At 37.7% G+C, this 288,358-nt stretch overlaps 7 protein-coding genes and 1 long non-coding RNA gene across 24 annotated transcripts; 4 read left to right on the forward strand and 4 right to left on the reverse strand.

Moving 5' to 3' along the window:
• Positions 1 to 16,286: 16,286 nt before the first annotated feature.
• Positions 16,287 to 71,241, forward strand: arhgap12a (Rho GTPase activating protein 12a). 6 transcript variants are annotated; one of them, XM_027143141.2, is made up of 15 exons: positions 16,287 to 16,521; positions 25,471 to 26,491; positions 41,019 to 41,264; positions 46,960 to 47,064; positions 54,395 to 54,463; positions 56,831 to 56,892; positions 58,406 to 58,487; positions 60,449 to 60,550; positions 61,346 to 61,444; positions 64,689 to 64,857; positions 64,932 to 65,030; positions 65,203 to 65,280; positions 67,876 to 68,010; positions 68,187 to 68,292; positions 68,383 to 71,241. In XM_027143141.2, exons 2-15 carry the CDS (start codon positions 25,541 to 25,543, stop codon positions 68,555 to 68,557), a joined length of 2,478 nt encoding a protein of 825 aa, XP_026998942.1. In that variant the 5' UTR covers positions 16,287 to 16,521; positions 25,471 to 25,540; the 3' UTR covers positions 68,558 to 71,241. The 6 variants fall into 6 exon arrangements, with proteins under 6 accessions (XP_026998942.1, XP_026998946.1, XP_026998948.1 ...); XM_027143145.2 differs by having other exon boundaries at positions 41,055 to 41,264; XM_027143142.2 differs by having other exon boundaries at positions 16,304 to 16,380.
• Positions 71,242 to 77,251: 6,010 nt separating this feature from the next.
• On the reverse strand, positions 77,252 to 109,393 carry zeb1a (zinc finger E-box binding homeobox 1a). Of its 6 annotated transcripts, none has more exons than XM_027143129.2 (11): positions 109,228 to 109,393; positions 108,368 to 108,466; positions 85,912 to 86,073; positions 85,758 to 85,805; positions 85,462 to 85,590; positions 85,153 to 85,355; positions 83,604 to 83,709; positions 81,683 to 83,364; positions 80,946 to 81,554; positions 80,622 to 80,796; positions 77,252 to 80,169 (listed from the first exon to the last, which is right to left on the reverse strand). In XM_027143129.2, exons 1-11 carry the CDS (start codon positions 109,376 to 109,378, stop codon positions 79,592 to 79,594), a joined length of 3,942 nt encoding a protein of 1,313 aa, XP_026998930.1. In that variant the 5' UTR covers positions 109,379 to 109,393; the 3' UTR covers positions 77,252 to 79,591. The 6 variants fall into 6 exon arrangements, with proteins under 6 accessions (XP_026998930.1, XP_026998929.1, XP_026998928.1 ...); XM_027143128.2 differs by having other exon boundaries at positions 80,622 to 80,799; XM_027143127.2 differs by having other exon boundaries at positions 80,622 to 80,817.
• Positions 109,394 to 111,879: 2,486 nt separating this feature from the next.
• LOC113640594 (G-protein-signaling modulator 2-like) lies at positions 111,880 to 150,635 on the reverse strand. Of its 5 annotated transcripts, none has more exons than XM_027143155.2 (15): positions 150,493 to 150,623; positions 146,852 to 146,987; positions 142,745 to 142,966; positions 139,168 to 139,303; positions 133,490 to 133,629; positions 133,258 to 133,381; positions 131,135 to 131,250; positions 127,635 to 127,790; positions 126,950 to 127,058; positions 121,814 to 121,943; positions 121,604 to 121,680; positions 121,254 to 121,418; positions 120,755 to 120,929; positions 118,622 to 118,833; positions 111,880 to 113,083 (listed from the first exon to the last, which is right to left on the reverse strand). In XM_027143155.2, the coding sequence occupies exons 3-15, from the start codon at positions 142,963 to 142,965 to the stop codon at positions 112,937 to 112,939; spliced, it is 1,908 nt and encodes a 635-aa protein (XP_026998956.1). In that variant the 5' UTR covers position 142,966; positions 146,852 to 146,987; positions 150,493 to 150,623; the 3' UTR covers positions 111,880 to 112,936. The 5 variants fall into 5 exon arrangements, with proteins under 5 accessions (XP_026998956.1, XP_026998955.1, XP_026998957.1 ...); XM_027143154.2 differs by having other exon boundaries at positions 150,393 to 150,543; XM_027143156.2 differs by lacking the exon at positions 146,852 to 146,987 and having other exon boundaries at positions 150,493 to 150,635.
• A 22,226-nt stretch (positions 150,636 to 172,861) lies between these two features.
• fndc7a (fibronectin type III domain containing 7a) lies at positions 172,862 to 199,092 on the forward strand. The gene is made up of 14 exons (XM_027143151.2): positions 172,862 to 172,991; positions 174,692 to 174,710; positions 174,832 to 175,089; positions 176,043 to 176,300; positions 178,071 to 178,328; positions 181,425 to 181,679; positions 181,970 to 182,224; positions 187,198 to 187,455; positions 190,766 to 191,020; positions 191,458 to 191,712; positions 194,754 to 195,014; positions 195,313 to 195,342; positions 195,521 to 195,588; positions 198,981 to 199,092. The coding sequence occupies exons 1-13, from the start codon at positions 172,938 to 172,940 to the stop codon at positions 195,550 to 195,552; spliced, it is 2,448 nt and encodes an 815-aa protein (XP_026998952.2). The 5' UTR covers positions 172,862 to 172,937; the 3' UTR covers positions 195,553 to 195,588; positions 198,981 to 199,092.
• A 3,636-nt stretch (positions 199,093 to 202,728) lies between these two features.
• Positions 202,729 to 216,212, reverse strand: prpf38b (pre-mRNA processing factor 38B). Its single transcript, XM_027143140.2, has 6 exons — positions 215,744 to 216,212; positions 214,581 to 214,649; positions 211,116 to 211,267; positions 207,245 to 207,305; positions 204,492 to 204,706; positions 202,729 to 203,743 (listed from the first exon to the last, which is right to left on the reverse strand). The coding sequence occupies exons 1-6, from the start codon at positions 215,942 to 215,944 to the stop codon at positions 203,050 to 203,052; spliced, it is 1,392 nt and encodes a 463-aa protein (XP_026998941.1). The 5' UTR covers positions 215,945 to 216,212; the 3' UTR covers positions 202,729 to 203,049.
• Positions 216,213 to 229,976: 13,764 nt separating this feature from the next.
• pip4p1a (phosphatidylinositol-4,5-bisphosphate 4-phosphatase 1a) lies at positions 229,977 to 258,738 on the forward strand. Of its 3 annotated transcripts, XR_007139112.1 has the most exons (9): positions 229,977 to 230,171; positions 234,473 to 234,551; positions 234,881 to 234,983; positions 235,399 to 235,495; positions 236,100 to 236,185; positions 237,960 to 238,817; positions 247,374 to 247,567; positions 247,885 to 247,991; positions 250,245 to 250,668. XR_007139112.1 is itself a non-coding variant. In XM_047806384.1 (7 exons), exons 1-7 carry the CDS (start codon positions 238,805 to 238,807, stop codon positions 257,070 to 257,072), a joined length of 708 nt encoding a protein of 235 aa, XP_047662340.1. In that variant the 5' UTR covers positions 238,790 to 238,804; the 3' UTR covers positions 257,073 to 258,738. The 3 variants fall into 3 exon arrangements, 2 of the variants coding, with proteins under 2 accessions (XP_047662340.1, XP_026998951.1); XM_047806384.1 differs by lacking the exons at positions 229,977 to 230,171; positions 234,473 to 234,551; positions 234,881 to 234,983; positions 235,399 to 235,495; positions 236,100 to 236,185 and adding exons at positions 255,146 to 255,198; positions 256,753 to 256,843; positions 256,929 to 258,738 and having other exon boundaries at positions 238,790 to 238,817; positions 250,245 to 250,350; XM_027143150.2 differs by lacking the exons at positions 229,977 to 230,171; positions 234,473 to 234,551; positions 234,881 to 234,983; ... (1 more) ...; positions 236,100 to 236,185; positions 237,960 to 238,817 and adding exons at positions 238,998 to 239,510; positions 255,146 to 255,198; positions 256,753 to 256,843; positions 256,929 to 258,738 and having other exon boundaries at positions 250,245 to 250,350.
• A 10,478-nt stretch (positions 258,739 to 269,216) lies between these two features.
• Positions 269,217 to 271,283, reverse strand: LOC113640586. Its single transcript, XR_007139138.1, has 3 exons — positions 270,555 to 271,283; positions 270,003 to 270,430; positions 269,217 to 269,915 (listed from the first exon to the last, which is right to left on the reverse strand). It is a non-coding gene; the product is annotated as an uncharacterized LOC113640586 (long non-coding RNA).
• A 654-nt stretch (positions 271,284 to 271,937) lies between these two features.
• Positions 271,938 to 273,693, forward strand: LOC125139956 (ETS domain-containing transcription factor ERF). Its single transcript, XM_047806630.1, has 4 exons — positions 271,938 to 272,485; positions 272,588 to 272,699; positions 272,782 to 272,851; positions 272,996 to 273,693. Exons 1-4 carry the CDS (start codon positions 272,454 to 272,456, stop codon positions 273,280 to 273,282), a joined length of 501 nt encoding a protein of 166 aa, XP_047662586.1. The 5' UTR covers positions 271,938 to 272,453; the 3' UTR covers positions 273,283 to 273,693.
• The last annotated feature ends 14,665 nt before the right edge of the window (positions 273,694 to 288,358 follow it).

Here is a 288,358-nt window from a genome sequence, read left to right on the forward strand (position 1 = left end):
TGTTAAGGTCACAAACTCACTTAACCTATCTAAAATGATATGGTTTTTCAGTAAGAATGAAATCTGTTGTGCGAGTATCATAACAACCTCAACATCTTCACCAATCACATCCTTGTAAATAAAACAGAGCCGTATTCTGGGGCCTGTTTCAGAAAGGAGGTTAAGTGAAAACTCTGAGTATGTTGACCCTGAAATGAGGGAAACTCTGCGTTTTCCGTTTCAGAAAGGGAGGTATGTTAAACCCGAGAAAGCAGGTTAAGTCAAGCCCGTTTCTGAAAGAGAGCTAACTTAATACTCAGAGTCAGTTACCATAGTAACTTACTCTATGAACCTAACCTGGTCAAGAGCAGGTTTTCTTCGGTAAACCCAGAGTTTCTGTTGGACTCCTCCCCCTTTTTAAAGAGGAAGCGATGTTTAAACACCTCATTCATTGCACACCTTTCAGTTATGCAGAGAATGTCTAAGGGAATGAAATGTCCTTTTATGGACGAGGCTGTATTAATTCGTAGGGAGTTACATTTACATCGAGAGAGGATTTTGAGGCCCAGAGTGGATTTTTTGTCATACCCCTACGCATTTTTATTTGAGCGGTACCGTTTTTCTTTACAGTCAATAAGATACATCCATTATCTGATCCATCTTTACATCGCGGCTGTGCTCTTACATCCGAGCAGATGCTTTGCGTTGCCTTACGTTTCTTTGCAAATGGTAGTTTTCTGTATAACATCGGGGATACAGAACATATTAGTAAGGCTACTGTTTTGTGTTGTTTCCTGATAAAACAAAATACTGTTCATCCGGTTTCACCTCTGATATTATAACAGTTGGGAATTTACTCTAAAATAATTCTTAATTACTAACTTCAAATTACACCTTCAATGAGTCTAATTAGATTAATGTAATAATTACTATCTCTAGAAAGTATTGGTCTACTTAGTAATTTGGTCTACTTACTTATTAATTACTTTCTAAATCCCAAATCAACCTCAACCACTTGAACAATAAGGAGAGACAAGAAACTGCACTTCTAATGCTTTCAAATAAACAATATACAATTGCATGAATTATCCTTGAATTGAACAAAGTGTGTAACTAGAGGGAGAAATACATACATATATATATATATATATATATATATATATATATATATATATATATATATATATATATATATATATATATATATATATACGTATATTTGCTTTTTTTTTTTTAATACGTGTTCATGTTCTCCATATGCTTGCATAAGCACTTCCAGTTCTGCTGGTGAGAATTTTTTTTTTGTCTGACGCTGTTGCCATGGTGACTCGTTATATCTGCGCTCCATTGATAATGGCTTTTTATAGTTGTGGTGCACGCGCTTAACTCAGTCAGTCAATTTAGAGTTGATAAAACTAACTCTTTTCAGCTGTTCTGTAACCGAAAACTTTCTGAATTTCTCATCTCAGGGTTTGTCAACTCAGAGTTAAAGTTTAAAGTTAAAGAACCTCCTTTATGAAACTTTTTTTCCGCCTTTCTGAAACAGGCCCCTGTTCGCTGACTTTGAATGATGTCACTTCCAGATTACAAACACGGCCATACTATAATTCCGCCCTCAACAATGATTGACAGGTGTACATGCAGGCATGGGAAACGCAAAAGGATTGTATTTGACTCTTGGCGGGATCCGTAGGAGACGCCAGAGGAAGTGAAATAGTAATTAAAATGTGGCAGGGTCGCAATTCGAAATTCAATAGCAGATGTATTTTGATTTTCCATTTTAAATTTGGGATACATTGTGGCTTCGTGTAAATGGAAATGAATCAATAAATATATCAAATATCATTTCCTTTTTAATTTTGTCCGCTAAACCAGTCCATAGTTTAGCAGTTAGCTTCCCATCTGTCTTAACCAACAGGTGCCTGTTTAAACAACAGCTGCCAAACTAAACTAACGTACGAACTAGCTCATGTTTACACCGGTGGATTCGCCAGTGCTGAATGTATGGCTCGAGTTTCGTTGTGTCTTTCTATCTGAAATGTTCCGACACCTATCCTGTGGCCGCACTGACTGTAAAAACAAACAAAATGGCGTACATGTCTGTGGTCACGTGACGACTTTGTACTCGACAGATGATGTGTTTTCGTAAATACTACACGTAGTTAGTCACAATTCCATGAGTTAATAAACTGAGTTGCTCGCGTTTGGACACGATTGGATGGAGTGTGACAGCGGCCATTTTATGCAAAGCCAAGCAGGGGCGCACGAGTTGGGAAAATGAGACAAACTGTTAAAGCAAGCGGTAAAAACGTACCGATTCCTCTTCTTTCTCCATTCCAGTTGGCATCTGTGGTACAGCCCGGTTAATAGACACATATTCGTGTAGGTCAGGTAGATCCTCACAGCGGAACACGGGGAGAGGCTTGGACGCGTCCAGCGCTCGTGCCCTAAACGACAATTTGCTCATTTTTTAAATAAAACGAGATGCAGAATAAATGTGTCCGGTCTCCTAATGGTAACCATTGATATGAACACAGATGTCATGAAAGGTTTTATTTCGTGATCCCGGAGTCTACGTTTCGGTTTGTGGTAGGTATAATTATGGTGTTGCGAGCGAAACTTAAAGGCCCGGGTCTTATTCGCTCTCTCTCTCTCACTTTTCCTAACGGCAACGGTCCCTTTCTCTGGTTCAGTTCACCATGAACAACATGGCGGACATTAAAAGTCTTTAGGAGTCTATTCGCGCTTCACGGCCCATCCTCCTGATCCCAGAACAGTCATTCCCATAAGCTTTACTACGCGTGTGTATGTGTGCGTTATGGAAGCGCCTGAATCCATGAGATCTAACTTTTAATACTATAAAACGTCTAGGCATTAAACGAGTTTTGGCCGATCATCTGCTTGTGAAGGATATAATACAATAATATAGTGTTCTAGAGCACTGTATGCTCAGATTAAACACTTTGGATTGTAGGTATGACAAGGACAGAACTAAATTGGCCCAAGTAATATTTGCCAAAGCCTGAAAAGTGACAATATGAGGCCAAACCTCATACATAACTTGTAGGTTTGAGTAAACACAAAGGAAACAGCCATATCTGTACCACAATTGAGCCCGCATCACCATATTTCAGCCAGGAAATAGACAAAGCTGGGCTTCACTCTTTATTGTGCCAGATCTAGTGGTTTGGTTTATGTCCAATTCAGTATGATTTAATCCAGTTACAGCCAAATTGATTTAGTTTGAATGTTTGACCAGCATCTGGGACAGAACCTAAAAAAAGGAATCTACAAATCAAAATAACTAAAAGTGTCCTAACTTAAATACAATTAAACTATAAAATATATTGATGACATCATTGCTTTTAGAGGGTGACACTGGGAGAGGTAGATATGTAAACGATGTACAGTAGCCGGTTCAATGACTGTAGCCCTTTTATAAATTTATCTACACCTAAAAATATTTATTTTTAAAAATGATTAGACACTGAACAATGTTTGAAGCATTTTGGCAAATACAAATATTTTATTTGTAACTCCCACTAACTGAAAAAGGAGCAAACCTAGTTTTTACACACGAGCAAACAGAAATAACTGTCATGAAATAAATATAAATTTTTCATAAAACATATAAAAATGTGAACATTGTAGCTATTTACATTTAAAAATCTATAAAATTAGATGTAATTTTTTTTATATGTACACTGTATGTCCAAATATGTGAAACAAGAATAGGCATAATAATTTTAATATAATGTATTATTAATTACCAGAGGGATCATTGAAATTTTTATATTTTGAATATTGACTATTTGAAATGTATTCAAATATGGAATGAATGATGTTTTTAAATGACACACACACACACACACACACACACACACACACATATATATGCAAGACGTAAAGTAATGAAGACATTATACAATACAAGGTTTAATTTGCAATCAGCACTGGTTACAAGAATTGAGCTGCTCAAATGAACATCCAAACAACCTGTAAATCTAAGCCTCCAAAACATTGTTCTTTTATTCTTTTCTCTTATCTTTACATGTTGACTTAAACCAAAACACTTTAGCTGAAATGCCCCACCTGTTCTTTCCTTAGAAATGTGGGACTTTTCTAGACCCCATTATAATCTAATTTTGATGCTATGATTTAAATTTCTTATTATTATCAAGTTTTGATGTCAAACATATATGGGGAAAAAATGGGTGTTTCTGGTCTCGATCACTGGGTTTTTTGCATTTTGTCATACGGGCGCATTCTGCATTGGACTGCTCATTCACACTTCTTTCTGTTTATTTTGAATTTATAGTTACAAGTTTTAACCTTCTGTGTGTGTGAGGTGTGATCTGTATTTAGGAAGTGATGTGATGCTTCAGGGCCAAAAGCATCAAAGGGGGACTGTAAGAAATTACAGAAATTGCACCCAAATTCCACTCCAAGGTACACATTTAAAAGAGCTCATTCCTAAAAAGGTTTAAGTATCATAAGGTAATACGGTTAGGACTCTAAACGTATAAACTTGATCCAATTATAAATATGGGAGCGGGAGCAGGACATCAGGGATCACCACGAACAAAGGGTTTACGTGACCACGATTACCATTTAAAGTGACCAGTTGACTGATAACAATTGTAACAATAACAAGACAAGGTATACGTGACCGTGATTAACATTTAAAGACATCTGGCTAAATAACAAGGTGTGACCCAGCCATTTGGGAGACACTCAGATCTTACGCTCAATACACCTTCAAAGTAGAATCTCATTTACACTACAAAGAGGAAAACAGTAAAATGAGCAGGATTTGCTCTGGGTTCTTACCGACTCAGACGAACCCAAAACGGCATGTATTTTGTCACTGCTATGCTGGAATAAACTTCTTGTTCTTTATTAAGATCTTCAACATCATCATCTTATTTTTACACAACACATTTTTTTCTTACAGAGTAAACAGAAATTAAATATGGATAGTATAGAATGCTGTGGAAGGATGCAAATTGGATGCATTATTTAACCAAAACATGTCAAATGTGGGATTTAATGCACAACAACATATGAATGTCCAAAGAGTAAGGATGAGAAATAATGAGTAGGAGATAAAAAGTAAGGATGAGTCATGATTAAAGTTTTCAAATAGTTATAAAAATAATAAACAATCATATTGCTGCACACACTTTCCACTGCTTCTGAACGCAGCAAGTATGCATAAGTGTGTGTGCATGCTGTGGGTGGGTGCACTTTTAGGCAAAAAGTTTTTGGTTTTAAATGCACAACTCAAACACAGAGGAATTGGCTAATTAAGATAAATTAATAAGCTTTTACTAATGGTAATTACTTACACATGAATTAATATAATGTGAAGGGGATTGGTGGAATAATATTTAAAAATAGGATTGAGATCAAATTTTAATACCTGAAGTAGAATACTCATTTGTGCCTGACGTCGTAGCACCCTTCTTTGCTTGGCACAGTGACAGCAGTTTTGGGGAATAGACATCCAAAATTGACATGAATTTCGGTTCAAGATTTAGTGTGGTAATCCTTTGAAACTCTGCTCTGACATGAAATGGAAATGTAGATACATAAAAAGAGAAAAAAAAAAACATGGTGTAACTCATCTATTATGACTTCACTCCAAACAAATAGCCAAAAAGCCCATGTATTATATGATGAATGAATGTAAGAATGTGACAAGCAATATCACTGTTGACCACACTGCTACAAAGTCTGGTCATGAGCAAGACATTAAACAAGGTGGGCCATCAGTACTTGATGCTCATCTGTAGGCAAAAAAAAAACAGGTCTTCTATATGCAAAAGTTCTGCACATTAAGTCCTTGATTGCAGTGCTGTCTCTACTTTGATTCTTCAATTAACTGTTCCAGCTCATGTTGTTCCTTGTCTACTCCTGCTGGGTAGTGGGGGAGAACCATCACTTCTCCTTTCTCCTTTTTTAATATTCTTTGCAGGTGTCCTGTCATCAGTTGCCTGTTCTTTAGTGAGTTGCAGGGTACTTCATGGAATCTGTGACTTCTGAGCATTCACAGGTACACTAAGCAAACTGACAAGGAACCATGTGAAGGCTGCATCCTTATACAGTATAGTGTCTAGTCACCTAAAATGGCCACCACATTGGAGGTGAAAATCCAAGATGGCCAATGAACTGGAAGTGACCTCAGTGAAACTAGAGGTGAGCATTGCGAACCAGGAAGTGTGGGAAGAAGTGCTGACATCTAGGCAAACAGAAAAATCAGCAACCAACAATAAATCTTTTCACATAACACCAGCACATAATGTGGCATTTCATTGTTACCATGCTTTTGCCTCCCAAAAAATATGCTGTCAAGGGAAGTGTTTCAGCAAGTTCACTATGCTGTAGTAGTGACATTTTCCAGGAGTATTTTAACATAAAGGCCCTAAAATGTTCACCAGTTGTTGAGCTTGTTGTCTACATATACAACCTGTAAAATCTCCACAAAATCTGGTAGACCTCCGGTTGATCCATAAGGCAAAACCATCCCTGTAGCACAGTTGGTCCCATGATGCATCACTACATTTGTCAACAGAGGTTTGTGCTGGATATATTTTTTTGGAGGATTGCTGTATTTTCATTTTATGTAATTCTAATAGAAAGGAATATACTTAATGACATAAGTTGCAATTTTTAAAGCATTTCCTTGTGAATAGTATGCCACCATCATTTGGTGATTTGAGGCAATGGTCATCAATACATTTATGAAGCTGTTTGTGTGCCTCAAAGCGCATGGTCTGGAGGCTAACAAGAGGACCAAACCCTCTTATCAGTTTAGGATAATGCTCCTAAAAATGGTGTTTTGGAGTTCATTTTTGCTCTTTGCAACTTCCAAAAGTCTATGCCAATGTTCTAATATAATAAATGCGTCTAGATAACAGACACTTTCCTTCGTACGAATAGGGGCTACTACAAGGTCGGTAATATCCTTCAAATTCATGAGAACTTGCCATGCTGGATCATTCTGTTGTACTTTTGCACCACCAATAATAAATGATAATCTTAATAATGTACAGGTTTACTGTGCATTTCCGCCAATACTTTGCGAGAGACAAAATTATGTGGGATAGGTTAGGGCCGATCAGTCTTATCACACCATCTGTATAGAATTATAACTTCTGCCAAGGTAAAATATTGCTTGTCTATGAATACATTTAAACATATCCAATCCAATGAGCCAATCCTAAAGGAACAATGCCTAATAAAGAGTCACAAAGGCCACACCATGTTTAAAGGAGCAAAATATGTTTAAATGAACACAAGGTACTGTATATCCATGACCAAATGTACTGTGCTTCACTCAATAATGCTTAAGAAGAGCTTACGTTGCCATCCCATAAGATGTCACCTAAAAAATGATTCATCATCTTAATCCTCTTCAAGGGTTATACAACAGCAAAATTCAAAAAGGTTAAATTAGCACTTTTTCAATTGATGTATCCAATAATTGAACATGTAGCCTGATGGAGGTCATGAGGTCAACAATGTTCAATTCAATTCAATTCAAGTTTATTTGTATAGTGCTTTTTACAATAGACATTGTCTCAAAGCAGCTTTACAGAACATAAACATAGAGCAGAAGGTAGACATAATTAATGATAAAGGAAATAACGAATAATAAATGAAATAAGAATTAACAGAATAAAATTCTAGGTTATTATTAGATGTATATAGTTCACAATGTGTATGTATTTATTCCCCTATGAGCAAGTCTGAGGTGACTCAGGCAGCAGTGGCAAGGAAAAACTCCCTTAAATTGGTAAAGGAAGAAACCTTGAGAGGAACCAGACTCAAGGGGGAACCCATCCTCATATGGGTGACACTGGGGGTGTGATTGTAATATACAGTCAGTTGAATGTTGTATTGGTGTAAGGATCATGGACTTCGGATCTCCTTAGTGTCACAGAGTCTAACTGGAGATGTCTCAGGATTCTTAGAGTCGGCCTCGGCTCAGTGGACGTCCAAAGGCTTCGTCCCACAGAGGACGTTGGGAGCTGGTACAATGTCTGGATGCCTCGGGATGGGTACAAAGAGAGAAGCAGTGGAAAGGGGTTAACATATCTGCTGTTCATAAAAAAATGTGCCGGTCTAATGTACTAGTGCATGATACTATAGGATGTATTATGTGTACACCTGACTAAAGAGATGAGTTTTTAATCTACATTTAAACTGGGAAAGTGTGTCTGAGCCCCGAACACTATCAGGAAGACTATTCCAAAGTTTGGGAGCTAAATAAGAAAACGCTCTACCACCTTTAGTAGATTTAGATATTCTGGGAACTACCAAAAGTCCTGAGTTTTGTGATCTCAGAGAGCATGAAGGATTGTAAAGTGTTAGAAGACTAGTTAGATACATGGGAGCTAAACCATTAAGAGCCTTGTACGTAAGTAGCAGCAGTTTGTAGTCAATTCTAAACTTAACAGGTAGCCAGTGTAGAGATGATAAAATTGGGGTTATATGGTCATACTTTCTTGTCCTAGTGAGAACTCTGGCAGCTGCGTTTTGGACTAACTGTAACCTATTTATTAAAGATGCAGGACAACCACCTAGTAACGCATTACAATAGTCCAGTCTAGAGGTCATGAATGCATGAACTAGCTTCTCAGCATCAGATACAGACAGGATGTTTCTCAGCTTGGCAATATTTCTAAGGTGGAAGAAGGCTGTTTTGGTAGTATGGGCGATATGATTTTTAAAAGACAAGTTGCTGTCTAGTATAACACCGAGGTCTTTCACTGTCGAGCTACTAGTAATAGTACATCCCTCTAAATGGGAGTTAAGTTGTGAGAGTTTCTGTGCACTGGTTTTTGGACCTATGAGTAGTATTTCTGTCTTATCGGAGTTTAACAATAGAAAGTTGCAGCTCATCCAGTCTTTTATCTCTCTAAGGCATTGAGTTAATTTGGACACTGTGGCTATTTCATCTGGTTTTGATGAGATATATAACTGTGTGTCATCAGCATAACAATGGAAACTAATCCCATGTCTTCTAATAATGTTCCCTAATGGAAGCATGTATATAGAGAAAAGTAATAAACTGGAGGATTTGCCATTTAATTCTACAAAATGGTATCGCTCTGACAGGTAGGATCTAAACCAGCTTAAAGCCTGTCCATGAATACCTGTGTAATTTTGTAAGCGATCTAGAAGAATGTTGTGGTCTATAGTGTCAAATGCAGCACTAAGGTCAAGTAGAACTAATAGTGACATACAGTCTTGGTCCGAAGCTAAGAACAAGTCGTTTGTAACTTTAACAAGTGCAGTTTCTGTGCTATGATGGGGCCTGAAACCTGACTGAAACTCTTCAAGGATGTTGCTCTCCTGTAAGAAGGAGCTCAGTTGAACAGACACAACCTTTTCTAGTATTTTAGACATAAACGGAAGGTATGAGATAGGTCTGTAATTTGATAGTTCATTAGGATCTAAGTTAGGTTTTTTGATGAGTGGCCTAATAACTGCCAACTTAAAAGACTTCGGGACGTAACCTAAAGATAACGAGGAGTTAATGATATTAAGAAGAGGCTCACCAGCTTTATGTAACACTTCTTTCAGTAGTTTAGTTGGGATGGGGTCTAGTGAACATGTTGTTGATTTAGCTGTAGTAATAAGTTTATCTAACTCTTGTACTTGTAAAGCTGTGTAAAGCCTTAGGTGAGATTGTGTCACTGGTTGCTCTCATATGTTGAGCGTCACCTATTTTATTCCTGATACTTTCGATTTTATCAGTGAAGAATCTCATAAAGTCCTCACTACTGAAATGTGATGGAATAGTGTGTTCAGATTTCTGGTTTTTTGTTAAACTAGCCACTGTGCTAAATAAAAACCTGGGATTGTTCTGGTTATTTTCTATGAGTTTGCTCAGGTGCTCAGCCCTAGCAGCTTTTAGAGCCTGTCTATAGCTGGACATACTGTCCTTATATGCAATTCTAAAAACCTCTAATTTAGTTTTTCTCCATTTCCGTTCGAGGTTACGGGTCTCCCTCTTGAGGGTGTGAGTATGACTATTATACCATGGTGCAAGTGTTTTATCTCTAACCTTCTGTAATCTGACTGGGGCAACAGTGTCTAATGTGCTAGTGAATATAGCGTCTATGCTGTTAGTCATTGCATCTAGGTCGTTTGAGTTTGAGGGTACAGTAAGAAGTCCAGACAGATCAGGCAGGTTATTTGTGAATCTGTCTTTGGTGGTCGGAATAATGGTTCTACCGAGTCGATAACGTGGTGAGACACAGTTAGTCTGTTCTATAGGTAGTGTGTACATTATGAGGTAATGGTCTGTGATGTCATCACTTTGAGGTATGATATCTATATCAGTGACATCTATTCTGTGTGATATTATTAAATCTAGTGTGTGGTTACGTCGATGAGTTGCACTAGTGATGTTTTGTTTGAGCCCAAGTGAGTTTAGTAAGTCCATAAATGTGAGTCCCAAAGCGTCGTTTGTGTCGTCAACATGAATGTTAAAGTCTCCTACAATTAATGCTTTGTCAAAGTTAACCAAAGGGTCTGAGAGAAAATCTGTGAATTCTCTAAGAAAAACTGAGTAGGGCCCTGGGGGTCTGTACACGGTCGCTAGAGCAAGAGACATCAGGGATTTCTTCGTGTGTCTTACAGTTTGACAATTGGGGAAACAATTAGATTCAAAACCTTATCTGCTTTTGCAGAGCTGAAGTGCTCCATCGCTAGGAGGGATTTCTGCTTACATTCTTCTGTAGTACCATGTGAATGTGGGTTTTGAAACTAGTTCTACACCATACGGTGAGCCAAGTACCAGCACACATGCTCTCCCATATACTGTCAGACAGTTACACAGCAGTGAGACAGACAAGACCAAAACTATGGATTATTTAATGGCATACTGGGATTTGTCATGGCATGTACATTAGCCAGTGAAACAATAGCAAGTCTAGTTACAGCTTCCGCATAGCAGATGCACTGCAACTGCAAACATTTATGCTTTGAAAACATTTTATTTTCAAGATATATGTGTTTTTGGCCTGCAGACCATTACCCAAGCAAATGTACAATGACTGCACAGACACAGGAAAGTCAGTATAGGGCTCTCAAGTTTTGAAGATTGACAAGAGTGACATTTCCAACTTCTTCTTCTTCTTTCACCTGGCAGCTCCATCTCCAACATACTTCTACCAATATCCTTTTACCAACGTCTCTGCTCACACTACAGATCACAATGTCATCTGCAAACATAATTGTCCATGAAGATTCCTGACTGACTTAATCTTTCAACCTGTCTTTCCTGTCTATTTTATTCCTGTCTATTACTTTCCTGTCTTTAGTCATTTCTACATCCCGCTTCTTTTTAGCTAGCCTCTTCCTGAATGCTGTCCTGCTCAAAACACACAGAGAGGAGAATGGGGGAGCAGACCGCACAGGGAGGTAAGGTTTAATAAAGTGGCAGAACTAATTACTAAAACTAACTAAAACTAACATCTCTCTCTCTCTGTGTTTATTACAGAACTTGAGGAATAGTCAGAAGATGACAGTGCTCCCCATATGGACCGTACCCTCAAAGCTCCCTGGTTCATGCTACATGCTGTCTAGGAATACTGAAGGTGTCCCCGAGGACAGATGGTGGTGGACTTTGCTAAGCGGATGTAAATGGCTGTAGTTAACGCTTATTTCCAGAACAGAAAGGAACATAAAGATACATATAATAGTGGAGGTAGGAGCATGCAGGTAGACTACATTCTATGTAGACGAGGCAATCTGAGAGAGATTAGTGACTGCAAGGTGGTGGTATCAGAGGGTCTAGCCAGACAGCATCGGATGGTGATGTGTAAGATGGCTCTGGCCTCAGGAAGAAGATGAGAGGAAAGATAGAAAAGAAGACCAAGTGGTGGAAGTTGAAAAAGAGAGAATGTTGTGAGGAATGCAGATAAAAGCTGAGACAGTATTTGGGTGGTCAGGAAGAGCTTCCAGATGACTGGGAAATTACACCAGAAGTGAGCAGGGAGACAGAAAGGAGGGCCCTAGTGTGTCATCTGGAAAGAGAAAAGAAGATAAGGAAACATGGTGGTAGAACCAGAAATTACAGGACAGTATTGTAGAGCAGTGGTCCCCAACCTTTTTTTCACCGCGGACCGGTCAATGTTTGATCAGTTTACCACGGCCTGCTGGGGGTGGGGGTTGTGTGGTTGTTTGGTGGTGGCTATACAATTAAATTAAAATTAATAATTTTTATTTAATTGTTTTTAAACATGCCTTTTTAACTCACTACAACGCTAAATCAATGAGAACCCTGAGCTTGTTTCTTTGCAACGAGACGGTTCCCTCTGGGGTAATAGGAGACAATGACACCCGAAGTGTGTTGCTTATGTCCAGTTTATTCCGTTGTTTTGTTTTGGTTGCTGTCACTGCAGAAAACCCCCCTTCACATAGATAGCATGTCGGAAATGGCAATAGGGATTTAAGTGCTGTGGTGGCAATCTCAGGGTATTCCGCCATGACTTTAATCCAGAACACCGGCAGAGTTTCAAAGTTTCTAACAACTTCTGTTTCGTACTCATTTTTGCTCATTTGTGTGTAAAATTTGAGCAAACACTATATACACCAAGCACTGTAAAACATGAGAAAGTTTCTCTCCACCAAAGCTACAACGCTACTGACGTTACCTAAACCCGGCCCGATATCACGATATTTTGCACATGCGCGGTATTGGTGCGGGTTTAGGTGACGTCTCTCAGCTCCCGGTTAACCTCTCGTCCGTGGAAAGTCGCACAAACCCGAGAGAAATACACCACAGTAAAGAAAATGGAAATAATTTAATGTTCCTTAGGTGGCCCGGTACCATTTGGGGGTTGGAGACCACTGTTGTAGAGTAACTACAGGTTTGTATGCCATGTTCGACACAAGGGAAGGCGAGAAGAGATAGAGGGGGATGTGCAGCAAATAAAGATGATTAAAGATAGAAATGGAAAGGTGCTAACAGGTGAGGAGAGTGTGCAGAGAAGATGGAAAAAATATTTTGAGGCGTTTATGGATGAGGAAAAAGTAGAAAGATGGGATGAAGTGGTGAATATTTTAGAGCAGGAAATAGCAAAGATTAGAAAGGATGAGGTCAATCAAGAGAGGAAAGGCTGTTGGTCGCGATGATATACCTGTGGAGATGTGGATGTGTCTAGGAGAGACAACAGTGGAGTTTCTAGATTGTTCAACAGGATTTTAGAGAGTGAGAATATGCCTGAAGAATGGAGAAGTGTTTAAGTGTCGATCTTTAAGAACAAGTATAAAGTTGATGAGCTAATGAAGCTATGTGAAAGTGTAGTGGACGTTAGGCTAAGAAAGAAAGTGGAGGAGTACTACTGATGCAATTTTTTTCTATGAGAATGTTACTGAGAAGTACAGAGATGGTCAGAAGGAGCTGCACTTTTTTTGTAAATTAGAGAAAGGGTATGAAATGGTGCAGAGAGAGGAGCTATAGTATTGGATGAGAATGTCAGGAGTGGCATAAAAGTACATCAGCATTGTTCAGCATATGTATGAGAGGAGTATGACAGCATTGAGATGTGCTGTAGGTCAGACAGAGGACTTCAAGGTGAAGACGGGGCAACATCAAGGCTTGGCTTTGAGTGCCTTTTTGTTTGTTATGGTGATGGACAGGTTGGCAGATAAAGTCAGACAGGAATCTCCATGGACAAGTATGTTTGCGGATGACATTGTGATCTGTTGTGAGATTAGAGAGCAGGTGGCAGAACACCAGGAAAGGTGAGTCAGTCGTATTAAGACAGAACACATGTATTTGACCGAAAGGGAGGAACAGTGAGGTTACAGGGGGCTGAGGTCAAGTGCAGTTTAAGAATTTGGGGTAAATCGTCCAGTGCAACAGGGAGTGTGGAAAAGAGATGAAGAGGCGATTGCATTTGAATTGGAGTGGGTGGAGAAAAGTGTCGAGTGTTGTGTGACATAAGAGTGTCAGCAAGAATCAAAGGAAAGGTGTACAAGACTGTATTGAGACCAGCTAGCAGTGAGGAAAAGAAATGAGGCAGAGATGTACATAGCAGAGATGAGCATGTTGACGTTCTCTTTAGGAGTGATGAGTATGGACAGAATTAGGAAAGAGCACATCAGACGGACAGCTCAGGTTGGCTGTTTTGGGGACAAGGTCTGAGAGGCTAGATTGAGATGGTTTGGACATGTGCAGTAGAAAGATGTTAGAGATGGAGGCAGTCTCTCTGCCAGGTAAGAGGTCAAGAGGAAGGCCAAAGAGGAGATATATAGATGTATTGAAAGAGGAATTGAAGTTAATTGGTGTGAAAGTAGAGGACGCTGTGGATAGAGTTAGATGGAAACAAATAATTTGCTGTGGTGACCCCTAAAGGGAAGAGCCGAAAGTAGAAGAAGAAGAAGCCCTGCTTTATTGGGACTAATGAACAGTTCACTGTTGTGATTAAGCTAACTCCTGTCTCTGTGTCTCAGACGATCCTTACACTGGTGGAGAATGTGGACATGAGCACATAGATGGCCACTGGAACCACGATAGAACACATACTAAAGCACCAACTGGAGACAAGTCTCCAGCAGTAGGCAGTGACCCAGTGGCTTGCCCGAATCCAGAGAGCTCTAGAGACAAGTGTCCCAACATGACTAACATTGATTTTATTTCTTGTAATTTAAAAACATCTATGGTATTTATAGATTTTTCTCAATTCTACCCCCCCCCCAGTTTTTTTTTAATACTATTTGATATTAAACCCTGTTACTCAGCTCCGTTGCCAGCATTTCAGATCATAAGCAGGAGGAATATAGAGACCTTTTCAGTTGGCTTTATTGAATTGTGCAAAAACAACCACTTTCAGATCAACATAGGCAAAACATTAAAAGGAGCTGACGGTGGACTTGATGGTGGACTTGCTGATGGTGGACTAGATGCACCCCTGTTACTATAAACAGGGAGTGGAAATATTGGACTCCAACTCCAAGTTTTTAGTTGGGCAACCTAACAAAAAATCTAGTCAGACAATATTAAGATCCTCTATAGAAAAGAGCAGAGCAGGATGTTTTTTTTTTCTAAGAGGGTTCAGGTCCTTTAATGTGTGCACTGGATCTATGGATATTCTGCCAGCCTGTTGCAAAAAAAAACAAACAAACAATGAGGGCATTGGATGGCTTAATGAAGAATTTTATTACAGTATAGCAGTGACATAATACATAACGTACTTTGTGTTCATCAAAGCTAAGAAGAATGCAGGGAAAATCCTGCTCAAACATTTTATTGTCTTTTTCCTGTTATTTAAATGGGACACATGGCTCTGTGTGAAAAAGTGTTTGCTCAAAAACCCACCAAAGTGGCTGAATTACAACAATTCTGCAATGAAGAATGGACCAAAATTCCTCCACAGCGCTATAACAGACTCATTACAAGTAATCGCAAACGCTTGCTGCTAAGGGTGGTCCAATGAGTTATTAGGTTTAGGGGGCAAGCTCTTTTTCACACAGGGCCATTTAGGTTTGGATTTAATAATAATAATCCCTTAATAATAAAAACCTTCATTTGAAACCTCCATGTTGTGTTTACTTGTGTTATCTTTGACTAATATTTAAATTTGTTTGATGACCTGAACATTAAAGCATGCAAAAAAAAAAAAAAATCAGGAAGGGTCCAACACTTTTTCACACCACTGTATCTTGGAGTGGAATCTGGGTTAAGGCAATCTGCAATCTCTTACACTGCAGTGGTAAGAATTTTTTTCTTTGCTGTGTGCTTGGGAGGTGTCACTGGTGCTACAACAACACTAGGCAAGCTCTGTGGTCAGGATGGAACTGGACAGTATTGTGAACAGGCAGTGACTTAAATGAGGAAGAGACAGAAACTGAAAGATATCACGAATTCTCATCCTTTGAACTCATTTAAACTCATGAACAATGAACCACTACATTTTACTTGTTTTAATCTAAAATGAATGACTATTGCATGCAGAACTATTATTCTGTTAACTATTATTATTCCACCTTCTATGGTTAGAGTATCTTTTTTTCTGCTGCCAATGTCAGAAAACCTATAAATAAAAATTATAAAAGAAAACACTACATTGGACAAAAATGAAATGTGAGATCTGTATGAATTGCACAACAAAGACTCCAGGGAAAAACATTACATGCCAGTAGAACCCTGTGTGTGAACACAAAGAAAGACACATCAGCAAACAATAAGTTTTGTCCACGCAGACAGACACCCAAACTGATCTCGACACAACTGGGCTTTCACGATGAACTTCGTCCGACTGTTTTATAGAAGTCGCGGGAGCGCGCAATTTCGTGAGCGCGCTTTAGACAACAGGGGCACGGTTACGGAGGAGTGTCGCCTCGAACTAAGCTGTTTATTCCATTGAAACGACGCCAATTGTGAGTAGGGTTAACTGTAGGTCAAACTTCAGTGTATCGACGTATTAAAAAGAGATAGAAAGAAAACAAGGACGAACACAAACACACATACACTGGATATCTTCGTCTGACATAAAGAATGACTCCGTGTAAAAGTTTCAGGTATGTGAGCCTGAAGGTGTTTACTGGTGTTACATTTCACCAAAATAGTTCATAATAATTTTGTGTCTTTTTACTAAAAACAGCAGGCCATCCTGGTATAATAAGGAAACAGTCTATTATCTTTTAGCTAGCGTTAGTTAACTCCCTTTTCCCGTGCAGAGGAATGAGAGAGAACCTGTTCCTTCATGTCCCAGTTCAGGACCTGTTACATACTTCAGGTAGCTCGCTAGCTAATCTTTCTACCTGGCAATGACACTCATTTGTAACATTTTATTAGGCAAAGCCGTCAAGGTGTTCTTGTGCTTTCCTCTTCAAAAGAAAATCAATCCGGTAAATATGCAAATAAACTACGAAACTTTTAGGAAGGTGAGCTCAGACTTGTAACCTCGATTGCTAGCAAGGTGGCTAACTTCACCGAGACTAAATGTGTTCCCTGTTAGGATTAGAAAAGACAAATTATGTGTTTAGTAACGAAGACAGTCAAACTTTTATCTACAGAGAAGCATGTTGGAGTACGTTTATTGTAGCGAGTACTGGAAAGTTTAATTTGTAGTTTGTTCGCTTACACATTCTCTTGAAATCCGTGGCATTAAAAGTTTTTAAAATCATTCAGTGTCAATTTCCAGAAGGTGCTTCAAATGGACAGACTAGTTAGATTGTCAAGTTTTGATCCGTCTGTGACTAAAGAACTGACTTCTTTTAGTTAGTATATATATATATAAATAAAACGTATACGTTTATATATACGTATATATATAAAACCTTAAAGCACTCACTGGCCACTTACAGTAGCCACATGCACATAAGTTTATAAGATGACACTTTTCTGCCACCTAAACATTTCAAACAGATTCTTGTTGATAATAATCACTTGTACAACAACATTTATTGCAGACATCCACTTTTTGATGTACATATGATGAGCATTATACATTTACAGCATTTAGCAGACACTCTTATTCAGGGTGACTTACATTTTTCAGTTTATACACCTGAGCACTTGAGGGTTAAGGGCCTTGATCAGGGGCTCTGCAGTTGCAACTTGGTGGACCTGGGATTCAATCCCATGACCTTCCGATCAGTAGTCGAACACCTTAACCACTGAGCTACCACATCCCACAATACAGTTAGTGGCCACTAGATATAGATATGCCTGCTCAACTGTTGTAGACTAGCTTATTCAAACAGTGGATTGAAAAAAGTTTGATTTTTTCTTTTGGTGTCCTTCACTAAAGTTTGTTTGTAGAATTTGTAGGTAATAATTATTAAGTATTTTGTATTCCAGCGGTGGCGTAAGAATTTTGTTTTTAAATCAGCAATGACACGAATGACACCAAAAACTGGTATCATTAAATTAATATCTGAGGTATGAGTCCCTCTGAGTGGGAGTGAGAAAATGGAGATCAAAGTATGCATGCTATTCATTCTATATATTTTATATATTTTTAAACTACAAAGAACATTCAGATCAATTCAGAGTAGGCTATGTGAAGCAATGGTCAAATGCACATAGCATGTAACACTTGTCCAAGTGTCCTATACTGCCCAACATGTACAGTACTGTAGGCACTACTTTTGTGGAATGATATTTAGTAATGATCATCCAAATGTTTTATAATCACCAGTGGGGCACTGGTGAATTAGTGGATAAGGCCCTGGCTATTGATCAGTAAGTTGAAACCATAGCACCATTTAGTAGGTGTGGTTAGGGTTGCAAAGGGGTGGAAAATTTCCCTCTTCATCTGAGGAATTTTGGAAATATTCCAAGTTGGAAAATTGATAGGAAATAATTAGAAATACCATATAAATGATGGTGTGTGTGGCATAGTGCTATTGAATGATGTTTGAAAAAAACGCTTGTAAAAACACTTATGCACGGCAATGCACAGATATATAAAAAATTAATTGAACAATTGGATTTTTTTTATTTTTCAATTGATCCAAATAAATAGAAATAGTCTAGATGTATAGGTACTCCTCAATCAGCATGTTCAGTCCATAGTTCATGAGGAGAAGAAGAAGTCTAAAACTGATGAGAAATCAGCATATTAGAATGATTTCTGAGGGAACTTGTAACACTGAAGACTGGTGTAATGGCTGATGAAAATTCAGCTTTGCATCACAGAAATACATTAAATTTTAATGTATATTAAATCAGAAAGTCACTGTAATAATATTTAACAACATTATTCCACAAAGTGTTTTGTCCTGTATTTTGTATTAAATGCAGGCTTCCTGATCATAAGAGACTTCTTTCAAAAACATAAACATAGAAATGTGTCTCTACAATTTAATAGTGGTATTGTATAATTAATATGTGATTTAAGAGCCATAATATAGGTGTGTTCTGCTTCTAGAAAAAAATGGATTCTGGACAACTGGAGCTTGCAAATGCACCTACATAAACATCTAGGCCAGGGGTGGGCAAACCTTTTGACTCGCGGGCCACAATGGTTTGTAAAATTTGACAGAGGGGCCGGGCCAGAATAGGGGATTGGTGTGTTTGTGTGAACTAATATAAATTAAATGTAAAAACCATTACATAAAAAGATTTGCCCTTTAACAGGCATCAAAACACCATTGTGCTTAGTTTATTGTAAAAATTGTTTTACAAATTTATTAATTTAATAACGTAGTAATAAACTCCCATTCAGTGTCAGTGGGAACAGTATTGTTGCTCTCCTTTTTTTTGCAACTGTTAACTGTTGGTCAGTTAACTTGGATCTCTGACGGGCTTTGTTGATGTTCATGACTCTGAATGTCTGTTCACATACATAGGTTGAGCCAAACAACGTTGGCATCTTCTGTGCCATCCTCCGGAGGTTTGGAAACATGGCTTCGTTAAGTGAAGCATAAAAGTTTGCCTTTGCTCTCCGGACACAAGAGACCTTCTTTAAAAAATTCGCCTTCGGAGCTGGCCTTTGCTAATTTGAATGCCAGCAAAAAACTTGTGTTAGTACTTGACTCTTGAATCGCAGTTTGTCTGTGAAAAACGGTTTTGCTGAGTCTGTAAATTAGCCGTCAATCACAGAGCTGTAGCCGCCCGTTCTTGTGGAGACTGTTTACTAGCGTAGTTAGCATGTTTTGTGGGAAAATGACGGCTGATATTGTATTCTTTAAAAACTGCTACAGTTTCTTGGCATATCAGACATACAGCTGTTGATCGGACTTCAGTGAAAAAATATTTTGTTGTCCACTCTTTATTGAACACTCGGCACTCACTGTCTACTTTTCTTTTCTTCAGTCCGCTCATTTTTACTGAAGGGCTGAAAGTGCAAAGCGACAAAATGAAGTAGAGAGTAACTGTAATGCATCACACTCAAGGGTCAATGTCTTTGGGGTGCGCCATCTGCTGGGGAATTACTAGGTAAAAAAAATTACTAGGTATTTTGCTAGATAAAATGATCATGGGGTCTTTATAATAAAATTTAATTTAATAATATAACGTGGAGGAGTTCGGCGGGCAGGATTAAAAAGCCCAACGGGCCATAGTTTGCCCATGTCTGATCTAGGCCATATGGCATTACAATAATCTAACCTAACAAAAGCATGTGCCAATTTTTCTGAATTGTGTAGTGACATAAGACATATCTTGGCATTATCTATGAGATAAGAAGGCTACCCTAGTAATATTGTCTACATACATTTGAATTGAAAGGCTGGAGTCAATAATCAAGGTCTTTTACTGCTGCAGATGATGAAAGGATATTGAGAGTTACTTATGTAATCAGAAATAAGTAAAAATTTAGACATCCAGTGTCTTAATTCTTTTATACATTTTTCAACTTTATTAAGCCGGTGACTCTCATCCGGCTTTGCTGAACTGAACTGTGTCATCAGTATAATAGTGGAAGCCAATACAATGTTTTCAAATATTAATAACAACAACTAACTTTAAAACATTTTCTAGTCTTTCAAGGAGAACTGAATAATGAGTGGTGCACTGATCATTTTACATTTTTAAAGCAAGTTATCCCAGGCCTTGAAAGCAAAAAAGCAATGAGTTCTGTGTTAGAACTAATGATATTGAACTCTCAAAGAATTTGCATAAAGCCAATTTTTAATTAAAAACAGCATTATATAATAATTAACAGGTAACAAATTAAAATACAACAACTTTTTGCAGATTTATGAAATAAAAATGAAAGCAAAACAACTTTTGCAGATGTATTCAAGTCAAAGTTCATGCATTGAATCCATGAATGATTCAAACAGTGAATTGGATAACTTCCAGGGCCACCCAATGTACAAATTTCAATAGTGCAGTTATTGTTTAGTATCTGTTTGAAGAACTCTGCAGGTATGGGATCTAGAGCACAAGTTGATGATTTAGATGAAGAAATTGTTTGGTAATTTTGTCTCTCAAAGGTGATAAAACATTCTAACCACTAATCTGATAAAGTTATATTGTTATATACGGCGTTAGTTAACAAACAATCCTCCTTTGATTTTATAGTCTAAAGATTTTTCTAATAATTCAGTTTTGTTATTAAAATAATTCCCAAAGTCAACACTAAATGACTAAATGACGCTTCTGTAGTGATCTTATAATTACTTATTTTTGCTACAGTAATAGGAAACGTTATAACTTTAGAAATGTATACAGTATTTTCCGCACCATAAAGCGCTCCGGATTATAAGGCGCAGTCTCAATTACGGGGTCTATTTCATTACTTAACCCATACATAAGGCGCACCGTGTTATAAGGCGCATGCTAAAACATATGGTCTACAAAAAAGGTAACAGAAGCAAAACAGTGAGTTTAGTTGAACTTTATTCTACTATTTAACAATACACACATATTATTTTTTTTAATCAATCTTCTCCCACAAATCCATCAAAATCCTCATCTACTGTGTTTTCTTAACTTGGCGCAGTTCATTTTCTTGCTTCCTCCACTTCCGAACCATAGATTCATTGATGTTGAATTCTTTCGCAGCTGCTCTATTCCATTTACAACCGCGTAACTGTAGTTTGAATTGTGCCTCGTAAGCATCTGATTTTTATTGGCGGATGGCAAACCAACTTAAGGTGCATTTGCTACCACCTACTGGACTGGAGTGTGGAGCGCATAATGGTTAGGAAAAAACAAATGTTGTTTTGCAACATACCGGTAGTACACCTACCAGAGGCGTGGCGAAGGTAAGCGTACGTACTGTACGTATTACGTAATGTCCTCTGATTGGTTTATTGCTGCCAGCGTAAGTAGTGTATGTATTATGTCCCTGTGTCAGCGGGAAATGGTCGGACAGTCAGTCAAGCGGAGCGCTTCCCAAAGTCGCACAACATTTTTACAGATTTTTGGAACTCGGTGCACACACAAGGTGCACCGGATTATTAGGGGCATGGCCAATTTTTGAGAAAATTTATGGCTCTTAGGTGCGCCTTATAGTGCGGAAAATACTGTAGGTTGTTGATGTAGGTGCGCTAATAGGTTTGTTAAAGTGTGTAGGAGCTGATGCATTTGATGTGGTATGACACTTTTTAAATGAGATGATGGTAATGGTTTGAGATTCAGTCTGTTGCAACTGTGATCTATTTAATTTAAATGTTAGTATAAGATCAAAATTGTAATGACCATTATGAGTGCAGTGTTTCCCACAGATCTAAACTATACTTTTGCTGGTAGCAGCAAACTATGTGTGAATTTTAATCCAATATTTTGATATATCACACATTATCACATCCACATTATCACACACAAACATTCTCTTTACCTATCCGCATATGAAATGTAAGAAAGTAATATTAAAAAAGGCCAGTATTTACCTGAAACACAGATGAAAAAAAAGCACTTGGCTTTAAAATAACAGAAAGATAATGCAGAAATTAGATGGAAAATAAATTTAATGATGAAAGAAAATTCACTTACCCTGTTCATAAGTTGAAAAATCTTATACCTGATGCAAGTGATGCCTGCTTTTTATATTGTATTGAGGAATTGATGAGATGTGGATAATCCTTAATGAATAAGAACCACAATAATTAATTTTAATTGTCACATACATACAGGGTACGACATGCAGTGAAATGCTTTTTATTTTTTAAACACTCTGGACTTCCACAGCACAGTGCCACTTTATACCACACCATACTGCACATGGACACTTTAAGGACAATCACTAAATCATTTTAAGTTGTACTGTAAATATCTACCATACGCATCTATCTATATACATATATTTTCATATATTTTATATAGTTACACTTTTATTTATCTACCTCCTTTTGGTTTTATTTATATCTTGTCCTGGTGCTTCAGGAATGTGGGTGGCATAACCAGAGGACTTCCCTGTGTATCCCTTGTTGGGCTCTGAGATGAGTGGGGTGCAGGAGTGATGATACTAAGTATCAAAAAAGCCCCAATTGAATGATACTGTATCCAAAGCTAGATGTAAAAAACTTCAGGACAGAACAGATACTGTACAGTGCACCTGATTCACTGTACAGTGAATCCTGATCCTCTGAAAACAGAGGATCAAATATCCAAAAATGCACTTGTCTCTTAACATTCAATAAACCTCAACCACCAGAGAGGTTTATACCATTTAACAAGAAGATTCAAAGCACCCAGTTCAAGACAAGAGACCTCATAAACCGAACAGCCAAAGTACATTTAAATATCAGAACACATTAAACTCTTCTTGTAGTCATAGTCTTCTCCTTAATGCAGAAACAAAACAACTACATTACGCGTAACTTTTCCCGCAGCTTTTGTCCTATACCCATGAATGAGGTGTCAAATCAACCGGCTCATTGAGGAGAGGTGTGCTATGACTTTTATAAGGGAATGGGAATTTTGAATAGGAAATTCCTAAAATTCCTTTAAGCTCTCACACACGCAGCATGCGCAGAGCTCTAGCACGGTTTATCTTCTGTGTTCTCCTAGTGACTGTAGATGTAAAGGAGACTCTCAATACATGTAACTATCAACTCCAATGATTCCAAAAGTATTGGCCCCCTGTCTGTCTGTCTATCTGTCTTATCTATCTATCTATCTATCTATCTATCTATCTATCTATCTATCTATCTATCTATCTATCTATCTATCTATCTATCTATCTATTGTTCATTCAGCATTAAGAATTGCATGTACTGTTCTATGCAGTATAATAATAAGTAGAATCCCATAATGACTGCAGTATTGACATGAAATGTCCAAACCCTCAGTAGCCACTTTTCTTCAAAAGTATTGGCACCCCACCAGGTATTCATGTGATGTATGTGTAGCCCTGCCCCCAAACTAAGTGAAATCAAAAAGTTAGCACAACATGGACATGTCATATATCAAAACACTCAGCCCAATGAGGGGAACTGCTTCACGTGTATTTTGGTCAGATCACATGACGTCACGTGATGTCACGTGAAAATCAAAAATTAGCACAACATGGACATGTGACATCAAAACACTCAGCACGATGAGGGGAACTTGCCACGTGCAAGCACCATTCACATTTTCTTCAGGAAATGTACATTCTAGTTTAATGTTTAATGTCCAATGCCTAGTAGGTGGATCACTCATATAGAAAAGTGGATGTATTTTATTGAAAGTCAACAGTGAATACAAATCTGCAAGCTCTCACTCTGTATCTGATACCCATAAAGCCTTAATTAATTTGTGCCCTATTTACATATCTCCTGATGCCTCTGTATCCCAGTATGACCTGGCTGATTAGTTTCTACCATCATACCTGCTAATGGCTTAACAATTCTATGGGACATTTTTTTTAATTTAGAATAATAATGTGGGTTTCCCAATTACTTATACTTATGTACCTTGTATATCTTATTTATCTATCTAAACTGCACTCTTTACAGAGATATAATTTACATATCCTTTTCTGCTTTATACCAGGCCATATTGCATGAAAATGAACATGCAGACATTGCTGCTAAGGAAGCCCTCAAACGGAGAATTACAGATTACCAAATCCCAGCATCAGATATCAAATCAATAATAAATTTGTACATTTCAAAATATTTGGCAAGTTGAATGAGAACAGTGCATTCACAAACTATACAAAATCAACCCTGTTATAAACGAAAAACACATTCAGACCTTCATACTTTAAGAATGTCCTGTTTTTACCTACCTTGAGCTTAGCATGAAAATAGTCTTTGATGCTCAACTGGCATTAAAAGAACAATAAATAAATAAGGGGATTTTCTTTACTGGAGGCTTGTGTTGTCTGCACACTCAAGTGAAAATCCTTATAATGTGTTAATACTTGCACAGATATGTTTCATTATAAATCTGGCCTTGCAAAAAACGTTTATACCATTTTTGATGCTTGAAATCGTTCTTTTTGCTGTCATATTGTGACTCCTGTGAATGTGGTGGCTTGTACCATGTTATTTTCACTTGATGCTCTGTCTTGTCTCTCTGTCCCTACCAAGGCAGGATAGTTCTGCTTTCTTTTATACTTTTACTTTTTTACTTTTAATATTGGAACAACTAAGGATTTGTCTCTAAAGAAACCACCAGGTTTGTGATGAAATCTGCAGCATCTGAGCATATTACTGCATCAGATTTCACCTTTACTATTTTACACACCTCTACACTCTTGGTAACATGACTAATGAAGGCATACTTAAGTATAATCTTATGTCTTATGTTTTTAATCATTTTCAAGAAATGATTAAAAAACCCACACATAGAACTATTGCTCACTAACTGTTTTTTCCAGAACCATTTTATGTATACTATGAAGACTGTTGTGTGTCAAATTGCCATTAGATGAGCAGTTTGAGATGTATTCAAATCAGCCCATCTGGTATCAACAACTATGCAGTAGTTAAAGTTACAGTGATCACATTCCCCCCCCCATTCTGATGTTTGAAGTGAACATTTACTGAAGAAGTCTTCCAAAGGTCTTTGTGCATGCAAAAAAAAATTCTATCAGTGTACATTCAAATTAATCAAATTAGTTCTCTCCCTTTCCTCTTTAGATGAGTTTGTATAGCTTCAGGTCTGGAGAGAATGCTTCCAAAACTTTGACCCCTGGTCTCAACAAAAGGGATGGCTGATCGCATTGACCTCGCATTTGCCCCTGGTCAGCGGTACATTGAGGTGGAGTACGACTATGAGTACAAGTCCAAAGACCGTATGATCACCATCAAACAAGGTGAATGTTTCCTGCTGGTAAAAAAGGCCAATGAAGACTGGTGGCAGGTTCGTAAAGAGGAGAACAGTAAACCTTTTTATGTACCTGCCCAGTATGTCCGGGAAGTGCGGCGAGCCCTCATGCCACCCACCAAACCTCTTCCAAACACTGGAGGTGGGTTTGGAACAAGAGTTGGATCTGAGAAAAAAGGTCTAACTATGCTGGATATCAAACAGTCTGATGAAAGTTTGAACAAGCAATGTCCTGCTCAGTCCACCTATGCCGGATATTCGGTGGCATTGCAGGCACCCACAGAGGACAAAGCCAGTCCAAAAAGCCCCAGGAGGCAAGTGCAACAAACATTCCTAAATATGCAGCATACCTCTCTGCCTTGGCCCGGGGTTGAGACCCCCCCCAGGCTCCGGGAACCACTGGAATTGGATAAAGAGACTGATAGGGGAGAGAGGATAGAAGAGGCAACAACAGGTTTTGGAGAGAGGGAAAGAAAGGGGGATGGAGGAGGGAATAGGAAGAGGGAAGTAGAGTGGACAGGGGATAAAGAGAGGAAAAGAGATCTTGGTGGGGCCAGAGTTATTGAGAGGAAGAGAGAAGTAGAGATAGAAGAGGATAAATTAAGGGAACAAAAAAGGGAAGAAAAGTTTGATAGAGATGGAGAGAAAGTAGGGGATGTACAGAGAGATAGGAGGAAAGAAAGAGCAGACAATAGAGAAAAGGGGAGAAAGGGAGAAGCAGTGCAGCATAAGACTGCTGCAGCTGAAGGATCTCCCGGAGACGCAACAGAGAAAAATCGGAGCGATTTGGACTCTGGGGATGAGCGCAGCAGCAGTTCGGCTGAACAGCTTCAGGTAGGGGTGTATTTTTAAACAACAGACTGGGACTAATTGAATTCTAATTTCATTGCAAATGTCCCTCAGTGTTATGCTGCACTCATATTATGCTTGCTGAACAATGTTTTGCAGGAAAAGTGCTTCGATCACTGATTTCACAATAAATTATGAAATGTTAGAGCAGAGGTCTGTATGGGATAGTTTTTGTTAATTCCCACCGCATAGATTTTGACCAAATCTGCCTACTCAGAAAGTTGGTTTTGTTTTTCCATTTACAATATTTTGTAGTGATCTTTGTTGATTTAATTTCCTACAATACAAACAAATATGGTATTTAAACCACAGCAACACTATTACAAGTAAAGCAGCTGAAAGCCGTAATTGGGTAAAGGTGCAGACATCTCAAAATCGATTATACATGAATTCAGAGCTGATGTATACAAAGTAACATAATTATGGTAGCAGAAAATTTTATAGTAATGATGATTGACATGATGTATTAACTTAAACTCAAAACTCAGGGTGCTTTCACACCTGCCTTGTTTAGTTCGGTTGAATCGTACCAGAGTTCGATCGCTCATTTGGTGCAGTTCGTTTGGGCAGGTGAGAATGCAGTAATCGAACTCTGATGCACACCAAAGCGGACCAAACAAGCGTACCGAGACCTCCTTGAAGAGGTGGTCTCGGTACGCTTTCAAACGAACTCTGGTACGGTTCGTTTGTGGTGAGAACACGAGCCGAGATCATACGAACCACGAACATCACCACGAACATAACTGCAGCATGCAGTCGTCTCTCCATGGTGTACTGTATGCTGAATTTTCCTCTTTTTGTTTACTTCAGGAGTTTCGTTGAAAATTCCCACACGTTTATTCTGACCAATCGAGAAGCAGTTTAGGAAATACGCTCAAAGACTTGGCCAATGAGTGATGTGGATGTTATCACATGACTGCATTTTGTTTCGTTTCAACTGGTGCGGAACAGAACGATCAGTGTGGTGTGAAAAGGAACCAAAACTGCTAAAAAGCTACAATGTATCATTTTTTGCTTTTGGTCCAGACCAAATGAACAGAACTATAGATGTGAAAGCACCCTCAGTCTACCCAGTGTAATTTGTCAATGTTTAACCAGAGAACATTGATAAGAGGCACCATATTTTGTCTAGTGAGAGAGAGTATAATTCTAGCCGGCAAATTATTTTATCTAAAGTTGTTCTGCTAGTTGGCTAATGGCATGCAGTCTGTATTTTGGACTTTTCTGTTTTTGTTCATGATGTTGGATGATTTTTGTTCTCTAAGGCTGACTAATTTGCTACTACTGACTTAAAAAAAAAAAAAAAAACTGTGGCCTGCTGGTCAAAAAATAATCCATGTTAATCTGTACAATTTAGGTTTTAGATAACATTTTTGACATGCCATTTAAACAGCCCTAAAAAGTATATGGTTTAACCTGTGGATATCTGTAAACTCTACTTCATGTCAGATAGCCATTTATTTAAATGAAACCATAAACATGAATCTATAATGATGTGAAGATTTTTTTGAAATCTAACTGATATAAACTGGCAGTATCAACATTAGCCATTGCAAATGGAGAATGTATCAAATAATAATATTAAAAAAAAACACATCTGCACAAAATTTTTATGAGAACAGTTTTGTTTTATGTTATTTTATCTGTCTGAATTACAGCATTTTTAATTGGACAGTTTATTTCTGGCAAGGTGTGTTTTTCCCCTATTATTTGACTTTTTTTATTTGACAGAAAAATGGTCAAAGGTTAAAGACAGGGTCTCCGATTTTTGAAAGCCAATGTCGACATTTGAAATCAACAAAACATACACATCCCTAACCCAAACGGGTCCCACACCTGTATTTATAGCTCCACCCACATATACATACATAACCCAGGCAAATATGGAAAGAAATCTGTCTTTATCATAGCTGAAGGGAAGAACAATACCAGGAGTGTCAAACTCAAATTCACAGTTGGCCAAAGTATAAATCTGAGATAAAGTCACGGGCCAAACTGGATATTTATTGAAAAATTAACTGCAACTGTTATGTAATGTTCAACCTTTTTCATATGAAAACAAACTTTAGTTTTGCTTAAACACAGGATTTGGAACAACCAGAGCTTGATATTACAAACACATAAGAAATTAAATTTGAAATAAAAGATACATCAGTGGTTTTCATTTCGCAAACTTTGACTATACACTTTTTGACAAACTCTCCCTCATTAAAGGGCTGGGCAGATTTTGCGATCTCTGCTGCCACAATAAAACTTGCCTTTACAGCAGCTTCACTTTTTGATTTTACTTTCATGAACATAGTCTGCCGGGAAACCAGACTTTTTTTCATCTCCTCCGCCTTCTGGAGCTTCTGCTTTACGTCCAGGTCCTTATACTTCTCATAATGTTTCGTTTCATAGTGTCTTCTTATGTTATATTCTTATGTAACTTCTTATGTTCTTTCGTTACAGACACGTTAGCTCCGTTAGCACACAAGACAAACAGGTTTGTCCTTTATATTCGTGAATAGATAATCTTAGTGGATTAGTGGAGCATGCGGCTGGCCAGATGTAATGCACATTTGATATGATCTCGTGGGCCAAATATAATTACACCCCTGCTTTACAGAGTTGATTTGTGCCTTCAGGACTCTTCTGTATATCCTTCTGGCCCTTTAGCTTTGTTCCGATGGAGTCATAACAGCTCTATTTTCACCTTTTCTAAGTGACTTCAGACCATGGGAAGCACATTGAACATTTTTCTTGTTTAGGAGTGCCTTTAGCTCATTGGTTAGGATCAGGGTATATCCATTGGTTTCTCTGCTGGAAACAATATTTGATCCCAGTAAGTGATGTAGTATGTGTGACACATTTAGTCATACTGTTAATGTCCTTATGTGGATTACAAAATATACCTCATTCTGTGATCTCAAAACAGCCCTACTCAGTCCAGGAGTGTTTTTAACTGTTAGTTTAACTGATTAAGCAACCTTAATGAATAGATAAAAATACAAGCAAAGGCCAACACAAAGTCTACAAATGTATAAATATCATAAGCATACATTACCTCTGGATATGATCACAAGTGTACTACAACAATGACACTTTTACGGTCTGTGGCAGTTTGATCTTTCACTGCTGGGAATTTAACTCTGGAGCACTCCAAAAGGCTAAAGAAATATTGAAAATGTGCTGTTTGTATTAGCGGAGCATGTGGCTATGTGATATGATCTCGTGGGCCAAATACAATTACACCGCGGGCCAGAGTTTGACACCCTTGAACAATATGATTGCAGATAAGCAAACAAGCAAAAATTACACACAAGCATAATCATGCAAAGGACGGCATATTAATTCTGTGAAACAAAGCCAAACCAATGTTACTCACCTATTGAGAAGGAAAAAAGCGCCTCGGTGTCTTAAGTAAAGTTGAATTTCCAGAGTCAATAACTCGTGAGCTAAATGCTGTTACTACACAAAACGTGGATGTAGCTGCCTCTCTATATTACTACGATAGAAAAGAGGTGTTATTTGTGTAGTAACAGCATTTAGCTCAGGAGTTATTAACTCTGGGATCTCGGATCTGAATATGCGCCAACCTCTCGCTCCTTCATTTCTCTCCAGCGCTGGAAAGCTGATCCTATATTAACACGGGTCCTACTTCTTGCCTTATCGTAAGCCTTTCTTCGCTTTCTTTCTTTGTTTTTATCCTCCATGTCAATGTTAATACTGCTTTCTGCTAATGTCACACATGCGCACTGAATACTCTCTCTGCCGCATATTGGCAAGCCCCGCCCCTTTCTGCTCATTGGCTACACGTTTGTTTTGATTTTTGTTTATTATTCGGCCCGACTCAGTTTTCTGAAGCATTTCTCAATAATCGGAGACCCTGCCTTTAATTTGAATTTGGGCCCTACCATTCTTAACCTATTTCTCACAAAAGACTGAGAAGAAGAAAAATGTAAACATTTTCCTATGTGTGGAAATTATGGACTAGTTTCAAGACTCTGCAAGTTGTTTTTCAGTATTATCATTGAGGTGGGAATTGAAATTTTGCTGAAATTAAAACTGAATGTTTTATTGTTGTCCACACACACACCAAGCATAAAACTTTCTGGAAATCTTTTAAATGATCAATTATCAAGCTGTATACCCGAGGGTCTATATTTTTTAAATGAGCATGTACACAAGACATGTAGTATACATTAAAATACTATAATCTCAGAAATACTTTATTTGGATATAGTGGCCCTCAACCAGTGTGACTTAGGGTGCTTTCTCACATATAGTTCGGTTCATTTGGTCCGGACCAAAAGCAAAAAATGATACATTGTAGATTTTTAGCAGTTTTGGTTCCTTTTCACACCACACTGATCGTTCTGTTCCGCACCAGTTGAAATGAACCAAAATGCAGTCATGTGATAACATCCACATCACTCATTGGCCACATGTCTTTGAGCGTATTTTCTAAACAGCTTCTCGATTGGTCAGAATAAACTCTTTAAGGAGGTCTCGGTATGCTTGTTTGGTCCACTTTTGGTGCGCACCAGAGTTCGATTGCTGCATTCTCACCTGCCCAAACGAACCGCACCAAATGAGCAATCGAACTCTGGTACGATTCAACTGAACTAAACAAGGCAGGTGTGAAAGCACCCTTATAGATGTGCTTTGTAATCTCCTCTAAAAAGCAGATCCTCATGCTAGTTCAGTTGCCCAGGGATTAAGAATACTATTGAGGTAAAACCCTCATTTTCATTTATATATTTTGTTAAAACAAGTCATTTCAATTTAGCATAATTATTTAAAGTAATGTTAAGCCAAGCTCTTGATTTATTAAGCCTGTTTCTAATTAAATTAATTGGAACAGACTTTCCTTACATGATCCATCCGGATGTGAACTGGTCTTAAATATGAAAAAAAGAGTTTGTTTGACATTGTGTAAATCTGTACCATGTCTTTAAGTCTTTCATCAAGTACTTCTCATAGTGCCTATAACAATATGGAATTTGACTGGGAGCCAGTCCTGCATAGACAAGATGGGTGTGATTTGGTCATATCTTCTAGTTCTAGCTGCTGCATTCTGGACTAATTGGAGCTTGTTTATCCACCTACTGGAACATTCAGACAGTAAGGCATTAAAATAATCCATACTATACTAGGTAGCAAAGCATAAACTAGAATTTCTTCATTGTGTAATGACATTGTATATTTGTTAACATGTAGTGAAAGTGAACCATATTCAGAATTCATTCTCTGCATTTGACCCATCCAAAGTCCACACACACAGCAGTGAACACACACACACCGTGAACACACCCGGAGCAGTGGGCAGGCATTTATACTGCGGCGCCCGGGGAGCAGTTGGGGGGGGGTCTGTGCCTTGCTCAAGGGCACTTCAATCATGGCCGGCCCGAGACTCGACCCTTAAACCTTAGGGTTAGGAGACAAACACCGAGGAAGAAATACAGCATAACATGAGGGAGGGGAGGAAAGGAGAAAAAAACAACCCCCAGACTATGCTCCTGTAGGACATTTAAGGGTCTTGCTCAAGGTGTGGCAGCTTGACCCTGCTTAAATCTCCAAGCAACAATCTAGAGCCTAAACCACTTAAGCCACCACTTTCCATAGTAAATAGATCACATCTCAATTTTAATTATTTTTGTACATTTTCTATTAATTGTTTTATTTTGGTACATTGAAACAAATTACAGACAATGAACTGAACCTTACTTGACAACCACAGAGACTCGAGTAAATAACCAGAAATAAGATGAGTAGAAAGAAAACATGGGAAAGCACAGATGAAATGGATAATTACCACCTATGGCCTACCAGTGTAATTAAATGAATAAACAATATTAAAAAAAAAAAAAAAGAAAGTGGGGAATAAGTAATAGTTCTTTGCTGATCAGATGATTTTCAATGCATCAATATACCTAGTAATAGGTGTCCACCTTTGCATGAAAATGTCCAGGTTCAGTTGGAGATAGGCAGTCATATATTCCATCTTATAAATGGAATTCAAGTTTTTTAATCCACTCCACCATTTTTGGAGCATGTGGCTTCATACAATAAATTGCTATGGTTTTTGTACACTTAATAAGAGTACATGCAAAAAAACTCAGTTATCTGTTAAGTCATTAAACTGTGTAAATCTCAATTAAAAAAATGGTTGCTCAAGCTTGAATAGAAGACCTCTATGAAAAAAGAAGGAAAAAATGTTGAGAAAACCATTGTCTGTGACAGTTCTGTATGTGGAATTGTAAGAGAGGTCAGAGAAAAATTGATTTGTTTGAGCTACCAGGAAGGATATAGTAACGCAAATAATCTTTACAGCTCAAGTCAAGTCAAGAAGCTTTTAATGTCATTTAAACCATATATAGCTGTTGCAGTACATAGTGAACTTGGACTTTTTCCTGGATTCACTTGGACTTTTTCCTGGATTCAGCCTTCATCTGACCCATTTGGGTGAGTTTGTTTTATTATAGACCCTGTCACCCCAGACAGGGTAATTCTCCTCTGATCCACAGACGCTCTGCTCACAGGATGTTTTTTTTTTTATTTGCACCATTTGGTGTACACCCCAGAGACTGTTGGTTGCAAATTTCTCAGATCAGTTGTTTATGAAATTCTCAAACCAGACCTACTGGTACCAACATTTATACCACAATCAAAGTAATATATATCATATCTTGTTTGTTCTGGTGTTTGATGTGATCCAGTGATTGCTTGCTTGAGGTCCTTCCACAACATTTCTTTTTGGATTAAGGTCTGGACTTTGATTTTTGCCAGTCCATAACATTACCTTTATTTATTATCTTCTGTTTAATCATTCTTTGGTAGACAGATTTGGATGCTTGTGGCCATTGTCTTTCTTCATGACCGATTTTCTTTTGAGATTCAGTTTATGGACAAATATCCTTCCATTTTCCTTTAAAATTCACCGCTATAATTCTGATTTCATTGTTTTATCAATAATAGCAAGCTGTCCTGGCCCAGATGAAACAATAAAGGCCCAAAGCCTGACACTACCATCACCATGCTTCATGGATAGTGTAAGGTTATTATGATGAAATGCAGTATTTTTCTTTCTTAAAAAATGAAGCTTCTCATATAAGCATAAAGGTTTATTTTAGTCTCATTTGTCCACAAATAATTGTTTCAGTCCTCTGTCTTGTACACATCATCTTTAGCAAACTTTATGGGCAGCAATGTTCTTTTTGGAGAGTAGTGGTTTTCTCCTTGCAACTCCTGACCTGCACACCAAGGTTGTTCAGTGTTCACTTGATTGCAGACTCATGAATATTAACACTTGCCAAAGCAAGAGAGGCCATTAGTTGATTAGAAGTTATCCTGAGTTTGAAGTGATCTTTGTATTTCGTATTTATGCAGAAATATATAAATATAACTTTTCAAAAAAGTTCACAAACTTTTAAGTGATACTGTATTTACAGGGTTTGAACAAAATAATGTGAACAACCTTCTTGGAATCGATTCATACAACTTCTGAATATCTTCCTGTGGCCTTTGGTACCAGTCATCTAGCGGAATATCTTCCTTTAACTTCGGAGAGGTTGGAGCAGGGAAACCTGCTTCTCACTCTTCTCTTTAAAATTTTAATAATATTTAAGTGATTGTACTGGCCAGGGCAGATAATGAAGTTCATACTGGTGCTCCTAAAACCATGATTGAACTGCTTTGGCTGTGTATATGGGCACATTATCATCTTTAAAAAATGGCATCATTTGAACCACAGGATGCACCTGAATACTTAGAATTTTTAAATACCTGCTGGCAGTAATATGACCATGTACAAACCCAAATCTTCACAGATCTACCAATGTCTTCAAGTTGTATGCTTCCTTTTGGGTTCCTCCTGGCATTCAACCTAGACCAGTGTCGGAACTCAGAGCCGGTCTCCAAGTCGACACATCACAGGGTGATCTCTACACTTAGACTTTTTGGTTACTAAAGACTGTTTTAGTTAAACTTAACTGTTAACTCTATAATTACTACAAAAATACTGAGAAAACTCCTCAGACCTGGATGAGAATGAGCAAACTTCTTTATTATGGTCAATCAGCCAACAAATTATAATTTGCCAAATTCAAAGTAACAAATTGCCAAATTCAAAGTATCAAATTGCCAAATTAAAAGTATCAAATTGCCAAATTAAAAGTAACAAATTGCCAAATTCAAAGTAACAAATTGCCAAATTCAAAGTAACAAATGAAAACCCCCAAAAAGAGCATGTCATGCAAAATCAATCAAGAAAAACAAGAACTCTCACGACGTCCTTGCGAAAATAAAAACCACCCACCTTGACCCGCGGACACGGGCACGCGCACGCGCCCCCACACGCACACACACACCTTCGCCCCCTTGGAACCAAAAAAAAAACCTCAGATATCTTCTCAATATATACCCTGGCGCTCCTAGGAGCCCAGGTGCCATATCACCTTATTTACCGGAATCATCTCCTATGTTTTCTAAATACACTGGCCCAATTTCCCCTTATTTCCCATTACCTTTCACCCATATGCCCATTTATGGATTTTCCTCCCCTTATTTTTCATGACCTCAGACTAAACACCTGGGCCTTCTTCAGTCTGCACAACAAGTTTATGAGCACCACATGCCCATTTATGGATTTTCCTCCCTTTAGTTCTCAGGGCCTAGGTCTATGGACCACTGTTTTTTTCATTCTACATAACATGTTATTGCTATGGACCAAGGTCTGAGAACCATGGTGTTCTTCATTTTCCATAACAATTTATGAGCTAAGGTCTGGGAACAATGGTATTTTCCCTTCTACATAACAAGTTGTTATTACAAATGTGCTCAGACTGACTAGGCCTGACAGCCCCGAATCTGGTTGCAATAAACAGCTTTGGCCTACCACATCACCTACATATGTCTTATGACAGCAATTGTAATATTTTGCAAGGCCTAATACTTTACTTTGGTTATAGTATTGTAAGGAATAATATTTTAATTATTTCTACTAAGATTTTTTTCCAACACCAGTAATTCTTAAACTGTGGTCATCAACCCCTAGCCATCAACCCCTAGTGGTCCGCGAAAAGATGACCTAAACTAGGCAAGTTTTTATAAAATCGTCACTTATTTAAGTAGATTTTTAACTTGCGAAACAGTTCTTGCCATTCTGTTTTAATAACGTAAAAATGAATCGGTGGCTAAACCAAAGAGGAGTTATAAGAAAAGATCAAGCGTCCACTGAATGCAGCAAAACTACAGCACCACAAAGGCCCACTGAAACCGAAGCCGAAGATACCGAGTCACGGCCACTGGCCACAACACTCCCGCATACCACGGAGCTAGCGCACCGTGGAAAACCATGTGAGAAAGTTAAGTGAAAATATCACAATCCACAGATCTATTAGTTTTGTAATGTACTAGTTTCATGTGTAAAATCCCAGTAATTTCAGTGATTATTGGACATTAAGGGGAACATTCTTTTTCAGATTTTATTGTTAACATAGTTACAACCATAGACTTCCTATACCCACCACCTCAGTTTTAAGCTAATGGCTCTTCGGAATGGCATTAAGTGGAACCTAGGCTGTTACAGTATGTTTAATTGCATTTTTTTTCCACATGTGCAGTTTGTTGTTCATATTAAGCTTCAACTCATTTCACATTTACTTTTTCAAATTAAATAAAAATTTATATAATAATTTCTGATTATATCATTGCATTTGTGTTTGAATAATTAGTGTTTGAATTGAAACAGTTGCATATTAAACTTAAATTTAGCTTATCCTTTAGCATATTTAGGTTTTGGGGGTGTGTTAGTGTGGGATTCTGTAGGTGGTCCTCAGAAAAAAATTGGAAGATAAAGTGGTCCTTGGGCTGAAAAAGTTTGAGAAACGCTAACCTAGACAATATATAGCAACCAAAAATAAATAAACGATAATCACATTTATTTTTCACACTAGCCAGAATTTTTTTAACCCTTACAACAATGTGTGTTCACGTTATTTTGTCCATTAATACTGTAATATTGTGTAGGTGACACTTCGCATATAGACAAACTGATAAAATGTATAAGCGGTGAATCCTCACATTCTCCAACAGCTGCTTTAGGGGTAGGCTGTTTTAACATGCCTCTTAACATTCTTTTCCTCATTCCAACACCCACATGCACATGAACACGCTGGCAAACTAAACTTTACTTAATTTGTTCTGCTCACCTACAACAGGGGATGGCAATAATGTTCATAGCTTTTCTAACTTTAGTCTAAAATATCTGATGAAATTAAATCATCTTTCAGATTCATGAGTTATTAATGAAAGCCACTAACAAATGACTACAGAATTGTTTTTTATGGATGCTGACAGGAAAATAGTCTCCAAGCTAGAGAACTCTTCAGTCTGAGTACTGGGAACAGGGGAGAATTTCACATTTGACACATTTGTCGTGACATATGGTTAAGCATGGTGACCCATACTCAGAATTCGTTCTCTGCATTTAACCCATCCAAAGTGCACACACAGCAGTGAACACACACACACCATGAACACACCTGGAGCAGTGGGCAGGCATTTATGGGGAGCAGTTGGGGGGGGGTTCTGTGTTTTGCTGACACCCTTCCAAAACCCTTCCTACTTACACAGTTATTGACTGTGTAATTATCAGCAAGGTCTTACTATTGAAATGCACGAGATTAGTAAAACATCAAGAACTGTCACTACTTCTAGAACCTTAATTTGTGTAATTAGTTCTGGAGCACTCAGATGTGTGTCTGTCAGGCCAAAAATAATTTATTTAGGCCCTGCTAAATAAAAACCTACATTCAGGGTTTTTTCTGGGTCAAAATTGGTCTTCGGTGGTGGCTGACCGACATGGTCATCCACATACAGCGTAATTTTAGTGTAATTTTAAAAATAATAGTGTAATTTTTTACCATATCAAATTTAATCAAATTAGCAGTTAGCTAGCAACAGCTTGCTTTGTGCTTTGACCTAGTTTCATCTCACTCCAGTCTAACTTTAAACTAAATGATTTAAACTAAATGATTTACTCTTTTATCACGGTTAATGGGGACTGGAACCCCTCGCAATAGGTGAAAATCCACAAAGTAGGATTGGCCCCAAGTTTGACCTTTTCACTGATGGTCATCTTCATCCTCTTCCTTTTGGGCTCTCTAGAGGAATCTTTCGCGGGCACGGTGCTTAGGAGGCATTCTAAGGGCTTAACGAAAAGTTAATTTCGAACACAATACGCGAGACACAGTTGACAGCGTGAATGAAAGTGGCGAGATACAACAAGGGAAGAAGCTAGGAGAGGATGCGATGATGTGCATCCAATCAGCTCAGATCTCGCGCCGGGAACCAATCATGTGCCTTGTCTGAGTGCCCGTGGGTATGTAAAAAGCATCCTGGGAAACCGTTTTTTATTTTTGAAAAATCAGCGATGGACTGTGGCCGCGAAACTTGAACTGCGAAACTTGCAAAGTGGCGAGGGATTACTGTACACCGATTCAGACACTGACGGGCAGACCAATTGCTTTAACCATTCATTATAATGAATCGGCTCATCAAGGAGTCATTAGGTCGAGAATCTGACTTTAGCGGACGTGTTGTGTGGGAATCCTGGCTGTTAGGACACAACACACACACAAAACACTTAACTGGATTAGAGCTGCAACTAACGATTATTTTTTCTGTCGACTAATCTAGCGATTATTTTTTCGATTAGTCGAATACTCTAACGATGATTTTATTTATTTATTTATTTATTTATTTATTTATTTATTTATTTATTTATTTTTGCTTAATCTAGTGTTCTTTTTTGATTAACTAAATAATCCTTTAGATAACTTTACAAAAAAAATTATAAATACAACTTCTAATATAATATTACAACTTTTCTTAAATTTTTTCCAAAAAATACTTCAATGTGGTTGACGTTTTTTCTATTTATAGCCTATTTATCGTAGCCTATTTATCTATTTGTTCACGTATACTACTAGATTACAGCGAACTGTTAATGTAAATCTAGTAGTTAATTTTAAGTCTACGTGTGCATAAACAACTTCCAACAACCAGTTCATGTAAATTAAAAGTTAAAGTTTGCTTTATCGTCGGCAAAGTTATACAGTATATGTTTACATTTTATACCATTAGCGATTAGCATTACCATTATTACCTAGCATATATTAATTAATTCTTGACCAAAACACAGCAGGTAAGAACACAATAATTACTCCCAAAATTGTAATAATAAATACTTACAAAGATGGCTCGTCCTTTTGAGGTCGGAAAGCACCAGGATGTTTTCTTCTGAGGTGCTCGTGCATCGCAGTTGTGCTGCCATTTTGTTTGGCCTCTATTTAAAGTATTCCCATACTTTTGATAATCGTGGTCTAGCTTTTTGTGATAGACTGGAACTTTCTCCATTCCCAGGAGCAGAAGCCACCGTTATGTGAGATGAATGTAAACAGTGTGACGCGTCGACGCATTTCACGCATGTCGACGTATTTTCGATGACGTAGACGCGTCTTTGCAGCACTAAACTGGATAGATTTTTTTTTGCATTTATTTAAAGTTATGTCAGCTGCATGTGCGGAAGGCTTGTCACAAGTTGCAAGAGAATATAAGGCAACTTTTTTGACTGCAATTCACATCCAGCGATAATTCAGCAAAAATATTCTCAGAATGCACCACGTGAAACATGGATTTGGTATTCCTACCTTTAGGATCAGTTGATTTTGATGCGATGGAGAGAGCAAAGACAGAACTGAAGACGGAGAGTGCCCAGGCGGGGGTAGGGGTGGGGGTATGCTGTGCTCGTCAAAATCTTTTTTCTTTCTTTTCTTGCTTTTTTTCTTTGCTTGCTTTTTCATTTCTTTCTTTCTTTCTTTCTTTCTTTCTTTCTTTCTTTCTTTCTTTCTTTCTTTCTTTCTTTCTTTCTTTCTTTCTTTCTTTCTTTCCTTTTTTATTTTTTCATTTAGGCAGTCGTGGCCTAATGGTTAGAGAGTCTGACTTGTAACCCGAAGGTTGTGGGTTCGAGTCTCGGGCCGGCCACAACTTAGGCACTGAACCCCCCCCAACTGCTCCCCGGGCGCCACAGCATAAATGTCTGTCCACTGCTCCGGGTGTGTGTTCACGGTGTGTGTGTTCATTGCTGTGTGTGTGCACTTTGGATGGGTTAAATGCAGAGAACAAATTCTGAATATGGGTCACCGTACTTAGCCGTATGTCACTTCACTTTTTAACAGTGTTGAATAAAGTAGTAGAAAGCAATACTTGAGTAAAAGTACAAGTATCCTACTAGAAAAAGACTTTGGTAGAAGTGAAAGTCACCTTTTAGAATATTACTCAAGTAAAAGTCTTAAAGTATCTGATATATACTGTACTTAAGTATCAAAAGTAATTTTGATAGTAAATAAAAAAAAATATTCACAAGACAAAGACCAAATCAATAAATGTTATTTTTATTTAGTATTTAATGGATTGTTTGCATTAATATTTTGTTTGTGCTACAACTCTGGTAATAAGAATAGTGACATTTCACTGCTTTTGTTTGCCGTCTTTGCGGCTTTCAGCCGATTAACGTTGATTAATGCTGGGCGTGCCTGAGCTTCTCCGTAGAGCGTGCGGACGTGTGTAATGCAATCTAGGAGCAGTGATTCGCCAAACCTCCCTTATTGCAGTCTCACACATTTCTTATGATTTTATTTTGTAGTAACGAGTAACGAAGATGCTTAGTGGAAATATAACGGAGTAAAAGTATACATTTTATCTAGGAAATGTAGTGGAGTAAAAGTGAAAGTTGACGTAAATTTAAATAGCGAAGTAAAGTACAGATACGTGAAATTTCTACTTAAGTATGTTAACGAAGTACTTTTACTTCGTTACATTACAACACTGCTTTTTAAAATCACAAAAATTCAGAGAAGCTGAATGAGAAAGTACAACTTGTTACCTTACAGAACAGTAAGGTAATAAGTTGTCTCATTCAGCTCTGAATTTTTGTGATTTTAAAAACAAATGTTTGAGTTTGGATGAGTCAATAAACATTTAACAGTTTGACTTTGCAAACAAAATGGACAAGGATGTTTTGTCACTGAGTCATCTTGTGATTTTGCTGTTAATCCTCCTTATGCAGACGGGTGCATGACCAATGCCACTCATGTTGCTTTATGTACTTCTGCATGTACATACAAATACTAAATACTTAAAGTATAAAGAAATCTTAAAGCAGATCAACAAATTCCACTCAAGGCCCAATGCAAACAATACCATGAATCTCATGCTATTGCAGTGTTTTCACAGATGAATTTCAGGAACTTTGTGTGAACAGTGTAAACACTATTCCCTGTAGGATGTGGAACGTTATACTACAAAAAATGTGGGTTTTTTTCCATTTAAAGGTGAAGGTGCACTTGGCTCTCAGGGATTTACCTTATTTACAGTTCCATACATTTCCAGATTTTTAAAAACAGGGTATATCTATGTTCATTTTTGAGTTTAAGGTATCAATGTATTATCTGTGTCTCCTTGGAAGGGAAGGTCTGACTCACCTGTCTACACTAACCTGCAGGATTTAAAGATATCTCAGTCATCTCTGCCTCCACTGCCCTCATCCTCCCCAATTACTACACATGCAGAATGGGACACTTACAAGGATGCAAATGGTAGGCACTTCTACTGCAACCGCACCACACAGGAGCGTACATGGAAACCACCACGATTACGGGACAGCCTTGGGAAGAGGGATGAGAAACATGTCACTGCTTCAACAGAGACTGAGGTACTGTTTGTATAAACTCACTGCATCAACCACACTTTTCCTTTATGCTTATATATCAGTACTGATCAGTCAACACACAGATAAACATAGCAAAAGTCCAGCATAATTTTCCCCCTCATTTCTTATGACTAATTCTCAATATCCCACACCCAGATGTACATCTACCCTCACAGTAGTAAAATGCATGATGGTATATGACACGGGTCTATAAGTCTACATCCCTAAAATCATTTTGTGACTAACTGATCTTCTCTGGATTTAACACTGCTGTAGGTAATAGAACAAACTATTTAATTTTTTACTACAAAGAGTAAAAGACGGTGTATTTGAAAAAGAAATGTTTCAGCAGCTAATCAGATAGCTGGTATGAATCATAGAGGCTGGTCTGATGAGCTTGATGAGTTTGGACACACACTGTACAGTATGTTTTTTACTGTACTACTGAGCACAGACACAACAAGAACTGTAAGTGCTAATGTACAGATGTGTGATTAGGACGTACTGTATGTGAAATATACATATGAATATAAATTTCAAAATATAAATTTGATTGCATCTGTTGCAAGAAATGACAGTAAGTTAAGATACCTAATAAAAAGGAAAGGGTGTATAGACATATATAATATATATAAACACCAATGATTTTTTTCTGCTGTTTTTACTGTTGGATGCAGTCTGAACCCATATTGGAATAAGATGAACCATGCAATTATCAGAGTGTCCTGAAGCTGCCCAGAGTAATGATCAATATGTGTTTTTAAGAATTGAGAAGCAAGGATCCATCGTGTTATTTTCTCTGGTGTAGTTAATATGCTGCCTATATTTTGGTGGCTAGGTAGGTAGCTGCCTGAATTTTGGTGTGAGTTAGTTTCGCTCTGTTAAAGTCTCCATGGATGATGCCGAAAGATTCCACAAATTTTTGTTCCAAAACAGAAACTTGGTCTGCCATGTTTTGCAGTGCATCACTCACATTAACCTTGCCTGGGATGTAAACTCTGGCCAGGATGAATGAAGAAAATTCCAGTGGAAAATGAAAAGGTTGACACTTAATGAATAATATTTTCAAGAACAGGGGTCTGCCACCTTCAACATCAGAAGAGCCATTTTCCTTCTTTCCCACCAAAGAAAGTTCATGTGGAGCCAACAAAACCTATTTGACCCCTAAAATAAAGATAACATGGCATATACAATTTTATGTGTAGTTATGATTTTCACTGAACAGCTCTTCCAAAAACTATAGTGATGAAAGAAAACATTAAAATTCTTATCAAACTCTTTTAAAATATAATGAAACCTATGGTAGAAGTCTGTTTATGTTCATTTCGGTGTGCCGTCATCCTTGTTTTTTTTTCTAGGTCACGTACAGTAATCCATTGTCTAAATATAAGACTGAACATAAAAGGCAACTACTTCAGTTCAGGGCCCAGAATTTAGTTGTAAAATAATATTGAATTAAATATTACCCACGAAACCAGCAACAGTATTTGAGTTTGTAGACTTAATCCACTTCTTGAAACTATGTTTTCTGCAGGCAGAAGTTCTGAAATTGCTCCAGCCTTGTACTTTTCAGCAAATGATTTTGTTTCAGTAATATGCTCTGCCCTATCCCAATGCGGTAAGGCGATGTGGCTTATAGAAAGTTATGGCCATTGAAATGCTAGATATCAAGGTGGTGCTCCAAAAACAATGTGGATTTTATAGATAGTTGGAGCAGATTTTTTAAAATATTTTCTCAAAATATTATGTAATTAAAAAATGTAAAGAAGAAATATCTAACCGTTAACCACAGGTAAGAAAGCTATCCTCAGTAAAGTAGAAGATACATGATTTCATCCTCATCCAAAATTTGTACATGTTTTTGGAAGAGCTGTTCAGTGAAAATCAGACATCTTTCCAAAATGGAACAAAGGCCACAAAATCTGGCTTAAAATCTTAAAAGTGTACCAAACAGTGCTGTTGTAGCCACATATTTAATTGCTATCCTAGCTACCTGAGACATTGTTTTCTATATTTCAGACCAATATCCTTATAGGGTTGGACAGAAGCAAAACATGTCAACAACCATTGCAGATTGGACCAAGATCTGAATAAATTAGTGTGTTTTGCATTGGGTCCAGCAATGTTTGGCCCACATAGATGAAGAATGCACCCTATATAAAATACTGTCCCATAATTTATCTGAAATGTCCTCTAATATATCATCTTCAGAATGAGAGACAATGTCAGTGAGCTTCTGTGTAAGGAACTTATTTTTTCATAAGAAAAATATGAGATCATCCCTTTCCTGGTAGACATTGGTTCAAGGAATAAATAGATGGGAGTGGTAGAAGACAAAGTAGGAAATTGAGGATGCACATCATAGATAAAACTGTGAACCTGCAAGTACTGGTAAAAAAAAATGTGGATCAGACATAGAAAAGTCTGTAATCCATAGTTCAGCCTTATCTGTCTCCAGACTCACAATGAAGTTTTTATAGTTACAATTTTTGTATAGGGAGAAGATTAAATCTTAATAGGGGAGTGCAACAGAGCTTTTAATGAAGTAGGAATACATGAAGATGACATGAATTACAGTCTACCCTTCATAGTGTTTCTAAACCTGGAGCAGTAGTAATTTTTCTAATTTTTACTTAGAGATCTTGAAATTTATTAGTTATGCAAACCCATTTAATTTTCTACCACTTATCCGGAACTGGGTTGTGGGGGCAGCAGTCTAAGCAGGAATGCCCAGACTTCCCTCTCCCCAGACACTTCCTCCAGCTCTTCCGGGGGAATACCGAGGCGTTTCCAGGCCAGCCGAGAGACATAGTCCCTCCAGTGTGTCCTAGGTCTTCCCCGGGGCCTCCTCCTGGTTGAACATGCCCAGAACGCCTCCCCAGGGATGCGTCCAGGAGGCATCCGGAACAGATGCACCTCGGACTTGGAGGTGCTGATTCTCATACCCACCGTTTCACACTTGGCTGCAAACCGTCCCAGTGCACGCTGAACTCAATGTCTCCTCACTCAGATTCAATGTCTCCAACCTCTCTCGGGATCTTGTTGAAGCTCTGCCAGAGGTGGGAGTTGAAGATCTCTTACCAGAGACTCTGCCAAAGTTCCCAGCAGACCCTCACAGTACGTTTGGGTCTGCCAAGTCTGTCCAACTTCCTCCCCTGCCATCGGATCCAACTCATGGGGGGGTTTCTCCCAATCATGCCCATCCAGGTGTCACTGTCGCCATCCACGTGAGCGTTGAATTCCCCCAGTAGAACGACAGAGTCCCCGGTTGAAGCACTTTCCAGCACCCCTTCAAGAGACGCTAAGAAGGTCGGGTACTCTAGCGCAAATAACAGTGAGAGACCTATCCCTGGCCCGAAGGCGCAGGGAAACAACCCTCTCGTTCACCAGGGTGAACTTCAACACATGGCTGTTGAGCTGGGGGGCTATGAGCAAGCCCACACCAGCCCGCCGCCTCTCACCGCAGGAAACTCCAGAGTAGTAGAGAGTCCAGCCTCTCTTGAGGAGTTGGGTTCCAGAGCTCAAGCTGTGCGTGGAGGTGAGCCCAACTATCTCTAGTCGGTATCTCTCAACCTCCAGCACCAGCTCAGGCTCCTTCCTTCATTCCATGTCCCTAGAGCCAGATTCCTTGTTATAAATTTCCTTATAAGGGGGTTTTGAAACACTATTTGTCCGGCATGTCACCCAGGACCTGTTTGCCTTGGGAGACCCTACCAGGGGCAAAAAGCCCCAGACAACATAGCTCCTAACCTTGAACCACCTCTCCTTGAACTGCCACCTTATCGTGGTGGAGGGGTTTGCGTGCCTGAATGATGGCCTTAAAATATATTAAATCTAAACTATGTAATTTTAAATGTTAAAGTATGTAAATTCTGCTTATAAACAGAAATAGAACCAAACCATTTTTAAATATTAAGACCCACAGGAACTGACAGAAAAATCTGAAATATAAAAATGATCATCTGCATACTGTACAGTGAGACCTTCAGTACCAAATCTTGTTATTAATTTTATTAATGGGTCAGCTTTTGAAGCAATGGAAATAGGCTTGATGACAATAGCACAAAGAAAATGCATTAAAATGCATCCTTGGTGAGTGGATAAAGATTGAAGTATTACGTGCCATTGTCTGAGTCCTAACTGAGGCCTGGGGAGCAGAATACAGCAGTTTTACCCATGAAATAAAACTTTCACCAAAACCAAGTTTCTTGAAGGTATGGAAAAGATATCCACATTATATAGATTCCAGACACATTGGCAATAATTTTGATAAAAGCTTAGTCAGCATTAAGTTAACTAATTAGTCAGTATGAAGAGCAGTCCAGAGGATCTTTATTCCTATTTAGGACCTGGGAAATCAAGGCCTTATTAGAGGTTTGAGGGAGATTTGATGACATGAATAATTCGTTGTACATATCTGTTAGTACTAATGGCTTCAGCTGTGCACCACTTGCCCCCTCACAAGAGGGAGCCATCACCCGAATATTGATCACTTACAGTTATCTAGAATACTGTGTCAGACATCGAAACCACACTAATGCTGTTTGGTGCGAAGTATTGTCTTGTTTGCCATGTTGACTGTTGACCTGGTCTGTGTTGTTTATGTAGCACCATGGTCTTTGATAAACGTTATTTCATTTCACTATGTACTGCATCAGCTATTTGTGATTGAAATGACAATTAAAACGTTTTGACATGACTTGACTAGCAATGTCAGCATGACAGGAAGTGAGAGCCAGAAAGTGACTTAGACATGAGGACACCCTGGGACTTAAGCAGATAGCCACTCCATCCTTCACACCATCACACTCCCAACTGGATGTGTGAGGGGTTGAGGGGGCTGTAGATTGACAGCATCCAAACATCCGAGATCATCAAAACTCTATGCACATAAACCCTGCAGATCTGCATGATTAAAGACATTTTCACCCTAGACTTAAACACAGACTACTGAGTCTATATCCCAAACTCTAATTCAGAATCTGTTCCATAATGTTGGGGACCCTGCTGTGGCCTTCACTATTCAATAGCATTATTTATATAGCCTGTACTATCGAATCAAAATAGGTATATCGTATCACAAAACCCATTTACTCAGATACTGCAGTTAATAGTAGAATTTAATAACAAATTAAAATTTTGACTGGGAGTCGATGTAGTAACAGGGAGCATAGAACCATGCCCTGGAACTATGCCACCCTGCTTGGTGGATCTCTGCATTTTTTCTGTCCTTTACTTTGTCATTAATAAAAGAACACATTTTCACCTACCATCTGCTTTCGCTTGTTTTGCATTGGCAAAGTCTTTCAGTTTGCAGTTGTTATAGCAGGCATTATATTAATACAAAATTAATACAATGTATACTGCAAAATGCATGAATTTATTAAACCCTGTGCTCTGACCCCAATTGCCTAACAAGCTAATATGTGAAGGAAAGAATTTCACTGTGGTGTAATGTATGCAACAAATAAAGGCATTTTTGTATTGTATAACAGTCACTTGCTAGCTAAGTTGTATGAATGCACATTAAATGTATGGAGTTCATGTGTCTGATGGTGAGTGCTTAAGTTAGATATTTATTTGTTCGGAGTCTGTTTTTTATTTTGTAGTTTTGGATGTTAAAATGAATTTTACATGTCTTGTATCTATAGTGTGTGCATGTTAATTCTGATTAAGTTCAATTTGTCTCTCGACACAGGGGAGTGGAACTATGGCCAAAACGTGCAGTTTGGACCGAAGACAGCCAGCTCCCATAGTGGCAAAATGGAGGAATAGTACATACATATTAGAGACTAACAATAAGGTACATGCACCTGCACAGAATTATTTAATTCACATGGAACACAAAGTGAATGTGAAACTGACAACACAAAAAAAAAATACAGATTACACTCAAAAAGTAATTCAAACTAGATTTGTAAAGTTCGTCGTGACAAACTTTGATGTTGGCTTTGACGATGCAAGTATTTGCAAAGGCCGGTGCTTTTTGGAGGCGAGTGGACATGAGGGTTAGTGTTACTTTTGGAGACAAGTGGACAGAAAGCTCGGGTGCCAAAACATTTGGAGGTAAGTGGAGACGAGAATGTGTCGTCATCCGAATACTCTTGAGGAAGTTCCCCACATTGGGCTGAGTGTTTTGAAATGTCATGTCCATGTTGTGCTAATTATTGATTTTCACCTGACATCACGTGATGTAATTAGCACAACATCATTATCAGAATACATGTGAGGCAGTTTCCCGCATTGTGCTGAGTGTTTTGATACATCACATGCCTATGTTGTGCAAAATGTTTATTTTCACGTGACATCATGTGGCGTCATCAGAATACCCGTGAGGAAGTTCCCCTCAGTGTTCTGAGTGTTTTGATATGCCACATGCCCATGTTGTAAGAAGTTTTTTGATCTTGCATATTTTAGGGCTGCGGCACAACCGAAAGGCCAGTCGGTACACCAATTTAAAAGTTTGTTCAGAGTATCACCCTAAAGGAGATGGCCGAGTTTGGTGTAGATAGTTCAAAAGCTTGCCAAGTTATAAACCTCCAAAGTTTATAATGGGAGTCTATGGGGAAAAAGGCCATTTTGAGACCCAGTACCGGAAGTACCGGTACTCGGATCGCTTAGAAAAGTAAAAACCTTAAACATAAGACCAGGGTCTACAACATATCTGAATTTGGTGCATGTGGCTCGAAAGCCCTATGAGGAGTTACTCTTAATAAATTTTTGCCTAAGCTTAAATAGGAAAACAGAATGTTGACTTCTACAAAGCCAACATAATCATTGTAGTGTAAGTGTTCATTACTCAGTCATATAGTCGAATGCCACAATCTATAAAACTATTTTTACAAATTAGTCATATGCAAAAGTTTAGGAACCCCTGACAATTTCCATGATTATGTTGGCTTTATAGAAGCCAACATTCTGTTTTCCTATTTAAGCTTAGACAAAAAAAATTCATTTATAAATATTTGGGTGTTTGGATCAGCAATTTTATTTTGATCTATCAAATAACTGAAGGACACAGTAATATTTCAGTAGTGAAATGAGGTTTATTGGATTAACAGAAAATGCGCAATATGTATCAAAACGAAATTAGACGGGTGCATAGATTTCTGCTTCCTTTAGCAGAAATAACAGCCTCTACATGCTTCCTATAGCCTGTAATGAGTGTCTGGATTCTGGATGAAAGTATTTTGGACCATTCCTCCTTACAAAACATCTCCAGTTCAGTTAGGTTTGAAGGTTGCCGAGCATGGACAGCCCGCTTCAAATCACCCCACAGATGTTTACTGATATTCAGGTCTGGGGACTGGGATGGCCATTCCAGTACATTGTACTTGTTCCTCTGCATAAATCCCAGAGTAGATTTTGAGCAGTGTTTTAGGTCGTTGACTTGTTGAAATATCCACTTCAACTTTGTTACTGATTCCTCAACATTATTCTCAAGAATCTGATGATATTGAGTGGAATCCATGCGATCCTCAACTTTAACCAGATTCCCAGTACCGACACTGGCCACACAGCCCCACAGCATGATGGAACCTCCACCAAATTTTACTGTGCGTAGTGAGTGTTTTTCTTGGAATTCTGTGTTCTTTTGCCACCATGCATAACGCCCCTTGTTATGACCAAATAACTCAATCTTTGTTTCATCACTCCACGGCACCTTATTCCAAAATAAAGCTGGCTTGTCCAAATGTGCATTTGCATACCTCAAGCGACTCTGTTTGTGGCGTGTGTGCAGAAAAGGCTTCTTTCGCATCACTCTCCTGTACAGCTTCACCTTGTGTAAAGTGCGCTGAATTGAACGATGCACATGTTGATGTTGTAGGTCTTTGGAGGTGGTCTGTGGGCTGTTTTTGACCATTCTCACCATCCTTCACCTTTGCCTCTCCAATATTTTACCTGTCCTGCCGCTTCTGGCTGTGACTGTGGTCTTCCATTTCCTCACTATGTTCCTCACAGTGGACACTGACAGCTTATAACTCTGCGATAACTTTTTGTAGCCTTCCCCTAAACCAGGGATTGGCAACCTTAAACACTCAAAGAGCCATTTGGACCCGTTTCCCACAGAAAAAAAACACAGGGAGCCACAAAACCCTTTTGACATATAAAATGAAGGTAACACTACATATATTATTTGTGACCTTTATAGAAATTCTAGAAAAAACTGTAGTGTTAGGCCATAAGGTGAACTACTGTAGGAAAAAGTGGCTAGAAAGTGATTTTCGTTCCCACGTCTGGGCACTACATTTTAAATGCATTTTTGCATAGACCAACACCCTTTTTTACTTTATGTTAAAAGTTCTCCACCAAAAATGCTGCAGGTTTTGCTTATAACTTTATTTATTTATTTTCATTTTAGAAACATAAAATCTCTCTCAAATTGACCTTTATACATGTACCTAAACATTTGAGAAAGGTATTGGTGCATTAAACACTTGTGTGAATGTAGACCATAGAATATGGCAAATTTGTAGGAAATATGCTTTAATTTCATGGATTGGCACCAAGCAAAATTAAACATACACATTGTAATTTTAGCAAAACTGTGATGTATTATATATCAAAATTTTCAGTAGGCACTGTGTAATCACAAAAACATAAACAAGCAGCACACTTTGTCCCAAGTTTTCTGAAATCACTCAAAATGCGGACCCAGAAAACACAGAAAAGATTATATATGATATTACTTTATTTCACACTGGCTTCCATTTTAAATATACAATACTATAATTGGTAATAAAACATTACTTGTACATTCACCCTTCACAAACCACTACACATTTGATCATATTGAATTACTGTGAATTACTGAGTTGTGCAGTCAAAACTGTGTTTACAGTCAAATATACAGACTATGCAGATAGATGTTTTACCTTTGAAATAATTTTTTAATTATCATTTGATAGTCAATATATTAACCCACTGTTCTTCTGAGGTCCCAGTAACTGTTGTAGTAGACTTCGTCAAGAACCTGGTGTACTGTCTGTAACAGGACTTGTGGTATCGCACCTCCAGAGAGACACAGTCTTTGTCTTGAATATGCACAAGAATGCTAGTGTCTTCCTTCATCTCAGCAGCTTTCAGCAACTGGCCTGTAAATAAATATTATATATCATACATTACAAAATGAGATTGTAAATAAAAAACATTTTATAAAAACAGTTAACCGTTAAACAATATTGAGTATTTTGGTTGTAGCTGTATGCAAAACAATAAATAATTTGTAAACATTACATAAATTATGTAACTGTATTCTAAATTTAGCCATGGTATCCAGCATATAGCATAAAACTTAAGTTAAAACTTTTGTGTGCGTGTGTATGTGTGCACCCACCTGCACACAACATTTCTGCCTGTGAAAGATGGTCCTTCTGTTGTTTGCCTGCCACAGTATTTGTCCGTTTTCTTACAAATTATGCACAAGGCAGGAAGCACAGGACCTGCACAAGCTATTGGCAGGCCCGTCATGGACCTAAGTTCCTTTTTAGCACATTCAGTTGTTGAGGAATTACTACTTGATGACACAGACTGGTCTTTGTGAGCATCTTGAATTTTTATTTTCCAAATCTACAGGGAGCCGCAGCAGAGGGATAAAAGGGCCACTTGCGGCTCCGGAGCTGCGGGTTGCCGACCCAAGCCCTAAACCATAATGTTGAACAATCTTTGTTTTCAGGTCATTTGAGAGTTGTTTTGAGGCCTCCATTTTGCCATACTTCAGAGGAGAGCTAAAGCCTTTTTATACCTGGTCACTTCGTGTTTTCTCTGATCCGATAGCTATCTGATTTGTTAAAACTGTTTCATTTACATTAGGCCACATAATCCGATGTTTCTACTCCCGCCCAAAATGCAAATATATTTTACTTCATTTCCGGGGTAATTGAAATGGAACATGCTTTGGTGTCTGTGGCTTTCAGAATGCAATCAAAAAGAATGAAAAAACTATGACGGTTATGCTACAAAAAAATTGCATTTACTGTTTGCTGCTTTTTCGCTGGCGGCAGCAGTGCATTTTAAGACCCAACGAGACACGTGGGTGAAAGATCACTTGCGAGTGACGTACTTCCGTTTGGGAGGAGTATAGTGCTGACGTATGTGGCTTGAACAACCAGATTCATTTACACCTGACCAGTTTCATTTGAAATGCGTCCCAGACCACCTCCTGAAGTGGTTTGAACAATCGGATTTATATCCCTCTTTATATCCGGATTTATATTGTTTTTTTTCTGCATGCAGGTACTTCTGTCCTCAGGTTCAGGTTAGAGAATCAGTTTAATACTTTACAGCAGGAGTGTCAAACTCAAATTCACAGTGGGCCAAAATAAAAAACTGAGATAAAGTCACGGGCCAAACTGAATATTTATTGAAAAATTAACTGCAACTGATATGTAATGTTCAACCTTTTTCATATGGAAACAAACTTTAGTTTTGCTTGAACACAGGATTTGGAACAACCAGAGCTTGATATTCCAAACACATAAGAAATTAAATTTGAAATAAAAGACACATCAGTGGTTTTCTTTTCTTATTTAAATAAATCAAATAAATTATGCCTCTCACTATCATTTTAAGTTACTTTTTGAAGTGGATCTTTTTCAAAACCAACAACAAAACAACCAAAAATAATAATTTCATTCAATGAAAATCCAACTTTTCGATTATTAACAGTTCATGCCTTGGAGTAGAAAAGGTGCATAAAGAAAACATATACTCAAACTCAGTTTGCTATACTCTGATTTACTCTGCACATTGATCTGCACATTGATCACATTGATTCTTGCTTTTTATCTGGGCACACGATGTCGCAAACTTTGACCATACACTTTTTGCCAAACTCTCCTTCATTAAAGGGCTGGGCAGATTTTGCAATCTCTGCTGCCACAATAAAGCTCGCCTTTACAGCAGCTTCATTTTTTGATTTTGCTTTCATGAACATAGTCTGCCGGGAAACCAGACTTTTTTCATCTCCTCCACCTTCTGGAGCTTCTGCTTTATGTCCAGGTCCTTATACTTCTCATAATGTTTCGTTTCATAGTGTCTTCTTATGTTATATTCTTTCGTTACGGACACGTTAGCTCCGTTAGCACTCAAGACAAACAGGTCTGTCCTTCTTATTCGTGAATAGATAATCTGCTTCCCACTTGTCTTGAAAGCTCATATTGTCCATCTTTCGTTTGGCCATTTTTGTGGAGGGTGGAATTAACTTGCCCGATGTGACTGTAACATGGTTGTTAACGACTGTCAACAGAGAATGAGAGGCGCTTGCTGTTCGTGACTACACATCAATACAGTGGCAAGGCATTCTGGGATTTGTAGTATTAGCGGAGCATGCGGCTAGCCAGATGTAATGCACATTTGATATGATCTCGTGGGCCAAATATAATTACACCCCTGCTTTACAGAGTTGATTTGTGCCTTCAGGACTCTTCTGTATATCCTTCTAGCCCTTTAGCTTTGTTCTAATGGAGTCATAACAGCTCTATTTTCACCTTTTCTAAGTGACTTCAGACCATGGGAAGCACATTGAACATTTTTCTTGTTTAGGAGTGCCTTTAGCTCATTGGTTAGGATCAGGGTATATCCATTGGTTTCTCTGTTGGAAACAATATTTGATCCCAGTAAGTGATGTAGTATGTGTGACACATTTAGTCATACTGTTAATGTCCTTCTTATGTGGGTTACAAAATATACCTCATTCTGTGATCTCAAAGCAGCCCTATTCAGTCTAGGAGTGTTTTTAATTGTTAGTTTAACTGATTAAGCAACCTTAATGAATAGATAAAAATACAAGCAAAGGCCAATATGGCTACCACAAACAAGCCAACACAAAGTCTACAAATGTATAAATATCATAAGCATACATTACCTCTTGATATGATCACAAGTATACTACACCAATGACACTTTTATGGTCTGTGGCAGTTTGATCTTTCACTGCTGGGAATTTAACTCTGGAGCACTCCAAAAGGCTAAAGAAAATGTGCTGTTTACATTATGGGCAAAATACTATCTTTTTTAAAATTTCTGCCTAGAAACCATGGTCCTGAAAATGTAGAAATGAAAATGAACCCACAGTGACCAGTAATATTGGACCATGTGACTGATAGGTATTTCTTGTTGCCCAGGTGTGTTCTATTAGATTTGTTTACTGTATTTATTAAATAGGATAACCCAACTTGAGCGCAAAAGACCTGTATGTACTGTATGGGGAAGATGCAAGCCAATTTAAAAAATGTAGAAAATAGAAAATCTATTAGTCATTGCACAAGCATTTAGAAAAAGAAAGCAACTTTTTGGTGAGCAACGAAACAGTACAGCAGTCGATTATCGAAACTGTATGGGAGCTGTGAAGAAAACAGGGCATAGGTGAGAATACCATAATCACCCTTTCAAAGGTTTCAGAGGCAGAATTATAGAGGCTTTTCCACAGGATGCAAGCTGTAAGAATGAGAAGGTCAGATTGGAATTTGCACAGAAATACAGAGATGAGCCACAAAGTTTCTGGAACAGAGTTTTAATTGACTGATGAGACCAAAATTAACCTGTACAAAATTACGAAAACTGTGGAGAAAGCAAGAATCTTCTCATGATCCAAAACATATAATAATGGTGTCTTCTGGAACATTAATCATTCATTTTTACTGATGATGTAACTCAGCAGAATTAATTCAATTGTCAACAGAAATATTCTGCCTGCTTTACAGGGAAATTAATCTAATCCAGAGGAACTTCATCATGCAGGAAGGCAATGACTACAAAGGATATTGTTAAGGGGAAAATTGAAAGCACGTTTAACATGTCTAGATTTATTTATCTACAAATGAAAGCTTTAAATTCTGATCTGGAACATAATCTTCATCTTTTGACTCAAATGTCTTCAATGTACAGTAAAATTAAATGAATGTTCTTTGCCTCTCCAGTACCTTTGGAGAGGAATGCATATATAGCCTGTCTATAACTATTTGAGTAGTGACTAGGACATTTATTTTAGTTGTCTACTACAATATATGAAAAATTTAATGAACTTTTGTGTTTACTTATATTAATTATTAAAACAATTTTCATAAATAAAATAAGAACATCTTCAATTATGGATTTGCCATGAATAATGTGTTTGCTAATTTTTTCTTTAGGAACCTTCAAAAGCAGGAACCCCAGATACAGAATTGTCAGACCTTTCCTCACCCAAGCGTCCTTATTTCGTTAGTATAATCTCACTTTGTTTTCCTCTTCACCTTGATTCATTCTATCTTTTTTTCACTGTAGTTACTGAACTACTAAATAAATACTTTTATAAAAAATATACTGTAAACTTATATACAGGGGTTGGTAGCTGTGCAGGCCATGGGAGATGTTCAACTTGACTTTCATGTTCATCAAACCTCTCTGTCACCAGTATTGCTGTGTACTGTATATTGGTGCATTATCATCCTGATACATGGCACCACCTTCAGGGTACAATGTTCAAATTGTTGGGTGCACTTGGTCCTCCAGAATGGTTTGGTAGTCATTGGCAGTGATGTGCCCATCTAGCATAAGCAGCTGATCCACCCCTGTACTTTAACATTTACATTTATGCCATTTAGCAGATGCCCTTACACAACGTGCAAAAGTGCTTTAAAATCTTTATTAATGAATACATTCACACTGGTTTACTAGGCTACAGACCTAAAATTGTTCAGTGTTGTTATATATATACACACACACACACACACACACACACACACACAAAAAATATATATATATATATATATATATATATATATATATATATATATATATATATATATATATATATATATATATATATATATATACACACACACACACACACACAGACAAACACACAAAACAAATTGCTTCACTGTGGGCATGCAAGTTAGTGGTTAAGATGTTGGACTACTGATCGGAAGGTCATGAGTTCAAATCCCGGGTCCACCAAGGTGCCACAGCTGGGCCCTTGAGCAAGACCATTAACCCTCAATTGCTCAGTTTGTTTAAATTGAAATAAAATTGTAAGTCATTCTGGATAAGGGTTTCTGCTAAATGGTGTAAAGGTCCGTGTGGTCCATCCTTTGTGGTGGTATGCTGACGTTACCCTGTATACTGTGGCTCTCAAAACAGGACTTTCTGTCCTGGTCACAGATGCATCACAGAGATGCGCACCAAAGATTTGTCCTTTTTTTATGTGGTATGTCTCATTATGTTGTGTGTAGTGCTGCACGATTAATCATATCGCAATCGCGTTTATATGTGCGATTATATGACGCAAAATGCTGCGATTTTATGAAATAAATAATAAATAAATGCGTGTGGGGACATGAAAACCCATTCTCTATGAAAGCTGTTTGCCTATTTCATACACTGCACCGCTATCCGCCAATAAAAAAAAAGACTGTTTCCGGTGTGCAGCGCGGAACGGGTGAAGATGGATGCCGAGCAGACGGACACTGAACTGATGGCCAGAAAAAATGCTACCTCTGTTATATGTAGTGTTAATTTCGTCAGACGAGACGAGACGAAATATGTTCAACAACCTTTTTTTTCATGACTAAGACGAGACGATGACAAGACTGCACCACTGTCCAAAACGCTGACTAAGACTAAATTAACATGCATTATTATTGACACGAAAATGTTTTGTATAAATTAAAAACTAAGATAAAATCTCTCTTTATTTTCGTCTACAATTGTCTCTGTTTTTTCATCAGCTGTTACGCCTTTAAAGTATTCAGAACGAGTTCGCGGCTTCGCGCTGTTGCTCGTTACAGGTCTCATACGCCTGTTTGTATACACCTAATTGTATTGCTTCCGCTAAAGAACATAGTGCGCTCCGTCTCTACGGTTAGAACCCTGTGTGTCCATGGCAACGCTCTGTTTTACATTTCAACGGTGTGTTATAGTTAGCAGCGGTCTGTTATCAAGAAATAAAATAGTGTGTAATAATGGGAAACGTGTTACATTTCAAAAAAGGACAAATTGTTCTCTGTGATGCATGTGTAACCAGGACCAGAAGACTTTGTGGTGTTTTTAGAGCCACCAGACATGAAACGTCTAACACATTGGCCAGTGTTTCAGTGTTACTGTTCAGCTACTGTAGTCCTGCGGAATAATTTATTGTTTGTATGTGAAAACTACATGTATGTATGTTCAAATATGTCCAAGATTGTAAAAGTTAAAAGTTAAAAAGATCTGCAGGCCATACTTTCAACACTCAAAGCTGATATTTATATTAATGCAATATATGTAATATACCCAGTGTTTATGCATATTAAATGTTTTTGTCATATTGAGACACCAGGCTTATTGTCCAATAAGTAATTGGAAAACAATACAAACATGCTTAATAGATGAATTATTATTATAATCTTTTTACAATTGTAAAAAAGTTATAGCATTGTAATGGGAAGGGGGTAAAATTGTAAACTAGTACAATGAAGACAAACGTCTTGAGTACCCAGATTCATTTTGTATAAATTGGTTTACATTTGGTTTGCATGTTGTTCACTGTTGTTGGTGCCATTCCAAATGCATACCCCATGCTCCTGTTGTTGTTTATTTTTCCTCAGACCTGTGAAAAATCTGGAGCCCTGAATGTAACCAAGATCACTGAACATGGCAAGAAAGTTCGGTAAGCTGAAGACAGATGAGGGAAAATAGAAAGAAACTCACCTCTATCTTCTGAGTCTCTCAATCTTTGTTACTTGACAGTGCCTGTTAGTCATTTTTCTGCCTTAACACAAACATTTGAATTAATAAAAGATTCAAGGTTTTATAGCTATAAAAAACAGTTAAATATTTTACAGTTATATTCTATGATGAGAAATACTGATATCAGAAACTGGAGTTACTGCTGGAGTTACTGCAGGGATACCCTGCTAAAATAAACAGCATTGCTGGTCCAGCATAAAGTATGTTTTGCATGCTGGGACCAGCTTAGGATGGTGGTATGCTGGTCCAGCATTAGGTGCTGGTTGCTGGTGTGCTGGCCGACCAGCCTGGGATGCTGGTGTGCTGGCCGAACAGCCTGGGATGCTGGTGTGCTGGTCGAACAGCCTGGGATGCTGGTGTGCTGGTCAACATATGTTGTCTTTTGGATGCTAGGATAATAACAGCAAGACCACAACAAAACCCATTTGTTACATATCACATTTCTTGGTGCATATTTATAGTTAAATGAAGACCAAGACAATTTTCTAGAGAATTGCAACTTCTTCATATATATATATATATATATATATATATATATATATATATATATATATATATATATATATATATATATATATTCTGATTCCCAGTGATCAGCAGATTTGTCGTGTAGAAGCGGAAGCTTTTTATTTACCCCAAAACAAAATCCTAATTACGGTGGCAAAAACATGATGATCTGGAACACATGCACTTATACTAATTTCGATAAACACTGTAAGGTATATAATATAATCGAAAACATTGCAAGATTTATTTTGGGAAAATGCAGGAACTACACTTACCTTCGTGAACATAGTTGCTTTAAAGGATGCATAGCAACGCTGATGCTGGGTAATATCTCTTCACATTACCGCTTTACTAAAAAAACAAACTAACAACTTTACTTCTTAATTGAGACAAATGGATTTTATATATATTTATATGCTGCTTCCCTCATGGAGCCCTGGAAGTCAACATTTGTTGGTATTACTATATTTAGTTTGTGGAGACATTTTAATCCCTAACAAACGATTTTAAATGCTTTTATTCTTTGTTATTCAAAGCTTTTTGAGCTTTGTTATTTCAGTTCTTTATTCAAAAGAGGGAGCAAAAGAAATAACACACTTATAATTAAATATATTCCAATATATTGTGTTTTAATCTTATATTAATGTTACATAGAAACATACACAAGCAAAAATAAAGGTTGTTCCCATAAAGCTCATTCCAGAAAGATCATACTGGTTAACCGGCTACACCAGCCCCCGTAACACCATGACTATGCTGGCCACCCATCTATACCAGCACTATACCAGCACTGACCAGCACTATACCAGCATGAACCAGTAAAAACCAACCAGTTTATGCTGGATTTTTCAGCAGGGTAGTCAAAATTGTCCAAGTAAAATTGATCTTCATTACACACTGCTTAACAATCTATGTCTCAATCATAGTAAGAACTGGACTTCATCTTGGGCAGTTTTGCAAGGGTCTCAATTTATATGTGCCAAAAGTCAGGCAATGGCAACCAGTTGGGTAAGTGACAACCTCACAATAGCTAACATGGAGAGTGTGTGTGTGTGTGTGCGTGCGTGTGTGCGTGTGTGTGTGTTTTCTGTTTGGAGATTCTTCAAATATCAACCTGTTGCATGCTCTCTCAGGAGTTGACAAAGATGAGTTACTCAGATGGCAGGATCTCTCAATGATTATTCACAAGTATAAGCTTATGCACTTAACTTGGCATACAAGTGCTGCCAAATTGTACCAGTATGTGAAGGATTCCGATTGGCCAGGGACATGAGTGATTTTGTCTAATCTAACATTCAGCATGAGTTTGGGGAAAGACAGCCATTTATCATAAGAGGTATAGAACAGGATATACTGTTCCTGCATGATCGAGCATTCACTTTGACTGACATCTGGTTAAGAGGGTGATATAAAATAACCCATATACAGTTGTGCTCAAAGTTTTGCGTACCCTGAAAGAAATTGTTAAACATTGCCATTTACTTGGAAAATATGACTGATATTGCATAAGATTTTTCTTACTTTTTTTTAGGATAGTGGTCACATGAAGTCATTAATTATCGCATAGTTATTTGACTCCTTTTTTAAAACATAAAGATAACTGAAAACACCTAAACAACCCTGATCAAAAGTTTACATATCCTTGAATGTTTGGCCACTTTATAAACACACAGATTGACACACACAGGGTTAAATGGCTATTAAAGGGACATTTCCACACCAGTGATTCATTGTAATTGTCAATAGTGTGTGTATAAATAGTCAGTGGGTTTCTCAGTTCATGAGATGATGCACTGACTTGGCTGGAAATGGACCTGTGTAATAAGGAACTTTATAAAGCAGGAAAACTATATTAAAATATATCTCAACACTTGAAGATGACAGTCAGTACTGTTCAAAGTCTGTTAAAGAGGTGAAAAATAAGAGGCTCTGTTGATACTAAACCAAGGTCAGGTAGACCAAAAATGTTTTCACCCACTATTGCTTTACGAATTGTTCAGGACGCAAAGAAAAACCCATAATCAACTTCGAGAGAAATACAGTACAGGCTGCTGAAAAAGTGGTTGTGGTGTTTCAAGAAGCACAATAAGTAGGTATTTGAACAAAAATAAACTGTATGGTCAAGTTGCCAACAAAAAGACCCACCTTCAGTACACCTGACAGCACCTAGACAAGCCTCACAGCTTCTGGAGCGATCATTTGGGTCATGAGGCCTAAATTAAACACTATATTTCCAGAGGAGTAAACAAGGCCTTTGGTGAAATGTGCACCATCCTCACTGTCCAGCTTGGTGGTGGATCTCATGTTTTGAGTCTGTGTGAGCTCCAGTGGCACAGGGAAGTTAGTAAAAATTGATGGCAAGATGAACGCAGCATGTTATCAGAAAATACTGGCAGACTGCATTCTACAGCACGAAAACTGCACATGGGATGCTCTTGGATGTTCCAACATGACAATGATCCAATGCACAAGGCAAGGTTGACTCTAAATGGCAGAAAGAGTTGAAGGTTCTGGAGTGGCTATCACAGTCTCCTGACCTCAGTATCTTCGAGCCACTTTGGGGAGATCTCAAACAAATGATTTAAAGGAACTGGAGGCATTTTGTCAAGAAGAATGGGCTGCTATACCACCTGAGAGAATTAAGGACCTCATGCACAATTATTACAAATGTTTTCACCATCACTGATGCTAAATGGGGCAATACACGATATTAAGAACTAGGTATGCAAACTTTTGAATGGGGATTATTTCCTTATTTTCTCTTTTTGTGATATTTTGTTTGATGATTATGCTATTCTGCCTTAATACCTTGAATCCTATACGAAATAAAATAAAATTGTTTTGCCTTTTCTCTCATTTTCTCTCTAAAAAAAAAAGGGTGCACATCTTGCAAATTCTCCGAAGGAATGCAAACTTTTGAGGTGTATGTGTGTTTTGTGTATGTGAATTCACATATTTTTTTCTTTCAGTTTGGAAGCCACCAATCCAAGCCAGAATTCAGTGTAGATCTAAAGGGAGCAACTGTAGAGAAAGCATCCAAAGAAAAATCCAGCAAGAAACATGTTTTAGAGGTAAAAATGCCTGACTCACACACTGTGACAGTGGCAAAAGAAAGCTCACTGTTTGGTGCACGAAACAGTTCAGTGTCTTTTTAAAATCTATTTTTAATTTCAAATGATATTATCAAAATTAAGTCATATTTTGACCAATACTCACCATATGTCAGTCTTTTTAATGAATTGAAGCCAAAATTTCTTGTACAGCTATAAGTCTGGGCCATGACTGACATATTGCCAATAAGCAGATTTGACTATGCAGACAAAATATAAATCCCTTTAAGCATGTAATTGCTTAAAATGTTATTGACCTGTTACAGACAAACGGAATACTTTGCTGCATTTCATATTTTATACTGGTCAGATAGACAACATTATTGCAAAAAGATTCAGGAGGATTCAACAATTCTGATGAAACAAGGGCTCAAAAAAGTTTTTGCATATTAAGCAAATGATCAAATTTCAGTGGTTGACTTAAAAATAAGTGCAAAAACATGAATATCACCCCCAGAGACCAAGTCAGGCAGTATGAATTATTAGGGAGTCCTTAGAAGGATCATACGTTTTCTGACAGTAGACATTTACCCCGTCAAATGTCTGCTGAAATCTGATTTTTAAATCCCTTGTTTTTTGTCAGTCATTCCCTTGTAGATTAGCATAGCATATGCATGACCATTAGATATGTTTTAATGAATTTTGCTTTACTTGCTTTACTTTACTAATTAGAAACAACTGATATGTGACAGCCATACTGTTTACAAAAGTCATATTTTTTTTTCTCTTTTTTTTTTTGGAAACATGTATGCTTAGGTGAAGACTCAAGGTGGTACTGAGCTCCTTATACAATCAGATAGTGAGAGCATTATTAATGAATGGTTCAAAGCACTAAATGAAGCCATCATTGCACACGTAAGGATACACATGCATGCTCACATACACACACACACACACACACATTCATATATACAGTGATGCCTCGAGATACGAGTGCTTTGACATACGAATTTTTTGAGATACTTGCTGTGATTAAACCAAATTTTTTGCCGTGAGATATGGGCAAATTTTTGAGATACGAGCATCCGAGCCGCCGCTGCCGAAACAAAGATCCCCAACAACCACGTGTTCTCCGTTTCCCCCACCTCAGCTTCAGCTTCGAACGAAAGTGAAAGTGTACGTACGAGACAAAATACCGCCTGTTTAATCCTCCCTCAACCTCTGTGCGCATCTTCCGTAAAGTAAAACCAGTTTATTTTTTAACATTCTCTTTTATCACTGTATGTTTTTATACAGTATTTGTCATTTATAAATACAGATACTGTACATTTTTCATATTGAAAACACACAAACAAAACAACTGGAGTGGAATTTTGCCAGCTGGAACTGATTAATGGGATTTCAATTCATTTAAACGGGGAAAATTGTTTTGAGATACGAGCAATTTGAGATACAAGCAAGGTCACGGAACGAATTAAACTTGTATCTCGAGGCATCACTGTACAAACTTTCCTATGCCCTCAACAAATATATACACACCACATACAGTCCCATTCAGAATTGTTTTTGCTGTACCCTGAAGACGAAACAATAGATCAAAATTTCAGCTTTAATATCTTGATATTTACATCTAGATGTGTTAAAAAAATTAGAAAAACACATGGCACCTTGGTGGCAGACTGTTGGATTTTTTCTTCATGATACTGTTTCAGACTTGTACTGCAGCTTCGTTCTTTTTTGGGGGCTTTCTCTCTTCAGACTTCTTTCAGGAGTTATGCTATGCTGAATTGGGTTAATAGAGTAATTACCATATTGGGTTAATTGGGTCATTACAGTACTAGGAAAAGATCAGGGTGAACCTTACAGTTATTGTCCTACAGCCCTGAAAATTTATGTAAAAGTAGGAAAGAATGGTTAATAAATGTCTTATTACATGGACCACTGCATCCATATAAGTGATGCTCAGTCTTTGTTTAGAAAAGGAAGAAGCACTATAGATAATCTCATCAGCCTTGAAAGTTACATACTGACTCTTTTATAAGAAAGGAGTGAGTTTTCTTTGTTTTAGAGAAAGTATATGATGCGACTTGGAAGTACGGTAATTTAAACGACCTGCATCAACTTGAATTCAGACGATGGCTGTCTACTTTTATTGGCAACTTGTTATCTAACAAACTTTTTAATATCAGAGTAGGCAATACCTTCTCTGATGAGCTTGGACAAGAGTTTTTTCCCCAGTTACTCTTTTTAGTATGTTATCCCCTGCAGTCTTTTTGTTGATATCATCTGTATTTGTTAACAGACATGTCACTTGAAGGTTTGTGATCCCTTTAGAAATTTTTATATTTATGCATAAATATGACCCAAAACATCCTCAGATTTTCACACAAGTCCTAAAAGTAAACAAATTGAAACCAAACAAACAAATGCGACAACAATAATAAACTTCTTTATGTAAATATTAAGAAAGGTGATCCAGCATTGCAAATCAATAACTGGCAAAAGTATGTGAACCTTAGATTTCAGTATCTGTTGTGACCGCTTGTGCAAGTAAAGTTTCCAGTAATTGTTGATCAGTTCTTCACAACAGCTTGGATGAATTGTATCCCATTCCTCAGTACAAAACAGTTTCAATACTGGGGTTTTGGTGGGTGTCCTCATATGAACTGCTTGTTTCAGGTATTTCCACAACATACTGTATCTTTTGGATTAAGGTCAGTACTGTGACCATTGCAAATTCCAAATCATTATCATTGTTACTCTTTAATCATTCTTTGCTAAATAGACTTGTGTGATTGTGGATGTTGTCTTGCTGTATGACCAATTTTCTCTTGAGATTCAGTTCATGGACAGATATCCTGCCATTTTCATTTAGATTTCACAGGTAATATTCTGTATTCACTGTTCCATCAACGATGGCAAGCTGTCTTGGCCCAGATGCAGCAATACAGGTTGTTTAGTGTCAGCCTGATGGCAGACTCATGAACATTAACCAGCCAAAGTAAACGAGGCCTTTGATTGATGTAGAAGTTGTAGAAACTTTTCCAACCCAATAGGCAACAATAACTCTTTTTTTAAGTCCTTAGAAATCTCCCTTGTTTGCTGTTCATTAAATTAAACAGGACACTAACTGACACCTGATTGATAACCTATTGATTAAAAACTCTAATTTGACCTTCAAATGAAATACTAATCCTTGAGGTTCATATACGTTTGCCACTAACAGATATTTTAGTTTATTTAGATATTTGGAACATTTTCCAATATCATATTTATAGTATATTTGCCTGATTCGTTCGATTAGGTTCACTTTTTCTGCTTTTAAGAAATGTGTGAAAATGTTTTGGGGCAATTTTATGAAGAAATCTAGAAATGTCACAAACTTTCAAGCAGTAGTGTAAGTGCATGCATAGTATTAAATTTGAAAATCCAGCTGACAATCAATATAATGCAGTCTTGGTCCCTATCAAACAGTTTCAGTAGTGTCTGTGTACAATTGGCCAGCATGAGGCCCAGATTTATTTTTGGTAAGAAATCTGATCAAAGTTGTCAAACACAAAATTTCAGGCATAACCTTTGATAATAAATTGACCTAAATTGCACACTTCTGTAATCTAAAACACACTTGGTTTAACCAAAACTAAGTATGCTGAGGAAAGCTCAGTTCTGCTAAAACTGTTGCTTGCTTTTGTCCCAAAGTCAGATCTTTCTTCTTCAGTTTCGTAAATCCTTTTTATCAACAAATGTAGTCTTCAAAGATGAACACCAGGGCTCAAAGACATTAAGAGCTATTATTACTCAAAGCTCAAAGACATTCAGAGCTATTATTTGTTTGAACAAACTGAACAAATGATCAAACAGTGCACACCTTATACAAGAAACGTACTGTACATCATACCCTTGTTTTCATATTTCTGATCACTTCTAAAACAGAAAGTTGTTTAACACAATCAAATCTCAGAATATAATGAAATATAAGAAAATAAAAGCTAAAATGTTTATTTATCATCTTATATTTATCGTGACCTCAATCACAAATGTCTTCAGTGAATAGCAAAAACAAAAGAATTGGCCTTGCTATTCCAATACTTCTGAAGGGAATGTACATAGAGCAGCATAGACATACATGCTTTTATGACATATGTGATTTAAATTTTAGGCTTGTGAGTCTGATGAGGCTATTGAAGAAGACATGCCAGAATCTCCAGGACTAGAGAAACATGAGAAAGAGAACCTAGCCCAACAAAAGAAGACCAAAACAAGGTTGAGGAAATTTCTTATACGTAGACCCTCTTTGCAAGCTGTTAAAGACAAGGGTTACATAAAAGGTACAGACAAACACAAAAAATTTATGTATACATTTTGGGATTTGCACATGACAAGACCATCACTTTGTATGTAGATCTGGTGTTTGGCTGTAATCTGAGCAGTCTCTGTCAGAGGGAGAAAACTACTGTCCCTCACTTTGTCAGGATGTGTATTGACTACATAGAAAAGGAAGGTACAGTAAGAAAATGTAATTCTTCTGATATTAGTTCCTTATGTTAAAGTCAGTAGTAAAATGTTTGTCAGAGGTTGGGTGACGAGAAAAAAACTCCACATCTAGATGTGGAGTTTTTTCTCGTCACCCAACCTCTGACAAACATTGTTTTTTTTTATTATTATTTCTTTAGGTCTGGATTTGGATGGTCTCTATAGAGTGAGTGGGAATCTGGCAGTCATACAGAAGCTGAGATTTGCTGTTAATCATGGTAATATATATTTAAATATATCGTATCTTGCACCAAGACATTTGGCAGCAGATAAAGTCCTAAGTTGTTGTTGGACTTGTTTTTCCATCACATCCCACAGATCCTTGATCAGATTGAGCTCTGGGGAATGTTCCCCAGTTCAAGTCAACACTTAAAACACCTCAAAGCATTCCTGAATAATTTTTGTAGTGTGGGAGAGCACATCATCCTGCTGAATGAGTCTAACGCAATTAGAGAATAGTATTGCAATGAGGTGGCGCACTTGATCTGCAGCAATGTTTATGGTAGGTGGTAAATGTTCAATTATGAATGCCAGGACCAGCAGTTTCTGAACATTATAAAAAGGTATAAATCACACTGGGAATACTGCATACTGGGAACAACCCACAATTCCTAGTGGAGTTGCACTTACCTAACCCAGTTGTCTGGCCATCACAGTTTGACTCTTCAGGGAAAAGGAGGCAGCAAGTTAAAAGTCATGTTTGTGTTGGAAGAAAATGGGCAAGGCTCATTCGCGTGAAGGTTAGCCTAGGCTGGTCTTATGTAACAAAAGAGCTACTGTAGTACAAATTGCTGATAAAGTTAATGCTGGTTATAATAGAAAGGTATCTGGACACATTGCAGCTTGCTGTTTAAGGGGCTGCATTTTGCAATGTGCTGGACAAACAACATTCACCGAACTTGAAGGACTTAAAGGATTAACTGCTAACATTATTGTGCCAGATACCACTGCACCAAAGGCTTGTTATACTGGAGTAGGTTTGATTAGTTCCAGTAAAGGTAAATTGTAAGGCTATACATATCTCCTCAAAAGCATGTGGTGCTGGAGCCCTTTTTGTTTTTTTGTTTAAGCTCAAATTTCTTAAGACCATTAGTCATAGAGAAACAGACTTTGGAGCAAAGGTGACGTGTGCCTCCCCATACAGTATGTAGGCACATGCAGGAACCCACATAGGTGTGATGATGGCACAAGATTTTATCGTGTGGCCCATCCAAACCTTTTGTCTTACAAAGAAAAATCTTTTTGCTGCTATTCCTTTAAGTTCTCCCAAACAAATATGCTACAGAATATATAATATGTACCAGCCCTATTTTGGCCTATCTACACAAATTTAGTGCTGCACTGCTCAACAAACTGTGAAACTTAATAATTACCAGTAACATGTTCATATTTACAGTGAAACAACTCTATACATCATATAATAGATTCTGTATGTCTATAAACACAGAAACAGCTCTACAGTTAAAATTCTTTTTTAGACTGGAAAGTTTAGGGCATGACCATGTACGGGGAGGAGAAAAGGTCAGATAGTTACCATTGAGCTTCACAAGATAGTTTGATCAGTATTTTCATCTACGGTGTCTTTATTGCTCTGTGTATTTTGGGAACATGTGGCTCAGCTACTGAAAGAATAAATGAAAACAAGAGGATTCAAGCACTGTATGCATGTACCCCAAAATATAGCAGTGAATGAATGTAATACAATTACAAATACAATTACATTCATTCACTGCTATATTTTGGGGTCCATGCATACAGTGCTTGAATCCTCTTGTTTTCATTTATTCTTTCAGTAGCTGAGTATATATACGTACTTTGTACATTTGTTAGCAAATTGAGTGCAATGTCCATATCAGATTCCATCCTGAATGTAATAATGAATGCTGTGATGAATATTATTTGTTGTTGATATATTAATAATTTATAAATGTACAGTGATACCTCGAGATACGAGTGCTTTGACATACAAATTTTTTGAGATACGAGCATCCGAGCCGCTGCCGCCGAAACAAAGATCCCCAAAGATGCCTTAGCTTCCCGCGTCTCACTTGGTTAAAGCCGCCTTTCCACTGCACGTGACAAACGACGGCCGATAAACCGGAAGTCATTCATTTCCTATGGAGAGTCCAGTTTATTTTTTTAACATTATTTATTTTTTATTACTGTATGTTTTTATACAATACAATACAATTTATAAATACAGGTACTGTACATTTTTCATATTGAAAACACATAAACAAAACAACTGGAGTGGAATTTTGCGAGCTGGAGCGGATTAATGGGATTTCAATTCATTTAAACGGGGAAAATTGCTTTGAGATACAAGCAATTTGAGATACGAGCAAGGTCACGGAACGAATTAAACTCATATCTCGAGGTATTACTGTATATGTATTATGCTCATATATATTTGTAGATTTGAACATCAATATACACGATTTTTTGAAAAATTATTACAAAATAATTGAATACAAATCAGTAATATCTATAAAATTATATTCAAATTGAATATAAACAATAATATCTAACAAATAATTGAAAACTTGTATTCAAAGTTTGAGCGTTTGAACCTCACAGATTGCTGAAATTGTGCTGTACCATTCTGCTAATCTGTAACTGGAATTTTAATCATTACTTAATAGCATTATAAACAACTTGCATTTAAAAAATGACAGTTCACCAGAAAGCAGATTGCCTGATTGCACCTATATTATTATTATTATTATTATTATTATTTACTATATATATTATACTATATTATTACTTTCTTACTCTAGTGTAGGTCACCTTTTCTCTGTCTGCCTGTGTCTTAGATGAGAAGATAAATTTGGCAGATAGTAAATGGGAGGACAATCATGTGGCTACCGGAGCCCTGAAGATGTTTTTCCGAGAGCTTCCAGAACCACTTTTCACTTACACCTACTTCAATGACTTTTTCAGTGCCATCAGTAAGTAGAGAGAGACTGTGTAAGGGTAACACAGAAAAAAAGAAACTGAATGTATATTATCAGCAAATTTTGAGGAAGAGCCTGAAATCCTCTTAACTTTTTTGACATTGTAAATTGTAAGTGTGTGTGTGTGTGTGTGTGTGTGTGTGTGTGTGTGTGTGTGTGTGTGTGTGTAGAAATCACAGACTATAAACAAAAAGTACAGGCCATCAAAGATCTAGTGAAGCAGCTGCCTCAGCCCAACCAAGATACAATGCAGGAACTTTTTAAACACCTGAGAAAGTGAGTATTTACAGATACACACAATACTTACACATATAGTAGGTAATTAAAAAATTATTTTGTATCTGAATAACATGTTTGTGTTTGTAGAGTAATAGAGCATGGTGAGCAGAATAGGATGACCACGCAAAGTGTGGCAATCGTGTTTGGCCCAACTCTGTTACGTCCTGAGATTGAGAACATACAAATGGCAGTTCATATGGTTTACCAAAACCAAATTGTTGAGCTCATACTACATGAGTATGAGGCCATATTCAGTATGTAATCTGTGATGTATCTTTCCCCACCCAAAAAGTATGTAAGGATATCTTCTGAAAAGATATCCATAGATTAAAACTGTATTACCATGTCTAAACATTTAGAGTCCATTTGTAAAGTATGTTAAACCAATTCTTTAATTATTCTTTATACTTTTTTTTTTCATTTAATTGGACAAGATTTCTTTTATAGTGTGATTCTACTTTATTAGTCATTTCTTTCTCGATAATAGCGCTTTCTGGAGCTTATGTTATACACTTGGATCATATATATTTTCCATAACTTAAGCAACTTAATTAAGCCTCCTGATTGCCATAAAATATAAACAAAAATGTGCTATGTAACTTTCAGTTGCAGAATTTATCATGGAATGTTAAATTATAAACCCTTATTCATTACAATATCCTGCTTATTCCTATACACTGAATGATATGCAACCTCTGTATCATTGTCCTGATATCAAATAGATCCTCATCCTCATAGATCCTCATACACCAATTTTTTTATATAGATATTTTGCAACTGTTGGTAATTAAGAATGTCTTAATGTTTTGATTAACGTAAAATACGATACCCATTTTTTAATATTTAAACCGTAAAAAGCAATTAATAAGCTGCAAAAGAATGTTCATTGTGTAAAGCAAGGGGTTAGGATGTTTAAAGGCATAGAGAGAGCATAGCTTTTTTCTTTTGCATCACTTCATCCGCATTAAATTGCCATAAAAATGGAAATTTGTAAAATGTAGTGTAACCTAACAGCTTTTGAATTTGAATAAAACTGAGAGGGTAGAAATTATAGGGATTATTTAAAACAATACGAGGATTATCTGAAATTATTAGAAATCCTTCCTTTTTTCTTTTTTTTAACATAGAAACATTGTCTTTTTTCTCCCCTAGTGAAGCATTGATCTGAACTTTAGTGCCAGTAGTATGAGCTGGAGAGAGTTTGATTTGAACACAGCAGCTTTAGATTGGGTTTTAATTGTAACATATACTTATCTTGCCTGTGTTTTAATTAAAGTTGAGGGGGGGGCATTTTTTATTGATTTTGATTATTTTACAACTTATGTATATCACCTCCCATATATGTGCACACAGGTTTGTCCAATTTAAAAGTAATGAAATCAACAGAATACAGAAACAGTACTTGCTTCAGGGTACAGCCATCATGTTGTATATATACATACATATACACACACACTCTAGGCAGAGCTTTTGGAATTACTGTTGCATCACAATCCTCGAGAACCTGCAGAGCTCTGTGTTTGTGTTGTGTTGTCACTATGGTATGCTGAAGATTTCAGGAATAGGGATTACTGATGCTTATATAGTTTATATATGTGTATATATGTATTTTTGAAAAAGTTGTCCATACTCAACTTATATATTCTTTAACTAACAATAATATAATGGACATTTTCCAATCAGGTTTCAGGAGAAACCATAGTACTGAAACAGCATTGATTCGTAAATTGAGTCGTAAATGAAATTTTAATGGGAAGAGATTCTGGGAAATGTGTTGCTTTGATGATGCTGGATTTGAGCGCAGCTTTTAACACTGTTGATCATGGCATTTTATTAGCACGTCTTAGAGATGATGTTGGTATTAATGATGTGGCCTTGAAGTAGTTTGGTTCCTACCTAAGGGACAGAAAATGTTCAGTTAAGATTGGAGATTGTCTTTCTGACACTGTGGATGTTTTGTGGGGGGTCCCTCAGGGATCTATTTGACCAACCTTGTTTTCTCTGTATTTGTTGCCTCTGGGGTTTATTTTCAGATGCCACAATATTAATTACCACATCTATGCAGATGATTTGCAATTACATTTTTCTTTGGACAAGTGTGCTGCATGGGACTGTTTCAACATATGCTTAAATGAAGTGAAGGTATGGCTTGCGAGCAATTTTCTGCAATTAAATGAAAATAAAACTGAGATTAGTTTTTGGAAACAAACAGTACACAGGAAATCTGTTTGTGAGTGAGGATTTACCACCGTAAATGGTATGTTAGGAACCTGGGTGTCATTTTTGACACAGAACTTTGTTTTGACCGACAAGTAAATGCTGTCGTGAAATCATCCTTTTATCAGTTAAGGAAGTTGCCCAAGCTGAAATCTATTCTTTCCAGAAAAGATTTGGAATCTGTTGTTCATGCTTTTATTTCTATGAGGTTGGACTATTGTAATGCCCTATACCTGGGTTTGAATGCATCTCTTATACCTTCAGTATGTTCAAAATGCTGCTGCTAGGCTTTTAACTGGCACTAAGAAGAGGGATCACATAACACCTGTGTTAATTTCTTTACATTGGCTTCCGGTGTTATATAGGATAGAATATAAGGTCATGATCACTGTGTATAAGGCCTTACATCGACAGGCTCCTGACTGGCAGCACCTGTGTTAAGGAACCGGCTACCACTGTCTTTGAAATTGGCTCCCACTTTGGGTAGTTTTAAAGGACAATTAAAGACTTTCCTATTTTCTAAGGCTTTTCCTGTATGATTGGTATGTTTTCCCGTGATACTGTGTATGGCTATTTTTGTACCTTTTATTTTACTGTTAGTTTGATGTGTTTTATTATTATACTTTTTATGTCTTATATAATGATTTTTACCATGTAAAGCACTTTGGTCCATTGTTATGGTGTTGAAAGTGTTATACAAATAAATAAAGATTGATTGATTGAACAAGATACATGTGTTGAGTAAACTGTAAATCTACCCAGCTTAAAATATTAAGTACCTTTGAAGTAACTAATTACATTTTATTTTTATAGTTCAAAGCTTGTGTCAAAGCAGGTTTACAGAAGTATGAAAATTCAGAATAAAAATTATTTAAATCCATATTTATCCCTGAAGAGCAATCCAGAGGCAACGGTGCAAGGAAACCCGCCCTGAGAAGACATGAAGAAGAAACCAGAGTCTGAAGGAAACTCAAAAATAAAGTCAAAGTGCCCTCTAGTGGCGGATAACTTCTTTAAAACACATGAATACCAAATTTTTCCACCAAATTTTTATAAATCAGTAAAAGCTTCTAGTCTACTTCTATTCTACAAGAGCACGGTTGATGAGGTTATTGACAGTTTTGGAGATGACAGTTGAGCCTATCGAATCCACACTTTCCAACAGGCACCTGAAACTCTTGCCACTTTGATGATAAAGCCATGCTGGTATGTTACTTATGTGAGCCATTTTTTTAGGATCTCTAAAATCCTAGATTTTGTGGCACAGCAGTTATGAATACATACAGAGGAATAACATTCATGAAATCAGTCAGGATTTAGGCTTCATTGTAACATCGTTAGCACCTGGTTAAAGTGGTAAATGATCAGAGTCTCCTTGCTGGTGTTTGACTTTAGTACAGCTTTTGACACTAATGTTCATACTATTCTACATGATTAACTAGAACATTTTGGTGGTTTATATGCTACTTTTTTGGTGCACATACAACCGTATACAGCTGTTCATAAATATGGTATTAGCTTCCACTGTCATGCTGATGAAACAGTTATATGTTTCAGCAAAGCCAGATGAGAGGCACCAGTTTTACATATTCTTCTATGTAAGTATTCACTGACTAATATACTTAATAGCTAACTTCTGACATAACAGAAGTAGACCAAATGCAGCCTGAAGTAAGCTTTCTGATATTGAATAATTCTGGATGGTTTTTCAGTTTCATCATGTACAGCAGTAAGACACCCTGGTGTGATTATTGACCCCAGTCTTTCACTTAAAGCCAACATAGATAATACCACTAGGGAAACCTTCTTTCATCTCAGAAATATTGCTATAGATTAGGAATATAAAGTTACTACATGATGCAGAAATACTAATTCATGCAGGTTAGATTGCTGTAATGCCTTAATGTCTGAATGTTCCAGTAGCTGCATAAGCAAGCTCCAGTTAGTTCAGAATGCAGCAGTCCTAACTTGAACCAGAAAATATAAACACGTTATTCCTATATTCCTATATTATCAACACTGCATCAATCTTGTGCTGCAGTACATAAGAGAACTTTTGTGTTTTTATGACCTGCCATGCTCTGATCTAAAGGTGTATGATGTGGTTAGAAACACTTCTGTTAAGACAGTTGATTTTGCGTTTGGGTCTTTAACATTGAATTTGACTTTGGCAGGAAGGAAAGACTTAGTGTTAAGTCTATAATGAACTCAGAAATTACGCTGAGCTGTACATTGCTCAGGTATTTTGGTTGCACAACTGTATACAACTGTAGATAGGCTAAATATTCATTTAACATAAACTTTGTCATTCAAACTCTATATTTTTAGATTTATGTAAAGCTACTTTGAGACAATGTTAAAAATTATACAAAATTAATAGTTAAGAAATATAAATGACTAATAATTCAGTTTAATTGCTTTATTAAAAATATTAATTGTTTATCTTGACCCCTATTTCCAACAAAGTTCAAGTTTTTACAAGTATAAATAAATAGACATTTTATTTTATTTTGACTGTGGTAAGTTTATAGTGTTTATATAGGGCTGTAAAGGTTTCTTTAAAATAAAAAAAAATTTCAGAAACATTTTGAAGTAACACCACAGACTTAATATTGCATAACAAGAGAATCAAATTTATTGAAGAAAATAATGAAATTCACCAAGAGTTGATTACAGTCTTTTCTGATAAACATTTTGAAGAACAAAAAAAAAAAGGAAGAAGAAAACATTAAACTGGAAATGCTGTATTTGAGAGATAAAAAAGTGTATTGCTGCTTATGAGAAGCAAGTCATTTTGCCATACGAGTCCTGGATAAACAAACACAAAAAAGACAAACACCACAGACAAATGAGCACGAATCCAGAATTTTCTAAAATGACTGCTGCTGCCATGAGGAGTGCAAAATCCATATCCTGTTTGAACTATTAACCTTCCTGTTTTCCTCAGGACAATTTTGACCTCTGCTGGAAACTTAATGTGTCATAATTTGGGTTTTCTTCCACATATTTGCCTGAAATTTACCAGGATTGTTCAAACTTATGAACTTTGTATGTAAAATTAAATTTGTCTATTTTTCTTGAACCATGTGTTTGTAACAATAAACATTGTGCAACTTTTGTCCTCCAAGATCAATTTGACTCACATTTAGTGGGGCAATAGGTCACACTTTTGCCCTTTTCAGCGCAATGAACATACATACAGACAAAAATGCGCACACAAAATGTCCACTAATACACGCACCCAAAACACACACTCATACACCACACACACACACACACACACACACACACACACACACACACACACACACACACACACACAAACACATACACAAACACATACACAAATTGGGCATTGCATTTCATTAGGTCTCCAGAAAAAAAAAGGTACATATTTGTAAATATTTCAACATTTTTGATATGCATTTGTCCAGCTGGGGGCAAAATATGATCTACCAAAATGATGCTACACACACACAGTCAAACACTGTTCAACGAATTGGGCATTGCATTTCAGTTGGCCTCTAGACAAAACAAAGGCTACACATTTGTAAAAGTTTCACACACACGTTCATATTTCTATAAAGAAGTTCAAAAATAAAATACATGTGTTTTGCAAATCATATTTGTTTCCTCTCTTATTTGTAAATTTAGTTGCATCAGTCAGCTTTGGCCTGGAGATATGCTGAGTAATGTTTGACATTTATCAGTCAGTGGTTATCCAAAATAATATTGAATAATTTCTGCTTATTTTACTCAAAAACATGGCATAATTTCATAAGGTTTATCATTCATCAAATTTATAATAAAAATCAAGGAGTGTAAAAGAAGTTTTATTCACATTAAATTATGCCATGTTTTTGAGAGAGAGAGAGAGAGAGTGTGTGTGTGTGTGTGTGTGTGTGTAGCCTGTTGTTGGTTGATCAGATGACATCAGGTGGGCAAAATAGACATTACAAGTGTAAAATAGATATTACACACAGAATGGTGATCATTGTAGACTTTTTGATTTTGATTTAAGCATTCAAGTCAATTTGGCCTGGAAAAAAACAGGTTTTATTATTTGCTGACATTAAAAATGGTCAAAATGGTTTCAAAACAATCTCCTGCCTTTGAAATATACCAGCCTGTAATTGTGCAATTTTGTGCCTCTATAGTGAAAATAGTTCAAAATTTCTGTTTTTTTTACTAAAGAAATGAGGCATTTTTGTATATAAGGTTTATTTACCAATTTTTTTTTTCAAAATATATGTTAATATGTTGGAAACAAGTTAGACTAAAAAGGTGAAATGGCTATATATATATATAGTTAATTTTTTTATAAGCAGTCAAAATAGACAAGGTCAAGTTGACTCCGCGCTCCAAATTTGTATAGGAGGACAATAGGAGGATTAAGAAGAATGTCAGATCTGCAAGTTATCCAACACCACAGACATTAATACATTGTGGCGCATGAAATGGTCAGAACTTTTAGCAAAAAAAATCAATATTGAAAATTCATAAAATAATGAACTCACCATGAACCCTTCAGACTGGCCACCGTCTGCATTGACCTATACATACAGAATTTAATTCCCCATTTCTTAGAGGATCATCATCCATTGTTCTATCAACACAGGCATGTTGAGGGACAATGTTAAAATGTAAAAAACATTTATCAAATTGTACATGTTAAATAAAATCTATATTAATCTAGAACTGCTTTTTATGTATATGAAATGTTATATTTTAAGAAGTACACCCTAATATATTTCTTTAAGTTACGGCATGGATATGCAGATTTGGCTACATATTAAATCTGTGTCTCTCAATTATAGAGTTTTAAACAAAAATGTAACTTTTAACAGAACAACAAATGTTTTACCCCACAGAATACAAATATCTAAAGATTTTATGATTTTTTGGTATTTATACTGTAACTTACATCAACTGTTACAAAGTAGAGCGATACCATTTTCCACTGCATGTGAAGAATGATGCAGGTGATGCCATCAAAGTGACATGTAGTAGTATATTAGACAGCAGGATTTCTACAAAACAAAACATTTAAACCACAGTTGATGATTTGACATGGTATGAATAAATCATAATATAATCATAATGCATCATACAACTGGAATTGAGTAGGTATTAAATTATTTTAAACTAATATGATGTCTGATTCAAGGGACGTTTGAAAATGATCAATCACAGCAGTGGGAACATGCTGATCTTATTTGTCTTCAAAATCTGTGGAAGCATTTTCACAATACTGAAGTTGCAGGTCATCACCAGGACAAAGACCCAGACTTTTGTAGCCTTTTGTAAATGCTGAAAGGTTAGACCATAATCAATGCTACCCATGGGTTAAACATTTAATTATACATTGTATTTAATTCTACAATAATTGTTTTACCATAAACACTCTCACTAAGCATGATCACTAATATTAACTCATTTTAATGATATTTTTTAACTGCTATAGGTGTGGATATAGTAATGATTCTTCTAAAAATGTATTGTTTTGCAGTGAATCTTTTGCTATAATATTGAATTTATTTCTATATATTATAAATGAAATGGGTATTTTTCATATTAAACATGTGCAGCCTTTCTTTATTTTGCTTGGGCTCAGAGTTCAGGAGGGATTGTTGGACTATACTCTACAAATTACAGCTCAGAGAGGCTGTGTTTTTTTCATATTTGCAAAATGTAACACAAGCCATTCCTTCACACAAACACACAGAAACACAAAGCATGCACATTTTCTATTATACTGTGGTTTAAATACAGTCAATTAGGGAGATGAACAAAAGAACATGGTTTTTAATACTCATTGGATAAATCTTATTCACACACACAGAATCAGCATCAACAAAACCAGAAAAAAGCTAACTCCAGACTTTAACTGGCACTTTACTCACTCAGACACAATTTAAGGGATTTTGCTATGAACATACACTACCACATAAGACTTAATATTACACGATTTTTGGTAAATGCAAATCAACCAATCCACATTTGTTCACTTTGTTCACGAATAATCATGGGTGTAGGTTGTGGTGGAATTGTGAATGGGAATACTTCCTAATATTTTTTAAAAATATTTTTTATCTTAAAATATAGAAAATAAAAATAATTGCAAAAAAAGATCAATTATCTATCTATCTATCTATCTATCTATCTATCTATCTATCTATCTATCTATCTATCTAAATCATTTGATTTCAACAAATTACACAGTGCATAATAAATGTAATGTAAGATTAAAAAATCATTTATTGTGAAAGTTTAACATGCCACTGTAATGCAGGGAATATCTGGAAACATTCTTTGCACGCAAAACATATAGTCAGATCATCTTTGCACAACTGTAAACCTGGGTAAAAGTGGGGAACTTAAATTAACACAAAGCTGTTTTCACTAATTATATATTAATATCTACTAGTTATATTGATAATTTTGGCTCAAATGCAATGAACTGGAAAGAGTGTTACAATATATGAGGAGTGTTGTTAGCTATATTACACCATATCACTATTATCCTACCTCCTTCTGATTTCATTTCACTCACTCCTCTCCACTGCACTCACTAGTTGGTTGATATCAACTTGTGCAAATGAGGCGTTTGACAATTGATTTGAAACACCAATAATCTTAATTTTTTTTTAATAACATCTACATATTTTTTAGTTTATTGTAGTTATGCAATATGGGGGTTGTGACGGTGGCAGCATTCTGATAGCTAGTTCTGATTATTGGGGTGGGGGTGGGGGTAGGGTTAACCTATAGGTTCAAGTAAAAAGCAATACCACCAAATAGTAACAGAGTTTATGTAAACTTCTGACTCAAAGTAAATTTGGTTATAGTAAATACAATTTGAAATAAAAGTCTCTCAAAATGAAAATTATTTTGAAATAACTTCTTATAGAAACTAGACAGCACAACAGACTCACAAGAAATGTGTGGTTGCATGAAATGTGTGTAGTTGTGAAAAACAACTAAGTGAATGTCAACTTTTGTCCTCAATTGTATTATCTTGTGTTTTCTTTTAACTGGCCACTGTACAGAAAGAAAATTTCATCCTAATCTTTCCAGACACACAGTCTCTAAAAATTACCCTGATAATGAACCTCACATTTAAAACTAGTCCGACCTGTATAGGACTTTAGTACAAACTATGCTGTTGTACATATGTGTGGTGAAAAAAAAGTAGAAAATCTTATCAAGTACTAAACACTGTCATTGATATTTTAATACTGATGGTAAAAATACATAATATACATGTGCATTGATGTAAACACATATTTAGAAATAATACATCACAATGAATAATACTGTAATGAGTAATGGGTAAAATAACATTAAACACACATGCACACCATTCAAGTGCACTCCTTCACTAGAATGTGTTCATTCCTTCGGTGTCAAATTGTCATTTCTTCCTTTTCCTATGACTTAATCTGACAGTAGTGTGGGGGCCACACCTTTGTTCCACTAATAGCCAATGTACTGCATTATGTAATTACTCTAAGTGTATAATAGCCAAGATAAGTAAGATAATAACTAACATAATTCTGGTATTGCTTCATTATTGGGGAAAATATTTTAATTCTAAAATTCCAAACAGATGGCAACCAGACCATTTCAAATAGAACTGTTCTTTAACCACCCTAAGATAAAATAAGCAGCCATAAGAAGGCCAGAATCAGATAAAATGTAACCCCCACAAAAAAAAATAAAAAAAATAATGATTTACTTAGCCATCATGATAAATCCTTCAACTGGCCTTATTAAATTCTTAAATAAGTCCAAATGAAACCTACGTTGTTAAAGACAACACATCTGGACAAATTTTAAAATACTTCATAAATTGTCTTTATGATTCAATTTGTTTATGGATTAGAAAAACAAAAGGAATGGCACATACAGCTTGGCGGTCTTGCATAAGGCTGGTGAGGGGTTCCCTAGAACCTAGTTCATCCATCACAATTGAACACACTAGGAATTCACTAATGCTAAGAGTGAAACGATGTGTTATCATATTACTGCATATGATAAACTGGCTCATCTTCAAAACTACTTCACATTACTTAAATACTTGTATTAATAATGACTTCAAAATTAAGGGATAAACTAGTACAAATGGTAAAATTAACAAGTGTTACTATTTTAACCTTTCTAAAAAGACATGATGATGATGCTATAAAATTAAAAGTCTATATTAGATGTATTTCTATACATACTCATTCATGGACCTCTACCGCACCCTTAAGTGAATATAATTTTGTGAAAGGGAAGGAAAGTTAACACTGGTTTTAAGTTTGTAACAAATAATTCCCTGACTGAAGTGTTTTCAAAGCAGTCATGTTCCTACAAACTATACCACAGAAAAGTGCACTTTATAGTATGTATCATCTATAAAGAATCACCATCATAGCCAGGATAACCACTTCATAAAGATTTTAGGAGTGTTTACATAGAAATTTATACAGATACATATTAAAATGAATGCCATAAATATAATAATTTAGATTTAGCTGTTTAATGGATTACATAGATCACTAAATTGTAATCGTTATAGATGATCCCATAGTATGTAAGTGCAGACTTATTTCCTTCATACAGAGACAAAAACAAACATTCTATGCTAACACTGGATGGCCTAATTAGAAAAGAAATACTGAATGGTATTTACTTGAGGCATTATGTATCCATAAATAAAATCATAAATGTACCTACAGTGCATTTCACTTTTTATCTAAAAGTTTTTACTAAAATATTGATAAAATACTGATTTCGTAAACTTCACTGACAATAAAAATGTAGAAATGTCACCTGACTGCAGATGGAACAATTCAAAGAAAGTCATCCGTAACAGTAACAAACAACTGCAGGATTTAGTAAAGTAAAACCTTTCAGCTGAATCTGGTTAGAATTTTCTGATTTGTTATATAGCTAGTTTACAGACTGCTGTAATTTTGGATTAGGCACACCTGTGATTCATACACAGTAAAACACACTTTACCACGGTCTTCAAGAGTCAACCAAGGGCTCTTCAAGCCTTTGTCTTTCACAGAGCAATAGGAGAGAAAGATCATTACTTATTCTCAATAGCGTCATTAAGCACATCATTCTCTATTGATTTCCCTAGTTCCTCATCTGTTTTGCACTCCATCATTTGCTCTTCCATGCCACATGTCTTCACCACTTCACCCTTTTCCAGAGTATCCAACTCAGCAGGGTCCTCTTCTGTCAACTGTGTTTTCTCTTCCCTCCCCAATTCCTCCTCCTCTTCATCATATTCTTCACCGACCTTGACCACCCTTATATCACTCATGTCAAATCCAGAAAAATCTTCTTCACCCTCTTTTTCTCCTTCTAGTTCTTCATCATCATCTATCTCCTCCTCAGCTTCACTCTCCCTCTCATCTGAGTCAAGCTGTGAGGGAGGTGTAGATGAAGTATTATTTGGCTCTGGGTGATCATAAACCTCCTTCTTGCAGTAGGAGTAGCGATGGTTCATGTGTTGGGAGTAAGAACCGGAGTGCGAGAAGCGTTTACCACATTTATCACACTGGTATGGTTTCTCTCCAGAGTGTAGACGTGAATGTTCAATAAGGTGGTGCTTGTGTTTAAATGCCTTTTTACAGACTCCACACTCATGAGGACGTTTACCTGTATGGTGACAGTGAAAATGGTAATTTGATACATGTTCCACAAAATACTGTATGGATATCTTCTATATTGTTTATCAATAATGGTTCTGTGTGATATGTATTTTTGAGTGTATATAGACCAGTTTTCTGTACATTAACTTTTGTCTGAGAAGAAATTTTAAACTTATAAGTAATCAATTCATGCTAACCAAAATTTGGTGCTAAACTACATTTCTATTATACTGGACTCAATAAGTTTAGAATCAATAAAACATGTCTTTGTATATTTCTTTTGGTACCATTAAAATATAAAAATATTATATTTTAAAATACATTTTAAATATATATATATATGGCCACCCTTCCTAGAGCAAAAAACCAATTGTGTTGTCTTAAGGGCGATGGGAAATCATTCTCCTATATGACTCCCTATGTATATTGTCACAGTTTGACAGTGTCCAAAACTTGTACCTGTATGTTCATATTTGTGACGTAGTAAAGAGCTGCTCTTCTGGAAAATTTTGTCACATAGGTCACATGCATACTGGCCACCATGCATCTTTCTCCGTTTCTTGATGGGGGAAAGGTTGCAGTCGTTCAGCCCATCCCACCCGGACATGGATTCATCTCCAGCATCAGTCTTCTCCTTCTGAAAAAAATGGGAAGGCTGGGCAGAAAGTTCAGGATAAGCTATGAACTTCTATGGCTATGTGAAAGGGCACAATATTGTATAATTAAGTCAGCCAACAAGACTTTGGACATTTGGACATTACTTAGTAAGTCACAGTTTCTTACCTCACTGCCATTAAGTACTATTCCCTGTGTGTCTGTGGATAGTGGTGTGGTGATGGTGCTACACTTATTGCTGGAGGAAATGGTGGTGTTAGCCTTGCCACTGGTGGAAGGGGAAGTGTATGTATAGGACAGCTGTGGGATAAGGATGGTGCGATGTTTGGTGGTGATGGCCGCTCTGAGACAGGGAATTCCACCAGGCTCTGCTATGGCAACCAGAGTTGGCAAAGGTGTGGCTATGATCTTTATCGGACTTGTATTGGACTGTGTCACATAAATGGTGTTGCCATCCAATGTGTCCTTCTTGAAACTTGTGAGATTGAGCGGTTCGTCTTGAGTGGGGACAAATGGCTTGCTGTCAGACACTGCAATGTCGACAGTGGTATTACCATTACAACAAGAGGTTTTTGGGAGGGAGAGATCCAAAGGTTCGGCCTGCCCTTTGTCTTCCAGATCCTCTGTCTTTATGATGCCAATACCATTTGTAGAGAAGTTTAGAGGAGGAGAGTCAATGTTCTGGCCCACTGAGTCCTCTTTGTGAAGTTCAGCTGGAGTGTCCACGATTTGGGTCTGGGTATCCTTACTGGGCTCTGCTTGAGAATCTACAATAGTCTGGGGAAAAAAAATTAAAGCTATGTAAGGTATTAATTAAATCAGTTACTGAGGTTTTGTGTACGTATACTAATATTCATAGTATACGTACACTGTCATAGCATCGAGAAGGTGTCCTGTGTTTTTACCTGTTGCCCATTTTGAGGATTTTCAGGGCTGTGTAGTATGTTCTTTAAGCGCATTCTTTCAAACCACCTACTGACCACATCCCTAGGTAAACTAACAAGTTCTGCAACTCGAGACACCTGCTCTTCACTGGGGTGTGAATCTTTGCTGTATGCCTCAAGGAGCGGCAGGAGACTCTTCACTGGAGGCTGATCTGAACGTCTAAAGTCTTTTTCCCCCATCAGAGAAGAAAGAGACCTGTCAGATCCTTGTTCAATGCTGTTGAGACAATTCAGGGTATCAGTGCTGCTGGGGCTGTTGTCACAAAAAAGACATGTAGCATAGTTATGGAAGCCATCACCACAAACAATACTTCTGTGAGCCGTTGTTGAATGTTTCTTTGCAGTCATTTCCTCTTTCCTTTCTCTCTGTTTCTCTATCGGTGAAGCTTCTTCACAATCTGTCTTAATCTCAGACTCCGTTTCAGTTTTGAACTGAATTCCCTGTTGCAAAGCAGACCTCAGGTCTTCAGGCTGGCAGTTGTCCCTAGAGGAACTGGTCTCTTCTGCAACATGGTTCAGCTCAGTGAGTGAATTTTGTTCTGCTGACATGATGGTATATTCTGGGGTTGATTTCAGATCTGTCGTTTCTATAGTAGGAGTTACTTGTAGGTTTGCAGGTGCTAACTGTCTTACAACCATTCCCTGAGGCCCATTTACTGTCCTTAGAAACAAAAATGCTGGTTGTGAATGCTTTGTCTGTCCTGGGATCAGCTTTGTGACCTTTATAATTGAGGCTGCTTTATTTGTAGCAACTGACTGTGTGGATTTAAGTATACTTAGTTGTGTAGGAACTGGTCTAGAGGTAGGTGGTTTTTGAGTTGCAGTGACATTGGGCTGTGTTGTGTTAGTTTCTGCCAATTTTGTATGTTGCACTGCATTTAACTTTCCCACATCTGCTGGTCCCTCTAGCACTTTTACTTTGGCCACAGTTTGATATGGTAATACTGACTGTGCTGTGTTCAAATCTGATGTGCTTACTTGTGGGTCTACACTATAGTTTATGATAATTTTCGAATTTCCGTCCTGATCCAGCACAGGGAGAGAAAATGCTGAAATCACCTGCAAGTGTGGAGAGGGAGACGGCACAAGCATTGTTTGTGCTTGTGGCTGCCCCGGATTAACAACCTTACAACTAGCTCCATTAACATTTGAGCTAGTCACAGGATGCCACCTCATGTTCCCATCCACTGACACTTTCAGCATGTTCTGTAAGTCTCGTAGGTTGATACTAATTGGCTGAACTAGACCTACAGTAGGTAGAACTAATGTCTGTACCACACCCTGAGAAGCAGCAGTCTGAACAGAAATTCCACCCCCATTATTAGTACTGCTGGTAGTGGTGATGGTGGTTGTTGAAACATCCGGTGAAGTTCTGATAGATTTAATTTCATGCTCATCAGGCTCTTCTTTAATCTTCTTAGGAGGAAGCTGTTCCTCTGAAGGTTTGTTATTGTCAACTTTCTCCCGCAATAGGATATGTGTAGGTTCAGTCAGACTTAGAGCTGCTTTGACTCCAGGAGTGTGAGACAAGCCATTAACAGCAGGGGGGATTGCTACACACTTCTTACTGCTGATATGAGAACTGTAGGAGCCAGAGTGAGAGAAGCGCTTCTTACAGTTAGAGCACTCATATGGCTTCTCACCTAGACAGAGAAGGAGGAGGACACTATTATATTTGTTCATTCATTCTGCATTCAATTTGCACTCACATGTAATTTAGTTTCACCTGTCAAACAAAACAGTCAAATTTACAAATGGCATAGAAATACCATGTACATACAATACACATCCAGCTAAACACATCCTGTTACAAAACTTTATGACAAAGGTCATTGGCTATAAAATACCCAACTGATACAATGAAGATTTTTTGCCAACTAACCGCTGTGGATGCGCAGGTGTTCCTTTAGGTGATGTTTATATTTAAAGGCTTTAGTACACTCTGTACATTTGAACTTTCTATTTCCTCCCGAATGTGAAACCATCCTCTAAAAGAGAAAAAAAAAAGTATTCAGAATTCCTGTAGATCTTACTTTGTATTAAATTTATTTATTACCTTATATTTATGTTCTAATAAATCTATATAGACAGATGTCAGGTATATAATTTTGCTGATACTAGACATGCACACTACTTAGAATATCTTAGTCTACATGTTCCAACATGACAATGTTCCGGTGCACAAAGAAAAATCATGTTTGTCAGGGCCAATCCTCCTCACTGAACATCAGTGAAATAATAGAGGTATTGCTATAGAGCAGGGGTATTCAATTAAAATTCAAAGAGGTCCAGTTACTAAAATTTCCTCCCAGCAAAGGTCCGAATCTTATATTTGTCACTTAAAATAGTGTACCCTCATGTTAACAAAATCAATAACGCACATACATTTCTATATAATTTATTAAATTAAATTTTAAGTGTTTTCAAAGTCTGAACTTGTATGGCACTTGAATGGAAAACAATACTGTAGTTGTCTTTACTACATATCAAGTAACAGACAAAAGACACTGAATTTCTTCTGAATAAAATAAATAAAAAGTGCAAACAGCTTAGAGCAGCCTGAACTTAGGGCCTATATTTCAAGTAATGTAAAACATTCAGAATCTTTTGAATAAAATAAAAGTGCTTTTAATCTTTAAGAAAAAATTCAACAAAAGACTTTTGGGCTTCCCCTTTTTTAAACATTAACTACATTAATAATACAGGAACCTTAGGCAAAAGAACACTTCAAGTAAAATAGAACAGGGCAGAATTTACTGAATAAAAGAAAAGTGCAGAGCTTTGAGCAGCTCCCTTTTTCCTCTCTCCTTTCCACCTCTCCTTACTCCCTTTCCATCTTCCGTTCCTAGTGAGAGAAATGGGCATGTAACTGTCCTGCCAGCAGTTTGAATCTTAATTGTCCTGCCAGTGTAATTAGGTGCATTACTGCCACCTTCTGCTCTGGAGTATGGAACAGAAACCATCTGATTTGGCTTGGCTTTTGATGACGCTCCTGTCGTAAAAACTAGATTAACTGCGCATGAACGAAAGAATTATCTCTTTATTAATATCAAAGATCTTATATAATCTTATAATATTAGATTATAATGAGGAGATGCTTAATATGATAATATTAGAATTTTAACGGGTCCGGGCAGACCCGTCACTCGGTCCGCCATTTGGTGATGCCCGCTATAGAGGAATAAAATTTTCGGTCATCTTGAAAGTGGTATTGCTTTGCAGTTGTGATTGATTAGTTATCCACATACATTTGGCCATATAGTGCCAAGTTACATTGTAGAACATAGGCATTAGAAAAATCGATTAGTGTGGAAAAATATATACTAAAAATATTTCTTTGGTGTGGTTATGTGCACATCTAATGCCTTTTGGGTGGAAATTCATGACAAGTTTCCAGCACTTACATAGGGTTTAAGAGAAGTGAGATATACCTGCTCTCTTCCATTTTTGTGAGCATTCATGTGTCTGTCAAGCTGTGTGCGATAGGTGAAAGTGTAGCTGCAGAGGGAGCAACTGAAGTCATCTTTGTTTTTTTCATGACGTAGTTTGATGTGCTCCTTCAGTGATGTGTGACGCTTGTAACCCCGGGAACAATATGGACATGAGTAGAGCTGAGAGAACTCATCAGAAGTACCTGAGAGAATAATTCACATTACGTAGAGACATTTGCTTCTTGATATTGCTTCTTATCTGTGACAAAAAAAAAGGTAATGAATGAATTACAGTATGAATTATAGTACCATTATCATCATGGACTCCTCTATCTGGTGTGCTCTGTTCCTCCTCAGGAATGCTTGGACAAATGACCTCTGTCTTCCTCTGCCATGGGATCTGATCGTCTTCATCCTCTTCATCAGTTATACACTCCTCTTTCGTTGAAACACAAAATTAAAAGAGAAGCAAACTGAGAGAACAAAATGGGCATTCATATGTGTTATTACTTACTGTAATTAAATACTATAAACACCAGATTTTTCAAAGCAACCAAATCACATAAGCATCCATTCACTCTGCTCATTTCAATCAGATTGCTTACCTTTGATCCTTATTTCTTCTATCAAAGCATCTGGCCCCAGGTTGCCATCTATATACATCTCAGACAATAATTAATAATTAATTTATACAGTAATTATATGTTATTGTCAATAACTCATTACTACTGATTATTCTGTAAACAATTGTTTACTGACCATTCGGTTTATGTCCCTTGTGTAATTGCTGTGCTGCATTTAGCTTGGATACTGTTGGCTTTTCCTCTGTAGCATCAAGAATACTGTCTTCCTCCACAATGTGGAGTTTATCTTCATCATCAGAATCTGACACTGCTTCTGACACTTTTGTAAAAACTCTAACTGAAAGGCAAATAGGGAAAATATTTAATGGGATTTCTTTTTCAAGAATCAAGAAAGCATTGAACATTCTCTATAGCAGTAAAACTGCTCAATCCCTTACTATGGACAAAGCCAAGCTGTTTTATGATAAAGCTCAGCAAATTCCTAAATATCCAAAAGATCCAAAATAAATTATGATATACAATCTAACAAACTCTTATAAGTGCAAGGTTAAAAAACAAACAAACAAAAAAAAACATTTATGACACAAAACAACACTCCACAATTTATGATTATGTATGTCAACACTTGTGGTTCACACAATCCACATTTTCAAAACAGACATGAACGTGCTAGCAATAATTAGTCACATGTGAGTAGGTTACCTACTAGCTCAACACACATCTCCACCACCTGCAGCTGATGGCACCATGCTCCTGTTGCCACATACAAAAATGCAAAAGCAAATATATGCCTCAAGGTCTTGTTGTGTAACTGCTCCAATGGGAGATTTCCTTGCAAAAGGTGTCCCGTTAACAAGGAGAAAATGTCCACTGCATGGGAAATGCTTCCCCACCAAACTGTGTGCAGATTCAATACAATGCCTAGCTCATGCAGGATCGATCCACAAACATTTCTAAATATTTATAAACATACTAAAGCCTGAAACCCTAGCAAAGGTGTGTGAACTGCAGATGACAATGTAGTCTTAAGAATAGAAAGGGCCAAACTGCCCTGAGCCATCTGAGAACATGGCAGGGCATCCAGGTGATCACTAATTATAGGACTTCACATGCCTCGGACAGTGATGCCTACCTTCCTGATGCACTGAACACCTTCTACACTTAGTTTGAGGTGCAGAACCACCAGGTGCTCTGTCTATCCATGACTGATGTGAGGAGAATAGGAAGTGTAGAGAGGGTGAGAGAGAGAGAAAACTATTAGGTATGCTAGTAATCATGTGATGCTTAAAGACAATGTACATTATGCGCAAAGTGCAATAAAACCACTACAACCTTGGTGTACACCTGGTGGAGAACCACACCTGGTAATTCAACACCAGCACCATCAGTGACAAAGCCTAGCAGCATCTCTAATTTTTACAAAAGCTGAGAAAAGTTAATCTCCGACCACCTCTCCTATGATTTACAGAGTGGCCATTGAAAGCATCGGAAGCAGCTGCACCACTGTCTAGTTTGGGATTTGCACCGTCTCGAATCGCAAGAACCTATAGCGGATAGTGAGGACAGCCAAGAAAATCATTTGAGTTTCTCTTCTACACACACTCTTCACCCTCCTACCATCTGGGAAAAGGTGTAGGTTCCAAGGTGTGTTGTATTGCCTGTCTGCACTGTTTGCCTTAATTTGCAAACTATGCACATTTTGTGTGACAACTTTTAGTCCAGTGTTTAATCCTAACTCTGTGTTGTTTTATGTACCACCATGGTCCTGGAAAAAATGTTTCCTGTTTCGTGTCAGCTATATTTGGCAATAAATGCGTCTTGACTTGATAATTCATTCCTAGAATCAGTAGACAGATAAGGTGAGGACTAACTGCTGCTACTTTAAGCTTTTGCCTCAAGAATGCAACTCAGTCCTGTAGAGCTGGGACTAGGGAAGAATTAGGGAGAAGAGAGATTGTGAGAGAGAAAAGAGAGAGATGTGATGTTTTCTTTTACATCATGTGGATGGCTGGGTGCATTGCTTACCTGGGAATGAGTTGGCACCAGGATGCATTATAGGAAGCAAGCCAGTGGAGGCAGTGTAAGACACTGAGCAATGTTCTGCTGGGACATGTAACACCTACCTGCAAATTGTTGCAGACCAAGTAACAGCAGTGGCCTCTTTCAGCAGGATAATGCACTCTGCCACAATGAATAAATGGTTCATGAATGTTTTGTGGAAGATGGAAAAATCCCAAGATCTTAATCCAGACAAACATTTGTGTGATGTGCTAGATATCAGAGCATACCTTCAGAGAAATCCATGCATCAATGGGTCAGAGTTGTTTTGGTGGCATGTGTGGGACCTACACAATATTAAGCAGTTTACATCTTTGTATGTGCAATAATGCTGTTCATAAAAGGTCAGTGAAGTCAGTCAGATTTTATACTGTCAAATAAATGCATGATGAATTACTGGATTATACTGATGAATTATATGAATTCATGGGCATGTGATGTCAGGTACTAAAATCATGCTGGGAGCCTGGGGAGTTCATTGACGTGGAGCTCAGTTCTGTGTAGGTAATATCTAAGTCTTCCACTCAAACCTTGACTAAAAACATTTGTTTTTATGGTGCTTCCTTTGTGCACAGGGGCACAGTCATTGCAGAACAGGTTTGGTCTACAAGTCCCAGTTACAACAGCTTTCTTCTTTTGTTCTTGTCTGTCTGTCTGTTGGAACTGCTTTTCACAAATTTAATAATTAAAAAATAATAATTAGCCTGGTATCTTCAGATTCCCAGTAAATAAGCCGCATATTTCTCACAAAAAATGTATTTTAAAAAATTGCTCTACAGAAATTGTGTAATCGGCAAGGGTTTTTGGCATGATCAAATATGTACAGTGGCTATATTGTGGTGCTTAGTATTTGTGTTGAATATTCAAATTCAATCTAATTTCATTATATATATGTCAGTGATATGTTTATACAGTTATATTCTATTGAGCAAAAAGAAGCTTTGCCTGAATAGGACTTTGATTTCCATTTTCAATTGATTAAACCATTAAGATTCATTCAGACTCTCAGCAGACCCAAATAAAATAAAAAACATTATCAAATAAATATAACAGCTCTGACTACGAAAGCCAATGTACAATACAATGTGTCCCAGGATTGAACAATTTCAGATTTTTATTGATTTAGGTTCCACTTTTCTTTAAGTTTCACTGTGGTGTACACACATTTCTGAATACTTGTTTCAAAAACATGCCTAGTACTGTAGCAAAATTAAATAGGAATAAAACCACTGTAGAAAAATCTACACCATAAATCTGCAGCATCAGTGACTTATGAATTATTTCAATGGCAATATTGAATACATCAGCCAGAATATTTATACTATTAATTTAAAACCAGACAATTTGAAAGTTATTCTGTAGTTAATATTTGGGGCTGCAGCTATCGGTTATTTTAGTAATTGAATATTCTATTGATTATTCCATCGATTAATCGAGTAATCAGGTAAAAAGTAAACTTTTTCTTTATTAAAGAGGAATATGAAACATGCAAGAGAAAATAAGTCAGGTAATCTTACCTGACTTAAGAAAACATTAATAACCATGAAAACTAAACCTATTTCCTGCATTCATTTGCCATATTACATTCTCTGGTGGAATGTCGCATTTGGCAATAACGTCTTCAAGCCACTCTGCAGTATTTGCAGCTGTGTGTCTATCTTCAAGTGGCATCGTGGTCAGGTTGTGGGACTGTGTGTGTGTGTGTGTGTGTGTGTGTGAGTGAGTGAGTGTGAGAGAGAGAGAATGTGAGATAGTGTGTGTGTGTGAGTGTATGTGAGAGAGGGTGTGTGAGAGAGTGTATGTAAGAGTGTGTGTGTGTGAGAAAGAGTGAGTGTGAGTGTATGTGACAGAGAGAGAAAGTATGAACATAAATGATGTGTAGCTAAAACTTAGCTAATTTGGGGACATCATAACTAGCCAACTTATTAATTCACGGTCTTAAATAGTTAGTACATACAGCCATTATCAACATACATTTTTGCGGGCCTTCATTTCAGCTAGCAATCATAAAGATTCAGGCTAATTGCGATTCCTAACGTTACTGTGTGTCGACTGAGCTCAGTAAACTTGATGCGAGGACTGTGAGTGTTTTTGGATGAGATATTGAAGCATCAAACTTTTACTGTTGTGGTACACCAGTTCAGTCTAACAGAAAACACACTGTATGGAGATTTAGTGAGAAATTATCCCAAACTTTGGAAACTTTCTACTGTTTTCTTTCACCTCAAACCTTCTCCTCGCCCCATGCTGATTTCTCCTCTCCCCCGTTTTGCAGCATCTGTGTTTACATCACATGTCTAGAGTTTAGCGGGTTGTGCATCAGTAATAATGGTACACAGGGAAACACAGTGCTCTGTGTGTAGTTACAGTAAATGGACTAAATGATTTTTTTTGTATTAGAATTATTTGAGTCGTTTCAGCCCTATTAATATTAGTATATCAAATCAACGTTTAAAATATTTTAATACTCTTCTTGAGACTGATTTAAATTCTTTTTCAAAATCATCAACTTGTGTACTAAATTTCTTACCCACATGTTTCTTTAGAAATCCGTCTTAGGTGTTCCAGTAAGTGCATAATTAAGCTCCAGTTAGTCCATAATGCAGCTAGAGTCCTAACTAAGACCAGGAGATATGATCACTTTATATTATAAAATAATACTGCTGACCTACAGTCATGAGAAAAAATTATGACAACCCATTAAATATTAAGTTCTTTAATAAGAAATGCCAACATTTCTGATCTTGTTATAATTTGTACCTTTATATGAAAGTGATGTAATTGCTTTTAAACCACACATTTTATTTTCATTTCATTTTTTCATTTTGTTTTTTCAATTTTTAATGAATCAACAACATGAATATTTTGACTGAGGAGAAAGTTAGGACACCCTATGCCCTAATAGCTAGTGTTTCCCCCTTTTGCTGAAATAACTTTGAGATGTTTATTTTAGCCACCTACCAGTTTCTGACATCAACTGGAAGAAAGTTTCCCCCACTCTTCAATACACACTTCAATGCAGAATTCTTTCATCTGTGTGATGTTTGATGGTTTTGGGTCTCAAATCACCTCACAGGACCTAAATAACAATTTAGGTCTGGGCTTTGACTTTTCCAGAATTCAGCCAGTCCTTGGGGGATGTTTTTGTCATGTTTCAGTTCCACTTCAGCTTAAATATTTTGAAGGTTCTTTCCTCCTTGAAGGTTTGATGGTTATTTCCTCCTTGCACACCTCCGATAATTAAAGTTGTACAGTCTCTTTCTGATTGTAGATTCATGTACTTTGACATCAACTGTCCTGTGATATTTTATATTAGAATACTTCTTTAAGCATCTTGCACTCTTGCCCTTGGGGTTAATTTGCTTGGACAGCTTGACCTAGCCATGTTGACAGTTGTTTGAAATGTTTTCCACTTGCAAATTATTTTCATACAGTGGAATGGCTGACTACAAATTCTTTTAAGATCTTTTTATATTCCTAACCAGACTCATATGCATTAACAATCTTCTTTCTGATGGCCTCAGAGAGCTCTTTGGATTTCACCATGGTGATACCTCCAACTTCAACAATTAAGAGCAAACCAAACTAAATGTCTGAGGTTTAAATAAGACAGGCCTCCTTCAAAATACACTTGTAGGAAATTTTATCCATTTTAAGTAAATATTTTAAGTGGGGGTGTCCTTAATTTTTCCTCATGAGAAACTCATTTTTTTTTTCAATTACAATTTAAAGATCATTTAAATTAATTTAAATTTTGATGTCTTATATTACTTGGATCTTTCAATATTGTTAAAATAAAGATAAAATGCCCATATGTTTAACTATTTAAAAAAAAAACACAGGCTTTCATGAGGTGTCCTAATTTGTTTCACTTGAATGATCTCTTACCACTACTGTTTATATCCGCCTGTACTGTTCTCCTTGCATCTACCAATGCAATTTAACAGCCAGCCAAACTCCATCCATAAAGTACAGATGAGTCAGGATTCATCTTAGTCTTTGACTTTTAATAAGATGCCAGGTACATTATGAATTAAGAGTAAAACTGCAACAAACAACAAATAAACAACAATCAGAAAAATTAACTAATGACTAATTAGCATTCATGCAAGTATATCTGAAAATAGCCCAAATTAAATCAATGTCATCAGTTTTCTTAAATGGGATTATCAGATAACCAAGAAATTGTCAACAAATACCAATACCGACACATACAGAAGTTATCTTATCAAAATAGATTAAGATTAACACAGTGAACGCCGTCAAACAAAGGCTAGGCTACCAGCTAAAGCCGTCATCACAACACTTCTATTAAATCAAAGCTCCGAATAAACTGATCACAAATATATGAAAATATGTATCATTAAGTATTATGTAAAAAAGAATTAACTTACAGATGATGCTTTTACAAACGCAAAACAAAGGATGGCATATGAAGATTAAGGAGCTGACGGCATGGGAAATGTGACCACTTATTTTTTCTGGAGAACTGCAACTAGGGCGTACCAAAACTACACATACAATATAAATGACAAGTAAACTTGGAGCAGAACACTCCCCACCAGACATCCTAAGGATGTCTCATTTAAGTCTTAATTTTCGTTTGACAACATAAGAATAACCTCTGTAATTGGTCCAAGATACTTTACATCCTTTTCAGATCCACTTTCAACTGAACTTTGCGTACTCTCCCATCAGTGCTTGTAAAAACTTTGGACACAAGAGCCATAGGCCACTCGTTATGAGGGCTCTGATAGAAGTACGAGATCACCTTCTTTAATGTCAGGTTGAGTACTAGTCCACTTGCGACAACTTTGTAGTGTTGGGCAGAGGTGGGAAGTAACGGAGTAAAAATACTTCGTTACTGTACTTAAGTAAATTTTTCTGGTATCAGTACTTTATTCCACTATTTATTTTTCGGACAACTTTTTACTTTTACTCATTACATTTTTACACAAATATCTGTACTTTTTACTTCTTACATTTTCAAAACGGACTCGTTACTTTTAGTTACTATTATTTCTTCTCATTAAGCGCCGTTTCCAGCCTATCATCCTTTCATCTTTTACACGCGTGTGTTGTAGTCTTTCAAAAGTGCGTCTTCAGCTGTCTGCTTTATTAGAACGGAGAAGCACAGGCATGCGCAGCGTGCACGCGCAGTCAGAGCTGGAGACGTTTTCCTATAACGTTAATCGTCGGAAAGACGGCAACCAAAAGCAGTGAAATTTCACTATTCTTATTTCCAGAGTTGTCATATAATATATAAAATAGAACTCTTCTTGTTTTAAATTCTCACTGAGGGCTAAACCCCCTAAAGATGAAATCCTAGAACCGCCCCTGGTGTCAACCCAAAAAACACGAAGTGCTTAATTTAATTAACATTAATTTTGTCATTTGTAAAACATCACAATAATTTTGAGTTGTTTTCAAGGACAGAGCTGGAATTTCCCTACAGTTTGGGATATGGCCTTGGTGATACACTTGGTATACATTATATTTCCAAAAGTATTGGGTCACCTGACCTTTCCTGCTATATGTAGTTGTTTTCTGATCTCATCCCTACTGAACACCTTTGGGATGAATGTGAACGCTGACTCCACCCTACCTCACCTACATCAGTGCCTGCCTTTCGTAACAATCTTGTGGCTGATGAACACAAATATCCATCAGCACACTCCAAAATTATATATACATACACACACACACACACACACACACACACACACACACACACTATATATATATAAAACATGGCCTCCAGTTACCAGCATGACACTAAACAGGTGGTAGTATCTGCGACTTTTTACTTAAGTACATGTCAGAGCCCATACTTCTTTACTTTAACTTGAGTAAAAGAGTGTAGTCACTACTTCTACTTTTATTGGAGTCTTTTAAAAAATGAGTATCTGTACTTCTACTTGAGTAAAGGATGTGTGTACTTTTGCCACCTCTGGTGTTGGGAGATACTCGTGTCTACAGCGATACCAAAAGTTGTCAGCGAGGCTTCCACTGTTGCCTGAACATGTCACTACCTGAGAAGTTTCCAGGAGATGGAGGAACACCGACCTTCTGGGTCAGAAGCATTGCAGGAGTTAGAATGAGAGGTGAGTCAGGGTCTGAGGAGATTGGAACTAAGGGCCTTGCATTAATTACTGCAGAAATTTCAGGCATGAAAGTGCATAGGACTTCATGTGAAAGGGGACGAGATCTGTACTGCAGCAAAATTGAGTCCAGAATCCTCTTCACTACACCTATTAAACGCTGTTTATGTGCGAAGCATGGGGCGGATTGAATTCCCATGAGCAAGAACAGTTTATGAGGTATTCTTGCATCTTTGGGTCCTTCATCATTTTGGAGAATCCCAGTTCTTTGCTTGCAGCTACAAAGTTAGTTCCACAATCTGACCGAAATTGTTTGATGGGCCCTCTAATGGCAAAAAATCTCCGTAGTGTGTTTATAGCTGGAGGTATCAAGGGATTCAATTATCTCTATGCGAACAGCACATGTGGACATACAAGTGAAGACAATGGCCCAGCGCTTGCTCTCTGCGCGACCTTCCTCTTGTACAACGAGCCGAGACTGAAAAAGGACCAAACACTCAAGCCAACATAAGTGAAAGGTGGGGATGCACTGAGACGCACCTCTGGAAGGTCAGCCATTTTTTATTTATTTCTGTACTCCCACGTAACTTCCTGCATACAACACACTTATGTATGACACTACTAATAAACCTCTTTCCATTAATTAGCCAGTATCCACCAGTGCGCAAAGCTCCTTCGGTGAAAAGGCATCCCTGATGCCTCACTTGATCATGGAAGTGACGAATTAGTAAGGTGGAGATATGATGACGTCCAGGGTTTCTCTCATCACTGACCACAGGTGCATGTGTTAGATGGCCACCAACTCTGATTAGTCCATCTTCGCCAAGAACAGGATTCAACTTGATCAGAGGACTGTTCTGAGAGATTTCAACATGTTTCTTAAGAGCACTGTACTCTTCAGGAAAAACAGACTTTTGGACAGAAAGAAGAATGACCTTTTTGGTTTGGGCTAACTGACTCAGGCAGTAAGGCTGATGACTCTTATACCAGCCTATATGTGTGCATATCTGTCCTTTAGACTCCGAGTGAAAGGAACTGGCAACATGGATCAAGCACGTCACTCCTCTCAACAGTGACTTCCATGTTGAAAAGCGTTCAAAGCTTTCTGGGTTAAGTGATTTCTCAGTTATACTAGTGGCAGCAGTGCTCGCTTGAGGTGAAGGACGAACCTCTGAATCTGTCTCTGGATTCACCAGCTCAAAAGTCTCTTGTGAGGTTAGCTCACTTTCCAAAGGTCTATAAAGAAAGTCTGGTCCCGTTAACCACATGGAGTCTGTAAGAAGAGAAGCTGGAACAGACCTGGACGCACAGTCAGCTGGTTTGTGCTCGGTAGGCACATAATGCCATTGCTCAGCCTTTGATGATTGCCTGATTCTTTGAACACGATTGTGCACATACATGTAGAACCTCCTACTTTCATTGTGTATATACCCAATACGACTTTGCAGTCACAGAAGAACTTTACAGAGTCTGGTTTGAAATCAATCTCGTCCAAGATTAGATCTGATATCTCAACAGCTAATACAGCTGCACAAAGTTCCAATCTAGGAATTGTGGGTTTGTCTGGAGGTGTCAATTTAGCTTTACCCAAGACGAAACCAATGTTGATCTGTCCATCTTCATAGATTGTCTTAAAAAATGCTACTGCTCCAATAGCCTTGAAGGATGCATCTGAAAATATGCACAGCTCCGTACATTTTGCCTTTGAGAGTGACTTCAAGCTATATGTCCGTTGAACATGAATTCTTTCCAGATCTTGCAATGAATTTCTCCACATTTCCCTCTCCCTGCATTTCTCTTCAGGGAGGGGCTCGTCCCAGTTTCTAATCCTTTTGACAGCTCTCTTAACAAGAATTGTAAAGGTGTCTGTTGATATTTCCCAGTTCAGGCCAAGACTATGTTGAGCTAGTATGGTTTCATCTCCAAAATCAAGATCTTTGACACCTTTAGCGCAGTCTTCGGGTGGAAAGGCTGACAACACTAATGGGCTGTTTGACATTATCTTGTGGAGCCTTAAATTAGATTCTGCCAGGGATGCTTGTGTCCTGCGAAGTAAGTCAACAGCTTCAGCAGCAGTCGGAAATGACCTCAGACCTTCGTCCACATAAAAATCTCTCTTCACAAAGTTGTAGGTGTCGGCTCCATGCATAAGCTCTCCATCTTTGGCAGCCCGATGAAGTCCGTAAATCGCCACTGCTGGGGAGGGGCTATTTCCAAACACATGGACTTTCATCCTACATTCAATCACATCCTTTTCGAGATCATGGTCATGGAACCACAGGAACCTCAAATAATCTCTGTGATCTTCTCTCACTGTGAAACAGTGGAACATTTGCTGTATATCGGCAGTCACGGCAACAGGCTCCTTTCTGAACCGGATCAGCACACCTAACAAACTGCTGTTTAAATCTGGTCCTGTCAAAAGTATGCTATTCAGTGAGAGACCCTGATATTGAGCGCTGGAATCAAACACCACTCTAATTTGGTCGGGCTTTTTTGGGTGATAAACCCCAAAGTATGGTAAATACCAGCGTTCCTGGTCAATGCTTAGGGGAGCAGCATACTCTGCATGATCGTTTTCAAACAACCTTTGCATGAAATCTGTAAACTGCTGAATCATCTCTGGTCTTTTCAGCAAAGTCCGACGAAGAGAGTAGAGACGAGTAAGAGCATGCTCTCTGTTATTGGGAAGAAGAGGTCTAGGGCATCTGAAGGGGAGAAGACCCACCCAGCTATTGTCATTATCTCTAAAAAACTCGTTGTCCATGGAAGATATGATCCTCAACAGACAGAGCAGGTTTGTCGTCATCACTTGTGCGCTTGAACACCGAACAGCCAAGGAGATTTTCTCTGCTTGCACATGCACCCTTGTAGACATGAGGGATACCTTGTGCTTCAGCTGTGAGACATAAGCTATCCTTCAAGTTGATGTGTCTTTGACATGGGGCGAAGTATGAGGTTCTACCATTGTCCAGCACGTGTGTCTTGCAACTCAACACACTTGGCTTGTGAGAATTACCCAAGCATACATCTCCAATTATAAGCCAGCCTAAATCTGCTTTAATCGCAAAAGGAGCATTATGAGGCCCATTTATCTGGCATCTCAACTTATGGACTCTCACGACCCAAGAGCATGAGGATCCGGGCACTGTCATCCATTTCTGGAATCTCAGAGGCTATTCTTCTAACATGAGAATAATTTTGAGCGACCTCTGGAGTAGGTATTTCTGCCCTGTAATCTGGAATATTGTTGCACTCGATTAGAGTAGGTAGTGTACAGTTTATTGCTGTAATTTGAATTCTGAATGTCAGTTTCTTTTGGCTTATTTAGTTCCACCCCACTTTGCATTTCAACATAGTATTTGGTGCGCTCCACTTTGCTATGTGAAGACACAGAGAAGCTAGCACTTGACATATTGTCCTCAATTGATGCTACAGCTGCTTCTAACACTTCTGCCTGGGCCAGAGCAGCAGCTTGTTCTTTTTCATGTTGGAGCACCTCCAAATCTGCCTTCATTCTGCTTTGTCCAGTTTGTGGGACATTTCTAATTTAATCCTGTCCAGTTTGATTGCATTTTCTTTCTTTACAAACGATACACGAGTTTGTGCCACTTCTGCTTGAGCCTGTGCAGTGGCTGCTGCCATGCTAGCTGACATTCTTGATGACCGCGATGATCGTGATGAATGAGAGCGTTTTGAGCCCACCTCAGAAGCTCGGTCTACTGTGCTCATGGTTATCATCTTTTTACTGTACTGTTCTCCTTGCATCTACCAATGCAATTTAACAGCCAGCCAAACTACATCTATAAACTACAGACGATTCATCTTAGTCTTTGACTTTTAATAAGATGCCAGGTACATTATGAATTAAGAGTAAAACTGCAACAAACACTCAAAAAAATTGATTGAAAAAAAACTAATGACTAATTAGCATTCATGCAAGTATATCTGAAAATAGCCCAAATTAAATCAATGCCATCAGTTTTCTTAAATGGATTATCAGATAAATAAGAAATTGACAACAGATACAAATACTGACTCATACAGAAGTTATCTTATCAAAATAGATTAAGATTAACACATTGAACGCAGTCAAAAAAAGGCTAGGCTAATAGCTAAAGCCGTCATCACAAAACTTCTATTAAATCAAAGCTCCAAATAAACTGATCACAAATATATGAAAATATGTATCATTGAGTATTATGCAAAAAAGAATTAACTTACAGATGATGCTTTTACAAACGCAAAACAAAGGATGGCATCTGAAGATTAAGGAGCTGACGGCATGGGAAATGTGACCACTTATTTTTTCTGGAGATCTGCAACTAGGGGGCACTAAAACTACATAACTACACATACAATATAAATGACAAGTAAACTTGGAGCAGAACACCGCCACTTTGAACAAAAGGTGCAAACTATTTGTCAGTACCTCAAGTAGTACAGCCAGCAGCAGGGGGCAGCGCTTGCAACAGACACAGCCTTCCAATTAGTGTTTGTTAAGTTAAGCCTATAGTTTTCTAAGGCAAAGGAGCAGATCTGGAGGTTTCTTAGGCATTGAGTCTTTTGAAGATCTGGGATGTGTGGATGCTGGCACCCCACATAGGGGTCAGGTTTGCTGACAGATGGAGTGGCTGGCTCTCTGGATGTGCCTGATCCTGATCATGATGCCCTACATATGGTTGGAGGTTCAAGTCTTGGATGTCACTGCTACTGAGGATAGCCCTCATGGAGAGCCTGGAGATATATGAGACTGTTGTGATACCACTTTAGTGATGGCTTCAACAGGAATGACTTCAGAAATTACACAGACACTCATACTTAGAAGTTGTTATATACAGTTGTAGAAAGAAAAAACATTTAAATCAGACTCTCTGGTGTCACCCAGATAAGGATGGGTTCTGCATGGAGTTTTTATAAATAGAATTTAAAATTTAAACTTTTATTTTTTTTTTATTCTGAATTTTTAGATGTTTTTAAAGCTTCATTGAGACAATATCTATTGTTAAAAAGAGATATACAAATAAAATTTTATTAAATTGGTTTACATGAGCTTTACATCCTCTGATGTTTTTTCCCACCTCAGCACATTTGATATAAAAATTTACAAGGAACCACTAATGCAGCACTCATGCAGCAGACGGGCAAAAAAAGAGGCTAGAGACCAAATGTCTGTGACCATTCATTACTAACCAAATACAATTTATTACATTGTATATTAGGGATGCACGATTTGGAGAAAATATCATATTGCGATTATTGAGGTCAATATTGCGATTGCGATAGCGATATAATAAACAAATGGTATCATGAGTCAACTTGCTTGGTTCTCAAGACAAATGCACACACAGATTACTGATAGTGCTGAAATTTGTATTTCTAAACTCAAAGCAACAACAACAAACAAATGCAAAACGTTTTCAAATTAAAATATAAAATACATTAATGCTGATTAATGAAAAGCATAAAGATCAAAACTGTAGGTATATATATGTATGTATATATACCTATATATATAGGTATATATAGGTATATATATGTATATATATAATGTGTGTGTGTGTGTGTGCGTGTGTGTGTGTATGTATATATAGGTATATATATGTATATATATGTATATATATGTATATATATATATATATATATATATATATACATACACACACACACACACACGCACACACACACACACACAAAGTAAATTACCAACTTAAATGCAAGTTATACATGGTATTGCACACACCATTATTGATAATATTTGGAGCAATGTAATTATTAAACTTGATTCCCTTACATATACATTTGCTTTTAAGCCTAATTATTACTTTTGATTATGATGTGATTGTGACAGGGGAAGAGGTTTCAGGTTGGGGGTAAAGAGTTTTTTCTGTCACTACCTTTGAATAAGAAACAATATCAAGGCTATAAAACTTATCAAAACTCCACGAATCACAAAAGTGAGAAGTTGAGAACACGTTTAAACAGTGCATACACTCGAACTTATCATTTAACGCAAAAAGCCGCCTAGACGGTGGACTTGCGCTCAGGACTTTTTTTTTTTTGAGCCGACACACACTATTTTATTTCTTGGTAACAGACCGCTGCTAACTATAACACACCGTTGAAATGTAAAACAGAGCATTGCCATGGACACACAAGGTTCTAACCATAGAGACGGAGCGCACTATGTTCTTTAGCGGAAGCAATACAATTAGTTGTATACAAACAGGCGTATGAGACCTGGAACAGCGTGAAGCCGCGAACTCGTTCTGAATATTTTAAAGACGTAACAGCTGATAAAAAAGCAGAGACAATTGTAGATGAAAATGAAGAGTGATTTTATCTTAGTTTTTATTTTATACAAAACATTTTTGTCTCGTCTTTTTTCGTCAACAATAATGCATGTTAATTTAGTCTTAGTCAGCGTTTTTGGACAGTGGTGGTCTTGTCATCGTCTCGTCTTAGTCATGAAAAAAAAAGTTGTTGACAAACATTTAGTCTCGTCTCGTCTGATGAAATTAATACTGCATATAACAGAGGTAGCATTTTTTCTGGCCACCAGTTCAGTGTCCGTCTGCTCGGCATCCATCTTCACCTGTTCCGCGCTGCCCACCCGAAAACGTCACGACACACGCCACATGTGCCACTACCTAAATTGAAACTCACTGGTCTTTTTTTCGTCTGTGTAGTGCATGAAATAGGCAAACAGCTTTCAGAGAAAATGGGTTGTCATGTCCACACATGCATTTATATATTTCATAAAATCGCAGCATTTTGCGTCATTTAATTGTACAGGCTTGATATCGCGATTGCGACTGCGATATGATTAATCATGCAGCACAATTGTATATTATTGGCAAGTATATTATTTGACATTTAATACAATATAAAATGTAATAATAATATCCCTGTTTTGCTTTTAATGACAGCATACAATCAAGCTGGCAAGGACTACACAGGTCTATGCAAAAGACTATCATTGTCATCTGAATAAATGCTTAGAAGAGGTTGAGGCAAAGGGAAATCTGCCCTTTTTTACAAAGCAAAGCAAAAACTCAAGCAGATACAGGTCAGCTGTTTCAGTTAATGTTCACAACAAAAAAAATCAGAATGAAATAAAAGTGATCTCTGCAGCTTTAACCATGTCATGAAGGTTGTTTGCATATTTCAGAAACTGCTGATCTCCGGGGATTTTCATATACAACAGGCTCTAGGGTTTACACAGAATCATGTGGGGGAAAATGATATCCTCTGTGCAGAGGGTTTCAAGAATGAGGTACATTGTTGATGATAGAGATCAGAAGAGAATGACCATACTGGTCTAAGCTGACAGGAAATCTATTGTAAGTAAAATAAACTCTTTACAACCGTGGTGAGCAGAAGATCTTCTGTTGTTGTAGTTCACCAACCATCCAAAATGGTTCATTGTTTAATGCATGTTAAGAAAAAATGAAGACTGGATATCTGTTTATCCATCCTGATAGCTCAAACCTGGCCATTTTACTCTGAACTCTATTATCCACAAGGTGGTTTCACACTAAATGTGTAAATTCTTGATATGTTGTGTGTGAAAATCCTTCAAAATCTGCAGTTTCTAATACCTAAATGTCTAAAACCTAGACATATATCTGCAAAGTAAGCTGTCCAACCACCAGAAAAGATGCAAGCAATAGTAACAGTTTAAATGAAGATGAGAATGAAGAAAAATCAGCCAGAGTTACCATATAATGCATAAATATCACATCAATCCATGTTGAGAAAAGTTGAGCAACACAACAGATTAGGGGTGGCACGGTACATGAAAAAACAGCCGGACCGTTCAGTTCACTTGTCTCGGTTCAGTTCATGTGTGCATCGCACGGTTCGACGCATGCACAATGGGGCCCCATGGTCAGTTTCACATAAGACAGTTTCGCGCGAACATACATATAGACAGTAAACGTTGAGTAAGGAGTGCTGCAGAAATGGCAAGTGGAGGAGATAATAAAGGCTGCCCGGAGTTGGCGGATATGCCCGCGTCATTCAAATCCAGTGTGTGGGAACATTTTGGATCTCATGTTACTTACGATGACAACGGAAATAAAACAGTAGATAGAACTGCGACTGTGTGCAAGCATTGTGCAAAATGCAATCAATATGCTAATGGCAACACTTCTAATATGACAGTTGTGTTAAGATGGTTAAACTTAGGCTTGACTTTATGATTATGGCCTTTGCTATTGTTATAGCCTCATTATATTGTTATTACATTATATTATATATTTATGTTTAAAATATTTTGACTTGTTTAAAAGACAGAGCTTGTAAGTGCTCCTCTCTTTTTCTTTAATTTTTTTTTTGTAAGAGCTACACTGAAGTTGGCAGTTTGATAAATGAAAAAGGCACAAGTTACTGTAGAGATAATACATATTCTCCTTTTTTTTTTGCCAAATAAACGAAAAGCATGTCTTCATCAATGTCTTCTCTCTTGCTGTATCAAAATCTCACCTAGCTTTTACTCAGAGATGGTCCCAATAATGTGCTTAATGTCAAGTCAAATTCAGTTAGTGCATGATTACATTACAAAAATGTTAATACTGTATCCTAAATTGTGGATAATTAAGCTAATAATAAATTTCTGGAGTGTTGAAGATTAAAAGAAAAAATAACAACAAGAACCGTACAGAACCGAAAACCGTGACCCTAAAACCGTGATACAAACCGAACTGTGGGTTTTGTGAACTGTGCCACAACCAATGCTACGATGCGTTAGCAATTTGCTTGCACTAATGCCCAATTAGCACCAGAATTTCTAGAAAATGTGTAAAAATATTTCTTAAAAAAATCATCAATTGGTTAATTAATGGTTAATTACTTTTATTTAAAAAGCAATTTATGAAAGAACCTGTAACTGAAGTTAATTCTAAAAAAATGTATATTTACAACATTTGGAAGGGGCCCTTATCCAGAGTGACGTACGTTTAATCTCATTTTATACAACTGAGCAAATGAGGATTAAGGGCCACTTGTTGGTATCTCTCAGAGCTATTAAAGCCATATGCTCTATCCAGAGCTCTTAGGTCTTCTGGGCAACTGCTTTTAGTATCTTCCAATGCAAGATTAAAGAGCAGAGGTGACTGTGCCTTTGCAGTAGCAGCCCCCAAACTCTGGAATAATTTGCCTTTGTACATTAGGCAGGCTCCTTCACTTGCTGTTTTTAAATCACATTTAAAAACATATTTGTATGGTGCAGCATACAACGCAATATGAGAGTTACCTGTTAAGAGTTTTTTTTTTAGTACGTGTTACTAACTATTATTGTATTTTATTGCATTTTTATTAGTCTTTTTAATGTTTATTATTATTATTATTTTATGCTTGTTAGTTCTATTGTTTATTTTATATTGTTTGTACAGCACTTTGGTGAACACCTGCTGTTTTAAAAAGGTGCTCTATAAATAAACTTTGACTTTGACTTGTTGGACCTTGGATTCGAACTCATAACCTTTCAATCAGTAGTCCAACAGCTCAACACCTCAAAGTTTCTGTTTGTAATGCTTGATGAAAGAAATATGGAGTCAGAGTTGTGCTGCAAGATTAATCATATCGCAATCGCGATATCAAGCCTGTGCGATTATATGACGCAAAATGCTGCGATTTTATGAAATAAATAAGTACATGTGTGGACATGACAACCCATTCTCTCTGAAAGCTGTTTGCCTATTTCATACACTACACCGCTATCCGCTAATGAAAAAAAAAAGTCCAGTGAGTTTCAGTTTAGACAGTGGCACGTGTGGCGCATATGGTCATGTCGTGACTTTTTCCGGTGTGCAGCGCGGAACGGGTGAAGATGGATGCCGAGCAGACGGACACTGAACTGGTGGCCAGAAAAAAAAGATGCTACCTCTGATATATGTAGTGTTAATTTCATCAGACGAGACGAAATATGTTCGTCAACAACCTTTTTTTCATGACTAAGACGAGACGATGTCAAGACTGCACCGCTGTCCAAAAACGCTGACTAAGACTAAATTAACATGCATTATTGTTGACAAAAAAAGACGAGACGGAAATGTTTTGTATAAAATAAAAACTAAGATAAAATCTCTCTTTATTTTCGTCTACAATTGTCTCTGCTTTTTCATCAGCTGTTACGTCTTGAAAATATTCAGAACGAGTTTGCGGCTTCGTGCTGTTGCTCAAGTTACAGGTCTCATACGCCTGTGGCTACAACACGAAACTGCTGAACTAGTGTATTGCTTCCGCTAAAGAAAATAGTGCGCTCCGTCTCTACGGTTAGAATCCTGTGTGTCCATTCCAACGCTCTGTTTTTCATGGCAACGGTGTGTTATAGTTAGCAGCGGTCTGTTACCAAGAAATAAAATAGTGTGTGCGTAGAAAGAATTCGTCCACACGCCGCTCAAAAATAAATAAATAAATAAATAAATAAATAAATAAATAAATCCTGAGCGCAAGTCCACCATCTAGGCGGCTTTTTGTGTTAAATGATATTTCCTGTTGCTGCACAGGCGCTTTTATTGTACATGACATATTATGTCCCGATGACATAAAAGCAGTATCAATAAAGTAAAAAATGTGATGTGCAGTCAAGTTCGAGTGTATGCACTGTTTAAACGTGTGTTCTCAACTTCTCACTGATACTTTTGTGATTTGTGGAGTTTTGACAAGTTTTATAGCCTTGATATTGTTTCTTATTCAAAAGTGGTGACAGAAAAAACTCAGCACCCCACACCTGAAACCTCTTCCCATGCCCCTGTCACAATCACATCATAATCAAAATTAATAATTAGGCTTAAAAGCAAATGTATATGTAAGGGAAACATCAATAATGGTGTGTGCAATACCATGTATAACTTGCATTTAAGTTGGTAATTTACTTTATATACATACTGTACACCTACAGTTTTGATCTTAGGCTTTTCATTAATCAGCATTAATATGTTATTTTATATTTTAATTTGAAAACATTTTGCATTTTTGTTGTTGTTGCTAGATGGAGTTTAGAAATACTAATTTCAGCATTATCAGTAATCTGTGTGTGCATTTTCCTTGAGAACCAAGCAAGTTGACGCATGATACCATTTGTTTATTATATCGCAATCGCATATCGCAATCGCAATCCTGACCTCAATAATCGCAATATGACATTTTCCCTAATTCGTGCAGCCCTAAGTCAGAGCCAACAACGCAATCTCTTCAGATATTCTCTAGTCCTAGGTCTTCAATGAGGTCTAGTTCAGATGACAGGGGTGGCTATATCAAGTATCAAAAATTCTGTGAACAGTTTGGATGTATGTTTTGAATCACTGTCAAGTTTGCTGGTTAATTTATGACTCACATTTGCAAGAAAAACAGCCCCACAACATCACAGATCCTCCACCACACTCATGAGAATTGTGTCATTTTCTTTATAACCAACATTCTTTTTACCAGAGGCCAAAAATGGAATTTCCACCTTTATGGGGTGCCAACAAACAGCACTGAATTTCTTTGCCCAAAGTGGTGGTTAAGTAGACATTTTAAAAGTTTGTAGTGTAAAAATGTATTTTTTTTTTAATTTGTTGTTTTTACCTTAGCCTACCTAGGCCAATATCTTCATAAAAAAGTTCCAAAAAAAAAGGTAGTTTATTTCTCCACACAAATGTCTGCAAAGTAAATGGACCTATCAAACCCTCCTCTGCTCTTTTTCCCCTTTTCCACCGAGGCAGTTTGAGTGCTGGTTCGGAGCCAGAGCCTAATTTAGAACCAGTTCTTTCTTTTTCGATCGCCAAAGCACCGGCTCTGAATCAGGAAAAGTGGTTCTTAAGTAGCACCAAAACGTTGCTGGTCTAGACTTAAGAACTGCTTGCGTTAGGGGCTGTGGGCGGGGCTACATTTAGCGCATTTGATAATGTACCTTAAGTATACTAATGTTTAATACACTTTTACTTTACTGCGATATGATACATTATCAGCACACATAATAGTAGATAGCTACATGCTAAGGCTAACTTTTTTCTGTGTTAATGATGAAATAATGTTATGTACTTTCTCAATTACAACCTCCATTAATACAGATTACATGAAGCTGCCCATACACGTTTTATTCGCCATGTTTGGATGCTAATGTAGGTTCACAAAGCCATGTAAAGCAACATCCGCTATTGTTGTTGTGTTTGCCGCTGCTGCGCTAAAGTTGCTGGGACACGTGACACGTATACAGTGAAGTCACACTCGGCTCTGTGACGGCTCTCTTGCCAGTGGAAAGGCAAACCGGTTCTTAGAATGTGTGCCAGTGGAACCAAATTTGAACCAGCACCAGCGCTAGCTCTGAACCAGCACCCAGTTCTTTTTGGTGGAAAAGGGGCATTTGAGTTGCTACCACAATTTAGAGATGGGCTGATCCACATTTTTTCAGTTCCAATCCAATTCTGACACAATTTAAATGCAATCCAAAGGAATTTATTTATCGCATTTCTGGAAAGCATCAGCGGAAGTCTATTGTTAAATTGGTTGTATTGTAAGATGCAACCATATGTCCACACCTCAGCATGCTGTCTTTACACACATTACAAGCAGCAGTCTTACTTTTCAGTTTCCAGACTGAGATACCTCCAAACAAATTACATTTTGTTCCAACCTATTGGAACTAATATTATTTGCTCACTCAGTTACAGACTGAAGTTGCCATGGGTTTATGGTGGACATGGTGGACCTTCTTGTGATCTTGAGTTAACAAAAGTTATATTCTTGAGCTAACAAAAATTTTCTCAAGATAACACCTTTGCACTTAGTTTTGCTTAACACCAATGTATGACAGTATGCCATACACACACTGATTTTATCAGTAATGCATACTGCTAAAGTAAAGATAGAGACAAAATTCTTTTTTCACGACCACAGCAAATTCATTGAAATTCTCTCTATTGTAGTGTGGTGATGGAAACAAAACAGGTTTAGCCACAGTACAGGCACAAACATTTGACAATGGGATTTAATGAATAAAACCCAGAAATTATTATTGAGCTTTTGGGCTTTTTTCAAGCATTTGCCTGTGACACATAAGCACTGCAATTTTTGTCAATTTGTGTCATATGAATAATGTTTGTGTCACTGAGGATAAATGGACTTTGGAGCATAAGAAGACATAAATAATTGTTCATCTAATTATTAACACAAATAAGTCAATAGTATTTGGAGGTTTTTGTATGCAGTTCTACTTTATTTCCACAAATTGTTTGACAGAACAGTAAATTTTTTACACCTTTACTTAGTTCATCCTGTTCTCAACTCTTCACCCAGTAACTTTAATATTTCATTAACTAGATATGTTTATTTAGGCTCTTTTCGTCTCTGGGTCACTGTATGTATGTATATATTATATATATATATAGTTAAATAATGCATTTCACTTTGGCATCTGTGACCATACATTGAATGTACTTAATTACAATTAATACCTTTACAATTAAAGTCTATGAGCTTATAAGAACTGCTTTCCTCTTCAATTCAATATAAAGTTCTTTCATTAATGCTTACATTCTCTCCCTCCCTCATTTTTGTCATTGACATCATAAATTTCTCTAAAACTGGGATAAAACACAACCAATAAATATCTGTCTTGGTTTGATTAAACAAGAGTTAATTTATGCATGTTGACGGATGTTGTCTGGTCCACCAGAAATAACGCAGTAAGAAAGCTTGACCGACAAGCCCATGCAACCGAACAAAAATTGTAAATAAATAAATAAATAAAAAATAAAATAAACAGTACAAAAGGAAGACGATGCTACTCCATGAGGTCACATGCTCACGTCATAATGTGAAATCACTGATCACCAGGAGTGATTTTCCCCCTGTGTGAACACCAAACTACAACATTATTCTACTGTTTTACTGGAAATAATCTCTGAAAGGACAAAAATAATACAGTATATAAAAATCTGCACATGATCATCATCTCCCTATTATCTATGAATATGCAGTCAATTAATCATCAGATTAATTCAAACAGCAAATACATTCATTAGAGATCATTCATCAAATCATACACATTGTAGTAAAAAATAGGGTTGACTTTTGTACCACCTGCAAACACAGATAATACGTCATAAAAATCGTGATATTCTAGAACGTTTCAACAGGAAACAGAACGAACGCGAGCTGATTCACCTATAAGGTGTTTCATCACCTGGTGTTAAACATCACTGCATCATCTAACGGTCCTGCACTCCAGCCCCACCTACATTACATAAACGCTTCACAGGAAACTGCTTAACCACAAACCGCTGAATATCAGAAACCACCTTATGCGCTACTTTCGCTCTTCCTCTCGCCCTTCGGCCGTTTATCCGGAGCTCGCGCTGAACGCGCGTGCGCAAATCAAATTAAACGGTCAGACAGATCGGACAGACCGAAGCCATAAAACTAAACACACACAAAAACAGTCTTTGTTGCAGCGCTATAATCAGAACACCATCTGTTTTCTACCTGCACAAGTTGCCATTTGCTGCAGTGAACGCGCGTCTCTGGCTCCCGATGACGGTTTAACGGAGACTCTGTTCCTTTTCACGTCTTTAGCTTCAGCTGCTGCAGAGACGACATGCGCAGATTTAGCCGTTAAACAATACAATAGCTTGCGCCGTTCTTTTTCCGCACATCGCTCAGGTAGACACGGTGATGGCTCCGGTAGCCTACACGGGGCGGGGCGGGGCGGGGCGGCGCGAGGCTCGCGCGTCACTCACACGCACGCACGCACGCACAGCACGCAGGAAAAGGTAGCTCGCGCTTCTATAACGGTACAGCGCGAGTCTGGTGTTACTTAAAGGAAGCGCCACAATAACTAACCTTATTATTACAATCGAGTAAAGCCAAACATATCACTTTTTAACCCGGAGAGAAACAGAAAAAGTGAACTAAGTTTACAGAACACGAGAGTTTTATTATATTGTGTGTCACAGTTTAGCGTCAACATCACAATAACTAAGTGTTTACATTCAGACCCCCAAATAAACAAACGTATTTACAGCTTATACAGTGAATAATGTACAACTACAATCTTCATTTGTGCACCACGGACACGTTACCGAGAACAAATTAAATATAAAAGCTATTTTCCCCAGTTACTAAGTTTCTGTGTTTCGTTACTAAACAGAGCCCTGTGTGTGGAGCAGCTTCCTGCCTCAGGTGGAACAGATAACGGGTCACTTTATATCCGTCCGGACACTTAAACAACTCCACACATATAAAGTAGCCTGAGTAAGTTACGATGCTCAAAAAGTAAACAAACATTAGCAGTAATTTGAAACAGAACACGCCTTTAAACTTCGCCTGTCCGGATTGACACTCACCGTTATTTCTCCTCGGCTTCGTCTGCTTTCTGCGCTGGCACCTGGGGCCATCCGCCATTATCGTGTACCGCGGCCTTGTGCTGCTGCTGCTGCTGCTGAGGAGATCCTCCACCGCACTTCCACAAGCCCCGCCCTCCCTATTCGGGGCCATCTCTGCACCTGGTTTACGACACTCTGCTTTACGATAATACTCCTGAGGGAACCGTTAGTCGAGATATTTTCACTCCCTGTTTATCACAAATTATATTTTTTCACAGATCAATAATTATAAAATCAACGCATCGTAGATTAAATAAAGTAACAAAAAAGCAGGCCACAGGTTAGTTTAAAACCTGTATCTAAATCAGCGAGTCCTTACAACAGAAATCAAACACACACACTGCTTAATTATCCATCTGTGTATGCTGTCTATGAATTATTTTCCTTAAATTATTATAATAATTATTTATAATTATTTATGTACTGGTTAAGTGTTTCTTGAGCAATAAAAACATGCTGTTGATGGCATTGACTAATGTTTATTCAGTGTTATAAATCTATGAAGTATCACATGACATGTATTTATGGTTCTTTAACACCTTTAACACCTTTAGTTGACTTCCCCCAGGAACTGCTCCTTTTTGGTGTTGGATCTGTCTTATCGCTTTGGGGCTGCTCTATAGCCAGTATAAGAAATGCAGATACAACTTCCACATATCCTGCACACTTCTTGAGTTTGCTGTAAGTCTTTCGGAAAAAATTCAGAAAAATCCCTTAGATGTTTTAAAAGCCAATGCTAATCATTACTGTAGATGATTATCATCTAAATAAGGAGGAAAATATACCTTGTGAAATTTCAACTGAAATTTTTTGGGGCTATAAATAGCCACATGGAGTGGAGCAGCCTTGGACTGACTGACTTGTAGGTCATTACTGTGGGACTTATTAAGCATTCAATTCATTACAAACCACATTTTATGTGCTGATGTAACCGGTATAGGAGGCTAAATTTGGTGGAGTTTTAATGTGGTTCTTTATTATACCAATGTGACCAGGTAGAGGAGAAAACATATCAATTTTTTTTAATATAACCTGGCACCCTGTGCTTTCTGAGATGGTGAGAGATGGTTTCCAGAGGGGAGCGAATTGGCCCTCAATTTTTAAACTTACCTCTGTTCCCAGCTCCTCCCTGAGGTGTTGTGGAGAGTCATGGCTTCTGAGTATTGCTTTGTATAGGACAATATAACTAACAAAGTTAAGCCCCCATGCAGTCTACACTGATGGATCACAAGGTAAAATCCAATTGTTTATAAGGGGACTTCAATATCATGATCGTGATCATGACATGCAACACACCACCCGCAAACACTGCCGCAAATCCAAGGCCAATAAAAACAGGTCATAAGAAGTTAGAGAATTTCCTTTTAGGGGAAATATATACCTCTGTCAGTTCTGTTAGAAGCTGATGACTGTAAAATTACAGACATGTTTCAGAATTACAGAATTACAAATCTATGTTTCAGACAAGTACAGCAGGTCATTCAAAATACATATATTTTAACCGTCTAACAATGAAGAACGGATGACAAAAAAATGCAATGAACAAATGTTACACAATTTTTATTGTAAACTTTTTTGAGCCCAGCAAATATGCCTCACTTTACTGTGTAAGCTAGTATATAGTGTGACTGCTCAAAATATTAACACATTTATTTTCACTGTACATAAATATGCTTATATTTGGAGCTTAATGAGGAAGTATTTAGATCATGATAAAACCATATAATGTTTATGAACTTGGTATTTGTTCTGGTTCAGAGTTGCCACATTCAACACATTTTGCAAATCAGAAATGCATACCACTATTTACTGTTTAAAAAAAAAAAGAATAAAAATATGTACAACCATTACTGTGTTTGAAACTTTGGGCTGATTTCATGTCTTTGTGTGTGGTTTTTCCCCTGAAGTTGAAGTTGGGGCAGTGGTGGCTCAAGTGGTTAAGGCTCTTGGTTGCTGATTGAAGGGTGGGGTTCAAGCTCCATCACTGCCAAGCTGCCATTGTTGGGCCCATGAGCAAGGCCCTTAACCCTCCCTGCTCAAGGGGCACTGTATCATAGCTGCCCCTGTGCCCTGACCCCAACCTCCTCAGTTGGGATATGTGAAAAAAAACGAATTCCGCTGTAATGTATATGTGGCGATTATAAAGGCTTCCATTCCCCTAATTCAATATACAAATAGTTGGATATTTTCTGAAACCTGGCAATCTCATCTTCTGCAGGTAGTTTTCAGAGTCCACATTAAAGTTAAAAACCTCACGCACACTTGACATATTTGTGCTATCCTGTGGCACACCTAGTCTGATGATTTCTGGCAAGCTCTTCTGAGCAAAGATTCCATAAGGTGTTTAGAAACATGTTATGGTCTGTTGATATTACTGCAGTCACCCTTCACCCAAGCTACCACATCCTAAAGGTGCTTTATTGGATTTAGATCTAGTGGGAGTATAGGCCATGGAAGTACACTAAATTTATTGACATGTTCTTGGAACCAATTTGAGATGACAGGCCATGGTACATTTTCATTTTGGATGCACCCAAATCATGGCTATAAAGGAATGCATATGGTCAGCAAAATTATTTAGTGTTTGTGACATTCAAATGATTACTATACTGGTTTGTTGAATTGTATTGCATTTTATTTGATGGAACAATTCCTTCTTGAGGTAATGCATCACTAAAAGAATGATTATAATACACAAATTATCCTAACATTACTACAAGACACACTAAAAAAAAAAAAAAAGAACACCACACCAATGCAATGCTTTAGTTTATGAAATTGGAAACATTTATGATGGCGATAGCTATTTCAAAATCAGCATTTTTTCCCTATACATCTACATAATACCTCTAATTGAAAATGCACCTTAAAAATAAACACAAACAGTGAATTAATATCATCAGTTACATTAAATTCAAAACCAATGAGTGAAGAAAAACCTCAAATAATCCTATATGAACTTTCCCCTATGCAATATTCTCAATAAGGTGTTTGAGCCATGTATGCACACTGGCACATTTGCATTAATATTGTATATACACAATAAGGTAAAATCCAGAGTATAAGCTTTATGTTGCTTAGCAGTTTACTTTTGAGAACTGAAAAGCCTGACATACATGTGTTAATATGCACAATCCTCCAATTATTTACTATTTATGAGACAAATAATAAATTCAATAATTGTTATCTGATTTGAAAGTGCTGATTAGCATCTCTGGACATTTCCTGAAAAAATCTTCTAGTACATAAAATAATGTCTTCTTGTAAGCTCAGCTTTAAAACTACAAACAAAACTGTAAAAAAATACACAGTGTTTTTTTTATTCAATAAAATATACACATACTAAAAAAAAGAACATGTTCTTGAAATATGTGTTTCTTATGCCAAGTGTTGTCTGATATCAAATGGCTGAAACAACTCTATGTTGTGGATGTCCCTTTTTGGTGGTAAATAAAATGTATTTCCAGAATTCCAGGAACTTTCCTGAAGGATCAATATTATTACTATGGGCAACGTAATGTGCATCACTGTTTTGTGCAGGTTTGTAGCGGTGCTTGAACACAACCTACATTTTGTTTAGAATCTTTTATTAGATATTTTATGTTATTATGCAGGAATGGTTAGAGAGAAAACTGGACAAAACAAAACAAAACAAAAACTTGTATATTGTTCAGTTGATAGATGGCAGCATGACTCTTTGTTCATTCATCCTCCTGGCCTGAGAGCGGACAATGAGACTGAAGAAGTCCTCATCAGGGATAGTGCGTCCATGACAGACAGGAGGGGGGGCACACCTCTGATCATTTAAACGAGAACTCTGAGAGCAAGAGAGTGCACAGCAAATTAGAGAGTGAGAGAGAGAAAGAATGAATACGACAATAAGAAAAGCAAAATATAGTCTCCAGTAGCATTCTGAATCACATTATAAAAGTCCATAAAAATTCATAATCATTCATACACATGGAAGAAACATGATACACAAGGACAAAATTGATGGTTCCCTTCCATTAAAGAAATAAAAACCCACAAAGGTCATTAAAAGGTATATTAAAGGTAATAATAAATAAAAATGTACTGAAAATAGACATTGACACTGAAATTAATGAAGGATTTAAAAACAAACTAATGAAACTGTCCTGGACAAAAATTGTGGTACTGACTAGAAAAGACTGAATATAATTTGACCAAAGGGACATGTGAAAATAAAGTGTGTCCTGTAATTAGCATCACACGTGTCTTCAAACTTGTGTGTCAGTCAGACTTTTTAAAAGGTGAAAAGTCACTGTGCTGTTTGGTATCATGGTGTGCACCACAATGCTAAGGTGAGAGTTGTCTCAGGAGATTAGATGGAAAACTTCTGCAATTTTCCCCCACAGACACTAAGCTAAATAACCTACATTGACCATACATGTGTAATTAAAAAAACACATTTTGTTGCCTGCTTCCTTTTTTTCCATGTAAAACAGGGCATATGAACAACACACAGTCTGTTCAATTTTATTTAACTTTACAGGTGAGTGGTTTGGACATTGACCATTGTACAGTATCCACACAATACAAAAGCAGTTCAGTTTGTTTGAGCTATGTTGTAAGTGTACTCATTTTAGAATATATAGCATAAACCTGGAGACACAAAGCTGGAGGCTGCAGGAGTGGTAAAGTTAGTGTCTGAAGCAGATATCAAGTTTATTGCTGCGATGGTGTATGTAATATTCTCCTGATCCTTGACTCCACAATCTTGATACCTCAGGCCAAAGCAATCAATACAGTGGTCTTACCTTTTGTGTGCACACAAAAGTTCTGTGTGAATGCATTCAAAATTTGAGGTGTGTCTGGGCTTGAAGCATTGTGGGAACAATGCAATGATGGGCAATTAGTGATTTCTTCTGAATCGCAAAAGAATTTGAGTGAAGGTCTTAAGCACTTTGTAGTGAAAAGATTCATTAGACAGAACAAAGATGCAGATGAGACCGAATATAAAGGACTTTTCTTAAGTACGGTGGATACTGTCATCTAGTGCTTTGCATCCAAATTCATAAACAAACCTCTTATTTGTCAGGCAGTAAATCTACTACAGCAGTTGCTCATATCAACCTTTTCAACAATTACTTCATTAAAAAATAAACAAGGATGTAACAAGCATGACTTAGTATTTTGTAGTAAATGAACATGCTTCCAGAATTAGATTTGTAGAAAAAGGCTAATAATTTTTTATGCAAATGTTTTTTTTTTTTTTAAATGCTGCTTAAACATTTAATGCATTTGCCATGACCACTGACATCTGGTTGAGCCTGACATAAGCTTCCACTACAGTCATGTGTTTAACAATGACGGCACCCCAAAAAGGTAACATGTCCTAGATAATCAGGTTGATGGTCAACTTTGCTTTTTGGTGTTTAAAGTTAATAACCTGGAGATCAAGTCCTACACAACTGATTGCATATGAAGCATATCTGGCATGACTATTACCCCTAAAAACTTCACCATTAGTCTCTGGAATGTTGCTCAAGCATTTTGAAACCATAAAGCCGTATAACATATATAAGTTGTATAGTTGTAAGGAGTAATGAATGTGGTCTTCAGTTTACTTTCAAAGTCCAAGGATACCTGCCAGTACTTACTGTTAAGGGCAATGGTGAACTGTGCTGCTGAAGACAGTATTTTAAGGATCTCACTGATATTGGGATTGGGGGGGATAAGTGTCATACTCTTATTTGTATTAACCATGGGGTAGTCCACACAGAATCTGAGGTATCAATCCTTTTGGGGTACCAGAACAATAGGTAATGCCTACCTTGAGTGAGAAGGTTCTACTGTATCATCCTTATGCATCTTCCCAAAGATGACCATTGTGTCAGATTTGAACGGTGTAAAACTAAGAATCTTGACATCTAGTTAAATATAGCAAGAGGGCAGTGTCATCAGAGGGGTTTCCCTCTTAGTTTTATATGAACTCTTTTGACAGTTGGATCAGAGCGAGAGACTGGAGTGGCCACTGCTAGAGGCAGAGACGTAGTAGGTTGTGGGATATGTCTTTCTACAGCAGATACTGTCATCACTTTTTACCTTCCAGGGTCAGCCTGTTGCTTGGTTGCAGATGCCAGGATGGTGAAAGTTTGGTTTTTCCTCCATTAGGGCAGCAAGATGGGAGATGTGTCTCACTGCTGAGAAGTTGTTCTCAGCTCTTGTGCAAGTTTAACAAAAGTGTTTAAGATCGTGCTATTTTGACTCTAACTGATCAAAATTTGGCCGATTCCCCATTGACTTGCATTAAATATTTCTGACTGCTACAGTCGAGCTTTCAAGTTACTTATACCAAACTCAACAGAATCCTTCAAGCTGTTTAGACTTGCAGTTTTCCCTTAGTGACCAATCAAATGGCAAAAATTAATCCTCACTTACATTGACAAATATGTTCAGAGCCTGGCTCAAATCTCACACATCTGCATGTGCAGGGCTGACCCCTCAATTCATCTATCCCTCTATCAGTGCCACACACTCTCTTTAGTCATCTTTTTATCAATATACCAGTACAACATCTATCTATCAATCTGTCTATTTATCTAATTAATCTGGGAGTGGACGATTAATCTTCCTAATGACTGTTGTGGAGGGCCAAACCTACTGATTTGGCCCTCCATGAACTTTGGTTTAATATTACTTTTATAGCTTTAGACAAAAAATAGCTTTTTGTCTCACAGAATTACTGAATCTCTATTCTGAGGTCACATATTCTTTTAATTACTTTGCCCAAGCTGAGCCATCTGACAGCTGTGTGGTAGCCTCATGTCATCATGTCATGATATTCATTCTCACGTTCCTCCAACAGTGCAACAAAATATATGTGATACAATGCTCTTGCCCTATTTTAGTTACATTATGAGTAACATGGTTCATTTTTAGAACTGACTTAAAATTCATCTCCTGATGCATAGTAGAATGTAAAAATACCAATTTCTGTTCAGGGTTCATTTCTATCACTTTATCCTGCATCCAAAAATACAACATCTCCCCTCCATATTTGAACATATTTTGCATTTAATTTAAAGTTGCAACAGTTAAATCTCTGCATTTATTGTTGAAGTATACACTAATGAAATTTGGCTTAAAATACTTCATTACATCATTTTTGTTGAACTTTCAAAAATATTTGGTGCCAAAACCTTGCATATGTAGGGGAATTGCAGCAAAAGATAAAAAAAAAAAAAAATCGACTTTAATTTTGTAAAAGGTGGCAAGAATACCAAAAAAAAAAAAAAAAAAAAAAAAAAACCACGGATGAAGCAAAAGCGGAAAAACAGTCCACAGCTCTACCACAAAATTGCTATCTGATATTAAATTGGAGACTGACAGAAAAACTTGACTGAATGTGAATTGTTGTCAGTACTGTTATACAAATATTAAATTTTGGTAGATTGCAACACAAGTATTGAAGAGATAATGCCTATGGATGATTTGGAAATAGAAATACAAAGTGCAATGCCAGTGAAAAGTGTATTCTGTAGTTCTGAACATTCAAGGAAAAAATAAAAATGGAGACATTGCTTTCAGATTTGTACCACTGAAGTCAAGTGATGTGCCAGTGTAGAAGCTGACTCTACAACACTAAGACTTGATGGGAGCTCTAATTGGAGCAAGCTTAGGAAATAATCTAAGCTTTAGCCACTGAAGATGGTTAAAAATCAGATAAACATGTCGACGGATTCATTAATAGTTTTACACATGATATGTAGCTCTGTACAGAAATTGAAGTCTTTTAAAAAAAAAAGATTTTAGAAAATTCAAGATCTTAACTGGAGATCAAGATCCTATATTCTTATTTGGAAATTCCCATATCTATATAATGGCCACATTGCAGTGGAAAGATCAATCCTATCAATTCTGACGATTTACCTGCCAGAGGGTTAATCTTATCCAGATAAGTTTGTGGTGGGATTGTCCCATCTCTCTGATGCTATGTCAATCAGAGGTGGATAAGGAAAATTATTTTGCTAAAATAAACACTAAACTTAAGTCTAATTTTCAACTCATAGTTCAGTTTGACAGTGTACTCAAACCTGTTTTGGATCTAGAAAGATTCAGCAGTTTGAAAATAGTGCTGAGAATAGCAGCATGGGTAAAAAGATTCATAGCTAATGCCCGATCCAAGGGCAAGACCCAAGGAGAGCTTTCGGCAGAGGAGCTACTTGCAGCAGAAATTCACTAAGTGAAAACGGCTCAAGAACAAGAATGTAAGAGTGTACAAGAGAAATAAACTTGAACACAGTACTATCATGAAAGTGCGATACAAGCTGCTGAAAGAGATGCACTAGACTGAACTGAAAGAAAAATACTTCAGCAGAGTTGCAATAGTCTGCTTGATGGGCTTTTCTTTTAGTTTTCTACAAACTAAAAGAAAAGCCCATCAAGCAGACTATTGCAACTCTGCTGAAGGACAAGATTACTGAAACACAGCCCTTTAATATCTCGGGTGTAAAGTTTGCAGGCCCATTGTACTGTATGTCAAATCAGGCTCTTGTGTCTAAAAAGTCATACACTACTCTTTACATGTGCAGTCACTCAGGCAGTACCTTTAGAGTCGGTCTCAGATCTGTTCAGAGAATTTCCTCTTGGCTTTAAAAAGTTTCATCGCAAGAAGCAGCCGGTGTAAAATAATTTACTTAGACAATGCAAAATATTTAAAAGAGAAAACCAAGAATTAACAAAAAAAAAATATGGAACACTTTCAAAACATCTGAACCTACAGAGTTTTTTCTTTAAGAGGTACAGTATAACTTGGAAAGTCATTGGTGGGGTGGGTTTTAGGTGAGACTTGTATGTCAGCAAATAGCCTTGCTTAAACTTTGACAAGAATTCATTATTAAATCAAGTACACACTTAAAATGTGTGGCTTGAGATACTGCACCATGTGTATTTTCTGTTTATTTTCTCTTTAAGTAAACAAGAAAAGATGACGTCTGTCTCCTGGCTCATTTTCTTTGAACTTCCATAGCTTGTAGACATTTGTTCTCCAACGCATTACTTTGTAGGTGCATAGGCAGGCAAATACATAAATTTATTTTGCAGGGAAAAAAAGGTCATCCTCAAAAATAAAAGCAATGTGGTTTGTTTGAGTACATGGCATGTGTGCAGTTTTCTATCCAACATTAAGTAGAATCACCAAATTACTACAACATAGACATGTGGCATATCAAAACCTCTTAATCTGAATTTGCATATGTTTTGCATTGATAACTAGCTGATTAGATACCTGCAAGAATGAGCCACTGTACAGGTGTTTCTTATATAGTGTAAGGTATAAAGTAGTGTATATGTCCTTCTTAAAGTAGTAAAATGACAAGATTCTCCTACTCACCTGGCTCTTCTCCAACATGTCAAAGAAATGGTCATCGGGTTCAGAGGTGTCAGCATTAGCCATGAGCTGGCTGAGGGTCGTTTGCCTGGTGCTATTGCACAAAACAGGCACACTTCCTACAGCCCTCTGATCCTCTACCCTCCGACTCTGCGCAGCAACCAAGGCTCCTAGAAATGCGTCCTGGCCTTGTGATACTGCAGATTCTGATAAAGCTAGGGAAAGGATAGGATAAATGAGGACCATTAATTTACCTGAATTCTGGAAACTCACAACCTAGTACATTTTTGCTAAATGCTAAAATACAGCCACTTGCACTCTAAAACACTAAACTTGTTTATAATTAGACAACATACTTCAGGGACCCGACTGAAAGAAATATACACTTCATGGCATTCAACTGTTGCTACAAGTAGGAGGTGCAGTGCAAAAGATTCAGACCTTTGCACAATTCGAGGTCCTTTAAGAAATTATGTGACTGACATCACTAATGCTTTTTGAGGCTGAAAGGGCAATTCGTTACAGTTACATTCCAAAATTTTGTGTAAACCTTTCCCAGAAGAGTGGAGATAATTCAGGAACATGAAGTTCAAAAACACAGAAGCTCTCATACTTCAACTTCCATTTAGAGGGATGTACTGTTACTAGTAGCTCGACAGTGAAAGACCTGGGTGTTATATTAGACAGCAACTTGTCTTTTGAAAATCATATCGCCCATAATACAAAAACAGCCTTCTTCCACTTTAGAAATATTGCCAAGCTAAGAACCATCCTATCCTTATCTGATGCTGAGAAGCTCGTTCATGCATTCATGACCTCTAGAATGGACTATTGTTATGCATTACTAGGTGGTTGTCCTGCATCTTTAATAAATAAGCTACAGTTAGTCCAAGACCCATCTGCAAGATTTCTTACCAGGACAAGAAAATATGATCATATAACCTCTATCATCTTTACACTGGCTACCTTTAATGTTTAAAATTGATCACAAACTGCTGCTACTTACGTACAAGGCTCTTAATGGTATAGCTCCCATGTATCTAACTAGTCTTCTAACACATTACAATCCTTCATGCTCTCTGAGATAAAAAAAAAAAAAAAAAAAAAAAAAACAACGCAGGACTTCTGGTAGTCCCCAGAATACCAAAGTCTATTAAAGGCGGTAGAGCGGTTTTTTTTTTATTTAGCTCTCAAACTTTGGAATAGTCTTCCAGATAGTGTTCAGGGTTCAGACACACTTTCCCTGTTTAAATGTAGATTAAAAACTTATATGTATGCCTGGCTAAAGAGAAAATACTCTCCAATAATATCAAAATCTTGTGCTCTAATACATAAAACCAAAACCAAAACCAGTGCACATTATCATCTAGTGCTTGCTAATATTATGAACAGCAGCTATGCTAGTTCCTCTCCACTGCTTCTCTCTTTGTACCCATCCCGAGGTATCCAGAAATTGTACCAGCTCCAATCCATTCCATGAAGGTTTTAGACCTCCACTGAGATGAGGCTGACTCTGTGAGGATCCTGAGGCATCTAGAGATTTACCAGCTCCAGTTTTACTCTGCAATACTAAAGAGGAGATGCCGACTACATGTGGTCTTTGAGGACAACAATCTCCTCATCAATACATTTGTCAGACTGTATATTTATAATCACACCCTCCAGTATCACCAATATGAGGATGAGGTTCCCCTTTGATTCTAATGCCTCTCAATGTTTCTTCCTTACCATTCAAGGGAGATTTTCCTTGTCACAGTCACCTCAGACTTGCTCATTGGTGATAAATACAAACACATTTAAATATACCTGATATTATTTGAATTTTGTGTTATATTAATCCTTATATTATTCTTTCTAATAACCTTTTGTTCTATGTTTGTGTTCTGTAACGCTGCTTTGAGACAATATCAATTGTAAAAAGCACTATACAAATAAATTTGAATTTGTTTTGAATTCACGAATGCTTGAACGCTCCCAAACACATAGAATTTCAAAGAATTTTAGCAACCATTTCAATAAGACTTAACCTCCTATCTACCTCCCCTTAGTATCCCAAAGAACAGCAGTTAAACAACTGCCAAGTACCAAGATGATCAAAAACATTCCACAATTAACCATGACAGAAATGGCTCTTACATTTTTTCAGATTTTTGGGCAAAGATGAACATGAAGAGGAGGGGTTAGAGGCAGCAGTGGACTGGCCGCCTAGCTCCTTTTGAATAGAGCAGCGCTGGTCATCCATTCTGTTGCCTTGGAAACGACACAGCAGGTCAAGGAAGCTTTCGTCACCCAATTTGTCCACACTCTTGCACTACAAACAACAAAGAAAGGACAAGCCAAAAGAAAAAGAACCGCATTTGCATTATTTCTTACAATGAAATAAATTATATCAAGTAAGTAATTAATAAGATCCTAACTGAAGCAAAGTTTGTAACTGTCATATTTTATATTCAGTTTTCAAAGTATCACTGATAAAATTGGCATTTACTAGCACCTACAGGGCTGTGTAGGGCCTTTATTACAAGATTACAAATTAAAGAATGAGTAATGATGAGCAACTTCTGCACCCATACACTTTTAATAACCTTTAAAAATGATCAAATGTTCATTTGGAAATGACTCAACAGGAACTCACTTTCTGAGCAGGCTGCTTCTGAGAGATCTTCAGAGTGTTGCTGGTGTCCTGCAAAACTTTAATGAAGCGGTTCTTCTTCCCTTGCAGACGGTTCATAAAGAAGAATTTCGAGGTGGATTTTGTCTTTGACTGTGTACATAGTACTTCATTGGCCCACTTCTGACACTGCACAAGAAAAGATGAAATCCAATGTTCATTCATGTATAGACAAATACATGTACATGCACACGCAATTAAAAAATTGAGATGAACTTGTCCTCTATGATATCATAATCATGTGTGTGTCAGTTAGCTGGGGGTGTTGTGGTAGTTTTTTAGCAGTTGATTGTTGTGTATGTGGCTGTAATCACTTTAAGCTGTTCTGGTGTAAGTGTCATCAAATCCAAATTCTCCATGCTGTAGCGTCTGCTCATCCTGCGTTTGGCTCCTGGAAAACCCACAAACTCACTACATTATTATGTCTTGCACTAATGTAACAATACCGGATATTATTATTATTATTATTATTATTATTGACAGTTATACTTTTGCATTGAGTATTCATGGAGTAGATATTTTACCATGAAGGTTATAATCAATCTCTTTGGTCTCTGACAATACAGAATTGTTTGTACTGTAACTGAGGCCAAGGACAGTCTGAAGGTCAGACACATTCATACGGGCCGTCAGTTCACCACAGCGGTCACCTGTCTAAAAAAAAACCCATATGTTTACAATTTATAAACAGAAGATTAAACGTTCAATTCTCAATGAACACTGAGAAATGCTTATTAAAATGGTTATTATATGCAAAAAAGCAGGTAAATGTAATTTTTTGTTTTAATACTATAGTTAGTAATATAGTAATTATACTATATTTGTTTCCAAAAGATAAGTTTGCCAATTTGCTATTCCCATCACAGACTGTATGCCAGTGAACCCTGTGAACCTCATTTCATAGCCTGATCTTGTAAACTTCTTTCGGTGATGTTTGATCCCATAAATGTGGACATGGATGTAAACTGACCAAAGATCACCAGACACTTGCATGAGACACATAGCACTTCATTTTCAAACAGACTTAGCTGTGGGTGGAATAAAGGTGACAGAGGGGAGTGATCTTAAATACTTTGCCTGAAATACAAATACTGTTTTTAAATACATTTATGGCCGAGCAACAAACAAAAGTGCTTTAAAGTCTCTATCACTGATTACATCAATACTGGCTGCAGGTCACAGGCTAAGTACCATGAGTTAAAAACTCTGTTGTCAGATAATATATCACTGTTATTTTTTAAACAAATGTTAATCTGTTAACATTTTTTAACAAGTGTTTCAAACAAAGAAATTTAATTATTTCATTAAAGATATACGCCTTCGCCTGTTGTTTCAAGACAGTCCGTGACTTAGTTGTTCTGAGATCAGTGGAAAATTCATTCCACCACTGTATCAGAATAGAGATGCACACTTTGAGGCATCCTATGTACCCTAAGAGATGGTGGGACCAGTGCTATAGGATCTGAGATCTAAGGTTCTAAGTTCATATTTTTTTGCATGAACCAATCTGATTAAACTATAATTAGTTCAGGTTGTGACCACTACAATAACTTCTTTATACAGCTTTAACTGATTAAGGTTGCAACCTGAAAATTATATAGAGTTAGCTATTCATATGCAAAGTTTGTGGTGTGATTACACAATGGGGCTAAGATTAAATAACGATTTCTAACGAACGTGGAATTAAGCTGAAATTTGGCAGAATCTGCTGTGGACCTTAGATAATGACCCAATTACTTCAAAATAGAAAATCGGATTTCAGCAGTCATTTAAGAGGGTTAATGGTCATGAAAATGCTAGGCCCTTCTGAAAACTAGCCATTGGGGAGCACTATTTATGGTTTTGCACACAAGAAATAATGATATATCTGAAAAATAAAACAGTAAATATTTTATATACCTTTTTTTATAATGCTTAGGCACAAAAGTCCTAACACAAAAATCTCTATGTAATCTCTGCAACCTAGTATCTATTTATGCAGCAGAGTCTAATCCTCATTATTAAAAAAAATATGTTGGGATTTGCAAACAACATGGACCCATATACAAATTAATCCTAGGAGGTCACAGCTTGATTTACTAAAATAGCTGTAACTGTGGACTGTTAATCATCTTCAGTCTAATGTTAGAGAGGGATGCAAAGCTTGGGATATGGATGTCAATAGCAAGCATAGTATAGTTCTTTGAAACAAATTAAGCTAACTTTTAGTGTGCTGTATTCTGCAGATTTCAATTATCCAAATTAATTCAGTTTTATCTGTACATGGCTTTTAACAATGGACATTGTTGCAAAGCACCTTTCTAGCAATATAAACACACACAAAAAATTAAGTTAAAAATTTACATTATTCCCTAATTAGAAAGCAAGAGGCAACAGTGGCAAGAATAAACTCCCTGAGACAATACGAGGAAGAAACTTCAATATTTGGTGGTTGAACCCTGATGAGCCCCATTTATTATTATGTTGGCTTTGTAGAAGTTATATTTCCGTTATAAGCTTATTAATGGTGCTTGCAAAGCATCATTATTGTTATTCTGCATACTTATTATTAATGGTGCTTGCAAAGCATCATTATTGTTATTCTGCATACATATTATTATTATTATTAATGGTGCTTGCAAAGCATCATTATTGTTATTCTGCATACTTATTATTATTAATGGAGCTTGCAAAGCATCATTATTGTTATTCTGCATACTTATTATTATTAATGGAGCTTGCAAAGCATAATTATTGTTATTCTGCATACATATTATTATTATTATTAATGGTACTTGCAAAGCATCATTGATGTTATTCTGCATACTTATTATTATTATTTTGTTATTATTATTATTGTTATTATTATTGTTGTTATTATTATTAATAACGGTGCTTGCAAAGCAACATTCTTGATATTGTGCCGGACAAAACTTCGGCGCATAACTTGTCCCGCAGCTTTTGTCCTAGACCCATGAATGAGGTGTCAAATCGACCGGCTCATTGAGTAGAGGTAACATAACTTTTAAAAGCGATTGGAATTCCGGAATTCCTGGTACAGAAGCTCAAAATGGCTTCTGAATGACTTCCATTATAAATTTTGGAGGTTTATAACTCGGCAAGTTTTCGAGCGATTTACACCAAACTCGACCAGCTCCTTTAGGACCTAACTCCAGACAAAGTTATATTTCAGTAGCAACTTTTGTCTAAAAGTATTGGCACCCCACCAGGTATTCACGCAACCTCACGCGTAGCCCCGCCCCCAAAATAAGCGAAAACGGAAAATTAGCAAAACATGGACATGTCATATATCAAAACACTCAGCCCGATGAGGGGAACTGACGTCATGTGTAGCCCCGCCCCCAAAATAAGCGAAATCAAAAAGTTAGCACAACATGGACATGTCATATATCAAAACACTCAGCATGATGAGGGAAACTTGCCACGTGCAAGCACCATCCACATTTTTTTCAGGAAATGTACATTCTAGTTAATGTTGCTTGCAAAGCATCATTATTGTTATTCTGCATACTTATTATGTTGGCTTTGTAGAAGCCAACATTCTGATTTCCGTTATAAGCTTATTATGTTGGCTTTGTAGAAGCCAACATTCTGATTTCCATTATAAGATTAATTATTATTATTATTATTATTATTATTATTATTCTTAGACAAAAATTTATTAAAAAAATGCGGCCTAGGGCGTTCGAGCCACATGCACCAAATTCGGATATGTCGTTAAGCCTGGTCTGAAGTTTGTTGCTTCTGTTTTTCTAAGCGATCGGAATTCCGGCATTCCCGGTTCGGAAGCTCAAAGTGGCCTTTTCCCCATAGACTTCCATTATAAAATTTTGAGGTTTATAACTCGGCAAGTTTTGGAGCGATTTACCCCGAACTCGGACAGGTTCTTTAGGACCTTACTCCGGACGAACTTTTTATTCAGAAGTTCCGACGGAATTTTCAGTTTTCCGGTAGTCGACAATCGAACATCCCATAGACTTGAATGGGGAATTACGAAAAGTCCTCTAAGCTCTCACACACTCAATACATTCAACATTAAGAATTGCATGTACTGTTATATAATAATAAGTAGAATCCCATAATGACTGCAGTATTGACATGAAATGTCCAAACCCTCAGTAGCCACTTTTTGCCAAAAGTATTGCCACCCGCCGGGTATTCTGGTGACGTCACTCGACACCACGTGACGTCACGTGTAGCCCCGCCCCCAAATCAAGCGAAATAAAAAAATTTGCACAACATGGACATGTGACATATCAAAATACTCAGCACAATGAGGGGAATTTCCTCACATGTATTCTGATGACATCACGTGACGTCACATGCTCATGTCCGCTCACCTCCAAAAGTATTGGCACCCTAGTGGTCCAGTAGCTTTCACAATTTTTCTATCTACTTGCCTCCAAAAATAACACTGACCCTTATGTCCACTAGCCTCCAAAAAGCACCGGCCTTTGCGAATACCTGCACCGTCAAAGCCAACATCAAAGTTTGTCGCAACAAACTTTACAAATCTAGTTATTATTGATGGTGATTGCAAAGCAACATTCTTACTATTGTGCATACTCTTCCGAACAAAACTTCGGCACGTAACTTGTCCCGCAGCTTTTGTCCTAGACCCATGAATGAGGTGTCAAATTGACCGGCTCATTGAGGAGAGCTGTGCTATGACTTTTCTCAGTACCGAGTACCGGTACTTCTTGTACCAGGTCTCAAAGTGGCCTTTTTCCCCCATAGACTCCCATTATAAACTTTGGAGGTTTATAACTCGGCAAGCATTTGAGCTATCTACACCAAACTCAGCAAGCTCCTGTAGGGTGATTCATACAAGTTTTACGAAATTTGGTGCTGTGATCAGACAGTCATACTTTCACAAGAATTTTAATGTATAACCACACAAACTCTGTAGTGCCCCTAAAAATGTAAATATGGACATACCTTTACAATAATAATTGCAACAATGTGTAGAAACACAGTTCTACATTCCTCTTATTCTGTGGGTCATCAAGACAATTTCAATTAAGACAATGAGGTCAACTGCCATCATATTGGATTTTCCACAATTGTTTTACTTCTTCTAAAAAGCGTCTAATCATTACCAAAGTAAAATCAAAGCAGGAGACTCGCCCATGTTTTCTCCATTCATATCTCGCAAATGGATTTGATGTCGACGCTACAGGATGTGAAAGCACATATCAGCTATGTTTTCTGACCAAACTTTGAAGAGAACTGAAGCACCTATCCTTAGCTTCTCCAATACGTTACATCTAAATTCACCTTGAGATGCCACTATAATTAAAATATTTGAAAAAAATTGCTCTTAACTTTTGAATCACTCAGCTGGTAAAAAATTTTGGTTAAAAAAAAAATCAGAAGTCCTACTCAAACAAAAATTCCATTCCATTCTTTGTTTTTTTAATGAGTTACAGGGGAGCTATACAATTCAGAAATATGTTAAACAACAAATATTTTAAACCACCTAACCTCTTTTGATTTCCTGGATGGTTTCATTTAACATATTTGGAATTTTCCAAGCATGATGTTGACTATTTTGCAAGTGAACAAAGAAAGTATATTTTTTGCCATACACATGTTATTTTTAACAACTTCTAGTAAATTGAGACAAAAGGACTTGTTTACTTGGTACTGAATGTGTGTACCTCGTTAGAGATTTCCAGATGTCTTTCTGCAAAGTGAATGGCCTGATCATGATTCCCGAGGGCTGTGTGTGCATTACCCAAACTCCAGCAGGCACGGCCTTCACCAACCCTAACACACACAAAACACACACACAAACATGATTATACACACAAAGAAATACAAGCAGTGATTGGTGGTAGTTTCATGTGTGTATACATATACATGTATAGTGTGTAACAAAGGTATCAACTACACAAACACCTAAAAGCTGGTTGGACTAGGCTACTACTGTGGGTTGCTTTTATTACAGTAATAATACTTATACTACTACTAATAATTATTATTGTATATTTTGACTTAACTTTAATATCTATTAGTAGATTAAATACAAATACCAAGTAAGCTAATTATGAATTCTGTTTTTCCTTTAATCCTTCAGATGTGTTTAAATCACTATTATAATTTATAGTTATTTATAAAACTCATGACATGACACATTAATGTCTTTATTAAAGTACTGTGGCTGAATCCATACATCTGTAACGATATGTGTCTGACTTGTGTTAAATGGATGTGGACCCAGTTGGCTATACAGTAATTGCTAGTTTAGACTGATAAAAAAAGGTTTACTTACAAACTGTTGAGTGGGAGTTTGAGGGGTCAAGGTAGCATAGGTTATGTAGCATGGTGTGTGTTCACATATACCTGTCACCAAGGTCCTGGGCAATGATGAGGTGTTTGAGGTGATAGTCTATAGCTCTTTCATAATCCTGCAGTAGAGTGTAGGTGCTTCCTAGGCTGTAGCAGGCCTGAGCCTCCACTGCCTGATCCCTCAGCTGCCTCGCCAAATGAAGAGCTCTCCTGGAAATTTTTTTTTAATTCAAATTAATAAAAAATTCTAGTAGAAAGAATTAGAAGGCTAAAGATTATGGATAAATTAAAAAGCTAAAATCATCCAATAAAATGTTGCTGTCATTGATAAGAAGTTAATTTGTCTAACAGCATGTTAAAGACTAAAGATTTATATGTAATGATTATAATGTTAAACACAAACGACTAAACTGTCCTAAGGGAAAAATGCTGCTATGGTGTTCCATGTTATTGGTACTTGTTGCTAAGTGGTTACAATGCTAACAATGAATACATCAATACTGGTTCACTAGCTCACAGACTAAGGGATTTTTTTTAAACAAATAGGAATAAATAAGTGCTAATTTAAGTATTTCAGAGAGGTAGGTCTTCACCCGTTGTTTGAGGACACTCTGTGACTCAGCTTTTTGTCGACCTAGTTGGTTGTTAGGGTGTTGCTACTTGGTTTCTATAAACCATTAAGAATATGTCATTAAAAGGCTTAATTTTATGTGTTATAATAAAGTGGTAAAATGTTGCTAGGTGGTTACTAGGCTAACTCAGTTGGTTGCTAGGGTGTTGCTAAGTTCTTAAAAGGTCTCAAAATAAAAATAATTTGTTGTTGAAAAATTTGTAAATTTAAAACAATATTTTGTAAAAGCCAAACCTAATTGTACCACATTTTGAATGCAAATGAATGGGGCAGTTTTCTTGCCCTTAAATCAAACAAACTCATAACTTTAACATATAATTTAAAACTGCTAGATGTTTAGTGGCTCTTAATGTCTTTATTGAATTCTAAATTATTATGTTGGCTTTGTAGAAACCAACATTCTGTTTTCCTATTTAAGCTTTGACAAATATTTTTCAAGATTAACTCCTCCTAGGGCTTTCGTGCCACATGCACCAAATTCGGATATGTTGTAGACCCTGGACTGACGTTTTAAGCTATTACTTTTCTAGCAATCCGAGTACCGGTACTTCCGGTACCAAGTCTCAAAGTGGCCTTTCTTCCCATAGACTCTCATTATAAACTTTGGAGGTTTATAACTCGGCAAGCTTTCGAACTACCTATACCAAACTTGGCCAACTCCTTTAGGGTGATACTAAATTGGTGTACCGACTGGCCTTTCAGTTGGGCCGCAGCCCCGCCCCGAAAATATGCAAAATCAAAAAACTTTTTACAACATGGACATGTGACATATCAAAACACTCAGAACAATGAGGGGAACTTCCTCACGTGTATTCTGATGACATCACGTGACGTTATGTGATGTCACGTGAAAATAAAAAAATTGCAGAACATGGGCGTATCATTTATCAAAACACTCAGCGCAATGAGGGGAATTACCTCAAGTGTATTCTGGTCACGTCACATGACGTCACGTGAAAATCAAAAATTAGCACAACATGGAAATGTGACATATCATAACACTCAGCCCAATGCAAGGGACTGCCTCACGGGTATTCGGATCACGTCACATGCTCCTGTCCACTCTCCTCCAAAAGTATTGGCACCCTAGCTTTCTGTCCACTTGCCTCCAAAAGTAACACTAACCCTTATGTCCACTTTGGCCTTTGCGAATACTTGCCTCGTCAAAGCCAAAATCAAAATTTGTCGCGACGAGCTTTACAAATATAGTTACTGTTATTATTTTATTTTGTTACTATTTTATTATTTTATTGTCTTCATTTTATGATGTACTGCACTTTGTGTTCAGCTTTGGCTATTTTAAAGTGCTTTATAAATAAAGTATTATTATTATTATTATTATTATTATTATTATTATTATTATTATTATGTGTCCACTTCCGTCAGTCATTATTACATTTTAGGGGCATAAGCACAGAGTAGAGACAATTGAAAATAGTTGATCTTCCTGAATTTCAGCAGATGTTGAAGTGCTATCCTAGACGTATATTATTTCAGTTATTAAAAATGTGTTCTATTAAAGGCAGGGTCTCCGATTTTTGAGAAATGCTTCAGAAAACTGAGTCGGGCCAATAAACAAAAATCGAAACAAACGTGTAGCCAATGAGCTGAAATGGGTGGGGCTTGTCAATATGCGGCGGAGAGTAGTGCGCATGTGTGACATTAGCAGAAAGCGGTTTTAACATTGGCATGGAGAATAAAAACGAAGAAAGAAAGCGAAGAAAGGCTTACGATAAAGCAAGAAGTAGGACCCGTGTTAATATAGGATCAGCTTTGCAGCGCTGGAGAGAACTGAAGGAGCGGAAAGTTGGCCGCATATTCACAGATTGGAGTTTCCCGAGTAAATAACTCCTGAGCTAAACGCTGTTACTACACAAATAGCACCTCTTTTCTATCGTAGTAATGTAGAGAGGCAGCTACAACCGCGTTTTGTGTAGTAACAGCGTTTAGCTCAGGAGTTATTGACTCGAGAAATTCAACTTTACTTAAGACGCCGAGGCGCTTTTTTCCTTCCCGATAGGTGAGTAACGTTGGTTTTACTTTGTTTCACAGAACTAATATATGCCGTCCTTTGCATGATTATGCTTGTGTGTCATTTTTGCTTATTTGTTTATCTGCAATCGTATTGTTCTTTCCTTCAGCTATGATAAAGACACATTTCTTTCCATTAGTTGCCTGGGTTACATATGTATGTGTGGGTGGAGCTATCAATGCAGGGGTGGGACCCATTTGGGTTAGGGACGTGTTTGTTTTGGTGATTTCAAATGTCGACATTGGCTTTCAAAAATCGGAGACTCTGCATTTAAGTGATGCAGGAAACTAAAACCAAAGAAGAGCCAAGCTTTGTGGGTAGCAAAGAGCCTTGCAGCTCATCATAATCCCATAGGTGATCATTTGTTGTGTGATAAAAAACTGAACCATCTAAAGGCCTATATCTCTTAAATGGACATTCATGATGACATTCCCAGGTAGTGTAACTAATGGCATGTAACTAATCCGCACGCCACCCCTCTGCATCTCTTTCCATTGATAGAGGTCCTGAGGGGGTCAGATAATTAGAAGAGTTCATGAGGGCATAGTTTTATATCCGATTGCGCACATCTTGAGGGGGTACTATCTACAGACCAAGTTTCAGGTCTCCATGAGAGTTTGGACTTCACAATAAGTAGTAGTAATAGTAGTACTAGTAGAAAAAGAAGAGGAGGAAGAAGAATTAATCAAACCTGAGACAGATTTATAGCAATGCTTAAAATGTTGTTAATTTAGTTATTTTAGCACAATGGTCAAAAGAAAGGAAATGATTTTCATTAAAGTAAGTTTAAGTAAGTAAGTAAGCAATTAAGTATCATTAACAGTGAAGTCAATATGGCAAGACTAGTTAGGATAAAACTACTAAACAATGGGTATATAAGTGTGGATTCACTTGTAATGCTCAGCAGCCTTCTCAAACTCTCCCAGAAAAATGAAGGCATTTCCAAGGTTACAGTAGGCCCTTCGTTCTGCTGCCAGATCACCAAACTCCTTTGCAATGAGGAGCCGCTAAAGGAGAAAAAAATACAATTAAATAATATATATAGATATACACACACACACAATATTAATAATATAAAATATAAAATTTAAAAATACAAATAAAATAAGTTCAGCAAGGCACACTGGAGAGTATTCAATCATTTCCATTAATTCTATAATTCTATAAGTCTTTAATAAATATGAACACGTTTTTTAATTGTAATACATGTTAGTGCTGAAAATGGCAAGAATTTAAGCTTTGTCACTAATATTCCCTTATTCGTAGTTTATTTTATTTAGTCTTTTTTGAAAACAAATGATCAGCTGTTGATGTACACAGATGAGCCAAAACATTGATTATCTCGCAAAACCAGCACATGTCAAGGTCTCAAATATGTTAAACAATAAGGCAAGCAGTTGGTTCTTGTAGTCAGTGTATTGGATGTGAACAACATGGACACATGTGAACTGAGCAAATGGGACAAAACATTATGGCCAATTAACTGAGTTGGAGCACCGTTGAAACAGCAAGGATAATTGCGGTGCTCCTGGTCAGCATTGGTGTGCACCTATGCACAATGGTCCAAAGAGGGGCAAGCCATGAACTGGTGAAAGTGTGTTGGGCACCCAAGCCTTATCGAAGTGTGAGAGCAATAATTGCCTCTTTTCCACCGGAAAGAACCGGGTGCTGGTTCAGAGCTAGTGCTAGTGCTGGTTCAAAGTTGGTTCCACTGGCGAACCTTCTAAGAACCGGTTTGCCTTCCCACCGGCTAGAGAGCCATCACAGCGCCGAGTGTGACGTCACTGTATACGTGTCACGTGTCCCAGCAACGTTAGCGCAGCAGCGGCAAACACAAACACAACAACAATGGCGGATGTTGCTTTACTGTTAATGCTCATGGCTTTGCGAACCTACATTAGCATCCAAACGCGGCAAATAAAACGTGTACGTGCAGCTCTGTGTAATCTGTATAAACGGAGGTTGTAATCGATAAAGTACATAACGTTATTTTATCGTTAACACAGAAAAAAATTTAGCCTTAGCATGTAGCTACCTACTATCATGTGTGCTGATAATTTATCATATCGCGGTAAAGTAAAAGTATATTAAACATTAGTATACATAAGGTACATTATCAAATGTGCTAACAGTAGCCCCGCCCCCAGCTCCCGCCCCAAGTGGTTCTTAAGTCTAGACCAGCAACGTTTTGGTGCTACTTAAGAACCACTTTTCCTGGTTCGGAGCCAGTGCTTTGGCGGTCGAAACAGAAAGAACTGGTTCTAAATTAGGCTCTGGCTCCGAACCAGCACTCGAACTGCCTTGGTGGAAAAGGGGCAAATGTCTACCCTGTATGGTTTGAACTGGCAGAAGTGGTAATGTAGCACAATACATAGTGCATTCCATCCTGCTGCATTTGACGATATGTAGCCAAAGACTGGATACACGGTCAGGCCAGATACACGGTCAGACCAGATACACTGTCTACTGTCAAATACACCTGCAATAGGCGTATGAACTTTGGAACTTACTTATTTTGATCTACATTAAATAATATAATTTACAGGATTACTGCACTTTTATCTGTGAAATAGCTGATTTTAACCATATACTGTTATTACAGTTTCAGCATTTAGCAAATGCCCTTATCAAAAGCGACTTATTGAAGTGCTTTGGAGTCTTTTAAAAACACATCCTTATGCTAATTCGCAAATTCAGAGGCTAAGCATAAGAATGAAAACAATTTTTGAAAACCATTAATTTTATAATACCAATTGAAGAATATTGCCAGAAGAAAATATGGCATCCCTACCCTGCCATCCCTCCAAAAAGCACAGCCAATGTTTGATCTTTTGATCTTTAAATATTTTGCTTTTGATTTTTATTTTTCCTTTCTTACTTTATAAACAACACACAAACACAGTCTATGTATTCATACATATATTTCACATGAGCTAAAAACAAATTTTATATATATATATATATATATATATATATATATAAATATATCTATATATATATATATAAGCAGTCACCTGTTGGTGGGATTTCACAGCATTGCGGAAATTGCTGAGCAGATAGTGTGTGTTTCCCAGGTTTCCATAGGTGCGGCCCTGAGCCACTCGATCTCCTAGTTCCTTCAGAATACTCAAATTCTCCCTGTAAGCATTCAGAATGTGCCAACAAAACAATAAGGTCATAGATACAACAATTAGTCTGCTATTGATATTAACTTTAATAAAATGATGAAACATAAAAGCCACTAACTCGTAATAGTCTGCTGCTTTTTTAAGTGCTGTGGTGACTTGTTCTGCGACGTTTCCAGGTTCTGAATCATTGCTACAGACACTCTTTCCCTTAGCATGGTACACATTCCCAAAGTTATACAGAGCTCTGGCTTGTCCCACCTGCCACATACACAATAGATAGCATTAAAGATCACAACTACATCTAACTAGATTTGTAAAGTTCGTCACAACAAACTTTGATGTCGGCTTTGACGGTGCAAGTATTCGCAAAGGCCAAGGAGGCAAGTGGACAGAAAGATTGTGAAAGCTACTAGACCGCTAGGGTGCCAATACTTTTGGAGGCAATCAAACATGAGCATGTGACGTGATCCAAATACCTTTTTAATTTTCAAAATTGACTAAAATACACGTGAGGCAGTTCCCCTCATTGTGCTGAGTGTTTTAATATGTTACAATTTTTGATTTTGCTTATTTTGGGGGCGGGGCGTGATCACGTGATGTCACCAGAATACCCAGTGGGATGCCAATATGTTTGACGAAAAGTGGACATTTCATGTCAATACTGCAGTCATTATGGGATTCTACTTATTATTATACTGCGTAGAACACAGAAGAAAAGCCCTGCCTGAGCTCTGCAAATGCTGCGCGTGTGAGAGCTTAGAGGAATTTTCGGAATTCCCTATTCAAGTCTATAGGATGTTCGATCATCGACTATGGGAAAACCAAAAGTTCCATCGGAACCCTGAAATAAAACTTCATCCAGAGTAAGGTCCTAAAGAAACAGGCCGAGTTCGGTGTAAATCGCTCAAAAACTTGCCGAGTTATAAACCTCAAAGTTTATAATGGAAGTCTATGGGAAAAAAGGCCACTTTGAGCTTCCGTACCGGGAATGCCGGAATTCAGATCACTTAGAAAAGTAGTAGCAACAAACTTCAGACCATATGACATATCCAAATTTGGTGCATGTGACTCGAAAGACCTAGGAGGAGTTACTCTTGATATATTTTTGGCTGAGAAGAATAATAATAACTAGATTTGTAAATATCATCGCGACATCCTTTGATGTTGACTTTGAACAGTTTTTTGGGGGCGGGGCTAAACGTGACGTCACATGAATACCAGGTGGGGTGCAGATACTTTTGGACACATGTGTATTGACTGAGGGCCAATACTTGTGGAATCATTGGATTGATAGTGTTGAGTTGATAGTTACATGGATTGAGAGTGTGCTTTACATCTACAGAGAGAACAAACGAGTTTTAAGAATACCCCATTCAAGTCTATGGGAAAAAAACCCTTTGAGCTTCCGTACCGGGAATTCCGATCTCTTATAAAAGTCATAGCACACCTGTCCTCAATGAGCCGGTCGATTTGACACCTCATTCATGGGTCTAGGACAAAAGCTGCAGGACAAGTTATGTGCCGAAAAAGTGTTCCGAAGAATAATAGTAAATAGAACGGTACATTTCCTAAAGAAAATGTGAATGAGCTTGCACGTGACGTCAGTTCCCCTCATTGTGCTGAGTGTTTTGATATATGACATGTCCATGTTGTGCTAAATTTTTGATTTCGCTTATTTTGGGGGCGGGGCTACACGTGACGTTCCCCTCATCGTGCTGAGTGTTTTATGTTGTGTAACTGAGATATGGCTTCTTTATATTGCAATATGGTTCGTAAGGTGCACTACATGGTTGCTAGGGTATGGCTGCACAGTTACTATGGTTATATTTGCAGACTAGTTTCTCACCTGCAACAAAAGAGCACACCTGAAAATCCATTTATCTTTTCCTGAAACAAGCACCATGAAGATCTTGAACTAAAGCATCAATCAGTGATTTTACTGGGAAAAAATATAATCACGTTACAATAAGGATCATTAGTTCAAATGTAATGTATTAACTAACATTTACTAACCATAAGCAATAAATTATTGTATTTAGTAATCTTTGTTAAAATAAAGTTTATTCTTTGTTCATGTTAGTTCACAGTATATTAACTACTGGGAAAAAATATAATCACATTACAATAAGGATCATTAGTTCAAATGTAATGGATCATTAAGGAACTGGAATATGTAAGCCTTTTAATCCAAAACGGTTTAATCCAAAACGCGTTTCTGGCCGAAATGTGTAAACAACAATCCACTTCCGTCCTTTGTTTTCGGCTCTCACTTTATTTTCCAAAACAAATGCTTGTAAAAAATCCCCAAGAGTCTAAGGAACTGGAATATGTAAGCCTTTTAATCCAAAACACTTTAATCCAAAATGCGTTTCTGACCGAAACACACAGCACTTCCGTCCTTTGTTTTCGGCTCTCACTTGTCCTAGGAGGCTTAAAAAAATACACTGAGCCGTCAGATTTGTAGTCCGAATCGAACGAAAATCATGAAAATAGGGGGCGATCCCACAATATATATATATATGAAATGAAACTGAAGCTCACTGTGAAATATAGCAACAAGCTTTAATTAAAGACCTTTACACAGATTCACTGGTGTCTGCTGCCCTCTTTTGGATGTTAGCACATCTACAGAGAGATTCCCCATTCAAGTCTATGGGGAAAAAACACCCCTTTGAACTTCCATACTGGGAATTCTGGAATTCTGATCGCTTACAAAATAGATAGCACAGCTCTCCTCAATGAGCCGGTTGATTTGACACCTCATTTATGGGTCTAGGACAAAAGCTGCGGGACAAGTTACGTGCCGAAAAATAATAATAAGTATGCAAGAGAATAAGAATGTGCCTTGCAAGCACATTAATAATAATAAGTATGCAAGAGGATAAGAATGTGCTTTAGCAAGCACATTAACTAGAATGATACATTTCCTGAAAAAAATGTGAATGGTGCTTGCACGTTTCAAGTTCCCCTCATCGGGTTGAGTGTTTTGATATGACATGTCCATGTTGTGCAAAATTTATGATTTCGCTTATTTTGGGGGCGGGGCTACACGTGACGTCACGTGAATACCTGGTGGGGTGCCAATACTTTTGGACAAAAATGACTACTAAGCGTTTTGACATTTCATGTCAAAACTGCAGTCATTATGAATTTCTACTTATTATACTGCATAGAACAGTATTTTGGGGGCGGGGCTACACATGACGTCATGTGAATACCCGGTAGGGTGCCAATAGTTTTGGACAATAATGACTACTAAGCGTTTTGACATTTAATGTCAAAACTGCATTAATTTTTGAATTCTACTTATTATACTGCATAGAACAGTATTTTGGGGGCGGGGCTACACGTGACGTCACATGAATACCCGGTGGGGTGCCAATACTTTTGGACAAAAGTGTATTGACTGGGGGCCAATACTTGTGGAATCATTTGACTGATAGAGTTGAGGAGTTGATAGTTACATGTATTGACAGTCTCCTTTACATCTACAGAGAGAACAAAAGAGTTTTAAGAATTCCCCATTGAAGTCTATGGGGAAAAAAAACCCTTTGAGCTTCTGTACCGGGAATTCCGATCGCTTATAACAGTCATAGCACACCTCTCCTCAATGAGCCGGTCGATTTTACACCTCATTCATGGGTCTAGGACAAAAGCTGTGGGACACCAAATTCTGATATGTTGTAGACCCTGGTCTGGCGTTTTATGCTATTACTTTTCTAAATGATCCGAATACCGGTACTTCCGGTACCGGGTCTCAAAGTGGCCTTTTTTCCCCTCATAGACTCCCATAATAGACTTTGGAGGTTTATAACTCAGCAAGCTTTTGACCTATCTACACCAAACTCATCCAGCTCCTTTAGGGAGATACTCTGAACAAAGTTTTAAATTGGTGTACCGACTGGCCTTTCGGTTGTGCCGCAGCCCCGCCCCCAAAAATATGCTAAATCAGAAAAACTTTTTACAACATGGACATGTGACATATCAAAACACTTAGAACAATGAAGGGGAACTTCCTCACAGGTATGATGTCACGTTATGTCACGTGAAAATTAAAAATTAGCACAACATGGACTTGTGACATATCAAAACACTCAGCACAATGAGAAGAACTGCCTCACGTGTATTCTGGTCATGTCACGTGACGTCACATGAAAATAAATAATTAGCACAACATGGACATGTGACATATCAAAACACTCAGCCCAATGTGGGGAACTTCCTCAAGAGTATTCGGATGACATCACATGCTCGTCTCCACTTGTCTCCAAATGTTTTGGCACCCTGGCTTTCTGTCTACTTGCTTCCAAATGTAACACTGACCCTTATGTCCACGCACCTCCAAAAAGCACCGGCCTTTGCGAATACTTGAATCGTCAAAGCCAACGTTTGTCACGACGAACTTTACAAATCTAGTTATTAATCTTCTTAGCCAACTTTGTATTGAACGCTACTTCTCCTAGAGATTTCGAGCCACATGCACCAAATTCGGATATGTTGTAGACCCTTGTCTGAAGTATGTTACTTTTCTAAGTAATCCGAGTACCGGTACTTCCGGTATCGGGTCTCAAAATGGCTTTTATTTCCCCATAGACTCCCATTATAAAATTTGGAGGTTTATAACTCGGCAAGCTTTCGAACTATCTACACCAAACTCGGCCAGCTCCTTTAGGGTGATACTCTGAACAAAGTTTTAAATTGGTGTACCAACTAGCCTTTCGGTTGTGCCACAGCCCCGCCCCAAATTATGCAAACTCAAAAAACGTTTTACAACATGGACATGTGACATATCAAAACACTCAGAACAATGAGGGGAACTTCCTCACAGGTATGATGTCACGTGAAAATTAAAAATTAGCACAACATGGACTTGTGACATATCAAAACACTCAGCACAATGAGGAGAACTGCCTCACGTGTATTCTGGTCATGTCACGTGACATCACATGAAAATGAAAAAATTAGCCCAACATGGATATGTGACATATTAAAACACTCATCCCAATGAGAGGAACTTCCTCAAAAGTATTCGGATGACTTCACATGCTCATCTCCACTTGCCTCCAAATGTTTTGGCACCCTATCTTTCTTTCTACTTGCTTCCAAAAGTAACACTGACCCTTATTGTCCATTCGCCTCCAAAAAGCAACCAGCCTTTGCAAATACTTTGCATCGTCAAAGCCAACATCAAAGTTTGTCACGACGAACTTTACAAATATAGTTATAGTATAAATAAATATATTACTTATAATCGTTGGCTTTAGATGAGAAAGTCAGTAGAGTAATAAGATAGATATTAAGTTAGATATTAAGAATAAGTTAGATATTAAGAAGTTTCTTACAGGTTTTTTTTAATTTATTTTTATAATAATTAATCAATTATTTCTTTGATCACTTAATATATTCTTTATATTCAGTGGGGGCCATGTAGTAGCCTAGTGGTTAAGGTGTTGGGCCACCAATCGGAAGGTTGTGAGTTTGATCCCACGTCCACCAAGGTGCCACTGTTGGGCATCTGAGCACGGCCCTTTTTTGCTCACTTGTATAAAAAAAAATTAGATAATGTAAGTCGCTCTGGATAAGGGCGTCTGCCAAATGCTGTAAATGCAAGTTGTACAACTCCGGCATGGGTAGTAAAGCTAACATAATATATACTAACTTTCTCTCTCAATCTCTCTCTCACACACACAAACACACAAATTCTTAATACATACAATAGAAAAAATAAATACACATGCATTTTGCATCATTACAGTCAGAATAGTAATGTATTATGTAGAAATGTGATGTGCTAACCTTGTCTCCAACATCTATACAGATGTCCAGATGCCTCTGGCAGAAGATTATTGCTTCATCAAAGCGGCCCAACACCTTTAGAGTGTTCCCTAGGTTGCCACTTGCTTTGGCTTCACCAGGCAGATCCCCTGTCATTCTGAAATCAGTGAAATCAGTGAAATTGATTGATATAGAGTATACATTTTTTTGATTATACACTTTTGATTTTATTACAGCAGTTCTTTTGGGAAAACTCTATCAGTGTGGCACACCTTCAATCAATCAATCAATCAATCAAATTTTATTTATAGAGCACCTTACAACAGCCAAAAGGAGCACAAAAGGAGTGCTTTCCAGTAAAACAACAATAAAAAACAAAATAAATAGAATCAATAAGAACACAATGAAACATAAAATAGCAGTTGAAACCGGGTCTATGCGTTAAAAGCTTGTATGAATAAATATGTCTTCAACTGTGATTTAAAAACACTCAGCACAGTGATGGATCGTAAATGTGCTGGAAGTGCGTTCCACAGCTTTGGTCCCTTGATGGCAAATGACCGGCCTCCAAACTTCTCATAATTGTATTTGGGAATGACCAGAGAGGTATGTCCAGAGGAGCGGAGAGATCTGGCTGGTTGGTAGACCTTTATTAATTCTGTGAGATAGGCTGGGGCCAGACCATTGATGGCCTTGAACACACAGAGAAGGACCTTATACTCCACCCTAAACCACACCGGAAGCCAGTAAAGCGAGTGGAGGACAGGGGTGATGTGTGAGCGTTCGGAGGTGTTGAAGAGAAGACGTGCTGCCGCGTTTTGTACTATTTGAAGCCGATTGAGAAGTGATTGATTAAGTCCAGTGTAGAGAGCATTACAGTAGTCAATCCTTGAGCTGATGAAGGCATGTATAGCTTTTTCAAGGTCAGCTTGAGACAAGAATGATTTTACATTGCTGAGTAGTCTTAGCTGATAAAAGCTCGCCTTTACTACTGCACTGATTTGCTTGTCGAAGTGCATACTCTTGTCAAAAATAACACCCAGGTTATGCACGGTAAGAGCAAACTGAGGTGTTAGAGAACCAAAAGTAAGAGAACTGCTGGATGAATCTTGGCTAAACAGGATGTACTCAGTCTTTTCTTCATTCAGATGAAGGAAGTTCTGGGAAAGCCACTGTTTGATATCCTGAAGGCAATTATGGAGCAGGTCCAATGCAGAACGATTACTCAGAATCACAGGAAGATAGATCTGGAGGTTGTCAGCATAGAAATGAAATTGAACATTGTGATTGGAGATGAGTTGACCAAGTGGCAGCATGTAGAGTGAGAACAGAGTAGGACCAAGAATAGATCCTTGAGGCACACCAGATGATAGAGGAGCAACCGAGGAAGAATAGTCATTAAGCGTTACTGAAAAGGTTCTGTTAGTGAGGTATGATGAGAACCAATTTAGCACCGCACCCTGCAGACCAACAACATATTGGAGACGAGAGATGAGAATGGCATGATCCACGGTGTCAAATGCAGCGGTTAAGTCCAGTAATACCAAAACCACAGAGCTTTTCCCATCCAGGGCTCTAAGAATGTCATTATGGACCCTCAATAGCGCTGATTCAGTGCTATGTCTTGACCTGAAACCGGACTGAAATGTATCACCAATGCCGTGCAGTTGAAGGTGAGACTGCAGCTGTGCGGAAACAAGCTTCTCCATCAACTTAGACAGAAATGACAGGTTAGATATAGGACGGACGTTGGAGAATATGGAGGGATCAAGGTTGGGTTTCTTGAGCAGTGGTCTCACAATAGCGTGTTTGAGAGCAGCGGGAACAGTACCCACTCTAAAACAGCTGTTTATGAAGGGGACAAGGATGGGACCTATGATGTCAACCGTCTCCTTCAAAATCCTGGTAGGAACAGCGTCTAGGGGGCAGGTGGTAGGCTTCAACTCGTGGACAGCTTTTTTCAGGTCCGCCAGAGTAACTCCATCGAAGTTCTCTAGCACACATTGCGCCGCACGAGTGGACATGGCAACAGTGGGGACTTGTGTAATGGTTTGCCTAACAAACAAAACCTTGTCCAAAAAATTTTGCTTGAATGCGTTGCATATGTTTCCAGATACATCATTCAATGCGACAGACACCGGATTTATAACAGAATTGATAGTGCTGAATAAAATTCCAGGGCGGTGGCTATTGTTATTGATGAGAGCAGAAAGGTACTGTCCTTTAGCTTCCTTCAGTGCACTCTGATAGGTGGCAAGACTGTCTCTAAACATCTCCAGAGACACCTGCAACCTATCCTTCTTCCATTTTCGCTCAGCCTGTCTACACCGGCGCCTGAGGTCCCGAGTTGCATCATTGAGCCAGGGGTCCAATGCACCATTGGTCGACTTAACCTTGTAGGGCACAACAGAGTCCATACTCCAGGAGCAGGTGGTATGGAAGGAGGCGAGGAAACGTTCCGGGCAAAGAGGCGATGCCAATTCAGCAGTAGAGGCGAGATCAGAAACAGAGAAAGCAGCAGCAAAGTCATCGACTGTAGATGAGGTAATAATGCGACGGCGATGGGGGCAGTAGATGTTGGTGCAGGTGGAACAGCACAAATGTCAAACCGTATGAGAGAATGGTCAGAGATGGGAAAATCCATGACCTCACAGGTTGACACAATCACCCCACGAGAGATAATAAGGTCAAGAGTGTGACCTAACCTATGGGTGGGACAGGAAATGGACTGAGACAGATCTAATAGTCTAAAAGTGCCTTAAATTCATTAGCAGGTTTATCAGAGGGGCAGCAAACATGAATGTTAAAGTCACCACAGATTAGAATGTTGTCAAACTTTCCTAGAAACCCTGTCACCTTAACTTGGAAATCCCACGTCCCATTTTTTTTGCCAAAACAAACAAACAAACAAACAAACAAACAAATAAATAAATGTAAGGGCATCTACGTCATCAGCTCACCCCACATATTCTATTCATTCTCAGTCAGCAGTTATCATAACATTAGCTAGCAAACATGGTCACACACATGTTTCTACATGGTTGCTAGGTTGTTCTGCTTGGTCAATAAACGATATGCTTTTATGTCATTGCTTGGTGGTTGCAAGGATGTTCTGACTAGTTACTACGTGTTGAGACAGTACTACACATAACAACGGAAATAGAGAAAGAGGTAATAGACTAAGAGAGACAGAATGTTAAGTTGTAGCTCATAGAAAAATAGACATAGAAACAGATAAAGAGGAAGTGTAACTAGAAAGAAAGAAAGAAAGAAAGAAAGGAAGATTGCAGTACCTCAGAACTTAGAAATGTTTTTAAGAACATTAAGCCTATATAAATTAAAAGGTACAAGTGAATGTTAAAGCTTTCTCTTACAAAACCCTGCAGTTATTGAACCACCTTATGTTAAGTGTTTGGGTCTCATTGTGTAATTTTAGGCTGAAAACATATTTTTTAGTCACGCCTCTGTAAACAGATTATTATTATAAAAAGAGATCTCGGTAAAAAAATAAATAAATAAAATGTTATTATAATTTGGGTAATTATGATTATTAATAAAGGTGAGATTATTGCTGCTGATTAATATGAAACATTTTTACCTGTTTAAATTTAGGTCATGGTGGTGGTACTCCAAAGCTTTGGTGTGGTCATACAGGTGGAAGTAGGCATTGCCTAACTGACTATAGATGGCACTCAGCACCAAGAGATCCTCTGTCCCCACCTGCAGGGCTGCCTGGAAGAATGGTATTCCTGCACTGTAATCACCCTCCTTACACAGACGTTCCCCCTCAAGTGCTAGATCCAGACAGGAGGCCTCCATCCTGCAGGGAAAGTCCCAAAGATGATGAAGCACTAGTAACAGTTGTGGACCTTGAAAAACAACTGTCAAAGTGTTGTGCTGTTCACACAACAACTTCAATCTGTTGCTTAGTAGACTGTGCACAATATGAGAGCACTTACACATTACACAACACACGATTTTTAAGTGAATCCCAAATCTCACTCCATTTTAAAAAGAAATTAAAAATAAATAAACATACAATCAACCAAGCAAACAATTAAATATAATTTTAAGACACAGTGATTGTAACAGATGATGTAAAATCTGGTTTGGGATGCTTTCAGAACAATGTTATGCAGAAATTACAGTCATAATTGTTATATTATGAAACAGTACTGAATTTTCCTAATCAAATCCCTTAACACATGAAATATTAAGAGAGATTATTATGCTAAACACGTGTACAATGTGAGCATCCACATATGATACAGCAATAAAAGCATATTCAAAGCTGAGACAAAGCAGCACACTATTTCGAAACATTAGAGCAACCTGAACCACAGATGCTACTAAAGAAACACATGCTAAAATAGAGTGCATTCCCTGTAGCATAAAAAAAACAGTCTACAGCCCAGAACATCATATTGTAAGTATAATTCTGATTTCCGTTATAAGCTTATTAATATTATTATTATTATTATTATTATTATGTTGGCTTTGTAGAAGCCAACATTCTGATTTCCGTTATAAGCTTATTATTATTATTATTATTATTATTATTATTATTATTATTATTAATTCGGATATGTCATAGACCCTGGTCTGAAGTTTGTTGCTTCTATTTTTCTAAGCGATCGGAATTCCGGCAATCCCGGTACGGAAGCTCAAAGTGGCCTTTTTTCCCCATACACGTCCGTTATAAACTTTTGAGGTTTATAACTTTTCGACCGATATACACCGAACTCGGACTGGTTCTTTAGGACCTTACTCCGGACCAAATTTTTATTCCGGAGTTCCGATGGAATTTTTGGTTTTCCCGTAGTCGACGATCGAACATCCCATAGACGTGAATAGGGAATTCCGAAAAGTCCTCTAAGCTCTCACACACACAATACATCCAACATTAAGAATTGCATGTACTGTTCTATACAGTATAATAAGTAGAATCCCATAATGACTGCAGTATTGACATGAAATGTCCAAACCCTCAGTAGCCACTTTTTGCCAAAAGTATTGGCACCCCACCGGGTATTCTGGTGACGTCACTCGACACCACATGACGTCACGTGTAGCCCCGCCCCCAAAACAACCGAAATCAAAAATTTGCACAACATGGACATGTGACATATCAAAACACTCAGCACATTGAGGGGAACTGCCCCACGGGTATTCTGGTCACGTAACTTCACGTCACGTGTAGCCCCGCCCCCAAAACAAGCAAAATCAAAAATTTGCACAACATGGACATGTGACATATCAAAACACTCAGCACAATGAGGGGAACTGCCCCACGGTTATTCTGGTCACGTCACGTGACGTCACGTGTAGCCCTGCCCCCAAAACCAGCAAAATCAAAAATTTGCACAACATGGACATGTGACATATCAAAACACTCAGCACAATGAGGGGAACTGCCCCCCGGGTATTATGGTCACGTCACGTGACGTCACGTGTAGCCACGCCCCCAAAACTAGAAAAATCAAAAATTTGCACAACATGGACATGTGACATATCAAAACACTCAGCACATTGAGGGGTACTGCCCCACGGGTATTCTGGTCACGTCACGTGACGTCACGTGAAACTTAAAAATTTGCACAACATGGACATGTGACATATCAAAACACTCAGCACATTAAAAACACTCTCTCTTCATAAATATATCCACAGGTTTTTATACATACTAAAAAGAATTCTTATAAGAATATGGAAAATGCAAGCATTCAAGTTGTGATATGTAGTGGGTTTTCCACTGACAGGCCTGTCAGAGTCATTTGACAGGTATCAAGAATTTTAAGGTAATCTTTATTGCCTGATCAATCTTTAAGTAGGACAGATTATGAAAGTGCTGAGGTTAGCCCTTTCCACCACACTGGCAATTGCATACCTTCAAAAGCAATGAAACATCTCAGAGAAGAAAATAGCTTTAAATCCCTCAATGTGTCAGATTTACTCACTCACTCATTTTCTACCGCTTATCCGAACTTCTCGGGTCACGGGGAGCCTGTGCCTATCTCAGGCATCAAGGCAGGATACACCCTGGACGGAGTGCCAACCCATCGCAGGGCACACACACTCATTCACTCACACACTACAGACAATTTTCCAGAGATGCCAATCAACCTACCATGCATGTCTTTGGACCAAGGGAGGAAACCAGAGTCTGTCAGATTTAATTAAAATAACTTAATTATATTGTATTTCAGTCAGAACTTTAAGAAAATGTACTGCAGTGAGATACTTAAGTCATAAACTTAAATCACATTTAACATTCATTTGCAACTATTTCTGTATTTGGTTATAGAAAAAAACAAACTAGATAGCTTTCATTTTATATTTTAGTCTTACAATTCCCAATATTTAAAATAAAAAGTGTTATTAATATAACAGAAAACAATTATTATTATTGTTAATCTGTAGAAAACCTTTTATGCAATTTTAATGTTCACAATTCAGTAGATGTTTGGTATTTTCATTTATAATTATATTGTTATACATCTTTTATTATGTCTGAGGAAAAACTGCCATGATCCTGCCTACTAGGTCTAAGCCTAGAAAATATCGGCATCAGCCACTGAAAACCCATCACTAGCATGCTGTACGTTTACTTTTGATGACTTTATAAAAGTCAGAGACATATAAAACTACATAGGAAGCAAAACAAAGCCAGAAGATTTTTTTAATGACTATGCAACAATATTAGCCTTGATATTTATTTCAACCTACCTGCTGTCTTTCATACACTCACAACACACAGGCCATCTGATGCACATCTAAAATTTTATAGTGGTTAAAATGAGCTTCGGCTGATAACCTAACACAACCTGTCCAACTAACCTACATAAAAAGTTTCGAAAAATGAAGTAAGTTTAAAACAGTAATTGGAAAATAGATATTCAATTTACATTTAAAGTATCTTACAGTAAATTCTCCTCATTGGTGGGCAGGAGCTACAGTTGTCTTAGATAGAATCTGCTATGCTCATCATATATTGCTAATCTCATCATGTCTATCTGAGCACTATAATCTGTGATTAGGCTGCGCACACACAAGATGAAACAGAAACACTCAAAGTAAGTAGGTGTAATTCAAGCAAAAAAAAAAATTCAGATGCTAATATAAATAATGCTAATATCTGAAGCTGTAGACATTAACATAGTTAATCAACCACAAAGTGTAGGTACTAGACAAAGTGCAATCGTCCTTTTCTGATATAAACAGTCCTCCACATACCAAAGGCATCTAATGGGTAGTCTTTTATCTATTTTAAAATGACCACCACAAAAAAGCCTAAAAACATAGTCAAATTCTCTTTAGAGGTTCCATACATGCATTTACAATGATGCATTGCAGTGTGAAGACTAAGATGTTTCATACAGTATGGCTTCATCATCTACTAGCTTAACATCCAGAAGAGATCACCTACAAATCTGGAAAAAAGCTGATTTTAATGCAACGTTACATTATGCTGACGTTCCTACCTGTAACAAACAAGAGGAATGGAATTCTTCTCATGCTCCATTCTAGTCAGAGACATTTTTATCCATTGAATTGCATAATAAACAAAGGGATCCCAAGTAGATCTGTAAGAAATTCCAACAAAGAAGAAAAAGACCACAAAATGCTAAAAACAAAGTTAAAAAAAAAAAAAAAACAAAAAAAAAAAAAAAAAAACAAACAAACAGATGTTTCAGGTTTTCAATGCCTGAGTCTCCTGTAAGGTCAGTAGCAGAAGCCAGTCCATGCGTACAGTCACAGATGCTGGTGTCCTGTTATGTTTGTTTTGTGTAAATGTGTGTGCTAGTATGTGAGGAGTATCCAGGGTAGTCTTCTGGAACTCTCTGTGAAGAGAACACAAAATGCTGTGTGTGAAGCCTTGTTCTGTGCACATTGACATGTTAATACTGAACAGAAAAACTGTGTGATCATTATTTTTATTTGTTTGCTTTTCATGCTTTGCCAAGCTGAATCAAAGCAGGCTGCCCACTTGTAAAAAATGTATATGACCATGAATACTGATTATGCATATAGGAATAGACATAGTCAAGTGGAAAAGCACAACAAATAATACACAAACATTTAAATTAACCTCAGTTTCACTACTAGGAAAGGGCAAGAATCAGTGTCACCTACTACAAAATAAATCAATCGATTCTTCCTTTCTGATTACACTCATGTCTTGCAAAAAATTGTGTTTTCTCTGCCATAACACACTTTCATAAAGGGTTTCTGTAAAGTTGACAGATACTCAAATATACAGACTCTGTAGGATTCCCAGAACTGTAACTGAGAACTTCTGGTATAGCACACTGTAAAGCGCTTACGTTTTATCTTGTATTATATGTCTCAGTCAGTATTGTAGTATAAATATTTCTGTGAGCCTTTGCTATGTAATGCCATACAACATCAGCTACACAAGTGAAAAGATTGGGCACAAGTACAGTACAGTTCACCAGTAGTTTCAGTTTATAGGACTTGGACAGGTTGCTCAGGTATACTGAACACTGACTGTTATTTTCATTTGAAAAGTATACTTTAATTTCCCCGCTTGTAATAATGTATAGGTGCATCTCAAAAATTAGAATGTTGTGGAAAAGTTCATTTATTTAAGTAATTCAACTCAAATAGTGAAACTCGTGTATTATATGACTTCAGTACACACAGACTGAAGTAGTTTAAGTCTTTGGTACTTTTAATTGTGATGATTTTGACTCACATTTAACAAAAACCTACCAATTCACCTACAAATTCACCTACAAATATTGAATATGGTGACATACCAATCAGCTAATCAACTCAAAACACCTGCAAAGGTTTCCTGAGCCATCAAAATTGTCTGTCTATGGTCTGTTTATATAATAAACGAGTTTCACTATTTGAGATGAATTACTGAAATAAATGAACTTTTGCACAACATTCTAGTTTATTGATATGCACCAGTAATAGCCCACATATTCATACTTTCTCAGAACACCATTATGACCTTTACAAATAGGGATGTGGTAGCCTAGTGGTTTAGGTGTTGAATTAGGTTGTGAGTTCAATTCCCACATCCACCAGACTGCCACTGCTGGGCACCTGAGCAAGGCCCTTAACCCTCAATTGCTCAGTTGTATAAAATGAGATAAAATGTAAGTCACTCTGGATAAGTGCGCCTGCTAAATTCTGTAAATGTAATGTAAATGTAATTCATAATACAATATAAACCTAACATCTACAAACACAGCAATACATTAATGGACACAATCACACAGAGAAGTTGACAACAAATTTGGAAATCGGGAAAAGTCTCAAAAAGCACATATGAGTGTTATGGTCAACTGTGCAAATACGTTTAGTCATATGGTTTACATGCAGCACTGTATATGCAGGGCCCGCTGCACCAGCATAGGATCTGACAATGGCTCTGAGGATTTCATGCCGCTACCCATTTATAACATTGTGTTTTGGCTAGCACAGAGAGGTCTGTGCAATGCTAAGGATATTCCTCTCTAGACTAACACTGACTCAACGCCAAACCAGTCATGCCAGATGATGGCAGCATAACATCCCTCACAGCATTTCTCTATCACACACTCTATCACATCTGTCACATGTGCTCAGTTTAAACCAGCTCTAAACTTTGAAGAGAACAGGGTAATAATGGAAGACCTGCCAATTCCAGTGTACTATGGCAAACATCAATGCACAGAAGGAGAGAGGGATTATCCGTGGCTACCACCTGCAGAAGCATTTCCTTCTTGGGGGATATCTTCTGTTGCCTCGCCAGTGCACCTATTTTTGTCTTATGTATCCTAACTGGAAAGTCTTATGTCCATTAAGTTTAACTAACCTTGTTTTGTACTGTGATGATTATGCCATACTGTGATGATTGTGTTCTCTTAATTTGCTTTGAACAGTATACTATCCTAGATTCTACATGGAAGCCTATTCAGGATCTTCAGATCACAATCTGTACACCTCAACATCTTAATGGGGTTCAGGCCTAGGATTTGTCTTGGCAATTCCAGCAGCTTGATTTTTCTCCTTATTTGTCCACTTAGTGATTTGCTGGTGTGGATGGGATCACATAATTTCTCATTATACCACAGTGCAAACCTGACTGGTCAGAATAATTGCATTATTCTCATATATAAAAAGTTTAGGTAATTCCAGCTGTAACATGAATGACAACATTCATGTTAATATACGCTAAACAGTCATAACATTAGAATCATTAACATGGGATATGAATAACAGAATATATTGTTACTAAACCACCATTCAAAAGGTAGATATTTTAGGCAGCAAGTGAACAATTAATTCAATCGATCTCATAGATTAGTCTTTTTAATCGTATGTAAGTACTTCTGACCTGAATGTTCAGACCTATTTGCACTCTTTCATAGACTCCTACCTCATATTTATGAATTCCCAAACACAAATCTGTACAGAAAACATTGAACGTGAAACCTTAATATTATTTTAACTGAACTTTTGTTGTTACTAAATTTTACTGCACACATTTGCAATATATGAAGTGCAATATATAAACTGTCTACTACCTCAACAAAATAGTATTTTATTGAATCACTTATGTTAATGTTTATATTCTTTTATATACATTATATTTACTTTTTTTATTTTACCTTTTATGCACCATAAGGTCTGACACACAATTTCGTTGTACCCTGTGCAATGACAATAAATAAGCTATCCATCCATCCATCCATCCATCTATCTTTGAAGCAGGAAAATGAGCATATACAAGGATGGGCATGTTCTGGTTCAGCAAGGCAGCACACACTGGCCCATAAAAGCGTACAAAAAACATTGTATAATTGTATACAACAAAAAAGCAGTTCAGAGCCCTAAAGCTTCAACAGTGACATGGATCATGTTCAGATGTGCAAAGTAAAGAATTCTGTGCTACAGTTTCCATTGAAGCTGATTAGACCTATAAAATACATAGAAAACACTATTATACCACAATTATGTGACTCTTATGCCACACTTATGTAACTAAGCTAACTGCTATTATTAGCTGGGGTTCGGTTACTGTTACTATGATGATAAAGTTATACTTTATTAGTAGTGATAAAGTGCCGTCTAAAATATAAACCAACAGGAACCAACAGCGAAGTGAGAAAATATAGTTAATGAACTTTAGTAAATGAAGCTAATAACAATAATAAGTCCAAAGGAAGCCAACAAGCTCCATTAGTAGGTAAATGTAAACAAAACGCTTACAGTCGGCGTTAACTTACTTAGGTGGGGCTTTCCACGAATGTATAATTCTACTCTTCACTATGTTAAACTTATTAAAATAAAATAAAAAAGTTACTATGAACACAAATGATTCACTACCTTCATTATGTTCCCATAAACATTCAACAGAAGCAAACCGGTCGGTTGCTCAATATCCAGTCACAAAAATTCAAAGATAACCCCGCCCACCTTACTGCCTGTCGACCAATCAAATTTGAATACTGAATCAAAAGATTTATCGAGTGAATTCTGTCTCTAAGGACTATTAGAGTCGCTAATACTATGCTGATTTGTTTGCTTGTTTATATGAAGCAAATGTTGTATTATTTACAAATTAGTTAGGATTCGCGTTACCAAAGCAACCAGACTCCTCCCTTAGGTTCAGATAGCTTTCAGAGTGTAAACTGCAGTTAAAGCCAAGGGTGGGGCTTTTAGATACTTTGCGGTAATAGCGCTGTGGCGCGCTCCTACAGCACAGAGCAATACATTAATATAAAACGATTCACAGTATTTATTAGATTAAAGGCTTGTCGTTTTAATCATTACATATTAAAAATAAGCTTCAGGTAGCCTTCAGAGTGTAAACTGCGGTTAAAGCACGGTTAAACTAGCCGCACGTATATTTCACGGGGTGCGGCTTTTATATACTTAGCGGTAATAGCGCGACTACATTCACACAAAACAATTCACAGTATTTATGAAAATAAAGACGTAGGGGGCTACGGTGGCTTAGTGGTTAGCACGTTTGCCTCACACCTCCAGGGTTGGAGGTTCGATTACTCTCTCCGCCTTGTGTGTGTGGAGTTTGCATGTTCTCCCCGTGCCTCGGGGTTTCTTCCGGGTACATGCATGGTAGGTTGATTGGCATCTCTGGAAAATTGTGTGTGTGTGTGTGTGTGTGTGTGTGTGTGTGTGTGTTTGTGTGTGTGTTTGTGTGTGTGTGCGCGCCCCCTGCGATGGGTTGGCACTCCGTCCAGGATGTATCCTGCCTTGATGCCCGATGACGCCTGAGATAGGCACAGGCTCCCCGTGACCCGAGAAGTTCGGGTAAGCCGTAGAAAATGAATGAATGAAGACTTGACGTTTTAATAATCAGTACATATTAAAAATGGAGTACATAAAGAAAAAGTAAAATGGAATAAAATCCATAATAAAATCTACAACCCTAATTATTAGTTAAACCATTTCAGATACATGACCTAATGTACAGAGAAAATAAAGTTAAACCTATTTTACTGTGGAATCTTTAAACAATCCCTCTTTAAAATCATCTGGCAATATAAGTGTGCCAGGAGGAACATTTTAGTCCATTATGAAATGCAGGTTTATAAATATTTGTTGATTAAACCACCTCAGGTCACTTCATAATGACCTGCTGTTCAGAATAAAGATCAGCAAATTTTACTGTGGAATTTTATATGAATTCCCCTTCAAGCCACCACATCGTTCAACATAATTGTGTCAGGAGGCACAATTTAATCCCTTATCAAATGAAAATTATAAAATGTTAGTTGATAAACATACTTAGGTCACTTTATAATGACCTAATCTATGCTCACAATAAAGATCAGCCAATTTTACTGTGGAATAATTCCTGTTGAAATGCACCATATCTGTTAATATAATTGTGCCTGGAGGAAGATTTTAATCCATTATAAAATGCATTTAATCCATTATAAAATGGATTTTGAAAAATGTTAGTTAATAAATCCATCTCACATCACTTCACAATGACCTACTCTATGTTCACAATAAAGATAAAATAATTCTATTCTGAAATTCTGAAGTAATTTTTATTGAATATTCAATATTTCTGTCCATTTAATTCAAACAGAAGCCAAATTTTATCTATTATAAAATGAACATTTTACAGTTAGTTGATCAAACACTTAAGAATGCCCTCCTGCTCACAATAAACATCAGACAATTTTACTGTGGGATTTTAAAGAAATAGATCTTCAAACTCACTATGTATGCTTCAATATAATTGACATTGTGATTCATTTCCAAATGAGATTTTTGATTGGACAGTTTAAATTATTAGTTGATTAAACCAAGTCAGATCATTTCATTATGGCCTATTCTATGGTCACTATAATCAAGCAATTTTACTGTGAAATTGTTTTTATATTTGCCCTTTAAAGTTATTGCATCTGTGAAAATTGTGCCACCGAACTTTTAATCCATGATAAAATGTACATTTCAAATTGTGAGTTCATCAAACTGAATCAGTTTACTTTTTATTGAGATTGTATGTTCAGTAGTACAAAATATCATAAATTCGAAGGGGAATTATTAAAAGATTTCAGAGTAGAATTGGCTAATCTTTATTGTGAACATAGAGTAGATCAAGCTGAAGTGATATGAGTGAGTTTTACTTTTTTAAAATAATATTTTTATATATTTTTTAAAATATCTTTATTTACAAATACATTTTTATTTTATAATAGATTAAAAAGTTCTTTCTGGCTCAATTATATTGCAAGATTTGGTGATTTTTAATAGAAATTATAACAAAATTCTACAGTAAAATTGTCTGATCTTTATTGTGAGCATAGAGTAGGTAATTATGAAGTGATCTGAGATGGTTTTATTGACTAACATTTTCACTTAATGATGGATTAAATTGTGCCTCCTGGTGAAATTCTATTGCAAGATATGGTGATTTGTGCATAGAGGAGATCATTATAAAGTAATCTGAGTAAGTTTTGTCAAGTAACATTTTAAAATTTTAATTTATGATGGATTAAAGTGTGCCCACTGGCGCAATTATATTAAGAGATATGGTGATATTGAATAGGAATTATTAAACAATTACACAGTAGAATTGGCTAATATTTATTCTTTGCATAGAGAAAGTCATGCTGAAGTGATATGAGTGAGTTTCAACAACTAAAATTTTATAATTTGTTCTATTGAAGAACAAATGTTCTTTTGAATGTTTGTTCTTTCTGTTGCTACAGTAAGTAGTGTGCTTCTTACCTGAACAGGGGTTTAGAGGTGGAATTGGGTTGAGAAGAACATGTACAGTATACCCTCCTTTAGTTCTGCTTTTATTTATCAGTGGTCCTCACTAACGTCTATAAACATACAAATAACCTCAGGTGGCAAAAAAATAAATAACAAAAATAAAATGAATGAAACAGATTTGTCATGCGGATACGGAGGCGGAAACCGAAGTAGCAGCAAACAAAGTTTAATAATAAACAAAACAAGGCAGAGCCAACACAAACGATGGAATAATCCGGTGGTGCGCTCTGAGGGCGCGGCCCACAATGTCCTGAACTGACGAGAGGCAGTCCGTGAAATAAAGTTCAGATGAGCGTTTGGAGAAGCGCGGCACCTATGCTGGCGAGGAGCTCCTGGTGGGCGGGGTGTGCACACCCTGACAAGCCACCCAGGCACGCTCCTCCGGGCCGTAACCCTCCCAGTCCACCAGGTATTCGAGGCAACCCCGGCGCCGACGGGAGTCCAAGATGTCACGATCAGCGTAGACCCCGGGCTGGTCCACAACGTCCGGCTGGGCGGGCGCCGCGGGGTCACCTGGGGGGAGAGACACATGCAAAACACAGGGCTTAAGTAGAGACACGTGAAAGGTGAGGTAATGCGGCACCTGCAACACGGCGCAGGCGGGGCAGCCTTGGACATAGTGGGTCACCTCCTGGACCATCCTGGGCCACCAGTAACGGGTCTGCACGAGCTGGACTGTCCTTTTTCCCCCCGGGTGGCCTGAGCCTGGTCCTTCGTGAACCGACTGGATGAGCCCACACCGACAGGGGGTGGGAACGTAGACACGTCCCTCAGGGCAGCCCTCTGGAGCGGGCTCCTGGCGAATGGCCGCCTGGATCTCCTGGTCGAGGTCCCAAAGGATAGGACCCAGAATGAGTGCAGGGGGAAGGATTGGTTCTGGGGTGTCGGCCTTGCCGTTTTGTGCTCCGGCCCGGTATGTGATGTGGAAGAGGAACCAGGTGAAAAAGAGGGCCCAGCGAGCCTGTCTGTGGTTGAGCCTTAGAACAGCCGCCATAGAACTGCCGGTGAGCACGGGTGGGTTCTGGCGGGCATCCCGTCTTATCATGCGGCTGCATGATAAGACACCGCTGAACTCCTCTTAGAGTTCCCTCTTCTATTATTCCCTTCATTTCTTTTTTTTTGTGTGTCCCTTTCAGGGGTCCTTTATTCTGTCATGCGGATATGGAGGCGGAAGCCGAAGTAGCAGAAAACAAAGTTTAATAATAAACAAAACAAGGCAGAGCCAACACAAATACCTGCCACAAATGAAGGAATAATCTGGTGGTGCGCTCTGAGGGTGCGGCCCACGATGTCCTGAACTGACGAGAGGCAGTCCGTGAAATAAAGTTCACATGAGCATTTGGAGAAGCGCGGCACCGGGCAGAAATCGGGGGTAAGTAATCCACTCGGCGTAACTCCAGAAGCGATACGGATAATAAAGGACGGGGAGAGTGTGTGACATGAGTGTTCATATAGGCGGTGAAATGAGTGTGTAGATGAGTGTCAGGTGTGTGTGTTTAATATGTTGGCGAGGAGCTCCTTGTGGGTGGGGCGTGCACGGGAGACGTAGCCGGGTGCTCCCTGACAATTTTAATAATTAGTCATTTTTCCCAAGAGTGAAATCAACATTAAGAAACCAGGTGAAGAAAAATTAGAACACCATTATTCAGAAAATTTCTTCAGGAGATTATCATTCTCTCACATAATTTTACTGAAATTTTGACCCATTATTTTTTACGTCATTGCTTCAGCTTTACATCTCAGGAAGACCTCATGTCTCTCATGCCTTCTGGCTCTAGCCTTTTAGTTATGCTGTCATAGCTAGTCTTGCCGGAGTCCCTGTCTGCACTTTACACATAATTTACATTGTCCATCACCTGATTACAAACATACCTAACATTTTTTCTCCTCTCTCTCTCTCTCTCTCTCTCTCTCTCTCTCTCTCTCTCTCTCTCTCTCTCTCTCTCTCTCTCTCTCCTGATGTCCTACCCCTGGTTGGAGTCTCGTCGCCTTGTGGTCACCCTGCCAGGGATTAATCTGCATGGTCAGCCAGTGTTGTGGAAGGAGCCACCCACAGACGCCATGCCATCTTTGAACCAACGTTGTGTCAGTCAGCTGTATGGTCTGGTCTTTATCAGCAATCAGGATGTGCTGAACTCAGAGTTTGCACTGTCCTATTAGTTCCACAGAAGCTCTTTGTTGCACTATATAAACTGTTGTAGAAAGGACAGTCAAGCAGTTTATCAGTGTAAGAGGCATTATGTCAAATTTTAAACAAAAATTTCAAACAATACTTGACAGGTCATTGTGGGACTCCTCAAGTGCTTCATTAGACAGTAGGAGAGCTTCTGAATGAGTTTTTGTGTGGTGTTGTATATGATGTGTTTTAAACTCTATCAGGTCAGGCTAATCTCATAAGATTAGCCTGACCTGATAGAGTTTAAAACACATCATATATCTACTTATCAGAAAAGCAGGTGTCTTCAGGAATCAAACCAGAGGACGATGACTCAAACAGAACCCGGAGTAAATAAATAGACAAGTTAATAACAAAATAACAAATTCAAGAAATGTTGTAAACAAACTTATGAATAATTTTTATTTAAGTGTAATGTTCTGAGTTTTGTGTTCCAGCAAACTTTAGTGTCTTTTATTTTGAAAGAGATTTCATTTTAAGGTATTTAATTATTTTTGTAATTTCATATGTTTTTCTTATCAATCCATCTCATTTTCATTCTTCATCTTTTTATATGGCACAAGAAAAAAATTACTTTGTAAAAAACAAGTTTACATTGGAGTCACTTAGAGGCGCTGTTGCATCTGACTCTCTCAGTTCTACATGTGATTGAAGAGAGTCAGGTTGGTTTCTTTGCATCTCTGTACAACGATTAATAAAAATGTAAAAAGATTTAAAAATATTAGTCAATATCAATTTTAGAAGTGTTAAAAAGATGGATTTAGTGCATATTTTTGATTTTCTATGAGAAGTTAGATGCATTTATCAAGTTTTAGAAATGAACGGCCTTAAGCCGCATTCACACTGCACATGACAAACGGACACGACTGTCGCATTTCGTCCCTGGTGGCAGTCGCACAGAATGTGCAATATGATCGTGTAGACGTCAACATGGGAGAGAAGCTAATTCTCGTGACACCCGAAAATAACCATGAAAATCTTAACCATTAAGGCGCAACTCTTGCACTAAACGGTGATACTCGCCGAGACTTTTTCTCAGAGTCAGGTAGTGTTTTATCCACACTGATTTGCAATATTTTCTTTTGCGTCTCCAGTAAAGGAGAGCAAAAGCAAGAGCCTGCATTTATCATGGTGAATGAATGAATTAATTATTGAAGGAGTAAATACAAACAATCAATACAACAATAAATCCAGAAAGACCGTGAATAATTTTTGAGGAAACATTGACACAACATTAAAAATAATACAATATAAATATTAACAATTTATTACTTTTATCAATAACAATGTATTTAAAACAAAAAGATTGTTTTTGATAAAGTTTAAAAATGACCAAAGTTAATATTAATACTTTTTAATGATTCCTATCACCTCGCGCACACAAACCTGATTGGACAACATTGGAATACATCACATCCGGTCGGCATATTGGATGCGGTGTAGTAGCACAAGTTACATTTTTTTAACGGATCCATTGGATCCGAAAATTACGGATCCGCAGATGGTCGGCACCTCATGCAGTGACCTTGCGACTCTCCATAGGAAATGAATGACTTCTGGTTTATTGGCGGTCGGAAACCATTATTGGATTTGGCCCCCTAGTGACAGTCACACGTTATGTGCAATATGATCGTGCAGATGATTCTCGCGGTCTCCGAACACCCGTTACTTTATGATCGAACTCTTGAATCATACAGAGATGCTTACAGGGAAAATGAAGCATGGAAAGGTGTTACCGAGATTTTCAATCTTTCAGGTGTGTTGTATTTGCAAAATGTGCTAAATGTTTGCAAACTTTGATGTTGGCTTTGACGGTGCAACTATTCGCAAAGGCCGGTGCTTTTTGGAGGCGAGTGGAAAGAAAGATTGTGAAATCTACTGGACCGCTAGGGTGCCAATACTTTTGGAGGCAAGCGGATATGAGCATGTGACGTGACCAAAATACACGTGAGGCAGTTCCCCTCATTGTGCTGTGTTTTGATACGTCACATGTCCATGTTGTGCAAATTTTTGATTTCGCTTATTTTGGGGTCGGGGCTACACGTGACGTCACGTGACGTCACGTGATGTCACCAGAATACCCGTTGGGCTGCCAATACTTTTGGCAAAAAGTGCCTACTGAGGGTTTGGACATTTCATGTCAATACTGCAGTCATTATTGGATTTTACTTATTATTATACTGTATAGAACACAGAACAGAAGCCGTGCCTGAGCTCTGTGCACCCTGCGTGTGTGAGAGCTTAGAGGAATTTTCGGAATTCCCCATTCAAGTCTATGGGAAGTTCGATCGTCGACTACGGGAAAACCAAAAATTCCGTCAGAATCCCGAAATAAAAATTTCGTCCGGAGTAAGGTCCTAAAGAACCTGACTGAGTTCGGTGTAAATCGCTCGAAACTTGTAGAGTTATAAACCTCCAAAGTTTATAATGGAAGTCTATGGAAAAAAGGCCACTTTGGAATGGCAGAATTTCGATCGCTTAGAAAAGTAGAAGCAACCAACTACAGACACGTGAGGTCATGTGAAAATTAAAAATTTGCACAACATGGACATGTGACATATCAAAACACTCAGCACTATGAGAGGAACTACCTCACGGGTATTCGGATCACGTCACATGCTCATATCCGCTCACCTCCAATAGTATTGGCACTCTAGCGGTCCAGTAGCTTTCACAATCTTTTTGTCAACTCGCCTCCAAAATGCACCGGCCTTTGCGAATACTTGCACCGGCAAAGCCAACATCAAAGTTTGTCGCGACGAACTTTACAAATCTAGTTATTATTATTATGTTGGCTTTGTAGAAGCCAACATTCTGATTTCCTTTATAAGCTTATTATTATTATTATTATTATTATTATTATTATTATTATTATTCTTAGACAAAAATTTATTTAAAAAAATGCGGCCTAGGGCGTTCGAGCCACATGCACCAAATTTGGATATGTCGTAGACCCTGGTCTGTAGTTTGTTGCTTCTATTTTTCTAAGAGATCGGAATTCCGGCATTCCCAGTACGGAAGCTCAAAGTGGCCTTTTTCCCCATAGACTTCCATTATAAACTTTTGAGGTTTACAACTCGGCAAGTTACAAGTTTTGGAGCGATTTACACCGAACTCGGACAGGTTCTTTAGGACCTTACTCCGGACAAAGTTTTTATTTCGGACTTCCGACGGAATTTTCGGTTTTCCGGTAGTCGACGATCCAACATCCCATAGACTTGAATGGGGAATTCCGAAAATTCCTCTAAGCTCTCACACACACAGCGTGCGCAGAGCTCAGGCACGGCTTCTCTCTCTGTGATCCACGCAGTATAATAATGAGTAGAATCCATTAATGACTGCAGTATTGACATGAAATGTCCAAACCCTCAGTAGCCACTTTTTGCCAAAAGTATTGGCACCCCACCGGATATTCTGGTGACGTCACTCGACACCACGTGACGTGACGTGTAGCCCTGCCCCCAAAACAAGTGAAATCAAAAATTGCACAACATGGACATGTGACATATCAAAACACTCAGCACATTGAGGGGAACTGCCCCACGGGTATTCTAGTCACGTCACGTGACGTCACGTGTAGCCCCGCCCCCAAAACAAACGAAATCAAAAATTTGCACAACATGGACATGTGACATATCAAAACACTCAGCACATTGAGGGGAACTGCCCCAGGGGTATTCTGGTCACGTCACGTGACGTTACGTGTAGCCCCGCCCCCAAAACAAGCGAAATCAAAAATTTGCACAACATGGACATGTGACATATCAAAACACTAAGCACAATGAGGGGAACTGCCCCACGGGTATTCTGGTCACGTCACGTGACGTCACGTGTAGCCTTGCCCCCAAAATAAGCGAAATCAAAAATTTGCACAACATGTACATGTGACATATCAAAACACTCAGCACAATGAGGGGAACTGCCCCACAGGTATTCTGGCCACGTCACGTGACGTCACGTGACGACACGTGAAAATTAAAAATTTGCACAACATGGACATGTGACATATCAAAACACTCAGCACAATGAGGGGAACTGCCCCATGGGTATTCTGGTAACGGCACGTGACGTCACGTGTAGCCCCGCCCCCAAAACAAGCAAAATAAAAAATTTGCACAAAATGGACGTGTGACATATCAAAACACTCAGCACAATGAGGAGAACTGCCCCACGGGTATTATGGTCACGTCACGTGATGTCACGTGATGTCACATGTAGCCCCGCCCCCAAAACAAGCAAAATTAAAAATTTGCACAACATGGACATGTGACATATGAGAGGAACTACCTCACGGGTATTCGGATCACGTCAAATGCTCATATTCGTCCACCTCCAATAGTATTGGCACTCTAGCGGTCCAGTAGCTTTCACAATCTTTTTGTCAACTTGCCTCCAAAATGCACCGGCCTTTGCGAATACTTGCACCGTCAAAGCCAACATCAAAGTTTGTCACGACAAACTTTACAAATCTAGTTATTATTATTATTATTATTCTTAGACAAAAATTTATAAAAAAAAATTTGGCCTAGGGCGTTCGAGCCACATGCACCAAATTCGGATATGTCGTAGACCCTGGTCTGAAGTTTGTTGCTTCTATTTTTCTAAGCGATCGGAATTCCGGCATTCCCAGTACGGAAGCTCAAAGTGGCCTTTTTCCCGCAGACATCCATTATAAACTTTTGAGGTTTATAACTCGGCAAGTTTTCGAACGTTTTACATCGAACTCGGACAGGTTCTTTAGGACCTTACTCCGGACGAAGTTTTTATTCCGGAGTTCCGACGGAATTTTCGGTTTTCCGGTAGTCGACGATCGAACATCCCATAGACTTGAATAGGGAATTCCGAAAAGTCCTCTAAGCTCTCACACACACAATACATCCAACATTGAGAATTACATGTACTGTTCTATGCAGTATAATAAGTAGAATCCCATAAGGACTGCAGTATTGACATGAAATGTCCAAACCCTCAGTAGCCACTTTTTGCCAAAAGTATTTGCACCCCACCAGGTATTCTGGTGACGTCATTAGACACCTCGTGATGTCACGTGTAGCCCCGCCCCCAAAACAAGCAAAATCAAAAAGTTGCACAACATGGACATGTGACATATGAAAACACTCAGCACAATGAGGGGAACTGCCCCAGGGGTATTTTGGTCACGTCACGTGACGTCACGTGTAGCCCTGCCCCCAAAACAAGCGAACTCAAAAATTTGCACAACATGGACATGTGACATATCAAAACACTCAGCACATGGCGGGGAACTGCCCCACGGGTATTCTGGTCACGTCATGTGACGTCACGTGATGTCACATGTAGCCCCGCCCCAAAACCAAGCGAAATAAAAAATTTGCACAACATGGACATGTAACATATCAAAACACTCAGCACATTGAGGGGAACTGCCCCACGGGTATTCTGGTCACGTCACGTGACGTCACGTGAGGTCACGTGTAGCCCCGCCCCCAAAACAAACAAAATAATAAATTTGCAGAACATGGACATATGACATGTCAAAACACTCAGCACAATGAGTGGAACTGCCCCACGGGTAGTCTGGTCACGTCACGTGACGTCACATGTAGCCCCGCCCCCAAAACAAGCGAAATCAAAATTTTGCACAACATGAATATATGACATATCAAAACACTCGACACATTGAGGGGAACTGCCCCACGGGTATTCTGGTCACGTCACGTGACGTCACGTGATGTCACGTGTAGCCCCGCCCCCAAAACAAGCGAAATAAAATATTTGCACAACATGGACATGTGACATATCAAAACACTCAGCACATTGAGCGGAACTGCCCCACGGGTATTATGGTCACATCACGTGACGTCACGTGATGTCACATGTAGCCCCGCCCCTAAAACTAGCAAAATTAAAAATTTGCACAACATGGATATGTGACATATCAAAACACTCAGCACAATGAGGGAAACTACCCCATGGGTATTCTGGTCACATCACGTGACGTCACGTGATGTCACATGTAGCCCCACCCCTAAAACAAGCAAAATTAAAAATTTGCACAACATGGACATGTGACATATCAAAACACTCAGCACAATGAGGGGAATTCCCCCATGGGTATTCTGGTCACGTGACGTCACGTGATGCCCCGCCCCCAAAACAAGCGAAATCAAAAATTTGCACAACATGGACATGTGACATATCAAAACACTCAGCACAATGAGGGGAACTGCCCCACGGGTATTATGGTCATGTCACTTGACGTCACGTGATGTCACATGTAGCCCCGCCCCAAAAAGTAAGCAAAATTAAAAATTTGCACAACATGGACATGTGACATATCAAAACAATCAGCACAATGAGGGGAACTGCCCCACGGGTATTATGGTCACGTCACATGACGTCACGTGATGTCACATGTAGCCCCGCCCAAAAACAAGCAAAATCAAAAATTTGCACAACATGGACATGTGACATATCAAAACACTCAGCACAATGAGGGGAACTGCCCCACTGGTATTATGGTCACGTCACGTGAAGTCACGTGGTGTCACATGTAGCCCCGCCCCCAAAGCAAGCGAAATCAAAAATTTGCACAACATGGACATGTGACATTTCAAAACACTCAGCACAATGAGGGGAAATGCCCCACGGGTATTATTATCACGTCACATGCTCATGGCCGATCACCTCCAAAAGCTTTCACAATCTTTCTGTCCACTCGCCTCCAAAATGCACCGGACTTTGCGAATTCTTGCACCGTCAAAGCCAACATCAAAGTTTGTCGCGACGAACTTTACAAATCTAGTTATTATTATTATGTTGGCTTTGTAGAAGCCAACATTCTGATTTCCGTTATAAGCTTATTATTATTATTATTATGTTGGCTTTGTAGAAGCCAACATTCTGATTTCCGTTATAAGCTTATTATTATTATTATTATTATTATTATTATTATTATTATTATTATTATTATTATTATTATTATTCTTAGACAAAAATTTATTAAAAAAAATGCGGCCTAGGGCGTTCGAGCCACATGCAACATATTCGGATATGTCATAGACCCTGGTCTGAAGTTTGTTGCTTCTATTTTTCTAAGCGATCGGAATTCCGGCATTCCCGGTACGGAAGCTCAAAGTGGCCTTTTTTAGTCGACGGTCGACCATCCCATAGACTTGAATGGGGAATTCCGAAAAGTCCTCTAAGCTCTCACACATGCCATACATCCAACTTTAAGAATTGCATGTACTGTTCTATGCAGTATAACAAGTAGAATCCCATAATGACTGCAGTATTGACATGAAATGTCCAAAATCTGAGTAGCCACTTTTTGCCAAAAGTATTGGCACCCCACCGGGTATTCAGGTGACGTCACTCGACACCACGTGACGTCACGTGTAGCCCCGCCCCCAAAACAAGCAAAATCAAAAATTTGCACAACATGGACATGTGACATATCAAAACACTCAGCACATTGAGGGGAGCTGCCCCACGGGTATTCTGGTCACGTCACGTGATGTCACGTGTAGCCACGCCCTCAAAACAAGCGAAATCAAAAATTTTGCACAACATGGACATGTTACATATCAAAACACTCAGCACAATGAGGGGAACTGCCCCACGGGTATTCTGGTCACGTCACGTGACGTCACGTGTAGCCCCGCCCCAAAACAAGCGAAATCAAAAATTTGCACAACATGGACATGTGACATATCAAAACACTCAGCACATTGAGGGGAACTGCCCCACGGGTATTCTGGTCACATCACGTGACGTTACGTGTTGCCCCGCCCCCAAAACAAGCGAAATTAAAAATTTGCCCAACATGGACATGTGACACATCAAAACACTCAGCACAATGAGGGGAACTGCCCCACGGGTATTCTGGTCACGTCACGTCACGTGAGGTCATGTGACATCACGTGAAAATTAAAAATTTGCACAACAGGGACATGTGACATATCAAAACACTCAGCACAATGAGGGGAACTGTCCCATCTGTATTCTGGTAACGTCACGTGACGTCACGTGTAGCCCCGCCCCCAAAACAAGTGAAATCAAAAATTTGCACAAGATGGACATGTGACATATCAAAACACTCAGCACATTGAGGGGAAGTGCCCCATGGGTATTCTGGTCACGTCACGTGACATCACGTGAGGTCACGTGTAGCTCCGCCCCCAAAACAAGCGAAATCAAAAATTTGCACAACATGGACATGTGACACTCAGCACAATGAAGGGAACTGCCCCACAGGTATTCGGATCACGTCACATGCTCATGTCCGCTCGCCTCCAAAAGAATTGTTACCCTAGCAGTCCAGTAGCTTTCACAATCTTTCTGTCCACTCGCCTCCAAAATGCACCGGCCTTTGCGAATTCTTGCACCGTCAAAGCCAACATCAAAGTTTGTTGCGACGAACTTTATAAATCTAGTTATGTTGGCTGTGTAGAAGCCAACATTCTGATTTCCATTATAAGCTTATTATTATTATTATTATTATTATTATTAGACAAAGATTTATTAAAAAAATGCCCTTGACCCCTAATGAGACCACTAATGATAACAAATAGGTGTCTTCGCCCCTTCGAGGCTTGACCCCTAATAATAATAAGAAAACCGACAATAACAATAGATGTCTATGCCCCTTTGGGGCTTGACCCCTAATAATAATAATGATAATAATAATAATGATAAGAAGAAGAACAAGAAGAACAAGAAGAAGAAGAAAACCGACAATAACAATAGGTGTCTACTTTTGGGGCTTGACCCCTAATAATAAGAAGACTAATGATAACAATAAGTGTTTTCGCCCCTTCAGGGCTTGACCTTTAATAATAATAATACTAACGATAACAATAGATGTCGTTGCCCCTTCGGGGCTTGACCCCTAATAATAATAAGAACACTAACGATAACAATAGGTGTCTTCGCTCCCTCGGGGCTTGACCCCGAATAATTAACAAAATAATTTACAAAAACACAGGACAAAACTGATTTATTCAACTGATTTATTCATAAATTAATTTGTTCCCTCACTCACTCACTCACTCACTCACTCACTCACTCACTCACTCACTCACTCACAGAACATGGCATTGACCTTTAAGCCTTTTTCATCAATGCAGTAGGACAAAAATGTTTCCATGTCCTCTTGACATTGAAAAATAAACATATAGTCATCCTTTGCTCAGAGAATTCATCACACATGACCCTTTTGAGGGCAGTTTTTATTTATTTATTTATTTATTTATTTATTTATTTATTTTCAGTGAGGGAGGGAGGGAGGGAACAAATTAATTTATGAATAAATCAGTTGAATAAATCAGTTTTGTCCTGTTTTTGTAAATGTAAACACACACACATATGTATTTCCCAAATTATGTGTAACATATGTAAACTAGAATGGTACATTTCCTAAAGAAAATGTGAATGTGCTTGCACGTGGCAAGTTCCCCTCATCGTGCTGAGTGTTTTGATATGTTATATGTCCATGTTGTGCTAAATTTTTGATTTCGCTAAATTTGGGGGTGGAGCTACATGTGACGTCAGTTCCCCTCATCTTGCTGAGTGTTTTGATATATGATATGTCCATGTTGTGCTAAATTTTTTTGATTTAGCATGAATTTTAGGAATTTCCCATTCATTTCTATGGGACATTTTTGGCCGGTTTTTCATCCGCTGTGCGAACATCGTTGGTCGGATCACTTATAAAATACATAGCACACCTCTCCTCAATGAGCCGGTCGATTTATACCTCATTTATGGGTCTAGGACAAAAGCTGCAGGACAAGTTACGCACCGAAAAAGTGTCCGGAAAAATAATAATAACTAGAACGGTACATTTCCTAAAGAAAATGTGAATGTGCTTGCACGTGACATCAGTTCCCCTCATCATGCTGAATGTTTTATGTTGTGTAACTGAGATATGGCTTCTTTATATTGCAATATGGTTCGTAAGGTGCACTACATGGTTGCTAGGGTATGGCTGCACAGTTACTATGGTTATATTTGCAGACTAGTTTCTCACCTGCAACAAAAGAGCACACCTGGGTTAGCCATTTATCTTTTCCTGAATCAAGCGCCATGAAGATCTTGAACTAAAGCATCAATCAATGATTTTACTGGGAAAAAATATAATCATGTTACAATAAGGATCATTAGTTCAAATGTAATGTATTAACTAACATTTACTAACCATGAGCAATAAATTATTGTATTTAGTAATCTTTGTTAAAATAAAGTTTATTCTTTGTTCACGTTAGTTCACAGTATATTAACTACTGGGAAAAAATATAATCACATTACAATAAGGATCATTAGTTCAAATGTAATGTATTGACTAACATTTACTAACTATGGGCAATAAATTATTGTATTTAGTAATCATTGTTAAAATAAAGTTTATTCTTTGTTCATGTTAGTTCACAGTATATTAAGTAATGTTAACACGATGTTAATAATGTATTAGTAAATGTTGAAATTAACATGAACAAAATGAATAAATGCTGTAGAAGTGCAGTTCATTATTAGTTCATGTTAAGTAATGTGGTAACTAATGTCAACTAATGAACCTTTATTATATAGTTTTAATAACGGATTCGCTATCCACTAGGCCATCCAGGAAGACGAGAAAGCCTTTGCGGTTTTATGTATTAATTCACTAATGTGAAGAATGGTGATTCTAACAGTACCCAAGCTTTATTATATTAAAGTCATTCTTATCATTCTTTGCGATGTATGTGTCATATATTTAAAAAATAATTACGTAATGTGAGGACACAAAGAAAAAATGCGCTTAATTTTAATTAATGGGTGGCTCTTAAAAGAGCCGTTGCTGCTCTTAAAAGGACATTAGTTTAAAGTGAAATAAAAAATTATAAAAACTACACTGATAGTTGAAAACAACAAAAAGTTATACAAATGGCAGAAACAACAACATATGTGACCGCCGTGCTGTCCAAGTCCTGTCCTGACCGAAATGTGTAAACAACAATCCACTTCCGTCCTTTATTTTCGGCTCTCACTTTATTTTCCAAAACAAATGCTTGTAAAAAATCCCCAAGAGTCTAAGGAACTGGAATACGTAAGGCTTTTAATCCAAAACGCTTTAATCCAAAATGCGTTTCTGACCGAAAAACACACAGCACTTCCGTCCTTTGTTTTCAGCTCTCACTTGTCCTAGGAGGCTTAAAAAACTACACTGAGCCGTCAGATTTGTAGTCAAGGGCCTAACGAATCAAACGAAAATCATGAAAATAGGGGGCGATCCCACAATATATATATATATATATATATATATATATATATATATATATATATATATATATATATATATATGAAATGAAACTGAAGCTCACTGTGAAATATAGCAACAAGCTTTAATTAAAGACCTTTACACAGATTCACTGGTGTCTGCTGCCCTCTTTTGGATGTTAGCACATCTACAGAGAGATTCCCCATTCAAGTCTATGGGGTAAAAACACCCCTTTGAACTTCCATACTGGGAATTCTGGAATTCTGATCGCTTACAAAATAGATAGCACACCTCTCCTCAATGAGCCGGTCGATTTGACACCTCATTTATGGGTCTAGGACAAAAGCTGCGGGACAAGTTACGCGCCAAAAAAGTGTCCGGAATAATAATAATAATAATAATAATAATAATAATAATAATAATAATAATAAGTATGCAAGAGAATAAGAATGTGCTTTGCAAGCACATTAATAATAATAATAAGCATGCAAGAGAATAAGAATGTGCTTTGCAAGCACATTAATAATAATAATAAGCATGCAAGAGAATAAGAATGTGCTTTGCAAGCACATTAATAATAATAATAATAATAATAATAATAAGTATGCAAGAGAATAAGAATGTGCTTTGCAAGCACATTAATAATAATAATAACAATAATAATAATAAGTATGAAAGAGAATAAGAATGTGCTTTGCAAGCACATTAATAATAATAATAATAATAATAATAATAATAATAATAATAATAATAAAAAGTATGCAAGAGAATAAGCATGTGCTTTGCAAGCACATTAATAATAATAATAATAATAATAATAATAATAATAATAATAATAATAATAATAATACGTATGCAAGAGAATAAGAATGTGCTTTAGCAAGCACATTAATAATAATAATATTAATAATAATAATAATAATAATAATAATAATAATAATAAGTATGCAAGAGAATAAGAATGCGCTTTGCAAGCACATTAATAATAATAATAATAATAATAATAATAATAAGTATGCAAGAGAATAAGAATGTGCTTTGCAAGCACATTAATAATAATAATAATAATAATAATAATAATAATAATAATAATAATAAGTATGCAAGAGAATAAGAATGTGCTTTGCAAGCACATTAATAATAATAATAATAATAATAATAATAATAATAATAATAATAATAATAATAATAATAAGTATGCAAGAGAATAAGAATGTGCTTTGCAAGCACATTAATAATAATAATAATAATAATAATAATAATAATAATAATAAGTATGCAAGAGAATAAGAATGTGCTTTAGCAAACACATTAACTATAGTTTAATTTTACTACATTTTCTTATACGTTTTATTTTGTGTCACATATTAAACTTAAACATTTTATATATTATTTGTGATTGCTTAGGACAACAACACCATAAAAACAAGTTAGCGTAAGCAAACTTGCACACAAAACAGACATTAAACGAGCAATATTAATAATTGTTGAAAGGCAGACAAATAAGAGTTGCAATTAATAAGGCTTGCAAATAAAGTGCTATGACAACGGTAAGGATAGCGTTAATATCCGAAACTGCCGTCGGCGATGACATGAAGTGACGTCATTTCGCACATGCGCGGAACCGATCGTGTTGCTGGTACGGATCCATAGATATCTATAGTACGGTTCGAGTAGCGACAAACAGCGACCTTGCGACTCTCCATAGGAAATGAATGACTTCCGGTTTATCGGCGGTCCTTTGTCGTGTGCAGTGTGAAGGCTTCTTGAAGGCGGCTTTAATCTGTTTGTTTAATGTTGCCGCCCGCATTAATATGAGTTTTAAATACAAAATTTTGGTGGATTGAGTCTGTAGAAATGTTAAGTTGTTTATTTGACTTTATTTAAGTATGTGTAATTTTTATTTAAGTTGTATATTGTGTATATTTAGCCAACTGAGACCCAGATTTTGAGTTTGCAGTCACTGTGTTAATGGAGGTCAGGGATTAATCTGTCTCCCATCCTTCAGACAGACTGTTGGTGAGAGGATGTGTGTGTGTGTGTGATCCTGTGTCTTTTGTTTATTAAACTGCAGGTAGGTAAACCACGATCACATAATTGAGTGAAATTGGTGAAATATTGTCTCATGATAAATGTTTCCTGTTAAGTGTAATGTTAATTTAAAGGAAAAGTGTACATGTTGAATTCACGTTATTTTGTTCTATAATGTTTGTTTATGTATATTTGTGTAAGAAATGTAATAAGAGACCAAAGAGACTATAGGATGGACTTTATTCAGGAGTCTCTCATTTCTAAATCTGTGATCCCGTGTCCTTTGTTTATTAAACTGCAGACGTGATTCACCCAAGAGCTTGGTGTGCCATTTGTGGTGCTGGGTGAAATCCACTACATAAGCGTTTGATTAAACTGTTTGTGTGAATCGGTTTAATCTCCAGCAATTTGTAAAGCTTGTGTAGTGTTCATGACATGTCCTGATCTTGTTGGGATCTCTTTCAGGACTCCAGTGGCAACCTGAGATGCCCTGGTGAGCGCCATGCCCAAGAGAGTTAAGGCAGTGCCAGTGGCCACCCATGGTGGCCACATAAAATATTGACTCTTTGGGCCTGATTTGGACATTTTCAATTAGGGGTGTACTTACTTTTGTGGCCAGCAGTTTAGACATTAATGGCTGTGTGTTGAGTTATTTTGAGGGGACAGCAAATTTACACTGTTTTACACTCACTACTTTACATTATAGCAAAGTGTCATTTCTTCAGTGTTGTCACATGAAAAGATCTAATAAAATATTTACAGAAATGTGAGGGGTGTACTCACTTCTGTGAGATACTGTATGTGGTACTATAGATAATTTCATCCAGAAAGATTTTAGCGTGCAACTTGTTTTACTGGTTTACATTCAATACTTTGTGTTCTTTCTGCCAAATAATCCCAAGAAACAGGACCAACATTTTCAAATATTTGGAGCAAAAAAGGAGAAGACATTCAATACACAATACACAAAAGACAATATCAGATCTGTGACTCACACTTTCCAGTCAACCAAAGCAGGCAAGCAGACATAATCTTTACTGTTTCCCTTTTATTAAATATGAGCATGGTTCTCTATAACATGCACTGTATTCCTGGATACAAATAGTAAAGAGTAAACCTGTGCGGACAGAGCTGACATCAGCTCCAGCCTCTTATGAAAAGGCCTTTCTTTAGACAGAACTAAGAGACTTTGAATGAAAAGGACTGTATACATATAAAAGTATCATACTAACAGGTCCAATATGTAGTCGTGAAGATATCTACTATTCTGATAATTGATGCAGCAATTCATTTACTCTATTTAGTTTATGTGTACATAGAAAGAGAAGTGTTATAAACAATTTATATGTTTGTAGTAAGTCTTTTCAGTGACACCCTACACCAAAGTGCATGTAGTGTGTGTACAAAACTCTTTATGCCCAAACACATTGCTTCAGAAAACATCCAGTTGACATGGATTTTAAGAATTGGATTTAATGGGTAAACAGTTCACCTAAATGCACTGAGGCATTTGTAGGGTTGGATGAAAAGAAGAGAAATAAGATTATGAGCTCTCTCTCTGAACAATAGACTCTAACTGAGGGATACAAGCTTACCATTGAGCAATGGGGTAATTTAGAATTACTCAAAATAATTGAATGCAAGGCATTATAGTGTAAAACAAGACATTACAATTTACAGTACAATTATTTTTTAGATTATGTTCTTTATGAATGTTATTATTCAATAAAATGTATGTACTTTGCCTAACATCCTTTTTTAATTAGCAAAATATGTAATTAATGCTTTTAGTAATTTTCATATTATGGTCAGTAATTAACCACTGATGCCACTGATCTTTTTTATACACTAGTAAGGTGTAAAAATACAAGTATAGCAGCAACCATCTGAAGTATTAAGGTACTGGGTTGTATAAATAAAATTTTTTTTTCTTGTTTCTTTGTAGGTGGAAGCATTCAAAATACGTCCTTAACAACTAACATAAATGTCAATGACTGCTGAAGAGTAGGAACTCCTATACTTACACCTGCAAATTGTCATTCTTACATATGAATATCATTAAAATGAGCAATCATGCATCCCTCACAGAACAGCACCTGTGCATATATATATATATATATATATATATATATATATATATACCAATAGCCTCATTTTTGCTAAAAAAGAAATTTTAATTTAGTTTAGTAATCAGCTAATAGTTGCACAGCTTTAAGGAAAAAAATACACTATGGTGAACAAAAACATCTAATTATTACCCTCTGTGCTCATGCACTGGTTACAAGTTACATGGCAATATTCAAATAACTTTCTTTTGTATTTCTTGATTTTACATGCAAATTATTAATTTAATTTTAATCACATTTTTAAGCTTAGATTTCAAGGCAGTATCATTTTAAGTTAGTTTAGTAATCAGCTAATAGTAAAAAAAGCTAGTACTGCATGAGTAACTTAACTAAAAATATCAAGTTAGTCAATTTCTGTTAACTTACTCCTGAAAGTTTACTAATGTTCCTTAAGATTGTATAATAAGTTTACTGTATTAATTCAGTTAAATTGACAGAGTTATATATTGTACTACAAACATCCTAAATACTATTGTTCTCAAAATGGGTTCACTATTTGTTTTTAGTGTACTTTACTGTAGAATTTTTTTGCAATTGGTTTCCACATTTTCTTTAAGTAGTACAAAATGCACTCAACACAAAATTGAAATTCTGTCTTTTTTGTAATAAACATTATAAATAGGCATTAATAAAATTACCAGTAACAGTAATAAAATGATGCATCTACATATGTCCATGTAATTAACCTGAATTAAATTTAGATTTCCTGACTAAATCATTCTGCTCTCAGCAATCAACAACTGTGCAATTTAACACAAAATGGGAAATGGCTTAACAGCTGGTCACATCACACTCTTTACAAGACACTGTTTTACATGGTAGGTGCATGAAAACTGCTTTTCTAAATGCTTTGTGATGTGGTTTGTATAGAAAGTAGATTAATTATAATTTTTTTAATCCTCATTTAATTTTCTCATTATCTCATGCAAATTATTAATTTCAATTTTCAAAATTTTTTATCCTAGATTTCCAGGCAGTAAGAAAACAAGTAAAAAAAAAATAAATAAAAAACAAAGATTGACATGATGGTAACAGCATGAACTTTTATATAGAAAACAATTTATATAGAAATGCATTTCAGCTTATTTGGAGAAACTTCAGCACACAGCAAGACACTGACTCAAAATGACCTGCTAATACAAACAGACTGGCCAAGTCCTTAACCTAACAGAGCCGAAACTTTTCACAGTGCTCCCTAGATTTATCACACTGAAGAAAAAAACACTCTGTTGGCTACTCCACTCATCAGAGAAAATCAGTAGGTACTTAACCTCAAGGAACCTCAAATATATAAACCACGTTTATCTCATGTTCTTATAAGTTATGTTTTAAATAATTTATTTATAAGTTTACTAAAATATTTTGATTTAAATAAAATTAGATTAAATTGTTAAAGGGGGATTTTATGCTTTGGTCATGGTACAATATGATCTACCTGTGGTGCATTTCACGTCTCTTCTGTCCAGGTAAATAATGATTATTTTATTTTTTTTATTTATATATCAATACCAATATATTTCTACCAGACATGTGTAAAAAATTTTTTAAAGCAGAACACTTTGTACACTAAGAAACTAGAGAAAACCAAGTGTTAGGTTGTCCCCTGATATACTATTCAACTACTGTATGCCAACACAAACAGCTTTCTAGAAAAGCAAGCATTTTAATAATATTTAGTACTAGTAATTAATGAAATTTTGGACATACTGTATGCCCAGGTTCACCAGAGGCTACTGCTGAATGAATTGAGCTCAGATGGACTCACATTTCCCTCAATGCCAGAGGGAGGCAGAACACAATGTCTTTAGAACCGCAACAATAAAGCTTTTGGACAAAGAAAAATGAAACGAGGACATAAATACATTATAGTGTCTACCTCACAACTAGAGGGACAAACACCATTAAGCATCAGCGTGCCTCAAGAAAGAGAGCGGCTTGGGTGAATATGGGATCCGAAGATTCGCTAAAAATAATCTTAATGATCATGTTCACATTAAAGGTAAGAGAGGACTTCATATTTTTGATCTGAAAATGTGCCGTTGGGTAGAAACGCGGAAATGTTAAAGGCGATGTTTCCTTTTTGAAGCAAGATCGAGCAAGATCGAGACCCAATTTAGCAGTGTGCTTCCAGCGTGCATCAAAACATTCCATTTTGAATTGGTTGAATAGATTCTGAGTTTTGATCAAATTTGCTTCTAGAGAAGTGCAGGAAATGTTGTCACATTTTTCACTGACAATAAAAGCTATTCAAAATGAAATAATAATAATAATAATAATAATAATAATAAAATCTCAGACACACACTATCTGGCCAAAAGTTTAAGGAAGGTCCACATATGGGTGTAATGATGAGGTGTCCAAAAACATTTTGCCATATAGTGTATTTTATAATGATATTATATTGTATTTTGGTGACCTCAAACAGAGAGCAATATTATTATAACATATGACATATTAAACAGAGTTAATACATATACAGAGTTAATACATATAACATATAACATATTATAAAGAGTTAATACATATATTATACAGACTTATAGGCAGTTAAATTGACGGTATACACTGTAAGTTGTCAAATGGTCAACACAAAATTTATTATACATAAATGATCAAATAACATGTGGGACCAGATCATAGGCCTCATTTATAAAAAAAATATTGCATGTATTCATTGTGATGGTGCACATGTACACATAAACCTGGAAATGGACTGTGCACAAAAATTTATAAAACCTGTCATAGCTGCATGCCATTTCATGCAAATCTTTATTTCTGTCAACTTAACTAATAGAAATAAACATATATGTCCAAAATACCAATGACATTATAATAGCTTGGAAACCCTGCCATACGGATGTTAACAAAAATCTTTCTTGTGAGATGTTGTCTGTGAGATATAAGTTTATAAGCCCACCTCCATTCACAATTTTCACAGAACACAAAAAACAAGATTTTAATGAAGAAGTTTATTACATAATGGACAAAATAAATGAAATAATTTGGGTTCATCCGAGTGAAAAAAAACAACACAATTCCTGGCCAAACACTACCTCTACTCCCTTTACACAGATTACACCTCCTGTCTTGGGCAGGTGCCCAGTGGTGGTGAAGCCCTAACTTAGATTTTTGCCTTTGGCCCTCTGAGAATTTTAGTTGTCATTGAGTCATCACCTCATCCATACCGATTATCCTTCCATCTTATTAGGAACTTAACTTATGTCAGGATTTCTCTTAAAATTTGCTTCTATGTAAAATATTTCCTGGCTTTGGAATAGATGCATTCATGAACCATATTCAGCCAACATGAATAACCTACAATAAACAAATAACATGTCTCAACAATTTGATGTTTCAACATTAAAAACATAGAATAGCATAATGCACTAACAATTCCGATTAGTAGTAAAACCGTAGTCCAAAAGTGTCAGTAATTCTTACACACTCAAAAAAATGAGAATGACATGAGTGAGTGCATCACTGTAATGGGTCAGTACAAATTAGGCTGTCTATGTGTAAATATAGTTACATACTAACAGTGTGTTCCATAAAGTTATTGAGCAAAGTCAATTTTGAGATACTGCAATTAGAGCCAAACAGTGTGACAATGTACCCCACTCTCCCCTCTTTTGTTTCTTTGTATTATTCACTTTGATTCAAAACAGATGGTTTACTCTTGTGACTTCCTGTACTTTTCAGATGTGTGCTGGGCAAAATGGTAAGTAAATGTTTTGTATGCAGCATTTTAAATTTGACGCACATTCTGCCCTCAATCTCTTATCAATATTTTACGACAGTTTATTTAACAGTAAAAAGCTTGACCTGTCTTTCTTTCTCAGACATTACCGCATCTGTTTTCACCGTCACTTCTAAAAGTATTACGGTTCAATGGAGCAGACTCTCTGGTGCAAACTCCTACAAACTGACCGCAACACCAAAAAAACCGAATGAACAGCCTGTGTTCGCGCAGTTCAGTGGTAGCACGGTAATGGGTTCCATCAACTCACTCTCCCCGAATACGGTGTACATGATGCGTGTGGAGGCTATGGATAGCTCCGTGAACGTACTCAGCAGGGCAGAGATAGAGGATACAACGGGTGACTTTTCAAATACACTCATAATTAAATAATAATCATTATACAGACAATAATTAAATATAATGTAGAGGAGAGCAGGGCACATCCTAACCTAACAGACTATTTTTTTTCACGTACACTAAACTTCCTGTCTTTACTGGTTGCTGTACTAAAACTGTGTGTAAAAACATTCAAATAACTTTGGACGGTATTAGGGAAGATTATTTTACCTTTGTATATGTAAGATGACACACAGACATTTGACATATGCTATAATCCTATGTTACAATTGTGCAGCAGTTAAATGTATGTTATGTAAATTCAGACAATTCACTTCTATGATTTTATTTACTGCAACATTTCTTATGTTGCAGTAAATAAAATCATAGAAGTGAATTGTGTGAATAATAAAAACAGACAGGGTGGTACCTGCTGTTGTTTGGTCAATGGCAGGACATAAAATAATGAAAGTCAGTACTAGGTGTGGCTAGGAGCTATTCATTGCTGTCATGTGACACTCCATAGATTTATCACACAGAAAAAATGAAGTGCCAGGAGTGATGGTAAGTAATAAAAAAGTAGGTTTTATTCATAAAATAAGCCCACATATTTATACCAGACATATGTAAAAAAAATAATGTGAAAGTGGAAAAATTGTTTGAACCCTAAGTACCTTTCCAAAAACTAGATTAAACCAAAAGTGTTAGCCTGTGCACCACTCTCCCCTACTATTCAGGTTCAAATGCCTGATTTAGATTTTTATTTTTTCTAATAAATAAATAAATAAAGTTTCATTTCAGTTTTCAAATACAGTTTTCATTTTCCAGGACATTTTTTGTTGCCACGTGTCTTCTTGGGGCTGTGTGTTGTAAGGCCAAGGTTGTTAATTCTAATCCTCATGGTAGCCCAAAGACGTCCATTACTAAATCTTACAGATCTGACAGATGTGTCTTTCTTTCTTTGAATTCTGTCAGCACCCGAGGTTCCGTCCATTGTGCAGACCTACTCCAACCACAGCTTCAGTATCACAGTGGAATTTGGTGAGGTGTCAGGTGCCACTGCATACATCCTGCGGGCGGAGAAAAGTGATGGGTTCTTTTCAGAGAGTGTGGTGTTTGGCTCGCCAGCTACCATATTCAACCTGAGTGCCTACACAGATTATACACTTAGTGTCATGTCAAGGAACAGTGGTGGCCATAGCCAGCCCTCATTCCCAGTCCAAGCCAGGACAGGTAAGCAATTAATGCATTCAGTTTCACTACCTTTGTTCCCTTTTCCTAAGGGGTCATTGAATGATATACTATATTTATGAGTTTTATACTTTTTCTGTACAGTTATTGGGGTATTCTTGTGTTTTGTGAGACTGAAAATTACTGTATAAGCATTTATTGTTTAATTATAGTGATATTAAATCAAAAATGAAAGCCAGTACAGTAGTGTTAGGGTGAGGACATGAAGAAAACTGAAAACTGATACTGCTTTTTTATAAACTGAAAGAGAACAAGACAATGATTGTTGAAACTAACACTCCCTACATGGCATCACACACACACACACACACACACACACACACACACACACACACACACACACACACACACACACACACACACACACACACACACACACACTGTAAAATTACCTCTACATAAAGGCCTTTGCCAAGATATCACTGATAAAACATTTTCCCATGTTCTATTGTACTAAATTGAAACATTCTCACACTTTTAGGATAGTCTGAATGTCAATGAAATGACATTTTATACTATAGAAATTAATCATTATAGTCTTGCTTTGTGACTTCATATGAATGGCAAAACACTGAGAACTAGGTTACCATCTTTCACAAACAATATGTCTAAGTAAGATGTGGAGAAGCAGTTTTTGTCAAGTACAAAAAAAACACAGTGTCCCTACATGTATAGGATATTGCTTGAACATTTTTAATCCAATGTGCAAGTATTAAGATTTTTTTTTACTATAAAATCTTAATGCTTGAACATTTTTAATCCAATGTGCAAGTATTAAGATTTTTTTTTACTATAAAATCTTAATTTCAAAGAACTGTTTTTGACAGAATAGTTTTGTATTCACCAAATCCATATGTTGGTGTAAAGGAAATCTACCATGTAATCAGCCATGTGTTAGAAAAACAAAACGTGAAAAAGGATTGAGTCCTGGTGAAAAAAATAAGCTACAGAAGTTACTTTTTTTAAATAGGGAAGACTTTGGGCAGGACTCCTAGGACAAAAAGAAATAAGAAACCAGTTCATGAAAGGACATACAGTACTGGTCATATAACTGGATATCAGAATGAGGGCAGTGAGTGCTCAAAGGTCTGAGCTCTGCCAGTCCAATCTGAGGCAAATAATTTACAAATCGAAAACATTTAACATGAAAAAACCCTGTTCTAGCTACTATACATGTAAAGCCAACCAAAGAATATATAGACAATTAGAGACCTTTCTTGCTGTATTTCATAGCTTCAACAAAAAGAACATTGAATGAAATTGCATTTATGGGAGATTTATTGCAAAATGGCTAAATTAATTTTGGCAGAGAACATCTAGACTAACATCAACATTTCTGGAAGATAAGTCCAAAGTGGTCAATTTGGGTATTAATTTAAAGCATTTTGGTCAGAGTCAAACATGGTGTTGGAAATGGCCCAAATTATTGAAGCTAAACTGCAAAAAAAATTGCTTAGAACAAAGAAGATTTTTATTGTTCGGAGTGGATTTTACAAGTTATTGTCTGAAGGCTCAGGGGTGTTATGCGCAGGTGATTGCTTTTGGTATATTGTGTAGTGTGAATATATTTATAAAAGAGAAAGATTAGCTGTAATGCAACTGTAGGTTTGAGCACTGAAAGCTTCTTTCTTTCTTTCTTTCTTTCTTTCTTTCTTTCTTTCTTTCTTTCTTTCTTTCTTTCTTTCTTTCTTTCTTTCTTTCTTTCTTTCTTTCTTTCTTTCTTTCTTTCTTTCTTTCTTTCTTTCTTTCTAGTGGTTGTAGCCCCAGCACTGCGCTCTGTCTCCCCCACTCAGGACAGTATTGTGTTGAGTTGGGATCCTGTGGAACATGCAGTTCAATACACACTATATATCAATGCTGAGAAATCAGACATCTGGCTCCAACTTAACACCTCCCAGACCAACATGACATTCAACAATCTAGATCCAGGGGTCACATACTGCATCAAGGCCACAGCCTGGGACCTGAATAGCGTACCTGGAGATGCCAACACCATCTGTCAGATCACCCGTAAGTACCTGGTACATAAGCACACATTCATATATATTATTCACTGTATTAATATTATTAATATTCATTGTCACCTGTTGGGTTTATGCTCTGCAATGAACTGGAACCCTGCCCAGGGTGTTTTTCCACTTCGTCCACAGTATTTCAAGTATTTCACACCCGCACAGGACCTGCTTAGCTATACATACTTTACATAAATATATTGACAATTTAAAAATGCCTACAATACATCTCTATATGTTAAATACAAAGAGATTGATATTTGGGTATACATTAACCATAGCCTCCCAGATTCACATATCTTAATATGTTTAACATGCATCTGCATAAACCTGTAGGGATAATTATCTCTGTCTTTTCTTTTAACCCTCCTGTTTTCCTTTCCAGCATTCCTATGCAAATTAGGAACGCCAAGTCAAGTTGACTTTAGCCCTTTTTTCCCAACTTTTTAGTCTAACTTGTTTCCAAAATATTAACATATATTTTGCAAAAAAATTTTTAATATTTGGTATAATATACATCATTAATATGCAAAAAATGCCTCATTTTCTAGTAAAAAAAAATAAAAACAGAAATTTAGAATTATTTTCACTATAGAGGCACAAAAGTTGATGCACCATTACAGGCTGGTATATTTCAAAGCCAGGAGATTGCTTTGAAACCATTTTGACCATTTTTAATGTCAGCAAATAATAAAACCTGTTTTTTCCAGGTAAAATTGTCTTGAATGCTTATAAATCAAAAAATTATACAATTATCCCATTCTGTGTGATCAGCCTTGTCATGAACGTGGGACAAACCAGACCCAAACGCAGGATGGCGAAACAAACAGGGTTTAATAACAAAAGAACACTAAACATGACACGGACTAAAGACAGGACAAGACGACAGAAGATTCCGCCGCACTAAGACCCAGCAGGATGGCTGTAGCTTGGACCGGCTTATCGTGGGAGCATTATATATATTTTTTCCCTCTTCCCCTGGACATCGTGGTTTGGTGACATCGGTCTGCATTTTTTCCGGTGAGGGACACCACTCCGCTTCCAGTTTCTCCGCGGGGGGCGCTGCCTCACTTCCTGGTTGTGGGCCATGTCACCAGCCCGAGTTTTGTTTTGTTTTTCTGGTGTCCTGTGACATCGCCCCGCACCTGTTCTGTGGGTGGCGTCGCTTCACATCCGGTTTCCATGTAGGACGCTGCCCAACGTCCTGTCCGTGGGGGGTATTGCAGGCCCGTATGTTTAGCCCTAGGGGGGTTTTGTTCATTTATTTATTTTGTTTGTCCCGTTGCGAAGGACTTTAACCGCCTTCCCCCCCTCCTGGTGTTCTGGACTCGTGCAGGGGTCACGCTCGTCCCTTCAGCTCGGCGGTGGACATTGCTCGGCCCTTCAGCTCGCGGTGGACGTTGCTCGGCCCTTCAGCTCGGCTGTGGATGTCGCTCAGCCCTTCAGCTCAGCTGTGGATGTCGCTTGGCCCTTCAGCTCGGCTGTGGACATTGCTCGGCCCTTCAGCTCGGCTGTGGACATTGCTCGGCCCTCTCTGGCTGCCTCGCCGTGTGCCTTGCTCCCCCCACCTGCCTCGCCGTGTGCCTTACTCCCCCCACCTGCCTCGCCGTGTGCCTTGCTCCCCCCACCTGCCTCGCCGTGGTCCTTGCTCCCCCCCACCTGCCTTCGCCGTAGTCCTTGCTCCCCCCACCTGCCTTTGCCGTGGTCCTTGCTCCCCCCATCTACCTTGCCATGTGCCTCGCCCCCCCTTCTGGACCTTGTCAGATTTCGGGGGGGGGGGTACTGTCAGGACTCAGCCCAGACTTTGGCCACATGCATGTGTTTACGTTCCTCGTCACGTGCCTTCCCTGCCTTTGTCTGCTCCTCCTTGTCTCCGCATCTGTTTCCTATTGCCGTTACTCTGTCTATTTAACTGTGCCACGTTGCCTTGTGCAGCACGGAATCTACTGTTGTCTTGTCCTGTCTTTAGTCCGTGTCATGTTTAGTGTTCCTTTGTTATTAAATCTTGTTTGTTTCATCATCCTGCGTTTGGGTCTGGTTTATCCTGCGATGGTGACAAGCCTTACATTTGTGAACATTTGTAATGTCTATTTTGTCTGTGTGTGTGTGTGTGTGTGTGTAAAGCTTGTTGGTAGAGAAGATATTGCTCCCAGCTGGACAAATGCATATAACAAGTGTGTAATATTTACAAATGGTTGTTGTTGTTTTTTTGGAGGCCCAATGAAATGAAATGCCCAATGCTTGTGTGTGTGTGTGTGTGTGTGTGTGTGTGTGTGTGTGTGTGTGTGTGTGTGTGTGTGTGTGTGTGTGTGTGTGTGCGTGTGTGTGAAGCTTGTTGGTAGAGAAGATATTGCCTCCAGCTGGACAAATGCATATAACAAGTGTGAAATATTTATAAATGAGTAGCTTTTGTTTTTTCAGGAGGCCTAATGAATTGCAATGCCCAATGCTTGTGTGTGTGCGTGTGTGTGTAGCATCATTTCAGTAGATCATATTTTGCCCTCTGCTAGGCAAAGGCATTTCAAAAGTGTGAAATATTTACAAATATTTCGTAAATTTACGAAACCGGAGTACCCCGAGGCACGGGGAGAACATGCAAACTCCGCACACACAAGGTGGAGGCAGGAAACGAACCCCAACCCTGGAGGTGTGAGGCGAACGTGCTAACCACTAAGCCACCGTGCCCCCCTAATACTGAAAGACATTTGACAAAATACAATATACAATAACTTTTTTTCAGATTTGTACTCAGATACAAAACACATGTACATGTTCAATGTAATATACAATTTCAAAAAATGCATTAATGAGCTTTTTTTCATCTTCTTTTTTTGTTTTCTTTTGTTATTTTTTTCTCATCATATATTTCATTCTGACACCCACACAAAAAACCCTGCTAATTCACAAGCTCTATATTAGATTGTAGTCACCTACTAATATACAGTAGAGCTTGTGAATTAGCAGGGTTTTTTTTTGTGTGTGTGTGTGTGTGTGTGTGTGTGTGTGTGTGTGTGTGTGTGTGTGTGTGTGTGTGTGTGTGTGTGTGAGAATGAACTATATGATGAGGTAACTGAATGCATGTCCATTTGTCCAGGTCCTCCTGTTCCTGCAGGTGTGCAGGTTTCTTTGACCATGGAGAGAATTATTGGACTAGCAGTATACTGGGAGGCTGTGCGTGGTGCAAGTGTCTACTTTGCCCTGAGCTCCTTAGGGCAAAACTGTACCTCAATGGGAGAGCCGTTCTGCATTATTAGCCCTATAGGATGTAGTGAGAACCACACACTCACTGTTATGGCTGAGAACCAAGCTGGCCCCAGCAGCCCATCCAAGCCACAGGACCTGCTAACCTGTATGCACTACATACTACATACTGTACATACACACAACATTCAAATCAGGGATATTCATGCTGTACATACTACTGCCACACCTCTCTCTCTCTCTCTCTCTCTCTCTCTCTCTCTCTCTCTCTCTCTCTCTCTCTCTCTCTCTCTCTCTCTCTACATATATATATAATGGTTAGCTGATTAAGCTGATATAGTGGTCAGCTAACTTTTCTGTTGTATATATTATAACACAGCACAAAAATAAATAACAAATCACAGAAAGACAGTAACTTCTCTCATGTGTTTTGTACAGTGCCCTGCCCTCCAGACTCAGTGAAAGTAGATGAATCCTCTGTAGGGAACTGCTCAGTAACATGGACCAGTGTGCCATGGATGGAGTACTACATGGTATATATAAACAGAGACGATGGTGCAGAGGAGCAGTGTAACACCACCAACAACCTCTGCTATTTCCAATGTGACTGTGGCTATACCTACATGACTACTGTATTTGTCTACAATGAGGCTGGTGCCAGCCCTCCAGGACCAATTCCCACCTACACCACTGGTGTGTTGATACACTGATACACTCACATGTTCAATTCAATTCAATTCAAGTTTATTTGTATAGCGCTTTTTACAATTGACATTGTCTCAAAGTAGCTTTACAGAACAAACATAGAACAGAAGGTTTGTAACGTGTTAGAAGACTAGTTAGATACATGGGAGCTAAACCATTAAGAGCCTTGTACGTAAGTAGCAGCAGTTTGTAATCAATTCTAAACTTAACAGGTAGTCAGTGTAGAGATGATAAAATTGGGGTTATATGGTCATACTTTCTTGTCCTAGTGAGAACTCTGGCAGCTGCATTTTGGACTAACTGTAACCTATTTATTAAAGATGCAGGACAACCACCTAGTAATGCATTACAATAGTCCAGTCTAGAGGTCATGAATGCATGAACTAGCTTCTCAGCATCAGAGGCAGACAGGATGTTTCTCAGCTTGGCAATATTTCTAAGGTGGAAGAAGGCTGTTTTGGTAGTATGGGCGATATGATTTTTAATAGACAAGTTGCTGTCTAATATAACATCGAGGTCTTTCACTGTCGAGCTACTAGTAACAGTACATCCCTCTAAATGGAAGTTAAGTTGTGAGAGTTTTTGTGCACTGATTTTTGGACCTATAAGTGGTATTTCTGTCTTATCGGAGTTTAACAACAGAAAATTGCAGTTCATCCAATCTTTTATCTCTCTAAGGCATTGAGTTAATTTGGACACTGTGGCTATTTCATCTGGTTTTGATGAGATATATAACTGTGTGTCATCAGCATAACAATGGAAACTAATCCCATGTCTTCTAATAATGTTCCCTAATGGAAGCATGTATATCGAGAAAAGCAGAGGTCCTAGAACTGATCCTTGAGGGGAGGGACCCCATAATTAACTGGTAATAAACCGGAGGATTCACCATTTAATTCTACAAAATGGTATCGGTCTGACAGGTAGGATCTAAACCAACTTAAAGCCTGTCCATGAATACCTGTGTAATTTTGTAAGCGATCTAGAGGAATGTTGTGGTCTATAGTGTCGAATGCAGCACTAGTGTTTTATCACTATTAGTGTTTTATCTCTAACCTTCTGTAATCTGACTGGGGCAACAGTGTCTAATGTGCTAGTGAATATAGCATCTATGCTGTTAGTGATTACATCTAGGTCGTTTGTGTTTAAGGGTACAGTAAGAAGTACAGACAGATCAGGCAGGTTATTTGTGAATCTGTCTTTAGTGGTCGGAATAATAGTTCTACTAAGTCGATAACGTGGGGAGACATAGTTAGTCTGTTCTACGGGTAGTGTGTACATTATGAGGTAATGGTCTGTGATGTCATCACTTTGGGGAATGACATCTATATCAGTGACATCTATTCTGTGTGATATTATTAAATCTAGTGTGTGATTACGTCGATGAGTTGCTCTAGTGATGTTTTGTTTAAGCCCAAGTGAGTTTAGTAAGTCCATAAATGTGAGTCCTAAAGCGTCGTTTGTGTCGTCAACATGAATGTTAAAATCTCCTACAATTAATGCTTTGTCAAAGTTAACCAATAGGTCTGAGAGAAAATTTATGAATTCTCTAAGAAAAACTGTGTAGGGCCCTGGGGGTCTGTACACGGTTGCTAGAGCAAGAGACATCAGGGATTTTTTCGAGTGCATGTGCGATAGTGTAACATTAAGGACAAGCACTTCAAAAGAACTAAATCTATACTGTGTTCTCTGGGTAACAGTAAGGAAATCACTAAAGATAGTGGCGACACCACCTCCATGACCAGTCAGACGAGGCTTGTGCTTATAGATATATCCTGATGGTGTAGACTCGTTAGACTGATGTATTCATTTGGTTTAGTCCAAGTTTCGGTAAGGCAGAGTGCAGTAAGGCTATTTTCTGAGATCATTTCATTTACAATAAGTGCTTTGGGTGCAAGAGATCTAATGTTCAGAAGCCCAAACCTTAAGAACTGTTTTTGTTTGTTTCTTTGGCATTTTTCTGGTCTAATTACAGTAAGATTATTTCGAGAACATGTATAATCATACTCAAAAGTGTGTTTTACAGCTGCACACAACTTCATATATTTCATGGTACCATACATTTCTTTTAGTAGGTTAATTAGGGTGTCTACTTTGTTCACATCATAGGTCATTTTAAAACCTTCAAAGAAAGACAGATTTAATCATTTAATATATCTAGACTGTAACTAGACATACTGTGGGGCACAAAAGCTTTGTTTGATTACATAAAAGATTACATAAGCTTTGTTTGGTGAGCCATTTAATTGTTTGAACTTGAGTCAAATGCTAAGATACAATACAAGTACAATTAATAGAATAAATAGAATAGAATAAGGTTATTAATCCCGTGATGGATGTAGCACTTTGGTGTATTTAAAATACAGTAGGGATACAAAAAACAAAACCAATAATGAGACAGGGCATGGAGTAACAAACAAAAAGTGCAGAGTGCAGTGTGAAATCTGTAAAATAGTAAAAAAATACTGAGGTAGCTATATGTGCAAGAATAGACAGATATGCTAGTTGGTCTGATAGACATTGTGCAAAATAGACAAATGTGCAAGAAATATGGTTATAATTATTAATAAAATATGTAATAAACTACTGAAATAATAAATATAACAGGAAGAACAGACAAGGACAAGAAAGTTCTTAGTGTGTGTCCAATTAAGCTCAGGCTAGATGAGTTATAAATTCTTATCGAACTAAACAGGAATGATTTCATATATTGTTTCTTCATGCTGGAGGGGTTGAATGAGTCTGTTGCCAAAGCTGCTCTTAAGATTGTTCAGTATTTTATGGAGGGAGTGAGAATCATTTTCCATTTTCCAGCATTTTGCCAGCATTCTATCCCTGACTACCTTCTACAGGGTGATGAGCTCAGAGCCAACAACAGACTCAGATGAACTCAGAGCCAACAACAGACCCAGGAGTTTTGATGCATTTGTTGGCATCCTTTGCTTTGATGCCTGCACCCCAACAAACCACAGAGAAGGAGATTTTCAATAACAAACTGAGAGAACATCTGAATCATCCTGTTGCACACATTAAAAGACCTGAGCCTCCTCAAGAAATAGAGCCAGCTCAGGCCCTTCTTGTAGATGGCCTCCATGTTTGTGGACCACACCAGCTTATTGTCCAGTTGTATCCATGTGAGTAGGGAGCATCCACCTGCATGTTTTCCAGTTTTGCCCTAAATCTGGGCTGGATGGTATTGAACACTGGGGAAGTCAAATAACATGACATGAATGGTGGTGTTGTGTCTGTCCGGAAAGGAGTATGCCTTTATTATGCTGGAGGTTAGTGCTATGGGTCTTCAGTCATTTAGTGCCATGGGTTGTCCCTTCTAAGGTACTGGAACCAGGCAGTGTGTTTTCCATAAATCTGGGACTCTCTGAACATGCACGTTCAGGCTGAAGATGTGCTGAAGTACTCCACACATCTGGTTGGCCCAAGCCTTCAGCACACTGGAGTCTTCCTCTGGATGAGAATCTCTTCTCACCTGATTAGCTGTGATGTGTAGTCTCGTCTGGCATGGGTGGGGCAAAGTGGTCACAGGGGCTGATGAGGGTCTATGGGGGAAATGATTGGAGTGGATAAGTGGAGCAGTTGTTACTGGTGGTGGAGGAGTCGGGGTTAAGCCTGATCACATTGTCCTTTACATTGTCCACATCATATGGTTCATAGAGGGACTAAATGTCCTCATGACACCATTTCCTCACAGTTCTCACTGTAGCTGGTTGTTTGCTCGACACCAGGCTTAAATGACGATGTGAGCAGGACAAAGTCATGATCCAACCTGCCTAGTTTTGTTGCAAACAACAAAAAGTATTATTTCCTCTTGTTTTACAGTTTACAAATTGGTAGAAGGTGGGAAGTGTATAGGATAGAGAGACATGACTGAAATCACCTGTAATAAAGATGAAGGCACCAGCGGGTTTTCTTTGTCACTGTTACAGAATGATGTCACACACTACTTCGACCTTCCAGGATGGAGTAATGTAAGCAGTAATGGCGACCACCCTTGTAAATTTCCTTGGCAGATAAAATGGGCACAGTTTGATAGCAGTAAGCTCAATATTTGGGTTGCAGATGCACTCTTAGTTGGAATATGGCCAGGTTTACACCATCTTTCACAATTCACAAACACACTGTGCCCCATCCTATCTTCATGCCACTCGCAGTCTGTACACTTGAACCATGTGGGAGCCTGGCATAGTCATATTAGAGTCACATTAGTAGCCCTCTTTTTTATGAATCATATGATACTGGACCCTCTGTACTCTGTCTGGGTCTTGACAAGCACATCTAGTTTTTTCATCCTGTGTTTAATACCCACTTTGCAGCCTTGTCATCTTCTCCTTATCTCCTTCAGTATGTTGGGCTTAATCAGCTGGTTGCATGTGTAGACCTGAATACAATATAGCACAGCAAAGTATCCAGACCACTGAAGAAGCATCTTGTATAAGTGTAATAATCACTGCAAACTCCAAGAAATAATGCCTCTTTCCGGGCAAAAATCCATTCAAGTGTGCTGTTTGTTTTTTGGCAAACATGGCACTGTGCATTAAGGTCAAACATCTCCACTTTGGTCTTTTATGTCTGTATGTACTGTTGTTTGTTCAGATGCAACTTTGCAAACCTAACTCATGCTGGCAACTTGCTACTTACCCTCTTATAATTGCTATGCCGGCAGTAAGGGTATACTTAGTTTTTACACATATGTACTCTTCATATTGGCTTCATTTTTACTAAATAAATAATGGCAGTGTAACCTGTCTAATTTCAGTATCACAAATTCAGTATCTGATCAGACAGAACTGTTTGTATGACCTCTGTTTTGTTTCCTTTTACCATACAAGTATACATTGCTTAATTTTAGGTGTTTTGTTTTTACTTTGATAAAAAACAAAACAAAAACCCCTAAATACTACATTTTTTACAAAGATAAAATCCATGCTTTTTTCTGTCTCCTCTAGTCCCCTGCTGTCCACAGATTGTTTATGTCTCTCTTGTTTCAACTGAGACACTGGAGGTCACATGGTCATCAGTACGTGGAGCAGATATGTATGAGACAGTGGCAGCAGATGAATCAGGAATACTGCACTGCAGTGACACAGTGCCCATATGCGTTCTGTCTGACCTTGCCTGCAACAGCCTGTACAGTGTTGTAATCAGACCCTGCAGTGAGATACGTGGCTGCAATGACACCTGCACACCAAATACACAGGAAACAGGTAGTCTGTACAGTCTTTAATTTATATTATATTACAAGCAGCCTTCACAAGTTTCAGTTTGTGTTTTTTCCCCTGAAAAATTCAAGTGAACATATAATAGAAATGCATGTATTCAAAGGTTATTCAACCCGAATCCTGGAAAGTTGGGACGTTTTTTAAATAAAAAGAAAATAAAAAAATACAAGAATTCAAATCACAATATTTTATTCACAATAAAGCATAGATAACATCATAAATGTTTAAACTGTGAAAATTTACACTTTTATCCATAAATTAATTTATTTCAAATTTGGTCTTAAAAAAGTTGGCAGGGGGGGCAATAAATGGCTGAAAAAGCAAGAAAATTTGAAAAGATTCAACTTGGGAGAACATCTAGCAACTAATTAAGTTCACTGATATCAGGTCTGTAACATGATAAAAATAAAAGATATGATAGCTATTGTAGAGATTTTGGCTCGCGAGGCAAGGTAAATATTTATAAGTAATTATAACGTGTTATAGTGACTCCTAAATATTTTAACCTAAGTTGAAATTAACGGTAATGGAATTAACGTTACACTTATTTGGTCTGTTTGTCCAGCGAACAGGCCGTGTAACCTCTATTAATTCTATGAAGGCGGTATCTTCCCGGCCAAGAATGACGCACTTCCGTTTTACTTTATACCCTAATATAAATTAAATTAACTTAATAGAGCATGTAGTTCAGACCGGATGTTGCAGGTACCTTACATTTGTGAGCGATACTAAGAGACAATCACTTGTGGAACGAAAATATGGCATTTAATGAATGAGACAAACACAACATAAAGCTAACTACACAAACAAACAAAAGAAGTAGAGAAAACAAAGATGAAAATAAAAATAAACAAAAGAAATTAAAATTGGGGAAAGGGAGGAAGAGACTGAAAAGAAGAAATTAGAGAAAGGAAAGAAAGGACTGGCAAGCTTAAACTTCAAAATTAATCACACCCTAACTGGGAAATCGTCACCAGAAACTTAAATTCACCTTAAGACTCAATACAAGGTTCATACTTAAAATACGCATCTAAATTGGTTGGTAAAGGAAACGGTTACTTGCACTGGCTTGCTGCACAAGAGTCCGGATGCAACAGAGAAATATCTGAAGAGTCAGTTAGGGTGGGATCAGACGTTCTTCCAAGTTCTCCTGAAAATCAGAGCATTTGTCATTCTTGGAAGTGAAGCTTGCTGGAAGTTCTTTGAAGGAAGATGGAGTCGTCTCCAAGCTGTTCCGAAAGTCTGACCACAGATTGGTGGTGTTTGTGACATTTTAATGGTCCCGAACTCCACCCATCTTTGGGGAGATGGCCAATATTAAATTTTGGAGGGAAAAACTCCCTTTGTTTCAGGTGTCTGTGGGCGTGGTTTAGCTATAAAACTTTTAGATGACTTTAAAGTTTTATCCAAGGTGTATTAAGACAGTATGGCACCTTTTGTGCTCAAATAAAATACACCATTGTTTGAAAAATGAGTAACCGATAATTTTGTGGTCATTTGGATACTAAACATGAAAGAGAATGACGGTATAAAGGCAGCAGTACATTACATACACAGATCAGTAATCAAAGTGTAACTGATACAGTGTTGTGTTCTGACACATGAATAAAATACACCCTTGTCAGGAAAGTAAGGAGCAAATAATTTTAAGTAACTGGGGAGGAGATACATACGAGTATGGCTCAATGCCGTGGGATGTTGGGCGTCTTATTCACTCGTTTTATTAGTAAAAGGAATGACCCATTGTGTTGTGTGTGTGTTCTGGTTGAGGGCCCCTATGAGTTTAATCAGAGAAGCGGCATGGGGTTATCTGGTCCTTGTGTAGGCTCCAGACATTCTGTAGCCAGTTGTGTGTGTGTGACACTGTGGAATGTAGCCCTCGATAAAATCGTAAAACTGGGTTGCTCATCGGTTGATTGAAGAGTAGATGCCGAAGTTTAGGGTGCCTGAGACATGAAATCTAAATGACCTGTACCAGACGGTCCACTATAAAAGGGATGTCTTAGAGCTGCAGATTCTCTCAGAAGTAAGGATAGGCAGAGGCTCACCAATCTGTAAAAGAGTGTGTAAATAGATTGTGGAATACTTTAAACCAATGTTCCTTAACATCACATTGCAAAGGCTTGGCAAATCTCATCATCTACAGTGTATAACATCATCAAAATTCAGAGAGAAATCTCAGGGGACAAGGATGAAGACCTTTATTGCATCACTCATCTGCATTATTGTGTCAATAACATTACTATGTGCACCCAGGACCACTTCCAGAAGCCACTGTTGGCAAAGACAATCAGCTGTGCCATCTGCAGTGTTCCAATTAAAGCTCTATCATGCAAAAACAAAGCCATATGTGAACATGGTCCAGAAGGGCCATCCTGTCCTGTTGGCCAAGGCTCATTTAAAATTGACTGTTTCAAAGTGGAAAAGTGTTCTATGGTTAGGCAAGTCCAAATTTAACATTCTTGTTGGAAATCACGGATGACGTGTCCTCAGGGCTAAAGAGGAGGGAGACCATTCAATGTATTATCATGATATGCTCCCTTCCAGCTGACGTCTATTTCAGGGAAGGCCTATTTCAGCAGGACAATGAAAAACCATATACTGCAGCTATTACAACAGCATAGCTTCTTCATAGAAGAGTCCGAGTGCTGAACCGGCTGCCTGCAGTTCAAATCTTTCACCTATAAAGTACATTTGGTGCATCATTTAACAAAAATATGTCAAAGACGACCACAACAGCAGTTGGAAACCTATATCAACAAGAATGGGGCCAAATTCCAACACTAAATTTCCAGATACTCATAACTTTGATGCCCAGATGTCTTCAAACTGTTTTGAAAAGATGAGTTGATGCTACACCATTTTACACGTCCTGGTACCAACTATTTTGAGACCTGTAGCAGGCATCAAATTTGAAATGAGCTCATTTAGTGGATAAAAGTGTACAATTTCTCTGTTTAACATATGCTCTGTTATCTATGTTTTATTGTAGATAAAATATTGGCTCATGTCTTTTAGTTCTCATTTTATTAAAATTTAAATAATGTACCAGCTTTTTCAAAATTCGGGTTTAAGGATTTTGTTCAGAGGAAAGAATAGTATTTATGTGAATCACTGATTTCAGGAGGTAAATGCTATACTTTTTATATTAAATTTTTACATTGTATTATTGTATACCATCATTATATTCTAGAATCACTGCTCCCTTTTACATTAACTGGTACACAATTTAATAATGGCTTTCTATATATGTGAATAAAAGATTCATACTCCTAATGCTGTGTGTGCCTCTCAGCTCCATGTGCTCCTGAGATCCTGAACATCACCCAAGTGAACAGTTCTGATGTGCAGGTTTCATGGAGGGCTCCCAACAAACAAGCCAACTACACAGTAAATGCTTTCGGCATTGTCAGTAACCTTACTTGCTCATCCACCAGTACTTCTTGTAGCATCACCAACCTACCTTGTGGATCCACTTATGAGATCAGCATATATGCTACCACCACTGTGGGGAGTAGTTTGCCCAGCTATAGCATCCCCATGGAAACAGGTAGAGTACTGAATAAGGGTTCAAGAAAGAAAAAGATTAGAAGAGATGCAAAAATAAACTGGTGAATTAATGTGATAGTGTACCTGAAAGTTGATTAGATTGAAGATTTATTAATTTACTGGTAGATTACTGTTAAACAAATGGCAGGTAAAACTACAACAGTAGACATCAGGGAGATTGCAGTATTAATAGCAGATTTCATCTTTATTATTGGTAAAGGTATATTACATTTATATATTATTTTGTATAATACCATTGACTAAAATCATAGCAATCTACTTTTCTGTTTATATTTTGTAGCTACTAAAAATACTTTTAATCACTTAAGCAGACTTTTTAATCACCTTACCAACACTACTGTTGGTAATATATATTTGTGTGTTATACATTCAAGTAAACTGTATGTTGTAATATTGCAATTCACCTATACCCTTTAGGACCCTGCTGTCCTAAGACTCTCAGTGCAGAACAGGTGACACAGTCCATGACCAGTGTGAAGTGGTCTTCATCCAAAGGAGGCTGGTCTTATATAATCTCACTGTCATCACCACGAGGTCATGCCAAGTGCCATACCATGGACACACACTGCTTAATGGGTTGCATCACATGTGGCACCAATTACAGTGTCTCAGTGGAGGCCATTAGCATAACAGGGCACAAGTCCTTATGTAGCTATCATGGATTTTCTTCCAGTAAGTTACATGCCATGCATCCTGCTTGGTTTAATACTCTAACAAGCTTGATCCAACATAGGTTGCAGACCATGTAGAAATACGAGTAAGAATAGATTACGGTAACTAGAATAGTTACTGAAAAACAGAAGAAACTGGGCATAGTATTACTGAAATCATGGTTTAGAAATGAGTTTGAAAAAGATTTGTCTTTAAAAAGTGTTTGTGTACAAACCCATCAAGGTCTTGAATGCCAGGTGTCCACAAATATCCTTGGCCATATTCAGTGTCAGGTAACATCCTGGCAATTAACCATCCTGCTTCAAAGAGCATTAAGTTTCAACCTAATGTGCTGTATGTTGTAATTTCTAAATCCCAAGCTCCGAAAAAGCTTTAAAAAAACCTTGGAATTCCTACTTCAGAACTTGTGATGGTTACAGTGACTAATCAAGTCAAAGCATATAGTCATAAAGTCATGAGCAGTAAAAAAAATTGCACTTCTAGATTATTCTGTACACTCATTATCCACTTAAATAGGAATACCTCATTTATGAAGGAATAGCTCATTTATGCAGTTCATGGAATCAGACAACAGTGTTGAAGCAGCATAGTGCAGATGCAGGTCAACAGCTTCAGTTAATGAGTTAATGTTCTCCTTGTTTATTCATTCACAACCTTTAAGAGTTTACAGAAAATGGTAAAAAAATATTTTAAAAAATCCTATCTATGGAGGATTTGCCGGATGAAACACTTTTTTGATAAGATTTTGGCTCACAGAATTTCCAATGTGAAAAACCAATGAGATCAGCAGTTTCTGAAATACTCAAACTATCTTAACTAGAACCAAAAACAGAAGCCACAGTTAAAGTATTTTAGGCTCTATAGGATGTGCTTGATCCTTGTAGGAGTCCTTGTAGAATGCCCCAAGTCCCACAACATCATCTCTTCACTGCTAAATCCCTGGCTTCATCTGTTTTGTCCTCTCTGACTGCTGAAAACTTTGCCTCCTTTTATAATGAGAAGATTGAGAAAATCTGCCAGACCTCCTCTCATTAGGATTCCCTTATTCCTTCTCTGTCACATTTCTCATAGAACAACCCCCAAATCCTAACCTGTCTGACTGCCCTTGTCGCTGTAACTAAGAAACTGCCTGCTGTTAGATCAGCCAAGCTGTCTTCAATCCTCATCCTCCTGGAAGGATGCCAGATGTCAGATAATATGGAGAGGATTGACATCTGTTCAATAAAGGCTCTCCACAGGTGTCCCACTAGGCTCAAATCATGGCTCTCTTCTTTCTCTCTCAATACCCAGTCTCTTGGTGATGTTATATACATGGGTTCTCTGAACATTGCTATGCTGATGACACCCAAACCATCTTCTCCTTGCCTTCTTCAGACACCACAGATTTCGCTCGAATCTCAGCATGTTTGGCAGATATATAATCAAGGATTACAGCTTCTTAGTCCAAACAGAATTCCAACAAAACCAAAATGCTGTTCATCACAGGTGATTCATCTCCAGGTCAAGATCTCCCTGGACTATTCGCTGTTTGCTCTTTTGGGCAGTGCTTGCAACCCTGGGGTAACCATGGATAATCAGGTGTACTTTTACTCACACGTTGCTAATTTTACATGTTCATGGCAGTTTCTTCTTTAAGACATCAAAGATATTTTTATGCACACAGGCCACTCTGGTGATTGTTTAGTCTCTTTGTCAGGATCACACCCAGACCTTTTCTGTTGGAACATTAGCGGCATTCCGGCAGTTTTCTCTTGTGACGTGTTTTTGTTTACGTTTTGTGTTCACCTGTCTACACTGCCCTAGTCTTAATTCCTTCCCGCCTAGGCACACCAGTTCGTCATGCATCTAATTGTCTCCCTATTTAGCCCTTCATCCTCTTTATTGTATTGTCTGTTTTCTCGGTCTTGTTTTGTTGAATGACGGTTTCTTTTTTCCCTCAGTGCTTTCCAGTCATTTTTTGTGTTATGTTTATTTAATAAATCATGTTTTTAGCTATCCCTGTGTTCGGGTCTGGATTTTTATCCATTAAGCCACCTCTGTTTTCTGACACTTTTGTTATTTTGAGACTGGACTACTGCAAACCTCCTTCAACCTTTCTAAATTTTTCACACCACACCACTGCTGTGCTCCCACCACTGACTTCTGGTAGCTGTATGCATCAGATTCACAACATTAATGCTCGCCTGCAAAGTCAAAAATGGACCAGCACCTTCTTACCTCAAAGTTCTTATCATTCCTTGTACTGCACCATGCTCAGATTTTCTAGCACTGCTGGACTGGTCCCACCACCTACCAGGGTACAAGGTAGATATACATCAAGACACTACTCTGGTCTGGCACCTAGGTGTTGTACTAAACTTCCCCTAGATGTCCAAACAGTTGAGTCACTGACTATCACCAAACAATGTATGAAGACCTACCTTCCTGAAATACTTAAACCAGCACCTAATCTGTTTAGTTTAAAAAAAAATACAACAAAAATATTGTGTGCTATATTTCCACCCAATAGAGTCTGTGAGCTAGTAAACCAGCATTGATAGAGACTTCAAAGCACTTTTGTACATTGCTCTGAATAAGGACATCTCCCAATGCCAGACAATCAAGTCCTAATATTAGGGGACCTACACAATATTAGGCAGGTTGTTTTTGCCAGATATCAGTGTCAAACCTCTTGTGTGCTACTGGCTGAATGAGCACAAATTCTCACAGACCTAATACTAGTGAAACACCATCTCAGAAGTATGGAGCCTGTTATAATGGCAAGGGACTGTTGTTACTCAATTTTAATGCCTGTGGTTTCCAATGGAATGTTTAGTTCTCCTATGTCAATATACATTGGGTCATATAGTATAGATCTTTTGAATGGTGAAACATAGCTACATTTTATTCTGACTCTTTGAAATTTCATCCTTATTCTGTTAAGCATCTTATGTTGGAAAGTCTAGTACAAGAAATAATAGCTGTTTACTATTACTAATACTGTGTCTCATGTTATTGAAATTTATCTGCCGATTATTTAGATTTCTGTCTTTTATTTTAAGGTACTTGTTGTCCTTCTGGTATCAGGCTCTACCGGATGGACAATAGCACACTTCGTGTGTCCTGGAGAGGTTCAGATATTGTCAATGGGTACTCAGCTGAACTCTACAGCAACAGTGCCAACTACACATGCAGATCAGTGCTGGGTGTCAGCTCATGTTACGTGGACCATGTACTGTGTGGTGACACCTACAGTGTTGTTGTTGCACCGCTCACACTTCAAGGTTCCAAAGTCTTATTCTGCCCGAGGAGGATATACTCTGGTGAGATTGTCTGATGATTCTTTGATGGTGAAGTAACAGAAACAGAACGTTGCTGTCATTTTATATAGGTACAATATTATTGGAATTATTTGTTGTTCAAAGGCCGACAATTATACAGGGACAACAGGTTCAGTAAAAAGATAATGATTTAAATGACTACATAAAAGGAATTATCAAAATATTATAGGTCATGAGATGCCATATACATTTCAGGTTGGTATAAATGTTTGATGATGATTAACATTAATGTATATTCTGAGAATTTATGTTTTTTTTGTTTATTTTTTACCTTTAACAGTTTCCTGTGTTGGCAACAGTGTTGGAATGGGTATGTAACCCTCGTGTTTTAGAACAATTTAAAACAATTAATGTAAATTGAGACACAGTTGAGAAAAAAAATAGTGATTGCAGAAGAAATTAGAAATGTCCAGAAAATAACTATTAATTGGATGCTCTGGTAATTTTCTAACATTTGTTAAACATATTTGCATTACATTTTCCTTTAGTTACTTATCGTGGAAAAAGAAGTGTGGATTAGCAGTTGAAATATAAAGGGTCTCTCTATGAATTGAAGGTGAGTATACTCTGAAAAATATCAATGAAAAATGTGTCCTCATGTTTTTTATGTATTTGACTAATGTACTGTCACTATTTTTATTTGCCTAATCATTAAGACCTTAGAGATGTATTTAAATGTATACTTTCTGTATGCTGTGAATTTAAAACAATATGTTATTTTACAATCTGTAATGGCATAGCACAAAATATACCATTATTCTAACAGCTGATACCAGGTGGTACCTTGCTAACTATGCTTATGTGCAAGTTGTAACAAAAATGTTTGAACACAAAATGCAACCTGGAACTATTTCTTTGTTAATCGTCATAACATAGCAGACTACAATCTGAGCTCTGTAAATCTATCAAGAGGAGGAAAAACAGCATCTTTCAGCAATAGAGGTAACCATCTGGGTGCCAAATAGTGTTGCTGACTTACCATTCTAGGGTCCTGACAAGTTAAACTTACAGTATGTTTCTTTCTGTGTGTAGTTTCTGTGTGTTTCCTTCACTCTGTGTGCCATATTAGATGCAATAGTCACCCCAGTTATTTCTTTTCAAATCTAAATATATTAGAATGGATTTTTGTGCATTTTGAATTGTCTATCTACAGAACTAAAAAGTGTATAATTGATAAGTTCTTACCCACCAACCTTGGCATATCATGTCTTTATGGACCTTGTATTGTTGAGATGAGGAATATCATCAGCTATTCACAGATCTGCCCCTTAGAAAATCTGATACCTTTTGGAATAAAGATATTGTTGGTCTAATAAGACTATAGTACAGCCATTTAGTCTAAAGCCAATGCCTAATAACCTTACAATCCAACTCTCATGTAAGACCATTTCTGTGATCACGTATTTTCGAGGTAGCATTATGCTATACTGTTGCTTTTCAACAGGAACTATGGATGGGGCAAATTATAAGCACATGGTTAGGAAAACATTTTCCAGTCATTCAGACATCTGCCAATAATAATACAGTGCTGGCTAAAGTTCTGAGACCACGTGAAAATGTTCCTGTTTGGCATTCTTTTTCAATTTTAACAGTTTTCAGTAGAAATTGTTATCAGCAACAATTTTAGTGAAAAGTGGAATCTTAAAAATATTTACACGAATTTCCTAGTATTTGATCTGTACCCCTTTTGCATTAATGACAGCGTGCACTTGTGTTGACAGACACAGACTACACAAGTTTATGTAAAACCGGATAATCTATGTTAACTCATCAGCCTGTCATCTGAACATGAATATATGCATGAATCTGAATATGAATCTGAATATGATCAGTATCACAAAATTTCCTTAAATTAATTAATAATCTGAATTTCCAGTGTGCATTTAGACTTTTGGACCACATTGTATTTTCCATGTAGACAATAAGCCAAAGTACAGAGCCAGAACTTCAAGGAATGGTTTTGAAAAGAGAATGTTTGGAGTGGCTGATTCAGATACTAGACTCAAATCCATTTGATTTAAACATGAAAGAACGTTTCTTGAACTTTGGGCACAAAATTAAAATTGTGCAGTTGTCTGAATTTACCCATCACTAGGGTTAAGGTGCCTAGCCCAATCTCTGAAAACAGCCCCAGATCCAGCTCAATAATCCCTCCTTTAAATCTTACTGTTATGTACAGTATTAAATCACTCCAGAGAATACATTTCCAGTGCTACAGATTTCAGTGGTGGTGTGCTTTACAACATTTCAGCTGAAGCTTGGCATTGCACATATTGAACTTTGTGAAGCTGCTCGGTTATGGAAACCCATTTAATGAATATTAGCACTTAAATTCATTAACTAACATGGTAAAGGCCATCTTCTAAGAGAGTGCCATTTCATAGTCAAAAATGACAACAGAGTGTTGCCAAAACAAATGAAAATCCAAGTGTTTGCTTTTTCTCCTGCCAGTACCTTAGTACCTGCAGAAGGGGTCTGTCCAAAATTGATATCAGTACTCGTACTTTAATCTCCCTGAAAATTTTTTTATGCATTCCTAATATTATCCTATATATATATATATATATATATATATATATATATATATATATATATATATATATATATATATATAAATATATATATATATATATATATATATATATATATATATATATATATATATATATATATATATATATATATAACGATAATATGAATTGATACATAGTACAATAGAAAGTTCTACATTATAGCTGTCCACCCACAAGATTTCATCTACCATTTTATTAAAACTGTACACTGGAATATTACTGGTCATGCTGATGTGCCAGTAACATTGTAAATCCTGACTAACAGTATATTGTATATAATAAACAGTACTTTTCTATAATAATATGTGATGTCACCGACTACAATCTATTCCGCTTTCCTAAATTAAAAGCCCATATGGCAAGATGCCAATATGTGATTTCTGAATTGACATTTGTAACTTGGTTACCCAGCGCAGGGCACAGCAGAACAAACACAGGTAGAAAGAGAATCCCAGTATGTCTTTTTCTTTGGTAAAGACTACCTGTTTAATCATGAAACTTTTTCATTGTGATGCTGTACATGACACAAACAGAGAGTCTTAATACTTTACAGCTGGTTACTATTGGGAATAATCCTGACCATCTGTCCCCTGTTCAATATGAACAGAGCCACCTGTACCATAACAAAGGCCTGCTGGGTCTGATCAGAACATGAGAACAGATAAGAATGCTCACAGTTCACTTGCCATCTTCCTTATAAAGAAAGCATTTCACCTGCCATCTACATTATCAGGAACATGTGTACACTGCTTATTCATGCATTTACCCACTATGCCAATCCAGAGGCAATGTGCAATGCATAAATTCATGTTGATACTGGTAAAGAGCTTTAGTTAATGTTCACATCGAATGGATAATGGAAACTCTGTAAGTTGGTGTGAGCTGACAGAAAGGCTTTAATAACTGAAATACTCTTCTCAACTGTGGTCAGCAGAAAAACATCCTAGAACACACAATACAGGTAGTTGGGAGGCACATTGGCTACAACAGTGGAATACTTTATTAGGTTACACTTTTGTCAACCAAGAATAGAAATATGAGGCTACAGATTAAGCTGGATAATTTATTGAGGAAAATGATCATCATACTCATGTTCCTATTAACACAATTATTATTTGATGCTGTACAGTTATAGAGGATATTTATAATAACACTATCCACTATCACCCAGAATAAGTGCATTCTATTTTGAGTCAGTCACCACCACCTTTGGCTTGCACATTAGGGATACATCTAAGATCTTTTTCTATCTTTTTCATTTTATACATTATATATGCCAAATTGAGGACACATTTTAAAGTAATATAAGACTATACATTTATCTGTGCATCATGTTATGGTACATATCTGTTCTTTGTGATTTTGTGTTTTTCAGGGCCATTGCCACAGGAAAGGAGAAACAATTCTTAAGAGTAGGGATATTTTCTTATATATATAGTTTTGTGATTGAAATTTTGATTATGTACGAGTTTATATATGTTGATGTCTTACTGGCTACAATATATACAATTAAATAAAGCTGATTTTGCATCATAATACAGAAGGATGGTATTTATTTTACAGTTCATATTGGCCATGTAAGTCAACCTAAAGTTGAAACATATTTGTATGAATTTGAATGGACAAGAATGATGTGACTAGATTTTCAATTTTGTATATACAAAGAAAAAATGCAATCCATAAAATTTCTAATAATTCACATTATTATGTGGTATGTACATTGTATGTGAATATGCGACTGTGAATCCACATTGGTGTAAGTAGTTAATTCATAAACATAAGTCCTCTTTTCGATTATATGCATAATACAATAATTTCTTTAGATTTGTAGTTTTGAACACAAGTATCAAATAATTCTAAATAAATATTAGGAGCTATAAATCTCCTCTTGTATACTTTAATAAATGTAGTCCTGATTAGTTAGATGTTCAGCTGGCTGCCAAGTTTTTAAGATTTTATTATGAATAATGAACCCATAAAAGTGATCGCACACTACAGACAATTTAGCGATGCCGATCAGCCTACAACACATACCCTTGGATTGGCGGAGGAAACCAGAGGTGCTCAGAGTGCTCAGAGGAGGAGCACCCAAACATCTACAAAATCAAGTGCGGAGCCATCCTACAAATGGCAAGTGTTGTGAGGCCTGGTTACAGTGTAGACATTGTTCTATGTAGACATTGCATGCCTGTTCTATGTAGACATTGCATGCAAGACTGGCAAACTTGGCAACAAACTCGGAAAATGTCATTTGGTTAGGGTAAGGTTTTGTAGACATTGTTGGTGACACAATTGAAATTGATTCACTTCAATATTTTTTTTATTTGTATAGTTCTTTCAAAGCAATGTCTCAAAAACAGCTTTACTTAAAACAAACAAAAAAATATAAATAAATTTTTGTTTGTTTTAAATTGAATTTATAAAATTCAAGGCTGAGACAATGGTGGTAAGGAAAAACACGAAGACGACATTCAGCACATTCCACTGCCCTTTTGGCTGTCACTGAGAAACTACATGCTGCTATATCAGCCAAGCTGACCACTGTCCTTATCCTCCTTGACCTTTTGGCAGCATTTGATATAGTCAACCACAAGTCTTGAAATTTGTGGATCAGCATGAGAATGGTTTGCTACCTACCGGGGAGGTAGCTCATATCAGTAGCATGGAGGGAAGCGACATCTACTCCACAAACTCTCAACTGGTGTCCCCCAGGGCTCAGTACTTGGTTTCCTTTTTTCCCTCTATAACTCCACTGCCTTCTAGTACCTGCATGCATCATATTCAAAAACACCGATGCTTGCCTACAAAGCCAAAGATGGTCCATCACTATCTTACCTAAAAGCTCTCATCAATTCTCCCACTACATCTCGCTCTCTCTGATCTACTAGCACTGCTCTACTGTGGAATGAACATCCCCTAAATATCCGAACAGCAAAAGACGGGGGAAGAACTACCTCCTCTTCCTGAAACATATAACATAGTGCTTTAAAAAACAGCTCCTAACAGAGCTTTAGGTTGATGGTGTCCTAAGTCTGTAACCTGGTTGAACCAGTGTTTTAATTGATTCAGACCTCAAAGCAATTTTGCACGTTTTTATCTGTTTAAAGAAACATGTACACATTGAAGCTTGTAAAGAACAGACTTTGTGGTTATTCATCAGGAATACCTTGAGGCTCATTTACCTGGGGATGAGATGGCACTAGGATGCACCATGGGAAGAAGGTAAGTCAGTGGAGACAGTGTGATGCTCTGGGCAATGTTCTGCTAGGAACCCTTGGACCACCTACATGTACTGCCTACAAGATAATGCATCCTGCCACACTGCACAATTGTTTAAGGAATAGTTTGAACATTTCAAGAGTTCATGGTACTATCTCAGTCTCCAAATTCCTCAAATCTCAATTCAATTCAATGTGCTGGGCATACAAGCCTGAAAACCTTTAGGACTAAAAGGATCTGGGCCCTGATACCACAAAAGACTAATAGAGGTCTTGTCAAGTCTTTGCCGAGAGGGGTCAGAGCTGTTTTTTGTGTAGACCCACACAACATTGGGCAAGTACTTTCAATGTTATTGTGATCTGTGTGACTTAGGTATGCTTCCAGGCTGCTTGTTTTATGTTGTAATGCATGCACACTTTAATTTATTATGATTTAAAAGAAAGAAACTGGTGCAACCAAGAATTGTCAAAAATGAGTCAACAGAGAATGAGAGTATATAATAAAAGTGTTTATAATATAAATAGACTTATATAATATGTCTCTAATATGAGTAATTCTCATCCTGATATATAGCATTACTTTCAGAGTACATTGTTTGAACCAAATGGGTGCACATGGTCTTCTATGTGCCCATCTAGCACAAGTAGTGGGCCTACAGACAGAATGCCATAGTGTTGTAGCTCAAACCATCACACAAATCTTGGTTTCTCCTTTTTCTTGCCACAGTTGCCTCATACTTGCTCATTAAAGATAAATACAATTAACATTTTTAATTTTTTTCTATATTTTTGTAAAGTTGCTTTGAGACAACATCCACTGCTAAAAGCACTATACAAATAAAACACTGCAGGGCATGATTATAATGTCTTTTTAAAGGTGTATAGAGTTGTGCAACCAAGAGCTCCTGGGCATTTCTGAGTTAATTTTAGATTTAACACTACTTGCTTCTTGCCAGAGCCTTCAAATGTTTAATGATAAAGACCCACTCCAAGTGGTTCTCCAAGACAGACAGATAGAGAAAGCAAGAGAGAGAGAGAGAGAGAGAGAGATTATTACAAGCAATATATTCTTTTGATCATGTAATGGCTAAAGATCTGTAAATGTCTTTGTAAATGTAAATTATGTGCAAAGTGGCCCAAAGCTGACACAGATATGAGTGGTGCAAGAGTGGTGAGATGACAGCATCAAGACATTCCAGTTCACCAAACACTATGCCCAAAGCTAGACTAAACAAATGTGTTTTCAGCATGGACTTAAACACTGAGACTGTGTGAATCCCAAACACTAACTAGAACACACAACTGTGGGGCTTCGTGTGTGTGTGTGTGTGTATATATATATATATATATATATATATTATATATATATATATAAGAGCAAAAGTGGAAACCTCTCAGGTGCCTGCTGAGAGCTAATTGGCTTAAATAATTAAGTCATTATTAAAAATTCAGTACACCAAATTTCAGCTCAAAAATACTTTTGCTTACTGAGAACTATCAAATTGAACCTTATTCAACACCCTTGCAATATCCCCACCCCAAACTTTGCAGACAAACTCCGATCCTTGTACTGAACATGTTTCATGTCTGGGTCAAATCAATAGCAGTAATCATGATTTATACATTTCAGTACTCCAGCTGTCCACTTCATACTGTGGCATGGTGTCCATATTGTTTATGTAGTTCACCCTTTTTGTTCACACCATAATTTTGCATATGGGCCAAAAATGCATCACTATAGTTCTCCCATTAGGTCGAACAAGCTCATCTCTATTTCCCAAGTAGCAAGAGGGAGTGAAGGAAGAAGAAAAATCCTATGCTTGTATTTCTTATAAATGGTAACACTTATTCTGCTGGAGAAATAGGTTTGTGTTCATGTGTCAGAAAACAAACCTAACAAACTTCTCGTTTCATACAAGATTTTTATTAAGAAATAAGATGCAACACAGCACAATTTCAGCAGGTTTATGCTGCCAGTTTCACTCAGCACATGTTCATCTGTATGATTTAAAATATTCTCCGAAATTATATATACAGAGTTTCTTCAAAACAAAAGAAATATTTAAAAAGGTAAGCATTATTTTCTTATGTCCATTCTAGGTTTAAGTATGATGGAACAGAAAAAGTTGCATGAGATCTACATCAAATGACTTAGTAGGACAATGGCAGGGTGCATGGCAAGGTCCCAAGAGAAGACAGAAAAGACAAGTAAGGGTAAAAGTAAGCTCATGGAGTCCCTTCAGTGTCCATTCTCATGTGGTGTTTCCCGTTGCTTGCTTCTCTGCGGTGACTGCGTTCTCGGCTGTGACTGTGTTTGTGCATATGCTCTTTGCTGTGGCTGCACTCATGCCTCCTGCTCTTCTCCTCTGGTTCCTGACGGCTCCTGGAGCGTGATCGAGAACATTTTTTACTCGAGCGTTCACCTTTGTGCCTCCTCTCCCTACTCCGACTCTGGCTTGACCTCTTGCTCTTACGTTCCTCCCTGTGCTTCCTCTCCTCTCGCTCATCCTTGTGATGCCATGCATCATCGTCTCCTTTGGCCCTCTTATCTTTTGAGCGCCCTCTTTCTCGCTCTGTGCCGCTTGAGCGTTCTTTGTGATCCCGCTCCTTCCGACGGCTTCGTTCTCTTTCACTCTCGCCATCCCGCTCTTTACGCTCATTCCTCTGCTCACGACTTCTTCGCTTCTCCATGGCTCGATCTGGGGTTTGAGAATGCCGACGATCCCTCTCTCTATCTCTGTCCCTGTCTGCACACCTGTCACGGTCCACTTTGTCCCGTTCCCTGTCTTTATCTTTTCGCTGACGGTCTCTCTCTCTCTCAAGCTCACGGTCGAAGCTGGCTCCGTGCCGTTCTCTGTGGTGACTGCGGCTCCGGGAACGGTTTGGGGATCTCCGAGGACTCGGTGTTCTCCTTGGGGACCTAGTGTGAAAAACCCAACAAAACAATAGTAATGCTAGCAAAGCTGCAGTCACTATTAGTTCACAACCTACATATTCATACATAGGTTTTGAACATTTCAGTGGTAACCTGAATCTAAACAGCTTATTAACCCGATTAGTCTACTAATTATACTGGCTGCCTGATCTAATCCTAAATTAATAATTCTTCTGCAAGTTCTTACTCCTTGCAATTAAAGGCGGGGTGCACAATCTCTGAAAGCCAACGCTGACATTTGAAATCACCTAAACAAACACGCCCCTAACCCAAATGAGTCTGTTTTGATAGCTCCGCCTCACACATACATGCGCAACCCAGGCAACTATTATGGCGGAACCTGCTGGGGAAGCTGGCCGAGGGTATATTTTTTCTCAATAAATGAATTCCACGAGTAATACTGTGGTAATAAAGGTCAAATGTGTTTTTGTAGTACTGTATTGTACCGTGAAAGGTTTAGCTCTGTTTCACACGGAAGACGCCGTTCAACACACAGAACCCGAGGCAGAGGTAACAGCAGAGGCATCCGCCTTGTCTGGACTTGTGTTACTAGTGATAAACTAGTATAATAGATCAGTAGGACCCCAACTGTGCATTGACTTTTAAAGCTGAAGCAAGTTTCCATACAGCCATAAACACAAAGCTAAACACGGCTTAATCTGTCTCTAAAATGTGACAAAGCAAAAATTTTCCAACACTTTTGAATTTGGCTACTAAGAATCCTGTGATGTACCTTGAGCGGTGCCAGTCTCCATCCTCCTCATCCTCTTTGCCTTCTTTTTGTGGTGGTTTGCGTGGTCGATTTTTCATCTGTGTGTCGATGGCTTTCTGCACAGGCACTGGGATACGTGGAAACAGTGTGGAAAACCACTCAAGTTTTGTGAGGAAGGAGCGAAGCATCTCACCAACTGTCATCACGCACCCACCGCCAGCCTTCACGTCCAGCTCCTGTTAACACAAACACAAAGTGTTTATTTACATCAGCCACTTCATCTGACTGAGCATTTGTTTTATATTTCAGGGTCCTACTATTAAATGCACATACCACTTCACGGTTTAGTGTTTTCTCTGCTTAAACCAAGACAGAGACGTATTAAGCAGTAATTTTTTAAGCTAAAAATTAATTGGGCAGTGAAAACTAAAATTGTGTAGCTCATCACTCTACATTTCCAATGTAAAAATTTGGTTAGAAAAAAACACAAGGTTCTCAAAGTCCAGTCAAGAAACCCAGTGATATTCAGTGTAATATTTTCATCAGTACAAAACTCAATTAAAACCCATAATCTACAAAAATAATTTACTTAGGAATTACAGAGTAGGGAAAGCACTAAATAATCTAACTCCAGAATTTAAATTAGGAAAACAAATCCCTGTCTGTGATGACCAAAACTGAAACTTCACCTCTGTTTTCATCAAACTCAATATTCATATGTTCCATTTACCGCATGAGTGAGTGCAAGATGGTGTTAAATGAAAAGATGGACCAATCCAAAACAGCTAGAGTACACACACTGTAGCCCCACATACAGGATGATTAGACATTTGTTGAATTAATTTTTTTTTATATATGATAAATAATATTAATTAAACAGGGCAGCTACAAGTTTAGTCTGACAATAAGCAGTTACTTAAAATAATAGTCTTAGTAGAGATGACAGAAAGCCTGGTTGTGGGGGTAACTAGGATTTCGGAAAAACAAACTGCAGAAAAAGCCACAGATGTTCAAATATCAATGGTCTGGGTTAATTCTCTTGCCATTCTTTAAAATACTCATTGTAACTTTTTCGGTCACACATCTAAATGTTAAAGCTCCAGTTTGTCATTTGGGGAGCTACAGTACTGCTACACTGTGTACTTTAGAGTGAGAACAGGAAAGGGTTCTGTTTGCACTCACGCACGCAAACCTGCAGTGCTGGGATATATTACTCCCATTCACCTTCTGCATAAGGCCATCTGAGAAAGAGAAGAGTGCAGTTAGCTAGACTTACACACACAGGTTCAGACATACCTCTATATATACACAATTAGGATTTCATTCAGCTTAGCAGATGAAATGGAGTGCTCTCCATTCTAAAGGACAGGTAGGCCACTTCAATGCTAGACTGCTGATGTTGAGTATTACACCTGCTATAACTAGTTAAGATAGAATATATTTAAATTTATACTTGTTGAAAATGTGGTAACATTTTCCTAATGAACAAGCCATTGTTTAAAAATACAACAACCGATTTAATGGTCAATACAAATTGTCCCAGGGGTGTTTATTAGCTATTTTTTTCCATTTAATTACAACAAATTATACCAGGACAGGGAAAAGCACTTATTAGGTAGGGCACTGGGCAAGCAAAATGTTCAATACGCTTCCTGTTTCATGATTTGGTTGCCTAGAAACCCTAAATATTTCGAGCCATTGAATCCCCAGAAATTCTACTATTGTACTTTGCCACAATATTTATTATTTTCTGAAAATGTTTTAGATGCTGTACATTATGTTTGCACCTTCAATAAAAACAGCAGCAACTGTTTAAAAGTTTGGTCGGGTTGTGCTCCACACATCATTGTGCAGTGCCTTCAATTTTGCTCAACATTAGATAAGGTGCATGAAATTCTCATTTTAGGATTCATCTTTTTTTTGATGATTGGGGAGCAAACCATAAAGAGATTGGATTTCTATTTTTTTGCAACAACTTGTCAAGCAAATCAAGACCATAGACACCTATAAAGATGAACACTAAAATAGCTACCATACACAGATACGAGTAAACATGTGATGGTCACATCACAACAAGCTATTAGCAGGGGAAATTGCAACACCACACATCTGTGTTTTGGCAAAGCCAGCATTAGTTATAACCCTCAAACTGCTGATTAGGGAAAGATGACAGATTAGCTATACAACTGGCCAATTTTGGCCTAAATTTAAGATTGTTGAAATCTGCTTTGAGACTATGGGAATTGTTTAAAGTGCTATACAAATAAAATGTATTAAAATTTAATTAGAAATGTGTGAATTGGCTGATTTTTCTTCTCTGGCCAATCTGATCAACAAATCAAAACACCAAATTAGCTATGCTGATGTACAAAAGAATAATTGATCTGTCAGATCATGGCAATGCTGTTTGTTCAAAACCTGATAGACACTTTCCATCTTTCCACAGTGGAGGTAAGCAAACATCCTTACTGGGAGAACCAATCAACTTTACTCTGGATGAACATTAAGCAAAATGAAGGCAAAGGTGAAAAGTCAGCAATACACATCACAATTTTAAACTTAAGGTTAATTCTTTTTCAAACAAAATCACAAAGGTTATTCAAAAGATAATGAACAACTAAGCAAGACCTGAAACATCCATCACAAACACTATCCTTACAGCAGCGGATCTGCAATGGGTGGAGAAGAGGGCCAGTGGCTACACCTTGAAACAGCCCATGCTTCTACATATTTAACATAAAAGAAAGCTGAAAGTATTACCCGTGGCGACATACCTCCTCATCATCTAGGAAGGGCTCAAACCACTCAATCAGGTCTGCAGGGGGTTGTGTGTATCTGTAAAACATAGAACAAAAAAGGTCTGTATTATATCACAGCACAAAGACATGATATACAGTTAGTGAGCATTTTATTAGGACTAAAACCATACTGCAAGTATCTAATCAGACAAAAACTGCTGCAGCAGAAAGGTGAATCTTCTGGTCTTTTTCCACTGAGCCGGTGACCGTGATAGTAACAGATTACTGTTCATGGCTGAGAGGACAGGAACCCAACATGGTCTTAAAGGTTTGATGTGCATGTTCTGAGATGCTTTTTGCATGCCTCAGTTTTAAAGAGTTTAGCTACTCTCTTTTTCTTGTTGGCTGAGAAAAAGAACTGACTGTATATATGGATATATATATACACACAGACATGTGAAAAAATTAGGACACCCATGAAAGCCTGTGTGTAATATAGGTGTATCACATCAGGTACACATGATTAGAACATTATCACTGTCCTATTTAAACCTCAGACATTTAGTTTGGTGTGCTCCTGACTGTTAAAGTGAGAGTGAACCCTGTGGTGAGATCAAAAGAGATGTTTGAAGCATTCAGAAAGAAGATTGTAGCAGCTTGAGAGTCTAGTAAGGGATTTAATAAGATCTCAAAAGAATTTGAAACCAGCCATTCCACTGTCTGGAAAATAGTGCAAGTTCACTAAAAATAAATAAATAAAGAAATCAATTAATATAGTCAAGTAAAAACTCAAGATATCTTATTTATAACATCTCACCATTAGCTGTTGTCAGTAAATCTCTCTTCTCATGCCGTTTACAGAGTATTCAGTTTCCAATTTTTAATATTAAAAAAAAAGCAAAAACACGATTAAAACACAAAGTCTGTACATAACCCTAAACACTGTTTGCTCGATATTCCCTTGGCCAATCTGGATGCAAGGAAAGGAATCAAATGTCAGGCCACACATTTTTACTGGAAGTAAAATCCAATAGTAAGGCAAGAATCTTGTGTGCTTTAGGGGTGGTGGCCAATTGATTTCTTTGGATTGTAAGCCTTACCCAGAAGCAGAACGGAGCAACAAACAAAAGTTTCTCTTAGTAACACAGACACGTTTGTACAAGAAATGAGTGAAGCTTTATAATCACAAAACACCAAAAGGTAATAGCAAATTTAGTGTTATGGGTGAAGGAAAGTCTAGTAGTTTTTTTGGTTTTAGTTCTATGAGTTTTGTTCAGAGTGCTGATCCTTATACCGTTGAAATCTGTAGAATCCTGATCAACCAAGGTTTGTATTGTGTAATGGATGATTTAATGGATGGACATTTTTACTGTCTGTTCATTTAGCTACTTATCGTTGGCATTGTGTTTTGTAGCGGAGTTTCTTCCCTTTCTCAGGTATGCTGCATGCGTAGATACATTCAGGGTTTATGTTTTTCAAAATTATCTACAATTTTTGCCCCATCTTGTAACTTCTTGCCTGCGATTAAATCTTTTCCAGAGAAAAAAAAACTGACTGAAGAACATTTATGAATATTTAATGTAGGTGTCCCAATTATTTTCACAAAACTGTGCGTGTACATGTGTCTGTACACATAGGGGGGCTGGGCGATAAATCGATTAACTCGAATGTGTGTTTTACATCGATCTGTTTTAATGAAAATCGTTTTTTTTCTTTAACATCTGCTGACGCTCCCCTCTCGGCTCCCGTAGTTTCGAATTGGCTCGGCCCTCCTCCCGCGCGTTTGCCATAGAGATACACAAACAACATGGCAGCGAGCAGGGAAGAACTCATTCCCAAGAAAGGCTCAGTGTCATCTGTCATTATTTCAGTTTTGCAGCATCAGATCCAGAACACACAACACCCCGCTGCAAAGTGTGTTTAGGTAGCAGTATTTACTGCAGCACCTTAAACAGAGGCATGCTGTCGAGAGGGAGAGATGTTACGCCCTGCGAAATGAAAAAGACCGTGGCAGCACAAGCACACCGCCAAAACACAACCTACCGTCTTAGAAACATTTATATACTGTATCTAGTATGATAAGAAGGGGGCCGTTGGAAAGCGATCATGGATGCAGAGAATTCCTGTTATACGCATCAACAAACATTATACTCTATGTTGTGTATTGCGACTTAAGTAAAGTTGGCCGCATATTCACAGATTGGAGTTTCCTCGAGTCAATAACTCCTGAGCTAAACACTATTATTACACAAATAACACCTTTTTATCATAGTAAAGTAGAGAGGCAGCTACAACCCAATATTCCTCAAAATCAGCTTTCCTCCGTGTTGGACAAAATACATAAGTCTCTATGTGTAAACACCTAAGAGACAGATTCGCGAAAAAGCGAATACTTTAAAAACAGTCAATAACTTCACTGTAATACTTTTTTTATATGAAAAATCATAATTATACAAAAAGACTTTTTTTTTTTTTTTTTTTACACAAATAAGGGTTGTAGTATAACTATCAGGACATCAGTGGTGTGTGAGCTGAATTTGGTGACAATACAGTATATTAACAATGAAGTTACAGACCACTTTTCAGGTTTTGCACTTTGCAGACGGTCCCTTGGAATCTCAGGTGTATGTAAATAAATATACAGGAAAAATCGATTAAAATCACAAATCGATTTTTTTGTGAAAAAATCGAATTATTATTTTAGGCCATATCGCCCAGCCCCAACACATAGGTGCTCAATTAGAGAGACATTTTGGGAAATTTTAGGTCAAGTCAACACCTTTAACTCTTGTTCCTCAGACAGGATCCAACTATTGCCATAAAGAGATCCATTTGGTATGCAACAACGTTTAGGTTGATGGTATGTGTCAAAGTAACAAAGGCCAGAACGCCAGGATCCAAATTTCCCAATAGCATTGCACTGCCTCTCCACCTCCTTCCTCAGGTAAATGTGACAAATCCAACCAGCCATAAACATTGTAAGAACTTAGACTGCCACAACCCAGATTCCAAAAGCCCATTCCACAATAGGTTAATATATATCATAGAGGAATATGTTTAGAACGCTAAATGAATAATCTTAATCGATTATTACAATGCGAGCAGCAGCAAGACATCAAGGATCATCACTGAACAAATTAGGTACATGACTGTGATAATCATTTAAACAATAATATCACCCAACCAACAATACTAGGCCAAAGAGTCTGTGACCATGATTCTGCCTAGATAATAGTATCACCTGAACTCAGTTCTTACACTTAATTTGCACTTAAAGATAAACTCCATTTAAATGGCTATCCTTCATTCCTCATGTGCATCAATTAGCTTTGGGTACCAGAGTACTGGTTGTGTTTTCTTGGACCACTTTTTCCAACAAATCAACCTTGAGAACTAACTGTTCTCTTGCTGCCTAAATCAATGTTATTCACATAGTCATACTTGTCAGTGATGTTAATTTCATGGCTGATAGATAAATAGATTAATTGTCATTGCAAAAAGTTCAACAAAATGAAGTCTCACCTTAATGGTGTAATAAAAAAAATACAATAAAATATGAAGGATAAATAAATTAAAAGGATTTAAAATACTGACTGCCTTATCAGATGGGTCTACCTTATCAGATGGTTCAATTTAGTTTTTTTTAGGCCAAAAAAAAATATATCTTTTTATATCTGAAATATCTTAAATAGAACATCTACATGTTAATCATTATTCTTACTGAAGTTCCCATAAAGCAAAAATACACCAATGCACTTGGAGTGTTTTACAGAATCATTAAGGAACAAATCTAAAGTATTAATTGCCACATTGTGTGTTGTTCTGCACCATAGCATTGCATTCTTCTACCACAATTCCCTGGCAAAAGTAATGTTAAAATAGTTCAAATTAATGTTAAAACACTTACCGTATATACATGAAGCCAAGTGCTCGGATGTACGGGGAGTCTGTGTGTGTAATGAGACCCATCACTTGTTTGCGAGTTAGTTTCAGTGTGAAGAGCTTATACAGTAGGCAAAAAGCTGTGGAGACAATACCACCCGTGCCTACGCCTCGTACCTGCAACACAAATAAAATTTGCATGACAAGAACTAATTAATTATAATTAACTATATTATACCCCAAAAATACTGAGGCCTAACAAATTAAAATTCATATATAATTTTAGTTTAATATTTTTAGATCAACAGGACTAAATATTTTCCAATAATGCATAAAGTGTACTTTATACTCACATGTTAACAAATATGTGTTAAGATGTGGAGAGGGAAATCATATGTAAATGTACAATGCAGTTCTCTACATATCTCAAAACTACATATTGTACATGAAAGGGTTTATAGACACTGGGTGGTCATTAGGTGTGTACTATTGTGTACACAGATTTATAAGAACTCTTCTGTGGGTTATATCAAATTATGATTAATACTGTTTAAGTCAGAGCACAAAATACTAAATATATCTGTATAAACAGATAAACAATAAAATGCTAAACAACCAATCAAGTTTAAATGAAAACATATTACTTCTCTGCAACCAGAGACTGATCTAAATTATTGTGAACATGCGCGCACACAACTATTCCATGATTAAGTGCCAACTATAAGAATGATATTTTATATTAAAACATTACGTCAGCTATGGTCAAAAGCTATAGCTAACATGTACACAATAGTCTCTTGACATCTCAATTTTTCAATAATCAGCAACAATTTTACTTAACACTCATTGTTTTTTTTTTTAAATGCATTTTCCAGCATGCTGAGCTTCTATAGTCAGAATAGGGCTGGGCGATATGGCTGAAAACCGTATCATGATATCAGTGTTTCATATCGGTCGATATCAATAATTATTGATATTTTTTATGACTCCTTTAAAATAAGGACCAGGAGAAAAATATTACATTTAAACATTTTTATTTTGAACTTAACCTTCCTCTGATCATAATCCCCTCAGTTATTAAGACAAATGTCAACAACCAGGAAAACTCAAATAAATAAAATGTAAACAAGTCTAAAGTCACAATGTACACTTAACAATTATCTCTTAACATTTAAGGTGCAAAATGAAATAAAATGTAAGAAATGCTTAATAAAGTGTAATAAAATAGTGCAAAGTGTTAAATATAAATAGAGCAACCTGAGAATTTAGTGCAAGTTTAGCATTAGGAAGTTCACTAGCTGTTCAGCTTCTGGTGAATAAAGTGTTTCAAAATATGTGCAGTTTTGTAAACAAATAAAACAGGTAGACTGAGATTAGGGCTGTAGCTATCGAATATTTTAGTAATCTAGTATTCTACTGAAAATGTCATCGATTAATCGAGTAATCGGATAAAATGTATTTTTGCTCAATTAAAGAGCAATATAAAATATACAAGAGAAACTAATTGGTTTCCTTTTTTTTTTTTTTAGAAAAATAAACTTTTATTTTTTTAAATGCATTCAATATTTTCTATCAAAAATAAACATTTAGATATTACCCATTGTTTCTCTGTCTGTACTTGTACTGTGAACAATGAGAAAGTACATTTAAGTGCCAAACATTCTGGGTTTTAAATGAACCCTTTTCTGAGATCCAAATTACTTTTTTAAAGTATCAAAACTAAGGCATACATTAAAATAAATAAATAAAAATAAATAATAATAATAATAATAATAATACAAAAATACCGCCTTTAAGTCATGGAACTTAACTTCAGAACTAAAAGATTCTAAATCTACAGCTCAGGCATAACATAAGCCTTTACTGTCTTCTTGGAATGATTTGTGGTAATTAAGAGGTAAAAATCATGGACAGGAACTTGGACCTAGAGGCCATGCATGGTTTCACACCGAGTGCTTTAAGCGTATACAAGCATGGGCGACGTGCTGTTGTGGTATGCCAGCTTCGATTTTCTGGCGTTTTCTCCTGTTTGTTTCTTCTCTTTGCTCATTGCCATTGTTATTGTGCCCTTCCATTTTTTCAGTTGCTGAAACATTGTTTGAAATATAAAACCTGCAGAAATATGAAAAAGTTGCTGACTTTTCCTCTTTTATTTACAATTTCCTCACTCGCTGCTTTTTCTGCTTATCAGTCGCCGGTTACTGAAGCATGAGACAACAATATTGCGCAACCAAACCTGATACTGTTACATGATTGGCTGTTAGCATGTCACTCCCTATGTTGCTAGGTTACCAGAGTGTGCTTCCCTTTGTTAATGCAACCAAACTTGCTTCGCAACCTCTGTTTTCTTTTTATCGAGCAAATTTTATATCGCTATCGTTCACGTGTATATCGCAACACATATCGTTATTGTTTTATTGCCCAGCCCTTTGTATAACCTTGACAGTTGTACCTACCAGAATTTTAAAAGGTTTACTGGTTAAAGAATTACAGATAAAAACGGGCACAACCTAAAAAGCATCTGGTGCACAATAAACCATGTTCCCATGTTACATCTCATACATATGATTCTGAACTAACAAGGTGATCAAGCATACTCCTTTCTCATCTGAAAGCCACACTAAAATTTACTTATTTTGTCTGTTTTAGCTTCCATACAAAACAATTATTTATTCTCTTCATGGTTTTACAAAAAGAACTCTTCAGAGCTAGAGGGCAGTAATTATTGTCACCATAATAGTCCTTGCCAGGTTTTTGTTTAAGTGTGACTAATGTTAGGAGGGTGGAATGCTTCCAGATAACCAAACTATATTAAGGTTTTTAAAAAGAGACAGGGAATAAATAGGTGTTTTATAAAACAAAAAGAATCTTGTCTTGCAGTTGAGAGGTGACTCTGGTGGTTCTGTATCATAAGGGTCATCGAGTTCTCTCTGTTTTCATGTTACTTCATGCTATTTAATGTTTTGGTAAGTTAAATGCTTTTTAATATGCTGTATTTCTAATCTACTTCCCTCCATCTCAGATATCTTATCCCAAACCGTTTGTGTTAGTATATTTAACATTAGACTACATAATAAATTGACCCTACTGAAGTCTGTTTTACAGCCGTGAATACCTTTTTTTAAAACTATGTATTAAATCTCTGACTTGGTTTTGATTATGTCTTTATAATAAGTAAGCAACTGATATTTTGTGTGTCTTTATTGGGTCCGAATTATATTGAGGCTAAGACATTATATATATATATATATATATATCACACATCACACACACACACACACACACACACACACACACACACACACACACATACACACACATACCAAAGCAAACTACCAACTGGCTTTAGAGGCTGCCATGTTTTATCCCTTTATGCCATGTCTGGCTTCTACCGATATCAAGGGCAAATTGTAACTATAGAAATTGCAACATACTTGCACACAAAATAAAATCAAGCAATAATTCATGTTCATCACATACTTCTACTTACCCCTCCGCACATTCCAGTCTGCCCTGCAGTCTTCCTGCTGCCTTTCTCCCAGGGCTCTGCATGGGTTACCTGAGACACAACAGCTCTGTCACACAGACTGATCAACTATGGCATTGATGATAAAAACACAAAATATTAGAAATGTTTTAAGGCTCTGCAAACATGTAACGGTGGTGATGTACGGGCCATAGCACTGCAATGGGGGTTTGCAAGGGTCAAACTCGCTCTTTCAGGTCTGTTCCTACATTCATTCATTTTCTACAGCTTTATGGCAGAGTTAATTCCAAGGAACTTAGCAGAATCCATTTACAAATAATAATAATAATAAAAACGAACATTTAAGGTCGTTAAGCCTGAACAGATAAAGCTAAAAATGTATGAATTAAAATAAACACGGTAATCGTTTCAAAGTGCGCGAGCTGCCAACACGTTTAACGTGCACCGCCTTTCTGTCCTTTACCTGACTTTACTCACCATTCACACTTATACACGCCACTGAAATACTTCCCCGGATTCCTGCACTAGCTATCGGCACAAACGGCTAACTAATTTTCAGCGAACACAAACCATAATGACCTTCAAATCGCTGTTATAAACTGTGGTTCGTCGTTGGCGATCATATAGGTGATGAAATGAGCAAACGTCTGTTACTGAATAATCAGGAAAAAAAATAATTCATCAGATTTTGTTTCGATCAACTAATAACCTGATAAACGATCAGATCTGCAAATGACCAAAAAATCAGCACGAAACAGCAAAAATATTCAGGCTTCGTTCTAGTCGTCACATCTCAGTTCAACCAACACACACAGTTTTAAACACGTGTTTATTAACTGCTGTTTGCGTGTGAACAATCTCTTATAGAGACAAAACACCGTGTTATCGAAGACAATCGGCTTCCGTTTGTAGACGAAGCAAAATACCAAAGGGTTGCCAGATTAGTTATATTGCGCATTAATATGCGAATAAGACGCAACTTACGATATACCGATATCTACACAATAACCGTATCCGAGAGCTAGTTAAAGTACTAGCACCTATGTAACATCAACTAGCTAGTTAAATTACAAAGCACCTCTGTGGTACCAGTTCATAGGTGTAACACAGCTGAACATAAGAGAAATGAGCACTTTGACTATCTCGGGCCCGCTAGCTGGCGTTACCTTGAAGTAGATTTCGTCCACGACCTCATGGTAGGTCTTCAGCTCATACAACTGAACCTTGAAATACGGAGACGATAACACATTTGTAAGAATCATAGGGTTTAGATTCATTGTTTTCTCGTTGCCCCAAAGAGGTAAAACGTTGCCGTGTTTCCCTGAAGGAGGTTTGCTCACGGCCTGCTGCTGCTGATTCCCCGCCATGGCGCTTAGATGCGGCAAAAAAGGAGCTAGCTGTTAGCTAGTCGCCGAAGCTAACCAGTTTAGTACTAACTATAGTGTCATTAAAACTAGATTTTTCTGTAAATCTCATTAAAAAAAGAGTATTATACGTTTTTAAACTCAGTTACTTTAAGTATTAAAACGGTATTTGTCGGAAACAAACGGTATTTTCGGTAACACTGGTGTCAGTTACACGCAAAACAAGATAGTGAATGTTACCGAAGACAAAGCGGAACCGGAAATCGCGCTTCGAAATGCGATTCAAAAACTAGCTTGCTATGTTCCAATACAGGCGCGTTTAGAGTTCTGATTTGTTCGTTGTTGTGTAGCGGTTGTTTCAGCTTGGGGTTTATTCTTTGTAATTAGCTTTGAACATTGTGTCAAAAATGTTGCCGAATTACACACATTCGTGTTTGCTTTTGATGGGAGAAAGAAAACAAATATACAAAAGACTCCTCACATAAATTCAGGGTGATTATGATACGTTTAAAAGGGTGTGAAGTATAGCTTTATTTGTATTTTTCCTACCACAAAAAGTTGTATTTTATGAATGTGAATTATCCACCGAGTTGCCAGTTAAATAGATATTTAAAAAAAAACCATGTACATGCACTTTTCAGTATACAATTATTACTGTAGCCTCAAGTAGTAGGCAGTGGTGTTGATCTCAGTCATTATTGCTGTCATCGGCCATCTATGAGGCTCATTAGCAAAAAGAGATCAACACCACTGCCTACTGCTTGAACATATATTTTAGTAGTAGGCCATATACTACTGACACTCCTGTGATTATATATGGTGAAGAATATTGTTGGGATTAAAACCTTGTCCATGGTTGGTTGAGAAGCCAAACAAAAACATTCAGCCAGCAGCAGTTATGTGGTCAGAAACTGACAATGTTTAGGGCTAGACAGAAAAGACACTACATTACATGTCCCAGTCTCAGTTATCATATCCACTTCAGGTTAATTTCTCTTAAAATAATAAATTTTGTGCATGAATACAGGTGTGTTTTAAAGTCAAATGCAGGTATGTACACACAATGGTGGGGGATGGGTAAAAAAAAATCGTCTAGTTTAGTTTTGTTTAATTGGAACTTTTCCAACACTCAAAATGCAACATTACAGAGTTATTGTTTAAAACCAGACTCAAAATGAGTAAATCGTCTCTAAAAAAGCAAAACTGGGTTGAAACATTTCTCCACTTAGTAATGTGTGGGTTTTTTAAGTCTGTGTTCAGAAAAGGACAGTCCATTTGTACAGCATTAGATAATCTCTACCAAGACACACTGGAAATATGGCATCGGAGCTATAACTGGTTTAATTGCTGTTTGCAGACACCATTACATTTCCAGCATTTGGCAGACACCCTTACATCCAGAGCTACTTACATTACCTCATTTCTATACAATTGAGGGTTAAGTGTCTTGCTCATAGGCCCAACAGTGACGGCTTGTTAAACCTTGGATTGAACGATTGGTAGCCCAACACGTTAACCACTAGGCTACCACACAGCAAAACGTAGCTCTTAGAGGTCATAGAGATGCACCAATTTCCTTGCTTTTTTAAATCTTTCATGAAGATGATGATACAACCTAGAAAAGAGTATTTGCAGTTTTCACCTTCAAATGCAAATTAAGGTGGTCATTAAATATAAATTAAAATAATTAAGTTGTGTTGGAATCAGATTCAGAACAGAATTCTTCAGAATGAGGGTTTCTGTTCTGTTGGATGAAACAGCTGACATCAGCATTTCATTACAGATATTGTTATTTGTCTGTTGTTTGAATTGTGGCTCTGAAAACGTTTGCGTTTGAGAGTACTTTTCCATGCTGGACAAGCCAGAATTTAAATTACAATCTAGAAATATGGTTGGACAGTGATATGATGGAGCTGGGAACATAGTGGCAAGGTGCAAGATGTTTAAACAGTTGTATTCAGATGCTACCAATGTGCACTGCAGAAACCATGCACTTAATTTGGCCATAATGTGTATCCTGTTGTTTCAACATGCACTGGGTGCTGTCCAAGATATTGTGGCTTATAGCAGCTTCACCAAAATGTCTACAAACCTTTTTATGAGACAGCAGCATAAATCAGTTTTATAAAAATTTTCAGTTATACGCTGGGTTCGAGTCTCGGGCTGGCCACGACTGAGGTGCCCTTGAGCAAGGCACCGAACCCCCCAACCGCTTCCTAGGCGCTGCAGCATAAATGGCTGCCCACTGCTCCGGGTGTGTGTTCATGGTGTGTGTGTTCACCGCTGTGTGTGTGCACTTTGGATGGGTCAAATGCAGAGAACGAATTCTGAGTATGGGTCACCGTACTTAGCCGTATGTCACATCACTTTCACTTTCATAAAAGTGACATATTTATAAAAGTGACATATTTACACAACACAATACCAGAGAACAGGCTTACTGGACTTGCCCTTCTGAACATTCATCCTGAAATTAAAATAAACAGTGAGGTACTAAATTACTTCAATGTGGCTGATCAGAGGAGGAGAGTAAACTTCAAATAAGTAAGCAATGTTTATTATTTACAATTTACTGCCATTCATTGAGTATTGATTTGTGAGCGCTTAATAGTGAGTGACCGTAGGGGAGGTCAGCAAGTTGTCCAGGGAGATTAAGTTTGAGCAGCACATGGTGTACCTTGGTCTAAAATTCAATAGAAGGTTAAAATGGGCTGATTTTCTTGTTAAAAAAAAAAAAGCAACAAATCCTTTATTTTTACTTCCAAACAGATTGCAGATTACAGTATCTACATTATTAAAAAGACATTGCAACTTATATTCACAATTGCATTTCCTATGTGTAGTTGTAAAAACCGTGACATAATTCAAATGCAAATGCAAACTGTTTGCATTTCCGTTCACATAAAGGCACAATGTATGCAAAATTTCGAATGCAAAAGCAAAGTCCATCTGAAATTGAATTAACTGTCTTCTGAGTTATGAACCTGCCATATATGAATCTCAGTAGCAATTACCCATTTTCTATTTAACTTCCTCTGCCATCCCTTTGCATTTGTGTTTCCAATGCCTGCATGTAATCCTGTCAATCATTGTTCTGGGTGGATTATATTATGGGGTGTGTTTGTCTAAATTTACTATTCAAAAATGTCCCTTGTTCTTCATTTTAAAAGCAGAAATGCAACAATATTTAAATACATTATGTTTAATTAAAATAAAATAGCTGTAAAATGTAGTTCATTTCTGTATTATTCTGTTTATTCAGTATCCCTCTGACTGATGTTATGATCCTTTAAAATTGACAATAAAACACAGTGTAATGGCAGTCAGTCTCCCAGCTGCTGTGAGAGGCTTCTGCAGCTCTGGAACAGAGTCTCAAAATACAGACAGAAAGCCTTTCATTCACTTCACTGAGTTTGGCAAATAAAACTTTATTAATGTTCACCCCACACACCCCTCACACAAACACACACACGCACACACACTCTTCACCCCTCACACACACCCCTCACACACACACTCTTCACCCCTCACACACACTCCTCACCCCACACACCCTTCACACACTCTTCACCCCTCACACACACTCCTCACAACACACACCCATAACACACTCCTCACCCCACACACCCCTCACACACACTCTTCACTCCTCACACACACTCTTCACCCCCACACACACTCTTTACCCCACACACCCCTCACACACTCTTCACCCCACACACCCCTCACACACACTCCTCACCCCACACACCCTTCACACCCACACCCTTCACCCCTTAAACACACTCCTCATCCCTCACACAAACTTCACCCCACACACCCCTCACACACACTCTTCACCCTGCTGCTGTCTGGAAAAAGGTACCGAAGCATTCAGGCCCTCAAGACCAGTATGTGTAACAGTTTCTTTCCACAAGCCATCAGACTCCTTAATAACTGAACTGAACTGTACTGAGGACAATACACGCACATCAACTGTATGGACTGCACAGGTCTACACCAAATACATACACTTCCAATATATATCCATCAAACTGTTTACATGCTGTTTTGCACACTGTTTTTGTTTTTTGTACATGCTGTCTCACATTTCAGTCGATTGCTGTTTTGCACAATCCTTTACAATATCTCAGGTAACTGCTGCTATAATACTATGTGTTTATTCATGTATTTCGGCACACATAATATTGATTTAAACATACAGTATTTACACTGGTCGGCAATGTGTATTATCTTTTGTGTATTGTCTTGTAATTTTTTGTTTGCACTGTCTTTTGTCCTGCACTGTCTTTCTGTCTTGTTTGTCTTGTCCTGCACTGTTTGCACCAGGTTGCACAGATGCACTTTATGTATCTAGGACTACCTAACTACTTACTATCTTTGTTTTATGTAGCACCATGGTCCTGGAGAAACGTTGTCTCATTTCACTGTGTACTGCAACAGCTATATATGGTTGAAATGACAATAAAAGCTTCTTGACTTGACACTTGACTTGAGATGAGTGAATACTCTGTGTGCCATGTTTGTCATATTATTATTTCTTTTTTTATCTCTTAATATCAGGGGGTTTGTTTTGTTTTATGAGGACCAGAAATCAAATAGGTAAAAATTTATATATGTTAAATGATAACTCTCATTGTGGAGGTTGAAAAGCTATTTACAGTATGTCGAATATGAATAAATAAGGTGACCAGTTAAATTTAAGATTAAACATCAAATAACAATATACACAGTTAATACATAACTGATGATAAAATAAAAACAAAAGGAACTGTTTGGGAAAATAACTAAATGACAGTTAGCACACAACTATCACCAGAAAACACCACAAAATTCTAATCCGTCCAGTCTAAATCAGTTGAGATATACGTAAATCAAATGGAGAATATATCAGATCATGCACCAGCTGAAAGGTAAAAGAAAATCTTACTTTTTCAACCTTGACAAACATTAATGAAAGATTAATGATAGAAGGTCAAAAAAGTGGTTGTGGATGAAACTTTAATTGCCAGGTAACAATAATCATCATTTAAGAAAATTACTGTTACATTTTCAGCAAGGAGAGGTGTGCTTCAGGTCTATGTCATACTAGCTAGTTTGTCTAGTTTAACAAAAAATCAGAAATCTGAACACACTATTTCATCACATTTCAGTAGTGAGGACTTTATGAGATTCTTCACTGATAAAATCGAAAGTATCAGGAATAAAATAGGTGACGCTCAACATATGCGAGCAACCAGTGACACAATCTCACCTAAGGCTTTACACAGCTTTACAAGTACAGGACAGGAAGAGTTAGATAAACTTATTACTACAGCTAAATCAACAACATGTTCACTAGACCCCATCCCAACTAAACTACTGAAAGAAGTGTTACATAAAGCTGGTGAGCCTCTTCTTAATATCATTAACTCCTTGTTATCTTTAGGTTACGTCCCGAAGTCTTTTAAGTTGGCAGTTATTAGGCCACTCATCAAAAAACCTAACTTAGATCCTAATGAACTATCAAATTACAGACCTATCTCACACCTTCTGTTTATGTCTAAAATACTTGAAAAGGTTGTGTCTGTTCAACTGAGCTCCTTCTTACAGGAGAGCAACATCCTTGAAGAGTTTCAGTCAGGTTTCAGGCCCCATCATAGCACAGAAACTGCACTTGTTAAAGTTACAAACGACTTGTTCTTAGCTTCGGACCAAGACTGTATGTCACTATTAGTTCTACTTGACCTTAGTGCTGCATTCGACACTATAGATCACAACATTCTTCTAGATCGCTTACAATATTACACAGGTATTCATGGTCAGGCTTTAAGCTGGTTTAGATCCTACCTGTCTGACCGATACCATTTTGTAGAATTAAATGGTGAATCCTCCAGTTTACTACCAGTTAATTATGGGGTCCCTCAAGGATCAGTTCTAGGACCTCTGCTTTTCTCTATATACATGCTTCCATTAGGGAACATTATTAGAAGACATGGGATTAGTTTCCATTGTTATGCTGATGACACACAGTTATATATCTCATCAAAACCAGATGAAATAGCCACAGTGTCCAAATTAACTCAGTGCCTTAGAGAGATAAAAGACTGGATGAGCTGCAACTTTCTATTGTTAAACTCCGATAAGACAGAAATACTATTCATAGGTCCAAAAACCAGTACACATAAACTCTCACAACTTAACTCCCATTTAGAGGGATGTACGGTTACAAGTAGCTCGACAGTGAAAGACCTCGGTGTCATATTAGATAGTAACTTGTCTATTAAAAATCATATCGCTCATACTACCAAAACAGCCTTCTTCCACCTTAGAAACATTGCCAAGCTGAGAAACATCCTGTCTGTATCTGATGCTGAGAAGCTAGTTCATGCGTTCATGACCTCTAGACTGGACTATTGTAATGCATTACTAGGTGGTTGTCCTGCATCTTTAATAAATAGGTTACAGTTAGTCCAAAATGCAGCTGCCAGAGTTCTCACTAGGACAAGAAAGTATGACCATATAACCCCAATTTTGTCATCTCTACACTGGCTACCTGTTAAGTATAGAATTGACTACAAACTGCTGCTACTTACGTACAAGGCTCTTAATGGTTTAGCTCCCATGTATCTAACTAGTCTTCTAACACGTTACAATCCTTCACGCTCTCTGAGATCACAAAACTCAGGACTTTTGGTAGTTCCCAGAATATCTAAGTCTACTAAAGGTGGTAGAGCGTTTTCTTATTTAGCTCCCAAACTTTGGAATAGTCTTCCTGATAGTGTTCGGAGCTCAGACACACTTTCCCAGTTTAAATGTAGATTAAAAACTCATCTCTTTAGTCAGGCGTACACATAATACATCCCATAATATCATGCACCAGTACATCAGACCAGCACATTTTTATGAACAGCAGATATGTTAATCCCTTTCCACTGCTTCTCTCTTTGTACCTATCCCGAGGCATCCAGACACTGTACCGGCTCCCAAAGTCCTCTGTGGGACGAAGCCTTTGGACGTCCACTGAGCCTAGGCCGACTCTAAGAATCCTGAGACATCTCCAGTTAGACTCTGTGGTACTCAGGAGATCAGAAGTCCTTGAACCTCACACCAATACAACATTTAACTGACTGTATATTACAATCACACCCCCAGTGTCACCCATATGAGGATGGGGTCCCCCTTGAGTCCGGTTCCTCTCAAGGTTTCTTCCTTTACCAATTTAAGGGAGTTTTTCCTTGCCACTGCTGCCTGAGTCACCTCAGACTTGCTCATAGGGGAATAAATACATACACACTGTGAACTATATACATCTAATAATAATCTAGAATTTTTATTCTGTTAATTCTTATTTCTTTTATTATTCGTTAATTCCTTTATCATTAATTATGTTTACCTTCTGCTCTGTGTTTATGTTCTGTAAAGCTGCTTTGAGACAATGTCTATTGTAAAAAGCGCTATACAAATAAACTTGAATTGAATTGAATTGAATTGAATACTGAAAGGTGAAATTCCTCTGTGATTCCTAAGTGTTCTAAGTGTTAGAAGCCAAAATTAACTACTGTTTGGTGTTATTTATAATTCTCTCCACCATGATTGATGCCCATAGACCAGACCACTACACTATTGCACATTATTCCACATGGGTTTAGGAGACCGGATGTAGTTTATTGCAAACATCAGCCAGGTTTGGATGTCATTTTTCCACATTCCCCCAAACATATGAGGACTTTGGGAAATTGTTATCAAATGTGGGGGCAACCAGTGCTTGCCAAAAATAGCTGCAATTCTTTTAAAGTTGGTCTAGGCCTCTTGGCAGCCTCCCTGATCAGTTTTTAATTTTATCAATCAGAGAATCATCCTGTTCTCAGTATTGTCAGTGTTGTGCCATAATCTTCTCCACTGTTAAAGAGTATTATCTTTATCGGGTTCCAATGTATATTCAATTTCTTGGAAATTTTTCAGCAATAAGACATCATACTTGCTTTGTAAGCTTTTTGTGGCCCATGACCTTTCCAGTTGTATGTTACCAAGAGGCCAAAAAGTCGTACTCCTGCAATAACCTCTGAGCTGAATTCAGGTAAGAGATTGCCAAAGAAGCATGCAGAGGCAGTGATAGAAAGAAAAACTCCTTTAAATTTCCTGAGCTTAACTGTGAGTATTTATACAGAAGAAAGGTGTAGTATTCCATGTTCTCTAACTGTGAGTCAGCTGCTCTATGAGTAGAGGGAGAAATGCATAGATATGGCAAAAGACTGAGCAGGGGAGCACAATATGGCCCTGAGGACAGCAAATCAGTCTGTCTTATCTGAAGACATACAGTTCTCAGATGATCAAAACAAAGGTTCTTGTTTTGTAGTCTGTGTTTGGAAAAAAGATATGTCAATATCTAGTGAAGTCAAATGTGTGAACAGAGAAAATAATGCGACTGTACTTTGAACAACAGGTGATGGCATGCCTTCCTTGGCAGCCCATTTGGATACTTCATCAGCTAGAGAGTTACCACAAGCCAATTCAGAATCTCCTTCGTCATGACACTCGATCTTAACAACAGCTAGACATTTTTAAGTAACTTTGAGAACAGACCAGAAACCTGTGTAGCATGTGTGTGCCAAATTTTACCAAAATCGTGAGCCACAACAAATGCATATTGTGAATCAGTGTAAATATTTACTAACTGATCTTTTAACAGACAGCATACACTTAGTAAAGCAACAAGTTCCGCAGCTTTAGCTGAATTAAATGGAATAGAGTGAGCTTCATATACAATATTAGGTAAAGAACAGACCGAATATCCACACAAGGTGGTATTATCAGTGGTTTTAGAACATGAGCAATTTACAAATATGTCTGCCCCACCCTCCAATGGGTGTTGTGACTGATCTGTGCACAGAGATGATAATTCTGAAATCTCAGTTGTGCTACAGCCAGCCATCAGGTGCCTGTTCCTCCAGTCAGTGGTGTTAAAGGACAACTGAGATATTTTAGGCTGTTAAGGGTTTGATGGTGAGATTGCTTGTGGAGATACAATGTTGTACAGTCATGTGTTGTGTCTGAAAGTTAATAAGAATGAGGATTACCTGATGTAGTGCACATAGTGGGTGTGAAAGGACAACTATTTCAGCATCTGAGACCATCGAGCTCAGGGATTGTTTGAGATAGCGCAAAGTGTTATTATTATCTTGCATTCAACCGAGGTTGTGCAGGAACCAAGATGAAATCCTCAGGGCCACAGTCAGACCTTATACTGGTGCAGTGGGCATTGGGTTCCTCCTAAGGATGTAGAGTTTGTAAACAGTTTCTGGATTTCAGAGGCATTGATGCAATTCCCCAGACCCAAATCTAGCTGAGAACTTTTGTGACGTTTTGTATTGGAGCATCTGAATCCACCAAGTAGCACCACAAACTGTCCAGGAGCTCACTGATGTTCTGAGATCACCAGAATACCATCTGCCATCTCATCAGGAGCATGCCTACATGTCTGAGTGCATACAGGCATGTTGGTCCATTCACTCTCTTACAATAAGAGTTACCATGATGAAATTTATGGATCGGCCTATAATTCAAATTTAAAATGATTCATTACATGAATTACAGTGTAAAGATTTTTACATCTAATATTTAGTTCATTGATGTCCACTGTGTAATGTAATTGTTCACTTAATTTTTTGAGCATTGTATGTTTCTGTTATAGATGTTGGTTAACTTTTGATCAAGATGCCTACTACCTCCTTGAATAGATCTTTAACATGCAGAGTAACATCCTTTGGTTTGTGGTTTGTGACCAAAAGCGATTACTTGGTCACATTTGTTTCATGGAGATGCAACACAATCATAGTTGGTCTGCTCTGTATACTGGGACATAACAAATGTTTTTAAAGTCATTAACATCTGCCATACTGTGCCATCTTCAAGTAATTTTAAACATATTATGGGAGTCAATGTGCATTACATCCTACAGATATTTTTGTGGCAAAATTAGCAAAAACCATATTTGATCACTCTACTTAGTAATTCTGAAAGATGCAATTATTGAGATCTACAAGAAAAAGAAATTCTTCTTTATAAAAGCATTAAGTGACAAAACAAGAGAGAGAGTATGCATGTGATCATGTAATGGTTAAAAACAACATACATTTTTTGTTACTTTTATGGCATTTGGCACACATACTTTTCCAGAGCGATGTACAAAAATGCTTTTAAATCTCTATCAATAAATACATTAATTTTGGTTCACTATGTTACAAACTTCAGGATACCAACTTCAGGATACCATCAACCTAAAACTCTGTTGTGTAACCACATACTTTGTATACAAAGTACAAGCAGGACTAGAAAGCTTAGCTATGACAGCATGACTGAAAAGGAAGAGCCAGACAGATATGAGGGCACCCTTGAACATAAAGTGGCCAACCACTCCACCACCAACAAACCTGAGTAAATGTGTGAAATCAGGGGACACCCAAACATCCCAGTTTACCAAAACAAACACTCAATACCCACAAACCATACAGATCTGCTCATTTACCTAAGAAAAATGCATACTCAAGCTGCTGCCTTCCAGGCTAACTGAAACTTGCTTAAGCACCTAAATATAGTTAAAGTTAGTTTGTAGCTTTGAACTGCTGTTGCCACAGTTGGTCTTTCACTCCAACAGTGAACATTTGATGGCTTTAGCGGGAAGGAATTTATGTTAAATTTATAATGATCTCAGAAATAACACTTATGCTGATACTTACATATATTGCTCAAAAGTTCAACTTGACTATATACACTTGTAGAAAGGACATATTTAATCACACATTATTTAACATGAGTTCCCTTTTGAGTCTGGTACCTCTCAAAGTTTATTCTTTATAATGTCTCAGTGAGTTGTTCCCTGTTTTTCCTTAGCTTCAGACTGTCGAAATGTGACTATATTTTCTGTATTTAATGTGAATGTTAGTATGAGATTTTAGTATGTGTGTGTCCACCATTATGAGTAGGTCCTATTCCATTCAGGATCTAGGATGGACACTGCTGATGTCAAAGTGTCTGTTGGAGTATCAAAATGAATATTAAAGTTTAGAGGCCTGAGAGGATAGTCAACAATGCCTCCACCTGACCAAGAGTATGGACCGCAGCTTACACCCGTACACCTGATTGCAGACTGACTCCACCAGTGCAGGGTATGTATGCATCCCTTTCAATACATTACATTTACATTTATGGCATTTCGCAGGCACCCTTATCCAGAGCAATTTACATTCAACTTAAGGGTTAAGGGCATGGCTCAGGGGCCCAGGAGTGGCAGTTTGGTGGTCTTGGAATTTAAACTTACAACCTTCCAACAGCAGTTGTTGAGAAAAATCTCAGAGGAGGAGTATGTGTGGCACAAAATAAATATAAAATAACTAATCTACATAAATAGCTCTAAACTGTACTAACATTAACTTTCACAGTAAAATTACCTATTAAGCTTAAGCGTTTTAGTTTTAGTAGATAAAGTATTCAAACAAAATAATCACTCAGAGAAGTGTGGAGGAGATCCAGGCATAGGAATCTCAGCTTCATGGTTAGAGGAAGAAAATTCATGACATCAAAGGCTCCACATGCATAACGGTTATTCCATGGATGCAGTGTCAGTCTGGAATGCGATGAGTAATGGGTGTGGAAATGATGGAAACTGGATCAGTTTGTGTGGAAACTTTACAGGTAAGAGCACAGTGAGAAATAGTCACAGGCATGGAAGAGTAGTTGGAGGGTTCAGTGCTATAAAGGTGATCCAGAAAGTAAGAGAGTTCCACAGCCATTGCTGATAGCTGGAAGCACCTACAATGGCAAAGGCGCCGGGAGTGTTAGGAGGTTTGGGATTACATTGAACCTATTCATGAGGAGAGAGAAAGAAAGGCATTCAATTATGCATTCCTTAAACCAGTCCAAAATAAAATAGAATTGATAAGAGACAGACTAGGGACTGAGATAAGCCACACCGAGCGCTAAACATACATAACCATTTAAAAGCACTAAGAGCAGCAAGCACTAAAATAATACTGTAGGTTGGACACTGTAAGAAATTACAGATAACTGCACCCAAATTCCACTCCAAGATACACATCTAAAAGAGCTCATTCCTAAATAGGTTAGGCAATATGTTTAGGACTCTAAACATATAAACTTGATTCAATCGTTAGTATGGGAGCGGTAGCAGGACATCAAGGATCGCCACGAACAAAGGGTCTACATGACCATGATTACCACTTAAAGTGACCACTTGGTTGATAACAATTGTAACAATATAAAGCCAAGGTGTACGTGACCATGATTAACATTTAAAGGTGTAGCCCAGCCATTTGGGAGACACTCGGTTCTTAAGCTCAATACACATTCAAAGCAGAACCTCATTTAAATTACCAAAAGGGAAAACAGTATAAAATGCTTGAGAAGGATTTGTTCGGGGTTCTTACTGACGCCGATGAACCCAAAGTACCTCATTTTGTCACTGCTACTTGAATAAACTTCTTGTTCTTCATTAAGATCTTCACCATTATCGTCTTAATTTTACACACGCATTTTTTTATTTCTTACATAGACACATACAAACATTTAAGGCATTAAAAACAGTTAGAATGTTTTTAGCTTGTGAGCAGAATCAGAAAATTGAAAACTAGTGACTACTTACCTTATATAGAATAGCCAAAATGAAAACAGTGAAGAAAAACTATCCACAGAGATTTTGTTGCCAAATTTTCACACACATGTGTTCTCTAAATCTTGGGTTTATCAAATAATTATTAGTAATTAGAGAACACATTCATTCAAGTTTATGTAACTAACAAAGATGTTCAATTTATTCATTTATTTCCAAATATAACAATTCCATGAGAAAGATGTTGAAAGAACATTTTTCAATTATATTTATAAATCATTGGCAATTACCTGAGATATCCTATATACTGTAAACCAACTAAAGTTTGCTTTTGAAAAATTGTTGCTAAAATGGTTGTTATTGATTACAGTGATGCTCTTTTTGATTGTATGTTTGTAAACGTCTAAACTTTAAATAAATGTTTTTCTTGTCTTAGTGCCACTGCAGGATGCGTCATGTGATGGGTCAATATGGAATGATTTAGTTTTATGAACTAACATGTCATAATGGATTAAATTGTGGCCCCTGGCACAGTTATATTCCCAGATATGGTACCTGTCACGATGTGACACGGTGAGACAAAGGCGATTGAGGATCCAAGTGCAGTTTTAGCTTTTAATAGACAAAACACAAACAAACAGTAGGCAGGCAAAACAGATCGGGACACTGAACAGGAACAGAGAACGGCACAGACCAGATACAGATACAAACACAAACACGCAACGACCAACAACCGGGAAGTGAACAGACAGAGTAGATATAGTGGACAGGAGCCAATAACAAAGCAGAGACGATTAGAGACAAAGACAAGACACCTGGGGAAGAGATGGAATGTGATTAGTGTCCATGGTGAGCAATGAGTGGGCGGAGCAAAACAATTAATACCAGGGAGAGACGGCAGACAGAAACAAGGGGAAAACACAGACAGATCCATTACAGTACCTTTGTATAGAAATAAAAAAAAATTCCACAGTAAAATAGGTTGAACTTTATTTTCTCTGTACATTAGGTCATGCTCACATCTTTACCCCATTTTTAATATATAATTATGCTGTAATTAAATTGTTGTTTGAGAGTACTTTACAAAATAACATCTTTGTATTATTTGTAAATGTATAAAAGGCTTAAAACAGAGCCTGACTTTTTTCAGTCAAACAAATATGTTACATGTGCAGGAGATTTCACATTTACATTTTATATTTACATTTATGGCATTTGGCAGACACCCTTATCCAGAGTAGAGTACACAAGTGTTTTAATGTCTGTAATCAATGAATACATCAACAGAGAGTGTCTGGGACATAATTTTCCCCTGCATTATTTTGTGTTATTAAGTGTTTATTCTCATTACTGCATTGTTTATTCAATCCAGTGGCAGGTTCCACGCGCACATGGAGGAAGCAGACGAGATGAGTGATATGTATCCGTGACAACAGTCTCCATGGAAACGGTAAACAGTTCTACAGACAGCACTGAAGCCTCTGAAACTTTTAAGGTCCGGCGTCTAAATTACATAAAGGTAATAGAGATAAAATGGAGTGGTCATCTTTCCAAAATCTACAGTCCCTCTCCGACTTGCTGTCTCTTTCAGCAGATGAAGAAAGCGTCTCTGAAGACTGCAAGGTAAACAGTTACTACCGTTTTGTAACATTGCTCTGTAGCCTGATCACAGCACTGACAGTGAACGCTGTTATTTATTACTGCAGTGATGCACGGTTACATCCACGGGTGCGTGCGTACGTGGGTGCGTCGGGAAATAAAAAATAACCTTGTGATTAATCACGGGTGGATGAGATGGGCACAAGTCATTAATGATGCAAATATTAACTACATACTCTGAATATCAGAAGGAAAATTCGCTTCCGTTCTATAAATTTCGGGCTGTAAATATATGGTGTGTTCTGTAGACTATAAGCAAGGAGTTCAGTTCAGAATCAGAATCAGGTTTATTTCCACTTAAGTAAAGTTGGTCTCATATTCCCAGATTCGATTTTCCCGAGTCAATAGCTCCTGGGCTACTGTAGGGTACTGTATTATTTCCTCATAGTAATAATAGAAGCATAAATAGAGGAAACACAGTTTATAAAAGTTGACAGAGACTGACATTCCATCTAAAGTCTGAAAGGGAGTAAAGCATGTGTTTATGCTATTAATAAAATGTGCGGGTCTGGTGCGGATATCTTATTCAGAGAAAATTATGGTGCGGGTGGGAGTCGGTTCGGAGTCGGGTGGGTGGGAGTCAGTTGGGAGTCGGGTGGGTGGGAGTCGGTTGGGAAGTTTGAGTTGATCCACGCGTCTCTAATTGCCGGAGAAACGCCATGAGTGTTCAAAATGAAAATAATGTGACGCACTAGTTACGCAGGACAGACTAAATGAAGCCTACTGTATTTCTCTTCTCATTGAACTTTAAACATGAATGTCATTAAGCATTACTAATATTTAATACCACATAAACACGTTTTCTTTAAAGAATTGGTCTATAGCTTCAGTGGGACGGGTTTACCAAGGCGTATAATTTCCACAATGGGAGTATAATGTAGAAATTATACTCACCTCTCTTACTTTTACAAGGTCATAGAGGGGAACAGCCTCCAGGTTCACAAGGTCATTGTCAGGGACGGTGGGGATAAACGCAGACCCAAACGCAGGGATGACGAATAAAAAAAGATTTATTAACAAAACACAAAGCCGAGAAAATAAATATACCATAACTAGAAACACTAGCCAGCAAAACCATGAACCAAGAACCGAAACACAGAAGATGACAAGAGACGATACAAAAACTAGGAAAATAAATACACATAATAATGAATCAATTATATCAATTAATATGTCCAAGCTGAAGTATGACACTGATATATGACATTTCATTAAACTCTGGAATGAACTCATAATTAATCAAAGCTTTAACCTCTTTGAGTGACCTGGCAGGATTTTTTTTTTTAAATGTTACTGTTTACATTCTTGCTAGCTGTGTAAAAAAATGTGATGAGTGACTATGTTAAACAACTGTGTGAAGTGCATCAGTGTGGAGGGGAGTAACGTTTCTCTAGGGAGTCTGATTTTGGAACAGCTTCAGTCTTTTATTGCATGGATTGCAGAAGATGTTGGAAAATATCCTTTGAGACTTTGGTGATTGCATCATGCAATTCTGGCAGAATTCCAGGTGTACTTTTTACAACCATGGTAAGCAGAAAAAAAGCCTTTCAGGATGCACAGATGGGCTACAACAGCAGACCATAATGGGTTATAGTTTTTTTTAATCTTTCAGTTTACTTATTATACTTAAGATTATTTTTCCTAAATCTATTTGGAAAAACAGATTTGAACCTTTATCGGGATCAAGATGTTTCTGAAGATCATTAAAATTTTATTTTATGATACCACTTCTTGTCACCGAATTGTGTTCAATATAGGTTTTAATATAAAATACATAATTCCAGAATTTTCATTGAATAAACAATAAATTTAAAGTTTAAAATTAAGTTACTATATATCTCTAACATCTATAGCTAATGAGCAAGTTGGAGGTGACAGTGGCAAAGAAAAACTCTCAGAGATGATATGAGGAGGAAACCTTGAGCGAAACCAGAAGGGAACCCATACTCATTTGGGTGACACTGGACAGTAAATAATGTGAAATTGAATAATGTCCTTCCAACAGCAGTTTGTAATTGAGTAAACTAGAGACCCAACACTAATTTCTTCCTGCTGAAGACTTCAAATGATCACTGATGAAGACCTAACCATAAAGCTGACTGAACACAACAGTGGTTCAAAGAAGGCTTGACCAACTCTATGCGGCCCCATCCACAGCAATCCATAGGTCACTGGCCGTCCATGCAGATCAATCCCCAGCAGAGTGCGCACTGGGTGATGAAACTCAAACCAAGGGTAGGGCATCAGGATTTATGAAGTAGGTCCAAGTAGCTAAACACGGCTCACTATGTCCTACAATGATTCCAGAGGTGACCATGTCATAGAGACCAGCATTACAAACAAGGTGAGAGTGAAACTCAGCAGCCAACTATTTGGTTGCAACTAATAAGCAACAGGCTCAATGTTTCCTTAGCATAAGGTATATAAGAGGAAACCCCTATTATGGTAATCATGAATTTGAAACATATCACTTTCAGCAATAGGAAAAGGCACCTCCAAGGGGGAGAATAAACATTGTCTAAGCAGAAATTTGAATCTGCAGGAAGAAGTCAGGACAGCCAGATCTGTCAAACTAGGGCCTCAAGTAGGCTGGGCAAGGTGTGACCTTCACAATAGAAAACTTTAAATAGGCCAACTAGTAGAGGCTGGAGCCATTCCACACATCTTACCTGTTAAGTACAGTAAACCTGAATGGATATGTGATTATAGAGTACCCTATTGTGGAAGCAGTGTGTTGGTAGTTGAACCATGGCGCACATCCTCTCTGGCTGAAAAACATCACTTACCCAGTAGAGATATAAGAGGTACCATGACACTGTTAATGCGTGTCAACATCATGGAGCAAGAATGGTGGATGAAACACTAGGCCAAATGTCAGGCCACCATGAGCTTTGTCAATGAAGCAGAAAAGACTTTGGCCCAAAACACCATCAAACTCAACCAACTGCAGTCAGTCAATGTATGGGAGATGAGGGTCAATACAGAAAAGATCTCCACTGCTCTGAATTTGTCTTGTTCAGTACCCTGAGACCAGAGGTGGTAATTTGGTAAATGGAAGGAATCAAAATTATCATAGAGGGGTTAATATTATTATAGAAGGAAGGTTGTGAGGAGCAGAACAGAGGTCAGTAAAATAATTAAGAAAAATACAAGTTAAATGAAAGAACTGAAAAACCAAAGTTCATTGTGTGACTTCTTTTTGCAGTACTCTAACAATGCATGGGTTTCTTTGTTTAACAAAAGAAGGATAGATCTGTCAATGGATGTTAGATGTTCCCACAGATCTGTAGATGTATCAGAAGGGCAGATTCAGACCCAATTGCAGAGCACAGGCAGGGGTTCCATTTGAAAATTTTTAATTTTTTATGTGCTCAAAAGTCCAAACAGATTCAATAAAGTCCAAGAGATTCAAAGAGGCAGGGTGAGGAAGAAATACAATAGAGTGCTCACAATAAGCACAGTCTTACTCACCAAGTACACTTTAAATCCACACACAATAGCAATAAAGGGAAACAGAGTCCAGTTGCAAAGGGAGTAAGCTGGAATCTGGGGGAAAAAATGCTTAATCATATGTATAATTGGAGCCTGGCAGGGTCATAATCGAAAGGGCAAATGCAGGAAACAGCAACTCAGGCACACAAGGTAAATTGAGAAGACCATCTGGGGAGGAGCACATGCTGGAAGTATCCTTATATAGTGCTAAACATAAAATTGCCACAGACCCTGAAGTGCTCCTCAACAAGCAGGCTTGGACAGGCTTGAGCTTGAGCACATGGAACATGGGATGGATGTGCAAGACTTTGGGTAGCTTAAGGCATAGCTTCTGAAACGCTTTAACTTTTAGCTCTTAAGATCTTTAGCTCTTTTATTCTTCAATGAGCTGGAAGAACTCCCTTCTGAAGTTGGATGTGAGCTTTTGCATTTTTCACTTAATTACATAATCTCAGCTGCATACAGTACATTTTTACCTTCTAAAACTGCTTCATAAAGACATTCATGGTAAGAATTTTTTACAACATACAGAAAACTTTTCACACAGTATTATTTGCCTCCACTTTTCTACACCGCTATTCTGGAATGATTTATAAATTGCAGAACTATCTGGGGTAATCCATAAGTGAATAGTTCACTTTTTGTTCTACATTTTGCTTATTCTTTCCCTAAATGCATCCCCTTGCAACACTGAAGATCTAAATTTAAATAATAAGTATACAAAAGTGTTTTTGCATTATTGCTAATATTGAAAATATTCTTTACCTATGTAGGAGGTAAATTCAATGGCAAAATTGGGTCCTGGGCTTATTGGTGCTTGTTCTTCTGCTTCTAGCCAAGATAACAATGCAGGTGAGCTCTATTAGCTATTATTAAGAAGTCTATTAAGTGACTTAAGTTAGATTGAATCAGAACTCAATACACTGATCCAGTGTATTGAGTTCTGATTCACTTTAATATAAGTCAACTTAGGGTGTCTGAAATAAAGGTTCGTTTAAATTTAAATATTTGCAGATCTTTGAAATTATAATTTATGTAATTAATCAGGTAATGTGCTAAGGCCAATATGGAAATGCTTTGGAATATTGATTAAGAAGACAAGAAAAACAGTCTAAATGACTGAAACACACCTGTTTTTCTCTCATTCTAACTCTTACACATGAAAATGTTTAAACTGAAAGTCCATAGTGCCTGTGTGAAAAACACCAAAGACATCTGGGATATGGAGGAAGTGATTGAGGCAACACACATTGATGACCTTGAAGATCCACGTCCTCAGCCTGAGTGAGTGTGTAGTGTCAAGTAAAGTGTCAAGTACAGTGCTGTTTAGACTGCCAGCCTTCAAAACACACACTCATGCCCAATCTCTTAGAAAAGAGGTTCCATCTTCTAGCCTACGGTGATGTTTGGATCACAGGGGGAATACTGAAAAAATCTATACAGAACCCTATAAAAAGTTTTGTTTTCAGAATTAAGTCTAAGAAGAACCAATTTTGAAAGTTAAAATCCAAAGAACTTTTCTCTTAGGGTGGTTATTGGTTAGGTCAGATACATTGCATATATTATATTGTTTAGTGTTTGCATAACTGGTGTGTGTATATAAGCAGTACCAGCAGATCCCAAAATATTACAATTCTGTATAATATAAGAGCAATGACTGTGTTTCTGAAAGGCTGTTTATGTGAGTATTTGTTTTTAGATATGAGATTATCCTGCAGCAGAGTGTGAATACTGTGGACCTGTTTCTGGGCATGAGCGAAAAGAATCCATCCTCCATGTGCTGTGAGACCATGCTGGTATGCTCTGTTTATCACAACAGAATTCGCACACAATTGCAATCAACATCTACCAGTATTGTAAGCCTTACATGCATTGACAACACTATTCTGCAGCACTAATACTACATTGGGGGGGGGCACGGTGGCTTAGTGGTTAGCACGTTTGCCTCACACCTCCAGGGTTGGATTCCTGCCTCCGCCTTGTGTGTGTGTAGTACTTGCATGTTCTCCCTGTGCCTCGGGGGTTTCCTCCGGGTACTCCGGTTTCCTCTCCCGGTCCAAAGACATGCATGGTATGTTGACTGGCATCTCTGGAAAATTGTCCATAGTGTGTGAGTGAATGAGAGTGTGTGTGCCCTGCGATGGGTTGGCACTCCGCCCAGGGTGTATCCTGCCTCGATGCCCAATGATGCCTGAGATAGGCACAGGCTCCCCATGACCTGAGAAGTTTGGATAAGTGGTAGAAAATGAATGAATGAATAATACTACATTTATAAATACATCTACAATAGAATGACTGAATAAAGATCCATTTAAATAAATTTTAAGAGAGGCTTTTTAAAAAAAACAACCAAAAAAAAAAAAAAACCAAAACATTTAACTCTAACTCTGTCTCTTGTAGGTGAGGGTGAAGTTACCGAAAACTCAGGCTTCTGATCTTTTGCTGGATGTGAAGGAGAGATTTATTGATCTAAGAACTCCGAATCAGTAAGATTTAAACGATTAGTATTCATACATAATACATACAGAGACATGAATTAAATAAACACAGGCTTATATTTTTAATTCCTTATGTTCTAAAAAAAAAAAAAGTATTAGCTTTTCAGTAGCTTTTCAGATTTCTGAATAAGCATAAATTCCATAGCATTTGAACTCAGGCAGCCATTACATAAAACAGAGCTCCACTAGTAATATCCACCTCATTTACAGTGAAAAGAGCTTTACCACGTTATTATGAACCTGAGGAGTCTATAAAAGACAATGATGGAAACAATAGAAAGTTGGGGGAATGTTAAATGCTCACATGTAACATATTTGCCTAAAACAAATGGCTAATAATATGAACTCAATTTTTAATTCCAATACCAAACAAATGATCTCTAAATGAATAGGTAAGTGAGTCAGGACTGCACACAGTCTCACTCAAATGTTGCTATTCACAAAAATGATTATTTTACCAGCCATTACTACTTAATTTAAATTTGGAAGGGCCCACTGTGTCAACCTACTATGATGAATATTTTATACTAAATAATATATTTTTACTCAGGCTAAATATTTGGTTTGTATCAACCATAGTAAATAAACACAGACATTGTTTCTGATAAAATTGCTCAAAGAATTAACAATTGTACTGTAATGATACGTCGTCAGACGGAGGATCCATTTTCACGCTTTATTATGGCACTCGTGGTACAACAGGCTTAGATCAGAATTGGCAAACACAACAACGTAGATGAGGCAGAGATCAGAATCAGTAACACGGGCAGAAGGTCAGGGCAGGCGGCAGAAACAAAGTCAGAAACCAGGAAGACACAAGAAACAAACGCTCAGACCGATAACACAGACAAATCGAGACTTCTCACAGAGGTCAGGTTCAAGGCTGCTAATATGGGAAGTGGGTAATTGGAGCCAGGTGGCGGTGTAATTAGTCTCGGTGAGCGGGTGGTGGGAGGTGTAGTCCGGAAGCTGTTAATACTCAGGCGAAGGTTCCCTCTGGTGGCGATCGGGAGACGAGGCAGGTGCTTCAGCCATGACCAACAATTCAAATTCTATTAGGATTATTTGCACAACAATATTTATTTGCAGCAGTGCTAAAATTTTACTCAGACGATAAATCAACCTAGCTACTTCCAACAAAAATAGAAGTCAAGCCGACACACGTAATTTAATGTGTACAATAGATTATTTGTGTCAAAAGCTGCCCTAACACTATAACCTAATACTGTCAAATGCTGTCAAGTATATTACTGCTGTCTATAGGTGTCTGTGTGTAGAGGAGTCCAGGGTACAGCTTATTTTAGTAGTAAATGTAGAGCAGGGGTTTCAAACTCAATCACAGAAGCGACATAGTCTAAAACATAGTCTAAGGTGCTGGCCAAAGATTAATTATTCAACAAATCAAAACTGACTATGATTTTTACAGAAAAGTGAATTCGAACAGCTAGGCAAAAATTAAACTTAAACAATAAATAAATCTTTTTCAATAACCTTTAGTACCTTAAAGCTAAATGAGAATATTCCACAATTGAACAATTTGCAAAGCTTTCAAATAAAATTGTCTTTTGATTTCAGGAAAAGTGAAAATAGGCTATTTAGTTTTCTCTCTTTTGCCTGTGCTGGATTAATAAGAGACATGAAATTATTTCAGTGGCTGGATATAATTGTATCATGGGCCGGATGTGGCCTTAAGTTTGTCTGATGTAAAGGTACTAAAACCTGCAGCACAGTTTCTAATACAGTCCCTCTCTTCTCCCGACAGCAAACTAGCTCTGCATCTGCCCCACTCAGTGAACGATAGCAAAGGCACAGCCAAATTCAATACAAGGAGATATGAACTGGAAATCACACTACCCCTGAACAGACATCTGGACTAGATCAACCTTACTTGAAAAGAAGGAATGTGGATCTCATGGGCTGCCTCTGAAGAAAAAGAGCTTTCTCATTAGCAGGAAGGCATATTCAGCTATGGATTGTTTCAAAGTATTTTAACCCTTTTGGACACTTTAAAAATACTACCTTTTTATGATGTTCATGGACAAAAAGGTCCACTATATTAAACTTATATAAAAATATATATCAGATTAATTTTTTTCAATTGTTTTTGCATAAATCTTTTAAGCATACTCATTTTTAATCAAAACTACTAAATCTTTTTGAAAAAAATACTTTTTATTCACTAATTAATCAGTGATGTCACAATTTGCATAAAAATACACACAAAATGACTTATTTTTAATATAAAAAAAGTAATGGTTCCATCTGCTGGGAAGAGATAAAATGTGCAATTTGTATTGTTGACCAAAAATTGGGCCATTAACCCATTATACAGGCCTGTGCAAAGAAAAGCTTATTTTCAGGCTTTTTTACATGGAGGTCTGTGTGTGTGTGTGTGTGTGTGTGTGTGTGTGTGTGTGTGTGTGTGTGTGTGTGTGTGTGTGTGTGTGTGTGTGTGACATTGTAGAGATGAAGATGTTAAGATTCTCTTTAGGAGTGACAAGGTTGTACAGGATTAGGAACATCAGAGGGACAGCTCAGGTTGGCTGTTTTGGGGACAAGGTCAGAGAGGCTTGAATGAGATGGTTTGGACATTTACAGAGAAGGGAGATGGATCTACCAGGTAAGAGGTCAAGAAGAAGGCCAAAGAGGAGATATATGGATGTGTTGAATGAGGACATGATGTTTATTGGTGTGAGAGTAGAGGATGCAGAGGATAGGTGGAAACAGATGATTCGCTGTGGAGACCCCTAGAGGGTGAAGCCGAAAGTAGAAGAAACATTGAGAGGAAACAGACTCAAAAAGGAACCTCATCTGGTGAACCTCAGCTTTCTAACAGCACACTATATAATGAAGTGCGATCGTGTAACCATGAGCTTTTGACCACCTTATAAGTTCGAGCTTAAGATCCATTTCTGATTTCTTTATAGTTGTAACATAAACTCTATTCTGTCGAAGCCATCAAATGTTCAATGTCCGTCAGATGCCCGAGCGTAAAACCGACTGCTGCAATAAACAGCTACATAAAATATTTTTCCGTTCAACAAAACTAATGTTTTTTAAGAGACGACAATAGCAGAAACGCGCATGCGTGTACGTTGCCACGGCAGCCGGCTTGTAACCATGTGACGAAAGCGCGTCCAGCTGCGCGGCTTGGTGGGTCGACAGTGCGCCGTGTCTCCGTGTCTCGCTCTCGTTATGGCAGACGGCGAGCGCTCACCTTTACTCTCAGATCTCGGCGATGGAGCTGCCGGCAGCGGAATCGGCGGCCTTTCTCCTGGACCGAGTCCGTTTTCGCAACCCAACAAACCACAGAGTGAGTATTGATCGCTAGCGGAGGGCGGAGCCAGTGGTTATAGCTCTGCTGCCACACACAGGCCCGGGCTAAGTGTTGTGTAAACGTGCATCTGTCATCACAGTCTTTGTGTGCATTTAGTTTATTTCTGGATTTTAGTGAAGTAATCAGCTGTTGGTTGCGGGAGCAACTGTGGTGTTTATTGCCCAGCACGGGAAAGGAAGGGACGTTTATTTGTGTGAGAATGTTTAGAATGCTCATTGCTTAGGAAGCCAACGACTTCCGCTTCCGGTGTGCAGCGATTAGATGTGCGCCTGACTGACGTCTGCTGAATGAAACAGTTTAGTGACAGTAAATAAAAGTAATCTGCTTCCAGCCTGTTGTACTGTACCAACATTAGCTACATTAAATAATGTCCCCAGTTGCACACAGTGCGGGGTTTGTTTTGGATTCAGCATTTAGGGTTTTACATGAGAGAAAAATTATGTATTGCATCAACAGTCGGTGACGTTTACAAACAGTGATTGGCATTCATCAGTAATTTAATGTTGTAAAGCTGTTCTACATTTATTAAAGTATTTCCTCCTTATGGGCGAGAGTTCCTGTTTACTTTATCATTTACATTTACAGCATTTAGCAGATGCCCTTTTCCAGAGTGACATTTTTTAAATCTCATTTTTATACAACTGAGCAATTGAGGGGTAAGGGCCATGCTCAGGGGCCCATCAGTGGCAGCTTGGTGGACCTGAGAATCTAACTCACAACCTTCCGATTGGTAGCCCAACACCTTAACTACTAGGCTATCACATCTCACTTTATATATAGTAACTAAAGTACTATAGGCTACTGCTGAGATTGTCTTATTCTATTCTTCTTCTTCTTCTTTTAACAACAACGATCAATCATTTTTTGTTCTTCATTTAATTTAAATGTGTGTGAGAGACATGGCCAGTTATATTGTGTCTACTGTTACTCAGGTTTCCTTAATAACTGCAAGACTGAGAGAATTTATATTAGTAGAAATATAAAAATCTCTACTTATATTGGCTATTGGTACTTTGGTGGCAATTTTGGCTAGTTAGCCAGGGTCACTTTTATAACAGAGAAGAAACAAACTGCTCTTCAGTGACACTAATTACCATTGGGCTGTCAAACAATGTCCAACAATGCTAATCTCAGTAGCATGTGAAAAATGTAACCTGAATTTACGTGTCCGTGTCCTTTACAATAAGGTGCAGCCTCTGAGTTTCTTCACTGGTATATCAGAGCCCAAACAATCCTCTGGGTACAGATGCTCTACTGTAGGGCTTGTAGCTACAATGTGAAATGAGGAATCATTTTATTGATTGATTTATTTTTAAGAACTTGATTTAAAGCTTTTAACCAAAGCAGGACGGAGTTCATACTGCATCTAAATTCAACTCTGATGTGCAGTTTAAACAGTCCTATCAAGATAGTATTCAAAATGATCACCATAGTTGTTTGACTCCTTTTTAAAACCTAATGACAAATGAGACCAACTAAACAATCCTGATCAAAAGTTTACATTCCCTTGAAAGTGGCACACCTGTGACTCATTGTAATTGTAATTAGTGTCTGTGTATAAATAGTCAGTGAGTTTCATATCTCATGAGGTGATGCACTGACTTGGCTGGATATTGCATCATGAGGAAGACAAAAGAACTGCCAATTGACCTGTATAATAAGGTATTTTATAAACTTTATAAAACAGGAAAATTATCTAAAAAGTTATCTTAACGCTCAAAAATGCCAGTCAGTACTGTTCAAACGCTGATAAAATGAGATGAGAAAATGAGTTGACCAAAAAGATTTCACCCACTACTGCCAGAGGAATTGTTCGCAAAGAAAAACCCACAAACAACTTCTGGAGAAACACAGGCTGCTCTGAAAAAAGTGGTTGTGGTGTTTCATAGAGCACAATAACGAGGTACTTGAACACAAATGACCTGCATGGTTGAGTTGCCTCAATATCATTGAGCCACTTTGGGGAGATCTCAAGATAACAAAAGATTTACAGGAACTGAAGGCATGTTGCCAAGAAGAATGGGCCGCTATACCACTTGAGAGAATTAAGGACCTCATGCACAATTATTACAAAAGACTGCATTCCATCATTGATGCTAAAGGGGCAATACACAATATTAAAAACTAAAGGTATGCACTTTTGAACAGGGATTTTTTTCCTTATTTTCTTTATGTATTGTTTCATTGTGCCATTCTTTTGGTAATGTAATCTTACATATTAATGTTCTATAAGAAATTAATTAAATTTTTTTGCCCTCTCACTCATGTCTTCTTTAAAAAATGGTACACAACTTGCATATTCTCCCAATGTATCCAAACATTTGAGCACAACTGTATATACATGGAGTACTAATAATCTGATTGTTGACTTCAGTGCATTGCAATTGTCAAGCTGTGTATCAGTGGTACCCAGGTGAACAAGTGCTTTCTGCAGGGAAACTGTTGTTGTGGTTTGTTTATTTATTTATTTATTTTATTTAATGGAAAGTGACTCATCAATTGCTGGCCAGAATAAAATTCCCCCACATTATAAAGCACCCTTCCTGATGCCGGAAAAGCAGGAGGGCATAGAAAGACTGACGTCGGCATGCAGCACACTGGGGTGTATACAGACCTTTATGGCTTAAGACACAACAGACCAGTCTAGAGCTTTTTGCTTTTTAGGATTTGTTTTTGCTTAGTATAGAGATCATGATTCTGAGACTTCTTATTTAAAACCCTGCACTCTAGGTAGCAAACGAGGGATAATCCTTGGCTGTATGGGCAGGTAGGGTGGTGTCCCTCCAAAATGTTCATCCTCTTGAAACCATAGAACTCTATACAAACTGAATCAGTCTTAAATTAATTATAGACACGAGAGACTGTCCCACTTGGTTTTTTTTGTTACGTGAATGTAGTTCTGGGGAGGAAATGCATCAGCCTGTGAACATGCCATGTAGCATGTTGAACGTAAAACTAACTTCACCATCATCTCCTTTTGATGAAAGTTTGTGTTACAGGAAATCATTATCCTTTATGTCGACAGACAAGGATTCAAAAAATCCATAATTTTCAGTTACAGATAGTGGCATTACTATTGTCACTTTAAACATTATTTGGGTTTTACAATTTAGAAGTGCAAGTCAGAGTAAGACATCATCTATTGGTTGAAAAGTTATGATGCATTTTTGCAACAGATAGTGCTAATTAATTTTTTGAAGTACTAGTTATTCGTATCTGTTATTTCTGTCATTTGACAGCTCATAGTTTTAGACTTCTAAAAACAATTGAGCGATTTGGTTGAGTTTTGCTATATTTTTCTTTTTTACTTCTGTAAAATGAAAAACGCAAGTCACACTTGTTTATGGTGACAGTGCTCTAAAAGATTGATCCAAATGCTCCAAAGATGGTTTATGAACTGACAAAATAAAGGCATTGTTCGAATCTAACCCACAATACACGACGCGAGAGATTGCAGAAACTTTGAACATCCATCATTCAAGGCTTCACAACAACCTGAAGAAGCTTAGACATGTAAGCAAGCATGATATTTGGGTTCCTCATGTTCATTTGACTGTGCGTATAAACATCTGTTATATGCTCATTAAACATGAGGAAAATGATCCTTTTTTGAAGTGGCTGATAATGAAGTGGATTGTTTACAACATTGTGTTGTGCAAATGGTCTTGGTGATGTGCGTCAAACAACAGAAGAAGGTTATGCTTTCAGTGTGGTAGGAATTTAAACTGATGAAAAAATGACAACCCAATATTAATGGAATATTCCAAACAAATGTAAGGAGGAAATGGCTAGCTGCATTTTTCACACTTGGCTGTCTAGCTAATACATTTCATCTTTTATTGAATGACTGTTTTGAATGTATTTTATTTATTTGTTCTCTCTCTTTTGGCTGCTCGATGTCGCCACAGAGGATCACATGGTCTGCATATTAGATTTGGCACAGGTTTTATCTCGGATGCCCAATATGATGCAACCCTCCAATTTTATCTGGGCTGGGGACTGGCACTGAGATTGAACAGATTCAGTGGCTGGGTTAGCTCCCTGCCCGGGAATCGAACCTGGGCCATGGCAAACGAGGACCACCAGGAGGCCTACTTGTTTTAATTTTTAGTTTTGTTCTAGCTTGTTTCTTTATTTTTTATATTTAATATGCCTATTGTTAATGACCTTCATATGAAATAATAGTTTCATGAAATTTTTATTTTGGAATTTGTCCATGTAATACAATTGATAGTGTCATCCACATATAAAAATACATTTATCCCTGCAGTAATTATATTTGATTTGAAGTTGATCAACTGAGGCTTAAGGTAACATCATCTTATGCATCTCTAGATTAATATCATCTTATTCCTACACATCCTCAAGTGTAAGAGTAGGATACCAGTGTTTCTCTAGAATGCCCATTTTTTTGTGTAAATTCTTTTGTAAACGATTTTACAACTTAAATAGCTTTTTGTATTTAGTAACTCTCTGTTTGGGCTTCTAGCAACTCAGTTCAGAGGTGGCGAACACAGATACAGTAGGCAAGGCTGGTGCAAACAGTACTTTTTGACTTGTTTCACAGAGGCTGAAACGGCAGGCAAAGACTCATGCTAAATTAACATGTTAAATTTTTATTCTGCCTCGATGCCCAATGATGCCTGAGATAGGCACAGGCTCCCCGTGACCCGAGGTAGTTCGGATAAGCGGTAGTGAGTGGGTGAGTGGGTGGCTGGGTGAGTGGGTGGGGTGAGGTTAGGTGAGTCAGTCAGTCTTTTTATTCTTGGTCACATATCCAGCTGTTGCAGGTGGTGTGCAAGGAACCAGGCAACTCATGTAGCACTGGATAGCAGTAGGAGCACCCAGTCAAACTAACCTTGGCTGTGCCAGCTGGTTATAGGTTTGCCCTAGCGGTGGTTGAGCCTACTCTGTGTCTTATTTTACAATTAGGTGATTTAAACATGGCAAACAAGATGTTAGGAAGGGGGAGGTCCTACTTCCTCCACTTCTTATCTATTAGTGACCATGGTCAGCAGAGATCAGTCAGTAATTTTGATGCAAAGGTTGTACCTTGGTCAGTCAGGAGGCCTTTTTGGATCCCCACATGGGTGAAGAGAAGGATGTTTTCCTTGGTGAGAATTGGGTGGCAAAATCCATTCATTCATTCATTCATTCATTCGTTCATTCATTCATTTTCTACCGCTTATCTGAACTACCTCGGGTTACGGGGAGCCTGTGCCTATCTCAGGTGTCATCGGGCATCAAGGCAGGATACACCCTGGTCGGAGTGCCAACCCATTGCAAGGCACACACACTCCCATTCACTCACACACACACACACACACACACACTCCGTAGTGCCAACACAATTGGCAAAATCCATGACCAATACCAAATATTCCAATACCAAACCAATATTCATGGCCCCAGGTGGATTTTGTCACCGGATTTACCAGATTCATGCCCACCTCTACGAGTGCTTTTTGTTGTTTCAGGTGAGATCGTGCTGGGCTCAACACAGATGGTCCACTTGCAAATCTCTGTGGCCACATTGTTGGTGGGACAGCCTGCAGTGTGAGAGAATTTTCTCCCTGAACATGGCATATTTAGTTACCTTCCCAGCAGCAGGGAGTAGTCGGCCAACTGACGAAAAAGGTGGCAATAATTGTGGCCTCTCTGGCCATTCATCCTGGTCAGTTATGCCCCCAAATGTAACAAATTTGTGACAAGCACATTATGTTCGCTGGTCTGCTGGATGTCCAGGTAGTGCTCTGAAAGCTGTGTGGTCTTGTTTTTTTTTTGCAGGCAAGGCTGGCCCTCTAGGGTGCGTGTCCTTTCTAATTGGGAATGTGCTGCTCTCAGTTGTTGCAGCATAGCACAAGAAAAGGCCTAGATACACTGTGACCGGTCAGGGAGCAATCAAGCTAAACCTACCAACCAGTCTCCTAGCTACAGTGAGTTGTCACCCTGGTTTCACAATATTGAGACTGTGTCTGTTCACCAAGCTAAACAGAAATGTAGAAACACTTCACAAATCTAAAGCACTTACTGTTAATGACACTATTTCTGATCAGGAGTTTAATGTACTGTGGGTAACAAATTTGGATTAAAGAAAATGAGTACGTAGCTTTAAATAAAGCTAGTCTGCCCGGATACAGTTATATACACTAGTCTTGCCTAATGGGCAGGCCAGGAGGTTTTGCCGTTATTTATGTTGATCATTTAGGCTTCACACCAAAACTTGGGCATAAATTCAATGTTCAAGTTCTTTATGCTAACATATGTAGCCACAAAAAAAGTCTACTTAGTTGATTTCCCTTATTATTATTATTTACAGACCCCAAGGCCGTGTTCTGAATTCCTCTGTAAATTTGTGGATTTCATTTCAAACCTAGTAAATCCAGAAGACCCTCCGAGAACAGTTGTCAATCCTAAATTCAGTAGGGGTTAATCAAAACATAATGGGACCCACTCATAAATAACATTCGGATTAAATATAGAACACGTTAACACATTTCTACATTCCAAGTTACAGTGGTAAAAAAGTATTAAACAAGTCAGAATTTTTCTCATTAAATATTTCTAAAGGTGCTGTTGACATGGAATTCACCAGATGTCAGCAATAACCAAAGTAATCCATACAAACAAAACGAAAAAATTCAGAAATCAAATTGTGTGTAATAAAATGGAATGCGACAGGGAAAAAGCCTTTTCCAAAACCCTTTTCTAATGGCTGCTTCAAACTACAATATGCTTTTTCTTCAGCAATGGAATCTTTACTTTTTGAAACGATTGTACCTTCTAATTCCAGGTCTTTCTGAAGCTCTCCAAAAGTGGTCCTTGGCTCTTCGTAAACTGTTCTGAAAGTTCTTTTCAGTCTTCCGTCAGAAATCTTGTGAGGAGCACCTGGTTGTGGCTGGTTTATGGTGTAATGATGTTTTTTTTCCACTTCCAGATTATGACCCCAACAGTGCTCACTGGAACATTCAGAAGTTTAGAATTCATTATTTTACCAATGCCATTAGTATGTTTTGCAATAGTAAGGTTGTAAAGGTCTTGACAGAGCTCTTTGCTTTTACCTATCATGAGATGTTTCTTGGTAATGGCACCTTAGTAATGAAACATTTTTATAGGTCATCTGTTGTGACTGAACCTGCTGATATTAATTTCCACTGACAAGGGGTCTGATTGCTTTAAAATTACTAGTAGATTTCGTGCAGCTTCATTTTGGATTATTTGCAGTGGACATAATGAGTTCATAGGTAGACCTGCCAGCAGTGAATTACAGTAGTCCAGTCTTGAAATGACAATAGTACCTGAGCAGCCTGTGTGGCAAAAATGGTCGAATCCTTCTAATGTTGTAGAGAAGGAACCGACATGAGCGAGTCACATTAGCAACATGAGAGGAAAAGCACAAAGCTCCTGTTTACACAATTACACTTGACTCTGTAGTTTTCAGTTATTATTATCATGTATCACACATGAGGAAGGGTTCCTTTTTGAGTCTGGTTCCTTTCAAGGTTTCTTCCTAATATCATCTCAGGGAGCTTTTCCGTGCCACCCATGCTTCTGGTGTACTCATTAGGGGTAAATGTAAAATAAAATTTTAAACTTTTCATTCTGAATTTTTATATTCCTCTTGAACTGTTTTGCAAATATTAAAAGCACTATACAAATTAAATTGAATTGATTATATTTTAGACAGATTTACTGTTTCTTCATCATTTTTTTTGTGTTATTTTTTTCCCATTATGTTGACTTTTTTATTACCATTTTGCATAACAATAAATTTTGCTTGTAATGTGACTGTTGTCCTTACACCAAAGTGATGAATTGTTTCAAATATTCACCCCTCAGGTTTCCCACCATTTCCAAGCCCGTCTCAGCCCTCTGTGCTTTTGGGGGAGGATCCTCCACCCTACTCACCCCTGACATCACCTGAGAGCGGCAGTGCCCCTGTGATCAGCTGCCGCGTGTGTCAGTCTCTTATCAGTGTTGAGGGCAAGATCCACCAGCATGTTGTCAAGTGTGGTGTGTGCAATGAAGCAACTGTAAGTCCATGAAAATGCAGAAAAGCTCATTTTTGTGCAGTATGAAAGGTCCCAAGTAGTCTATAGAACCTCACAATAGGAACTAACAGTTTTTCGTTATGCTAATTTTTTTTTAAATAAATTTCTTATCAGTTTTTAAATTTCACATTTTCTGGGGGTTGTGATTATTGGGCAATGTTTTATGCACACGCTGCATTCCGGTTCATTAGTGCTTTTAGTACTATATTATGTTCTCTCACAGCCTTCCCAATATTGGTTTGGGAAGGCGTTTTTTTTTTTCCTTTTTTGCCCTTTACCATTATTCTCTCCCATCTTAGCCCATAAAGAATGCTCCGGCTGGGAAGAAGTATGTGCGTTGTCCCTGTAACTGTCTGCTCATCTGCAAGGTCACATCTCAGCGCATCGCCTGTCCACGCCCTTACTGGTGAGACGGGGATAAAATCTAATTTCAGACAACAGTTGAATCATTCCTAGGAGTGATAGGATATTTTTCCTTTTCCTGTTCCTCTAACCAATCATGTAATTGTTCTTTATTTACTCCTCATTTATTTGTTTTATAAGCAGGATGTGATTTGTTAAGAACAAAGAAAAGAGAGAAAGGGAAATTTTAATTAGAATTTCTATACTGGAAATTAAATGACAATTCTCAAACTGCAGGCTAAAAGCACGGGAGATTATTTTAAATATTCTTTAAATGTTCTTTAACTGCTTTGAGCTAAGTGATTACTCCTTTCCCTTTAAGTTTATCACCTTATTTAAAGCTATCAAAAATCTGAAAAGTAGGAATTGTAGAGGAAATTTTCAGTACATGTTCTCTGGATACTATTGTGTGTGAAAGTCCCAGGAGATCAGCAGTTTCTGAAACTAAGGCTAGCCTTTCGTAACATCAACATTTCTGTGATCTAATTTTTACTCCATTCTGATATTTGATGTGAATATTAACTGAAGCTCTTAACTCATATGTGCACAATTTAAAGCATTATACAGTATATATGCAGCCATGGCCAAAAGTGTTGACACTCCTGAAAGTATTTCTCACAGAAAAGTATTGCAATTACACATGGTTTGCTATACACATGTTTATTTCCTAGTGTGTATTAGAACAACACACACAAAAAAAACAGGAAAAAGCAAATTTCACACAATTTCACACAAAGCTCCAAAAATGGGCTGGACATAATTATTGGCACTCTTAACTTAATATTTGCTTGCACACCCTTTTGGAAAAAATAACTGAAATCAATCGCTTCCTATAACCATCAATAAGCTTCTTACACCTCTCACCCAGAATTTTGGACCACTCTTCCTTTGCAAACTGCTCCAGGTCTCTCATATTGGAAGGGTGCCTTTTCTCAAAAGCAATTTTAAGATCTCTCCATGGGTGTTCAATGGGTTTTAGATCTGGACTCATTGCTGGCCACTTCAGAATTTTCCAGCACTTTGTTGCCATCCATTTCTACGTGCTTTTTGAAGTATGTTTGGGATCATTGTCCTGCTGGAAGACCTCGGATGCAAATCCAGCTTTCTGACACTGGGCCCTACATTGCGTCCCAAAATCCTTTGGTAATCCTCAGATTTCATGATGCCTTGCACAAAGTCAAGGCACACAGTGCCAGAGGCATCAAAACAACCCCAAAACATTTTTGAACCTCTACCATATTTGACTGTAGGTACTGTGTTCTTTTCATTACTTTTTCGGTAAACAGTAGAATGATTTGCTTTACCAAAAAGCTCTATCTTGGTCTCATCTGTCCACAAGATGTTTTCCTAGAAGGATTTTGGTTTACTCACTTACATTTTGGCAAACCGAAGTCTTGCTTTTTTTTGTCTCTGTGTCAGCAGAGGAGTCCTCCTGGATCTCCTGCCAGAGCGTTTCATTTCATTCAAATGTCGATGCATAGTTCACGCTGACACTGATGCACCCTGAGCCTGCAGGACAGCTTGAATTTCTTTGGAACTTGTTTGGGGCTGCTTATCTACCATCCAGACTATCCTGCGTTGCAACCTTTAATCAGTTTTTCTCTTCCGTCCATGTCCAGGGAGATTAGCTACAGTGCTATGGGTTGCAAACTTCTTGATCATGTTGTGCACTGTGGAACATCTAGATCTCTGGAGATGGACTTGTAACCTTGAGATTGTTGATATTTTTCCACAATTTTGGTTCTCATGTCCTTGGACAGTTTTCCTCTCTTTCTGTTCTCCATACTTAGTGTGGCACACACAATGCAAAGACTGAGTCAAAGTTTCTCCTTTTTATCTGCTTTCAGGTGTGATTTTTATATTGCCCACACCTGTTACTTGCCCCAGGTGAGTTTAAAGGAGCATCACATGCTTGAAACAAACTTTATCCACAAATTTGAAAGTGTGCCAATAATTTTGTCTGGCCTATTTTTGGGGTTTTGTGGGAAATTGTCAAATTTGCTTTTTTCTCTCTCTCGCACTTTTTTTTGTTGTTGTTGTTTCAATACATACAAAGGAAATAAATACATGTATAGAAAAACTTATACTTCAAATGCAATACTTCAAATTTTCAATACTGGAAAAATTTAATGGGTGCCAACACTTTTGGCCACAACAGGAAAATGTTAAATAATATGAAAACTATGCCAATGATACAAATGTATTTTATATATTATTAAGCAGTGGTCATTGCACATTTTCTGTGTCTGTGTTGCAGTAAGAGGATCATTAATTTGGGACCTGTACACCCTGGTCCAGCTAGTCCAGATCCACAGCCTAGTGGGGCCCGAGTGTCATGTGGCCACTGTAGCAACACCTTCTTGGTACTATCTTTATTAACTGTACCATAAACAATCATTTCACATAACACTGTGGCAACACCATTACAACAACCAGTATAATCATCACATATAGTACATAATCAGTAGTCACAACATTTATTCTACTTCAGTAAGTATTTGAAAATAATCATGGATGGGATGGCAGTCTATTGCATTGGCCTGGTTCATAGGTGAAAGGTGAATTGTAATAAACATCAAAGCCCACCTGGGTTCCAAGAGGTGTTTTTTTATTTTTTTATTTTTTTTTTTTATTTTTTTTTTACAAATTTTATTAAAAATAAACACTGACAAGTTTTCCCACCTGCTTTTTATCTTTGCTTCACACACAGCAATATGATTGCATTATGATGTTGGCTTTGTAGAAGCCAACATACTGATTTCCGTTATAAGCTTCTTATTAATGTGCTCCCAAAGCACATTCTTATTCTCTTGCATACTTATTATTATTAATGTGCTTGCAAAGCACATTCTTATTCTCTTGCATACTTCTTCTTCTTCTTTTCCGGACACTTTTTCGGCGCGTAACTTGTCCCGCAGCTTTTGTCCTAGACCCATAAATGAGGTGTCAAATCGACTGGCTCATTGAGGAGAGGTGTGCTATGTAATTGTATAAGTGATCCAACCAACGATGTTTGCACAGCGGACGAAAAAGCGGCCAAAAAAGTCCCATAGAAATGAATGGGAAATTCCTAAAATTCAAGCGAAAACAAAAAAAATTAGCACAACATGGACATGTCATATATCAAAACACTCAGCAAGATGAGGGGAACTTGCCACATGCAAACACATTCACATTTTCTTTAGGAAATGTACCCTTCTTCTTCTTCTTCTTCTACTACTAGACACTTTTCTGGCACGTAACTTACCCCACAGCTTTTGTCCTAGACCCATAAATGAGGTGTCAAATCGACCAGCTCATTGAGGAGAGGTGTGCTATGCGAAAATCAAAACAATTTAGCACAACATGGACATGTCATATATACTTGTTGCTATATTTCACAGTTCGGACGGAAATGAACTTCTGGTTTTTTTGTGAGGCAAGTGTTTTGGATTAAAGCGTTTTGGATTAAAAGGCTTACATATTCCAAGGGAAGCGTTTGTCCTTTTAAGGCGTCTGTCCGCTCTTTTAAGAGCCACCCATAATATTTGTGACGCGAGCGTTTTGGATTAAAGCGTTTTGGATTAAAAGGCTTACATATTCCAATTCCTTAGACTCTTGGGGATTTTTTACACAAGCATGGTTTAAATGTAAGTAAACAACAATGACTATCAACTTGGATTAAATTAGTATGATGGCTATAAATCATATTATGCTTTGTTTATGGGCTTAATAAAATCCTGAGAGTCTAAGCTTTCGAACAATGATTTAATGATTAAAACTAGTGGTGGCGTGCCATGGACAGCACGGCGGTCACATTTGTTGTTTCTGCCATTTGTATAACTTTTTGTTGTTTTCAACTATCAGTGTAGTTTTTTATAATTTTTTATTTCACTTTAAACTAATGTCCTTTTAAGAACAGCAACGGCTCTTTTAAGAGCGACCCATTAATTAAAATTAAGCGCATTTTTTCTTTGTCTCCTCACATTACATAATTATTTTTTGACATGATATGACCCGTATATCACAAAGAATGATAAGAATGACTTTAATATAATAAATCTTGGGTACTGTTAGACTCGCCATTCTTCACATTAGTGAATTAATACATAAAACCGCAAAGGCTTTCTCGTGTTCCTGTATGGAGTTGGGGTAAGCAATTCGTTTAGCATGCAAGCGAATCGCGGTTCGAATCCACCCTTGAACAGTTTTTTTTTCTAACACTATAATAAAGGTTCATTAGTTGACATTAGTTACCACATTACTTAACATGAACTAATAATGAACTGCACTTCTACAGCATTTATTCATTTTGTTCATGTTAATTTCAACATTTACTAATACATTATTAACACCGTGTTAACATTAGTTAATATACTGTGAACTAACATGAACAAAGAATAAACTTTATTTTAACAAAGATTACTAAATACAATAATTTATTGCTCATGGTTAGTAAATGTTAGTTAATACATTCTATTTGAACTAATGATCCTTATTGTAATGTGATTATATTTTTTCCCTGTAAAATCACTGATTGATGCTTTAGTTCAAGATCTTAATGGCGCTTGTTTCAGGAAAAGATAAATGGATTTTCAGGTGTGCTCTTTTGTTGCAGGTGAGAAACTAGTCTGCAAATATAACCATAGTAACTGTGCAGCCATACCCTAGCAACCATGTAGTGCACCTTACGAACCATATTGCAATATAAAGAAGCCATATCTCAGTTACACAACATAAAGCACTCAGCACGATGAGGGGAACTGACGTCACGTGTAGCCCCGCCCCCAAAATAAGCGAAATCAAAGATTTAGCACAACATGGACATATCATATATCAAAACACTCAGCACCATGAGGGGAACTGACGTCACGTGCAAGCACATTCACATTTTCTTTAGGAAATGTACCGTTCTAGTTCTTCTTCTTCTTCCGTAACTTGTCCCGCAGCTTTTGTCCTAGACCCATAAATGAGGTGTCAAATCGACCGGCTCATTGAGGAGAGGTATGCTATGACTTTTATAAGTGATCTGACCAACGATGTTCGCACAGCGTATGAAAAAGTGGCCTAAAAAGTCCCATAGAAATGAATGGAAAATTCCTAAAATTCAAGCGAAATCAATAATTTAGCACAACATGGACATGTCATATATCAAAACACTCAGTATGATGAGGGGAACTGACATCACGTGTAGCCCCGCCCCCAAAATTAGCGAAATAAAAAATTTTGCACAACATGTATATGTGACATATCAAAACACTCAGCACGATGAGGGGAACTTGCCACGTGCAAGCACATTCACATTTTCTTTAGGAAATGTACCGTTCTAGTTGTTGTTGTTGTTATTATTAATGGTGCTTGCAAAGCATTATTATTGTTATTCTGCATACTTATTATTAATGGTGCTTGCAAAGCATCATTATTGTTATTCTGCATACTTAATAATAGTAGTAATAATAATAATAATAATAATAATAATAATATACTTCCGGACACTTTTTCGGTGCGTAACTCATCCCGCAGCTTTTATCCTAGACCCATGAATGAGGTGTCAAATCGACCGGCTCATTGAGGACAGGTGTGCTATGACTTTTATAAGCGATCGGAATTCCGGAATTCCCAGTATGGAAGCTCAAATGGGTTTTTTTCCCCCATAGACTTGAATGGGGAATTCTTAAAATTCTTTTGTTCTCTCTGTAGATGTAAAGCACACTCTCAATACATGTAACTATCAACTCCACACTATCAATCCAATGATTCTACAAGTATTGGCCCCCTGTCAATAGACTTTTGTCAAAGTATTGGCACCCCACCGGGTAGTCACGTGACGTCATGTGTAGCCCCGCCCCCAAAAACTATTCTATGCAGTATAAGTAGAATTCCATAATGACTGCAGTTTTGACATGAAATGTCAAAACACTTAGTAGTCACTTTTGCCCAAAAGTATTGGCACCTCACCGGGTATTCACGTGATGTTACGTGTAGCCCCGCCCCCAAAATAAGCGAAATCATAAATTTTGCACAACATAGACATATCATATATCAAAACACTCAGCCCGATGAGAGGAACTGCTTCACGCATTTTGGTCACGTCATGTGACATTTTATTTCTGGGTTCCAACGAAACTTTCGGTTTTTCCGTAGTCGACGATCGAACATCCCATAGACTTGAATGGGGAATTCTGAAAATTCCTCTAAGCTCTCACACGCAGCGTGTGCAGAGCTCAGGCACGGCTTCTGTTCTGTGTTCTATGCAGTATAATAATAAGTAGAATCCCATAATGACTGCAGTATTGACATGAAATGTCCAAACCCTCAGTAGCCACATTTTGGCAAAAGTATATATACTTTTTCACTGGGGTTTCTGGTGACGTCACCTGTAGCCCCGCCCCCAAAATAAACGAAATCAAAAATTTGCACAACATGGACATGTCATATATCAAAACACTCAGCCCAATGAGGGGAAGTGCCTCACGTGTATTCTGGTCATGTCACGTGAAAATTAAAAATTTGCACAATTAAAAATTTGCACAACTAAAAATTTGCACAACATGGACATTTGACATATCAAAACACTCCGCACAATGAGGAGAACTGCCTCACGGGTATTCGGATCACATCACATGCTCATGTCCGCTCACCTCCAAAAGTATTGGCACCCTAGCGGTCTAGTAGCCTTCACGATCTTTTTGTCCTCTTGCCTCCAAGAGTAACATTGATCCTTATGTCCACTCGCCTCCAAAAAGCACCGGCCTTTGCGAGTACTTGCACCGTCAAAGCCAGCATCAAAGTTTGTCGTGACGAACTTTACAAATCTAGTTGTATAATGGATTTCTTTACGGAAAACTATAATCATGATGGTGTTAATGTAAATATTATAGAAACTTCCTTGAAATAGTTTCATTCTGCAGGATCCCAAAGTTTACATCAATTAAACTTTTTTTTTTAATCTTTCTTTTCTGTCACTATTCCTGTTATTTAATGCAGCCACAAGCCAAATTCAACACAGCTGGTATTGTTGGTCCTCTAAATTATCAGCAACAGTGGTATATTCATAATTAATATATATGTATATTTTATTATTATTCATTTTAAACCTCATTGTCTCACAGTTTTACATAATTTCATCACCACCATCATCATCATCATTAATAAGTTCTTTTTTTCTTCACTTTGCAGTGGACAGAGTTTACTGACAGGACACTGGCCCGATGTCCCCACTGCAGAAAAGTGTGAGTGTCCAGTTATCCCTAAAAATTACTAAAAACATTTTGTCGGACGACCCACAAACATGATATGGGGATGTTTCTCGTACTATTGTGTTGGGCCTATTTATCACAATCACATCATGGATCAGTTCGAAGTCATAAGAAAACTTAGGGGTCATGGCATCGCCACGAGTGGCAGCCTATCCAGTAGCTCTGTGATAGTTGACCGGACGGGGAGTACAAAAGCCTGATTGAGGACTTTGTCAGTTGGTGTGTGTCCAACCCTCTACAGCTGAAAACCTCCAGGAGATGGTGATGGATTTTTGTAGGAATAAACCACAATCTCAACCTGTGTCCATACAGGGGGTTGACATGGAGATGGTCAAGACCTAAACATATCTAGGGCTGCAGCTAGATGATAGGTTGAACTGGACCACAAACATGGATATTCTGCTCAGGAAAGGACAGAGCCATCTACACTTGGAGGATCGCATCCTTCAACGTCTGCAAACAAATGCTACACATCTTATACTAATCTATGGTCGTCACTGGACTTTTAGATGCTGTGTCGTGCTGGGGAGGAAGCTGCAAAAAGAGAGATGCAGCACGACTAGACAGACTGGTGAGGAGCACAGGTTCTGTGGTTGGAACAGAGCTGGACATATTGGTGACAGTACAACATTGGAAATTTCCATCTGTCTATTTATCTATCTGTCTGTCTGTCAATCCACAACACAGCAGTAAGCTATCAATATCTTGTTTCCAGACCAACAAGATTAACATTATGGAATGGCCAGTGCATTATTTAACCTTAATCTAATAGAAATCTTGTGGGGTGACATCAAAAACGCTGTTTCTGAGGCAAAACCCAGAAATGCAGAGGATCTGTGGTATGGATTGCAATCGTCCTGGGCTGGTATACCTGGCAGAAGTCGACTCCATGCAACACAGAGCTGAAGCAGTTCTCCGCAACAATGGTTAAGACAACTAAATATTAGTTCAGTCAAGAAAGCTAAATCTTCAAGCATTGTTCAGTTTATACAGTAAATTTTTTTTGAATTTGTAAAAATAAAAATGCTGTCACTGTATTTTATTTTAACTGCCCAATATTTATGCCAAATTATTGAGCTTTACTCACATTTTTAAACACACTGCTATTTATGTGCATTTAACTGTGTTTGTGTCGGCACAAAGAGGAATGAGGGAAAGAAAGGAAGAATGAAAAAATTTGTATACTGTGTGTGTGTATATATAATATAAATAATGATCTAATATTTCTGCATTAGAGATTTATATATTAACCTGCCATCAAAGAATTCTTTGTGAGTGTCTCTACATTTTTGTTTACCTCAGGGAACAGACACAGTCTCAATACTGTTGAACCTGAGTGGTGACAGTATACCAATCAACTGTTGTGAAAGGACAGGAAGCAATATGTTTGTCCTATCATGTTTCCCAATCTTCTCACCAGAGGGCTTAGGATTTTTTGAAAAGCTTTAGGTTTTTAAGTGTTTTTGTTGTCTCAGTACTTTATATCTGGATGAAAATCACCACCAACATTTATTGCTTCTGCTGCAGTTCTTCAATTGGCCAGACATATCCAAGGAGGCGGAGTCTCTGGTGTTTTCTCCTCTGCTTGTTGTTCAGCATCTCGGCTGCTGGACTTATTGTGAGTGTAAACACTGGCCTTTTTATCTTTGCTTTTTTTCTTCCCTGAAATATGTTCATTTCTAAATAACTCGCTCTCTCTACAGGGGGGGACGTGGTCTAAGGCACAATTGTATGGAGGGATATATGCTGCTTGGGTGGCCATGCTGCTACTGGTCATGGTGACTTTGGCCAGAGCACTCTACTGGACCTGCCTACGGGTCAGCCAACCACTGCAAAATTTCACATAGAAAATGAGCGGGGGGTGGGGGATGGCCTGGGTGGCACTTGGGTGGTAGAAGAAAGGGTTTCGTGGGAGAAATTGGGCAACAGAATCAGACTGGTGGTAAATAGTCTGAGAAAAATGCTGAGCAATGGATGTAACATGAAGCATTAAGCCATGTAAAATAATGATTAATGATAAATATAAGAGAATGGTCTGCTGAGGGGGAAGGATGACTGGATTGAAGAATTGGGCTGAAAATAGTTATTTGTTTTAAGTAAATATTTATTGAGCTGAACATTGGATCCTGTGGTTTTACCAATGACTGTGCGCAAACCTACTGACACCATACTGAAACCAAATTCTAGTGGCCCAAAATATTTTAATCTCGCATGTAACACACACATATGAAAGACTCCAACACTGAAAGACACTGGATCAATAGTGGTAGGTGTCTGTCAGATTATTTGGCATAGTTGACACTATATGGCAGACATGTATGTTTGCACACACAATCCGCCAACTGATTTTGACCGCATATCTGGAAATTTGCCTCAACAAAAGAGCACCATAGGTGTCGAGTAGAGTTTCGTCTTGACTGATTAGTTGTGTGTTGCTATAATGTACTGTCATAAATATTAGAATAAGTGCATTTGTAAATGCTATCAATATCAGTGCATCTGCAGTCCAAAGCATCAAGAGGCCAGAGAGTGACTGAGAACAGAATGCTGTCTGTCCTCCACAGTGTGGCTCTGCTTTAACATACCATCCACACCCACCTCTGTTCTTTCCATATGACCTTATAAACCCATACTTACTTCTAATCTGTGATTATGCATAGGTGTAACTATATATTGTGAAGTAAAATTACTTGGCATTAATCAAAAGAATTTCATATTTGAACTTACGAATATAATATGAATAAAATGAATTATAATAAATAACAAATCAATAACTGAGAATTCAGAGCAAAAGTCTCATGGTGCTTTTTAATTTGTATTGACATGCTTGCTAGGCATGATACAAAAATTTGGTCACCTTTTTTATGCATTTTCACTTCAGGTCTATGTGAAATAATTAAAATAATATGGTGGGTAAGCATGATTTTCATACAGCTAATAAATTTTATTTAATAATTGCACACACGAGCAGACAGATTAGTGTCACCAACATACTAAATTCCTTAAGGGGGTGCTGTAGTAATGTTATTTTAATTTTATTTGTATTTTTATATAAAACCCCATTTTATTAGTCTGACATATCGATACACCTACAGTAGATAAAAGGTCTCACATTCCCAGGTTGTTTTTCTGTTTTCCCCTTCAGGCTGAATATTTATTTGTTATTGTTTTAAGACTGCACCATTGCACTAAGAGGATCTAACAGTTCCTTAAAAAACCCTTTTTTCTGTAAACACTACATTATTTTTTCTAATTTGTGTTCGTGTACTTACCATGAGAAGAATTATTGTAATCTGTACACCCACTCTGCCTGATGGTAATTACCGCACTGAAAGGTTTCTGTTGGGCATTCTCTTATTTATGATCTGAATGATGATGATGAAGTCACCAATACATGACATTTGTCATGTCATTAACTTGAATATGATACACCTGTGGTCATATAAAATGTGCTAATCACATGTATGTTTTTGTATTTAACTGCTGTGTATTAAAGGACAGTTTAGGACTTTATGCACCGCTTATTATTTTTTATTTTAAAAAGATACCTTTTTATTTAAACAAATAAAACAAAACAAAAAAAACAAATCTTTAATATACCCTTGGGTCAATGCACAAAGAGTGCCTGATTTTGTATTAATTAAAAATAATTACCCAACGCCCCACCCCCCACCTCGTTTTTGATGGATCTCTGTAGTAAATGGACTGTTGGCAATTGTTGGTCATTATCCCATATTATATTATGTTGGTGATTTTCTTGGGGACAAAAACATGATTCCTCTGTTGTGATTAGTAATTTATTCTGACAAACTTAATTTAAAGAAACAGGCAATTATTAAAACCTTTACTGCTTAATAATATTGTATGAGGTCCAAAGGTACAGGGATTGTATTCTGAATAAACATCTCCTGTAAAAAAAAACCATATTGATCAATGTTTCATAGTTCAAAAAGTATATGGTGTCACTGAAGAGGAAGTGCTACAAGACTGGGTTCTGGATTTCTGCTGCTGAAATTCTTACTACTTTGTGATTAGTGGTGTGAAGGTTTACAGTGATTAGATAAAGATATAATTGTCCCATATTGGTATAAATAATGTCAGAAAATATGTATGAACGTTTTATTCTGCTGTACGCTCCAAAATGAGATGGCAAAAGAGGAAACGTCTTTGTCTTATCCCACAATCCAGGCGCAAAGGTGCCTTTGTCCTAAACTATACGCTTTAAAGTTATGAGTACTGATCCCAATCTTATTTATGCCAAGAACATTTAGACAAGAATGAGGCTTTTCTTCGAGTTTGTTTGCAAATGATTCATTTGTTACAAGGCATGAAGACAATATAAAAAAAAGAAAACAATCATTTTAGTCACTGTGCTTTCTTTATTCTCACACACACACACACACACACACACACACACACACACACACACACACACACACACACATTTGCTAATTTTCTTTGACATTTATCAGATTTTAAGAAAATTCATTAAGGAGACTTTTTCCTAAGAGACACATGTCTCTTGTTTCATGCAGATGTATTTTGTTCCTCAAAGAGAGTAAGAGAGATGGGAAACATATAAAAAGCTTTCAGAAACCACAAATCCCTTAGCCCAGGAGATAACAGAGAGAAAGTAAGAGGGGTGGGTTGGTGATGGGGGTTCAGCATTAATGGATGGGAGAGAACAGGTACAGACAAAGAATGTTACTCCCTATATGCACGTGTGTTTTTGACCATATAGCTCTTTTTAAGTGTCTTTGCTCAACACACACACACTGATCTGATCACAGTAATCAGCATATATCTTCCTTAAAGATGCATAAGCACTCACTTCTGTACATGTGATGAGTGGTATGGTTCTGACTTACTTATCCCCCCCTTACCATAAAGGATCTCTAACCCCTACACAAACACACCAGCAACTACATCCCCTTTAATACTAAAAGGATTCAGTCTTTATGACAAGCAGCATGACCTTGTACTCATTATTAAGACTTGTTTGTTCTCAGCATGAAGAGGAATTAACAGAGAGGCTTAGAATGCGAGGGATTGGCAGATTTGCTAAGGGATGGGGAGATGGATGAGATGGAGGCCTAAGCAGCTTTAGAACAGTCAGTGTCAAAACAATCGACTGATCTCACCGACAGTTTACCGACTGCCATGAGACGGTCTCATTATTAAAGTGAACATTGTACATGCTGTCATAAATGAAAATCTTTCTTACTATCCTAGTTCACTTCTTGCTTCGCATGTCTTCACTCTATAACATAATCTCGTCTGTGTGTGTGTGTGCATGTGCGTGTCACTGTCTCACCATCACTAAAAGCATGCATTTAACTCAATTAATGGTATGCATTATTAATTTCTATCTAGAGATGTATTTGTTTTTACACTGGAATTAAAAGCCTCTGGTGTCATATATCACACTCCAGAGGGAGAGAAATTGAAAGAGAAAGACTGACTGACCTTTTTTTCTTTGCTTTTTTTTTTTTTTTAACTCTGTGCAAAAAAATTTACATTTTTTTGTTGTTGTTAAATGTATGCTTTATAACACAAAAATCTGCTTTATTCATTAACAGGCCATTATTTCAGTGGCCTATGATTGTATGTTATGGGTAGTAATCCCATCTTCAATTTAATTTGTGTTTAGAGCTTAAAGTTTGTATATTGTTCCTTAAATGTTTTATTTTAGTTACATATTCATTGTCATATCATTTTAACATCAAATAAATTTGCTATTATTTATTTTGCTTATTTCAGTAACTTATCTAGCGTTCTAACCAAATCTGCTAGATTTTTATATATTTCTGTTTTTAATGTTTTTAATTTGAGTGAATTTAAAATAGAATTTAGTTATTTACAAATTTCTAGCATGATCAATTTCAAAAGTAATTGCCTGCCATATTTGCTATGATTTGGTCTAATATAATAAGTTTGCTGACATCAATGTTTTTGAGTAATCTTTATTCAATGATGTTAGTATATGATGACATGGCTTAGTGGTTAGCACGTTCGCCTCACACCTCCAGGGTCTGGGTTCGATTCCCGCCTCCCCCTTGTGTGTGCGTAGTCTGCATGTTCTCCCCGTGCCTCGGGGGTTTCCTCCCCCAGTCCAAACACATGCATCTCTGGAAAATTGTCCGTAGTGTGTGATTGCGTAAGGGAATGAGAGCGTGTGTGTGCCCTGTGATGGGTTGGCACTCCATCCAGGGTGTATCCTGCCTTGATGCTCCCCGTGACCTGAGGTAGTTTGGATAAGCGGTAGAAAATGAGTGAGTGAATGAAAACATTCTTTAACGAAAAATCACAAGAAATATAGCACGTGAGCCTGCTTCTTTTCAAATATATGTTATATTTCTCATTACATGGCCTCATTACATAATTAAGGTGTATTGAATAAATACATAGATGTCTTCATGATAAATGTTTAATATGGACACATTTTAAAACTAAAGCAACAGGGCTTCAGTTTGCCAGTTTAGCCTGTATTGCCATAACAAACATTTATAAAATCTGAAATAAATCAGTAAAATTATGTGTAACCATCAAAGTTCCATGAAATAGCAGTTTAATTGTTCAAATAATTTTAATTTTACAGAAAAAAATTAACAAGCTAATAATGTTTTCACATGAAAATGTTTTTGTGTTGTCTTTGTCATCTTTATATGAAGTATAAAAAATATAGTAATGTTCTTCTTTAAGATGTAGCAATAAAAACACAGGAGTAAAATTTTACATTGCCACTTGCCAAACCACTATGCTATGATAGAACATGAATGATGACTGCATCTTTCGAATGTCTCTTTTCTTCATTTCACATTTGACTCTGTTACAGTACTGTACATATTACTGTATATATGTGTTTATAGATGAATAAACATAATATTTGATAGAAATATTTTTAGTAATGCATATAAATATAGTCATTATTCTCTTTATTCAGTTCAAGATTTGTTTAAAATGCGATATTAAATAGAAAACCTGTTTTAAAGCAAGCAAATTTTTAAAAGATGTCCTTCATAAACCCTATAATGTTCTGTATTGCACCCTTATTCTGTGGGGAACATCTTGCATATGTTTCTTTAATAACTGTTTTTAAATGGTTCTATATAGCAACGTAGGAGTGTACTATAATAGTTGATTGTCTAACTGTTTTTATCACGTCTCTATGTTTTGACAGCAATCTGCCAGTTACAATTGTGTAAAATAAAAATGTCATAAACACATTAAAATCTAATGAGTAAGTTAATAAAATATATTTTGCTTAATTTCCCATGTATTCCTTTAATCAATTACAAGAGAGGAGGAGCGTGTGTGTGTGTGTGTGTGTGTGTGTGTGTGTGTGTGTGTGTGTGTGTGTGTGTGTGAGAGAGAGAGATAGAGCGAGAGAGAGAGAGAGAGAGAGAGAGAGAGAGAGAGAGAGAGAGAGATATGAAGGGTGACAGATGTCCTTTCTTCTGTCTCCCCATCACTTGGTATATTCTTATTGAGGATCCATGAGCTCCTCACATTAAAAAGGTAGTAACATTTTAGCATTCCATTTTCTAAATTATATAGCTAATAGGCAAATACTTAAAGTTACATTTCACTGGATTTTCTATAAAGTGAGTATCTTTTTGCTTCCAGTTTTTGCTTGATATTCCAGAAAATTTAAGAACATGGACAATAATTTACATATTACACATTTTTACTTTAATATATTCAACAATTTATTTTAGTATTTTTTTCCAGCTGTAGAAAACCTCCAAGACAGGTGATTTCTTCAAAGGCAATTTTCTTTTAAAGTTAACTTAATTTGACCATGAATATTTAGAAAAGTGCAAAATGTGTTACTTCAAATGATTTGTTTCTAAAACCACAAAGGAGTTTGTTTTTAACCAGAGGTTGAATGTCTGGTACAAGCAACAAATTAATAACATCTGTGGGTTCCTGGGAAACAATTTTTGGAAACACTGCGATTAGAAATGTCAATGAAAACTGAAAGCCTTTTTAATATATTTTTTCTCCCGTGCCATCATAAATTAATATAATTTACATAAGTGCAAAAACTTGGTTTGAATTGGAGCAGAATTTTTTTTTGTTGATTATATCTAGAGTATATCTAGAAAAGGAAATATCTATTCATAATAATGTAAAAATAGTATGTAATAATGTATGCTGAAATATATATCATAATATGTTGTTATTATCTCGTGTAATTTTACAAATACAATACAAATACAAAGTGGATGCCAAACATTAGTACAACTAAAGTGTTTATTTAATTAGATAAACTAAAATGGTTCCCAAAGTAAATGTGAAGTAGATGATTCAATAGACATGTAAAAAAAATTTATCATCTTGTAGATGCATTGCAGCTGCAGTTCAAATATGGGACCTCTCATTTCACCGTATTGGAGTCAAAGTAAGTGCTTGTCTATGTGGGTTTGTGTGATTAACTGTTATGACATGGGAAAAGACGCCAGAAGGTCCTTGCCTTTCTTCCATCTTTTTGTCTTTCTTCAAGATGCTTATGTTAAGTTTTACATATACAGTAGATTTTGACAGAATATTAAGAAGAAGCATTCAAATGCATGACTGATAATTAAAGCAGTGAACTGAAAACAAATAGAAAAGTATATACAATAAAATACATTTATAACATTTATAAATACTTGCATTGTGTAGCCTCAAGTAATTAAGTGATTATTAAATATCTTACATTTTTTTGATGGTGGGACATTGCTATGGCTTAGTGCTTGTAATTAGTAATAACATTTTATTGTCCACAGACACAATACATATAAGCAGTAACAACACAAATACAAAAAAAGCATGTAAAGTATAAAGTACATTCTGATCCTGAAACATCCAGCACAATGCCAATATCACCATTTGATACCTATTTGCAGTGGCTATAAAATGTCTACACACACACCAGTTAACACTGCAGGCATTTCTGGTGTATAAAATAAAACCAAGATAAATCATGTCAAATATTTTCCACCTGATATAGCATTCAACAAAATGTGATATAGCACTCAAAGAAATTCAAGTAGAAACTTTTTAGGTAATAAAGAAAAAATATATATTTTAAGCATCTTCTGCTGTAATATAGGACAGCATTTTTGGGCGTCTGCCAATTCAGTACATCTCGATTTGTCTGCTCGATTCCACTGTTCATTGCACTTATGCTAGATCATTTCTATTATAAGGGGATTTTCATTAGGGTTTAAAACTGTGGACTTTCTGAGCCAATCCAAAACTTTGACCTTCTCCTGAAGCCACTTTGTTGACATAGAGATGTGATGTGGGTCATTATCTTCATCTAGGGCCTGCAGGGTTTGCACTAAAATATATTTTTGTGCAAACAGGCATTTGCAAGTTCTCTATCTTGGACAGTATGATGCTGTCAGCACCATACTCTTTTGCACCAAACATATCATCTTGAATTATGTTCTCCAGTTTCCACCTTGGTCTCCTCAGGCCATACCACATTATATGTGGGATAATGCAGGGCTTCTGTCTAGAGACCATACCCCATAGCCCAGACAAGAAGAAAACAAGACATTGTTATTGCATACATCAATGACATACAACATGTCACAGTACTTCCCAGACGTAACTCTATTAACGTTACTGTATATCTCTTGGCAGCCTCCCTGTTAAATCTACCTTTTGTCTTTTTGGCAATTTTAGACACATTTCCTGTTCTGGGTGGTGGTTCCCCCTTTTTGCCACTTGAGATTATGGTCTGCCCAGTGTTACCCTAACCCTAATGTTTGAGAGAGTACTGACATCCCTCTAAATGGAAAATCTTTTGTATACTAGTTTTTGGACCGATCAGCTGTTCGGAATTTAACTTTAGAAAATCAAATCAAAGGTTAATCAGTCTTTTATATCCTTAATGCACTCTGTTAACTTAGACAATTTTGATATTTCATATAATCGTATTGTCAGTATAACAATGGAACTAATCCCATGCCTTCTAATGATGTTTCCCAAGGGAAGCATGTATACTGAAAAAAGCAATGGTCCTAACATTGACCCTTGAGGGACTCCATATTTTACTGTCATTAAAATGGAGGATGTCCACAGAATGCAAAACTGTTTGTATGAATTTCAAGACCAAAGCCATTTTCATGATTTCTAAGTGGCACCATCCACAGTAATTTTGCTGGGATTGTAATCTCATAATCTCTGTGCTTTCCAATTGATGATAACTCCTACCAGAATTAGATTATTTTAGATTAAACTTTATTGACATGGGTACAAGGCAATGAAATGCAGTTTGCATTTCATCTAACCAGAAGTGCAAATAAGTAGTGCAATACTGACATATACAGATCATCTATCTATCTATCTATCTATCTATCTATCTATCTATCTATCTATCTATCTATCTATCTATCTATCTATCTATCTATCTATCTATCATAAGTCTTTACAGTAAATATATTTCTAAAGATGACATGAAATCCCGGGGTTGTGGAAAAAAAACCACATAGACAAAAGCCAAGACTTCTGGAATTATGTGCTTTGAAAGAATTGCTCTAAAATGTAATTAACTGGAGAACATAACAAAGGGGATATTTGGTGTAATCCAAATACAGCATTTCAGCAAAATAATTTAATACCAACTGTAACACATGAAGGTGGATTTGTTATGGTTTGGGATGTTTTGCTGCAGCAGGACCTGGTAAGCTCATCATCATAGAATCCATTATGAATTCTGCATTGTATCAGACGTTGCTTGAGGAACATTTAAATCCATCTGTCAAAAAATTAAAAGTAAAAAATGTGGAATTGTGGCATGGTCAAGTCAAAGCCCAGATCTAAATCCTATTGAAATCCTGTGGGGTGATTTGAAACGGACTTTACATGCAAGAAACCCCTCAAACATCACACAGCTGAAAGAATTCTGCATTCAAGAGTGGGGGAAACGTTCTTCCAGTTGATATCAGAAACTGGTACATGGCTACAAGAAACAGGTTACAGCAGAAAAAGGGGGAAACACTAGCTATTAGGACTCAGGGTGTCCTAACTTTCCTCAGTTGAAATACTCATTTTGTTGATTTCATTTGTTTAATAAGTGAAAACAAAGTGATTTTTTGTTGTTTACATGCTATTACATGACTTTCATCTACAGGCACAAATTAAAACAAGATCAGAAATTGACATACGTTTCTTAATAATGAACAGAATATTGAAAATTTATGTTTTTTACATGACCATATATATATATATATATATATATATATATATATATATATATATATATATATATATATATGTAAGGGAGAAAAAGAAGAACAATTAGTCCTTGAGCAATAAGAGGTTGTAGTGCCTCTCTGATTGGCTGCCGGATTCTTGCTGCATTTCTGCCACCCTGCCCTGTGACATGACATACTTGCTCAAGGGCACCTCGGTCGTGGCCGGCCCGAGACTCGAACCCACAACCTTTGGGTTACGAATCAGACTCTCTAACCATTAGGCCACGACTGCCCCCATGTAGGCATGTGATTGCAACAGAGAAAAGAGTCCATTGTTGGGGTGGCTGAGGTCCTTCATGATCTTCTTTGATTTAGCACCGCTTGCTGTAGGTAGACTCCAGGTTAGGGAGCTTAGTTCGAATAGTATGTTCGGCTGACAGTAACACTCTCTGGAGAGCTTGTCTGTCTTGCTTGGTGCCGTTCCCAAACTAGTCTGTGATGCTTCCCATCAGGATGCTCTCAATGGTGCACATGTAGAAAGTTCTTAGCACATTAGACGGCAGTTTAAAGTCCCTTAAGCGTCTGAGGTGGATAAGACGCTGCCAAGACGCTGCCAGGAAGAGACACTGCCTGATCCTGCGAGAAGGGGTGGGTTAGGGTTAGGGTTAGGGCTAGGGTTAGAAATGTGTGGGAAATGTCCTGATGATGGTTTTGTGAACTGTATCATGCGCTAGTTTAGCAATAAATCCCATGACCTCTTCCATAAACCTGTTGATGTCATCAGAGCTGCAGCAGAACATGTCCCAGTCTGCGTCATCTAGACGCAGAGCCGATCGGCCCTATACGCTCACGCTAATTACCCACAAATTATGCAAGGCCCCGCCTCCCCCTGCCGAATTTTACAGCACGTGTTAATATTTACTGTGTAGATGACAATATGAAGCAGAGCTATCCATCTGGTCATGAAAAAAAAAGAAACAAAATGAGAGTGAAGTGTGAGAACAGCAATCAGGTAAACTTGTATTCTCTTCAAGTTTGATGTCAGCAAGAGCAAATAACAGTAAAGTTAAGTTGATGTGATTCTGTCTCTAGTCTCTATCTGACTAGCTAAATTAGCTGTGCAGTGCTGCCAGTGCATCTCTTGGCCTGTCTGTCACACAACAATTTATTGCATGAACATTCGCATGAATAAACACCCGTGTTTATAAACGGCAGCTCGATAACCGCGCCGCACGTATATATGCGTTCATATGCGCGTGCAATCATGCACGAAATGACACGCACGCTTTCCAGCAAAATCTGTGTGAGCATCAGTACAAAAAGCAGTGTGATAACACTCCTAAATGACAATGTTTATAGTGTCTCAATCAAGGTTACAACAACATTAATGCAATATGGAAACCAATGGGTTTACATTGGAATGGGCATAATGCCAGGTCAATAAGAATGCACATCCCTCAGTAAATAATAACCATAAGGGATCAAGTATTGCTCTCATGCATACTCTAAAACAGTGTAACGGTATGGCAAGCCATTTTAGCTTTTATACATTCACATGATATGGATTTTTGATATCAAGAATTCAGTTTTCAATACTTAAAATGTAAATATTAAGAGTGTGATTTCTAGTAGTAACCATGTTTTTGATATCAGGAATTGCATTTAAATTCACTTGCATATTCCATTCAATAAAGATTTGTTTATCCACTTATCAGGTCGCAAGAACGAGCCACCACCGCTAGGAAGCGAGAGTGCATCAACTTCATTGTAACTTCATTGTAACTTTTAAGCATTAAATCCTCTAAATACACGGTTAAATTATATACTGTTTGAAAGCTTAGACTCTCAGGATTTTATTAAGCGCACACACAAAGCATAATATGATTTATAGCAGTCATAGTGATAGCCAACCATTTGATAGCCAACCGAAAGTAGGTGGCGCTAGTTCGATCTGTTTACTCACCTTTAAACGCTGGTCTTTAAATTTCCCTTTCTTCACATTGTCACTAATGTTAATGTATTTTCCAAAACAAATGCTTGTAAAAATCCCCAAGAGTCCAAGGAACTGGAATATGTAAGCCTTTTAATCCAACACGCTTTGCTCGCCTCACAAGAATTAAGTCTTTGACCGGAAGCTGTAAGCAGCGATTCACTTCCATCATTTGTTCAACTCCTGCTTCTCATTGGAGGCTTACAAAACTTACAAAACGTGTCAGATTTGTAGTCGAGGGTCTAACGAATCAAACAAGCCCTCTCATGAGGTGCAGAGATATGCAGCTAAGAAGCCAATGAGGTCTCTCCATGCTATGTGGGTCACCCTCCCTTTGATTTGATGTTTCGCGAGCATCACAGCTCTTTAGCTAATAAGGAGACGATTCCAACGAGATGCAACATGATACATCTGGTGAGTTCGGGCTGTGCAATGAGCATGCGCATATTAATTTTTTTCAACTTTATTGCGCAATTCTCGAACTTTTCACACTCTCACGCCTCAGGGTGTCAGTTTACAGGCCTTTTTTCACAGCAGACTTCTAGGCAGAGGGGTTCTCTTTGTTCTAGGACTTTTGACCTAAGCATGCAGTCTTTTTATACAAAGTTATACAGTAAACAAATAAACAAGAAAAACCTGAACGGACGGACATGTCCGTAGAAAAATATTCATATAAAATCCATTTTTGAGTCTTTTGACTTAATTTTTTTTTTGGTGAAAGCCAAGACATGTGGCTATGACCAGCAGTTGTTGTTTACCTACCATCATTAAATACAGCAATGTATGTAATCAGTTTATCAGGTAAACAACTCAGATGGAAATAAAAATCCTCCATTCTAGCCTCTGTAACTCTGTGTCAGTAAGGCTTAGAATCACCCTGACACTTGTGTCAGAAACTAGAGACTCTCTTCTTTCCAAGCTCACCTCTGTGACCAAGAGATGGAGCAAACTTTTTTAAAAGGAGGGAGGTTTGTAATGGGGTGTCAAGTGTGAATGTGTGGCAAATGGTTTACATGGCTCACGGGTCAGGTAGGAGGTCCCCTTCCCCAATTCCATTGTCCTGTCCATATGATGAATTGAGAATAACTCTCATCACAGATCACCCACTCTCCACCCCCCGAGATTAACTATTGCCAACTGCTGTGCCCACAATGTATAATGAGGCCATCTGCTTTCTCCTGCTGGGTACGTGCTTTGGGATGAACTTGAAGTGAAAAATCCTGCAGTGATAAGAACTAGCCAGTAACTCTGGAACTATTTTTAACTTTAGCCATCCATTGGACCCAGGCATGGTCATTCACCAGCTTTGAAGGCCTTGGACAGGATGGCACCGTGTCCTGTGTCAGATGCATCTGTGTGCATTTTGAAGGGGAAGCTGAAGTCATAGTTCTGCAATATGGGCATGCTGATGAGAGGCTCCTTCAGCTGCTGAAACGCCTGCTCTATCGTGGTAGTCCATTGCACCTATTCTGGTTGTCCTTTCTCGGTGAGATCTGAGTGGGCGGAAGCTACAGTGGAGAAAGTTTACTTAGTAAGTGTAGCCCCAGAGGGGAATGTATGTGTTTATTGGTGGAGGGGCATGGGTAGTTACTCACAGTTTCTACCTTCTTCACTTGAGGGATAAGCAGACCATGGCCTCAGGCTGTCAGCCCCAGATGTCACTTCTCCATGGACCAGGTGGAGGAATGGATTACCATGTTGTTGAGTGTAGGGACAGTGGGGCTGCAGCATGATGCTTATAGGTCTCTGGAATATGACTGGCACCCTGTGCAGCCCAAACGAGAGAAACCATTTCTGCCAGTGGCCGCTCTTAGTTCAGAAACCCATTTTGTCCTTACGTACTGGCATGTACTGTCATTCACGTACGGCCACTGTTTTCGAAGTCTTGATCTCATGGTGGACTAGGTGGGTGAGGCTGGTTGATGAGGAGAAGAGTTCTGTGAACTGGTCAACCAGCTTCATCATATCCTGCTGCTGAGAGTGAGATCATCCCCTCTCCAAGCCAAGACTCACTCCATGCGATCTGTGGGGGGAGACAGCAAATGCAGACCCAACAGAAGCAGGCCCATCCACTTTTTGAGCAGATTGATGTGATATAACTGCATGTATGCATGCTTATCTGGCTATTCCCTGTGCCCAGAACTTACAGACTGTATTGGGGATGAGGAGCAGCACGTTGTATCCTGCCTGAGGATTTGATCCATGATGAGCAGGGATGAGGGTGCTGTGTTCATGCTTGCATTCTTCACCAGTTGTTTTCGACTCCTTCTGTGAGAGGCTGAGCACAGACACCAGAGACCAGATATTGTGAATGATAATGCAGGTTTATTTACAATAAGAAGGTGAAACAGTATTTAAGTAAAAGAAGAAAACAAATTTATCTGGATATGCTGAAGAGGTGCAGAGCTTCTCTCCACTGAAGGCGGGACCCAGGAGGCTAGCAAAGCACAGCAGGCTCAGGGAGCATCATCATCTTCAGAAAGGGAGAAGGAGAAACGCACATTATTCCTTGTGCCACACTTCCACTTAACATCCAGGAGGTCCTAGAACCCATGCCACTCTGTACTCTTCTCACCAAGGATGAAGAGGTTCTGCCCTGTGGCCATGTGCTTCCCAGCTCTCCACAACACTGGGGTTATGAAGTAACACTGTTTGTTCACCACCCAGACTCTAGTTGTGGGAGAAGTGGGAAAATGACACTGAAAGGTGGTGGTGCAGGTCTTGCTGTCACAGCTGTTACAATTCAAGGGAGGTTGAAGCAAGTGCAGGTTTTCTTTATTTAAAAAAAACACAGTGTAAACTAAACAGAAAACAGTCAAGGCAAATTTCAAAAGGTTAGAACGGAAATAAAGGATACAAACCAATAATGTAACTGGGAGAAGAGAACAGCATATTTACTCTTACTTTACTAACCAAACTGAAGTAAATACAACACAATACAATACAAATGCCAAACAAGTATAGAAGGAAAACACATAACTCATGAATGGGAAATGAATTATGGGAAACTACACAAGACAAGTGTGCACATGAAATTGGTGAAACAACTAAGGAAAACATTCAAACTATGAAAGAGTTTCACCTATGGGTATCTTTTGGGGAACTGTCCAGGGTGGACCTGACTAGCTCCCCATATAATCTTAAAGCAATCACATGGATAAATTGGAGTCTCCTTTAGTCCACTTTAGTTTATCATAATTTTAAGTAGAATAAGGCAAACAGACAACTGGATTCCCAATTTCATATACGAATACCAATCTGTCTTATACAGTTCCTTAAAGACAGGGAAGTATGATGCCCTGAGGAATGCTGCTTTATCCCATCACAAGATATCTTGTTCTCAACTCAACACATCCCAGGGGAAAATCTGAGAGACATTCTCTACCTGAACCCAGAGTGAGCTCCTAATGGTTTAGAGATACTCTTATATAGGTTTCTGCAGCCAAAAAGGTGAAAATAAAAGTTTAAAAAACATAAGATTCAAAATTTAGCAATCCACATAATTTTATTAGCTAATAATTGGCCTGAAATTGATGCTTTTGTACACTTGGCTGCTGGTGAAATGTCCCACTATTTAGGACTAACCTTCATTGTCATTGAGTTAATTTAGTGCTCTTGCAGATAGAGGAGAACAACTTATGTGCCTGCCTTTGAAAATTGTAGCCAGATTCTTGATAGTGAAAGTTATCAAGGTACACCAGTAGTATAGATGCAAAACAAAAAAATTTGAGCAGCATGCATTGTACCAAGGTAAATGACCTAATACCAATCTGACTAGGCCTGCATTGCAATACCTTGTCTCTCATTTATGATTTATTTTATTTGTTAATTGTTAACTGTTTCCAGCAGTGCTGTTTCCTGATTGGGCATATAAGCCAGCCTGGTCTCAAGGTTCTCGGCAAGTCCAGCTGTGGCATTTCCTGTTGGAGTTGTTAGGACGGGGTGAGAGTGCAGTTATCACATGGGGTGGTGAATGGGGAGAGTTTGTTATCCAAGACCCTGAGCGACTGGCTAAGCTATGGGGAGAGAGGAAGGGAAAGCTGCATATGAACTATGACAAACTGAGCAGAGCACTGAGGTACACATACATACACACACTAACCTGTATTAATCATAATTCATGTACTACATTCAAATAGACAATAACAATATCTATATATATTATTTCAATTGTTGACAGATATTACTACAATAAGCGGATACTTCATAAGACCAAAGGAAAACGATTCACGTATAAATTTAACTTCAGTAAATTGATTTTGGTTAATTATCCCAGTCTGGCTACCCATCGGGTATGTGTCATAACAGATATATTATACATATACAATAATGAACCCTAGTACACAGCATAAAGTATTTTTTTCTGTCTTTTAGTCTGGAAACTCTCTACCATTCTCTCATTTTTTTTCTGATGGATCACATTACAGCCCACCTGTGAACAGAGGTATTAAAAATGCTGTCTTTGTATAGTTGTTAGTTTTTATTCTATTTACTTATGAGTTTTGTTTAAAATATCATCTTCTAACAACTAACATATATTTAGCAAATTGCAAATCACTCAGACTCACGTGTATATGTCTATCAACAGCTCAACCATCAGTCTCACATCCTTTGCTGCTCCCCTACTGCTTCCCAAAGTCACTCCTATTTTCTGAGCCCAATCTAAACCAGCAACAATTTCCTTTCTTTTCTGCCCTGCCTACTTCAGCAGCACATATATCAGAGTTCTTATGCCTGCCACCATTCAACTCATCCTTACACCATGGCCAAAACTTAACGAGTTGGCCAACAAAGAATAGTGCAGAGTGGTCTTTTAACCGAGTCCCAGAACCAAGCCAGATGGATAACAGAGAAGGACAAGAGCAAAAGATGTAAGAAAGAAAGAGACGGAGGACCAACTACTTAAAACCCCAATCAGGAATCACAACAGGCCAGTTGTTGTTTCGCAACAAATGTGTTAAAGCAACAACAAACAACCGACTTAAATATACAATATTAACACTTACAGCTAGTTTACTTAATGAATTCTGTATTCTGTAAGTATACCTTACCATGGTGAGTCTTGCCCTGGTGCTGTTTATGCTATTCTTGATTGAGTGGATACTGTTTGTTTCTTTATTCATTCATAAATTGTGTATTAGATGAAACAATCATTTTAAGACTGTAACACAAGATTAATGTATTTTTGTGTGTAAATATGAGCTACATGTAGATCCATTAGTCTAATGCATTTTCAATAAAAAATATAGACTTTAACATGGATGTTTATGTTTTATGGACACAGGATACATGGCTGGACACATTGTCATCTACAAGTGAAGATAGTATTTTGTATTTTATGTGATGTATTTTACCAAGCTACAGCAAGGGTTTTTCTTTTCCTTTGGTCACAAGCATAAACTATTTTGCACCATATCCCAACTCCATATTACATAAGATTTTGATATAGGAGGTTCAGCAAGCACAAAAATCTCAAAATGGCATTTTGAAAATATCTCCAGCCACCTCTGATGTGGTGAGTTCATATTTCTGTCATAAATATGTCTCCATTGTTATGTGTAGTCATGAGGACCAACATGCAATTAATAGAATTAATAGAATTATTTTCTATAAAGTTTTATCAGGAAAGAAAATAACATGAATTAACTTATTTCTTATAGAAAATTGTCATATTTTGGTCATCATCACAAACTAACTATTTACAAATTAGTAAAATAAAACTGCTCAAAAGATAAGAGCCAAACAATCACACATCGGATTGGATTAAATCACACATTGGATCTTGATGAATGAAATATTCTAGTTGAAAATCTTTCCTTGAATACATTGTGTAATTTGTTTGGAACAAAATGATGCAACAAAAGTCACTGGAAACCAACTTTAATGAATTTGATCACAACAGCTCATAATGTAAAAGTCAAAATGAACGGCAGTCGTGTTCACATGAAGGTAATTCCTAAAAAAAGCTTTTTTTAGAAGCAGGTGCATTGCACAATTTTGAATATTTTAACCAACAATTTTGGAATACACTGCTACAGTACAAGCTCCAGTACTATTCATATTTGACCATTTGTTGCCTTACTATTTAGAGCATACTGCTAGCTTTGGTGAAACAATTTAATTCAATATGGCTTAAATATGAAACAGACGGTACAGTTAAAAGATCATAATAGGTTTCATAATAGGCTACATTTTAGCAAGTAAACTCTTACTCTAAACTGTTACTCTTCAAAAATAATGGCTGGGCCATTCTAGCAGCTTTATTTTCTTTCTCTAAAACCAACTGAGAGTTTCCTTCTCATTGTCCTGCTGAAATGTCCACTTGTTTCATCTTCATCATACTGGTAGATGGCAGCAGATTTTTTATAAAGAATGTCTCAATTTTTCCATTCATCCTTTCATCCTTCCTTATATGAAGATTGCCAGTGCTGTATGCTGAAAAACAGCACCATACATTAACATACATACATACAGTACATACATACAGTACATACATACAGTACATACATACATACATACATACATACACACATACATACATACTGTACATACACTTTGCACAATACTTTACAATACCTTATGAAACTCCTGCTATAATACTAATGCGTTCATTCTAGTATTTCTTCACATGTAATATTGATTGAACATAGAGTATTTAAACTGTATGTTCTGTATGCTTTTAAAACAAAGCTATTATGTTATGCTCCAAATGTTCTCCTAAATTTCAAGAATTTGCCTCATATCGTCAAGTCAAGAAGCTTTTAATGTAATTTCAACCATATATAGCTAATGCAGTGAAATGAAACAATGTTTTTCCAGAACCATGGTGCTACATAAAATGACATAAAGCAACATAAAACAACACAGAGACTTAAGTCCTAGCCACATAAAGTGCAACGTGTGCAATCTAGTGCAACAGTGTGAGAAAAAAGACGGTGCAAACAGACAACACAAGATGCTACAAAACAAAATACACAAAGTACACAAAAATAGTACCGACCAGTGTGCATCTTGTATATTATGAAGTACATTGTGCAACTAGAGCAATTTTAAGCATGTTTTCTGAATGTCTGTGATGGAGGAAAGAGTAATTCCTATGATCTTCTCAGCTGTCCTCACTATCCACTGCAGAGTCTTGTGATTGGAGACGGTGCAGTTCCAAAACCAGACTGTGATGCAGCTGCTCAGGATGCTCTCAATGGTCCCTCTATAGAATGTGGTAAGAATGGGTGGAGGGAGATGGGCTTTCCTCAGCCTTTGTAAGAAGTAGAGGTGCTGCTGTGGATTCTTACTGATGGAGCTGTTGTGGAGTGACCAGGTGAAGTTCTCCACTAGATGAACACTAAGGAATTTATACTTTAGCATTCATTCATTAAATAGTTCTTTGCTGGAACCCTTTAACATGCTCATAATCATATTTTCTTTATTCATTAACATGTCTTTGAATATGCCAAGCTTGATGATCCTCAGCACACCTTTGACAATATTAGTATCACTTCAGTTCTCTCTAAGGCCCCTGTCTATTTGTCTGCAAACATTGTTATAAGTGATGTGGGACATCACACATGTTTGCAGATAAATTTGCAGACAAGTTTGCAGACAAGTTTCCATCCTGTCTGCAGTGTTGTATAAAGTACTAGAAAGCAATACTTGAATAAAAGTACAAGTATCGTACTAGAAAAAGACTTTGGTAGAAGTGAAATTTGCCTTTTAGAATATTACTCAAGTAAAAGTCTTAAAGTATCTGATATATACTGTACTTAAGCATCAAAAGTCATTTTCTGATATTTAATGTACTTAAGTGTTTGAAGTAAAAGTAAAAAGTAAAATTTCAGTGATTTTCGGTAGGCATAAGAGACACTTCATCCGGTAGGACGAATCTTTCATTCCATTGTACAGAAACACTTCTTGCAAATATGGCCACGGGTGTATAATGTTATCTTCTTCACCCTGTTCACCACTATCGTCAGGGTGGTCGTCTACGACAGGGGCGGCCAACCCGTGGCTCTCGAGCCGCATGCGGCTCTTTGCCCGGTTTCATGCGGCTCTTACATTCATATCAAAGTTTGTATTTGTGTCTTTTTAATGTGCGTGTTCGCTTCACTTGAGTTCAATACGGGATTTTCGTCAAACGCGCATGTGAGTGGGATAAAAATACCTCAAAGTTTCCCAGTAGGAGCAAGATCATTTGAGTAAACAATTTGTGTCAAGTTCACTCTCAAAATGGCAGGGGAAAAAAAAGTGATGATCATGTGTGCCCATGTGTATGATGTTGCTCTTTGCGGTAACACAGTAAAAAATGTGGCACTTGGGGTGCTTTCACACCTATAGTTCGGTTCATTTGGTCCGGAGCAAAACCAAATAAATGATACATTGTAGCTTTTTAGCAGTTTTGGTTCCTTTTCACACCACACTGATCATTCTGTTTGCACCAGTTGAAACGAACCAAAATGCAGTCATGTGATAACATCCACATCACTCATTGGCTACATGTCTTTGAGCGTATTTCCTAAACTGCTTCTCGATTGGACAGAATGAACGTGTGGGAAATTTCAACGAAACTCCGGAAGTAAACAAAAAGAGGAAAATACAGGAAAATACAGCATACAGTGCACCATGGAGAAACAACTGTGCGCTGCAATTATGTTCGTGGTTGTAATCTACTACATTGCTTGTATATAGCATTCTATGTAAAGCAAAATTTTCAGAATGAAGCGTGGATGCGGCTTGAAAATATCATTTTAATGCACTGCAAATGGCGAAGACGCATCGCAAGACACTTCAGGAGGCGGTGAGCATTACTTTTGCGAAACTGTGACATGCTTATCTTCCGAAAAAATTGCCAACGACCCACTACGGCAGCTGGTTTAGTCCAAAATGAGCAATACTTTTTGCAGTTAGGTCTATTCGATCTTGGATCGTGTTCTCACCACAAACGAACCGTACCAGAGTTCGTTTGAAAGCATACTGTGACCACCTCTTCAAGGAGGTCTCAGTACGCTTGTTTGGTCCGCTTTTAGTGCGCACCAGAGTTCGATTGCTGCATTCTCACCTGCCCAAATTAACCGCACCAAACGAGCAATCGAACTCTGGTACGATTCAACCGAACTAAACAAGGCAGGTGTGAAAGCACCCTTGGTCTCTGACTGGTTGGCCACCCCTGGTCTACGATAACGGAAGGTCCTCCAGCAGGTGCTTCCATGACAGTTTCAGTGCTTCCTCCTCCTTTGGCAACACTATGCTGAAATGGAGCGTGCGGAACTGCGTAATGCAATCTAGGAGCAGTGATTCGCAAAACCTCCCTTATTGCAGTCGCACACATTTCTTCTGATATTATTTTGTAGTAACGAGTAACAAAGATGCTTAGTGGAAATATACCGGAGTAAACGTATACATTTTATCTAGGAAATGTAGAGGAGTAAAAGTGAAAGTTGACATAAATTTAAACAGCGAAGTAAAGTACAGATACGTGGAATTTCTACTTAAGTACAGTAACTAAGTATTTGTACTTCGTTACATTACAACACTGCCAGTCTAGCCTCCCTATATCATGAACTCACAAGGCTGGATGTACTGTATGGGAGGCCTTCCATAGGAAACGTACCACCATGAGCTGCTCTGTGAGGTTGTTCAGTTGAGTTCATAAGTGGTAAAATGGTATTCTCTTATGCTTAGATCAGTGGATTTGATAGGTATTGTGTGTCGGCATATCCTTCTGCCAAGTTCTTTATACTCTGCAAGCATTTAGGCCCATTCTAGACCTAAACACTTTAACACGTTGACATTACTAGAAATTTTTGAGGATTTTTGGTTGCACGAGTCCATTTTAGTTTTTACACAGAATAATACTAAACAAGTTAACTGTTACGGGTCGCCGTGCCGTGCACGGAAATAGAAGTGACCACTAGGGGATGACCCAGAAACAAGCTTCAATTCAACTTTAAAGCATCAAATCCTCCAAAAACACGAAAAAACCTATTTACCTAGTAAAGTTTATACTCTCAATAATTTTTTAAGCCCACACACAAAGCACAATATGATTCACAGCCTTCATACAATTAGAAAAAAATTTCGGACAAAACTGACCTAGGTGGCGCTAGACCGGTTTTTCCCTTACCTTTAGACGCGTCTCTTTCTTCACTGGGGTAATATATTCCAACACAAATAATCCACAAAAATCCACACAGGTCCAAGGAATTGAAATCTGTAAGCCTTTTAATCCAAAACGCTCTGGTCGTGCCGCAAATATTCCATTAGTGTTCTGAAAACCGGAAACAGAAGTGCGCCATCATCTCATTTTGCCGCTCTAACTCCTAATTGGGATATTCAAAAATTCAAAGTCTATGTCATGTTTATAGCCCAGGTCCTAACGAATCAAATAAGCCCTCATTTGAGCCAATCGGTGCTTGTATGGCAGAGATAGACGGCTGGGAAGCCAATGGTGGCATGACCTAATTTTTCGGAACCCGCCTTTGACTGACAATTACTCCTTCCAATAGCAATGAAATGGGCTGGGACCTATACAGCCGTTTAGCCAATAAGCAGTCGATTCCAACGGTATGCGACATGCTTTACATTCTTTGCCTGTGTCTGCGTGAACTGGATGCACAGAAGAATTCTTGCGTAATCCCTGACCTTTTGTCCCTCTCACAGCTCAGGGTGTCAAGTTACAGGCCTTTTTTCACACCAGATTGATAGAGAGAGAGCCTATGCTTGTTTATGGCTTGTCAGACTGAGCCTGCAGCCTTTTATTTCAAAGTTATATAGTAAACAAGTACACAAAAACGCTGCACCCGACGACCAGGGACATAGAAAAATATTCATATAAAATCCATTTTTGGGTCTTTTGACTTGAAATTTTTTTGGTGAAAGCCAAGACATGTGGCTATGACTCTCAGTTGTTATTTGGTCCCTAACATGTTCCAGAAAAATAAGATTAATCAGTTTATCAGGTAAACAACCCAGGTGGAAATGTGTGTCAAAGTATGTGGGAGCTGTACCACTTTTTGTTGGGTAGGTCATGTAGGCAAAAAACCTGCAAAAGGGGGGGCGAGGCATAAAGGGGTTAAGTTGTTTGAACATAAAATCTCAAATGCGATAGACAAATCAAGTTTACATTAGTAGTCTTTACTGAAATTCATTAGTTCATATTACTAATGTTTCTGAGAATATGTTTTATAAAATAACTATTAATGTCTTATAATTTAAATTATACTACTTAAATGAGATTTTATATATTAATTTAACAAGAAATTGAACAATAACACCATTTCATTTTTTATTGTTGACAAAAAACAAAACACTGCAATATACTCAAGTTCCCAATGTTAACAATACAGTGTTTAGAGGAAAATACGGTATTCAACCATAAAGCATTAAACTGGATAAAAATAAAGGGAAAAGAGCACATGCACACACTCCTGCATGCACTGGTGACAACTTTTGAGTTGATTATATCAATAGAGTAACAACATGCAGTTTTAACTTTAACAGTATAAGCGCATAACACTGGAAAATGTTACGAGCACTTACTGCACTGACTGGACAATCGGGACAAGAATCTGTTCAAAGATTCACACTGTGCATCTTGAGAACAAAAATTAATGGTGCTTGCAAAGCATCATTATTGTTATTCTGCATACTTATTAGGGGTCAAGCCCCGAAGGGGCGTAGACACCTATTGTTATTGTCGGTTTTCTTATTATTATTAGGGGTCAAGCCCCGAAGGGGCGTAGACACCTATTGTTATTGGCGGTTTTTTTATTTTTAGGGGTCAAGCCCCGAAGGGGCATAGACACCTATTGTTATTGTCAGATTTCCTATTATTATTATTAGGGGTCAAGCCCTGAAGGGGCGTAGACACCTATTGTTATTGTCGGTTTTCTTCTTCTTCTTCTTATTATTAGGGGTCAAGCCCCGAAGGGGCGTAGACACCTATTGTTATTGTCGGTTTTCTTCTTCTTCTTCTTCTTCTTCTTCTTTTTCTTCTTCTTCTTCTTCTTCGTGAGGCTGTATGTTCGCAAAACTTATGTGTGTCGACACGAAACTTGGTATATGTCATTATAGTCATGACTGGAGGGTGCATGCAATGTTTCGTGACAGCGCCACCTAGTGGCTATGAGATTTTAAAAACATTGCCATATGGCCACAAAACTTGGTATGGTTCATCAGCCACGTATTCTGAGCACATGTGATCGGCTTGACCCCGGAATGGCTGCTTGCAGCTATATTTATTATTATTATTATTATTATTATTATTATTATTATTTTTCCTCTTCTTCCATTGAAGTCAATGGCAGCCCATAGAACCGTATGTAGGAAAGTTATGTAATTTGGCACACATGTATAGGCCAGTCTTAGAAGTTACTTTAGCAACTTTGGTGTGTCTAGCTAAAACCCTTTAGCGCCACCAACAGTCCAAACATCCAATTATGTTCATGTTCATAACTGCTGACTCGTAAGGCCTAGAGACACAGTTCTTGCATATTTTGGATCCTTTGCTCATGCCGAATCGAATGTACCACATGACATCATTTCTGTCATGAATACCTTTCCGCCATTTTGAATTTTCCGTAATACCTACTTTTTTTGACACCTATTGTTATTGTCGGTTTTCTTATTAGGGGTCAAGCCCTGAAGGGGCGTAGACACCTACTGTTATTGTCGGTTTTCTTCTTCTTCTTCTTCTTCTTCTTCTTCTTCTTCCTCTTCTTCCATTGAAGTCAATGGCAGCCCATAGAACCGTATGTAGGAAAGTTATGTAATTTGGCACATATGTAGAGGCAAGTCTTAGAAGTTATTCTACCAACTTTGGTGTGACTAGCTCAAACCCTTTAGCGCCACCAACAGTCCAAAATCCAATTATGTTCATGTTCATAACTGCTGACTCGTAAGGCCTAGAGGCAAACTTTTTGCATATTTTAGATCTTTTGCTCGTGCCGATTCGAATGCACCATATGACATCATTTACGTCATGGATACCTTTCCGCCATTTAGAATTTTCCGTAAAACCTACTTTTTTGAACTCCTCCTAAACCTTTCCGCCATTTTGAATTTTCCGTAATACCTACTTTGTCGAACTCCTCCTAGACCGTTTGTCCGATTTGCATGTCCTTTGGTATCTAGCATCTAGAGACACCCTAGACAAAAAGGTATCAAAAGCTTTTTGATAGACCAATGCCTTCTCGTATAGCGTGGCAACATACATGGTGGCGAGCACGCCAAAACAGACGTGAGGCTGTATCTTCGCAAAACTTATGCGTGTCGACACGAAACTTGGTATATATCATTATAGTCATGACCTGAGGGTGCATGCAACGTTTTGTGACAGCACCACCTAGTGGCGACGAGATTTTAAAAACAATGCCATATCGCTACGAAACTTGGTATGGTTCATCAGCGACATGTTCTGAGTGCATGTGATCGGCTTGACCCCGGAATGGCTGCTTGCAGCTATATTTAGGGGTCAAGCCCCGAAGGGGCGTAGACACCTATTGTTATTGTCGGTTTTCTTATTATTAGGGGTCAAGCCCCGAAGGGGCGTAGACACCTATTGTTATTGTCGGTTTTCTTATTAGGGGTCAAGCCCCGAAGGGGCGTAGACACCTATTGTTATTGTCGATTTTCTTATTAGGGGTCAAGCCCTGAAGGGGCGTAGACACCTACTGTTATTGTCGGTTTTCTTCTTCTTATTATTATTATTATTCTTCCTCTTCTTCCATTGAAGTCAATGGCAGCCCATAGAACCGTATGTAGGAAAGTTATGTAATTTGGCACACATGTAGAGGCAAGTCTTAGAAGTTATTCTAGCAACTTTGGTGTGACTAGCTCAAACCCTTTAGCGCCACCAACAGTCCAAAATTCAATTATGTTCATGTTCATAACTGCTGACTCGTAAGGCCTAGAGGCAAACTTTTTGCATATTTTAGATCTTTTGCTCGTGCCGATTCGAATGCACCATATGACATCATTTACGTCATGGATACCTTTCCGCCATTTAGAATTTTCCGTAAAACCTACTTTTTCGAACTCCTCCTAGAACGATTGTCCGATTTGCATGTCCTTTGGTCAATAGCATCTAGACATACCCGAGACAAAACGGTATCAAAAGCTTTTTGATAGACCAATGCCTTCTCGTATACCGTGGCAACATAAGTTATTCTAGCAACTTTGGTGTGTCTAGCTCAAACCCTTTAGCGCCACCAACAGTCCAAATACCAATTATGTTCATGTTCATAACTGCTGACTCGTAAGGCCTAGAGGGAAACTTTTTGCATATTTTGGATCTTTTGCTCGTGCCGATTCGAATGCACCATATGACATCATTTACGTCATGGATACCTTTCCGCCATTTAGAATTTTCCGTAAAACCTACTTTTTCGAACTCCTCCTAGACCGATTGTCCGATTTGCATGTCCTTTGGTCAGTAGCATCTAGACATACCCGAGACATGGCAGCCATTCCGGGGTTAAGCCGATCACATGCGCTCAGAACATGTCGCTGATGAACCATACCAAGTTTCATAGCGATATGGCATTGTAAATTGTAAAGCGATAAGCAAGTTTCGTGTCGACCCGCATAAGTTTTGCGAAGATACAGCCTCACGTCTGTTTTGGCGTGCTCGCCACCACACAAAATGGCCGTCCGAAAACTGTTTGGTATCGTTTGACTCAGCATGCCTCAAGTAGTCTAACAACACTCTCTTCATGATTTTAGACTAAATCTTGCAGTAGTTATAAGCGAAAACAGCTGATTTTAAAATCTTGTGGCCACTAGGTGGCACTGTCACGAAACATTGCATGCACCCCCAGGTCATGACTATAATGACATATACCAAGTTTCGTGTCGACACGCATAAGTTTTGCGAAGATACAGCCTCACGTTTGTTTTGGCGTGCTCTCCACCACACAAAATGGCCATCCGAAAACCGTTTGGTATCGTTTGACTCAGTATGCCTCAAGGAGTCTAACAACACTCCCTTCATGATTTTAGACTCAAGTTTGCAGTAGTTATAAGCGAAAATAGCCATTTTTCAAATCTTGTGGTCACTAGGTGACGCTGTCACGAAACGTTGCATGCACCCTCAGGTCATGACTATAATGACATATACCAAGTTTTGTGTCAAGACACATAAGTTTTGCGAAGATATGGCCTCACATCTGTTTTGGCGTGCTCGCCACCATGTATTTTGCCACTGTTTGGTATCCTTTGACTCAGCATGCCTCAAGGAGTCTAACAACACTCCCTTCATGATTTTAGACTCAAGTTTGCAGTAGTTATAAGTGAAAATAGCTATTTTTCAAATCTCGTGGTCACTAGGTGATGCTGTCACGAAACGTTGCATGCACCCTCAGGTCATGACTATAATGACATATAGCAGGTTTCGAGTCGACACGCATAAGTTTTGCGAAGATACGTCCTCTCGTCCGTTTTGGTGTGCTCGCCACCATGTATGTTGCCACGGTATACAAGAAGGCATTGGTCTATCAAAAAACTTTTAATAAGTTTTTGACTCGGGTGTCTCTAGATGCTAGATACCAAAGGACATGCAAATTGGACAAACGGTCTAGGAGGAGTTCGAAAAAGTAGGTATTACGAAAATTCAAAATGGCGGAAAGGTATCCATGACCAAAATGATGTCATATGGTGCATTCGAATCGGCATGAGCAAAAGATCCAAAATATGCAAGAACTGTGTCTCTAGGCCTTACCAGTCAGCAGTTATGAACATAATTGGATGTTTGGATTGTTGGTGGCGCTAAAGGGTTTGAGCTAGACACACCAAAGTTGCTAGAATAACTTCCAAGACTTGCCTCTACATGTGTGGCTAATTACATTACTTTCCTACCTACGGTTCTATGGGCTGCCATTGACTCCAATGGAAGAAGAGGAATAATAATAAGAAGAAATATAGCTGCAAGCAGCCATAACGGGGTCAAGTCGATCATATGCGCTCAGAACATGTCGCTGATGAACCATACCAAGTTTCGTAGCAATATGGCATTGTTTTTAAAATCTCGTTGCCACTAGGTGGCGCTGTCACAAAACGTTGCATGCACCCTCAGGTGATGACTATAATGACATATACCAAGTTGCGTGTCGACACACATAAGTTTTGCGAACATACAGCCTCACGTCTCTTTTGGCGTGCTCGCCACCATGTATGTTGTCACGGTTTGGTATCGTTTGACTCTGCATGCCTCAAGGAGTCTAACAACACCTCCTTCATGATTTTAGACTAAAGTGTGCAGTAGTTATAAGCGAAAATAGCTGTTTTTAAAATCTTGTGACCAATAGGTAGCGCTGTCATAAAACGTTGCATACACCCTCAAGTCATGACTATAATGACATATACCAAGTTTCGTGTCGACCCGCATAAGTTTTGCGAAGATACAGCCTCACGTCTGTTTTGGCGTGCTCGCCACCATGTATGTTGTCACGGTTTGGTATCGTTTGACTCTGCATGCCTCAAGGAGTCTAACAACACCTCCTTCATGATTTTAGACTAAAGTGTGCAGTAGTTATAAGCGAAAATAGCTGTTTTTAAAATCTTGTGACCAATAGGTAGCGCTGTCATAAAACGTTGCATACACCCTCAAGTCATGACTATAATGACATATACCAAGTTTCGTGTCGACCCGCATAAGTTTTGCGAAGATACAGCCTCACGTCTGTTTTGGCGTGCTCGCCACCACACAAAATGGCCGTCCGAAAACTGTTTGGTATCGTTTGACTCAGCATGCCTCAAGTAGTCTAACAACACTCTCTTCATGATTTTAGGCTCAAGTTTACAGTAGTTATAAGCGAAAATAGCTGTTTTTAAAATTTCGTGACCACTAGGTGGCGCTGTCACGAAATGTTGCATGCACCCTCAGGTCATGACTATAATGACATTTACCAGGTTTCGTGTCGACATGCATAAGTTTTGTGAAGATACGGCTTCATGTCTGTTTTGCCGTGCTCGCCACCATGTATGTTGCCACGCTATACGAGAAGGCATTGGTCTATCAAAAAACTTTTGATAACTTTTTGTCTCGGGTGTCTCTAGATGCTAGATACCAAAGAACATGTAAATCGGACAAACGGTCTAGGAGGAGTTCGAAAAATTAGGTTTGATGGAAAATTCAAAATGGCGGAAAGGTATTCATGACAGAACTGATGTCATATGGTGCATTCGAATCGGCATGAGCAAAGGATCCAAAATATGCAAGAAATGTGTCTGTAGGCCTTACGAGTCAGCAGTTATGAACATGAACATAATTGGATGTTTGGACTGTTGGTGGCACTAAAGGGTTTGAGCTAGACACACCAAAGTTGCTAGAATAACTTCTAAGACTGGCCTCTACATGTGTGCCAAATTACATAACTTTCCTACATACGGTTCTATGGGCTGCCATTGACTTCAATGGAAGAAGAGGAAGAATAATAATAATAAATATAGCTGCAAGCAGCAATACCGGGGTCAAGCCGATCACATGCGCTCAGAACATGTGGCTGATGAACCAAATCGAGTTTCGTAGCGATATGGCATTGTTTTTCAAATCTCATTGCCACTAGATGGTGCTGTCATAAAACATTGCATGCACCCTCAGGTGATGACTATAATGACATATACCAAGTTTTGTGTCGACACGCATAAGTTTTGCGAAGATACAGCCTCACGTCTGTTTTGGCGTGCTCGCCACCATGTATGTTGCCACGGTATACGAGAAGGCATTGGTCTATCAAAAAGCTTTTGATAACTTTTTGTCTAGGGTGTCTCTAGATGCTAGATACCAAAGGACATGCAAATCGGACAAACGGTTCTATGGGCTGCCATTGACTTCAATGGAAGAAGAGGAATAATAATAATAATAAGAAGAAGAAGAAGAAGAAGAAGAAGAAGAAGAAGAAGAAGAAGAAAACCGACAATAACAATAGGTGTCTACGCCCCTTCGGGGCTTGACCCCTAATAATAATAATAATAATAAGAAGAAGAAGAAGAAGAAGAAGAAAACCGACAATAACAATAGGTGTCTTCGCCCCTTCGGGGCTTGATCCCTAATAATAATAAGAAAACCGACAATAACAATAGGTGTCTACGCCCCTTCGGGGCTTGACCCCTAATAATAATAATAATGATAAGAAGAAGAAGAAGAAAACCAACAATAACAATAGGTGTCTACGCCCCTTCGAGGCTTGACCCCTAATAAGAAAACCGACAATAACAATAGGTGTCTACGCCCCTTCGAGGCTTGACCCCTAATAATAATAATAAGAAAACCGACAATAACAATAGGTGTCTACGCCCCTTCGGGGCTTGACCCCTAATAATAATAATAATAATAATAAAACCGACAATAACAATAGGTGACTACGCCCCTTCGGGGCTTGACCCCTAATAATAATAATAAGAAGAAAACCGACAATAACAATAGGTGTCTACGCCCCTTCGGGGCTTGACCCCTAATAAGAAGAAGAAAAAGAAGAAGAAGAAGAAGAAGAAGAAGAAGAAGAAGAAGAAAACCGACAATAACAATAGGTGTCTACGCCCCTTCAGGGATTGACCCCTAATAACTAGAACGGTACATTTCCTAAAGAAAATGTGAATGTGCTTGCACGTGGCAAGTTCCCCTCACTGTGCTAAGTGTTTTGATATGTCACATGTCCATGTTGTGCTAAATTTTTGATTTCGCTTGAATTTTAGGAATTTCCAATTCATTTCTATGTTATTTTTAGGCCGCTTGTTCGTCCGCTGTGCGAACATCGTTGGTCGGATCGTTTATAAAAGTCATAGCACACCTCTCCTCAATGAGCCGGTCGATTTGACACCTCATTTATGGGTGTAGGATAAAAGCTGCGGGTTCAAGTCTATGGGGAAAATAAACACCTTTGAGCTTCCGTACCGGGAATTCCGGAATTCCGATTGCTTATAAAAACCATAGCATACCTCTCCTCAATGGGCCAGTCGATTTGACACCTCATCTATGGGTCTCAGACAAATGCTGCGGGACAAGTTACGCGCCGAAAAAGTGTCCGGAAGAATAATAATAATAACTAGAACAGTACATTTTCCTAAAGAAAATGTGAATGTGCTTGCACGTGACATCAGTTACCCTCATCGTCCTGAGTGTTTTGATATATGATATGTCCATGTTGTGCTAAATATTTGATTTCGCTTATTTTGGGGCGGGGCTACACGTGACATCAGTTCCCCTCATCGTGCTGAGTGCTTTTATGTTGTGTAACTGAGATATGGCTTCTTTATATTGCAATATGGTTCGTAAGGTGCACTACATGGATGCTAGGGTATGGCTGCACAGTTACTATGGTTATATTTGCAGACTAGTTTCTCACCTGCAACAAAAGAGCACACCTGGGTTAGCCATTTATCTTTTCCTGAAACAAGCGCCATGAAGATCTTGAACTAAAGCATCAATCAGTGATTTTACTGGGAAAAAATATAATCACGTTACAATAAGGATCATTAGTTCAAATGTAATGTATTAACTAACATTTACTAACCATGAGTAATAAATTATTGTATTTAGTAATCTTTGTTAAAATAAAGTTTATTCTTTGTTCATGTTAGTTCACAGTATATTAAGTAATGTTAACACGGTGTTAATAATGTATTAGTAAATGTTGAAATTAACATGAACAAAATGAATAAATGCTGTAGAAGTGCAGTTCATTATTAGTTCATGTTAAGTAATGTGGTAACTAATGTCAACTAATGAACCTTTATTATATAGTTTTAGAAAAAAAAAAAAACTGTCTCGAACCCCGAATCTCTACATGCTAAACGGATACGCTATCCACTACGCCATCTAGGAACACGAGAAAGCCTTCGCTGTTTTATGTATTAATTCACTAATGTGAAGAATGGCGCGTCTAATTGTACCCAAGCTTTATTATATTAAAGTTATTCTTATTTTTTTGTGATATACGTGTCATATCATGTCAAAAAATAA

Source organism: Tachysurus fulvidraco, chromosome 22 (assembly GCF_022655615.1).
Source record: "Tachysurus fulvidraco isolate hzauxx_2018 chromosome 22, HZAU_PFXX_2.0, whole genome shotgun sequence".
Classification (NCBI taxonomy): Eukaryota; Metazoa; Chordata; class Actinopteri; order Siluriformes; family Bagridae; genus Tachysurus; species Tachysurus fulvidraco.

Excerpts from the sequence above, each read along its gene's own strand:
- arhgap12a (XM_027143141.2), top strand. The coding sequence starts at position 25,541 with ATGGCTGATCGCATTGACCTCGCATTTGCCCCTGGTCAGCGGTACATT. Across the intron at positions 56,893-58,405 it reads GAACATGGCAAGAAAGTTCG|TAAGAACTGGACTTCATCTT; the intron begins GTAAGCTGAAGA and ends TCTCAATCATAG. Across the intron at positions 58,488-60,448 it reads AGGCAATGGCAACCAGTTGG|TTTGGAAGCCACCAATCCAA; the intron begins GTAAGTGACAAC and ends TTTTTCTTTCAG.
- zeb1a (XM_027143127.2), bottom strand. The coding sequence starts at position 109,378 with ATGGCCCCGAATAGGGAGGGCGGGGCTTGTGGAAGTGCGGTGGAGGAT. Across the intron at positions 108,467-109,227 it reads GAAGCCGAGGAGAAATAACG|CAGCTGAAGCTAAAGACGTG; the intron begins GTGAGTGTCAAT and ends TCGTCTCTGCAG. Across the intron at positions 83,365-83,603 it reads ACACCTGCGCATCCACAGCG|GTGAGAAGCCATATGAGTGC; the intron begins GTTAGTTGGCAA and ends TTCTCTGTCTAG.
- LOC113640594 (XM_027143152.2), bottom strand. The coding sequence starts at position 146,683 with ATGTCTCTGACTAGAATGGAGCATGAGAAGAATTCCATTCCTCTTGTT. Across the intron at positions 133,382-133,489 it reads AAAGCAGCAGACTATTACGA|GGAGAATTTGAGTATTCTGA; the intron begins GTTAGTGGCTTT and ends GAATGCTTACAG. Across the intron at positions 120,930-121,253 it reads AGAAGCAGCCTGCTCAGAAA|TGCAAGAGTGTGGACAAATT; the intron begins GTGAGTTCCTGT and ends TGTTGTTTGTAG.
- fndc7a (XM_027143151.2), top strand. The coding sequence starts at position 172,938 with ATGGGATCCGAAGATTCGCTAAAAATAATCTTAATGATCATGTTCACA. Across the intron at positions 182,225-187,197 it reads AATTCCCACCTACACCACTG|TCCCCTGCTGTCCACAGATT; the intron begins GTGTGTTGATAC and ends TGTCTCCTCTAG. Across the intron at positions 195,343-195,520 it reads TGGCAACAGTGTTGGAATGG|TTACTTATCGTGGAAAAAGA; the intron begins GTATGTAACCCT and ends ATTTTCCTTTAG.
- prpf38b (XM_027143140.2), bottom strand. The coding sequence starts at position 215,944 with ATGGCGGGGAATCAGCAGCAGCAGGCCGTGAGCAAACCTCCTTCAGGG. Across the intron at positions 207,306-211,115 it reads CTTGGCTTCATGTATATACG|ATACACACAACCCCCTGCAG; the intron begins GTAAGTGTTTTA and ends TATGTTTTACAG. Across the intron at positions 203,744-204,491 it reads GGAGACTGGCACCGCTCAAG|GTCCCCAAGGAGAACACCGA; the intron begins GTACATCACAGG and ends TTTTCACACTAG.
- pip4p1a (XM_027143150.2), top strand. The coding sequence starts at position 239,393 with ATGGCAGACGGCGAGCGCTCACCTTTACTCTCAGATCTCGGCGATGGA. Across the intron at positions 239,511-247,373 it reads GCAACCCAACAAACCACAGA|GTTTCCCACCATTTCCAAGC; the intron begins GTGAGTATTGAT and ends TTCACCCCTCAG. Across the intron at positions 247,568-247,884 it reads GTGTGTGCAATGAAGCAACT|CCCATAAAGAATGCTCCGGC; the intron begins GTAAGTCCATGA and ends CTCCCATCTTAG.
- LOC125139956 (XM_047806630.1), top strand. The coding sequence starts at position 272,454 with ATGAACTATGACAAACTGAGCAGAGCACTGAG. Across the intron at positions 272,486-272,587 it reads AAACTGAGCAGAGCACTGAG|ATATTACTACAATAAGCGGA; the intron begins GTACACATACAT and ends AATTGTTGACAG. Across the intron at positions 272,700-272,781 it reads CCAGTCTGGCTACCCATCGG|TCTGGAAACTCTCTACCATT; the intron begins GTATGTGTCATA and ends TCTGTCTTTTAG.